Raw genomic sequence first — 288,358 nt, 5'->3', positions numbered from 1 at the left:
ACTGTTGCAGAATCTTACATGTGCTTTTCCACAAAACACCAGTGGTGCACGTAGTGAATCTCACAGTTCCAACTTGCCAACCGTGGGACCGTCAAGTGTTCAGCACTCAAACCATAACCACAGTATCTGCTGGTAACATCAATTTTGCGCAATCATTTCACCACTTTTTTAGCCCATCCTTTGCAAGGCCACAGGAGACAAGGATCTGACACATAGTCAACGCCTAGAGACGATGGTACAGGAGTATCTCCAAGTAAACATTGAAGCCATGACTGTGTCACTGGACCCTTGCTCTTTTTGGGCTTCCAATCTGGATAAATGGCCGGAGCTAGCCACTTACGCCTTGGAGATCTTGTCATGCCCCGCAGCCAGCGTTCTGTCTGAACGTGTGTTCAGCGCTGCTGGTGGTGTGCTGACAGATAAGCGCACGCGGCTCTCCACTGATAATGTAGACAGACTCACGTTCATAAAGATGAACAAATCATGGATCCGAAATGACTTTTCTACCCCTGTGTCATCCTGGGGAGAGTAAAAGATGGATGATTGGTTAAAATCACCCTACCAACCGCTTTAAGCTTTCAAATTACTAATCATGTTTATCTGTATCTTTGCTGGAAAATAATTTTGGCTTTGTAGCAGTGTGCAGCACTGATCCTATTAGGCCATCTATACTAAGCTCCACCAGATTTAAAATTAATAATAATTTTTAGCTGCATCTAGCCCGGAAAATAATTTTGGGGCTCCGAGATGCGCAAGACACATAAGTGCCTTCTTGCTGCACTACCTGCAACATGACCCTCATATTGTCAGAATTTGAAGTAATCATGACTACTGGGTTGCCACACTCTTAGATCCGCCAAACTTTTCGATCAACCTTTTCATTTTAATAAAGACCAAAAAAATGGTCATTTTTGAAATTATAAGCATTAGCAGGTTATTAGAAACTGAAATCAAACAGTTTTCAACTCAAAACTTTATTCTAGGTGATGTTACATTTGCACATAGGACCCCTTGTTCGAAAGGAGCTTCTGAACTCTCTCGTCCATTGAATTTGTCAGGTTTTGGATGGTTTCTGCTTCAATTGTTTTGCATGAGGACAGAATACCCTCCCAGAGCTGTTGCTTAGATGTGAACTGCCTCCCGCCATCATAGACACTACTTTTGATGATGCTCCAGAGGTTCTGAATGGGGTAGAGGTCAGGGGAGCATGGGGGTCACACCATAAGTTTGTCCCCTTTTATGCCCATATCAGCCAGAGATGCAGATGTTTTATGTGCAGCATGAGATGGTACATTATCATGCAAAAAAATGATCTTGCTGTGAAATACACGGTTCTTCTTCTTGAACCATGGCAGGAAGTGCTGTTTGAGAAAATCCACATACATTATGGAGTTCATCTTTAGCGCCTTCAGGGATCCTAAAGGGGCCGACAATCTCTCTCCCCATGATTCCAGCCCAAAACATTACTCCACCTCCTCCTTGTTGGCGCTGTAGCCATGTTTGCGTGGGGTGTCCATCAACCAGCCATCCTCCACTCCATCCATCTGGACCATCGAGCGCTGCACGGCACTCATCCGTGAACAAAACAGTTTTGAAATCAGTCTTCATGTAATGTTTGGCCCACTGGAGCCGTTTCTGCTTGTGTGAAGTGGATAGAGGAGGTTGACAGGATGGCGTATGCACAGCTGCAAACCTCTGAAGGACCCTGCATCTTGTTGTTCGGGGACGTTGGAGGCACCAGCAGCTTCAAAAACTTGTCTACTGCTATGACAAGGCTTTTTCGCCGCTGCTCTTTTAACCTGACGTAATTGCTTGTAGGAAAGAGTCCTCAATTTGCCCTTATCAGCACGCACACGTGTGTACTGTGAATCAGCTACATACTTCTTGATTGCCAAGACACTTCATCCTGATCATCGCACAATGTTGATTGTAGTCATGCCTTGACCTAAACACTCCACAATTTGTTGCTTCTCAGCAGCTGACACATCCTTTTTCTTTCCCATTTTGGCAGAAAATGTAGGCTGCTTAATAATGTGAGACAGCCTTCTTAAGTAGTCTTGCCTTTCATTGGACACACCTGCCAAACTAATTAGCACAGGTGTCTGCAATTGCTTACTGTGATATAAAGAGCCCTGACACACATCACCATCAATGAGTTTAACTGACAAACAAACAAATTCTTCCCTTATCACTCCTAAACACTTTTTGCATAATAATTTGGAACACAGTGTACATGTGCTTTTCCACAAAACACCAGTGGTTCACGTAGTGAATCTTGCAGTTCTAACTTGCCAACCGTGGTCTGTATGGAGTTGTTCAATAAACGGCCCAAAATTAAGATAACATAGATGGGAGAGGTCTCTATGAATAGGAATTCCTAAGTATTTGATACCCTGTGAGGGCCAGGCAAAGGGATAGTTGGACTGGATGGAATCCTATATGGATTTGGGGAGGGAGACATCGAGGGCCTCAGACTTCGCTGCATTGATTTTAAAATTTGACCATGTAACAAAGTGATCTATTTCAGCCATAACAGCATGGATGGATATATGTGATTGAGTGATATATACTAGGACATCATCAGCAAATAGAGAGCACTTGTACTCGGTGCCTCCCACCTCAATCCACCTAATATTGGGGTTATGGCGAATTGATGAGAGCAGGTGCTCCGTCACTAGGATGTATAAGAGAGGGGACAGAGAACATCCCTGCCTTGTCCCATTGGTGATTGTGAAAGGTGATGAAAATGTTCTGACGCGCCCCCTGGGCCTTGGGACACCCGGAGCCGGACCCTTCTTGGTGGATGCTGGTGGTTGTAGTCTCCGCTGGGGCGACCCGGTTCCGTGGCTCAGGGCGGTCAAACCAGTGGCGGAACTATTTATGTGGTTTTGATGTTTAAATGTCCGACTACGCCACCCGTGGATTGCGGTCAGAGTGAACCGCCGCTCCAGGGCAGACCGCTGAGGCTGGTGTTGTGGGTGCATCAGAGCGTAGCATAACTCCCCACGGGAGGAGTATAGCCTCAGGGCAGTGTATGCGGAGGATGGGGGTGATGGTGCAGGGCAGCAGCAGTAACGACACTGAGTCAGTGATGCAGTCCAGGACCTTTACTCACAGTTCTTATTATCCAGACCACGTCTGCAGGTAATGGCTGCCCACGTCGTACTGTGCTCACCAGGTGAGGGGCTCAGACAACTCCCAGATAACTTTGGAGCGCTTCACAGGACCCCCTTTGTGTGTCCTTTGTCTGGCCTTTCTTACCAACCCTTCTGTCCGGCTGCCTCGGGCCTCCTCTTGGTAAACTTGGCGCCAGTTTCCCTGACCCTATGTGGTGCCTTCCTAGCGGGTGTAGCGAGGGGCTGCGCCACATAAAATGTCACAGCCTCCGGTTTCTAGCTGAGGGTCGTTTCCTGCCTCCACTAGTTTCGGGGACCGGTCTCCCCCTTTGGCCTGACCCCTCCACGCAGGTGGATTCGGGCGTGCGGTGGCGACTCGCCCATCCGCACCCCTGGGATCCCTTCATTCCTCGTTCCTGGAGCCTTCTCCGCTCCTCTTCCTTCCTTCTCCCTCTTCCAGGCCTGGGCCTCTGTTACTAGGCCCGCCTCCGGAGCAGAGCTCATGCAGAGCCCCTGCTCCCTGCCACTTCTGCTCAGACTTCTCTGCACTGAACTAAGATGGTGCCCACCTTTTATACTCCCTTCTCAATGCACCCAGGAACTGCTTCCTCTCTGCTCCTGCACTACAGGGTTCCCCTTCCTCAGTGTTCCCTCCCCCCACTCCAGCCAGGGTCAGTGACTGTCGTGCTCATCTCAGGGGCATATTGGTCGCCCTGCCCCACGGCAATGTGGTGTAATGCATGCAGGTGTTGGGGTCCTGATCCACACTCCATCCTTACCTGAGAGTGAGATATCACACCTCTGGGTGTCGTGCAATACCTCTGTAGCAACCGAGCCCTCAGGGTGCTACAGTTCCATTTATCTTCAGCCTAGGTGACGTATTGTGATACAGGGCCGTGATTTTGGCTATAAAAGAGTCCACTAGACCCCTACCCCAAGCTTTTTAAGAGAATCATATATGGCGTGCCAGGAGACTCTATGGAATGCTTTCTCAGCATCCAACGAGAGTATCTAATTACAAATTTTTAACTGCATCTAGCCCAGGAAATACTTTGTGCCTAGTAGCAGTGTCTGCTAGTCAGCGGATTATCCCGGCTGTTAAGCAAGCTACACCACCTGTAGTTTGGACACTTAATTTTTTCAAAGGAAATGCTTCGGGACCACGGGATACTCAGTGAAGAGCATCAGGAGGCACCCCAAGCCATAGGGGCTGGGACTGGCAGTAGGATGCCTTGCGGTGGACAGCCAAGCTCGATCCTTATAAAAGCTTTTTAACTGCAGCAGCTTTAGTGGACGCTACTGAAGCTGGAATTACGCGGCTGCTGGCATGAGACTTGCCCTCCAATAGATCCTTGTAAATGGATTTAAAGTGTATTCATTCAAATTAGAGAGACAATTTAAATTAAAAAGCTTAGAGCTGCCTCCACCACAGGGGGGCTCGCTCGACCCACCAGCGGACAGGCACCAGTATTGGGAGAGGGGGGCTGGCCGTCAGGGTTCACCGCGGCTCTGGCACAAACCCGGTGGCACGGGCAGGAGCGGACTGAACGTGTCGGCTTCTCACTTTTTGGATTTTAGAAGGGCATGACATGCCTATATCTGTGTCTCCCCCTCCTTTTACTCCTCCACCTCTTTTCTTTTCGCATGACTATATGTACTTGTCACTTTTCCATGTGTTAGTTGTGTCTTCTGAGCAGTTTGTCAGCTTTTGGACACCTTTGAAGGTGTTTTCTATGTGTTTCTATGTGTTTTTGTTTGCCTGCCATTGGTTTTAACGGTGTTCGAAGGTGTTCGACGAACACACGGGTGTTCGACGAACCGAACCGAACTCGAACACAACGGGGGTGGCTCAACACTACAGATAACAAACCCGTGAGGGATTTCAGGTCCCTTGGCCTGAGAAGCCCGGAGGCTCCGCCATACAGAGGGACCGGTACAGCACGGAGAAGCAACAGGTATCTAAGGCCCGAGTCGCAAGCCATACAGGCGTAGTACACAGCCAGCTTAACGTGGGCTATCACACCACGAAATGGGGGATAGTCAGCAAGGGCAGAGAGAGAACGGTAGGCCTACTCACTCACCCTGACAGTGGAGCCTGCCCGAATGCTCTCAGACACCCAGGTCCATTCCTACCTTGTACTCCTGTCAGGTCATTAGTACTAACTACAATAAAGACCCTGGACTGTTTGAAGCAGACTCTGAACCCTTATTATTGCGGCCTGCACCATCACCCCCAGCATCCTATTACACTGCCCTGAGGCTACACTCTTCCCGTGGGGAGTTATACTATCCTTGTGCTGCATACCAACATCAGCCTCAGTGGTCTGCCTTGCAGTGGCGGTCATCCCTGACCGCAATCCACGGGTGGCGTAGTCGGACATTCAAAACCCTACAAATAGACTGCCTGCATTTGGTCTGACCGCCCTGAGCCACGGGATCGGGTTGCTACTACTACCCCCAATATTGCACTGAAGCCCGGTTCTGGGTGCCCCACGGCCCAGGGGACGAGTCACAAACATCAGCAGGCCCAGCAGCAACAGTACTACAATATAGATGACATGATGGACAAGACATGGATACCCGGCAGAGAATGGTTTATCAGCACTGGCAGCTGCAGAATAGTGTAGAAGATGATCGGTGGACTATTAGGCAGGCAGACAAATGGTATTGCCAATTTAATCATTGGCATAAGACGTTGGTGGATGAAAGTCTGCACTGATTAATACCTTTGTTTTGACAAATGTTAAGTTTTCCACACTTGTGGCAGATATCTTGGTTCACTTAAGTGTGATAAAGCTATCAGAGACACTGAATGCCCTCTCTGACATGACACTGGAGGCTGGAGACAACAGTAAGCTGTAATACTGCTTGCCAATGATTTGCATTGCAAAAGCAAAAAGAAAGTAGTCTGTATGTGGAATCGACCATGTATCCTGTGTTGGGGATGGTGTCATGTCATTTGGTCATGATCTGTAGAAGAAAGATTGCTTCCTGGTAGTAGAAATAGACATAGTGCCCAGTTGTCGAGGCCTCATCACCTGTCTCTAGACCCAGTGAGCTTTGAAACTCATATATTGTCCCTGGCCATAGTTGCTGCTTCAGGTATCTACAGTACTGGGCACTACAAAGCTTAAAGACAAGTCCAGAGACTTCTGTGCGTGGGAACAGAGAGTAGACATTCCTTTTAGTGAGAAATAAAGGTGGTTTGGTGTGTTCCAGCAAGGCTGAATGCACGTAATTATTTCTTGAAAATCAGCAGAATTCAAAAGATGGTAAAGCATTGACTGCACCACCATAAATTTAACAAGATACAAGTTTAGCTGGCAAACCAACAAATGTCTGGGAGCGCATGATTGTTTTTTGACACACAACTAGTAATGTATATTTGCTGGTGTGAAGGAGAAGGAGGAGAAGGAGGAGAAGGCGTGATTGGAGTACAACATGCAGTATAGGTGGGTCACAATGATTATATTGTTGATCATAACAATGAGCAGATACTACTTAAGGGTGTGGCTTGGCTGATAGAAAGACAATTGTGGTGAAAAGGGGGATGAAGACAATTTGAGCCTAATTGTCATTACTAGCTCTGACTTTGCCAAATGAGCATATGATGTTGCTCCAGGTACTGATGGAGTCTGTGAAAGCTGTGACGTCCACTTATTATCCTCTTACAGAGCTTGCAAAGTGCCATAGAATTATCTGATGAGCTTCTGTGTCCCTGTACGCCTCAGATGCCACAGAAGTAAAGCTGACTGCTTGGAGCATGGGTGAGCATACAGTTCAGACCATGCCAATCTTCACGACCATAATAACCTCCAGCAAGCAGGAAGCTAGGAGGCAGAAGAGCAATGCACAGCACACCTGAAGAAAGAATGTTAGACAACCTCTTTTAGAGGTTCCTGATCATTGTCCTGTATAAACAGACCACCGAGCAAAATTCTTGTTTATTTGGTGACTAATTTGATTATTTATGATTAATAAAAATCACTGTAGCCATCAGCACATCTCTCCGTGTAAACAGGGAATGTGTTAATAAAAATATACATGTTGCATGTTGACAAAATGGTTGTATTAGTGATCATTGAGGCATGTGGACTATCAATGGACCTTTAATTGATTGTCAAATTACTAATTTATAACCAATTGGAAATCCTTACAGGCAGAAATCTACTCATCTAAATGGACCTTAACTGGAACATAATCTAAGTTGTTTCACTCCATGGATGCCACCATTCTTTTTCAGGATTGTGATTAGGGGTCCAATAATACTCCTACCATGCACTACATCTGGAATGTATATCCTTGTGCTAATGTTTTCTTACTTCTGTATGTTTGCTCTTGTAACATCTATGCCACCTCCTGTCCCTGCTTCAGCCGCTAGATGGCACCGCACTTTTGTTGCGGGTGATGCGTGATAGCATTGGGCCTGTTGCATTTCTGGGACTTATGGTAACGCTAGATTAAGATCTATGGGGTTAATTGTCTGGTTTTTGGATGATTCCTTTCTTTGGCAGGGCTGCCTGCTACTTATACCCTTGGGTCTCTGACTTCCACTGCCAATCAATTAGTTTTGCTACCTGACTTGTGCTCTAGTCCCTACTTCAATTGTTTACTTGATTCCTCCTGTTTTCTGACTTCGTTTTGTATTTTGACCATCCTCTTTTCTTACGACTCTGTTCCTGACGTGACCTACTGGATCTGACCCGGCTACCTTGCTATCCTTCTTGCCAGCTTGTACCCCCAAAAAGCAGCTGACTCTGTGGTCATTGCCCAGGGACCCCTGCGTAAGTCCAGATCTCTGTACAGGAGTTAAAGTGAAGGCCAGGACAACCCTTGGGCTCTGGGAAATGGATTATCTTGCGCCAAGCTTGTTCATTTTTGCCTTTTTGGAGCTGCCAGGAGAATTCAAACAGTAGTCGCTTTACAGCTCTATGTTTTACAGAAATGTTTCAAAATCACTTCTTTTGTTTTTCAGATAAATAATTTGATCTGGTACATATAATTTTACTGCCAGATGGACTACCCCTACTCTAATCCTTGCAACAGTTCAGATAACTCCGAGATGAGCAGGTGTTCCCTCTGTATACCAGATGTCAAATATTCTAACACATTTTAGTGGGGGAGCTTTGAATAAGGTATTGCTAAAATACATCATTTTCAGCTAAAACAAAAAAAAAACACAAAACAAAAGTCTATCTTTCTTGGCTTTTCATGCATGATAATCCAATAAGCCATTTTTTCTTATTCCTACTGTAAGCAGTGCATGACTGAATATCATTTTAATTGTAGTAGAGTAACAGCTGGCATTTCAGTGATTGCCCAATGCCAATTCTATGGTGAGAGTCACTCATTTAATGTCATGCTTTATAGAGCAACTAACATAGTATAAATAGATAGAAAGCTGTTTACATCAAGTACTACCTTCATAATATGCAGCTGTATTGAAGTTTTAGGTTTAAGGATTTTATCTTTTAACCATACACATGAAGAAGACAATGGTAATATGGAAGCTACTTGAGCAAAAAGAAAGAATATTGACCCTTGCCTGTTCTGTAAAAAAACGTAATCTATGTTGTTCATGTAACCACCTATAGTAACACATGGCTGTTTTCCTGTAGAGAAACATGTTGTTTTTTGGACAGAAGAAGAAAGAAAACATACATGTAGGCTATAGGTAAAGATGAAAATGTTAAAGGGTTTGTCCTAAAATAACCTTGATGAATATTAACCCCTAACCACTTTTGTAATTTGCTTTATTTTGAGATACCCTGTTTCTTTCCCTATGCAGCTAATCCCTATTAGTGCTTTTGTCACTTTATTTCCTGTGACGTTTCATTTGAGGGGAATCTCAAACTAGATGTCATCAGGAGGATGGCCCTGCAATGACTTCTGCCTTCTATGACCTCAACTGGAACAGGACATCATAAGGGAGCATCACTGCTTCTTTCATCACCACCCCCCTGATGATATTTGGTATAAATAGGGCTGATAGAAACTGTGGGAGAGGTGACTGCATCACTAGAACACTTCTTATGTCACAGCTGTCTTTCAGTATGTTTCTCTGAATGGTACCAGTAAAGTTTATGTGAAAATACAAAAGTTGTGGTTAGTTTAACTACAAAAGGTGAGAACATGAAAACCCCAAAAATTCTTCTGGCCTTCTGAACAAGTGCATCATAAAAATGTCCATATGTAAATGCTTGTGTTGTATGTATGTGCATATTTTATACATGCTTGTATGCATGAGTTTGTTTTAGGCAAGTGTGGAAAAAATGCTGCAAACTACACTGTGTGCAGAATTATTAGGCAAGTTGTATTTTAGAGGATTACTTTTATTATTGATCAACAACTATGTCCTCAATCAACCCAAAAGACTCATAAATATCCAAGCATAATATTTTTGGAAGTTGGAGTGGGCTTTTTTTCGATTTGGCTATCTAAGGAGGATATCTGTTTGTGCAGGTAACTATTACTGTGCAGAATTATTAGGCAACTTAATAAAAACCAAATATAATCCAATCTCACTTGTTTATTTTCACCAGGTAAACCAATATCAGTGCACAAAACTTAGAAATAAACATTTCTGACATGCAAAAACAAAAACAAAAAAAATTAGTGATGAATATAGCCACCTTTCTTTATGATGACACTCAACATAGTAACATAGTTTTAAAGGTTGAAGGAAGACTAAGTCCATCTAGTTCAACCCATAGCCTAACATGTTGATCCAGAGAAAGGCAAAAAAAACCATGTGGCAAATAATAAGCTCCACATTGGGGAAAAAAAATTCCTTCCCGACTCCATACGACAATCAGACTAGTTCCCTGGATCAACGCCCTATCAAGGAATCTAGTATTTATAACCTGTAATATTATACTTTTCAAGAAAGGCATCCATGCCTTCTTAAATTTTAATAGTGAATCACTCATTACAACATCATGCGGCAAGGAGTTCCATAGTCTCACTGCTCTTACAGTAAAGAATCCCCGTCTGTGATTATGATTAAACCTTCTTTCCTCCAGACGTAGAAGATGCCCCCTTGTCCCAGTCTCAGGCCTCAGAGTAAAAAGATCATTAGAAAGGTCTTTGTACTGTCCCCTCATATACTTGTACATAGTAATAAGATCACCCCTAAGCCTTCATTTTTACACATTAAATAACCCCAAGTGTAATAACTTGTCTTGGTATTGCAGACCCCCCAGTCCTCTAATAACCTTGGTCGCTTTTCTCTGCACCCTCTCTAGTTCAGCTATGTCTTTCTTATTTACCGGAGACCAAAACTGTACACAGTATTCTTAGTGCGGTCGCACTAATGACTTGTATAGAGGTAAAATTATGTTCTCCTCATGAGCATCTATGCCTCTTTTAATGCATCCAATTATTTTATTTGCCTTTGCAGCAGCTGCCTGACACTGGCCACCAAACGAAAGCTTGTCATTCACCAATACACCCAGGTCTTTTTCAGTTACAGTTTTGCCCAGTGTTTTACCATTAAGCATATCATACATTTTATTTCCTCTGCCCAAGTGCATTACCTTACATTTATCCCCATTAAAGCTCATTTGCCATTTATCAGCCCAAGCTTCTAGTTTACATAGATCCTCCTGTAATATAAAATTGTCCTCCTCTGTATTGATTACCCTGCAGAGTTTAGTGTCATCTGCAAAATTTGAAATATTACTCTGTATGCCCCCTACAAGGTCATTAATAAATATGTTAAAAAGAATGGGGCCCAATACTGACCCCTGTGGTAACCCACTGTTAGCTGTGACCCAGTCTGAGTGTTTTCCATTAATAACCACCCTTTGTTTCCTATCACTGAGCCAATTCTTAACCCACATACATATATTTTCCCCTATCCCCATTGTTCTCATTTTATGTATCAACCTTTTGTGTGGAACCGTATCAAAAGCTTTTGAAAAGTCCATATACACAACATCCACTGCATTTCCTTGGTCCAGTCCAGAACTTGCCTCCTCATAAAAACTGATCAGATTAGTTTGACAGGAACGGTCCCTCGTAAACCCATGTTGATATTGGGTCATGAGGTTATTCTTCTTCTGATGCTCTAGTATATCATCTCTTAGGAAACTCTCGAGGATTTCACACACATTAGAGGTTAAGCTTACTGGCCTATAATTTTCAAGTTCAGTTTTTGTCCCCTTTTTGAATATTGGCACCACATTTGCTATACCCCAGTCGTGTGGTACAGACCCTGTTATTATGGAATCTTTAAAGATTAAAAATAATGGTCTATCTATGACGTTACTTAATTCCTACAGTACTCGCGGGTGTATCCCATCTGGGCCCGGGGATTTGTCAACTTTAGTGATTTTTAGACGCCGCCGTACTTCCTGCTGGGTTAAGCAAGTGACATTTAATGGAGAATTTTTGTTATCACTAATCATGTTTTCTGTCATGCGATTTTCTTGTGTAAATACGATTGAAAAAAAATCATTTAGCATATTGGCTTTTTCCTCATCCTCATCCACCATTTCACCCAGACTATTTTTAAGGAGGCCAACACTATCATTTTTTAGATTTTTACTATTTATGCAGTTAAAGAATATTTTGGGTTTATTTTTACTTTCTCTGGCAATGATCCTCAATCTTTGCTGCCTTGATTTGTTTTTTACATAATTTATTTAATTTTCTATATTTATTTAATGCCTCATCAATACCTACTTGCTTTAGTTCTCTAAATGCTTTCTTTTTGTCACTTATTGCGCCCCTTACAGCTCTATTTAGCCATAGTGGTTTCCTCCTATTTCTAGCATGTTTATTCCCAAAGGGTACATATTGTGCACAGGTCCTATTCAGGATTTTAATCAATGTCTCCCATTTGCTTTGTGTAGCTTTATGTCTCAGGATATCGTTCCAGTTTATTGCACTAAGATCATCTCTCAACCGTTGGAAATTTGCCTTCCTGAAGTTTAGTGTCCTTGTAACCCCTATACTACACATCTTATTAAAGGTTACATGAAAACGTATTATTTTGTGTTCACTATTACCCAAGTGACCCCCAACTCGTATATTTGATATGCGGTCTGGCCTATTGGTTAATATTAGGTCTAGCAGTGCCCCCCTTCTTGTTGGGTCCTGAACCAGTTGTGAAAGGTAATTGTCTCTCATAGTTGTCAAAAACCTATTATCTTTGCTTGAACTACATCTTTCTGTCCCCCAATGTATTTCAGGGTAGTTGAAGTCTCCCATAATAATGACTTCTCCTTGAGTCGCTGCTTCATCTATTTGCTTTACGAGGATATTCTCCGCTACTTCCATTATTTTTGGAGACTTATAACAAACCCCTATCAGTAATTTATTATTTTTTCCCCCTCCCCTTATCTCCACCCACAGGGACTCTACATTTTCATTAGATTCACATATATCCTCCCGCAAGACGGGTTTTAAGGATGATTTTACATATAAACACACACCCCCCCTCGCTTCTTTGTACGGTCATTTCGTCATTTCGGAACATACTATAGCCCTGTAAATTAACTGCCCAGTCATGGCTCTTGTCCAGTTACGTCTCAGATATCCCTACCATGTCATAATTATTTTCCAACAAAATTAATTCTAATTCCTCCATTTTGTTGGTGAGCCTTCTGGCATTACACTGTGTTCCAAATTATTATGCAAATAATATTTTCTCAGATTTTCCCAAATTACCTATATGAATTGCAGTCATTGTAATTTTCCAGTCAAATAACTATTAGAGTACAATTGAAAGGTTTTTGTACAAACTGCCTATGATAACAGCATATTTTTAAAAAAATAAAAAACTCAAACTGCACTCAAAATGCATGTTCCAAATTATTATGCACAGCAGAGTTTTCAACCTTTTCATTTTAATTAAGAACAAAAAAAGGTCATTTTTTTAATTATAAGCATTAGCAGGTTATTACAAACTGAAATCAAACAGTTTTCAACTCAAAACTTTGTTCTAGGTGATGTTACATTTGCACATAGGACCCCTTGTTCGAAAGGAGCTTCTGAGCTCTCTCGTCCATTGAATTTGTCAGGTTTTGCATGGTTCCTGCTTCAATTGTTTTGCATGAGGACAGAATACCCTCCCAGAGCTGTTGCTTAGATGTGAACTGCCTCCCGCCATCATAGACACTCCTTTTGATGATGCTCCAGAGGTTCTCAATGGGGTTGAGGTCAGGGGAGCATGGGTGCCACACCATAAATTTGTCCCCTTTTATGCACATAGCAGCCAGAGATGCAGATGTGTTATGTGCAGCATGAGATGGTGCATTATCATGCATGAAAATGATCTTGCTGCGGAATGCACGGTTCTTCTTCTTGAACCATGGAAGGAAGTGCTGTTTGAGAAACTCAACATACATTATGGAGTTCATCTTTACCCCTTCAGGGATCCTAAAAGGGCCAACAATCTCTCTCCCCATGATTCCAGCCCAAAACATTACTCCACCTCCTCCTTGTTAGCGCTGTAGCCGTGTTTGCATGGGGTGTCCATCAACCAGCCATCCTCCACTCCATCCATCTGGACCATCGAGATCATTTCATGCATGATAATGCCCCGTCTCATTGCTGCACATAACACATCTGCATCTCTGGTTGCTATGGGCATAAAAGGGGACAAACTTATGGAGTGGCACCCTTGCTCCCCTGACCTCAACCCCATTGAGAACCTCTGGAACATCAGCAAAAGGAGTGTCTATGATGGCGGGAGGCAGTTCACATCTAAGCAACAGCTCTGGGAGGGTATTCTGTCCTCATGCAAAACAATTAAAGCAGAAACCATCCAAAGCCTGACAAATTCAATGGACGAGAGAGTTCAGAAGCTCTTTTCGAACAAGGGGTCCTATGTGCAAATGTAACATCACCTAGAATAAAGTTTTGAGTTGAAAACTGTTTGATTTCAGTTTGTAATAACCTGCTAATGCTTATAATTTCAAAAATTACCATTTTTTTTGTTCTTTATTAAAAAGAAAAGGTTGAAAACTCTGCTGTGCATAATAATTTGGAACATGCATTTTGAGTGCAGTTTGAGTTTTTTATTTTTTTAAAAATATACTGTTATCATAGGCAGTTTGTACAAAAACCTTTCAATTGTACTCTAATAGTTATTTGACTGGAAAATTACAATGACTGCAATTCATATAGGTAATTTGGGAAAATCTGAGAAAATATTATTTGCATAATAATTTGGAACACAGTGTAGTGTACATGCATTTTATGTATCTCTCTGTACCTCTATTCCTTCATACTTTATTGACTGTTCTAACCCCACCCCCAATTTCTTCATTTGTGCCCAGGTCACAATCTGCACTATCTTCCCCACCGATAAAATAAATACCCTCCCCCCCAATCCCTAGTTTAAACACTCCTGCAACCTTCTAGCCATTTTCTCCTCTAGCACAGCTGCACCCTCCCCATTGAGGTGCAACTGGTCCCTAGCGTAGAGTCTGAAGCCAACTGAGTAGTCAGCCCAGTACTCCAGGAACCTAAATCCCTCCTTCCTACACCAGTTCTTGAGCCACTTATTTATCTCCCTAATCTCCCGTTGCCTCTCTGGCGTGGCACGCGGTACCGTTAGTATTTCAGAGAATACCACCTTGGAGGTCCTTGCTTTCAGCTTGCAGCCTAATTCCCTGAAATCATCTTTAAGGACCTTCCACCTACCTCTAACTTTGTCATTTGTGCCAATGTGCACCATGACCGCTGGGTCCTCACCAGCCCCTCCCAGTAATCTGTCAACCTAATCAGCGATGTGCCGGACTCGAGCGCCAGGTAGGCAGCACACTGTTCGTCGATCCCTGTCTTTGTGACAGATTGCCCTATCTGTTCCCCTAATAATTGAGTCCCCCACTACCAGCTCCTTCCTGGCCTGCCCTGCTCTCCTATTTCCCTCTTTACTGGAGCTGACACTCCTCCGGCTTTCAGGGGACATGCCTTGCTGCAGCAGTGCTACCCCTGTACCGTAACTCCCCTCATCTGCCGACTTTGCAAACTTATTGGGGTGTGCCAGATCAGGACTAGCCTCCCTGGCACTCTTCCCTCTACCCCCCCTTCTAACTGTCCCCTAACTAGCGGCCTCACTGTCCTGCAGCTCCCGACTACCACCCTCCCCCACATCTACCCCAGTGAGCTGCTGCTCAGTGAGCAGCAGACTCCTTTCCATATTGTCAATGGATCTCAGTGTTGCCTGCTGCTCATTTAGATCCAGTACCTGGGCTTCCAAACGCACAATGTGCACACATCTTGCGCAGCAGTAAGCAACCCCGACCGGCTGTTCAATGAATGCATACATGTGGCAAGATGTACACTGGATAGCATTGTCAATAATGGAGCTCATTTCCTAATGGGGATTGCAATAGACAGAATGTTAAGTAAAAAGAAAAGTAAAGAATTAATAAAATACAGACAGCAATTCAGTCCAAAGTCCTCCCTTCCAAACTCCCTGAATCCAAATTCACTGAAAAACAAGTCACACACTTACTTTCGTACGCACTTACGCTCCAGTCACACTCAGCTCGTTCACACTCGCAAACTAAGAGATTTAAAGAGTTTTTTTTTCTTTTTTTTCCCCTTTTCCAGCAATGCACCCTACAGCTCAATGCACTTCCAAAGGACTGGAAACCCAACCAGCTGCCCCTTATAAACCCTTAATTATGACCCCTCCCCCTTAATTAACCACTTGTGAGTATAGCTACACCTCAGGATTTTAGTGTAATGTAGTTAGCCCTTAAATACACAGGTAGTAAACTAAGAAACTGTAAAACTATAGTGAGAAAATACATTTTAAAAAGCCCAATAAAGCTAAACAGGTAGAAAAGTACTCTGCAGGTCTCAATGCAGCAACTCACCGCAATTCACACAGGTATTTTCTGCAGGATTCCCAAATACCTCTTCACTGAAAAACAAGTCACACACTTATTTTCCTTCGCACTTACACTCCGGTCACACTCAGCTCGTTCACACTCGCAAACTAAGAGATTTAAATAGGTTTTTTTTTTTCCCTTTTCCAGCAATGCACCCTACAGCTCAATGCACTTCCAAAGCCTTCCATCCATAGATTCTGTCAGTTGCTTTATCTATTTTCAATCAGCATTGCGTGTAGCAGCCACCACAGCCTCCCAGACACTGTTCCGAGAGGTGTACAGTTTTCCCTCCCTGTAGATCTCCCATTTTATGATGGTCCACAGGTTCTCTATGTGGTTCAGATCAGGTGAACAAGGGGGCCATGTCATTATTTTTTCTTATTTTACACCTTTACTGGCCAGCCACTCTGTGGAGTAGTTGGATGCATGTGATGGAGCATTGTTCTGCATGAAAATCATGGTTTTCTTGAACGATACCGACTTCTTCCTGTACCACTGCTTGAAGAAGTTGTCTTCCAGAAACTGGCAGTAGGTCTGGGAGTTGAGCTTCACTCCATCCTCAACCCAAAAAGGTCACACAAGTTCATCTTTGATGATACCAGCCTATACCAGTACCCCACCTCCACCTTGCTGGCGTCTGAGTCGGAGTGGAGCTCTCTGCCCTTTACTGATCCAGCCTCTGGCCCATCCATCTGGCCCATCAAGAGTCACTCTCATTTCATCAGTCCATAAAACCTTTAAAAAATCAGTCTTAAGATATTTCTTGTCCCATTCTTGATGTTTTATCTTATGTTTCTTATTCACAAGTGGTCGTTTTTCAGCCTTCCTTACCTTGGCCATGTCCCTGAGTATCACACACCTTGTGCTTTTTGATACTCCAGTAACGTTGCAGCTCTGAAATATGGCAAAACTGGTGGCGAATAGCATCTTGGCAGCTTCACGCTTGATTTTCTTCAATTCATGGGCAGTTATTTTGCGCCTTTTTTGGCCAACACGCTTCTTGCGACCCTGTTGTCTATTTGCCATGAAACACTTGATTGTTCGGTGATCACGCTTCAAAAGTTTGGATATTTCAAGACTGCTGCATCCCTCTGCAAGACATCTCCCAATTTTGGACTTTTCAGAGCCCGTCAAATCTCTCTTCTGACCCATTTTGCCAAAGGAAAGGAAGTTGCCTAATAATTAAGCACACCTTATATAGGGTATTGCTGTTATTAGTCAACACCCCTCCTCATTACAGAGATGCACATCACCAGATTTACTTAATTGGTTGTTGGTTCTCAAGCCTATGCAGCTTGGAGTAGGACAACATGTATAAAAAATATCATGCGATCAAAATACTCATTTGCCTAATAATTCTGCATGCGGTGTAGTGACACAAGACACAAAAACTGACACCTTCCTGATGGTATTTCATATTGGGTAATTCTCGTCTGTATTTCTCAGTATTGAGGGCACCAGGAAATGGGCAGCATTCTGGACCCTAGACACAGTGACACAGCAAGAAAACTCAATGTAGTAGATTAAAGACACATCATGCTTACTTTCTTTGAAATCTTAAGATATCCTGCAGTGCCATCAGCTCAAAACTGGCAGCACCTAGTGGGAACCCGCTACCCCTATCTACTGTTCAGAGAAGTCTTAACAGAATTGCTGCCAAAAAGCTTACCCTTAACCGAGCAAATGTATGGTGCCTGAGCGAGTTAGTTGTGGATAAGCTGCGGCTTCTGTATGCTCCGGTACCTTACAGGAAAATCGTGTCTCAGTCCCGGTGAGCTAATATGTGTGGGGTGCATCTCACTTACTTGAGGGCCATAGGTCTCCTCTGGCTCCAGGTTTCCATCTTTCAGAACCACTAAACACAATGAAAGGGTCACAAAACATTTAATAGTCAAAAGTTTACTGAACCGATTGCGGTCATCACAATGAAGCATGCTTGATAGGGAACAACAGGTTACATTCTTTCCCACAGGTATCAGACATCATTAAGCCCTAGCTCTCTGTCTGGTTAGAGTATCCCTCTTGCTAACTTCTCTAGCACTAGGCAGTGCACCCGGATTCTATTTCCTACTGCCTCTAAGAGTCTGAGTGCATCTATCCCTGCAGCACCACAGACTCAGTGCGCACAAAGGCCCCGATGTCTATCTCAAGGTCCCAGGGCCGACAGACGGATTTGCACAGAATGGTTACATGGCAATCCACTGCCCCAAGTAACAGGCTCATGTTGACCCTAACAGCCCACTGCTTATGACCTCTGCAATCTTCACCACACTCTCTCTAACTGAACTTGAACTTCCTTTCTTGACACTAACTCTCAGCATCCCTCTCTAATCTGGGCTGAATGTTACAGTTAACCCTATCTAGGCTATACTGCAACCCCAGGAGGTTTGCTTCCAGATGACATACATTACTATAAAATAAATTCAACCACTTAGAATATCAGAGAGCAGAACACCATCTTCACCACTCCCACACATGAAAATCTACGTTTTGTAGTGTATAAAAATGTGCTATGGACTAATAGTTGAAAATGTGGAATATTGGGCTGTAATAGAAAACAGTTTGTTCAACAAGGGGCTTAAGAGCGGTCAATAATAAGTGTCTGTAGGCAACAGTGATGTATTGTGGAGGTTCCCTGGAAATTTGTGGCTGCATTTCAGCACATGGAGTTAGAGATTTGGTGAAGATTAATGGTGCCTTCAATTCTGAGAAATACAAGCAGAAAATTATCCATCATGTAATGCCATCCAATGCCAGAGCTGTGGGTCTCAAAATAATTGAGTCTGTCTGGAATTACACAAAGAAACAGAATGATTTGCACAAGCCTCAGATACTGATCTGTGATTAGTTTGTTTTCCAAGATGTTTGGAAAAACATTAATGTTGAGTTCTTTCCAAAACAAGCATGCAAGTTTACCTAGAAGAATTAATGCTTTGATGCTGTTTTGAAGGCAAACGGTGGACACACTATATATTGATGTGATTTAGATTTCTCTTTTTTCATCCACTTTGCATTTTGTTAATTGATAAAATTTTAAAAGCATTCTTACTTTCCAGCATTTTTTCCTTACCTGCCTAAACTTTTGTGTAGTACTGTATGTGCATGCCTATTGTACTTACATGTTCATATTTTTGCATTAACAGGTGGGTCACGATTAGAGATAAGCGTTGTTCGACTCGAACTGTTCGCCAATCTCAAATTCGAGCTGTTTTGGGCGGTGTTCGAGCCGTTCGGCGAACACGAACGATTTGAGAAAAATTCGGCTGTTCGAGGTTATGTTCGATAACTGTTCGTGCACCAAAATCATAACTGGATTTTTTCTCAGTAATGATGAAAATTAATGTTAATACGCAGTTTGAGTGTACAGCGGGGTGGGGGGAGGGGCAGGGGATGGATCTCTGCAGGAATAATGAAGATCTCCATTTTTTTTTCTCTTTCCCGCATTTACAGTGGGGAGGTGCAATCTGTCAGCCTATCAGCAACGCACACACGGAGCGAAGTGCTTTTTTTCACACAAGCAAGGGCATGTGTCATTGGCAGTGTATGTCACATGTCCTTGCCCTATAAGACCAAGCCATTTTCCCCGTCGCCACCATTTTCTCACTGCTGCAGCTGCGTGTTAGACGGCACCGCTGTTGCTGTGTGCGCTATACCTTGTTAATTTCAAGCCAATTTTCGCACAAATCTACAGATAGCTTGGGAGTAGGGAATAGTTGTGATTGCAGTCCTTTTAAGGACTAGGTTACAGCATTTCCTACGACTTTTATGAGGCAGGTCTGTGCTCTTAAATAGATAGATTGTGGGAGTAAAGACTAATTGTAATTGCAGTCCTTTTCAGGACTAGGTTACATCAGTTCCTATCAGTTTTTGCCAGGCAGGTCTGTGCCAGTGCTGTGCAAGTTTTTTTCACAGCATTTGGCTTAATCTAGCAAAGCTAATCCTTTTTGGCCTATTGCAGAGTGTGTTAGTCAGTGGAGTAGCCTATCTAGCAGTGTGTGGGACTTTCTCTATTAGTCCATCTATACTGACCTCCATCAGGTTGCAAATTCAAAATAATTTTTTGTCTGCATCTAGCTCTGAAAAAATATTTGGCCTTCTAGCAGTGTGTGGGACTTTCTCTATTAGTCCATCTATACTGACCTCCATCAGGTTGCAAATTCAAAATAATTTTTTGTCTGCATCTAGCTCTGAAAAAATATTTGGCCTTCTAGCAGTGTGTGGGACTTTCTCTATTAGTCCATCTATACTGACCTCCATCAGGCTGCAAATTAAAAATAATTTTTATCTGCATCTACCTCTGAAAAAATATTTGGCCTTCTAGCTGTGTGTGGGACTTTCTCTATTAGTCCATCTATACTGACCTCCATCAGGTTGCAAATTAAAAATAATTTTTTGTCTGCATCTAGCTCTGAAAAAATATTTGGCCTTCTAGCAGTGTGTGGGACTTTCTCTATTAGTCCATCTATACTGACCTCCATCAGGTTGCAAACTGAATATATTTTTTTTCTGCATCTACCTCTGAAAAAATATTGGGCTTCTAGCTGTGTGTGGGACTTGTTCTATTAATCCATCTATACAGACCTCCATCAGGTTGCAAACTGAATATAATTTTTTTCTGCATCTACCTCTGAAAAAATATTTGGGCTTCTAGCTGTGTGTGGGACTTGTTCTATTAGTCCATCTATACTGACCTCCATCACGTTGCAAACTGAATATAATTTTTTTCTGCCTCTAGCTCTGAAAAAATATTTGGCCTTCTAGCAGTCTGTGGGACTTTCTCTATTAGTCCATCTATACTGACCTCCATCAGGTTGCAAATTAAAAATAATTTATATCTGCATCTAGCTCTGAAAAAATATTTGGCCTTCTAGCAGTGTGTGGGACTTTCTCTATTAGTCCATCTATACTGACCTCCATCAGGTTGCAAATTAAAAATAATTTTTTGTCTGCATCTAGCTCTGAAAAAATATTTGGCCTTCTAGCAGTGTGTGGGACTTTCTCTATTAGTCCATCTATACTGACCTCCATCAGGTTGCAAACTGAATATATTTTTTTTCTGCATCTACCTCTGAAAAAATATTGGGCTTCTAGCTGTGTGTGGGACTTGTTCTATTAATCCATCTATACAGATCTCCATCAGGTTGCAAACTGAATATAATTTTTTTCTGCATCTACCTCTGAAAAAATATTTGGGCTTTTAGCTGTGTGTGGGACTTGTTCTATTAGTCCATCTATACTGACCTCCATCAGGTTGCAAACTGAATATAATTTTTTTCTGCATCTAGCTCTGAAAAAATATTTGGCCTTCTAGCAGTGTGTGGGACTTTCTCTATTAGTCCATCTATAGTGACCTCCATCAGGTTGCAAATTAAAAATAATTTTTATCTGCATCTAGCTCTGAAAAAATATTTGGCCTTCTAGCAGTGTGTGGGGCTTTCTCTATTAGTCCATCTATACTGACCTCCATCAGGTTGCAAATTCAAAATAATTTTTTGTCTGCATCTAGCTCTTAAAAAATATTTGGCCTTCTAGCAGTGTGTGGGACTTTCTCTATTAGTCCATCTATACTGACCTCCATCAGGCTGCAAATTAAAAATAATTTTTATCTGCATCTACCTCTGAAAAAATATTTGGCCTTCTAGCTGTGTGTGGGACTTGTTTTATTAGTCCATCTATACTGACCTCCATCAGGTTGCAAACTGAATATAATTTTTTTTCTGCATCTAGCTCTGAAAAAATATTTGGCCTTCTAGCAGTGTGTGGGACTTTCTCTATTAGTCCATCTATACTGACCTCCATCAGGTGCAAACTGAATATATTTTTTTTCTGCATCTACCTCTGAAAAAATATTTGGGCTTCTAGCTGTGTGTAGGACTTGTTCTATTAGTCCATCTATACTGACCTCCATCAGGTTGCAAACTGAATACAATTTTTTTCTGCATCTACCTCTGAAAAAATATTTGGGCTTCTAGCTGTGTGTGGGACTTGTTCTATTAGTCCATCTATACTGACCTCCATCAGGTTGCAAATTGAATATAATTTTTTTCTGCATCTAACCCAGCCAATATTTTTGGCCTAATACCACAGTTTGGCCACTCAGCTCTGCTCGGTTACCATCCATTGTTTTTTTGTGCAAACAACTCCAGAGTTGTGAATTAGTTAACCACCAAAATGAGTGGAAAAAGGCCTGCTGCTGGTGGAAAGGGGAATAGGCGTGTTGGGAAGGGGAAAAAAGGTTGTGTCCGTGGGGTAGGTGTTAAAGCAACAGTAACATCTGCAGAAGAAAGACCATCTTCCAGCCAAACTAAAATGTCTACTTCTTTTAGCGGACAATGTGATTTGATCCCTTTCTTACGGCCACGCCAATCGCTACATATTCCAGATGAGGCACAAAAACAGCAGGTGCTTCAACGGATATCAAGTGCTCCTTTAAGTGGGCTCTCCTCCACATCAACTTCAACATCACAAATACTCCAGTCCTCAAAGGTGTCACCCCAATCGCACTTGCTTCCTCACAGCTCCCAAATCTCCAGCTGCCCGTCTGAGTATGAGGTAGAACAGATGGTTGAGTCTGCAGAGCTGTTTACTCATACTATAGCCTGGGAATCAGAGGTCGACTCCAGCGCTTCTGTGAATCCAGACGAGGAAATGATCTGCACTGATGCCCAGAATCTTTATGAGTCGGATCCAGGACCAGACGCAGAAGGTTCTGACCATAATGTAGACCCTCATTCCCAAACTGTAACTCCTGTTGGTGGAGACAATGAGGAAGACGATGATGAGACTCAAATACCTGATTGTAGCGACAACTTTAGTTTTTTGTCAGGGCAGGAACAGGTTGGCTCTGAGGACGACGGGTGTGATAACGCACAGGGTGATGATGATGAGGTTGGAGATCCCACTTACTGTCAACCCACAGTCAGCCAAGAGATGAGGTCAGCAGAGGAGGTGGAGGAAGATGCTAGTGACGACGAGGTCAGGTTGCGCCTTCCTGGACAGAGACATAGTACTGGAAGCACGTCAACAACTGCATCCTCAAACACAACTCTGCCTCTCACCACAAGTCGTGGTGGCTCTTCAGGTCGCATGGGTGCTAAGCCTTGCATAGCCTGGGCATTTTTTCAGATCGATAAAGATGACCCAACTCGTGTTTAGTGTTGAGCCACCCCCGTAGTGTTCGGGTTCGGTTCGGTTCGTCGAACACCGGGATGTTCGAGGAACTGTTCGTCGAACTGTTCGTCGAACACCTTAGAACACCGTCGAACACCGTTAAAACCAATGGCAGGCAAACAAAAACACATAGAAACACATAGAAAACACCTGCAAAGGTGTCCAAAAGCTGACAAACTGCTCAGAAGACACTCTCTTTAAAAAAGCCGGCCGGCAAATTCAGCAGCGGCATACACCGGTACCCGACAATTTAGACAAGAAGGAATAGAGCATCACACATAGATTAGATAGATAGAAACATGTCAGTCACACATATAAGAAGCACAGTGACAGTGTTGGTTACTGTACTTGTCATTTAGTGTAAAGGATTTATTAAAAAAAATATTAGTGTTTTCATGCACCGTCTCTTTAAAAAAGCCGGCCGGCAATTCAGCATCTGTACCCGACAATTTAGAACAGAAAGAATAGAGCTTCACACATAGATTAGATAGATAGAAACATGTCAGTCACATATATAATAAGTACAGTGATAGTGTTGCTTACTATACTTGTCATTTAGTGTAAAGGATTTATTATTAAAAAAATTGGCGTGGGGTTCCACTTAATTTTAGGCTCTAGCGGAGGTTAAGCAGACGGCTGGGGCAGATGTTTGAAGCCTGGGAAGGGGGTAATACCCACGGAGCTTCCCAGGCTACTAATATCAGCCCCCAGCTGAATACATAGCCTTTACTAGCTATTAAAATGGGGGACCCCCCCAAAAAAATGACGTGGGGTCCCCCCTAATTTAATAGCTAGCAAAGGCTAGGCAGACAGCTGGGGGCTGATATTAATAGCCCAGGAAGGGAGCCATGAATATTGGCCCCCTCCCAGGCTAGAAACACCAGCCGTCAGCCGCCCCAGAAATGGCGCATTCATAGGATGCGCCAATTCTGGCACTTAGCCTCGCTCTTCCACGCTGCCCTGGTGCGGTGGCAGGGGGTAATAGGGTTGGGGTTGATGTCAGCTTATAATGCCAGCTGACATCAAGCCCAGGTTAGTAATGGAGAGGCGTCTATAAGACACCCCCATTACTAACCCCATAGTCAAAGTTAAAAAAAACACAAACACCCAGAATAAAGTCCTTTAATTGAAATAAAGACACAATCCTTTATTGTTCTAAATTAAACTCTACTTACCATCACACCCATTCCAGCTGAAGCCAACGATCTCCTGCAATAAAAGAAAAATAATAAAGCAACCTCATCCTTACCTTTGCAAGGTTCCCACGACAGCTTCAGCTCTGCTACATCGAGATGACAGGCTGGACCGCAGCAGAACGCTGCCATCCAGCCTGTCATCCCGCAGACACTGAGAAGCGCAGGCTTGCTTGCGCTGCTCAGCGTCTCTCTGTGACGACATCCAGATGAGCCGAGTTCATGTCCAATGAACTCGGCTCACCTCATGCACGTCACTGACAGCGTGGGAAAATTCTCACGCTGAAGCGCTGATTGCAGGAGAATTTTCCCACGCTGTCAGTGACGTGCAGGAGGTGAGCTGAGTTCATTGGACATGAGCTCACCTCATGCACATCACTGACAGCGTGGGAGAATTCTCCTGCACTCAGCACTTCAGCGTGAGAATTTTCCCACGCTGTCAGTGACGTGCATGAGGTGAGCCGAGTTCATTGGACATGACCTCGGCTCATCTGGATGCCGTCACAGCGAGACAGTGAGGAGCGCAAGCATGCCTGCGCTTCTCAGTGTCTGCGGGATGACAGACTGGATGGCAGCGTTCTGCTGCGGTCCAGCCAGTCATCTCGATGTAGCAGAGCTGAAGCTGTCGTGGGAACCATGGAAAGGTAAGGATGAGGTTGGTTTATTATTTTTCTTTTATTGCAGGAGATCGTTGGCTTCAGCTGGAATGGGTGTGATGGTAAGTATGGTTTAATTTAGAACAATAAAGAATTGTGTCTTTATTTCAATTAAAGGACTTTATTCTGGGTGTTGTGTTTTTTTTAAATACTTTACTAGAAATTCATGGCGGTCATGTCTAATACTGGCGTGACCCCATGAATTTTGGGCTTGGGGCCAGCTGATAATACCAAGCTGGCCCTAACCCCTTTATTACCCAGTGAGCCACCGCACCAGGGCCCTGGATGAGTTGGGTACAGCGCCAGAAGATGGCGCTTCTATGAACGCGCCATTTTCCGGGGTGGCTGCGGACTGCAATTTGTAGCGGGGGGGGCCCAGAAAGCTTGGGCCTCCCTTCGCTGCAGATTCCAGCCCCCAGCTGCCTAGTTGTACCTGGCTGGACACAAAAATAGGGCGAAGCCCCACGTACTTTTTTTTAAATTATTTCATGAAATTCATGAAATAATTAAGAAAAAAAGGACTTCCCTATATTGTTGTGTCCGGCCAGGTACAAATAGGCAGCTGGTGGATGGGGGCAGCCCGTTCCTGCCTGCTGTACCTGGCTGGACACAAATATAGTGCGAAGCCCCACTTCAATTTTTTTAAATTATTTCAGGAAATTCATGAAATAATTTAAAAAAAATTGACGTGGGGCTTCGCACTATATTTGTGTCCAGCCAGGTACAGCAGGCAGGAACGGGCTGCCCCCAACCACCAGCTGCCTATTTGTACCTGGCCGGACACAACAATATAGGGAAGGCCTTTTTTTCTTAATTATTTCATGAAATAATTTAAAGAAAATTGACGTGGGGCTTCGCCCTGTTTTTGTGTCCAGCCAGGTACAACTAGGCAGCTGGGGGCTGGAATCCGCAGCGCAGGGAGGCCCAAGCTTTCTGGGCCACCCCCGCTGCAAATTGCAGTCCGCAGCCACCCCGGAAAATGGCGCGTTCATAGAAGCGCCATCTTCTGGCGCTGTACCCAACTCATCCAGGGCCCTGATGCGGTGGCTCACTGGGTAATAAAGGGGTTAGGGCCAGCTTGGCATTATCAGCTGGCCCTAAGCCCAAAATTCATGGGGTCACGCCAATATTAGACATGACCACCATGAATTTCTAGTAAAGTATTTAAAAAAAACACAACACCCAGAAAAAAGTCCTTTAATAGAAATAAACACACAATTCTTTATTGTTCTAAATTAAACCATACTTACCATCACGCCCATTCCAGCTGAAGCCAACGATCTCCTGAAATAAAAGAAAAATAATAAAGCAACATCATCCTTACCTTTCCATGGTTCCCATGACAGCTTCAGCTCTGCTACATCGAGATGACAGGCTGGACCGCAGCAGAACGCTGCCATCCAGCCTGTCATCCCGCAGACACTGAGAAGCGCAGGCTTGCTTGCGCTCCACAGTGTCTCTCTGTGAGGGCATCCAGATGAGCCGAGTTAATGTCCAATGAACTCGGCTCACCTCATGCACGTCACTGACAGCGTGGGAAAATTCTCCTGCACTCAGCGCTTCAGCGTGGGAGAATTCTCACACTGAAGCGCTGAGTGCAGGAGAATTCTCCCACGCTGTCAGTGACGTGCAGGAGGTGAGCTGAGTTCATTGGACATGAGCTCACCTTATGCACGTCACTGACAGCGTGGGAAAATTCTCCTGCACTCAGCGCTTCAGCGTGGGAGAATTCTCACGCTGAAGCGCTGAGTGCAGGAGAATTCTCCCACGCTGTCAGTGACGTGCAGGAGGTGAGCTGAGTTCATTGGACATGAGCTCACCTTATGCACGTCACTGACAGCGTGGGAGAATTCTCCTGCACTCACCGCTTCAGCGTGAGAATTTTCCCACGCTGTCAGTGACGTGCATGAGGTGAGCCGAGTTCATTGGACATGAAATCGGCTCATCTGGATGTCGTCACGGAGAGACGCTGAGCAGCGCAAGCAAGCCTGCGCTTCTCAGTGTCTGCGGGATGAGAGGCTGGATGGCAGCGTTCTGCTGCGGTCCAGCCTGTCATCTCGATGTAGCAGAGCTGAAGCTGTCGTGGGAACCATGGAAAGGTAAGGATGAGGTTGCTTTATTATTTTTCTTTTATTGCAGGAGATCGTTGGCTTCAGCTGGAATGGGCGTGACGGTAAGTATGGTTTAATTTAGAACAATAAAGGATTGTGTCTTTATTTCAATTAAAGGACTTTATTCTGGGTGTTTGTGTTTTTTTTAACTTTGACTATGGGGTTAGTAATGGGGGTGTCTTATAGACGCCTCTCCATTACTAACCTGGGCTTGATGTCAGCTGGCATTATAAGCTGACATCAACCCCAACCCTATTACCCCCTGCCACCGCACCAGGGCAGCGTGGAAGAGCGAGGCTAAGTGCCAGAATTGGCGCATCCTATGAATGCGCCATTTCTGGGGCGGCTGACGGCTGGTGTTTCTAGCCTGGGAGGGGGCCAATATTCATGGCTCCCTTCCTGGGCTATTAATATCAGCCCCCAGCTGTCTGCCTAGCCTTTGCTAGCTATTAAATTAGGGGGGACCCCACGTCATTTTTTTTGGGAGGTCCCCCATTTTAATAGCTAGTAAAGGCTATGTATTCAGCTGGGGGCTGATATTAGTAGCCTGGGAAGCTCCGTGGGTATTACCCCCTTCCCAGGCTTCAAACATCTGCCCCAGCCGTCTGCTTAACCTCCGCTAGAGACTAAAATTAAGGGGAACCCCACGCCAATTTTTTTAATAATAAATCCTTTATTTTAATACTAAATGACAAGTACAGTAACCAACACTATCACTGTACTTCATATATATGTGACTGACATGTTTCTATCTATCTAATCTATGTGTGAAGCTCTATTCTGTCTGTTATAAATTGTCGGGTACCGCTGCTGAATTGCCGGCCGGCTTTTTTAAAGAGACGGTGCATGAAAACACTATTATTTTTTTTGATAAATCCTTTACGCTAAATGACAAGTACAGTAAGCAACACTGTCACTGTACTTCGTATATATGTGGCTGACATGTTTCTATCTATCTAATCTATGTGTGAAGCTCTATTCTGTCTGTTATAAATTGTCGGGTACCGCTGCTGAATTGCCGGCCGGCTTTTTTAAAGAGACGGTGCATGATAACACTATTATTTTTTTTGATAAATCCTTTACACTAAATGACAAGTACAGTAAGCAGCACTTTCACTGTACTTCGTATATATGTGGCTGACATGTTTATATCTATCTAATCTATGTGTGAAGCTCTATTCTTTCGGTTCTAAATTGTCGGGTACAGGTGTATGCCGCTGCTGAATTGCCGGCTTTTCATGTTTCACTGTTGGCACTGTTCCCATCGATTTGGGCAATCACTGTAATGCCACAACCACCATGGCTGTGGCATTACAGTGAGTGGCAGACAATCCCTGCATGATTGGTGCTCTAAATAGCGCCAGACATGCAGGACACGCTTTTGGTGCACGAACAGTTATCGAACATAACCTCGAACAGCCGAATTTTTTGCAAATCGTTCGGGTTCGTCGAACAACTCGAACACCGCCCAAAACAGCTCGAATTTGAGATTGGCGAACAGTTCTAGTCGAACACCGCTCATCTCTACTCGTGTTATCTGTAACATTTGTCAGCAAAAGCTAAGTAAAGGCCAAAAAATACATAGTTTGAGTACTTCATGCATGAACCGGCACATGGACATGAAGCATAAGTTGCAGTGGGAAGCTCAGTGTGCTACAATGCGGCCTAGCCGGCCGGGCCAACCACCGTCTGCCATATCTTGTGCATCCGCAGCCTCTTCATCCTCTGTGACTGGGGGGACAGCAGTCACACCTGTTTTGGGGCGCAGACCTGCCACCTCTTTACCCGCAACAGCCAGCGTGATTGGCAGGTCATCATTTTCTTTGGAGGTGGTAACACCAGCTGGTGTTGAGCGCTGTCCGACATCGATAGCACCACCTTTGGATCAAGGCACCCTAACATGTCCGCCTTCATCTTCCTCACAGACCGGCAGTTTGCCGGGGACACCCTTATCAACCCCGTCTAAGCACAATAGCCAGCCCTCGGTCCCTCAGATGTGGACAAGTAAAAGACCATTTCCTCCTAGCCATGAGAAAGCTAAGAGGTTGAATTTCACCATCTGCAAGCTCTTGGCTACAGAAATGTTGCCTTTCCGCCTGGTGGACACAGAGGATTTTCGAGACCTTATGTCCGTCGCAGTGCCCCAGTACCAGATGCCCAGTCGGCACTACTTCTCAAAGAAAGGTGTGCCTGCGCTCCAAAAGCATGTCGCACACAACATCACCGCTTCTTTGAGAAACTCTGTGTGTGACAGGGTGCATTTCACCACAGACACTTGGACGAGTAGGCATGGACAGGGGCGTTACATGTCGCTGACTGGGCACTGGGTAACTATGGTGACAGCAGGACAAGGGGCTGCTGTCCAAGTCTTGCCGTCCCCACGAGTTTTGCGTCAATCCTCTTTATGTCAAAGTTCCTCCACTGCTTCTGCCTCCTCAACCTCCTCTCGCTCTTCCACCTGCACCCAAAGCCTGTCTGGTCATGCCACAAGCTTTCTAACTGCGCAGAAGGGATCCTGCACACCTCCTTACTATGCTGGCAGTAGGGCTCAACGTCATCAGGCGGTTTTTACTTTGAAATGTCTGGGAAATGTGAGTCACACAGCTGAGGAGTTGTGGTCAGCTCTGGAGAACCAATTTCATGAATGGTTGTCACCACTGGACCTGAAACCAGGGAAGGCCGTGTGCGACAATGCTGCAAACCTGGGTGCGGCCCTTCGCCGGGGCAATGTCACACACGTGCCTTGTATGGCTCACGTGTTGAACCTGGTTGTCCAGCAATTTTTAGCCCACTATCCCAGACTAGATGGCCTTCTGCAGAGGGCACGGTAGCTGTGTACTCACTTCCGCCGTTCGCATCCCGCAGCTCAGCGACTTACATCTCTACAGAAGTCGTTGGGCCTGGCACTTCACCGGCTAAAATGCGATGTGCCTACCCAGTGGAATTCAACTCTGCACATGTTGCAGCGACTGTGGCAGCACCGACAAGCCCTGGTGCAATACGTTCTGACGTAAAGCCTGGGTCAACGGGATCCGGAGGTGGGGCAAATCACGCTGGAGGAGTGGTCTCAGATCAGGGACCTATGCACCCTTCTGCACAGTTTTGAAATGGCGACGAAGATGTTTAGTGCTGATGATGCCATTATCAGCATGACTATTCCGGTGATTTACATGCTGGAGCACATGTTAAACAGAATTCGGAGTCAGGTGGTGGCAAAAGAGGAGGTGGAGGAAGTAGAGGAGGAGGAGTTGTATGCGGAAGGGCTAACATCTGCAAGGTCCAGACGGTCGGCAGCACCAAGGCGGCAGGCATGTGAGGGTGGGGGAGATGGTTTTACCAGGGCGCATGGTAGCAGCCAAACTAGTGAGGAAGGTGCAGGAGCCCAGGAAGAAGTGGAGGACGAACTGATGGAAGACTCATCAGATGAGGGAGACCTTGATCACATTTCTGTTGTGCGAGGTTGGGGGGAGAGGACAGAGGAAGGAAGCATGATTGTTACCTCGCCACCAACACAACAGGGACTTGGTGCTCCTGGATACGCAACACACATGAGTGCTTTCTTGCTGCACTACCTGCAACATGACCCTCGAATTGGGAGAATTAGAAATAATCCTGACTACTGGGTTGCCACACTGTTAGATCCCCGGTACAAAAGTAAATTTGCAGAAATTATTCCTGCCATAGAAAGGGATGCACGCATGCAGGTGTATCAGCAGAGACTGTTGCAGAATCTTACATGTGCTTTTCCACAAAACACCAGTGGTGCACGTAGTGAATCTCACAGTTCCAACTTGCCAACCGTGGGACCGTCAAGTGTTCAGCACTCAAACCGTAACAGAACCACAGTATCTGCTGGTAACATCAATTTTGCGGAATCATTTCACCACTTTTTTAGCCCATCCTTTGCAAGGCCACAGGAGACAAGAAGTCTGACACATAGTCAACGCCTAGAGACGATGGTACAGGAGTATCTCCAAGTAAACATTGAAGCCATGACTGTGTCACTGGACCCTTGCTCTTTTTGGGCTTCCAATCTGGATAAATAGCCGGAGCTAGCCACTTACGCCTTGGAGATCTTGTCATGCCCCGCAGCCAGCGTTCTGTCTGAACGTGTGTTCAGCGCTGCTGGTGGTGTGCTGACAGATAAGCGCACGCGGCTCTCCACTGATAATGTAGACAGACTCACGTTCATAAAGATGAACAAATCATGGATCCGAAACGACTTTTCTACCCCTGTGTCATCCTGGGGAGAGTAAAAGCTTGATGATTGGTTAAAATCACCCTACCAACCGTTTTAAGCTTTCAAATTACTAATCATGTTTATCTGTATCTTGACTGGAAAATAATTTGGGCTTTGTAGCAGTGTGCAGCACTGAGCCTATTAGCCCATCTATACTAAGCTCCACCAGATTTAAAATTAATAATAATTTGTAGCTGCATCTAGCCCGGAAAATAATTTTCGGCCTCCGAGATGCGCAAGACACATAAGTGCCTTCTTGCTGCACTACCTGCAACATGACCCTCATATTGTCAGAATTCGAAGTAATCATGACTACTGGGTTGCCACACTCTTAGATCCGCCAAACTTTTCGATCAACCTTTTCATTTTAATAAAGACCAAAAAAATGGTCATTTTTGAAATTATAAGCAATAGCAGGTTATTAGAAACTGAAATCAAACAGTTTTCAACTCAAAACTTTATTCTAGGTGATGTTACATTTTCACATAGGATCCCTTGTTCGAAAGGAGCTTCTGAACTCTCTCGTCCATTGAATTTGTCAGGTTTTGGATGGTTTCTGCTTCAATTGTTTTGCATGAGGACAGAATACCCTCCCAGAGCTGTTGCTTAGATGTGAACTGCCTCCCGCCATCATAGACACTCCTTTTGATGATGCTCCAGAGGTTCTGAATGGGGTAGAGGTCAGGGGAGCATGGGGGTCACACCATAAGTTTGTCCCCTTTTATGCCCATATCAGCCAGAGATGCAGATGTTTTATGTGCAGCATGAGATGGTGCATTATCATGCAAAAAAATGATCTTGCTGTGAAATACATGGTTCTTCTTCTTGAACCATGGCAGGAAGTGCTGTTTGAGAAAATCCACATACATTATGGAGTTCATCTTTAGCGCCTTCAGGGATCCTAAAGGGGCCGACAATCTCTCTGCCCATGATTCCAGCCCAAAACATTACTCCACCTCCTCCTTGTTGGCGCTGTAGCCGTGTTTGCGTGGGGTGTCCATCAACCAGCCATCCTCCACTCCATCCATCTGGACCATCGAGCGCTGCACGGCACTCATCCGTGAACAAAACAGTTTTGAAATCAGTCTTCATGTAATGTTTGGCCCACTGGAGCCGTTTCTGCTTGTGTGAAGTGGATAGAGGAGGTCGACAGGATGGCGTATGCACAGCTGCAAACCTCTGAAGGACCCTGCATCTTGTTGTTCGGGGGACGTTGGAGGCACCAGCAGCTTCAAAAACTTGTCTGCAGCTATGACAAGGCTTTTTTGCCGCTGCTCTTTTAACCTGACGTAATTGCCTGTAGGAAAGAGTCCTCAATTTGCCCTTATCAGCACGCACACGTGTGTACTGTGAATCAGCTACATACTTCTTGATTGCCAAGACACTTCATCCTGATCATCGCACAGTGTTCATTGTAGTCATGCCTTGACCTAAACACTCCACAATTTGTTGCTTCTCAGCAGCCGACACATCCTTTTTCTTTCCCATTTTGGCAGAAAATGTAGGCTGCTTAATAATGTGAGACAGCCTTCTTAAGTAGTCTTGCCTTTTATTGGACACACCTGGCAAACTAATTAGCACAGGTGTCTGCAATTGCTTACAGTGATATAAAGAGCCCTGTGAGGGCCAGGCAAAGGGAAAGTTGGACTGGATGGAATCCTATATGGATTTAGGGAGGGAGACATCGAGGGCCTCAGACTTCGCTGCATTGATTTTAAAATTTGACCATGTAACAAATTGATCTATTTCAGCCATAACAGCATGGATGGATATATGTGATTGAGTGATATATACTAGGACATCATCAGCAAATAGAGAGCACTTGGACTCGGTGCCTCCCACCTCATTCCACTTAATATTGGGTTATGGCGAATTGATGAGAGCAGGTGCTCCGTCACTAGGATGTATAAGAGAGGGGACAAAGGACATCCCTGCCTTGTCCCATTGGTGATTGTGAAAGGTGATGAAAATGTTCTGATGCACCCCCTGGGCCTTGGGACACCCGGAGCCGGACCCTTTTTGGTGGATGCTGGTGGTTGTAGTCTTCGTGGCGGCGACCCGGTTCCGTGGTTCAGGGTGGTCAAACCAGTGGCGGAACTATTTATGTGGTTTTGATGTTTAAATGTCCGACTACGCCACCCGTGGATTGCGGTCAGAGTGAACCACCGCTGCAGGTTAGACCGCTGAGGCTGGTGTTGTGGCTGCAGCAGAGCGTAGCATAACTCCCCACGGGAGGAGTATAGCCTCAGGGCAGTGTATGCGGAGGATGGGGGTGATGGTGCAGGGCAGCAGCAGTAACGACACGAGGTCAGTGATGCAGTCCAGGGCCTTTACTCACGGTTCTTATTATCCAGACCACGTCTGCAGGTAACGGCTGCCCACGTCGTACTGTGCTCACCAGGTGAGGGGCTCAGACAACTCCCAGATAACTTTGGAGTGCTTCACAGGATCCCCTTTGTGTGTCCTTTGTCTGGCCTTTCTTACCAACCCTTCTGTCCGGCTGCTTCGGGCCTCCTCTTGGTAAACTTGGCGCCAGTTTCCCTGACCCTATGTGGTGCCTTCCTAGCGGGTGTAGCGAGGGGCTGCGCCACATAAAATGTCACAGCCTCCGGTTTCTAGCTGAGGGTCGTTTCCTGCCTCCACTAGTTTCGGGGACCGGTCTCCCCCTTTGGCCTGACCCCTCCACGCAGGTGGATTCGGGCGTGCGGTGGCGACTCGCCCGTCCGCACCCCTGGGATCCCTTCATTCCTCGTTCCTGGAGCCTTCTCCGCTCCTCTTCCTTCCTTCTCCCTCTTCCAGGCCTGGGCCTCTGTTACTAGGCCCGCCTCCGGAGCAGAGCTCTTGCAGAGCCCCTGCTCCCTGCCACTTCTGCTCAGACTTCTCTGCACTGAACTAAGATGGTGCCCACCTTTTATACTCCCTTCTCAATGCACCCAGGAACTGCTTCCTCCCTGCTCCTGCACTACAGGGTTCCCCTTCCTCAGTGTTCCCTCCCCCCACTCCAGCCAGGGACAGGGACTGTCGTACCCATCTCAGAGGCATATTGGTCGCCCTGCCCCACAGCAATGTGGTGTAATGCATGCAGGTGTCGGGTCCTGATCCACACTCCATCCTTACCTGAGAGTGAGATATCACACCTCTGGTTGAGGTGCAATACCTCTGTAGCAATCGAGCCCTCAGGGTGCTACAGTTCCATTTATCTTCAGCCTAGGTGACGTATTGTGATACAGGGCCGTGATTTTGGCTATAAAAGGGTCCCCTAGACCCCTACCCCAAGCTTTTTAAGAGAATCATATATGGCGTGCCAGGAGACTCTATGGAATGCTTTCTCAGCATCCAACGAGAGTATCTAATTACAAATTTTTAACTGCATCTAGCCCAGGAAATACTTTGTGCCTAGTAGCAGTGTCTGCTAGTCAGCGGATTATCCCGGCTGTTAAGCAAGCTACACCACCTGTAGTTTGGACACTTAATTTTTTCAAAGGAAATGCTTCGGGACCACGGGATACTCAGTGAAGAGCATCAGGAGGCACCCCAAGGCATAGGGGCTGGGACTGGCAGTAGGATGCCTTGCGGTGGACAGCCGAGCTCGATCCTTATAAAAGCTTTTTAACTGCAGCAGCTTTAGTGGACGCTACTGGAGCTGGAATTACGCGGCTGCTGGCATGAGACTTGCCCTCCAATAGATCCTTGTAAATGGATTTAAAGTGTATTCATTCAAATTAGAGAGACAATTTAAATTAAAAAGCTTAGAGCTGCCTCCACCACAGGGGGGCTCGCTCGACCCACCAGCGGACAGGCACCAGTATTGGGAGAGGGGGGCTGGCCGTCAGGGTTCACCGCGGCTCTGGCACAAACCCGGCGACACGGAGGTGGCACGGGCAGGAGAGGACTGAACGTGTCGGCTTCTCACTTTTTGGATTTTAGAAGGGCATGACATACCTATATCTGTGTCTCCCCCTCCTTTTACTCCTCCACCTCTTTTCTTTTCGCATGACTATATGTACTTGTCACTTTTCCATGTGTTAGTTGTGTCTTCTGAGCAGTTTGTCAGCTTTTGGACACCTTTGAAGGTGTTTTCTATGTGTTTCTATGTGTTTTTGTTTGCCTGTCATTGGTTTTAACGGTGTTCGAAGGTGTTCGACGAACAGTTCGGCGAACAGTTCGGCGAACACACGGGTGTTCGACGAACCGAACCGAACTCGAACACTACGGGGGTGGCTCAACACTAGTCACGATAGAGGGCAATACACAATTCATGTTGGGAGCCCTTCACTGTCACTATATGTCCATGACTGGGGTATTTTGTAGTCCACGGTGCTGCTGCTCCAGAACAAGCCTTAGGAGACACAAGAAACAAGAAATCCATCAACTAGCTCAGAGATAACTGAAAATTAGATCAGGAGCATGCATAGTCAAAAACAAGTTAAAAATGCAAAATTGCATTGCTTTGACCAGAAACAGTTTTATTTCTTATGTAAACACATTTATAGTCTTGATGTGAAAAGTTACCTGAAATAACAAATACATTTCAAATTAGAGAAAGAAAATTTTAGAAATGCAGCAAACTTTAAGAATGCACTCAAAAGCATAATTATAATATGGTACCAAGTTTTGGCTTTATGATAACATTTGGCTGCCCTATGAATAGTAGGCAAATAATTATGTCAAATAGTTGTCAGATAGTAGTGTTAGTGAAAAATTAATACTGTAGCTTAAAAATACTAATGACATACTAAGTCTTAAGGATGCTGCCATTCAATGGTCAAAAAGAGTACAAAATGGGTTACAAATAATTGTGTTAAACAATGACTACTTAAGATTTTTTGATTGATCCTCAGAAATTGAATTTATGTCTCCTGAAATTCACAAATTCCCATGAATTTGAACAGTTTGCGATTAGATTTGCACGGTTGCAAAAGAAAAGAAAAACGCAAGGCAGCATTACACCCACTGATGAGGAGTAACAGAGTGGGCTAATGATGTCAAGCTGGCCAGGCAGCCTTCCCCATAATGCCCTGCAGCTATTACATCTCATGGTCATCTAGAGCAGCCAATAATGGGGGACTATCAAAAAATACTATTTACTATTTGCAAAAAATACTAAAAGAGGAGGACCGGCAAAGCAGTGTTATTTTATGCTTTTACTGCATAGGGATAGGAGGTCAGAGCGCACAGCTCATTCCACATAGGGAAATAAAAGGTCAAAATTGTATTGTATTGTACGACTGCACTAGAGTTGAAGAAAGCAGATTGAAAAATGGGTCAAAATTGGAATACTATGCCTCTGCCAAGTGTATTTTTTGGGAGGAAGTTGGGGGAAAAATTGAATAAGTATCACACTGCTCATCTCATTGCTCATGTGATGGCCTTTGACCTCTTCTGCCATCATAGCACTTAATATTGTACAAAAGCAGAATTTCCATTCCTTCAATGAAACCTGTTTCTGTTCTGCCTTTTAGTCTTCTAACCCACAGAACTCCATTGACTACTCAATATGCTACACAAGAACAAGTGATTTATAGTGATGAGCAACTACAATATACAGTGGTGGCCAAAAGTATTGGCACCCCTGCAATTCTGTCAGATAAAACTCAGTTTCTTCCTGAAAATGATTGCAATCACAAATTCTTTGGTTTTATTATTTTCATTTAATTTGCTTGCAAGGAAAAAACACAAAAGAGAATGAAGCAAAAATCAAATCATTGATCATTTCACACAAAACTCAAAAAATGGGCCAGACAAAAGTATTGGCACCCTCAGCCTAATACTTGGTTGCACAACCTTTAGCCAAAATAACTGCAAACAACCGCTTCCGGTAACCATCAATGAGTTTCTTACAATGCTCTGCTGGAATTGTAGACCATTCTTCTTTGGCAAACTGCTCCAGGTCCCTGATATTTGAAGGGTGCCTTCTCCAAACTGCCATTTTGAGATCTCTCCACAGGTATTCTATGGGATTCAGGTCTGGACTCATTGCTGGCCACCTTAGAAGTCTCCAGTGCTTTCTCTCAAACCATTTTATAGTGCTTTTGGAAGTGTGTTTTGGGTCATTGTCTTGCTGGGTCTGAGGGAGACCCAGCTTTCTCACACTGGGCCCTACATTATGCTGCAAAATTTGTTGGTAGTCTTCAGACTTCATAATGCCATGCACACGGTCAAACAGTCCAGTGCCAGAGGCAGCAAAGCTACCCCAAAACATCAGGGAACTTCCGCCATGTTTGACTGTAGGGACCGTGTTCTTTTCTTTGAATGCCTCTTTTTTTTCCTGTACACTCTATGTTGATGCTTTTTCCCAAAAAGCTCTACTTTTGTCTCATCTGCCCAGAGAACATTCTTCCAAAATGTTTTAGGCTTTCTCAGGTAAGTTTTGGCAATCTCCAGCCTGGCTTTTTTATGTCTCAGGGTAAGAAGTAGGGTCTTCCTGGGTATCCTACCATACAGTCCCTTTTCATTCAGATGCCGACGGATAGTACGGGTTGACACTGTTGTACCCTCGGACTGCAGGGCAGCTTGAACTTGTTTGGATGTTAGTCGAGGTTCTTTATCCACCATCCGCATAATCTTGCATTGAAATCTCTCGTCAATTTTTCTTTTCCGTCCACATCTAGGGAGGTTAGCCACAGTGCCATGGGCTTTAAACTTCTTGATGACACTGCGCACGGAAGACACAGGAACATTCAGGTCTTTGGAGATGGACTTGTAGCCTTGAGATTGCTCATGCTTCCTCACAATTTGGTTTCTCAAGTCCTCAGACAGTTCTTTGGTCTTCTTTCTTTTCTCCATGCTCAATGTGGTACACACAAGGACACAGGACAGAGGTCGAGTCATCTTTAATCCATGTTAACTGGCTGCAAGTGTGATTTAGTTATTGCCAACATCTGTTAGGTGCCACAGATAAGTTACAGGTGCTGTTAATTACACGAATTAGAGAAGCATCACATGATTTTTAAAACAGTGCCAATACTTTTGTCCACCCCCTTTTTTAGGTTTGGTGTGGAATTATATCCAATTTGGCTTTAGGACAATTCTTTTTGTGTTTTTTCATTGAAGACAAATTAAATGAAGATTATAATACCAAAGAATTTGTGATTGCAATCATTTTCAGGAAGAAACTGAGTATTATCTGACCGAATTGCAGGGGTGCCAATACTTTTGGCCACCACTGTAAGTCAATGGGAAATGTGAGTAATTTTCTGCTGGACCATACAAAGTGGTCTGGGGGTCTGAGGAAAAGGCTGAAATGGATGGAAAAGTGATGAAACAGAATGGGCAGAGCCTGGAGAATATGCCTGCATGCATTTCTGACTCACATGTTAGGCTATGGGTTAAACTAGATGGACTTAGTCTCCCTTCAACCATAAAACTATGTTACTATGTTACATATGGTTTCTGGGAATAAGTTTGTCGCAGTATTACGCCACTTTTACAGACACACAAAAACAACTACCAAACCTAACCTAAATTGCATTTAACAGGCCAAAAAGGTTAAGAAACAGTTTTTCCTGCACAATCACTAGTATATAAGGCTAAATAAACCACAGAAACCAAAAAAATATCCCTTTTAGTCTTTGTTCACACATACTGTGGTGGCTTTTTTACAATCACCTTTTGCAATGGAAAGGGCCCTGACTTTTACATTTTGTAGGTCCCTCTGTCATACATTATTTTTAGTTCACTATTCCCCAGCACTTTACAAGCACAGTTAGATTTCACCAGTAGATATGTTGATCTTTGACCTGAGAGGTCTCAGGTGGCTCTGTAACATGCGTTTTGGAGGGACAACTGTTACTTAGACATTTGGGCGGTCCCTCCATCATTTGCACTCAGATAGTGGAATACATATTCCATAGCAGTTTACAATGTCCCATTGTAGCGTTGGGCTTGACCCTCCTCCTCCTCCACCACCATGTGATGCTGGGGCCCTAAATTCAAATGTTCAGAGGGCCTACAGTAGGCAGGAAAGCTGAGTTTTGTGAGAGCCCTCGTGTAGCCCTGTAACATACATTTTGAAGTGCACTCCTCTAGAAAGTTTGGAGGTGCTTCTTGTGTACATTTGAGAGTGCCCTCACTTATTCATATTGTAGGGCCCTCACTATTATTTAACTCATTTAAGGGCAGAGACTACAGAGAAAATGGCCAAGAGACATGGAGTACTAGAAGGTAGCAGTGGTCTGGCCTACGATCCTCAGGTATGGCTGAACTCTGCGAACTGGAAAAATAAAGCTGCACTAGTTAACTGGATGACGAGCTCAAATATATCACTTGTGCAAGTCAATGGACAAAGGATATATGGTGCCATCCCTCCAGGATGGGTTGGAGAAGCTTCTCCAATTGGCTTAGAGATTTTGATTGTCAATATTCCCCAGATTATATAGCAAGAGAAGACTTCTTGATACTGTACTACTTGGTCCAGTGCAGAATGTGCATCGTATTTCCAAAAATTACTCCTGAGGCTGGCGGCTGTGTCATAGGTGCAGGAAGATTCCATGACAAGTGCCTCCCTTGACAAACATTATCTACGATGGTGTACTGTAGTAGTTGTGGCCCTCAAATCACGTTTTCAGAGGGCCATCAGTTGGTCATCAACAGTCAGTGTAAATTTCTATTGAATGTTTCCCTTATCTCAGTCGCAATGTGACACAACCTGTGACAAGGGCCTCCAATGACAAATATTAGTTTGGTAGGGCTACTGTACATTCCAGATTTGTTCACTGCACAATGTGCATAGGGTTTGTGAAAATTAGCCCTATGGGCTGAGTCATGGTTGACTCAGGAAGCCACCATCCCAAGGGCCTCAAATCACAAATAGTAGTTAGGCTGGCGTAGGAATACTGTCCTTGGTTGTCCACTGCACATTGTGCATAGGATTTGTAAAAATTAGCTCTATGGGCTGAGTTATGGTTGACTCACTATTTTGGCTGTGCCTGTGACAGCTAGCTTGGCTTGTGCCATCAACATCTGAAAATCTGTCAACAAAAACCAAAATGCCTGTTGTTAAGGGACATGGTGTTGTCAGTGGTGCGCGAGAAGGCACTCAGTGTGTGTCAGGTCAGAAGAAGCTTGAAGCATCCACTATGTTCCTGGAAAAAGTTCCTGGTCGGGAACGTAAACGTGTGTGGAAGCCAAAAGAGTGAGAGCAGATTCTGTCTTGGATAGCAGACAAGGCGACTACGCATTTGTCAAGCATCAACAAATCTTCTATGACCACACAGTCTACTGTGGATACATAGACGGCTGGCCCTTCCAATTCAGAAGCTGGTTCTCCTTCCTCCCGCCATTATCAGTCACAGGAGACATATGACCCCAAGCTTGGCTACTCCGAGGATCTGTTTGGTACGTATTCTTTGGTTGGCTCTGGCCTATCACCGTGCAGCATTGAAGAGGGACAAGAGGAGGTGGCGTGCGTTGATGCTCAAGTATTTGACGACCTAAGGCCAGAAGAAAGCCACATGGAGGAACGTCATTTACTGTCTACAGAGGCGGAGACTGATGATGATGAGACACAGTGGCCATCAGGTCAGCCAACAATGTCAACTGGGAAGGAGGATGAGATGGAAGATGAGGTGGTCGATGGTGAGTCCACTGGTCCGACCTGGACCATTGGCATGCATAGCCGTGACAGCAACACAGAGGAAGATGGATATGTAGCACCAACACAGGCACCAAGGGGTCATGGTTTGCCCAAAGTGAGAACTGGGTCAACTGTTCCCAAGAGCACCCCCGCTGTGTGCCAAGTCAGGGCTAGGGGGCGTTCAGCTGCTGTGTGGAATTTTTTTTTCTGAAAGTCCTTCAGAGAAAAACATTGTTGTTTGTAGCATCTGCCATGCCAAGTTGAGCAGAGGCCAGGGCAAAGGCAACCTGAGCACCACCAGTATGAGAAACCACATGGCAGCCAAGCACCCCAGTAGGTGGGCGGAACACCAGGGTACCAAATCTGCGTCTGCGGGTCAAACCAATAATAATAATAATACTCTTTATTTATATAGCGCCAACCTATTCCGCAGCGTTTTACTATTCAGAACTTCATATTCAACAGTCATAAGTAACATAGCTAAAGATAATACAATAATTAAAGCAAAAATAATGACAATCCTGCTCGTAAGAGCTTACAATCTACAATGGGGGTGACACAAAGGACAGGGGCTTATTTACAATGATGGTCCAGCCATCTTGAGGGGATGCGGGATAGATAAAGGCTGCATGAGTTCATCAGCCAGTATCTCTAGTGCTTTTGGGTTTGGTGGAGACTTATGCCATGTCACCTGGGCTATGACCCTCTGAATCTGCAGTTCAAGAAGCAAGCGCTCATACCTCCTGCCCACAAGCTGCGGTTGGTCACACACAACAAACATCAGCCACATCCACTTCCTTGTGCCAGCAAAGCGTCCAATTGTCCGAGCCTGAGTGCTTGGAAAGAAAGCTTAAATACCCAGCCATGTACCCACAGGCACAAATACTAAAATAAACATTGCCAAATTGCTAGCTGTGGAGATATTGCCATTAAGGCTTGTGGGAGCACAGTCTTCTGTGATCTCTTGGCTGTGGCTGCCCCACGATACAATGTTCCCAGCCACCACTATTTTGCCCGGTGTGCCGCCTCTGCGTTACACAAGCACGTGTTAAAAAATCTGAACCGTGCTCTCACCAATGCAGTAACCTGGAAGGTCCACCTAACAACTGACACCTGGACAAATTGTTGTGTACAGGGTCGATACTTTTCTGTCATGGCATACTGGGGGAACCTGGTGGAGGGTGGGACAAAGGCGCAAACTGGAACATCACACATTCCACCCACGCTAAGAATAGCGGGCCCAACTTCTGTCAGGGTTTCCACCTCTTCATATTCCACCTGCTCTCTCCCCTTCTCCCGCTCCTCATCCTCTGCTGAATTACCCTCCCCATCACTGCCAAGTTGGGACCTGTGCAGCAGCGCATCGGCAAAGTGGCAAGACGCTCTGCTGAAGCTGGTCTGTTTAGGTCAGAAAGCACACAATGCAACAGAGCTGTGGCAAGCTTTAAAACAACAGACCAATCAGTGTCTCTCCCCACTGCACCTCCAACCCGGTCTGGTCGTCTGTGATAATGGGCATAACCTGGTGGTGGCTTTAAAGATTGGCTAGCTGGTACATGTGCCATGCATGGCTCACATGCTGAATCTAGTTGTTTAGAAATTTCTGAAAACTTTCCGTGACTTGCCGTACCTACTTGCGAAGGTGCGCCACATTACGCTTGAGTTTGCCAAGTCACTGACTCATTTGTGACCTGCCCACGTGGTGGAACTACACCTATCATATGTTGGCAAGGATTAGTGAACAGCAGAGAGCAGTAGCTGAATACCAGCTTCAGCATGCTGGTCAAACTGAGAGTCAGCCACCACACATAACAACTGTCGAGTGGGTGTGGATCGCTGACATTTGCGAGGTTCTTGAGAACTTTGAGTACTGCACCAACCTTGTGAGCGGTCATCAGGCTATTGTCGGCATAACCATCCCGCTGCTGTGTCTCTTGAAACAATTACTGCAGAATCTCAAAGAGGAAGCTTTGAGTGCCAAGCATGTTGGTATGGAGCCAGATTTCCCAATGGGTGATACTACTCAGCGTAGCCAATACTTTGAGACAACATTGGGTGATGATGAGGAAGATGAGGAGGGAGAGGACTTGTTTTTCTGTGCTACAGATGGGACTCGTAATGCTACAGAGGGGACACCCAACTAGTGTTGAGCCACCCCCGTATTGTTCGAATTCGATTCGTTGAACACCCGTATGTTCGCTGAACTGTTCGTCGAACACCTTCGAACACCATTAAAACCAATGGCAGGCAAACAAAAACACATAGAAACACATAGAAAACACATAGAAAACACTTCAAAGGTGTCCAAAAGCTGACAAACTGCTCAGAGGACCCAACTAACACATGGAAAAGTGATAAGTACATATAGTCATGTGAAAAGAAAAGAGGTGGAGGAGTAAAAGGAGGGGGAGACACAGATATAGGCATGTCATGCCCTTCTAAAACCAAAAAAGTGCGAAGCCGACACGGCCAGTCCGTTCCTGCCCGTGCGACCTCCGTGTCGCCGGGTTTGTGCCAGAGCCGCGATGGACCCTGATGGCCAGCCCCCCTCTCCCAATACTGGTGCCTGTCCGCTGGTGGGTCGAGCGAGCCCCCTGCGGTGGAGGCAGGTCTAATCTTTTTAATTTAAATTGTCTCTCTAATTTGAATGAGTACACTCTAAATCCTTTTACAAGGATCTATTGGAGGGCAAGTCTCATGCCAGCAGCCGCGGTAATTCCAGCTCCAGTAGCGTCCACTAAAGCTACTGCCGCCAGTCCCAGCCCCTGTCCCGGGGGTCTGAACCATTTCCTTTGAAAAAATTAAGTGTCCAAACTACAGGTGGTGTAGCTTGCTTAACAGCTGGGTTAATCCGCTGACTAGCAGACACTGCTACTAGGTCCAAAGTATTGCTTGGGCTAGATGCAGTTAAAAATTTGTAATTAGATACTCTCGTTGGATGCTGAGAAAGCATTCCATAGAGTCTCCTGGCACGCCATATATTATTCTCTTTAAAAGCTTGGGGTAGGGGACCCTTTTATAGCCAAAGTCAAGGCCCTGTATCGTAATCCGTCAGCTAGGCTGAAGATAAATGGAACATTATCATCACCTTTCATAATCACCAATGGGACAAGGCAGGGATGTCCTCTGTCCCCTCTCTTATACATCCTAGTGATGGAGCACCTGCTCTCATCAATTCACGATAACCCCAATATTAGGGGGATTGAGGTGGGAGGCATCGAGTACGAGTGCTCTGCATTTGCTGATGATGTCCTAGTATATATCACTCAACCACATATATCCATCACTGCTGTTATGGCTGAAATAGATCACTTTGGTACATGGTCAAATTTTAAAATCAATGCAGCGAAGTCTGAGGCCCTTGATATCTCCCCTCCCCAAATCCATACAGGATTCCATCCAGTCCAACTTTCCCTTTGCCTGGCCCTCACAGGGTATCAAATACTTAGGAATTCGTATTCATAGAGACCTCTCCCATCTATTTTATCTTAATTTTGGTCCCTTTATTGAACAACTCCATAGAGATCTTACTTCTTGGCCGGTGAAGGATTTTTCTTGGTTCGGCAGAATATATATACTAAAAATGAATGTCCTACCTAAACTCTTATACCTCTTACAAACAATTCCCGTGGTAATTCCCTCAAATTTTTGGAAAAGACTGCACAGTAGCTTTTGCAGATTTATCTGGGCATGTGGGCATCCATGCGTTCGGCAGGACGCTCTGATCAGACACAATCAAAAGGGGGGCCTTAGCCTTCCGGATTGTAGAAGGTATTACATGGCAGCAGTACACGCTAGAATTCAGGACTTCTTCCATCATTCAGAGGGGAAATTGTGGGTCAAAATAGCTCAATCCATTTGTCCTAAAGCTCTTACCACTCTCCCATGGTGCGCCCATTTAATTGTCCCCTCTCTTGGCCTCATGTCATATAGTACTTATGCCACTGCTTTGGCTTTGAGATCCCCCAAAAAAAAGCTTATCCTCAACCGACCCCCAGGTCCCCTTGCTCCCAATTTCAGATAGTCCAGATTTCCCACCAGCCTAATTTTGAATATAGCCAATTACAACACTTCTATTCAACTGTGAAGAAGCGCACACATCTTCATAGAGATCTCACAAACTTTGAAAAATTGAGCCTATCATTGTCACCCCCTACACACTCCATCTCTCTAGTGTATAATCTCCTCATTGCCCAGGTAACTGACAAAAGGGCAGGATTCTGCTGTGCATGGGAAAGGGAACTGGGGCAGTCCTTCTCTGACTCACAATGGGATAAATGTTTCTTCCTAACACATAAAACTTCAATAGGGTCCAAAGCTCAGGAAACCTCCTTCAAAATTATCTCTAGATGGTACCGGGTACCAGCAGTCCTTCACAGATGGTATCCAGTAGTCTCAGATAGATGTTGGAGATGTGGGGAGGTGGAAGGGACAATGTCACACATATGGTGGGCATGCCCTATAATAAATGCATTTTGGGCAAAGGTGGTTCCCATGATTGAGAAAATAACTGGTTTGACTATCCCTAATACGCCAGAAGCCCTCCTTTTATCAATGTTACCAATAAGTAAATGTAGTTATAAAAGGTCATCAATAGGATACCTATTACAGGCGGCTAAGAATGTCATTCCACGACACTGGAAAAGCAGAGACCCACCCACTGTGGAGGAATGGTTTGCGGAGATCTCCCTCCTTAATACGATGGAGCATCTGAATGCCATCTCACCGGCTGATGTTGATAGATACTGTGTGATTTGGAGGGATTGGATTGATTTGCAAAACTCTGATGCCTACCATCTAGCCCCCAACTAAAGTAATCCGAGATGTCGGCACAACAATGATCATAATCGCACTCTATTGATTGGTTGTCTGCCGTGGTCCGCTCCCTCTCTCTCTATCTTTCATATGGAAAAATACATGCTTGATCTGGATATTGATGGAAAACCCTCCCTGTACCCCCCAATGTACTGTCATTATGCATAGATTTATAGTTATACTACCCCTTTTACTATGTATATTGTATTTTCTTGTACTTTTTCAACACAAAAATAAAAAAAAAATTGAATTTGAAAAAAAAATTGTAATTAGATCTACAGGAAGTGGCTACTCCGCTGACTAGCAGACACTGAAGCTTTGGAGCAGACCTCTGATTCCCAGGATATAGTATGAGTAAACAGCTCTTCAGACTCAACCATCTGTGTTACCCCAAGCCATAGTGTACGTAGTTTCATACGGTTAAAAGGGGGGGGGGACCTGACCCACCTGGAATTGACGATGGCAACGTCATGTAAAACACAGCAAGGGGACTCCAAAAAGAGTCTCCATTTTTTTCCCAAATTGTGGCACAGACACTATTTAAGTGGCATCAAATGTCCCAGAGTTGCTTAAAATGGTTGGTGAGGTGATTTTCCAAAATCCTCAAGATTTTAGTCTCCCCAGAATGACACAGGTGGGACATATGGTGGTTGTCCCGGCTCGCTAGGCCGCATTGTAGCACAGTGAGCTTTGCACTGCAACTTATGCTTCATATCCGTGTGACGGTTCATGCATGAAGTACTCAAACTATGGATTTTTTGGCCTCTACTTAGCTTTTGGTGACAAATGTTACAGATAACACGACTTGGGGCATCCTTATCGATCTGAAAAAATGCACAGGCTATGCAAGGTTTAGAGCCCATGCGACTCTGCTACTAGCAAAACTATCAAATGATTGGCTGGGTTAGATGCAGAGCATCTGGGTTTGGTTGGGGGTCTCCACAGTCTGCCTATGCTAGATGCAGTTAAAAATTATTATTAGATACACAGGCGGTGCAGCTTGCTTCGCAGCTGGGCTAATACGCCCAAAGTATTGGTAGACTCTATACTAAATAAGGAAGGATTCACTGACTGTGGAGTCCCCTCCATGGGCCGTGGCGATTGGTGGAGATTGGTGAATGATTATAGGAGATAGCTCCTTAATAGAGAAAGTTGGTGGATTTATACTTTAAATACACGTGTACCAGCGCGATTAAACATCAGGCATGATTTGATGTATCATTACGAATGATCATTTATAGATTATTATTATATATATGTTCCTATTTTCTTCTTTTCTTTTTCTTTTGGATTACATTTATATGCATTGTTTCTATGCTGTACGATTTTAACATGGTATGTGTGTTTAAATTTCTAATTAACTCAGCCTTGAACAGGTGCATAGCAGGACATGACATATAAATACCACTTCCTTGCTGTTTTTTTGCTATGCAATGATTAAGAACCTTTAGTTAGAAACGCGTTTGATGTTCTTCTCCAATGTGAACTTTTAAAATATTTTTTGTATGACCCAATAAAAAGTGGATTTTAGAAGATATGTTCAGCTGGAACTTCCTGGTTCCTCATGTTTGTCTGGTAGCACTCCTGGCTCCATGCTGTTGAACTTCTAGGTGGTTGAGCTGATTTTTTCCTTTCTTTTTCTGCCATGTGGAGATTGGTCATCCACTTTCGCTCCCCCTTACTCAACGAATTTACAAACATCTCCCGTAGGTTTGGAGTCCCATTATGCCCAACCAAAAACATAGGCCCCACCACTAAAAAAAATTCTTAGGCATCGACACCACAGCAAGGTTGTTCCGCCTCCCATGGGAAAAAATACCAAAACATTACACCTGATCTAGGTTTTTTGCGCAGTATGGAAAGTAACACTAGAGCAGATGCAAGCATTACTACTAGAGATGAGCAGTGTTCGACTCGAACTGTTCGCCAATCTCAAATTCGAGCTGTTTTGGGCGGTGTTCGAGCCGTTCGGCGAACACGAACAATTTGAAAAAAATTCGACTGTTCGAGGTTATGTTCGATAACTGTTCGTGCACCAAAATCAAAACTGGATTTTTTCTCAGTAATGCTGAAAATTAATGTTAATATGCAGTTTGAGTGTACAGCGCAGCGAGGGGAGGGGCAGGGGATGGATCTCTGCAGAAATAATGAAGATCTCCATTTTTTTTTCTCTTTCCCGCATTTACAGTGGGGAGGTGCAATCTGTCAGCCTATCAGCAGCGCACACACGGAGCGAACTTCTTTTTTCACACAAGCAAGGGCATGTGTCATTGGCAGTGTATGTCACATGTCCTTGCCCTATAAGACCCAGCCATTTTCCCCGTCACCACCATTTTCTCACTGCTGCAGCTGCGTGTTAGACGGAACCGCTGTTGCTGTGTGCACTACACTTTGTTTATTTCAAGCCAATTTTCGCACAAATCTACAGATAGCTTGGGAGTAGGGAATAGTTGTGATTGCAGTCCTTTTGAGGGCTAGGTTACATCAGTTCCTATCACTTTTATCAGGCAGGTCTGTGCTCTTAAATAGATAGGTTGGGAGTAAAGACTAATTGTAATTGCAGTCCTTTTGAGGGCTAGGTTACATCAGTTCCCATCACTTCTTGCCAGGCAGGTCTGTGCCAGTGCTGTGCAAGTTTTTTTCACAGTATTTGGCTAAATCTAGCAAAGCAAATCCTTTTTGGCCTCTTGCAGTGTGTGTTAGTCAGTGGAGTAGCCTAACTGTGTTGCAAGCTACACCACCTGTATATAGAATACAATTTTTTTTACTGCACCTAGTGAATTAAAACCTTTTGGGCATAGCATCATTCTATTAGTCCATCTTTACTAACCTCCACCAGGTTGCAAGTTCAAAATAATTTTTATCTGCATCTAGCTCTGAAAAAATATTTCGGCTTGTAGCAGTGTGTGGGACTTGTTCTATTAGTCCATCTATACTAACCTCCCCCAGGATGCACATTCAAAATAATTTTTATCTGCATCTAGCTCTGAAAAAATATTTCGGCTTGTAGCAGTGTGTGGGACTTGTTCTATTAGTCCATCTATACTAACCTCCACCAGGTTGCAAATTCAATATAAATTTTATCTGCATATACCTCTGAAAAAATATTTCGGCTTGTAGCAGTGTGTGGGACTTGTTCTATTAGTCCATCTATACTAACCTCCACCAGGTTGGAAATTCAATATAATTTTTATCTGCATCTAGCTCTGAAAAAATATTTCGGCTTGTAGCAGTCTGTGGGACTTGTTCTATTAGTCCATCTATACTAACCTCCACCAGGTTGCAAATTCAATATAATTTTTATCTGCATCTAGCTCTGAAAAAATATTTCGGCTTGCAGCAATGTGTGGGACTTGTTCAATTAGTCCATCTACACTAACCTCCACCAGGTTGCAAATTCAAAATAATCTTTTTCTGCATCTAGCTCTGAAAAAATATTTCGGCTTGTAGCACTGTGTGGGACTTGTTCTATTACTACATCTATACTAACCTCCACCAGGTTGCAAATTCAATATAATTTTTATCTGCATCTAGCTCTGAAAAAATATTTCGGCTTGTAGCAGTGTGTGGGACTTGTTCTATTAGTCCATCTATACTAACCTCCACCAGGTTGCAAATTCAATATAATTTTTATCTGCATCTAGCTCTGAAAAAATATTTCGGCTTGTAGCAGCGTGTGGGATTTGTTCTATTAGTACATCTATACTAACCTTCACCAGGTTGCAAATTCAATATAATTTTTTTCTGCATCTAGCTCTGAAAAGCTATTTCTGCTTGTATCAGTGGTTGGGACTTATTCTATTAGTCCATCTATACTAACCTCCACCAGGTTGCAAATTCAATATAATTTTTATCTGCATCTAGCTCTGAAAAAATTTTCTGCTTAAAGCAGTGTGTGGTACTTGTTCTATTAGTCCATCTATACTAACCTCCACCAGGTTGCAAATTCAATATAATTTTTATCTGCATCTAGCTCTAAAAAAATATTTCGGCTTGTAGCAGTGTGTGGGACTTGTTCTATTAGTCCATCTATACTAACCTCCACCAGGTTGCAAATTCAAAATAATTTTTAACTGCATCTAGCTCTGAAAAAATATTTCGGCTTGTAGCAGTGTGTGGGACTTGTTCTATTAGTCCATCTATACTAACCTCCACCAGGTTGCAAATTCAATATAAATTTTATCTGCATATAGCTCTGAAAAAATATTTCGGCTTGTAGCAGTGTGTGGGACTTGTTCTATGAATCCATCTATACTAACCTCCACCAGGTTGGAAATTCAATATAATTTTTATCTGCATCTAGCTCTGAAAAAATATTTCGGCTTGTAGCAGTGTGTGGGACTTGTTCTATTAGTCCATCTATACTAACCTCCACCAGGTTGCAAATTCAATATAATTTTTATCTGCTTCTAGCTCTGAAAAAATATTTCGGCTTGCAGCAGTGTGTGGGACTTGTTCAATTAGTCCATCTACACTAACCTCCACCAGGTTGCAAATTCAAAATAATCTTTTTCTGCATCTAGCTCTGAAAAAATATTTCGGCTTGTAGCACTGTGTGGGACTTGTTCTATTACTACATCTATACTAACCTCCACCAGGTTGCAAATTCAATATAATTTTTATCTGCATCTAGCTCTGAAAAAATATTTCGGCTTGCAGCAGTGTGTGGGACTTGTTCTATTAATCCATCTATACTAACATCCACCAGGTTGCAAATTCAATATAATTTTTATCTGCATCTAGCTCTGAAAAAATATTTCGGCTTGTAGCAGTGTGTGGGATTTGTTCTATTAGTACATCTATACTAACCTCCACCAGTTTGCAAATTCAATATAATTTTTTTCTGCATCTAGCTCTGAAAAGCTATTTCGGCTTGTATCAGTGCGTGGGACTTATTCTATTAGTCCATCTATACTAACCTCCACCAGGTTGCAAATTCAATATAATTTTTATCTGCATCTAGCTCTGAAAATTTTTTTCTGCTTAAAGCAGTGCGTGGTACTTGTTCTATTAGTCCATCTTTACTAACCTCCACCAGGTTGCAAATTCAATATAATTTTTATCTGCATCTAGCTCTGAAAAAATATTTCGGCTTGTAGCAGTGTGTGGGACTTGTTCTATTAGTCCATCTATACTAACCTCCACCAGGTTGCAAATTCAATATAATTTTTATCTGCATCTAGCTCTGAAAAAATATTTCGGCTTGTAGCAGTGTGTGGGATTTGTTCTATTAGTACATCTATACTAACCTCCACCAGGTTGCAAATTCAATATAATTTTTTTCTGCATCTAGCTCTGAAAAACTATTTCGGCTTGTATCAGTGCGTGAGACTTATTCTATTAGTCCATCTATACTAACCTTCACCAGGTTGCAAATTCAATATCATTTTTATCTGCATCTAGCTCTGAAAAAATATTTCTGCTTGTAGCAGTCTGTTGTACTTGTTCTATTAGTCCATTTATACTAACCTCCACCAGGTTGCAAATTCAATATAATTTTTTTCTGCATCTAGCTCTGAAAAGCTATTTCGGCTTGTATCAGTGCGTGGGACTTATTCTATTAGTCCATCTATACTAACCTCCACCAGGTTGCAAATTCAATATAATTTTTATCTGCATCTAGCTCTGAAAAAATTTTTCTGCTTAAAGCAGTACGTGGTACTTGTTCTATTAGTCCATCTTTACTAACCTCCACCAGGTTGCAAATTCAATATAATTTTTATCTGCATCTAGCTCTGAAAAAATATTTCGGCTTGTAGCAGTGTGTGGGACTTGTTCTATTAGTCCATCTATACTAACCTCCACCAGGTTGCAAATTCAATATAATTTTTATCTGCATCTAGCTCTGAAAAAATATTTCGGCTTGTAGCAGTGTGTGGGATTTGTTCTATTAGTACATCTATACTAACCTCCACCAGGTTGCAAATTCAATATAATTTTTTTCTGCATCTAGCTCTGAAAAACTATTTCGGCTTGTATCAGTGCGTGAGACTTATTCTATTAGTCCATCTATACTAACCTCCACCAGGTTGCAAATTCAATATCATTTTTATCTGCATCTAGCTCTGAAAAAATATTTCTGCTTGTAGCAGTCTGTGGTACTTGTTCTATTAGTCCATTTATACTAACCTCCACCAGGTTGCAAATTCAATATAATTTTTCTCTGCATCTAGCTCTGAAAAAATATTTCGACTTGTAGCAGTGTGTGGGACTTGTTCCATTAGTCCATCTATACTAACCTCCACCTGGTTGCAAATTCAATATAATTTTTATCTGCATCTAGCTCTGAAAAAAAATTTCGGCTTGTAGCAGTGTGTGGGACTTGTTCTGTTAGTCCATCTATACTAACCTCCACCAGGTTGCAAATTCAAAATAATTTTTATCTGCATCTAGCACAGCCAATACTTGTGGGCTAATACCACAGTTTGGCCACTCAGCTCTGCTCGGTTCCCATCCATTGTTTTTTGTGCAAACAACTCCAGAGTTGTTAATTAGCTAACCACCAAAATGAGTGGAAAAAGGCCTGCTGCTGGTGGAAAGGGGAATAGGCGTGTTGGGAAGGGGAAAAAAGGTTGTGTCCGTGGTGTAGGTGTTAAATCAACAGTAACAACTGCAGAAGAAAGACCATCTTCCAGCCAAATTAAGATGTCTACTTCTTTTAGTAGACAATGTGATACGATCGCTTTCTTACAGCCACGCCAATCGCTGCAAATTCCAGATGAGGCACAAAAACAGCAGGTGCTTCAACAGATATCAAGTGCTCCTTTAAGTGGGCTCTCCTCCAACTCAACTTCAACATCACAAATACTACAGTCCTCAGAGGTGTCACCCCAATCGCACTTGCTTCCTCACAGCTCCCAAGTCTCCAGCTGCCCATCTGAGTATGGGGTACAACAGATGGTTGAGTCTGCAGAGCTGTTTACTCATACTAAAGCCTCGGAATCAGAGGTCGGCTCCAGAGCTTCTGTGAATCCAGATGAGGAAATGATCTGCACTGATGCCCAGAATCTTTATGAGTCGGATCCAGGACCAGACGCAGAAGGTTCTGACCATAATGTAGACCCTCGTTCCCAAACTGTAACTCCTGTTGGTGGAGACAATGAGGAAGATGATGATGAGACTCAAATATCGGATTGGAGTGACAACTTGAGTTTTTTGTCAGGGCAGGAAGAGGTTGGCTCTGAGGATGACGGGTGTGATAACACACAGGGTGATGATGACGAGGTTGGAGATCCCACTTACTGTCAACCCACAGTCAGCCAGTCTATGAGGTCAGCAGAGGAGGTGGAGGAGGATGCTAGTGACGACGAGGTCAGGTTGCGGCTTCCTGGACAGAGACTTAGTACTGGAAGCACATCAACAACTGCATCCTCAAACACAACTCTGCCTCTGACCACAAGTCGTGGTGGCTCTTCAGGTCGCATGGGTGCTAAGCCTTGCATAGCCTGGGCATTTTTTCAGATCGATAAGGATGACCAAACTCGTATTATCTGTAACATTTGTCAGCAAAAGCAAAGTAGAGGCAAAAAAAGACATAGTTTGAGTACTTCATGCATGAACCGGCACATGGATATGAAGCATAAGTTGTAGTGGGAAGCTCACTGTGCTACAATGCGGCCTAGCCGGCCGGGCATACCACCGTCTGCCACATCTTTTGCATCCACGGCCTATTCATCCTCTGTGACTGGGGGGACAGCAGTCACACCAGTTTTGGGACGCAGACCTGCCACCTCTTTACCCGCAACATCAAGCGTGATTGGCAGGTCATCATTTTCTTTTTAGGTGGAAACACCAGCTGGTGTTCAGCGCTGTCCGACATCGATAGCACCACCTTTGGATCAAGGCAACCTAACATGTCCGCCCGAATCTTCCTCACAGACCGGCTGTTTGCCAGGGACACCCTTCTCGATGCCGTCTAAGCACAACAGCCAGCCGTCGGTCCCTCAGATGTGGACAAGTAAAAGACCATTTCCTCCTAGCCATGAGAAAGCTAAGAGGTTGAATTTCACCATCTGCAAGCTCTTGCCATACAGAAATGCTGCCTTTCTGCCTGGTGGACACAGAGGATTTTCGAGACCTTATGTCCGTCGCAGTGCCCCAGTACCAGATGCCCAGTCGGCACTACTTCTCAAAGTAAGGTGTGCCTGCGCTCCACCAGCATGTCGCACACAACATCACCGCTTCTTTGAGAAACTCTGTGTGTGACAGGGTGCATTTCACCACAGACACTTGGACAAGTAGGCATGGACAGGGGCGTTACATGTCACAGACAGGGCACTGGGTAACTATGGTGACAGCAGGACAAGGGGCTGCTGTCTAAGTCTTGCTGTCCCCACGAGTTGTGCATCAATCCTCTTTATCTAGAAGTTCCTCCACTGCTTCTGCCTCCTCAACCTCCTCTCGGTCCTCCACCTGCACCCAAAGCCTGTCTGGTCATGCCACAAGCTTTCTAACTGCGCAGAAGGGATCCTGCACACCTCCTTACTATGCTGGCAGCAGGGCTCAATGTCATCAGGCGGTTTTTACTTTGAAATGTCTGGGAAATGTGAGTCACACAGCTGAGGAGTTGTGGTCAGCTCTGGAGAACCAGTTTCATGAATGGTTGTCTCCACTGGACCTGAAACCAGGGAAGGCCGTGTGCGACAATGCTGCAAACCTGGGTGCGGCCCTTCGCTGGGGCAATGTCACACACGTGCCTTGTATGGCTCACGTGTTGAACCTGGTTGTCCAGCAATTTTTAGCCCACTATCCCGGACTAGATGGCCTTCTGCAGGGGGCACGGTCACTGTGTGCTCACTTCCGCCGTTCGCATCCCGCAGCTCAGCGACTTACATCTCTACAGAAGTCGTTGGGCCTGTCACTTCACCGGCTAAAATGCTATGTGCCTACCCGGTGGAATTCAACTCTGCACATGTTTAAGCGACTATGGCAGCACCGACAAGCCCTGGTGCAATACGTTCTGACGTATAGCCTGGGCCAGCGAGATCCAGAGGTGGGGCAAATCATGCTGGAGGAGTGGTCTCAGATCAGGGACCTATGCACCCTTCTGCACAGTTTTGAAATGGCGACCAAGATGTTTAGTGCTGACGATGCCATTATCAGCAAGACTATTCCGGTGATTTACTTGCTGGATCACATGTTAAACAGAATTCGGAGTCAGGTGGTGGCACAAGAGGAGGTGGAGGAAGTAGAGGAGGAGGAGTTGTATGCGGAAGGGCTAACATCTGCAAGGTCCAGATGGTCGGCAGCACCAAAGTGGCAGGCATGTGAGGGTGGGGGTGATGGTTTTACCAGGGCGCATGGTAGCAGCCAAACTAGTGAGGAAGGTGCAGGAGCCCAGGAAGAAGTGGAGGACGAACTGATGGAAGACTCCTTAGATGAGGGAGACCTTGATCACATTTCTGTTGTGCGAGGTTGGGGGGAGAGGGCAGAGGAAGGAAGCATGATTCTTACCTCGCCACCAACACAACAGGGACTTGGTGCTCCTGGATGTACAAGACACATGAGTGCCTTCTTGCTGTACTACCTGCAACATGACCCTCGAATTGTGAGAATTAGAAATAATCCTGACTACTGGGTTGCCACACTCTTAGATCCCCGGTACAAAAGTAAATTTTCAGAAATTATTCTTGCCATAGAAAGAGATGCACGCATGCAGGAGTATCAGCAGAGACTGTTGCAGAATCTTACATGTGCTTTTCCACAGAACACTAGTGGTGCACGTAGTGAATCTCACAGTTCCAACTTGCCAACCGTGGGACCGTCGAGTGTTCAGCCCTCAAAACGTAACAGAAACACAGTATCTGCAGGTAACATCAATTTTGCGGAATCATTTCACCACTTTTTTAGCCCATCTTTTGCAAGGCCACAGGGGTCAAGAAGTCTGACACAAAGTCAACGCCTAGAGACGATCGTACAGGAGTATCTCCAAGTAAACACTGAAGCCATGACTGTGTCACTGGACCCTTGCTCTTTTTGGGCTTCCAATCTGGATAAATGGCCGGAGCTCGCCACTTACGCCTTGGAGATCTTGTCATGCCCCGCAGCCAGCGTTCTGTCTGAACGTGTGTTCAGCGCTGCTGGTGCTGTGCTGACAGATAAGCGCACGCGGCTCTCCACTGATAATGTAGACAGAATAACGTTCATAAAGATGAACAAATCATGGATCCGAAATGACTTTTCTACCCCTGTGTCATCCTGGGGAGAGTAAAAGCTTGATGATTTGTTAAAATCACCTCACCAACCATTTTAAGCTTTCAAATTACTAATCATGTTTATCTGTATCTTGGCTGGAAAATAATTTGGGCCTTGTAGCAGTGTGCAGTACTGATTCTATTAGGCCATCTATACTAAACTCCACCAGATTTAAAATTACTAATCATGTTTATCTGTATCTTGGCTGGAAAATAATTTCTGCCTTGTAGCAGTTTGCAGTACTGATTCTATTAGGCCATCTATACTAAACTCCACCAGATTTAAAATTAATAATAATTTTTAGCTGCATCTAGCTCAGAAAATAATTTTGGGTCTCCTAGATGTGCAAGACACATGAGTGCCTTTTTGCTGCACTACCTGAAACATGACCCTCAGATTGTCAGAATTCGAAATAATCCTGACTACTGGGTTGCCACACTCTTAGATCCCCCACACTCTTCGATCAACCTTTTCATTTTAATAAAGAACAAAAAAATGGTCATTTTTGAAATTATAAGCATTAGCAGGTTATTAGAAACTGAAATCAAACAGTTTTCAACTCAAAACTTTATTCTAGGTGATGTTACATTTGCACATATGACCCCTTGTTCGAAAGGAGCTTCTGAACTCTCTCGTCCATTGAATTTGTCAGGTTTTGGATGGTTTCTGCTTCAATTGTTTTGCATGAGGACAGAATACCCTCCCAGAGCTGTTGCTTAGATGTGAACTGCCTCCCGCCATCATAGACACTCCTTTTGATGATGCTCCAGAGGTTCTCAATGGGGTTGAAGTCAGGGGAGCATGGGGGTCACACCATAAGTTTGTCCCCTTTTATGCCCATATCAGCCAGAGATGCAGATGTGTTATGTGCAGCATCAGACGGTGCATTATCATGCATGAAAATGATCTTGCTGCGGAATACACGGTTCTTCTACTTGAACCATGGCAGGAAGTGCTGTTTGAGAAACTCCACATACATTATGGAGTTCATCTTTACCCCTTCAGGGATCCTAAAGGGGCCGACAATCTCTCTCCCCATGATTCCAGCCCAAAACATTACGCCACCTCCTCCTTGTTGGTGCCGTAGCCGTGTTTGCATGGGGTATCCATCAACCAGCCATCCTCCACTCCATCCATCTGGACCATCGAGCGTTGCACAGCACTCATCGGTGAACAAAACAGTTTTGAAGTCAGTCTTCATGTATTGTTTGGCCCACTGGAGCCATTTCTGCTTGTGTACAGTGGATAGAGGAGGTCGACAGGATGGTTTACGCACAGCTGCAAACCTCTGAAGGACCCTGCATCTTGTTGTTCGTGGGACGTTGGAGGCACCAGCAGCTTCAAAAACTTGTCTGCTGCTATGACAAGGCTTTTTTGCCGCTGCTCTTTTAACCTGACGTAATTGCCTGTAGGAAAGAGTCCTCAATTTTCCCTTATCAGCACGCACACATGTGTACTGTCAATCAGCTACATACTTCTTGATTGTGCGATGATCAGGATAAAGTGTCTTGGCAATGTTGATTGTAGTCATGCCTTGACCTAAACACTCCACAATTTGTTGCTTCTCAGCAGCCGACACATCCTTTTTCTTTCCCATTTTGGCAGAAAATGTAGGCTGCTTAATAATGAGGGACAGCCTTCATAAGTAGTCTTGCCTTTCATTAGACACACCTTCCAAACTAATTAGCACAGGTGTCTGCAATTGCTTACAGTGATATAAAGAGCCCTGACACATCACCATCAATGAGTTTAACTGACAAACAAAAAAATTCTTACCTTATCACTCCTAAACACTTTTTGCATAATAATTTGGAACACAGTGTACATGTGCTTTTCCACAAAACACCAGTGGTTCACGTAGTGAATCTCACAGTTCTAACTTGCCAACGGAGGTCTGTGTGGAGTTGTTCAATAAAGGGCCCAAAATGAAGATAACATAGATGGGAGAGGTCTCTATGAATACGAATTCCTAAGTATTTGATGCCCTGTGAGGGCCAGGCAAAGGAAAAGTTGGACTGGATGGAATCCTGTATGGATTTGGGGAGGGAGACATCGAGGGCCTCAGACTTCGCTGCATTGATTTTAAAATTTGACCATGTAACAAAGTGATCTATTTCAGCCATAACAGCAGGGATGGATATATGTGATTGAGTGATATATACTAGGACATCATCAGCAAATGCAGAGCACTTGTACTCGGTGCCTCCCACCTCAATCCACTTAATATTGGTGTGATGGCGAATTGATGAGAGCAGGTGTTCCGTCACTAGGATGTATAAGATAGGGGACAGAGGACATCCCTGCCTTGTCCCATTGGTGATTATGAAAGGTGATGAAAATGTTCCATTTATCTTCAGCCAAGGTGACGTATTGCGATACAGGGCCGTGATTTTGGCTATAAAAGGGTCCCCTAGACCCCTACCCCAAGATTTTTAAGAGAATAATATATGGCGTGCCAGGAGACTCTATGAAATGCTTTCTCAGCATCCAACTAGAGTATCTAATTACAAATTTTTAACTGCATCTAGCCCAGGAAATACTTTGTGCCTAGTAGCAGTGTCTGCTAGTCAGCGGATTATCCCAGCTGTTAAGCAAGCTACACCACCTGTAGTTTGGACACTTAATTTTTTCAAAGGAAATGGTTCGGACCCCCGGGACACTCAGTGAAGAGCATCGGGGAGGCACCCCAAGGCACAGGGGCTGGGACTGGCAGTAGGACGCCTTGCGGTGGACCACCAAGCTCGATCCTTATGGAAGCTTTTTAACTGCAGCAGCTTTAGTGGACGCTAACTGGAGCTGAAATTACGCGGCTGCTGGCATAAGACTTGCCCTCCAATAGATCCTTGTAAAAGGAATTAAAGTGTACTCGTTCAAATTACAGAGACAATTTAAATTAAAAAGATTAGACCTGCCTCCACTGCAGGGGGGCTCGCTCGACCCACCAGAGGACAGGCACCAGTATTGGGAGAGGGGGGCTGGCCGTCAGGGTTCACCGCGGCTTTGGCACAAATCTGGCGACACGGAGGTCGCACGGGCAGGAACGGTTTGGCCGTTTCGGCTTCGCACTCTTTTCTTTTTAGAAGGGCATGACATGCCTATATCTGTGTCTCCCCCTCCTTTTACTCCTCCACCTCTTTTCTTTTCGCATAACTATATGTACTTGTCACTTTTCCATGTGTTAGTTGTGTCTTCTGAGCAGTTTGTCAGGTTTTGGGCACCTTTGAATGTGTTTTCTATGTGTTTCTATGTGTTTTTGTTTGCCTGCCATTGGTTTTAACGGTGTTCAAAGGTGTTCGACGAACAGTTCGACGAACAGTTCGGCGAACATACGGGTGTTCGACAAACCGAACCGAACTCGAATACTACAGGGGTGGCTCAACACTAATTACTAGGTCTCCTCGTGTTTGCGAGCTGGGTGATGCCAGTCGCAAGGGTTTTTTCTCTTCATTTATCACCCGCAACAAAAGGGGCATCTAAACCGAGTCATACAATTAGAATCAGCAGGCAGCTACAGGCGGAATTAGAGGTGTGGAAAACCTTCTTATAATCATTCAACGGTCACAAGTTATTTATGTCAGCAGAACAGTCCAACATTCAACTAAGATCATTCACCGGGGCGGCAGAATCAGGCGGATATGCAGCGATACTAAATAACCAATGGAGCACAAGCTTATGGCCTCCGTATTTGGCAGAAAAAGTGCTGACAAAAAAACAGACAGTCCTGGAACTGTTTCCAGTAGTGGTAGCAATAGAAATATGGGGCGCGCGCCTGGCTAACAAAAATATACTCTTCATAACAAAAAACACCAGCCTAGCGCACTTCATTAATAATATGGCATCATCGTCTCTCCCAGTGCTAGGCCTACTACGCTGGCTAGCATTCCTGTGCCTAAAACACAATGTATGGGACCACGCTAGCCACGATGCTGAGGGGTCTAACGCTGCTGCTAACGCTTTATCACAATTCAATTGGCAGATTTTCACAGAGCTCCTCCCCAACGCCCACCCATCGGGCAACAGTTGCCCAGCCTCCCTATGGGATCTAGTGGAGAATAGTTGATGCCATTAATCAGAGCGTCAGTTGCTCCGTCGATGTGGCAAGCATACGGTAAGGCATGGGAACAGTGGACACGATTAGTAGCAGGCAGACGAGTTGACCAATGTGAACAAGCCAGATTACAAGTCACCATAGAATTTCTCCACAAGCTAATGATGATTGGCATATCAGGGGCGTCAGCACAGCGGTGGCTGACCGGAGTAGCATTTCACTTCCAACTGCTGAATTGGGGACATGTGACAAAGAGATTCATCATCAGACAATCCATAAAAGGGTGGAAAAGGGGTCAGCCAAGCCAGGAGTGTAGACGTCCCGTCCCTTGTCACTAAAACTGATTTCTCACATCATATCCCTAACAACATTAACATGATACTCACAATTCGAAGCAACACTACTGTCTACTGTATTTGCGATCGCCTTCTTCAGGGCGCTATGCATAAGCGAATTAGTCCCTCAATCCAAAATTAACACCAGTGGAGGTTTATTACACCACGACGTAGTCATAGCCAATAATGCAATACATCTAAGCATACGCAAATCGAAAACGGTTCCAGCGGGCAGGGGCACTAGGGTACTTCTACAACCCACAAATGGTACGCTGAGTCTGGAAACATTAGTAAAAACATATATAACCATCAGATCACAAAATAATTTCTTCCTATCACACATTGATGGAACACCATTATCAAGATACCAGTTCCAAGCTATATTTAATAAATGCATAACATCGGCAGGGAACCACCCCAAAGATTATGGGACACACTCATTCCACAAAGGCGCGGCCACGGAAGCAGCAAGAGCAGGACTGTCACAAACGGAAGTTCAGAGGATAGGGAGATGGCGATCCACGTGTTTGGCAAGATACATAAGACCGGACTTGTTATCCTAACGTGGTTTGTTTCTTTTACAGGTGACGCTAAGCCAACAGTGTAGGTGATAGGCCACTCGTATATATATTGGGCAGAAAAAAGGGCGAAAGTCCGCCCAGGAGGGAGGAAATTAGAGTTTCATGACACATATTTCAACTGGAGAGGTATTAGAGGCCTGCAATGGCCACAGGTACTAATGGAGGTAATCAAGGTAGGGAGAGAGGCAAGAGGTCCGGTCATCTTAGTTACACAGTCCGGGGGAAACGACCTAGGTTATCACAAGAGCGCATAACTAATGGCAATTGGTGTTGAGCCACCCCCGTAGTGTTCAAGTTCGGTTCGGTTCGTCGAACACCCATATGTCCGCCGAACTGTTCGTCGAACTGTTCGTCGAACACCTTCGAACTCCATTAAAACCAATGGCAGGCAAACAAATACACATAGAAACACATAGAAAACACATAGAAAACATTTCAAAGGTGTCCAAAAGCTGACAAACTGCTCAAAAGACACAACTAACACATTGAAAAGTGACAAGTACATATAGTCATGCGAAAAGAAAAGAGGTGGAGGAGTAAAAGGAGGGGGAGACACAGATATAGGCATGTCATGCCCTTCTGAAACCAAAAAAGTGCAAAGCCGACACGGCCAGTCCGTTCCTGCCCGTGCGACATCCGTGTCGCCGGGTTTGTGCCAGAGCCGCGGTAGACCCTGACGGCCAGCCCCCCTCTCCCAATACTGGTGCCTGTCCGCTGGTGGGTCGAGCAAGCCCCCCTGCGGAGGAGGCAGGTCTAAGCTTTTTAATGTAAATTGTCTCTGTAATTTGAATGAGTACACTTTAAATCCTTTTACAAGGATCTATTGGAGGGCAAGTGTGATGCCAGCAGTCGCGGTAATTCCAGCTCCAGTAGCGTCCACTAAAGCTGCTGCAGTTAAAAAGCTTTTATTAGGATCGATCTTGGCGGTCCACCGCAAGGCGTCCTACCGCCAGTACCAGCCCCTGTGCCTTTGGGTGCCTCCCCGATGCTCTTCTCTGAGTGTCCCGGGGGCCCGAACCATTTCCTTTGAAAAAATTAAGTGTCCAAACTACAGGTGGTGTAGCTTGCTTAACTGCAGGGTTAATCCGCTGATTAGCAGACACTGCTACTAGGCCCAAAGTATTGCTTGGGCTAGATGCAGTTAAAAATTTGTAATTAGATACTCTCGTTGGATCCTGAGAAAGCATTCCATTGACTCTCCTGGCACACCATATATTATTCTCTTAAAAAGCTTGGGGTAGGGGACTCTTTTATAGCCAAAATCATGGCCCTGTATCGCAATCCGTCAGCTAGGCTGAAGATAAATGGAACATTATCATCACCTTTCATAATCACCAATGTGACAAGGCAAGGATGTCCTCTGTCCCCTCTCTTATACATCCTAGTGATGGAGCACCTGCTCTCATCAATTCACAATAACCCCAATATTAGGGGGAATGAGGTAGGAGGCACCGAGTACAAGTGCTCTGCATTTGCTGATGATGTCCTAGTATATATCACTCAACCACATCTATCCATCACTGCTCTTATGGCTGAAATGGATCACTTTGGTACATGGTCAAATTTTAAAATCAATGCAGCGAAGTCTGAGGCCCTCGATGTCTCCCTCCCCAAATCCATACAGGATTCCATACAGTCCAACTTTCCCTTTGCCTGGCCCTCACAGGGTATCAAATACTTAAGAATTCGTATTCGTAATTATTTTAAATTTGCAACCTGGTGGAGGTTAGTATAGATGGACTAATAGAACAAGTCCCACACACTGCTACAAGCCCAAGCCCAAATATTTTTTCAGAGCTAGATGCAGATAAAAATTATTTTGAATTTGCAACCTGGTGGAGGTTAGTATAGATGGACTAATAGAACAAGTCCCACACGCTGCTACAAGCCCAAGCCCAAATATTTTTTCAGAGATAGATGCAGATAAAAATTATTTTGAATTTGCAACCTGGTGGAGGTTAGTATAGATGGATTAATAGAACAAGTCCCACACACTGCTACAAGCCCAAGCCCAAATATTTTTTCAGAGCTAGATGCAGATAAAAATTATTTTGAATTTGCAACCTGGTGGAGGTTAGTATAGATGGACTAATAGAACAAGTCCCACATGCTGCTACAAGCCCAAGCCCAAATATTTTTTCAGAGATAGATGCAGATAAAAATTATTTTGAATTTGCAACCTGGTGGAGGTTAGTATAGATGGATTAATAGAACAAGTCCCACACACTGCTACAAGCCCAAGCCCAAATATTTTTTCAGAGCTAGATGCAGATAAAAATAATTTTTAATTTGCAACCTGGTGGAGGTTAGCATAGATGGACTAATATAACAAGTCCCACACACTGCTACAAGCCCAAATATTTTTTCAGAGCTAGATGCAGAAAAAAATTATATTGAATTTGCAACCTGGTGAAGGTTAGTATAGATGGACTAATAGAATGATGCTATGCCCAAAAGGCTTTGCTTCACTAGGTGCAGTAAAAAAAATTGTATTCTATACACAGGTGGTGTAGCTTGCAACACAGATAGGCTACTCCACTGAATAACACACACTGCAAGAGGCCTAAAAGAATTTGCTTAGCTAGATTTAGCCAAATGCTGTGAAAAAAACTTGGACAGCACTGGCACAGACCTGCCTGGCAAAAAGTGATAGGAACTGATGTAACCTAGCCCTCAAAAGGACTGCAATTACAATTAGTCTTTACTCCCAACCTATCTATTTAAGAGCACAGACCTGCCTGATTAAAGTGATAGGAACTGATGTAACCTAGCCCTCAAAAGGAATGCAATTACAATTAGTCTTTACTCCCAACCTATCTATTTAAGAGCACAGACCTGCCTGATAAAAGTGATAGGAACTGATGTAACCTAGCCCTCAAAAGGACTGCAATTACAATTAGTCTTTACTCCCAACCTATCTATTTAAGAGCACAGACGTGCCTGATAAAAGTCGTAGGAAATGATGTAACCTAGTCCTCAAAAGGACTGTAATCACAACTATTCCCTACTCCCAAGCTATCTGTAGATTTGTGCGAAAATTGGCTTGAAATTAACAAAGTATAGCGCACACAGCAACAGCGGTGCCGTCTAACATGCAGCTGCAGCAGTGAGAAAATGGTGGCGACGGGGAAAATGGCTGGGTCTTATAGGGCAAGGACATGTGACATACACTGCCAATGACACATGCCCTTGCTTGTGTAAAAAAAAGCAGTTCGCTCCGTGTGTGCACTGCTGATATTCTGACAGATTGCACCTCCCCACTGTAAATGCGGGAAAGAGAAAAAAAATGGAGATCTTCATTATTTCTGCACAGAGCCATCCCCTGCCCCTCCCCCCCGCCCCGCTGTACACTCAAACTGCATATTAACATTAATTTTCAGCATTACTGAGAAAAAATCCAGCTTTGATTTTGGTGCACGAACAGTTATCGAACATAACATCGAACAGCCGAATTTTTTTCAAATTGTTCGTGTTCTCCGAGCGGCTCGAACACCGCCCAAAACAGCTCAAATTTGAGATTGGCGAACAGTTCGAGTCGAACACCGCTCATCTTTAATGGCAATAATGAAACTCGACACTGTGCGCTTCAGAGAATTTTTCACAAAAATAGACAGAGATTGTGCCGAGCCCAGTATGGCAAGGTGCCCGAGACATCACGGCCATCGAACGAACAAGGCGGCTAATAAATATTTGGATGCCAAAATTTATAAGAGACATAGGCGGACAACTGGAAGGAGATAAAGCAGGCCTCATATGGCCCGACTGTGTTCATTTAATGGATATTGGACATATTCCTGTCAGGACTCCAGGACGGAGTGGAACCAGCGTTAAGAGTGATGGATGGGGATCAGAGTTCTGCATACGAGTACGCAGGATCCTCCGTGGCCTGGAAATAGAAAGGACATGTTGGAGAGTTACACTTGTTGGCCAACTTGCCGTTGTGGAGACTGGAGACACAGGGCATGCTGCAACAAGCTGAATTATTTTAGAAATAAAATGCCTTTCTAATGTAATGAGTATAAACAGTTAATAAAGCTGTGACCGATCCTCACCCATCCAGTTGTAAGAGTTACATGATTGTATTATTAATGAAAGGGGGGCGGTAGGGGGCTGAGCGTCTGGGTTTGGTTGGGGGACACCACAGTCTGCCTAGGCTAGATGCAGTTAAAAATCATTATTAGATACACAGGCGGTGCAGCTTGCTTCGCAGCGGGGTTACTACGCTGACTAGCAGACACTGAAGCTTTGGAGCAGACCTCTGAGTAAACAGCTCTTCAGACTCAACCATCTGTGTTACCCCAAGCCATAGTGTATGTATTTTCTTATGGTTAAAAGGGGGGGGGAAGACCCAACCCACCTGTAATTGACGATGCCAACGTCACGTAAAACACAGCAAGGGGACTCCAAAAAGAGTCTCCATTTTTTCAAAAAATTTGGGGCACACACACCTCTTAAGTGGAATCAATTGCCCCAGAGTTGCTTAAAATGGTTGGTGAGGTGTTTTTAACAAATCCTCAAGCTTTTACTCTCCCCAGGATGACACAGGAGAAGAAAAGTCCATGCGGATCCATGATTTGTTCATCTTTATGAACGTGAGTCTGTCTACATTGTCAGTGGACAGCCGCATGCTCTTATCTGTCAGCACACCACCAGCAGCGCTGAACACAAGTTCAGAGAGAACGCTGGCTACGGGGCATGACAAGATCTCCAAGGCGTGAGTGGCGAGCTCCGGCCATTTATCCAGATTGGAAGCCCAAAAAGAGCAAGGGTCCAGTGACACAGTCATGGCTTCAATGTTCACTTGGAGATACTCCTGTACCATCGTCTCTAGGCGTTGACAATGTGTCTGACTTCTTGTCTCCTGTGGCCTTGCAAAGGATGGACTAAAAAAGTGGTGAAAGGATTCCGCAAAATTGCTGTTACCAGCAGACACTGTGTTTCTGTTACGGTTTGAGTGCTGAAGACTCGACAGTCCCACGGTTGGCAAGTTAGAACTGTGAGATTCACTACGTGCACCACTGGTGTTTTGTGGAAAAGCACATGTAAGATTCTGCAACAGTCACTGCTGAAACTCCTGCATGCGTGAATCCCTTTCTATGGCAGGAATTATTTCTGCAAATTTACTTTTGTACCGGGGATCTAAGAGTGTGGCTACCCAGTAGTCAGGATTATTTAGAATTCTGACAATTCGAGGGTCATGTTGCAGGTAGTGCAGCAAGAAGGCACTCATGTGTCTTGCGCATCAGGGAGCACCAAGTCCCTGTTGTGTTGGTGGCGAGGTAAGAATCATGCTTCCTTCCTCTTCCCTCTCCCCCCAACCCCGCACAACAGAAATGTGATCAAGGTCTCCCTCATCTGATGAGCCATCCAAGTCCATCGCCAGTTCGTCCTCCACTTCTTCCTGGGCTCCTGCACCTTCCTCACTAGTTTGGCTGCTACCATGCGCCCTGGTTAATCCCTCTCCCCCACCCTCCCATGCCTGCCGCCTTGGTGCTGCCGACCGTCTGGACCTTGCAGATGTTAGCCCTTCCGCATACAACTCCTCCTTCTCTACTTCCTCCACCTCCTCTTGTCGCACCACCTGACTCCGAATTCTGTTTAACATGTGTTCCAGCATGTAAATCACCGGAATAGTCATGCTGATAATGGCATCGTCAGCACTAAACAACTTTGTCGCCATTTCAAAACTGTGCAGAAGGGTGCATAGGTCCCTGACCTGAGACCACTCCTCCAGCATGATTTGCCCCACCTCTGGAACTCGTTAGCCCAAGCTATAAGTCAGAAAGAATTGCACCAGGGCTTGTCGGTGCTGCCACAGTAGCTGCAACATGTGCATAGTTGAATTACACTGTGTTGGCACATCGCATTTTAGCCGGTGAAGTGGCAGGCCCAACGACTTCTGTAGAGATGTAAGTCGCTGAGCTGCGGGATGCGAATAGCGGAAGTGAGCACACAGCGACCGTGCCCTCTGCAGAAGGTCATCTAGTCCGGGATAGTGGGCTAAAAATTGCTGGACAACCAGGTTCAACATGTGAGCCATACAAGGCACGTGTGTGACATTGCCCCGGCGAAGGGCCGCACCCAGGTTTGCAGCATATTCGCCCACGGCCTTCCCTGGTTGCAGGTCCAGTGGAGACAACCATTCATGAAACTGGTTCTCCAGAGCTGACCACAACTCCTCAGCTGTGTGACTCACATTTCCCAGACATTTCAAAGTAAAAACTGCCAGATGACGTTGAGCCCTGCTGCCACCATAGTAAGGAGGTGTGCAGGATCCCTTCTGCGCAATTAGAAAGCGGGTGGCATGACCAGACAGGCTTTGGGTGCAGGTGGAGGACCGAGAGGAGGTTGAGGAGGCAGAAGCAGTGGAGGAACTTTGAGATAAAGAGGATTGACGCACAACTCGTGGGGACGGCAAGACTTGGACAGCAGCCCCTTGTCCTGCTGTCACCAAAGTTACCCAGTGCCCAGTCAGTGACATGTAACGCCCCTGTCCATGCCTACTCGTCCAAGTGTCTGTGGTGAAATGCACCCTGTCACACACAGAGTTTCTCAAAGAAGCGGTGATGTTGTGTGCGACATGCTGGTGGAGCGCAGGCACACCTTTCTTTGAGAAGTAGTGCCGACTGGGCATCTGGTGCTGGGGCACTGCGACGGACACAAGGTCTCAAAAATCCTCTGCGTCGACCAGGCGGAAAGGCAGCATATCTGTAGCCAAGAGCTTGCAGATGGTGAAATTCAACCTCTTATCTTTCTCATGGCTAGGAGGAAATGGTCTTTTACTTGTCCACATCTGAGGAACCGAGGGCTGGCTGTTGTGCTTAGACGGGGTTGAGTAGGGTGCCCCGGCAAACAGCCAGTCTGTGAGGAAGATGCAGGCGGAAAAGTTAGGTTGCCTTGATCCAAAGGTGGTGCTCTTGATGTCGGAGTGCGCTCAACACCAGCTGGTGTTTCCACTTCCAAGTGAAATGATGACCTGCCAATTACACTGGCTGTTGCGGGTGAAGAGGTGGCAGGTCTGCATCTCAAAAGAGGCGTGACTGCTGTCCCCCCAGTCACAGAGGATGAAGAGGCCACGGACGCACAATATGGGGCAGATGGTGGTTGGCCCGGCCCGCTAGGCCGCATTGTAGCACAGTGAGCTTCCCACTGCAACTTATGCTTCATATCCATGTGACGGTTCATGCATGAAGTACTCAAACTATGGATTTTTTGGCCTCTACTTAGCTTTTGGTGACAAATGTTACAGATAACATGAGTTGGGTCATCCTTATCGATCTGAAAAAATGCCCAGGCTATGCAAGGCTTAGAACCCATGCGACCTGAAGAGCCACCACGACTTGAGGTCAGAGGCAGAGTTGTGTTTGAGGATGCAGCTGTTGACGTGCTTCCAGTACTACGTCTCTGTCCAGGAAGGCACAACCTGACCTCGTCGTCACTAGTAACATAGTTTGTAAAGCCGAATAAAGACTTGCGTCCATCAAGTTCGACCTGTTAGTTCTGTAATTGCTAAAGTTGATCCAGAGGAGGGCAAAATCCCCAAATGATTTAGCCAATCTTCACCTGAAGAAAAATTCCCTCTCGACTCTGAAACCAGCAGTCAGAATAAATCCCTTTATCAACCTACTATTTTATTTTATTTTTAAGTATATGCTGAAATCTGCCTGGTATCTAGAAATGCATCCAGTCCCCGCTTGAACTGCTGTAGTGAATCTGACATTACCGTCTCCTCACTCAATGAATTCCATATTCTCACTGCTCTTACCGTAAAGAACCCCTTCCTATGCTGGTGCTGAAACCTTTTCTCTTCCAGTCTTAGTGAATCCCCTCTTGTTACCGTAATATCCCTCCTTTTGAACAAATCCCGGGCAAGATCTCTATACTGTCCCCTAACATATTTGTACACATTTATTATGTCCCCCCTCAACCATCTCTTTTCCAGGCTGAATAGTCCTAGTTTTGCCAACCTCTCTGGGTATTGCAGTCCCTCCATTCCCTTTATTAATTTTGTTGCCCTCCTTTGTACCTTTTCAAGCTCATTTATATCCTTTCTATATATTGGGGCCCATAACTGAGCACAGTATTCCAAGTGTGGTCTGACCAGTGCTTTGTACAGTGGAAGAACAATCTTCTCATCCTTTGCTGCTATACATCTTCTGATACATCCCATTACCCTGTTTGCCCTTACAGCAGCGGCCTGACTTTGGGCACTCCAATTTAGTTTGCTATCAATCAAGATGCCCAAGTCCTTCTCCATCTCTGAATTCCCCAATGATTTCCCATTCAGTGAGTACTGGTGACTTCCATTTTTCCTTCCCATATGTATGACCTTACATTTCTCCTCGTTAAACCTCATTTGCCATTTAATGCTCCACCTACTAGCATCCTCCTCCACCTCCTCTGCTGACCTCATCGACTGGCTGACTGTGGGTTGACAGTAAGTGGGATCTCCAACCTCGTCATCATCACCCTGTGTGTTATCACACCCATCGTCCTCAGAGCCAACCTCTTCCTGCCCTGACAAAAAACTCGAGTTGTCACTCCAATCAGGTATTTGAGTCTCATCATCGTCTTCCTCATTGTCTCCACCAACAGGAGTTACAGTTTGGGAACGAGGGTCTACATTATGCTCAGAACCTTCTTCATCTGGTCCTGGATCCGACTCATAAAGATTCTGGGCATCAGTGCAGATCATTTCCTCATCTGGAATCACAGAAGCTCTGGAGCCGACCTCTGATTCCCAGGCTATAGTATGAGTAAACAGCTCTGCAGACTCAACCATCTGTTGTACCTCATACTCAGACGGGCAGCTGGAGACTTGGGAGCTTTGAGGAAGCAAGTGCGATTGGGCTGACACCTCTGAGGACTGGAGTATTTGTAATGTTGAAGTTGAGGTGGAGGAAAGCCCACTTAAAGGAGCACTTGAAATCCGTTGAAGCACCTGCTGTTTTTGTGCCTCATCTGGAATTTGTAGCGATGGGCGTGGCCGTAAGAAAGGGATCACATCACATTGTCTGCTAAAAGAAGTACGTCGACATCTTAGTTTGGCTGGAAGATTGTCTTTCTTCTGCAGATGTTACTGTTGCTTTAACACCTACCCCACGGACACAACCTTTTTTTCACTTCCCAACATGCCTATTCCCCTTTCCACCAGCAGCAGGCCTTTTGCCACTCATTTTGGTGGTTAACTAATTGACAACTCTGGAGTTGTTTGCACAAAAAACGATGGATGGAAACCGAGCAGAGCTGAGTTGCCAAATTGTGGTACTAGCCCAAAAGGATTGGCTGGGTTAGAAGCAGTAAAACAATTTTATTAGATACACAGGTGGTGGAGCTTGGTATAGATGGCCTAATACAATGATTACCAAACAATGCTACAGGCCCAAAATTATTTTCAAGTCAAGATACAGCTAAAAATTCTTAGCAATTTAAAAGCTGGTGGAGCTTAGTATAGATGGCCTAATAGAATGAGTACCACACACTGCTAATATGCCCAAAATTATTTTACAGGCAAGATGCAGCTAAAAATTATTAGTAATTTGAAAGCTGGTGGAGCTTAGTATAGATGGCCTAATAGAATGAGTACCACACACTGCTAATATGCCCAAAATTATTTTACAGGCAAGATGCAGCTAAAAATTATTAGTAATTTGAAAGCTTGTGGAGCTTAGTATAGATGGCCTAATAGAATGAGTACCACACACTGCTATTATGCCCAAAATTATTTTACAGGCAAGATGGAGGAAAAAATTATTATTAATTTCAAAGCTGGTGGAGCTTGGTATAGATGACGTAAGAGAATGAGTACCACACACTGCTACAGGCCCAAAATTATTTTCCAGACAAGATGCTGCTAAAAGTTATTAGTAATTTGAAAGCTGTTGGCGCTTAGTATAGATGGCCTAATAGAATGAGTACCACACACTGCTAACATGCCCAAAATTATTTTACAGGAAAGATGCAACTCAAAATTATTATTCATTTCAAAGCTGGTGGAGCTTGGTATAGATGGCCTAATATAATGAGTACCACACACTGCTACTATGCCCAAAATTATTTTCCGGGCTAGATGCAGCTAAAAATTATTATTAGTTTCAAAGCTGGTGGAGCTTGGTATAGATGGCCTAATACAGTGAGTACCACACACTGCTACTATGCCCAAAATTATTTTCCGGGCTAGATGCAGCTAAAAATTATTATTCCTTTCAAAGCTGGTGGAGCTTGGTATAGATGGCCTAATACAATGAGTACCACACACTGCTACTATGCCCAAAATTATTTTCCGGGCTAGATGCAGCTAAAAATTATTATTAATTTCAAAGCTGGTGGAGCTTGGTATAGATGGCCTAATACAATGAGTACCACACACTGCTGCTATGCCCAAAATTATTTTGCGGGCTAGATGCAGCAAAATATTATTAGTAATTTCAAAGCTGGTGGAGCTTGGTATAGATGGCCTAATGCAATGAGTACCACACACTGCTACTAAGCCCAAAATTATTTTCCGGGCTAGATGCAGCTAAAAATTATTATTAATTTCAAAGCTGGTGGAGCTTGGTATAGATGGCCTAATACAATGAGTACCACACACTGCTATTAAGCCCAAAATTATTTTCCGGGCTAGATGCAGCTAAAAATTATTATTAATTTCAAAGCTGGTGGAGCTTGGTATAGATGGCCTAATACAGTGAGTACCACACACTGCTACTATGCCCAAAATTATTTTCCGGGCTAGATGCAGCTAAAAATTATTATTAATTTGAAAGCTGGTGGAGCTTGCTATAGATGGCCTAATACAATGTGTGCGACACACTGCTACTATGCCCAAAATTATTTTCCGGGCTAGATACAGCTAAAAATTATTATTAATTTCAAAGTTGGTGGAGCTTGGTATAGATGGCCTAATACAATGAGTACCACACACTGCTACTATGCCCAAAAGGTTTGACTTGGCTAGGTGCAGTAAAAAATTTGTATTACATACACAGGTGGTGTAGCTTGAAGAAAGTGAAGAAAGTTTGGTAAGAGGGAGATCGATCAGAAGAGAGTTGCAGTAGTCCAGACGAGAGTGAATAAGAACGACAGTAAGAATTTTAGCAGTTTCAAAGGAGAGAAAAGGTCAGATTCAGGAGATGTTTTTAAGGTGCAGGTGACAAGAGCGACCTATACTGGTTGGCCACCTTTCACGATCCACGGTACAAGGAGAAATTTCCTTCTCTCCATTTGGAGTCAACAAAGAGTTTTACAGTTGAATTGTTCAAGAGGCCCGTTGTGGATCAGTTGCTGAAAACATCACCCTCAGACAATGCTGGTGGCAGAGGTACCAGCTCTTTTCAACACCAGGCGATAATGGGGAGAGACAAGAACACCAACTTCAACAAAGGTGGGGGGAAAATGTGCACAAATTGGGCAATTTTCAATTGACCAGCACAACAGTAAAGGCTATCTGTGCCTGTAACAATGCCAAGGAGGGATAAGTTGCAGAACATGGTCAAGGGTTACATAAGTGACCATACATGTGTCCTTTCTGACGCTTCAGTTCCCTTTAATTATTGGGTGTCTAAGCTGAACAATTGGCCTGACCTCTCCTTATATGCCTTGGAGGTGCTGGCTTGCCCGGCTGCTAGTGTGGTGTCTGAGTGTGTTTTCAGTTCCGCTGGGGCAATCATCACTGATAGGCGCACACGCCTCTCCACGGAAAATGCAGGCAGACTTACTCTGATTAAATTCAACAAGGACTGGATATCTCCACAGTTTGTAATCCCTCCAGATGAGAGCAAACCAATCTAAATTCACCAAAAATGAAAATTCATGCTACTGCTGTTAATGTCACCCCCTTCCCATAAAAACCTGTTTCCTTCCTTTGTCAACCATGACTCAGCCTATAGGGCTAATTTTTACAAACCCTATGTACATTGTGCAGTGGACAAACCAGGACAGTATTCCTACTCAAGCCTAACTACTATTTGTGATTGGAGGCCCTTGGGATGGTGGCTTCCTGCGTCTACCATGACTCCGTCCATAGGGCTAATTTTTACAAACCCTACGCAGATTGTGCAGTGGACAAACCAGGACAGTTTTAATACTTCAGCCTAACTACTATTTGTGATTGGTGGCCCTTGGGATGGTGGCTTCCAAAATAGTGGTTAAAATGGCCTTGTGCTTGCTTTGTAGCAGGCAGTAGGAAATGTTTGGACTACTGCTGTGTGCAGGGCAATCAGAGATTTTTTACATAGACTAATATGGACAGAAGGCAGGCTGACACCCCAAAATAGTGGTTAAAATGGTCTGGTGCTTGTTTGCAGCAGGCAGTAGGAAATGTTTGGACTACTGCTTTGTGCAGGGCAATCAAAGATTTTTTACTTAAACTAATACGGACAGAAGGCAGGCTGACACCCCAAAATAGTGATTAAAATGGCCTGGTACTTGTTTGTAGCAGGCAGTAGGAAGTGTTTGGGCTACTGCTTTGTGCAGGGCAATCAAAGATTTTTTACATAGACTAATATGGACAGAAGGCAGGGAAAAAACAGCAGGGAAAATAGACCAGTGCTAAAAAGACAAGGCAGCACACAATGCCAATTCTGTGTGTGCAGGAAAAATATTGCTTTGCCTCTGACAAGAGCTGATTTAAGATGGACACTGGAAGAATACTTTATCCTCTCCCTAAATAATACACAAGCTCTCCCATGTACTCTGACTTTGTTGTGAATCTTTAGCTTTGAAAAGAGCTATTTGATGGTGGTATTATGGAGCTAGTGAGCGGCTCCATTAAACACAGAGCTGGTATACACTGCAGGTAGCCCTTACAAGGGCTTTTGTTTGATCAAGAGGCCTAAACACTCTCCCAAGCAGCTCAGCGATCTCTCCCTATGCTTATAGAACTCAGGCTCCAGACGCAATGTGCACAAAATGGCGGCGGCAGGGCTTAAATAGACCCTATGACACTGGGCGGCCAGCCAATCACAGTAATGCCACAATCAAGATGTCTGCGGCATTACTGTGATTGCTAAGAATCCCAACATGTTAAGTGGCTGCAAAGGAGGCGCCAAAACTGCAGAATGGGACATCCGAATGTCGCGAGGCGAGTACACAAATACTCGCAATATAGCGAGTAACCCGAATACCGTACTATCCGTGTGAATAAGAATGAATACACTCACTCATCACATTGATTTACTGAAAGAGATAAACAGTCAGTCTTTGTATTCGGATGACACGGGGAGGAAGGAGATAGAGGACACAATTCTAAAGAAAAGCTGTATTTGTGGCTCAACAAGCCATGGTGATAGGGGCACTGGTAGTGCTAGTAGCATTGAGCCAGGGCATATCTCAAAGTGGGATTAAGGCAGGGAGGCATGGAGCTCAGATCATTTCCCACTCAGAGGTAACTGACAGTCAAATCAGTGATGATAACGATGATAATAAGTCTCTGGGTGACAAGACCCAGGAACCTGACAGAAATGACAAGGAGTTGAAGTGTTGAATAGAGATGAGCGGTGTTCGACTAGAACTGTTCGCCAATCTCAAATTCGAGCTGTTTTGGGCGGTGTTCGAGTTGTTCGACAAACCCGAACGATTTGCAAAAAATTCGGCTGTTCGAGGTTATGTTCGATAACTGTTCGTGCACCAAAAGCGTGTCCTGCATGTCTGGCGCTATTTAGAGCACCAATCATGCAGGGATTGTCTGCCACTCACTGTAATGCCACAGCCATGGTGGTTGTGGCATTACAGTGATTGCCCAAATCGATGGGAACAGTGCTCACAGTGAAACATGAAAAGCTGGCAATTCATCAGTGGCATACACCGGTACCCGACAATTTAGAACCGAAAGAATAGAGCTTCACACATTGATTAGATAGATAGAAACATGTCAGTCACACATATAAGAAGCACAGTGACAGTGTTGGTTACTGTACTTGTCATTTAGTGTAAAGGATTTATTAAAAAAATAATAGTGTTTTCATGCACTGTCTCTTTAAAAAAGCCGGCCGGCAATTCAGCAGCGGTACCCGACAATTTAGAACAGAAAGAATAGAGCTTCACACATAGATTAGATAGATAGAAACATGTCAGTCACATATATAAGAAGTACAGTGACAGTGTTGGTTACTGTACTTGTCATTTAGTGTTAAAATAAAGGATTTATTAAAAAAAAAATTGGCGTGGGGTTCCCCGTAATTATAGTCTCTAGCGGAGGTTAAGCAGACAGCTGGGGCAGATGTTTGAAGCCTGGAAAGGGGGTAATACCCACGGAGCTTCCCAGGCTACTAATATCAGCCCCCAGCTGAATGCCTAGCCTTTACTAGCCATTAAAATGGGGGACCCCCTCAAAAAAATGACGTGGGGTCCCCCTTATTTTAATAGCTAGCAAAGGCTAGGCAGACAGCTGGGGGCTGATATTAATAGCCCAGGAAGAGTGCCATGAATATTGGCCCCCTCCCAGGCTTGAAACACCAGCCGTCAGCCGCCCCAGAAATGGCGCATCCATAGGATGCGCCAATTCTGGCACTTAGCCTCGCTCTTCCCACTGCCCTTGTGCGGTGGAAGTGGGGTAATAGGGCTGGGGTTGATGTCAGCTTATAATGCCAGCTGACATAAAGCCCAGGTTAGTAATGGAGAGGCATCTATAAGACACCCCCATTACTAACCCCATAGTCAAAGTTAAAAAAAAACACAAACACCCAGAATAAAGTCCTTTAATTGAAATAAAGACACAATTCTTTATTGTTCTAAACTAAACCATACTTACAATCACACCCATTCCAGCTGAAGCCAACGATCCCCTGCAATAAAAGAAAAATAATAAAGCAACATAATCCTTACCTTTCCATGGTTCCCATGACAGCTTCAGCTCTGCTACATCGAGATGACAGGCTGGACCGCAGCAGAAAGCTGCCATCCAGCCTGTCATCCCGCAGACACTGAGAAGCGCAGGCTTGCTTGCGCTCCTCAGCGTCTCTCTGTGACGGCATCCAGATGAGCCGAGTTCATGTCCAATGAACCCAGCTCACTTCATGCACGTCACTGACAGCGTGAGAAAATTCTCCTGCACTCAGCGCTTCAGCGTGAGAATTTTCCCACCCTGTCAGTGACGTGCATCAGGTGAGCTGAGTTCATTGGACATGAGCTCACCTCATGCACGTCACTGACACTGATAATACCAAGCTGGCCTTAAACCCTTTATTACCCAGTGAGCCACCGCACCAGGGCCCTGGATGAGTTGGGTACAGCGCCAGAAGATGGCGATTCTATGAACGCACCATTTTCCGGGGTGGCTGCGGACTGCAATTTGCAGCGGGGGTGGCCCAGAAAGCTTGGGCCTCCCTGCGCTGCGGATTCCAGCCCCCAGCTGCCTAGTTGTACCTGGCTGGACACAACAACAGGGCGAAGCCCCACGTCAATTTTCTTTAAATTATTTCATGAAATAATTAAGAAAAAAAGGCCTTCCCTATATTGCTGTGTCCAGCCAGGTACAAATAGGCAGCTGTTGGTTGGGGACAGCCCGTTCCTGCCTGCTGTACCTGGCTGGACACAAATATAGTGCGAAGCCCCACGTCAATTTTTTTTTTAATATTTCATGAAATAATTAAAAAAAAAAGGGCTTCCCTATATTGTTGTGTCCAACCAGGTACAAATAGGCAGCTGGTGGTTGGGGGCAGCCCGTTCCTGCCTGCTGTACCAGGCTGGACCCAAATATAGTGCGCAGCTCCACGTTAATTTTTTTTTAATTATTTCATGAAATAATTTAAAAAAAAAGGGCTTCCCTATATTGTTGTGTCCGGCCAGGTGCAAATAGGCAGCTGGTGGTTGGGGGCAGCCCGTTTCTGCCTGCTGTACCTGGCTGGACACAAATATAGTGCGAAGCCCCACTTCAATTTTTTTTTAATTATTTCATGAATTTCCTGAAATAATTTAAAAAAATTGAAGTGGGGCTTCGCACTATATTTGTGTCCAGCCAGGTACAGCAGGCAGGAACGGGCTGTCCCCAACCACCAGCTGCCTATTTGTACCTGGCCGGACACAACAATATAGGGAAGGCCTTTTTTTCTTAATTATTTCATGAATTTCATGAAATAATTAAAAAAAAAATACGCGGGGCTTCGCCCTATTTTTGTGTCCAGCCAGGTACAACTAGGCAGCTGGGGGCTGGAATCTGCAGCGCAGGGAGGCCCAAGCTTTCTGGCCCCCCCCCCCCGCTGCAAATTGCAGTCCGCAGCCACCCCGGAAAATGGCGCGTTCATAGAAGCGCCATTTTCTGGCGCTGTACCCAACTCATCCATGGCCCTGATGCGGTGGCTCACTGGGTAATAAAGGGGTTAGGGCCAGCTTGGTATTATCAGCTGGCCCTAAGCCCAAAATTCATGGGGTCACACCAATATTAGACATGACCGCCTTGAATTTCTAGTAAAGTATTTAAAAAAAACACAACACCCAGAATAAAGTCCTTTAATTGAAATAAAGACACAATTCTTTATTGTTCTAAATTAAACCATACTTACCATCACACCCATTCCAGCTGAAGCCAACGATCTCCTGCAATAAAAGAAAAATAATATAGCAACATCATCCTTACCTTTCCATGTTTCCCACGACAGCTTCAGCTCTGCTACATCGAGATGACAGTCTGGACAGCAGCAGAACGCTGCCATCCAGCTTGCCATGCCGCAGACACTGAGAAGCGCAGGCAAGCTTGCGCTCCTCAGTGTCAGTCTGTGACGGCATCCAGATGAGCCGAGTTCATGTCCAATGAACTGGGCTCACCTCATGCACGTCACTGACAGCGTGGGAAAATTCTCCTGCACTCAGCGCTTCAGCGTGAGAATTCTCCCACGCTGTCAGTGACGTGCATGAGGTGAGCTGAGTTCATTGGACATGACCTCGGCTCATCTTTATGCCGTCACAGCGAGACACTTTGGAGCGCAAGCATGCCTGCGCTTCTCAGTGTCTGCGGGATGACAGGCTGGATGGCAGCGTTCTGCTGCGGTCCAGCCTGTCATCTCGATGTAGCAGAGCTGGAGCTGTCCTGGGAACCATCGAAAGGTAAGGATGATGTTGCTTTATTATTTTTCTTTTATTGCAGGAGATCGTTGGCTTCAGCTGGAATGGGCGTGACGGTAAGTATGGTTTAATTTAGAACAATAAAGAATTGTGTGTTTATTTCAATTAAAGGATTTTATTCTGGGTGTTTGTGTTTTTTTTAACTTTCACTATGGGGTTAGTAATGGGGGTGTCTTATAGACGCCTCTCCATTACTAACTTGGGCTTGATGTCAGCTGGCATTTTAAGCTGACATCAACCCCAACCCTATTACCCCACTGCCACCGCTACAGGGCAGTGGGAAGAGCGAGGCTAAGTGCCAGAATTGGCGCATCCTATGGATGCGCCATTTCTGGGGCGGCTGACGGCTGGTGTTTCTAGCCTGGGAGGGGGCCAATATTCATGGCACCCTTCCTGAGCTATTAATATCAGCCCCCAGCTGTCTGCCTAGCCTTTGCTAGCTATTAAAATAGGGGGGACCCCACATCATTTTTTTGGTGGGGTCCCCCATTTTAATAGCTAGTAAAGGCTAGGTATTCAGCTGGGGGCTGATATTAGTAGCCTGGGAAGCTCCGTGGGTGTTACCCCCTTCCCAGGCTTCAAACATCTGCCCCAGCTGTCTGCTTAACCTCCGCTAGAGACTATAATTACGGGGAACCCCACGCCAATTTTTTTTTTAATAAATCCTTTATTTTAACACTAAATGACAAGTACAGTAAGCAACACTGTCACTGTACTTATTATATATGTGACTGACATGTTTCTCTCTATCTAATCTATGTGTGATGCTCTATCTTTCTGCTCTAAATTGTCAGGTACAGATGCTGAATTGCCTGCCGGCTTTTTTAAAGAGACGGTGCATGAAAACACTATTATTTTTTTAAATAAATCCTTTACACTAAATGACAAGTACAGTAAGCAACACTGTCACTGTACTTCTTATATATGTGACTGACATGTTTCTATCCATCTAATCTATGTGTGATGCTCTATCTTTCTGTTCTAAATTGTCGGGTACCGCTGTTGAATTGCTGGCCGGCTTTTTTAAAGAGACGGTGCATGAAAACACTAATATTTTTTTTAATAAATCCTTTACACTAAATGACAAGTACAGTAACCAACACTGTCACTGTGCTTGTTATATTTGTGACTGACATGTTTCTATCTATCTAATCTATGTGTGATGCTCTATTCCTTCTTGTCTAAATTGTCGGGTACCGGTGTATGCCGCTGCTGAATTAGCCGCCCGGCTTTTTTAAAGAGAGTGTCTTCTGAGCAGTTTGTCAGCTTTTGGACACCTTTGAAGGTGTTTTCTATGTGTTGCTATGTGTTTTTGTTTGCCTGCCATTGGTTTTAACGGTGTTCGACGGTGTTCTAAGGTGTTCGACGAACAGTTCGACGAACAGTTCCTCGAACATCCCGGTGTTCGACGAACCGAACCGAACCCGAACACTACGGGGGTGGCTCAACACTAGTGTTGAAGTCATCAGAGGAGGAATGCGTTAGCTTCAGCAATACACAATGCATGCAACGTGTTGCTAAGGTCAAAGTCTCATGTGGTCATCTCTATAGCAGGTGATGCCGCACATGTTATTGGTGGAGGAGGCCCAACACTGCCTGAAATCTGTGGTGGCCATGGTGGTGGTGACAAATACTATGGGTTGGCATCTATTGTGTAAGAATTCTTTTTTATGATGCTGGAGAACCAATGTACTGCAGATTGCAAGCTATGCTGTTGGAAAATAAGCTGTCTGCTTTTTAGCACATATTGACTAGGTGCTACGTCACTCCATCAGCACATGAAACATCATCACCTGCTCAGGTGGGGAAAACAAACTGACTAGCAAGATGAGGAAGGCTGGTCAGCAACACACATTCACAAGTAACGACTTGTTGTTATCATCAGCCCCATCATCATCATCATCTACCTTTCCACCCCCCCTAAAAAATGTTGCATTCCGTGCATAAAATTTTCAATAGGTCTGCAAACTCTCACTTTCTTTGTAACTTTTGCAGAAATTAAATGTTATTGTTATGCATCAGAATGTAATATATGAGTTTACCATGCCTGTATTTGCACTCATGTCTGTTCCATATCCGTGGGTGCCACTCCTCTTGTGGACTTCCAACTTCTTTTGAGGATTGAAGGATAATGGCACATCCGCAAATCTCATTAAGAAACCATTACTTCTTTATTGATTATCCATAAGAAATAATAAGATTAAAAGCCACATGGCATTGTTTGAAAAAACACTGACACGTTTCTGGCATCTGAGCGCCCATTTTCATAGTGGGAATCAGAGTATCATTGGAAAATATTTTAAAACAGACATGACCAATCATGTGCAAGTATGATTAATACATAGAAATATAGGAACTATTCCAATGAATAAATGTACTTGGCAATACTATAATGTCAATATATAAACGATAAAGCATATTATCAATTCATACCACATGGGTGTCTTATATCCAACTTTCGAAACCAAAATGGTTTTGTTAGCAGCGGCTGCCTCCTCCGATCTCCACCTCTTAGTGGACGATTGACTCTTTCAGTGTGGTAGAAAACCAAGGAATTTATGTTAGAACTGTGTTTTCAATAAAATGTTTTGCTGCTCCCAAATATCTTGCATTTTTTTAGAAATATTTGCAGGATGTTCACTAATCCTTTTACAAACGGTGCCAACTATATATTTAATGTTCTATGATTTGCATTCAATGCAATACACCACATGATATGAATTGCAGTTAATAAATTGGTTTATTTTAAGGTCCGCATCCTCAGGCATTACTACTGCTTTTTTCTTTTTGCTTTGACACATATGATACAACTATTCTTTTCATATTTGTGAAATCCTTTGGAAAAGAGCAAATAGGTATTGGCATTTTGTTTTCAACATAATAACTAGAATATAACATATTACCAAGCCTTTTTTTCTTTTTTTTTTATACAAAATGACAACTTGTCTTAATAATATTTTTAAAATGTGATCTTGGTTAGGTATTTATAAATATTTAGATATTATACTTTTTATGTTATTAATATAATTACCGACTGAAACAAGTGCTAAATACCAGATTTTTTTTCCAATGGTTTAAATGTATTTATTTTTGTATAATAATTTTATGTTCTGGTATGTATTTTATTTTCTGCAATTTCAATTAATATGTGATTGTATTTTCGAGATAGGAGTCTTTATTTAATAATATGTGTTTATTAAAGCTATCATTGTCTGAACAAATCTGTTTTGATTTTATCATTTCTACATAAGGAATGGCAGCTAGTTGCATGAAGTGTACTATTACCAAAAACCTTTTTTTTTTTTGCAATGCAGTATGGACTCATTCAGAAAATGCATTTCGTGTTAAAAAAGATCCTGAAATTCTGTCTTTACATGAGGATAACTCTGTGTAACTCTTAAATTTAAGGCATTATTATATAGATACAGCACAAATTCAGACACGGTTGTCACTGGCACTCAGCCATACAAAAAGAAGGTTGTCTACGGAGCTACCATACCATACGACATTTGATGCAAACATGTTATCCATGGAAAAATGTATTATTCTTACCTCTATCCTACAAACAAAATTACTAGAGAAAGTGAAAAGTGGGACCCCATTGAGGCTCCTCCTAACTGTAAAAAAAACTTTGTTACGCCTAAAAAATTATATTGTAACAACTAATTGGTCAGCATTAAAAATTCTTTTAACTCCAGAGAATATAAACTTTATTTATATAGATAATAATGTAGTGGTATTAGCACCTTATCGTGCGGTATACAAGAACATATATTCACCACATCACAAATTATGAAAGAATAATTTGGATGCCATTGAAGATTGTCCATAGATTTAAGTACAGATGTACTATTTTAAAAAGACTGGTAATTAGGGATGAGCGATCCCGTGAAAGTTAAAGTTCGTGTGTTTTGATCAATCTATAATCCAAAATTCGATTCGGGTTACAGAACTGTACCCGAACTTGAATATGAACAATAGAAAACAATTGGGACCTGAAGTTTGAAGTCAGAAAATCTCTCTCTCACTGTAAAACGGACTTACATGAGAAGTCTGTGTTCGTAGTTAAGCCCAGGGCACTAGATGTTCAGTACGAACCCCTAACTTTGCAGTTCAAGTTCTCTCATCTTTACTGGTAATCTATTGATTAATGGTTGTAAATGGTCATCAGCCCAGGCATTGAGCCCCTCTTTGAGGGACCCAATGCTTGAGATGATCAGCCACAGTGGTTGGGGAAAAACTCCTTTATGACTTTTTGACCATGGAAGATAAAGTATACGAGACTGTTTTTATATAATGACTTGACTGTTTCGTGATGAAACAAACCCAATTTCAAGTTTTCATCTGAAACCTTTAAAAGTACTTAAAAAAAAACAATTAGAAGGATTAGTCTATGAATCTACATTAATCTATAGTAGAAGGTTAGGTGGGTGATCATGATGTTAAAGCTAAAATTAAAATTCCCTATCTGTATTATTCTCTCATAAAATCATAGCTACCAGCTTTGAATCTGTTTCAAGGTATGATACAAAAAGACCTTATTGTGCTACATAAAAATATTTTTAAAATACTCATAGGTTCAATCATTTAACAAAAAATCAGCAAACTGCAGTTTGTGAATTGAAAAGATACCAAAATGTAGTCACATTATACAAAAAACAAGCGTCAGCAATTTTGGATGTTGACACGGCCTAATGTACACCGCCATCAGATCCTACTATTATTTTTCCAATGTTATATGATTTTTTTCAAGGCAATTAGAGTCTTTGCAGTATTGAAATTCTAATCAAAATTTTGTGGAAAATTTGGTGAAGCCAGCAAAAGCAAATTTTAAATTATTCGATCATCTATATTAACCATAAGAGATGATAAAATGTTTTGAAATTCGAACTTGGCCTGTTCCTCAAGTTTTCCCCAAAAATCTGATTTGCAGCTAATTGAATTACCCGAAATCTTAAAACTACATAGCCTCAAATTTTACTGAAAAGATGTGTGTAACTCTCTTCACCAAAATGCTCCAAAAATGCAGTTTTTTGCATAATTTTTTCAGTTTTCTCATTGCTTTTTATGGGTGAAAAAAGCACTGCAAAATTGCTGAAAGAATTGAAATGCTGCAAATTGAAAAAAATGCTGCAGTTTTCCAATTGAGTCAGGGAAAAAAAACAAGTATGTGCATGAGATTTTTAAAATCACACAGCTTTTGCTGGTACTGTAAAAAGCTGCTTTTAATTTGCATAAAAAAATGCTGCAATAAAACACAATGTGTGAACATAGCCTTAGACTAAAGTGCAAAAAAGGAAGGGAAGTTATTTCTGATTGCATCTTTATGAAGGAGTAATCTGAAATGCGTAGCGTATTACAGTTCAGATGTCATATGGGGATGGATTATCTGTATGTTTTAACTGCATAAAATAAAGAAATACATGTTTTCTTGGATTTCTGTTGCTGGATACCTTTTTTCAATAATTGATTATGATGCTGGATGCTTTTGACTCTTCAAAAGGGTTGAATCCTTAAAAGGCTTGTCCACTACTAGGAGAACCCCTTCTTGATCTAAATGTTTGGTGCAGATAAAATAAAAAAAGCTTAAACTCACCTCATGTGCTGGGGCTCTCGTGTGGTTGTTATGACCCATGAGCCTGGTGCCAATCATCTTGACTTTATAAGCTATTCTATTTTATCGGGGCCAAGCGTGGGGTATTAGAAAGAGTTCTCCTAGTACTGGAAAACTTCTTTAACCCTCCGTTACATACAATAGACCTGACAGGCACATCTCTTTTACTTTCATTTCTCCTTCCTCACCAGATTGTGAGGAAATCCCCTCCCTCCAGGTAGCCTCCTGTCTCTAGCAGCTCTGTGAAACCTCATACCACAGTTGGATTGCAGAGCTTCAGGAGGACAGATATAACTGCGCTAATCTCTCAGGCTCATTGTATGTGAACACGTCACACTCAATAAGGTTGGTATTTTATGTTTGTATTCATCACAATTGTTTATTTAGCTTGTTTTATGAATGTATAGCACAAAGTGTGAGGATATTTCATAGAAATAAGGCAGATTAAAAAAGAAAGTGTGCTGCTCAGGCATATACAGTAGTTCCCTAACACATATTCCTTCTCTTGCTTCAGATTATCTGCTGAAATGGAGAGGAAAATGTACAATTTATCAAAAAACCTTGATGTTGAGGAAGTAACAAACATGCTGTTAGATGATGCAGACCCCACACTGAATGAGGATTTACGAGAGGAAAGTGAGATTGATCTCATGATGAGGTGGAAGTATGTGAAGTGGATTCTGAAACAGAGCAAGATGGTGACAGTGATGAGGATGAAGATGTAGAATCTTATTAAATGGGAAAGGATAAAAAAAACCCAATGGAACAAGAAGCCACTCCAGAAAAAACATAGGGAACCTCAAAACATTATTACTCTCCTTCCTGCAGTTATAGGAACTGCAAGTAATGCAAAAACTGCAGTTGAATGCTGGAATAGTTTATTCACAGATGACATTCTGGACTCTATTGTCACATATACCAACCAATATATAGACATTATAAAGGACAAGTTCATCTGCAACAGAACCATCAAGGCCACAGATGAAATAGAACTGTGTGCTTTTTTTTGATTATTATACCTTGCAGGAGCTTATAGCGCAAATAGACAAAGTTTGGAGGAACTTTGGAGTAAAGATGGGGATGGAGTTGAAAAATTTGGCCTTGTTATGTCCATAAACAGATTTAAGCTTCTAATTCGTTGCCTTCGGTTTGACGACAGAACTACCCGAACCGAACGTAAAACACATGACCGACTTGCTCCAATTCGTGATATATTCCAAAAATTTGTTGAAAACTGTAAAAACAGCTATTGCCCTGGGGAGAATCTCACTATTGACGAAATGCTCCCTGGTTTTCGTGGTAAATGTGCCTTTCGTCAATATATTCCATCAAAGCCTAACAAATATGGTATAAAAATGTATGCCCTTGTTGATGCCAGTACCAACACTTACAACCTGGAAGTTTATACAGGAAAACAACCAGAAGGTCCTTACTGTGTCAGCAACAAACCCAGTGATGTTGTAAAAAGACTGGCTGAGCCCTTATTTGGATCGGGTCGCAATATAACAACTGACAATTGGTTTTCAAATTGTGATCTGATTGATTATCTGAAAATGCAGAAGCTTTCATATGTCGGAACTGTAAGAAAAAATAAAAAAGAATTGCCTACACAGTTTGTAAGTGTGAAAGGGAGACAACAGTACAGCAGTATGTTTGCATTCCATAATGGAAAGGTTTTGGTTTGCTATGTACCACAAGCAAAAAAAATTGTACTTCTTCTATCAACACTTCATGATGATGATGCCATCGATCCTGGGACTGAGGCACAAAAAACCCCGGAGATAATTACATTTTATAATGCAACCAAAGGGGGTGTTGATACAGCTGATCAGATGTGCTCAACTTTCAACGTCAGCAGAAACACCAAACGCTGGCCAATGGTCATATTTTTTGCTATGTTGAATTTGGGTGGTATAAATTCACAAGTCATTTACCTTGAAAACAGGCTCTGAAAAAATTGGCCCATGAACTAGTGCTTGGAGAGCTACGCAGGAGAAGTATGAAAACAATCGGTATACCCTCTCGCCTTCAAGTTCAGCTCAAAAGATTCCGCCCAGAAGATGATAGTGAAAATTCACCACCTGCACCACCTCCCAAAAGAAGGAGATGCACCACCTGCATCACGGAAAGCGGAATCAGAAGGCTTTCTAATTATGAATGACACAAATGTCATAATGCAATCTGCCTGACATATGCAAAAATGATGTGTAATTCTTGCTCTTTGCTCTGCAAGTGTAATTTTTCTGGGGAAACTTCAGGATCTAATTCTGATTGAATATGTGTTTAATAGTACTTAAGGTACCTTAAAATTAAGTTTGTTTCCATAAATTTTCTTTGTAGAGTTTTTTGACAGAGTCGAACTGGGGACTATTTGGCGGGAATTTTGAAATGTTTGTATTTCAGAGTTATTAGTTTTATGTTAAGTAAATGTTTTTTTTTTGCACCTGATTATGTGTAGTCTCTTTTATTACATCCCTATGAAGGTCACTGATCACTTTTAGATCACTGAAATTGCAAACATTAGATATTATAGGTATTTTTCTAGCCTGCGCCTGACAGTCACATTGTATGTGAACTCGTTAGAACCGATATTGTATGTGACGGAGGGTTAAGAACCAACAAGCAACATAGAAATGAGCTGACTACTTGCACCTTCTTTTTGTACTCAGATTATTAGTCGTGCACCATGCACTATAGCTAAATCATGAAAAAAGAACCTACAATAATTGGGCATGTAGCCAAGATAATATTATAAAAGTACATTTATTATAACAAAATTTAAAAGACAAGTATTGAAAATAGGGGACACAATAGAGAACAACATGCAAAACAGGAGGAGATGAATAAAATATAATAAATAAATAATTGTCAATATGGATAAACAGTCCAAAAATAATACATGGAATATGAATAAATGAATGACATGGGAATGAGTATATTACAGATTCTGTGATGTAAGGAGATTATAGGTATGTACAGCAGAAGTTAAATAAGTGTGAATATATAAAGCTGCAAGCATGAGAATAATGCCCCCGTCACACTAAGCGAGATCGCTAGCGAGATCGCAGCTGAGTTACAAGTTTTGTGACGCAACAGCGACCTCAGCAGCGATCTCGCTACGTTTGACACTTAGCAGTCACCAGGCCCCTGCTGTGAGATCGCTGGTCGTGTCAAAATGGTCTGGACATTTCTTTGATCGCTGAAGCCCCGCTGGGTAGCATGTATTCGTGTGTTTGACACCTTACCAACGACCTTGTTAATGACTCAGACACAGAAACACATAGGCGTGCATCGTTATACAGATCGTTACGGGTCGCCGCATCGTTGCTGCGTCGTTGGGAAGATCTGACTGTTTGACATCTCACCAGTGACCACGTAGCGACGCAGCAATGATCCCTGACAGGTCGTATCGTTGTCGGGATCGCTGTAGCGTCGCTTAATGTGACGGGGCCTTAAGAAATAAGTAAAGCAAAACACAGAATCAGAATGAAAAATCAACATTACCCATATGGTTCCCCTGCAGGAATGGCGTCAGACCCAAAGCGTGTTTTGGCCCGAGCCTTGGTCAGGGTGTGACGCTAGACGAGTGGAGGGTACATACTACCACATCAAACTATTAATTGCTCCACTTCTGCCAATTAGAGATATTTTAGCAGCCACAAGTGACAAAATTATTGACTCTCTCAAATCAATTCCACGATATTTCAAAACTCATCATCACTGTAAACCATCCTTACTGCATATACAAGGTATCAACAGTATCCATACTGGCTACATACTCACTTTATTGTAGGTTTTTCTTGTTTCATTCACTGTTTTTAACTACTTTATTATTTATTTTGCTTGTTTGTGGTGCATGGTTATGCTATATATGTACAGTACAGACCAAAAGTTTGGACACACTTACTCATTTAAATATTTCTCTTTACTTTCATGACTTTGAAAATTGTGCATTCACACTGAAGGCATCAAAACTATGAATTAACACATGTGGAATTATATACTTAACAAAAAAGTGTGAAACAACTGAAAATATGTCTTATATTCTAGGTTCTTAAAAGTAGCCACCTTTTGCTTTGATGACTGCTTTGCACACTCTTGGCATTCTCTTGATGAGCTTCACGAGGTAGTCACCGGAAATGGTTTTCACTTCACAGGTGTGCCCTGTCAGGTTTAATACGTGGGATTTCTTGCCTTATAAATGGGGTTGGGACCATCAATTGTGTTGTACAGAAGTCAAGTGGATACACAGCTGATAGTCCTACTGAATAGACTGTTAGAATTTGTGTTATGGCAAGAAAAAATCAGCTAAGTAAATAAAAACGAGTGGCCATCATTACTTTAAGAAATGAAGGTCAGTCAGTCCGAAAAATTGGGCAAACTTTAAAAGTGTCCCCAAGTGCACTTGCAAAAACAATCAAGCGCTACAAAGAAACTGGCTCAGATGAGGACCGCTCCAGGAAAGGAAGACCAAGGGTCACCTCTGCTTCTGAGGATAAGTTTATCTGAGTCACCAGCCTCAGAAATCGCAGGTTAACAGCAGCTCAGATTAGATACCAGGTCAATGCCACACAGAGTTCTAGCAGCAGACACATCTCTACAACAACTGTTAAGAGGAGACTTTGTGCAGCAGGCCTTCATGGTAAAATAGCTGCTAGGAAACCACTGCTAAGGACAGGCAACAAGCAGTAGAAACTTGTTTGGGCTAAAAACATAAGGAATGGACATTAGACCAGTGGAAATTTGTGCTTTGGTCTGATGAGTCCAAATTTGAGATCTTTGGTTCCAACACAGAAAAGGTGAACGGGTGGACTCCACATGCCTGGTTCCCACCGTGAAGAATGTACGAGGAGGTGTGATGGTTTGGGGGTGCTTTACTGGTGACACTGTTGGGGATTTATTCAAAATTGATGGCATACTGAACCAGCATGGCTACCACAGCATCTTGCAGCGGCATGCTATTTCATCCGGTTTGCGTTTAGTTGGACCATCATTTATTTTTCAACAGGACAATGACCCCAAACACACCTCCAGGCTGTGTGAGGGGTATTTGACCAAGAGGGGGAGTGATGGGGTGCTATGCCAGATGACCTGGCCCCCACAGTCACCAGACCTGAACCCAATCGAGATGGTTTGGGGTGAGCTGGACCGCAGAGTGAAGGCAAAAGGGCCAACAAGTGCTAAGCATCTCTGGGAAGTCCTTCAAGATTGTTGGAAGACCATTTCCGGTGACTACCTCTTGAAGCTCATCAATAGAATGCCAAGAGTGTGCAAAGCAGTCATCAAAGCAAAAAGTGGCTACTTTGAAGAACCTAGAATATAAGACATATTTTCAGTTGTTTCACACTTTTTTGTTAAGTATATAATTCCACAAGTGTTAATTCATAGTTTTGATGCCTTCAGCGTGAATGTACAATTTTCATAGTCATGAAAATACAGAAAAATCTTTAAATGAGAAGGTGTGTCCAAACTTTTGGTCTGTATTATATATGCAGTTGAAACCAGAAGTTTACATACATTATATAAAAGACACATATACATGTTTTTCTCAATATCTGACATGAAATCAGAATAAACCTTTCCCATTTTAGGTCAATTAGGATTACCATAATTATTAATATCTGTCAAATGTCAGAATAATGAGAGAGAGAGAATGTTTTAAAGAATTTTTATTGCTTACTGCAAAGTCAAATGTTTACATATACTAAGATTACTATGCCTTTAAACAATTCTGAAAAAGAAAGATAAAGGCTCTGGGTGAAATCTGGGAATTAAGGACAGTGATGGGGCGAGAAAACTGCTCAGCTGACTGGGTTGTGCACCCCAGCACAACCCCAGGAATAGCCTGAAGAGCGGAGGTACATAGTGCCATGGTGCTGCTGCAGCTTGGGCGGTCACGTGACCAGCAATGTTGTCATGGCAGGTCTTCCTGAGGCGCAGGTTCTCAAGCAAACTCGATTCCCAAGGGAAAGGCAGCTCCTGCCGGCGGACCCTCAAAGAGGGACAAATACAGAGCAGATGAAGGACAAAGCCGAGGTCTAAGGAGCGCCAAGGAATAAATGGTGAAGAGGAAATAATAAAAAACACCTTAATTAGGTCAATAAAACAACACGTGTTTCGGCAGTGGAATACTGACTTCTTCAGATCATGGGGTGAAATTACAAGGATGGTATTATATAGCCAACCCACATCTATTGGTGGGTAACAAGTAGGCACTGATAATTTTAACCCTATATGGTACAAAACAGATTAAGATCAGATAAAACAGCAAAACAATGCATAACAGGTGAATGGCAAAAACTAGTGTACCACATTATCCAATGTTAAATGTAATCCCTCAGGAGAAAGAGTCCCCAAATTATATATCCAGTAAATCTCCCTATTGATCAAACAATTCAATCTATCTCTGACAGTATCCCCAATCTGATCAATAATGATCAGTTTTAAAAATTTTGGATCTTTATGATGTTCAATTGAGAAATGTTTAGAAATGCTGTGGAAAACAAAACCATTATGAATATTTTGCCTATGCTTGTTCAGCCTGGCATGCATGGTCTGTATAGTGCGGCCTACATATTGCAAGCAGCACGTACATTGAAGCAAATAGACAACATAGGAAGACTGACAGTTTACACTACACCTAATAGGGAAGCTCTTCCCAGTAGTACGGGAAACAAAGGACTTAATACCATTCACCAGAGTCGAACGACAGAGGCATTTAGATGTATTGCAACGATAACAACCAACTTTGGAGAGAGTCGATCTATTATGCTGTTTGGACAAAATGGAGGCGTTACTGGGAGCAATGTAACTACGTAAATTACGACTGCGTCTGTAAATAAATCTGGGTTGTTTGGGTAGCTGATCAGAAAGGATGGGATCATTAAGCAAAATGAACCAGGATTTTTTTACCAATTTTTGTAAGGCCACACGGGACTGACCAAATGTGGTTATAAAATTAGAGTTAGCCGGATTAGATGTATTAGAGTTGCGGACAAAGGTGGAGGTGGATTCCATTTGGTTTAGACAAACATCTTGAGTCAGGGATCTAGTTCTACTAAAGTCATCATTCAATCGTTTTTTAGGATAACTCTCGTAAAGGGTTGATTGTGACTTGTAGGATTGCTACTTCCAATAGGTGGCGCTATAGAGTACAAGTCCTCTTTTTCTCTGAAGAGGCAATTTGCATATTAAATTTCCCAGAGCAGCATTGCATGGCGAATAAGCCTCCTTACCTTGATGTGTCAGAACTGGTGTGTCACTCTCCATAAGGAGAAACGCTACCCCTAAGACCTCAGTCCAGAGCCTCTCACCTAGCCAAATCAGTTCTCATACTTTGCAATGATGAGGGCCAACAGCCCGAAACACTGTGTCTGCAAATTGAGATTCTTATTTGGCTTTTATCCTAAGTCATATTGCATGACTCATTAAAGGGTTAATTGTGACGTGCAGGATTGCTACTTCCAATAGGTGGTGCTATAGAGTACAAGTACTCTTTTTCTCTGAAAAGGCAATTTGCTTATTAAATTTTCCAGAGGAGTGCTGCATGGCGAATAAGCCTCCTTACCTTGATGTGCCAGATCTGGTGTGTCACTCTCCATAAGGAGAAACGCTACCCCTTAGACATCAGTCCATAGTCTCTCACCTAGCCAAATCAGTTCTCATACTTTGCACTGACAAAGGCCAACAGCCCGAAACACCTTGTCTGCAAATTGAGATTCTGATTTGGCTTTTATCCTAAGTCATATTGCACGACTCGTTAAAGGGTTAATTGTGACTTGCAGTATTGCTACTTCCAATAGGTGGCGCTATAGAGTACAAGTACTCTTTTTCTCTGAAGAGCCAATTTGCATATTACATTTCCCAGAGGAGCATTGCATAGCGAATAAGCCTCCTTACCTTGATGTGCCAGAGCTGGTGTGTCACTCTCCATAAGGAGAAACGCTACCCCTAAGACCTCAGTCCAGAGCCTCTCACCTAGCCAAATCAGTTCTCATACTTTGCAATGATGAGGGCCAACAGCCCGAAACACTGTGTCTGCAAATTGAGATTCTGATTTGGCTTTTATCCTAAGTCATATTTCATGATACATTAAAGGGTTGATTGTGACTTGTAGAATTGCTACTTCCAATAGGTGGCGCTATAGAGTACAAGTCCTCTTTTTCTCTGAAGAGGCAATTTGCATATTAAATTTCCCAGAGGAGCATTGCATGGCGAATAAGGCTACTTACCTTGACGTGCCGGAGCTGGTGTGTCACTCTCCATATGGAGAAACGCTACCCCTTAGACCTCAGTCCAGAGCCTCTCACCTAACTAAATCAGTTCTCATACTTTGGACTGACAAGGGTCAACAGCCCGAAACACCGTGTCTGCAAATTGAGATTCTGATTTGGCAATTATCCTAAGTCATATTGCACGACTCGTTAAAGGGTTGATTGTGAGTTGTAGGATTGCTACTTCCAATAGGTGGCGCTATCGAGTACAAGTCCTCTTTTTCTCTGAAGAGGCAATTTGCCTATAAGATAACCCTTCGATGCAAATCGCTTTTTAAGGATTTTAGATTCAGTGATAAAATCATGATCCAAAAGTACAATTCTTCCTGATCCTCCAATATTGTCCATACGGAATGTTAGTGATTAGTAATGAGCGAGCGTGCTCATCACTGCTTGGTATTCGCATGAGCATCTCACTGCTCGAGATGCTCAGCGCTCGCCGAGTATTTCCAGGGTTGCTCAGCGGGAGCTCGGATCTCCTCCCTGCATGTTTGGCGCTCTTTACAGAGCCAATGAACATGCAGTGATTTCCTGCCACTCACTGTGATGCCGTAGCCATGTTAGTTGTGGCATTACAGTGATTGGCTGGCCGCATAGCATCATCGGGTTTATATCAGACCTAGCGCCACCATGTTCGTCATAGTCACTCAGGAATCAGACAGTGTAGGGAGAGGTGCTGCTGCCTCAGGGAGAGATTTGCTTGTGTATTAGGTTGTGTAGGGAGAAAAAACATACATTACACATATCCTTCTTAACAAACATTCCTTTTGAGGACTAACTAATCCATCTGCAGAGATATCAGGCACGCAGTGTATATAGGCAGGCAGGCAGGGTATATAGCACACTGCAGTGCATATAGCACAAGAGGCTCCATTCCAATTCTGCCTTCTGCTGCTGTTAGATACTTCTATACAAAGGTCCAGGTCTCAGGGGCCAGGAATACTTTTCTTTGGATCTTAATCCTAATTATTTGCTTAAAAAGCAATCCAGAGAACACCGTTTTTCTGCACCATTTGCGTGTGTAGGGAGAGGTGCTGCTGCATCAGGGGGAGATTTGCTTGTGTATTAGGTAGTGTAGGGAGAAAAAACGTAAATTGCACATATCCATCTTAACAAACAGTCCTTTTGGGGACTAACTAATCCATCTGCAGAGATATCAGGCAGGCAGTGTATATAGGCAGGCAAGCAGTGTATATAGCAGACTGCAGTGCATATAGCACAAGATGCTCCATTCCAATTCTGCCTTCTGCTGCTGTTAGATATTTCTATACAAAGGCCCAGGTCTCAGGGGCCAGGAACACCTTTCTTTGGATCTTAATCCTCATTATTTGCTAAAAAAGCAATCCAGAGAACACTGTTTTTCTGCACCATTTGCTTGTTGGCACTGCAGAATACAGCCAGGTCCTTTCCATTTTACAGCGCTAGAAATCCAGCTATTTAAAACTGTGTTTTCTCCGTCAAATGGATCACATATACATTGTCAGAAAATACTGCCAATTCTGGCCTCCATTAAAAATTTCCTTTAGTGTGTCAGTGAAGTGACTCGCCCAGGGGAATGGGGATGACTCGGTACCCGGGCCTTTAGCCTGGCCTTGGGATGTCGCGGTGCTAGGCTGCCGGGCCCGTACCCTGGAGGTTGCTCCCTAAAAGCGTTTATGGTTATTTGTTAATTTTAAGAAAGAGTTTGTGACACCACCTCTGGCTTCTGGTGAGGATCACCAGCGCTGCGCAGTCCACTGAGGCCGATGATAAGGCAGCTCGATGGTATAGCTCCCCACAGGTGGAGCTAAGCCTCAGGGCAGTGTATGACGGGGTATGCAGGACAGACTAGGCCTAGCTGGGTCAGAGCAAGAACGGGGACAGACACGATAGTCACTTCAGTACCTTTTACTGATGGAAATTCAGGCACGTCCTGGAGCACTGTAGGGTGAAGGGTGCATGTCAGGATCCTCCCCAATGAGCGGGTTTTGGGCCTCCTGTTTCTTGCCTCTGCGTAGTAAGTTTCTGACCTGCCTGGAGCTAGGCCTAACTTTGTCTCTGTCCTGCGCTGGCTGACGTTGTGGTAGGGCCTTCTCTTGGAGTTCACGCTCCCGACTTATGGGGCCTATGTGTCTCCTGGCTCTGTTACGTATCAGCACTTTAGCGATCCTGGGACTTGTAGTTCTCCAGGGATTCCGGTTTATCTTACTGGGTCATAGAGATCCCGGTAAACTTCGGACCCGGTGTCCGGTTACTGCTTCGGGGTGAGCCAATTAAGCTCCTCTGCCCCTATGTACTAACTCTCCTCTTGCCTTCGGCCTGCTCGAGCCCTCACTAGGCTACTCACACTAACGGCAGCTTGCCGCGCTTCACCGATCTTATGGCGCCGGCACAAGGAAAGCTCATCTCTCTGAGCTACCCGGAGTCTTGATCTGGATAAGCTCCACTGCAGGATATCAATTGCAGGAGCTGGAACAGGCTTTTGTCCTCTGAGGTAACTTTTCTCAGACTGCACTGGACTCACTGCTAAACCAGACTGAACTCGACTCTGTCTCCAGAATCGACTAACTGTCATCTCCAGACTAACTGCTGCCTGGCTCCACCTTCCCTATTTATCTATCCCTAACGGGCTCCCTCTGGTGGTCTGAGGTGGAAGGTGGAGATGTGTGAATGGTTATGGGGGCCTCTTGTGGAGGAATCCATCAATACACCCTTCTAGGATCTGTGATACCAAGCACAGATGGGTGTCACAGAAGCAATTCACAGCAGTTTTCTGTTTAAACTACTTACCTACAGGCCAGGTATTTAAAACTCTGTTTTCCCCATCACACGGATCACATATACACTCTGTGCAGAATTATTAGCCAAATGAGTATTTTGATCACATGATACTTTTTCTACATGTTGTCCTACTCTAAGCTGCATAGGCTTGAGAGCCAACTACCAATTAAGTAAATCTGGTGCTTTGCATCTCTGTAATGAGGAGGGGTGTTGACTAATGACATCAACACCCTATATAAGGTGTGCTTAATTATTAGGCAACTTCCTTTCCTTTGGCAAAATGGGTCAGAAGAGAGATTTGACGGGCTCTGAAAAGTCCAAAATTGTGAGATGTCTTGCAGAGGGATGCAGCATTCTTGAAATTTGCAAACTTTTGAAGCGTGATCACCGAACAATCAAGCACTTCATGGCAAATAGCCAACAGGGTCGCAAGAAGCGTGTTGGCCAAAGAAGGCGCCAAATAACTGCCCATGAATTAAGGAAAATCAAGCGTGAAGCTGCCAAGATGCCATTCGCCACCAGTTTTGCCATATTTCAGAGCTGCAACGTTACTGGAGTATCAAAAAGCACAAGGTGTGCGATACTCAGGGACATGGCCAAGGTAAGGAAGGCTGAAAAACGACCACCTTTGAACAAGAAACATAAGATAAAACATCGAGAATGGGCCAAGAAATATCTTAAGACTGATTTTTCAAAGGTTTTATGGACTGATGAAATGAGAGTTACTCTTGATGGGCCAGATGGATGGGCCAGAGGCTGGATCAGTAAAGGGCAGAGAGCTCCACTCCGACTCAGACGTCAGCAAGGTGGAGGTGGGGTACTGTTATGGGCTGGTATAATCAAAGATGAACTTGTGGGACCTTTTCGGGTTGAGGATGGAGTGATGCTCAACTCCCTGACCTACTGCCAGTTTCTGGAAGACAACTTCTTCAAGCAGTGGTACAGGAAGAAGTCGGTATCGTTCAAGAAAAACATGATTTTCATGCAGGACAATGCTCCATCACATGTATCCAACTACTCCACAGCATGGCTGCTGTAAAGGAAGAAAAAATAATGACATGGCCCCCTTGTTCACCTGATCTGAACCCCATAGAGAACCTGTGGTCCATCATAAAATGTGAGATCTACAGGGAGGGAAAACAGTACACCTCTCGGAACGGTGTCTGGGAGGCTGTGGTAGCTGCTGCATGCAATGTTGATCGAAAACAGATCAAGCAACTGACAGAATTTATGGATGGAAGGCTGTTGAGTGTCATCATAAAGAAAGGTGGCTATTTTGATCACTAATTCTTTTGTTTTTTGTTTTTGCTTGTCAGAAATATTTATTTCTAAATTTTGTGCACTGATATTGGTTTACTTGGTGAAAATAAACAAGTGAGATGGGATTATATTTGGTTTTTATTAAGTTGCCTAATAATTCTGCACAGTAATAGTTACCTGTACAAACAGATATCCTCCTAAGATAGCCAAATCTAAAAAAAACCACTACAACTTCCAAAAATATTAAGCTTGGATATTTATAAGTCTTTTGGGTTGATTGACAACATAGTTGTTGATGAATAATAAAAATAATCATCTAAAATACAACTTGCCTAATAATTCTGCACACAGTGTACGTTGTCAGAAAATACTGCCATTTCAGGCCTCCATTAAAAATTTCCTTTAGTGTGTCAGTGAAGCAATTCAAAGCAGTTTGCTGTTCAAACTACTTACCTACAGGCCAGGTATTTAAAACTCTGTTTTCTCCATCACATGGATCACATATACGTTGTCAGAAAATACTGCCATTTCAGGCCTCCATTAAAAATTCACTTTAGTGTGTCAGTGAAGCAATACAACAGTTTGCTGTTCAAACTTCTTACCTACAGGTCAGGTATTTAAAACTCTGTTTTCTCCGTCACACGGATCACATACACGTTGTCAGAAAATACTGCCATTTCTGGCCTCCATTAAAAATTTCTTTCAGTGTGTCAGTGAAGCAATTCACAGCAGTTTGCTTTTCAAACTACTTACCTACAGGCCAGTTATTTAAAACTTGGTTTTCTCCGTCACAAGGATCACATATAAGTTCGCTCCAAACTCAGTCATTTGTAGTTAGCGTGGAAAATACTGTCCTCCATTTAAAAAGGGCAACAGGGTACAGGACGTGATGGTAATGTTGCATGCAGAAGCTGAAATTGTGCCACAACAAACACCCACATCTTCTCGCCTGACCTTCCTGTCCCAATTACTAGGGGACCGCAGCACACCACTATTGAACCCAGACCAGTGTCAAAAGATTGTTGGTTGGAGAGCGGATAATGCTTCCAGTCACTTAGCCACCCCCACCCTATCTTCCACACGGTCAAGTCTCAGTAGCCGTGAGTCTGGACTGCATATTCCTCACCCTGATCCTCCTTCCTCCCACCATGCCGAGTACCCAGAGACAATTGATCCCACATTTGGACACTCTGAAGAGCTGTTCACTTTTCCATTTATAGATTCGGGCCTCTCGCCCGGTCCACTTGAAGCGGGACAAGAGGAGATAGCGTGTAGCGATGCCCAAATATTTGAGCAGTCACGGTCACATGAAGGCGACGGTGGGAAAGTGTCACAAGAGGTGGACGATGATGAGACACAATTGCCAGAATGTCAGGAGGAGGACAAAGGTGCGGAAGTGGAAGACGAGGTGGTGGATGATATAGTTACTGACCCAAACTGGCAGAAGGACATGCAGAGCGCGGACAGCAGCACACAGGGGTAGGGAGGGAGAGTACCCCAACAGGCAGGAAGAAACAGTGTGGTGGCCGCAGACCGAAAGAGGGCAACCGTTCCCGGTAACACCAACACGAAGGAAGTTGCCAGTACAACTGTTAGGTCTTCCCGAGTCTGCTTGTTTTTTTAAAGACTCTGCCGATAACCCCAAAAAGGCCATTTGCACCACCTGCCAGGCCAGCATCAGCAGGGGTGGCAAAACTACCATCCTGACTAGAGATGAGCGTTGTTCTACTCGAACTGGTCGCCAATCTCAAATTCGAGCTGTTTTGGGCGGTGTTCGAGCCGTTCGGCGAACACGAACAATTTGAGAAAAATTCGGCTGTTCGAGGTTATGTTCGATAACTGTTCGTGCACCAAAATCATAACTGGATTTTTTCTCAGTAATGATGAAAATTAATGTTAATACGCAGTTTGAGTGTACAGCGGGGTGGGGGGAGGGGCAGGGGATGGATCTCTGCAGGAACAATGAAGATCTCCATTTTTTTTTTCTCTTTCCCGCATTTACAGTGGGGAGGTGCAATCTGTCAGCCTATCAGCAGTGCACACACGGAGCGAAGTGCTTTTTTTCACACAAGCAAGGGCATGTGTCATTGGCAGTGTATGTCACATGTCCTTGCCCTATAAGACCAAGCCATTTTCCCCGTCGCCACCATTTTCTCACTGCTGCAGCTGCGTGTTAGACGGCACCGCTGTTGCTGTGTGCGCTATACCTTGTTAATTTCAAGCCAATTTTCGCACAAATCTACAGATAGCTTGGGAGTAGGGAATAGTTGTGATTGCAGTCCTTTTAAGGACTAGGTTAAAGCATTTCCTACGACTTTTATCAGGCAGGTCTGTGCTCTTAAATAGATAGATTGTGAGAGTAAAGACTAATTGTAATTGGAGTCCTTTTCAGGACTAGGTTACATCAGTTCCTATCAGTTTTTGCCAGGCAGGTCTGTGCCAGTGCTGTGCAAGTTTTTTTCACAGCATTTGGCTGAATCTAGCAAAGCTAATCCTTTTTGGCCTATTGCAGAGTGTGTTAGTCAGTGGAGTAGCCTATCTGTGTTGCAAGATATACCACCTGTGTATAAAATACCAATTTTTTTACTGCACCTAGTGAAGTAAAATCTTTTGGGCACAGCATCATTCTATTAGTCCATCTATACTGACCTCCATCAGGTTGCAAATTGAATATAATTTTTTTCTGCATCTAGCTCTGAAAAAATATTGGGCTTCTAGCTGTGTGTGGGACTTGTTGTATTAGTCCATCTATACTGACCTCCATCAGGTTGCAAACTGCATATATTTTTTTCTTCATCTACCTCTGAAAAAATATTGGGCTTCTAGCTGTGTGTGGGACTTGTTCTATTAATCCATCTATACAGACCTCCATCAGGTTGCAAACTGAATATATTTTTTTCTGCATCTACCTCTGAAAAAATATTGGGCTTCTAGCTGTGTGTGGGACTTGTTGTATTAGTCCATCTATACTGACCTCCATCAGGTTGCAAACTGAATATATTTTTTTCTGCATCTACCTCTGAAAAAATATTGGGCTTCTAGCTGTGTGTGGGACTTGTTGTATTAGTCCATCTATACTGACCTCCATCAGGTTGCAAACTGAATATATTTTTTTCTGCATCTACCTCTGAAAAAATATTTGGCCTTCTAGCAGTGTGTGGGACTTTCTCTATTAGTCCATCTATACTGACCTCCATCAGGTTGCAAATTAAAAATAATTTTTATCTGCATCTAGCTCTGAAAAAATATTTGGCCTTCTAGCAGTGTGTGGGACTTTCTCTATTAGTCCATCTATACTGACCTCCATCAGGTTGCAAATTAAAAATAATTTTTATCTGCATCTAGCTCTGAAAAAATATTTGGCCTTCTAGCAGTGTGTGGGACTTTCTCTATTAGTCCATCTATACTGACCTCCATCAGGTTGCAAATTGAATATAATTTTTTTCTGCATCTAACCCAGCAAATAGTTTTGGCCTAATACCACAGTTTGGCCACTCAGCTCTGCTCGGTTCCCATCCATTGTTTTTTTGTGCAAACAACTCCAGAGTTGTTAATTAGTTAACCACCAAAATGAGTGGAAAAAGGCCTGCTGCTGGTGGAAAGGGGAATAGGCGTGTTGGGAAGGGGAAAAAAGGTTGTGTCCGTGGGGTAGGTGTTAAAGCAACAGTAACATCTGCAGAAGAAAGACCATCTTCCAGCCAAACTAAAATGTCTACTTCTTTTAGCGGACAATGTGATAAGATCCCTTTCTTACGGCCACGCCAATCGCTACAAATTCCAGATGAGGCACAAAAACAGCAGGTGCTTCAACGGATATCAAGTGCTCCTTTAAGTGGGCTCTCCTCCACATCAACTTCAACATCACAAATACTCCAGTCCTCAAAGGTGTCACCCCAATCGCACTTGCTTCCTCACAGCTCCCAAATCTCCAGCTGCCCGTCTGAGTATGAGGTAGAACAGATGGTTGAGTCTGCAGAGCTGTTTACTCATACTATAGCCTGGGAATCAGAGGTCGACTCCAGCGCTTCTGTGAATCCAGACGAGGAAATGATCTGCACTGATGCCCAGAATCTTTATGAGTCGGATCCAGGACCAGACGCAGAAGGTTATGACCATAATGTAGACCCTCATTCCCAAACTGTAACTCCTGTTGGTGGAGACAATGAGGAAGACGATGATAAGACTCAAATACCTGATTGGAGCGACAACTTTAGTTTTTTGTCAGGGCAGGAACAGGTTGGCTCTGAGGACGACGGGTGTGATAACGCACAGGGTGATGATGATGAGGTTGGAGATCCCACTTACTGTCAACCCACAGTCAGCCAAGAGATGAGGTCAGCAGAGGAGGTGGAGGAAGATGCTAGTGACGACGAGGTCAGGTTGCGCCTTCCTGGACAGAGACGTAGTACTGGAAGCACGTCAACAACTGCATCCTCAAACACAACTCTGCCTCTCACCACAAGTCGTGGTGGCTCTTCAGGTCGCATGGGTGCTAAGCCTTGCATAGCCTGGGCATTTTTTCAGATCGATAAACATGACCCAACTCGTGTTATCTGTAACATTTGTCAGCAAAAGCTAAGTAGAGGCCAAAAAATACATAGTTTGAGTACTTCATGCATGAACCGGCACATGGACATGAAGCATAAGTTGCAGTGGGAAGCTCAGTGTGCTACAATGCGGCCTAGCCGGCCGGGCCAACCACCGTCTGCCATATCTTGTGCATCCGCGGCCTCTTCATCCTCTGTGACTGGGGGGACAGCAGTCACACCTGTTTTGGGGTGCAGACCTGCCACCTCTTTACCCGCAACAGCCAGCGTGATTGGCAGGTCATCATTTTCTTTGGAGGTGGTAACACCAGCTGGTGTTGAGCGCTGTCCGACATCGATAGCACCACCTTTGGATCAAGGCAACCTAACATGTCCACCTGCATCTTCCTCACAGACCGGCAGTTTGCCGGGGACACCCTTATCAACCCCGTCTAAGCACAATAGCCAGCCCTCGGTCCCTCAGATGTGAACAAGTAAAAGACCATTTCCTCCTAGCCATGAGAAAGCTAAGAGGTTGAATTTCACCATCTGCAAGTTCTTGGCTACAGAAATGCTGCCTTTCTGCCTGGTGGACACAGAGGATTTTCGAGACCTTATGTCCGTCGCAGTACCCCAGTACCAGATGCCCAGTCGGCACTACTTCTCAAAGAAAGGTGTGCCTGCGCTCCACCAGCATGTCGCACACAACATCACCGCTTCTTTGAGAAACTCTGTGTGTGACAGGGTGCATTTCACCACAGACACTTGGACGAGTAGGCATGGACAGGGGCGTTACATGTCGCTGACTGGGCACTGGGTAACTATGGTGACAGTAGGACAAGGGGCTGCTGTCCAAGTCTTGCCGTCCCCAAGAGTTGTGCGTCAATCCTCTTTATGTCTAAGTTCCTCCACTGCTTCTGCCTCCTCAACCTCCTCTCGGTCTTCCACCTGCACCCAAAGCCTGTCTGGTCATGCCACAAGCTTTCTAACTGCGCAGAAGGGCTCCTGCACACCTCCTTACTATGCTGGCAGTAGGGCTCAACGTCATCAGGCGGTTTTTATATTGAAATGTCTGGGAAATGTGAGTCACACAGCTGAGGAGTTGTGGTCAGCTCTGGAGAACCAATTTCATGAATGGTTGTCTCCACTGGACCTGAAACCAGGGAAGGCCATGTGCGACAATGCTGCAAACCTGGGTGCGGCCCTTCGCCGGGGCAATGTCACACACGTGCCTTGTATGGCTCACGTGTTGAACCTGGTTGTCCAGCAATTTTTAGCCCACTATCCCAGACTAGATGGCCTTCTGCAGAGGGCACGGTCGCTGTGTGCTCACTTTCGCCGTTCGCATCCCGCAGCTCAGCGACTTACATCTCTACAGAAGTCGTTGGGCCTGCCACTTCACCGGCTAAAATGCGATGTGCCTACCCGGTGGAATTCAACTCTGCACATGTTGCAGCGACTGTGGCAGCACCGACAAGCCCTGGTGCAATACGTTCTGACGTATAGCCTGGGCCAACGAGATCCAGAGGTGGGGCAAATCACGCTGGAGGAGTGGTCTCAGATCAGGGACCTATGCACCCTTCTGCACAGTTTTGAAATGGCGACGAAGATGTTTAGTGCTGACGATGCCATTATCAGCATGACTATTCCGGTGATTTACATGCTGGAGCACATGTTAAACAGAATTCGGAGTCAGGTGGTGGCACAAGAGGAGGTGGAGAAAGTAGAGGAGGAGGAGTTGTATGCGGAAGGGCTAACATCTGCAAGGTCCAGACGGTCGGCAGCACCAAGGCGGCAGGCATGTGAGGGTGGGGGAGATGGTTTTACCAGGGCGCATGGTAGCAGCCAAACTAGTGAGGAAGGTGCAGAAGCCCAGGAAGAAGTGGAGGACGAACTGATGGAAGACTCATCAGATGAGGGAGACCTTGATCACATTTCTGTTGTGCGAGGTTGGGGGGAGAGGACAGAGGAAGGAAGCATGATTGTTACCTCGCCACCAACACAACAGGGACTTGGTGCTCCTGGATGCGCAACACACATGAGTGCCTTCTTGCTGCACTACCTGCAACATGACCCTCGAATTGTGAGAATTAGAAAGAATCCTGACTACTGGGTTGCCACACTGTTAGATCCCCGGTACAAAAGTAAATTTGCAGAAATTATTCCTGCCATAGAAAGGGATGCACGCATGCAGGAGTATCAGCAGAGACTGTTGCAGAATCTTACATGTGCTTTTCCACAAAATACCAGTGGTGCACGTAGTGAATCTCACAGTTCCAACTTGCCAACCGTGGGACCGTCAAGTGTTCAGCACTCAAACCGTAACAGAAACACAGTATCTGCTGGTAACATCAATTTTGCGGAATAATTTCACCACTTTTTTAGCCCATCCTTTGCAAGGCCACAGGAGACAAGAAGTCTGACACATAGTCAACGCCTAGAGACGATGGTACAGGAGTATCTCCAAGTCAACATTGAAGCCACGACTGTGTCACTGGACCCTTGCTCTTTTTGGGCTTCCAATCTGGATAAATGGCCGGAGCTAGCCACTTACGACTTGGAGATCTTGTCATGCCCCGCAGCCAGCGTTCTGTCTGAACGTGTGTTCAGCGCTGCTGGTGGTGTGCTGACAGATAAGTGCACGCGGCTCTCCACTGATAATGTAGACAGACTCACATTCATAAAGATGAACGAATCATGGATCCGAAACGACTTTTCTACCCCTGTGTCATCCTGGGGAGAGTAAAAGCTTGATGATTGGTTAAAATCACCCTACCAACCGTTTTAAGCTTTCAAATTACTAATCATGTTTATCTGTATCTTGGCTGGAAAATAATTTGGGCTTTGTAGCAGTGTGCAGCACTGATTCTATTAGGCCATCTATAATAAGCTCCACCAGATTTAAAATTACTAATCATGTTTATCTGTATCTTGACTGGAAAATAATTTGGGCTTTGTAGCAGTGTGCAGCACTGATCCTATAAGGCCATCTATACTAAAGCTTCACCAGATTTAAAATTAATAATAATTTTTAGCTGCATCTAGCCCGGAAAATAATTTTGGGGCTCCGAGATGTGCAAGACACATAAGTGCCTTCTTGCTGCACTACCTGCAGCATGACCCTCATATTGTCAGAATTCGAAGTAATCATGACTACTGGGTTGCCACACTCTTAGATCCTCAAAACTTTTCGATCAACCTTTTCATTTTAATAAAGACCAAAAAAATGGTCATTTTTGAAATTATAAGCATTAGCAGGTTGTTAGAAACTGAAATCAAACAGTTTTCAACTCAAAACTTTATTCTAGGTGATGTTACATTTTCACCTAGGACCCCTTGTTCGAAAGGAGCTTCTGAACTATCTCGTCCATTGAATTTGTCAGGTTTTGGATGGTTTCTGCTTCAATTGTTTTGCATGAGGACAGAATACCCTCCCAGAGCTGTTGCTTAGATGTGAACTGCCTCCCGCCATCATAGACACTCCTTTTAATGATGCTCCAAAGCTTCTGAATGGGGTAGAGGTCAGGGGAGCATGGGGGTCACACCATAAGTTTGTCCCCTTTTATGCCCATATCAGCCAGAGATGCAGATGTTTTATGTGCAGCATGAGATGGTGCATTATCATACAGAAAAATGATCTTGCTGTGAAATACACGGTTCTTCTTCTTGAACCATGTCAGGAAGTGCTGTTTGAGAAAATCCACATACATTATGGAGTTCATCTTTAGCGCCTTCAGGGATCCTAAAGGGGCCGACAATCTCTCTCCCCATGATTCCAGCCCAAAACATTACTCCACCTCCTCCTTGTTGGCGCTGTAGCCGTGTTTGCGTGGGGTGTCCATCAACCAGCCATCCTCCACTCCATCCATCTGGACCATCGAGCGCTGCACGGCACTCATCCGTGAACAAAACAGTTTTGAAATCAGTCTTCATGTAATGTTTGGCCCACTGGAGCCGTTTCTGCTTGTGTGAAGTGGATAGAGGAGGTCGACAGGATGGCGTATGCACAGCTGCAAACCTCTGAAGGACCCTGCATCTTGTTGTTCGGGGGACGTTGGAGGCACAAGCAGCTTCAAAAACTTGTCTGCTGCTATGACAAGGCTTTTTTGCCCCTGCTCTTTCAACCTGACGTAATTGCCTGTAGGAAAGAGTCCTCAATTTGCCCTTATCAGCACGCACACGTGTGTACTGTGAATCAGCTACATACTTCTTGATTGCCAAGACACTTCATCCTGATCATCGCACAATGTTGATTGTAGTCATGCCTTGACCTAAACACTCCACAATTTGTTGCTTCTCAGCAGCCGACACATCCTTTTTCTTTCCCATTTTGGCAGAAAATGTAGGCTGCTTAATAATGTGAGACAGCCTTCTTAAGTAGTCTTGCCTTTCATTGGACACACCTGCCAAACTAATTAGCACAGGTGTCTGCAATTGCTTACAGTGATATAAAGAGCCCTGACACACATCACCATCAATGAGTTTAACTGACAAACAAACAAATTCTTCCCTTATCACTCCTAAACACTTTTTGCATAATAATTTGGAACACAGTGTACATGTGCTTTTCCACAAAACACCAGTGGTTCACGTAGTGAATCTTACAGTTCTAACTTGCCAACCGTGGTCTGTATGGAGTTGTTCAATAAAGGGCCCAAAATTAAGATAACATAGATGGGAGAGGTCTCTATGAATAGGAATTCCTAAGTATTTGATACCCTGTGAGGGCCAGGCAAAGGGAAAGTTGGACTGGATGGAATCCTATATGGATTTGGGGAGGGAGACATCGAGGGCCTCAGACTTCGCTGCATTGATTTTAAAATTTGACCATGTAACAAAGTGATCTATTTCAGCCATAACAGCATGGATGGATATATGTGATTGAGTGATATATACTAGGACATCATCAGCAAATAGAGAGCACTTGTACTCGGTGCCTCCCACCTCAATCCACCTAATATTGGGGTTATGGCGAATTGATGAGAGCAGGTGCTCCGTCACTAGGATGTATAAGAGAGGGGACAGAGAACATCCCTGCCTTGTCCCATTGGTGATTGTGAAAGGTGATGAAAATGTTCTGACGCGCCCCCTGGACCTTGGGACACCCGGAGCCGGACCCTTTTTGGTGGATGCTGGTGGTTGTAGTCTCCGTGGCGGCAACCCGGTTCCGTGGCTCAGGGCGGTCAAACCAGTGGCGGAACTATTTATGTGGTTTTGATGTTTAAATGTCCGACTACGCCACCCGTGGATTGCGGTCAGAGTGAACCGCCACTCCAGGGCAGACCGCTGAGTCTGGTGTTGTGGGTGCAGCAGAGAGTAGCATAACTCCCCACGGGAGGAGTATAGCCTCAGGGCAGTGTATGCGGAGGATGGGGGTGATGGTGCAGGGCAGCAGCAGTAATGACACGGAGTCAGTGATGCAGTCCAGGGTCTTTACTCACAGTTCTTATTATCCAGACCACGTCTGCAGGTAACGGCTGCCCACGTCGTACTGTGCTCACCAGGTGAGGGGCTCAGACAACTCCCAGATAACTTTGGAGTGCTTCACAGGACCCCCTTTGTGTGTCCTTTGTCTGGCCTTTCTTACCAACCCTTCTGTCCGGCTGCCTCGGGCCTCCTCTTGGTAAACTTGGCGCCAGTTTCCCTGACCCTATGTGGTGCCTTCCTAGCGGGTGTAGCGAGGGGCTGCGCCACATAAAATGTCACAGCCTCCTGTTTCTAGCTGAGGGTCGTTTCCTGCCTCCACTAGTTTCGGGGACCGGTCTCCCCCTTTGGCCTGACCCCTCCACGCAGGTGGATTCGGGCGTGCGGTGGCGACTCGCCCGTTCGCACCCCTGAGATCCCTTCGTTCCTCGTTCCTGGAGCCTTCTCCGCTCCTCTTCCTTCCTTCTCCCTCTTCCAGGCCTGGGCCTCTGTTACTAGGCCCGCCTCCGGAGCAGAGCTCATGCAGAGCCCCTGCTCCCTGCCACTTCTGCTCAGACTTCTCTGCACTGAACTAAGATGGTGCCCACCTTTTATACTCCCTTCTCAATGCACCCAGGAACTGCTTCCTCCCTGCTCCTGCACTACAGGGTTCCCCTTCCTCAGTGTTCCCTCCCCCCACTCCAGCCAGGGACATGGACTGTCGTGCCCATCTCAGGGGCATATTGGTCGCCCTGCCCCACGGCAATGTGGTGTAATGCATGCAGGTGTCGGGTCCTGATCCACACTACATCCTTACCTGAGAGTGAGATATCACACCTCTGGGTGAGGTGCAATACCTCTGTAGCAACCGAGCCCTCAGGGTGCTACAGTTCCATTTATCTTCAGCCTAGGTGACGTATTGCGATACAGGGCCGTGATTTTGGCTATAAAAGGGTCCCCTAGACCCCTACCCCAAGCTTTTTAAGAGAATTATATATGGCGTGCCAGGAGACTCTATGGAATGCTTTCTCAGCATCCAACGAGAGTATCTAATTACAAATTTTTAACTGCATCTAGCCCAGGAAATACTTTGTGCCTAGTAGCAGGGTCTGCTAGTCAGCGGATTATCCCGGCTGTTAAGCAAGCTACACCACCTGTAGTTTGGACACTTCATTTTTTCAAAGGAAATGCTTCGGGACCACGGGATACTCAGTGAAGAGCATCAGGAGGCACCCCAAGGCATAGGGGCTCGGACTGGCAGTAGGATGCCTTGCGGTGGACAGCCGAGCTCGATCCTTATAAAAGTTTTTTACCTGCAGCAGCTTTAGTGGACGCTACTGGAGCTGGAATTACGCGGCTGCTGGCATGAGACTTGCCCTCCAATAAATCCTTGTAAATGGATTTAAAGTGTATTTATTCAAATTAGAGAGACAATTTAAATTAAAAAGCTTAGAGCTGCCTCCACCACAGGGGAGCTCGCTCGACCCACCAGCGGACAGGCACCAGTATTGGGAGAGGGGGGCTGGCCGTCAGGGTTCACCGCGGCTCTGGCACAAACCCGGCGACACGGAGGTGGCACGGGCAGGAGCGGACTGAACGTGTCGGCTTCTCACTTTTTGGATTTTAGAAGGGCATGACATGCCTATATCTGTGTCTCCCCCTCCTTTTACTCCTCCACCTCTTTTCTTTTCGCTTGACTATATGTACTTGTCACTTTTCCATGTGTTAGTTGTGTCTTCTGAGCAGTTTGTCAGCTTTTGGACACCTTTGAAGGTGTTTTCTATGTGTTTCTATGTGTTTTTGTTTGCCTGCCATTGGTTTTAATGGTGTTCGAAGGTGTTCGACGAACAGTTCGACGAACAGTTCGGCGAACACACGGGTGTTCGACGAACCGAACCGAACTCGAACACTACGGGGGTGGCTCAACACTAATCCTGACTACCACCAGCATGATCAGGCACATGGCAGCAAGGCACCCGACTTTGTGGGCCGAACCCCAGGGTCCAGGAACAGTGTCTGCAGTAGGCACCATTGCTTCTTCCGTTGTTGTGCATGCAAGCCAATCCCCTGTTCATGGTGCATGGAAAGATGCATCCTGCCCTGCACCTGTCATTGCACACTCTCAAGTAGCAGCATCAGGAAGCACATCCATGTCCTTGTTACAGCGCAGCGTTCAGTTGTCCATACCCCAGTCCTTGCAACGCAAGCGCAAATATGCACCCAACGCCCCACAGGCCACACTACTAAATTCTCACATTTCATGACTGCTTGCGTTCGAAATGTTGCCTTTTAGGCTCGTGGAGACGGAAGCATTCTGCAACCTGATGGCGGCGGCCGTCCCTCGGTCCCCAGCTGCCACTCTTTCTCCCGGTGTGCCTTCCCCCCATTACACAAGCACGTGTCCCAAAACATTTGGCGTGCCCTCAACAACGCAGTTACCGGGAAAGTCCATCTAACCACGGACAAGTGGACAAGTGCTTGTGGGCAGGTGACGGTACATCTCGCTGATGGCGCACTGGGTTAACATAATGGAAGCCGGGATCTAGTCAGACCTTGGGACGGAACACGTCCATCTGATGCCAAGGATTGCGGACCCTAGGTCATTCAGGGTTGCCCCCATGGTCTACAGCTCCTGCACCTCATCCTCCTCAGCCTCCACCTCCTCTTTAGCCTTCATCTCCGAAATGACCACATCAGTCTCAAGCTGGAAGCACTGCAGCACTGCCTCGACCAAGCGGAAACAGGCTGTGCTGAAGCTAATTTGCTTAGTTGACAAACCACACAATGCTGAATAGTTGTGGACAGCTCTGAAAGAGCAGGCAGATTTGTGGCTCACACCGCTGAACCTACAGCCAGGCATGGTCATGTATGACAATGACCGGAACCTGGTGGCGGCTCTGAGGCGAGGCGAGCTCACATGCCTGGCCCATGTGCTTAACTTCGTGTTTCAGCGGTTTCTCAAATCCTACCCGGAGCTGCCAGATATGCTTGTTGAAGTATGCCGCCTGTGTGCCCATTTTAGATAGTCAGCTACAGCTTCCACCGCCCTTGCCGTGTTTCTGCAGTGTTTGCAGCTTCCGGCACACAGACAGGTGTGTGATGTCCCCACGCGTTGGAACTCTACATTGGAGATATTGGGAAGGATTTGTGAGCAGAAGAGGGCAGTTGTTGAGTAACAGCATCAACAAGGCCATCGGTATTCAGTTCAGACTCCACACATAAGACCTCAGGAGTGGACATGGATGTCCGACCTATGTACCATCCTCCAAAACTTTGAGGACTCCACCAAGATGGTGAGCGGTGATGACACCATAATAAGCGTCACCATCCCGCTACTCTGTCTTCTGAAATGCTCTCTGCTCACAATCAAAGAGGATGTATTGCATGCGGAGCACGATGAGATGGAGCAAGGAACCATACAGGGTGATTACACACAGCCAAGCCTCATCTCATCCCAATGTGGATTGGGTGACAATGAGGAACAGGAGGAGGAGGAAGGACAGGAGCTAGTTTCATGCACTATAGAAGGTACTACCTGCACAGCTGTCATACCGTCTGTTCAGCGTGGATGACAAGAAGACAGAGAGGAGGAGGAGAACATGGGCAGTCATCCTCTTGGTGAGGACATGGAAGTCTTGCCTGTTAGCAGTCTAGCACGTATGGCTGAGTTTATGTTACGCTGCATTTACCATGACCGTCGCGTTCTCAAAATTTTGGGTGACAGTCATTACTGGTTGGTGACACTTCTAGACCCATGCTACAAGGAGAACTTTATATCTCTTATTCCTGAGGCGGACAGGTATAAAAAAATGGGGCTGTACCAGAAGGCCCTTGTTGCGGAACTATTAAAAAAATTCCCATCTGAAAGCGCTGGCGGCAGAGGGCACACTTCATTGGACAACCAAGGAGTACAGGCGAGAGAGACACTACTTCTATCCAGCAGAGGCAGGGGTACACTGTCAAAGTTCTGGAAGAATTTTCTCAGACCCTCCCATCGCACAGGCCCTGAGCCGCGGGGTACTCTCACAAGGAGTGCAAAGTTTTAGCAGATGCTGAGGGAGTACCTTGCCGACCGTACCAACGTCCTCCTTGATTCCTCTGTGCCTTATAATTATTGGGTATCCAAGCTGAAATGAACTGGCTCTCTATGCCTTGGAGGTCCTGGCCTGTCCTGCTGCCAGGGTTTTATCAAAGCGGGTTTTTAGTGCCGCTGGTGGAATTATAACTGATAAGCGCACCCGCCTGTCAACTGAAAATGCTAACAGGCTGACTCTTATAAAAATGAACAAGGGCTGGATTGGGACAGACTTCTCAACACCACCGAATGATAGCAGCGTAACATAAACTAAAATCCAGTGTCTTTTCTTGGGAGGTATATTCCCATGCACCTTTTCACACCCACACATGGTTATACGCTTCCTGATTTTGGCTATTTGCTCTTGTCCTCCTCCTTCTCCTCATCCTCCACCACCATATAACCAGGGTGACTGTGGTCCGTGATGCAACACCCACATAATATTTTTAAAGGGTGTTTATGATGCCCATAAAAAAATTTTTTATACAGTATGTTTTACTGTGTACCCCCCAGGAATAAATGTTTGTCAGCCTATACACTAGCGCATGGGCATTACAAGTATAGGAGGCCCGCTCCTTTCTAATGGAAACATTTTTTTATGAGGCCCTCCTCCACGTCTATTCCAAGGGGCATTGAAGTGCCTCAAAATTTTTGGCAGCCCTTGCATTCACTGCATAGGCCAACACTATGGGAGACTCTATCCTTTCTAATGGGAATTTGTCACTACTGTGGCCCTGCTCTATGTGTCTTTAAATTCTTAGTGGGTTTTTTCCTAAAATTGGTCAGCCGTTGGACTCACTGCATACCCTATAACTGTATAGCAGACTCTCTCCTTTCTAATGGGAATTTGTCGTTACTGTGGCCCTGCTCTATGTGTCTTTGAATTCTTAGTGGGGTTTTTCCTAAAATTGTTCAGCCGTTGGACTCACTGCATACACTATAACTGTATAGTAGACGCTCTCCTTTCTAATGGGAATTTGTCGTTACTATTGCCCTGCTCTATGTTTCTTTAAATTCTTAGCGGGGCTTCTCCTAAAATTTTTCAGCCATTGGACTTTCTGCATACCCTATAACTGTATAGCAGACCCTCTCCTTTCTAATGGGAACATGTCGTACCTTGTTACTGTGGCCCTGCTCTGTGTGTCTTTAAATTCTTAGTAGGGTTTTTCCTAAAATTGGTCAGCCATTGGACTCACTGCATACCCTATGAATGTATAGCTGTAACGGGTCTGGGAGGCGGAACCTCTGGGCTACAATACAAGGGGGCGGTCCTTGTAAGGGAGCGGGTGGCGATCAGGCAGGTAGTCACAGGAGGTGACCAGGACAGTCTCTGGGTGTACGGGCAGGAGGACACGGCAAGTGATCGGGGCAGTCTCTGGATAAAGGGTAGGTACGACCTGTGGTGGCTGAACCTCCAGGTAGGCTAGCAAGGCAGATGAAGAATGTGTGCTCCCAGGTGAGCAAGCGAGAGTCTCTGGAATAGCAGGTGGTCACAGCACGTGACGGCGGAGCCTCCAGGTAGGCAAGCAGGCAGGTAACGGAGAAGCGCTCCCAGGTGAGCGGGCAAGAGTCTCAGGAATAGCTGGTGGTCACAGCACGTGACAGCGGAGCCTCCGGGCAGGCAAGCAGGCAGGTAGCGGAGAAGCGCTCCCAGGTGAGCGGGCAAGAGTCTGGAGTAGCTGGTGGTCACAGCACGTGACAGCGGAGCCTCCGGGCTGGCAAGCAGGCAGGTAACGGAGAAGCGCTCCCAGGTGAGCGGGCAAGCTGGTCCATAGACAGACTGACCGGAGTTGTAAGGCAGACCGTCGGACCTCAGGCAAGCAGGCAGGTAGCTGAGGTGCGCTCCCAGGTGAGCGGGCAGGCTGGTCCTTAGACAGACTGACAGGAGTAGTAAGGCAGACCGTCGGACCTCAGACTAGCAGACAGGTAGCAAGTAATCAGGCAGGAATCTGACAGGTAACTGGCAGGTAACTGGCAACGGGACCTGAGGGCTGAAGCACAGGTGAGACACAGGTGCAAACAACATTGCTCGGGCACCTCCATTTTGGAGGAGGTGCCTTATATATGATGAAGTCCTCCGGCCATTGGCCGGGGACTCCTTAGGACGGCGCGCGCGGCCCCTTTAAGAGGAGGGGAGCGCGCGCGCGCGCGCCCTAAGCACAGGGGCCGGGAAGGAGCGCGCGCTGAGAGCAGAGCGGGAGGAGGACGCCGGGAAGGAGCGCGCGCTGACAGCAGAGCGGGAGAGGGACACCGGGCACGGGGCAGAGCGGTGAGGGGAGCAGCGTCCCTGCCTAGCAGAGGGCAGGGACGCCGGCACTACAGTACCCCCCCCTTTAGGCCCCCCCTTTTTTAGGCCAGACAGAAATTTAGCTAGGATGAGAGGGGCATGGATGTTCTCCCGGGGCTCCCACGTTCTCTCCTCAGGACCAAACCCCTTCCAATCTACCAGAAAAAAGGTCTTTCCTCTTACCCTTTTGGTGGCAAGAATGTTCTCTACCTCAAACTCGTCCTCAGCAGAAACCGGAGCAGGAGGCGTACCTGTAGACTTGGATAAAGAGTTAAGTACCACAGGTTTGAGGAGAGATACATGGAAGGAGTTAGGGATCCGTAAGTTGGCCGGGAGTTTCAATTTATAGGCCACCGGGTTGATCTGACTGGTAACCTCCAGAGGTCCGATGAACCGAGGCCCTAACTTGTAAGAAGGTATCTTGAGTCGAACATATTTAGATGAGAGCCAGACCTTATCTCCTGGACGAAATTGAGGAGGATCCAGGCGTTTTTTGTCAGCGTGTCTTTTCATCCGTTCGGACGACTGAAGGAGTGCGGATCGGGTACTCTCCCAAATGGAGGAAAATTTGCTAACGAGAGACTCCGCAGCCGGGTTGTCCACCGAGGTGGAGACAGGAAAAGGAATCCGAGGATGCTGACCAAAGACTACAAAAAACGGGGATTTGGAGGAGGATTCGCTCTCGTGATTATTGTAAGAGAACTCGGCCCATGGTAGGAGATCCACCCAGTCAGAATGGTGGGCATTAACGAAGTGCCGGAGGTAACTGGTCAGGTTCTGATTGATCCGCTCCACTTGACCATTGGACTGTGGGTGGTAAGCGGAAGAGAAGTCCAGGGTGACGTCTAGTAGTTTACAAGTGGCTCTCCAGAAGCGTGAGGTGAACTGTACCCCACGATCCGACACGATGTGGAGGGGCAGGCCATGAAGACGTAAGATGTGACGAATAAAGTTTCTAGCTAGCTCGGGTGCAGACGGGAGGCCTGGCAGGGGAACGAAATGAGCCATCTTGGAGAAGCGGTCAGCGACCACCCAAATGACCGTACAACCGGCAGAGAGTGGGAGGTCAGTTATGAAGTCCATTGCAATATGCTGCCAGGGGGCAGCAGGTATTGGGAGCGGAAGGAGGCGACCGGCTGGCAGATGTCTCGGAACCTTGTTGCGGGCGCAGGACACACAGGCAGAAACAAAGTCTATTACATCCTTGTGCAGGGTAGGCCACCAGTAGTGCCGGGAAATAAGCTGGAGGGTCTTCTTCTGACCAGCGTGGCCAGCCAGTTTAGACGAGTGACCCCAGTGAAGGATCTTCTCCCGATCAGGTACTGATACGAACGTCTTTCCGGGAGGGAGACGATTTAGACTCACGGGAGCCACCTGCATTACTCTGGCGGGATCGATGATGTGTTTCGGATCTTCCTCGAGATCAGATACCAGAAAGGATCGAGACAAGGCGTCCGCCTTGACGTTTTTGTCAGCCGGGCGAAAATGAAGGACAAAATCAAAACGAGCAAAAAACAAGGACCACCGGGCTTGGCGCGGGTTAAGTCTCTGGGCATGCTGGAGGTAAGCCAAGTTCTTGTGGTCAGTGTAAATTATTACCGGGTGAAGAGCCCCCTCAAGCAGGTAACGCCACTCCTCCAATGCCAGTTTGATGGCCAATAACTCTCGATCTCCTATGGAATAATTGCGCTCTGAGGGGGAGAAGAGTTTAGAGAAGAAGCCGCAAGTTACCATCCTCCCGGAAGAAGATTTTTGAGTAAGTACCGCTCCAGCTCCAGAGGAGGAGGCGTCCACTTCCAGGAAGAACTGCTTGTTGCCGTCCGGGCGATGCAGCACCGGGGCGGAAGAGAAGGCCTGTTTTAAGGAAAGAAAGGCTTCTTCTGCTTCGGGCGGCCACTCTTTGGGATTAGTACTCTTACGGGTGAGCGCGGAAATTGGGGCAGTCCGGGAAGAGAAGTGTGGTATGAAGAGGCGGTAGTAGTTGGCGAAGCCCAGGAACCGCTGAATGGCCTTCAACCCCTCCGGTCGGGGCCATTTCTCGATGGCAGACAGTTTCTCTGGATCCATTCGTAGGCCGGTCTGAGAAATAATGTAGCCCAAAAACGGAAGCGAGGTCTGCTCAAAGAGGCACTTCTCGTATTTAGCGAAGAGGTGATTCTGCCTGAGCCTGAGCAGGACCTGACGAACGTCCCTCCGGTGAGTCTGGAGATCCGGAGAGAAGACCAAGATGTCGTCCAGGTACACCACTACGCAGGAGTAGAGAAGGTCCCGGAAGATGTCATTGACCAACTCTTGAAAGACGGCAGGAGCATTACAGAGACCAAAGGGCATTACCAGGTATTCATAGTGGCCGTCCCGGGTGTTGAATGCCGTCTTCCATTCATCCCCCTGACGGATACGAACCAGGTTGTACGCCCCACGGAGGTCTAGTTTGGTGAAGATTCTAGCCCCCCTCAGACGATCAAATAATTCTGGAATGAGCGGAAGGGGGTACTTATTCTTCACCGTGATCTGGTTTAGGCCTCTATAGTCTATACAGGGACGGAGAGAGCCGTCCTTCTTTTTGACGAAAAAGAAGCCTGCTCCCGCCGGGGAGGTAGATTTCCGGATGAATCCCCTGGCCAGATTCTCCTCAATATATTCGGACATCGACCGGGTCTCAGCAGCGGATAAAGGATAAATACGCCCACGGGGAGGAGTAGTACCGGGTAACAGGTCGATGGGACAGTCGTATGGTCTATGAGGGGGTAATGTCTCTGCCTCCTTTTTATTAAAGACATCAGCATAAGACCAATAAGGAATCGGAAGTCCAGGTAGATTAGCTGGGGTAGGAGAGGGACGGACGGGATGGACGGGAACCAGGCAGGTCTTATGACAGTCTTGTCCCCAGCGAAGGACTTCTCCGGTTTGCCAGTCAAGCACGGGTGCATGTTTCTGGAGCCAAGGCAGACCTAGCAAGAGGGCGTGAGAGAGTCCAGGCAGAACATGAAAGGAGATACTTTCAGAATGCAGCATTCCCACCTGCAGAGTAATGGATTCGGTGATGAGTTGGATGGGGCGTGGTAAGAGCCCCCCATCCACGGCAGCCACAGACAAGGGTACAGCCAGAGGTTTGGTGGGGATGTGGTATTTCTCTACCAGGGACTGTGAAATAAGATTCCCGGCTGCTCAAGAGTCCAGTTGGGCTAGTTCGAAATAACGGTTCTCCCCGTAGACGATTGAAACTGACAACAGCAGGGATGGAGAGGATTTATTCTTGTCTAGGTGGACCTCTCTGAGCGAACCTAGACACAGGCGTTTCCCGACCTCTCCGGGCAGGCACGGATCCGGTGCTCCTTACTGCCACAGTAGAAGCAGGTCCCCTCGGCACGGCGTAAGTCCTGACGGGTCTTGACCATCTTGGTCTGGTCGACCTGCATAGGCTCAGGAGGGTGTACCTGTTAAGAGACAGAAGGAGTGACGGGTTTCTGAAAAGTAGGAGCTAGACGTAGTAACCTCCTCTCACGGGTGACCTCTCTGGCACGCTCCTGGAACCGTAGGTCAATCCGGGTGGCAAGAGTTATTAAGTCATCGAGAGAGGTAGGAATGTCCCGACCGGCAAGTTCATCTTTAATACGGCCGGACAGACCCTCCCAGAAGACGGAAACCAGAGCGTCGTTATCCCAGGCCAGCTCCGAGGCAAGGGTACGGAACCGTATGGCATATTGGCCCACGGTGAGGCTTTCCTGACGCAGGCGTAGCAATGATGATGCGGATGAGGTCTTCCGTCCGGGTTCGTCGAAGACTTTCCGGAAAGCCGTGAGAAAAGCAGGCAAGTTGGACACCAGGGGGTCTCCTCTCTCCCACAGAGGATTTAGCCAGGCCAGAGCCTCCCCGGTGAGATGGGACATGATGAATGCAATTTTGGCTCGGTCGGAGTTAAACTGGTGGGACAATAGTTCAAAGTGCAGGGTGCACTGATTTATGAAGCCCCGAGCCTGGACGGAGTCGCCTCCGAAGCGAGGAGGTGCAGAAAGCCGGGGTCCGGGGTAGGATACCATGGTATTAGTGGGCAGCGGAGCTGCCGGATTGCGAGACATGGCACTGGCGGAGGTTGTCGGTGGAGCAGTCAGAGTGTCCAGGCGAGTATTGACATTCCGCAGGTGACCCAGGATGGACTCCTGTTGGGACCTTTGACGGGACAGTTCATGACACAGGTCCGAGAGCGAGGGAGCTTGGGTGCCACCGGGTTCCATGGCCCGAGCAAACTGTAGCGGGTCTGGGAGGCGGAACCTCTGGGCTACAATACAAGGGGGCGGTCCTTGTAAGGGAGCGGGTGGCGACCAGGCAGGTAGTCACAGGAGGTGACCAGGACAGTCTCTGGGTGTACGGGCAGGAGGACACGGCAAGTGATCGGGGCAGTCTCTGGATAAAGGGTAGGTACGACCTGTGGTGGCTGAACCTCCAGGTAGGCTAGCAAGGCAGATGAAGAATGTGTGCTCCCAGGTGAGCAAGCGAGAGTCTCTGGAATAGCAGGTGGTCACAGCACGTGACGGCGGAGCCTCCAGGTAGGCAAGCAGGCAGGTAACGGAGAAGCGCTCCCAGGTGAGCGGGCAAGAGTCTCAGGAATAGCTGGTGGTCACAGCACGTGACAGCGGAGCCTCCGGGCAGGCAAGCAGGCAGGTAGCGGAGAAGCGCTCCCAGGTGAGCGGGCAAGAGTCTGGAGTAGCTGGTGGTCACAGCACGTGACAGCGGAGCCTCCGGGCTGGCAAGCAGGCAGGTAACGGAGAAGCGCTCCCAGGTGAGCGGGCAAGCTGGTCCATAGACAGACTGACCGGAGTTGTAAGGCAGACCGTCGGACCTCAGGCAAGCAGGCAGGTAGCTGAGGTGCGCTCCCAGGTGAGCGGGCAGGCTGGTCCTTAGACAGACTGACAGGAGTAGTAAGGCAGACCGTCGGACCTCAGACTAGCAGACAGGTAGCAAGTAATCAGGCAGGAATCTGACAGGTAACTGGCAGGTAACTGGCAACGGGACCTGAGGGCTGAAGCACAGGTGAGACACAGGTGCAAACAACATTGCTCGGGCACCTCCATTTTGGAGGAGGTGCCTCATATATGATGAAGTCCTCCGGCCATTGGCCGGGGACTCCTTAGGACGGCGCGCGCGGCCCCTTTAAGAGTAGGGGAGCGCGCGCGCGCCCTAAGCACAGGGGCCGGGAAGGAGCGCGCGCTGAGAGCAGAGCTGGAGGAGGACGCCGTGAAGGAGCGCGCGCTGACAGCAGAGCGGGAGAGGGACGCCGGGCACGGGGCAGAGCGGTGAGGGGAGCAGCGTCCCTGCCTAGCAGAGGGCAGGGACGCCGGCACTACAATAGCAGACTCTCTCCTTTCCAATGGGAACTTGTCGTACCTTGCTAGTGTGGCCCTGCTCTGTGTGTCTTTAAATTCTTAGTGGTGTTTTTCCTAAAATTGTTCAGCAGTTGGACTCATTGCATAACCTATAACTGTATAGCAGACTCTCTACTTTCTAATGGGAATTTGTCGTTACTGTGGCCCTGCTCTATGTGTCTATAAATTCTTAGTGGGGTTTATCCTAAAATTGGTCAGCCGTTGGACACACTGCATACCTTATAATTGTATAGCAGACTCTCTCCTTTCTAATGGGAATTTGTCGCTACTGTGGCCCTACTCTATGTGTCTATAAATTCTTAGTGGGGTTTTTCCTAAAATTGGTCAGCCGTTGGACACACTGCATACCTTATAATTGTATAGCAGACTCTCTCCTTTCCAATGGGAATTTGTCATTACTGTGGCCCTGCTCTACGTGTCTTTAAATTTTTAGTGGGGTTTTTCCCACATTTTGGCAGCCCTTGCAGTCACAGCATGGGCATTACCACTATAGGAGACCCGCTCCTTTATAATGGGAACATTTTTTTTTACTGTGACCCTCCTCTATGTCTCTTCAAAGGGGTATTGGGTTGCGTTCAAATTTTTGGCAGCCCTTGCAGTCACAGGATACGCAATAATAGTATAGGAGACTCACTTGTTAATAATGGGAACAACAAAGCATAACCGGTCGATGGCTCTCTAACAATAGCGAGGGCCGACTGCTGGCCTTTTACGAATAGTAAGGGCCGTCTGATGGCCCTATAACAATAGGCTTTATGACTTTCAGAGTCCCTTCACCATAAATAAAACATTGCCAGATAAGGTTGTAAAATGTTTAAATGACATTTCCCAGTGAATGCATTTGTCTTTAAAAATAACGTAAAAAAAACAAAACAATAGGATCTTTCTTTAGTATAAAAAACAGCGTCACCAATTTAACCTCAATGTAATCACATTGTTCAGGTCCTGCACCTCCTCCTCCATCTCCAAAATGATCACATCAGTCACAAGCTGACAGCACTGCAGCTCTGCCTTGGCCAAGCGGCAACAGGCTGTGCTGAAGATAACATGCTTAATGCTTAATTGACAAACTGCCCAGCTCTGCAAAGTTGTTGAAAGCTGTAACACAGCAGCCTGATCTGTGGCTCTCACCGCTGAACATACAGCCAGGCATGGTCATGTGTGACAATGGGCGGAACCTGATGATGGAGAAATGACACCAAGAGTAGATATGGTTTGCCTCTATGCCAGTCCTTTCACCGAGCTCAATACAACTCTCATCAAAGAAAGCTGTGGACTGGCTCCATACCGTCCCAGGCCACATTCACCTGTCTATGTGTTTGTAGTTAGGCGGTCCTTCCCAGTAAGTGCACTGGAGAGGGCATGGGTAATGTTGTGGGACCCGTGCTTGTGGAAGGCGGAGATGACACCTGGAGAAACAGTGGCGGCTGGGGACCGAGTATGGACACCCTGCCGCCGCCGGCATGAGGTTGGCAATCTAGTGTTGCGGCCTGTGGGTGGGTGGGTGTCTGGTTGCATACTTGCGCTTGCATTCCAAGTAACAGAAAACTAAGCAGATGGTGGCCTCTATCATCATCATGGCCTCACCTCAGCACTATGAACTCTCCTGACGGAGAAGCCAGGGCCCACTTGAGCAGTCTCTCGTTCTCTGGTGGGCCAGTCCAACCCTGCCGAAAAGCAGCCCTGGCTAAGAAAAGTGTGGGGGAAGGCTTCCGGACACTCTATGCCTGCACTTTTAATGTGGATCGGACATGCTTATGCATGTTATTTCTTTAACCGCATTGCAGATCAGGCCATTGTCCAACTCCAAAGATCTTTGTGTGACAAAGCACGACCGACAAGTGCGAGTTTATGTTGGACGGGCTGCCATTGCTTCTGCAATAAGCTGCATTAGAGGACTTCCTGGGAGAAATGACACCTAGGGTAAATACGGTTTCCCTCTATGCCATTCCATTTACTGAGCAAAATACAACTCTCATAAAAAAAGCTGTGGACTGGCTTCCTACCATCCCTGGCCATATTCACCTGTCCACGTGTTTGTGGTTAGGCGGTCCTTCCCAGTAAGTGCACTGGGGAAAGCACGGGTAATGTTGTGGGACCCTTGCTTGTGGAAGGCGGAGACGATGCCGGGAGAAATTTTGGCGGCTGGGGACCAAGTATGGACACCTGGCCGCCGCCGGCATCAGGTTATGAAAAGCTTCTGCCTCCACGAGCCTAAAAGGCCACATTTAAAGTGAAAGCAGCTATAGAGGACTTCCTGGGATAAATGACAGCTGGGTAGATATGGTTTACCAAGTCCTTTCACCAAGCTAAAGAATATGGCTGTGGTGAAATACAACTCAGCAAAAAAAGCTGTGGACTGGCTTCGTACTGTCCCTGGCCACATTCACCTGTCCACGTGTTTGTGGTTAGGCGGTCCTTCTGAGTAAGTGCACTGGGGAGGGCACGGGTAATGTTGTGGGACCCGTGCTTGTGGAAGGCGGAGACGACACCGGGCCGCTGGGGACCGAGTATGGACACCAGGCCACCGCGTTCATGAGGTTATGAAAAGCTTCTGCCTCCACAAGCCTAAAAGTCCACATTTCAAATACAAGCTGCTGTCAAAAAATTGGCAGTATAGTATTGCAGCCTGTGGGTGGGTGGGTGGCTGGCTGCATACTTGCGCTTGCATTTCAAGGAATGGGGTATGGACAACTGAACGCTGCACTGGGACAAGGACGTGGACGGTGTTTGCTGCAAGTCTGCAATGACAGGTGCATGGTGGGAGGCATCTTCGCATGCGCCAAGGATCACTTATGATGGGCACACTTTTAGGCTGAGACCTGGGAGTCAGAAATACTTCCAAAGGTCTTCCCCATGCTGTTTCCATGTCTTTTCAGCACTGTTGGCATGTGTCTGATGATGTGTCACACACCACATGGTCAGATAAGGTTGTAAAATGTTAAAATGACATTTCCCAGTGAATGTATTTGTCTTGGTTGAAAGCAATGCAAAAGTGCAAAAATGCATCAAAAACACTACGTGTAAACATTGCCCAAGGTGTCGAGGAGTATTTTTGGTTTTGGTTATTTATTTGGCCTTATATACAAGTCATTACCCTGGAAAGGATGTTCCTTAATATTTTTCCCAGGAAATGTTTTTTGTTTTGTATGTTTTATTGTGAGTTCGTAAAAGTGGCATAATACTCTGACAACGTTGTTGACAGCCATGACCTGGGAGTCAGAAATTCTTCCAGGCATCTTCCCCATGCTGTTCCCATGTCATTTGAGCACTGTTCCCATCGATTTGGACAATTTTTAGGCCCTCTGCAGACCCCCGGGCGGGAGTCGCCTGAAAAATGCTCGAGTTTCCCATAAACTTACATTGTGCTCGTTGCTCGCGTCGAGCACCCGAGTATTCCAATTTGCTCGACCCGAGCAATTTAGTGCTCACTCATCACTATTAGTTATCCAACTGGGAAGGTGAACACTGTCAAAATTTAAATAACTATTGACATCAACAGTTTTACAACTGTTATCACTGAATCGAAGAATCTAAAATCCTTAAAAAGCGATTTGCATGAAAGGGTTATCCTAAAAAATTACTAAATGATGCCTTTAGTAGAACTAGATCATTGACTCAGGATGTTTGTCTAAACCAAATGGAATCCACCTCCACCTTTGTCCGCAACTCTAGTACATCTAATCCGGCTAACTGTAATTTTATAACCACATTTGGTCAGTTCCATGTTGCCTTACAAAAATTGGTTAAAAAAATACTGGTTCATTTTGCTCAATGATCCCATCCTTTTTGATCAGCTACCTAAACAACCCCGATTTATTTACAGATGCAGTCATAATTTACGTAGTCACATTGGTCCCAGTAACGTCTCCATTTTGTCCAAACAGCATAATGGATCGATCCTCTCCAGAGTTCGTTTTTTTCATTGCAATACATCTAAATGCCTCTGTTGTTCGACTCTGGTGAATGGTATTAAGTCCTTTGTTTCCCGTACTACTGGGAAGAGCTTCCCTATTAGGTGTAGTGTAAACTGTCAGTCTTCCTATGTTGTCTATTTGCTTCAATGTACGTGCTGCTTGCAATATGTAGGCCGCACTATACAGACCATGCATGCCAGGCTGAACAAGCATAGGCAAAATATTCATAATGGTTTTGTTTTCCACAGCGTTTCTAAACATTTTTCAATTGAACATCATAAAGATCCAAAATTTTTAAAACTGATCATTATTGATCAGATTGGGGACACTGTCAATGATAGATTGAATTGTTTGATCAATAGGGAGATTTACTGGATATATAAATTGGGGACTCGTTCTCCTGAGGGATTAAGTTTAACATTGGATTATGTGGTACACTAGTTTTTGCCATTTATGAGTGTGCCATTCACCTGTTATGCATTGTTTTGTTGTTTTATCTGATCTTATTCTGTTTTGTACCATATAGGGTTAAAATTATCAGTGCCTGATTGTTACCCACCAACAGATGTGGGTTGGCTATATAATACCATCCTTGTAATTTCACCCCATGACCTGAAGAAGGCAGTATTCCACTGCCGAAACACATGTTGTTTTATTGACCTAGTAAAGGTGGTTTATTATTTCCTCTTCTCCATCCATTCCTTGGCGCTCCATAGACCGCGGCTTTGTCCTTCATCTGCTTTAAACAATTCTGGACTGCCCATATGATTATGTCATGAGTTTGGAAGCTTCTTATAGGTTTTTTGGCAATATCTGAGTTAATTAGAGACACACTTGTGGATATATTTTAATGCACACCTGAAACACACTGCTTCTTTGTGTAGCATCATGAGAAAGTCTAAAGCAATCAGCCAAGATATCAGCAAGAGAATTGTGGACTTGCACAAGTCTGGGTCATCCTTGGGTAAATTTCAAGATACCTGAAGGTGCCTTGTTCATCTGTACAAACTTTTTTACACAAGTACAAACAAGATGGGAATGTCCAGCCATCATACTGCTCAGGAAGGAGACGAATTCTGTGTCCCAGAGATGAACGTGCTTTGGTCCGACATGTGTATATCAGCACAAGGACAAAATCAAAACACCTTGTGAAGATCATGGCGGAAGCTGGTAAGACTGTGTCAATATCCACAGTGAAATGAGTATGGTATCAACATGGGCTGAAAGGCCACTCTGCCAGGCAGGCGCCATTATTCCAAAAGAAACATTAAAAAGCCAGATTAATTTTTGCACATGCACACAGGAACAAAGACCTTAACTTTTGGAGACATGTCCTGTGGTCTGATGAAACTAAAATTGAACTTTTTGGGCATAATGACCATCTTTACATTTGGAGGAATAAGGTAGAAGCTTGGAAGCCTAAGAACACCATCCCAACTGGGATACATGGGGGAGGCAGCATCATGTTGTGGGGTTGTTTTGCTGCAGGAGAGACTGGTGCACTTCACAAAATAGGTGGCATCATGAGAAAAGAAGATTATGTGGCAATACTGAAGCAACATCTCAAGACATCAGCCAGGAAGTTAAAGTTTTGGCGGAAATGGGTCTTCCAAATGGACAATGACCCGAAGCATACTGCCAAAATGGTAATTAAGTGGCAATGATAACAAAGTCAATGTTTTGAAGTGGCCATCACAAAGCCCTGGTCTCAATCCTATTGAAAATGTATGGGCAAAGCTGAAAAGGCAGGTGCAAGCAAGGCGACCTACAAACCTGGATCAGTTACACCAGTTTTCTCAGGAGGAATGGGCCCAAATTCCAACTAACTATTGTGAGAAGCTTGTGGAAGGATATCCCAAACATTTGACCCAAGTCATACAGTTTAAGAGCAATGGTACCAAATACAAATAAAATGTATGTAAACTTTTGACTTTACAGTAAGTAATAAAAATGCCTTAAAACATTCTCTCTCTCTCATTATTCTGGCATTTGGCAAATATTAAAAATTATGGTAATCCTAATTGACCTAAAATGGGAAAGGTTTATTCTGATTTCATGTCAGATATTGAGAAAAACATGCATATGTTTCTTTTTATATAGTGTATGTAAACTTCTGATTTCAACTGTATATGAATATATATCTATAATATAGATATATATCTATATTACAGATATATATATATATATATATATATATACGTATACACTCACAGTGCCATGTAGCAGAGGACCGTTTCTGTGGCCTGTTACTTCCAGCGCAGATGTATGGTACAAGGTGTGGGTTGGGACCATGCTTCAGGCAATGGAAACTACAAGTGCGATGAGCACACTGTATACCCAGGGACTCGCATATCTAGGACTTGCGGCCTAGCGGGGAATACCAGTGATCCCCGCTATGGCCAGTGTAATGATCAGAGATGTTTATAGAAACTACGACGAGGACGGGCCTAGTACTGCAAGTGATGCCTGTGAAGTTGACACATAAAGGCATTAACAGTTGTTTAACTGCTAGATAACAAGAACAGTGTATGTAGTAGACTGTTGCATAGACATTGCATGTACATTTTCTGTAAGTACAATAAACCTCATTTCAAGGCAGAAACATTACTGTGTCCAACAGTTATTACATATATCAAACTGAAATAGCTGTTGCAAAAACACCAATTTTAAGAAAACATTAAGCTTAAGATTAATAGGGGTGCCCAAACTTTTTCATATAACTGTATTGCTGAGCATCACTGTATTGACCCTGTTACTGTAACCCGCCATAAAGTGCTTACTTGGGTGTATACTATATATATGTATATATATATATAGATATTTATATATATATATATATATATATATATATATATATATATATATATATATATATAAACAGTACAGACCAAAAGTTTGGACACGCCTTCTCATTTAAAGATTTTTCTGTATTTTCATGACTTTGAAAATTGTACATTCACACTGAAGGCATCAAAACTATGAATTAACACATGTGGAATTATATACTTGGCATTCTCTTGATGAGCTTCAAGATGTAGTCAACGGAAATGGTTTTTCACTTCACAGGTGTGCCATGTCAGGTTTAATAAGTGGGATTTCTTGCCTTATAAATGGGGTTGGGACCATCAGTTGTGCTGTGCAGAAGTCAGGTGGATACACAGCTGATAGTCCTACTGAATAGACTGTTAGAATTTGTATTATGGCAAGAAAAAAGCAGCTAAGTAAAGAAAAACGAGTGTCCATCATTACTTTAAGAAATGAAGGTCAGTCAGTCCGAAAAATTGGGCAAACTTTGAATGTGTCCCCAAGTACAGTTGCAAAAACCATCAAGCGCTGCAAAGAAACTGACTCACATGAGGACCACCCCAGGAAAGGAAGACCACCTCTGCTTCTGAGGATAAATTTATCCGAGTCACCAGCCTCAGAAATCGCAGGTTAACAGCAGCTCAGATTAGAGACCAGGTCAATGCCACACAGAGTTCTAGCAGCAGACACATCTCTTCAACAACTGTTAAGAGGAGACTTTGTGCAGCAGGCCTTCATGGTAAAATAGCTGCTAGGAAACCACTGCTAAGGACAGGCAACAAGCAGAAGAGACTTGTTTAGGCTAAAGAACACAAGGAATGGACATTATACCAGTGGAAATCTGTGCTTTGGTCTGATGAGTCCAAATTTGAGATCTTAGGTTCCTACCACCGTGTCTTTGTGCGACGCAGAAAAGGTGAACGGATAGACTCTACATGCCTGGTTCCCACCGTGAAGCATGGAGTAGGAGGTGTGATGGTGTGGGGATTCTTTGCTGGTGACACTGTTGGGGATTTATTCAAATTTGAAGGCATACTGAACCAGCATGGCTACCACAGCATCTTGCAGCGGCATGCTATTCCATCCGGTTTGCGTTTAGTTGGACGATCATTTATTTTTCAACAGGACAATGACCCCAAACACACCTCCAGGCTGTGTAAGGGCTATTTGACCAAGAAGGAGTGTGATGGGGTGCTACGCCAGATGACCTGGCCTCCACAGTCACCAGACCTGAACCAAATCGAGATGGTTTGGGGTGAGCTGGACCGCAGAGTGAAGGCAAAAGGGCCAACAAGTGCTAAGCATCTCTGGGAACTCCTTCAAGATTGTTGGAAGACCATTTCCGGTGACTACCTTTTGAAGCTCATCAAGAGAATCCCAAGAGTGTTCAAAGCAGTCATCAAAGCAAAAGGTGGCTACTTTGAAGAACCTAGAATATAAGACATATTTTCAGTTGCTTCACACTTTTTTGTTAAGTATATAATTCCACATGTGTTAATTCATAGTTTTGATGCCTTCAGTGTGAATGTACAATTTTCAAAGTCATGAAAATGCAGAAAAATCTTTAAATGAGAAGGTGTGTCCAAACTTATGGTCTGTACTGTATATATAGTACAGACCAAAAGTTTGGAAACACCTTTTCATTTAAGGATTTTTCTGTATTTTCTTGACTATGAAAATTGTACATTCACACTGAAGGCATGGCTCTGTCCATCTTCCCATCAATTTTAACCATCTTCCCTGTCCCTGCTGAAGAAAAGCAGGCCCAAACCATGATGCTGCCAACACCATGTTTGACAGTGGGGATGGTGTTTTGAGGGTGATGAGCTGTGTTGCTTTTATGCCAAACATATCATTTTTCACTGTGGCCAAAAGGTTTGATTTTGGTTTCATCTGACCAGAGCACCTTATTCCACATGTTTGGTGTGTCTCCCAGGTGGTTTGTGGCAAACTTCAAATGAGAATTTTTATGGATATCTTTGAGAAATGGCTTTCTTCTTGCCACTCTTCCATAAAGGCCAGATTTGTGCATTGTACGACTGATTGTTGTCCTATGAACAGACTATCCCACCTCAGCTGTATATCTCTGCAGTTCATTCAGAGTGATCATGGTCCTTTTGGCTGCATCTCTGATCAGTCTTCTCCTTGTTCGAGATGAAAGTTTAGAGGGACGGCCGGGTCTTGGTAGATTTGAAGTGGTCTGATACTCCTTCCATTTCAATATGATCGCTTGCACAGTGCTCCTTGAGATTTTTAACTTGGGAAATCTTTTTGTATCAAAATCCGGCTTTAAACTTCGCCACAACAGTATCTCGGACCTGCCTGGTGTAACATACCTGGCGGCGTCCTTTCATAGTGGTCCATCTCCCACTGTGCAAGAGCGCGCACTTGATTTCCAGTCCAGACTATCACTTTGGCTTCTTTCCATATGGTCTGCTTTGCTTTGCTCTGTCTGTTTAGGGCGACGCCCGCCGAACTTCCTGTTTCTTGTAGCTGCTGAAAACACACCCCTGATGCGTCCTCAGCCTATTGCTGTCTGTCACCTGGTATTTAACCCAGATCCTCCCTGGAATCCTTGCCTGAGCATTGTGTTCTGTCAGTTGGCTTCTGGTCGCTGATGTGCCAGGTCATGTCTATGTTTCCTGCTTTGCGGTATCAGTTCCCGTGTCTGAACTGAGTCCTGTCTGTGTTCTCTTGCCAGTTGCCTTTCCTGGAGGCTGTATTTCCAGGCCCGTGTGAACACGCTCTTTGCCTGTTCAACTTGCCCTCTGGGGGCCGCATACCCAGACTCGCTCCTGTATCTCGCTACAGTAACAGTTCCTGTCTGAACTGTCTCCTAACCTGCTTCCTGTTTTTCTCTGTGTCTGTACCTTCCCTTTCTCCTGCTTTGTCTGAACCAGCACTTAGCTTTACCTTGGCTTGTTCCTGTATTTTTCGCAGTAACAGTTCCTGTCTGAACTGTCTCCTAACCTGTCTCCTGTTTTTCTCTATGTTCGTACCTTCCCTTTTTCTGCAGAGTCTGAACCTGCACCTAACTCCTTCTCGTTGTCGCTGTACTTCTGTTTGTGAGTTTAGAGTTCACTCGCTACTTCATTGCAAGTATCGATTGTGTATCTGGTTCTGCCTTTCCCTTCCTGTCTGTTCCGTGTGAACAGAGCCCAGTCCCTTCTGCTGTACCTTGCTCACCGCTCCGGTGGTTCTTGCCTGCTCTGCTTTGCTCACCGCTCCGGCGGTTCTAGCCTGCTCTGCCTTGCTCACCGCTCCGGCGGTTCTAGCCTGTGCTGCTTTACTCACCGCTCTTGCGGTTTCCGCTCTGCTCTGCCTTGATCACCGCTCCTGCGGTTTCCACTCTGCTCTGCCTTGCTCACCGCTCCTGCGGTTTCCGCTCTGCTCTGCCTTGCTCACTGCTCCTGCGGTTTCTGCTCTGCTCTGCCTTGCTCACCGCTCCTGTGGTTTCCGCTCTGCTCTGCCTTGCTCACCGCTCCTGCGGTTTCCGCTCTGCTCTGCCTTGCTCACCGCTCCTGCGGTTTCCGCTCTGCTCTGCCTTGCTCACCGCTCCTGCAGTTTCCGCTCTGCTCTGCCTTGCTCACCGCTTCTGTGGTTTCCGCTCTGCTCTGCCTTGCTCACTGCTCCTGGGGTTTCTGCTCTGCTCTGCCTTGCTCACCGCTCCAGCGGTTTCCGCTCTGCTCTGCCTTGCTCACTGCTCCTGCGATTTCCGCTCTGCTCTGCCTTGCTCACCGCTCCTGCGGTTTCCGCTCTGCTCTGCCTTGCTCACCGCTCCTGCGGTTTCCGCTCTGCTCTGCCTTGCTCACCGCTCCTGCAGTTTCTGCTCTGCTCTGCCTTGCTCACCGCTCCTGCGGTTTCCGCTCTGCTCTGACCCTTTGCTCGCTGCTCCTGCGGTTTCCACTCTGCTCTGACCCTTTGCTCGCTGCTCCTGCGGTTTCCGCTCTGCTCTGACCCTTTGCTCGCTGCTCCAGCAGTCTCGTACTGCCCTGACCCTTTGCTCGCTGCTCCGGCAGTCTCGCTCTGCTCTGACCCTTTGCTTGCTGCTCTGGCAGTCTCGCTCTGCTCTGACCCTTTGCTCGCTGCTTCGGCAGCCTCGTCCTGCTCTGACCCTTTGCCCGCTGCTTCGGCAGTCTCGTCCTGCTCCTCTCTCGCTCACCGCTCCAAGCGGCCTGGTCCTGCTCTTCTCTTGCTCACCGCTCCAGGCGGTCTCGTCTTGTTCTGCTCTTGCTCGCCGCTCTGGGTGGCCTCACTCTGCTGCGTTTGTCCAACGCATCTGCGATTCTGTTCCTGAGTCCCAGTCTGTACTGGGTCCTATCCACTCGGTGCTCCAACCTTTCATACCTGCCAGTACCTTCCTGCCTGCAAACCAGTTGGGGACACATTCAAAGTTTGCCCAATTTTTCGGACTGACTGACCTTCATTTCTTAAAGTAATGATGGCCACCCGTTTTTCTTTACTTAGCTGCTTTTTTCGTGCCATCATACAAATTCTGACAGTCTATTCAGTAGGACTATCAGCTGTGTATCCACCTGACTTCGGCACAACACAACTGATGGTCCCAACCCCATTTATATGGCAAGAAATCACACTTATTAAACCTGACAGGGCACACCTGTGAATTGAAAACCATTTCCGTTGACTACCTCTTGAAGCTCATCAAGAGAATGCCAAGAGTGTGCAAAGCAGTCATCAAAGCAAAAGGTGGCTACTTTGAAGAACCTAGAATATAAGACATATTTTCAGTTGTTTCGCACTTTTTTGTTAAGTATATAATTTCACATGTGTTAATTCATAGTTTTGATGCCTTCATTGTGAATGTACAATTTTCATAGTCATGAAAATACAGAAAAATCTTTAAATGAGAAGGTGTGTCCAAACTTTTTGTCTGTACTTTATATTATAAATTACATAAATTTACAGCTTCATGATAAAACCATTTATAACAGTGATTATACACTGCTCAAAAAAATAAAGGGAACTCTTAAATAGTGTTGAGCCACCCCCGTAGTGTTCGGGTTCGGTTCGGTTCGTCGAACACCGGGATGTTCGAGGAATTGTTCATCGAACTGTTCGTCGAGCACCTTAGAACACCATCGAACACCTTTAAAACCAATGGCAGGCAAACAAAAACACATAGAAACACATAGAAAACACCTTCAAAGGTGTCCAAAAGCAGACAAACTGCTCAGAAGACGCTCTCTTTAAAAAAGACGGCCGGCAATTCAGCAGCGGCATACATCGGTACCCGACAATTTAGACAAGAAGGAATAGAGCATCACACATAGATTAGATAGATAGAAACATGTCAGTCACATATATATGAAGTACAGTGACAGTGTTGGTTACTGTACTTGTCATTTAGTGTAAAGGATTTATTAAAAAAAATATTAGTGTTTTCATGCACCATCTCTTTAAAAAAGCCGGCCGGCAATTTAGCAGCGGTACCCGACAATTTACAACAGAAAGAATAGAGCTTCACACATAGATTAGATAGATAGAAACATGTCAGTCACATATATATGAAGTACAGTGACAGTGTTGATTACTGTACTTGTCATTTAGTGTTAAAATAAAGGATTTATTAAAAAAAATTGGCGTGTTGTTCCCCGTAATTTTAGTCTCTAGCGGAGGTTAAGCAGACGGCTGGGTCAGATGTTTGAAGCCTGGGAAGGGGGTAATACCCATGGAGCTTCCCAGGCTACTAATATCAGCCCCCAGCTGAATACCTAGCCTTTACTAGCTATTAAAATGGGGGACCCCCCCCAAAAAATGACGTGGGGTCCCCCCTATTTTAATAGCTAGCAAAGGCAAGGCAGACAGCTGGGGGCTGATATTAATAGCCCAGGAAGGGTGCCATGAATATTGGCCCCCTCCTAGGCTAGAAACAGGAGCCGTCAGCCGCCCCAGAAATGGCGCATCCATAGGATGCGCCAATTCTGGCACTTAGCCTCGCTCTTCCCACTGCCCTGTAGCGGTGGCTGTGGGGTAATAGGGTTGGGGTTGATGTCAGCTTATAATGCCAGCTGACATCAAGCCCAAGTTATTAATGGAGAGGCGTCTATAAGACACCCCCATTACTAACCCCATAGTGAAAGTTAAAAAAAACACAAACACCCAGAATAAAGTCCTTTAATTGAAATAAAGACACAATTCTTTATTGTTCTAAATTAAACCCTACTTACCGTATCGCCCATTCCAGCTGAAGCCAACGATCTCCTGCAATAAAAGAAAAATAATAAAGCAACATCAACCTTACCTTTCCATGGTTCCCAGGACAGCTTCAGCTCTGCTACATCGAGATGACAGGCTGGACCGCAACAGAACGCTGCCATCCAGCTTGCCATGCCGCAGACACTGAGAAGCGCAGGCATGCTTGCGCTCCACAGTGTCTCGCTGTGACGGCATCCAGATGAGCCGAAGTCATGTCCAATGAACTCAGCTCACTTCATGCACGTCACTGACAGCGTGGGAAAATTCTCCTGCACTCAGCGCTTTAGCGTGAGAATTTTCCCACGCTGTCAGTGACGTACATGAGGTGAGTTCATGTCCAATGATCTCAGCTCACCTCATGCACGCCACTGACAGCGTGGGAGAATTCTCACGCTGAAGCGCTGAGTGCAGGAGAATTCTCCCACGCTGTCAGTGACCTGCATGAGGTGAGCCGAGTTCATTGGACATGAACTCGGCTCATCTGGATGCCGTCACAGCGAGACACTGAGGAGCGCAAGCATGCCTGCGCTTCTCAGTGTCTGCAGGATGACAGGCTGGATGGCAGCTTTCTGCTGCGGTCCAGCCTGTCATCTCGATGTAGCAGAGCTGAAGCTGCGTGGGAACCATGGAAAGGTAAGGATGATGTTGCTTTATTATTTTACTTTTATTGCAGGAGATCGTTGGCTTCAGCTGGAATGGGCGTGATGGTGAGTATGGTTTAATTTAAAACAATAAAAAATTGTGTGTTTATTTCAATTAAAGGACTTTATTCTGGGTGTTGTGTTATTTTAAATACTTTACTAGAAATTCATGGCGGTCATGTCTAATATTGGCGTGACCCCATGAATTTCGGGCTTAGGGCCAGCTGATAATACCAAGCTGGCCCTAACCCCTTTATTACCCAGTGAACCACCGCACCAGGGCCCTGGATGAGTTGAGTACAGCGCCAGAAGATGGCTCTGCTATGAACGCGCCATTTTCTGGGGTGGCTGCGGACTGCAATTTGCAGCAGGGGGGGGGGGCCAGAAAGCTTGGGCCTCCCTGCGCTGTAGATTCCAGCCCCCAGCTGCCTAGTTGTACCTGGCTGGACACAAAAATAGGGCGAAGCCCCACGTGTATTTTTTTAAATTATTTCTTGAAATTCATGAAATAATTAAGAAAAAAAGGCCTTCCCTATATTGTTGTGTCCGGCCAGGTACAAATAGGCAGCTGGTGGTTGGGGGCTGCCCATTCCTGCCTGCTGTACCAGGGTGGACACAAGTATAGTGCGAAGCCCCTATGCACGTCACTGACAGCGTGGGAAAATTCTCCTGCACTCAGCGCTTCAGCGTGAGAATTCTCCCACGCTGTCAGTGACGTGCATGAGGTGAGCTGAGATCATTGGACATGAACTCACCTCATCCACGTCACTGACAGCGTGGGAAAATTCTCCCGCTGAAGCGCTGAGTGCAGGAGAATTTTCCCACGCTGTCAGTGACATGCATGAAGTGAGCTGAGTTCATTGGACATGAGCTCACCTCATGCACGTCACTGACAGCGTGGGAGAATTCACCTGCACTCAGCGCTTCAGCGTGAGAATTTTCCCACGCTGTCGGCATCTGGATGCCGTCACAGCGAGACACTGAGGAGCGCAAGCATGCCTGCTCTTCTCAGTGTCTGCGGGATGACAGGCTGGATGGCAGCTTTCTGCTGCGGTCCAGACTGGCATCTCGATGTAGCAGAGCTGAAGCTGCGTGGGAACCATGGAAAGGTAAGGATGATGTTGCTTTATTATTTTACTTTTATTGCAGGAGATCGTTGGCTTCAGCTGGAATGGGCGTGATGGTGAGTATGGTTTAATTTAGAACAAAAAAAAATTGTGTGTTTATTTCAATTAAAGGACTTTATTCTGGGTGTTTGTGCTTTTTTTAACTTTGACTATGGGGTTAGTAATGGGGGTGTCTTATAGACGCCTCTCCATTACTAACCTGGGCTTGATGTCAGCTGGCATTATAAGCTGACATCAACCCCAACCATATTACCCCACTGCCACCGCTACAGGGCAGTGGGAAGAGCGAGGCTAAGTGCCCGAATTGGCGCATCCTATGGATGCTCCATTTCTGGGGCGGCTAACTGCTGGTGTTTCTAGCCTGGGATGGGGCCAATATTCATGGCACCCTTCCTGGGTTATTAATATCAGCCCCTAGCTGTCTGCCTAGCCTTTGCTAGCTATTAAAATAGGGGCGACGCTCTGTAATTTTTTTGGGGGGGTCCCCCATTTTAAAAGCTAGTAAAGGCTAGGTATTCAGCTGGGGGCTGATATTAGTAGCCTGGGAAGCTCCGTGGGTATTACCCCCTTCCCAGGCTTCAAACATCTGCCCCAGCCGTCTGCTTAACCTCCGCTAGAGCCTAAATTTATGGGGAACCCCACGCCAATTTTTTTTTTAATAAATCTTTTATTTTAACACTAAATGACAAGTACAGTAATCAACACTGTCACTGTACTTCTTATATATGTGACTGACATGTTTCTATCTATCTAATCTATGTGTGACGCTCTATCTTTCTGTTCTAAATTGTCGGGTACCGCTGCTGAAATGCGGCTGGCTTTTTTAAAGAGACGGTGCATGTAAACACTATTATTTTTTTTAATAAATCCTTTACACTAAATGACAAGTACAGTAAGCAACACTGTCACTGTACTTCATATATATGTGACTGACATGTTTCTATCTATCTAATCTATGTGTGAATTGCCGGCTTTTCATGTTTCACTGTGAGCACTGTTCCCATCGATTTGGGCAATCACTGTAATGCCACAACCACCATGACTGTGACATTACAGTGAGTGGCAGACAATCCCTGCATGATTGGTGCTCTAAATAGCGCCAGACATGCAGGACACTCTTTTGGTGCACGAACAGTTATCGAACATAACCTCGAACAGCCGAATTTTTTGCAAATTGTTCGGGTTCGTCGAACAACTCGAACACCGCCCAAAACAGCTCGAATTTGAGATTGGCGAACAGTTCTAGTCGAACACCGCTCATCTCTACTCTTAAACAACAGAATATAACTCCAATTAATCAAACTTCTGTGAAATCAGTCTGTCCACTTAGGAAGCAACACTGATTGACAATCAATTTCACATGCTGATGTGCAAATAGAATAGACAATAAATGGAAATTATTAGCAACTATCAAAACACACTCAATAAAGGAGTGGATCTGCAGGTGCGGACCACAGACCACATCTCAGTACCAATGCTTTCTGGCTGATGTTTCGGTCACTTTTGAATGTTGGATGTGCTTTTTCACAGTTGTGGTAACATGAGACGGACTCTACAACCCACAGATGTTGCTCAGGTAGTGCAGCTCATCCATAATGGCACATCAATGCTAGCTGTGGCAAGAAGGTTTGCTGTGTCTGTCAGCGTAGTATCCAGAGGCTGGAGGCTCTACCTGGAGACAGGCCAGTACACCAGGAGACGTGGAGGGGGCCATAGGAGGGCAACAACCCAGCAGCAGGACCCCTACCTCCGCCTTTGTGTAAGGAGGAACAGGAGGAGCACTGCCAGAGCCCTGCAAAATGACCTCCAGCAGGCCACAAATGTGCATGTGTCTGCACAAACGGTTAGAAACCGACTGCATGAGGGTGGTATGTGGGCCCGACGTCCACAAATGGGGGTTGTGCTCACAGCCCAACACCGTGCAGGACGCTTGGCATTTGTCACAGAAAACCAGGATTGGCAAAGTCGCCACTGGTGCCCTGTGCTCTTCACAGATGAAAGCAGGTTCACACTCAGCACATGTGACAGACGTGACAGAGTCTGAAGATGCCGTGGAGAGTGATCTGCTGCCTGCAACATCCTCCAGCATGACCGGTTTGGCTGTGGGTCAGTAATGATGTGGGGTGGCATTTCTTTGGAGGGCCGCACAGCCCTCCATGTGCTCGCCAGAGGTAGCCTGACTGCCATTAGGTACCGAGATGATATCCTTAGACCCCTTATGAGACCATATGCTGGTGCGGTTGGCCCTGGGTTCCTCCTAATGCAGGACAATGCCAGACCTCATGTGGCTGGAGTGTGTCAGTAGTTCCTGCAAGATGAAGGCATTGAAGCTATGGACTGGCCCACCCGTTCCCCAGACCTGAATCCGATTGAGCACATCTGGGACATCATGTCTCACTCCATCCACCAACGTCAATTTGTACCACAGACTATTCAGGAGTTGGCGGATGCTTTAGTCCAGGTCTGGGAGGAGATCCCACAGGAGACCATCCGCAACCTCATCAGGAGCATGCCCAGGCCTTGTAGGGAGGTCATACAGGCACGTGGAGACCACACTCAATACTGAGCCTCATTTTGACTTGTTTTAATGATATTACATCAAAGTTGGATCAGCCTGTAGTGTGTTTTTCCAATTAAATTTTGGGGGTGACTCCAAATCCAGGGCTCCATTGGTTAATAAATTTGATTTCCATTGATGATTTTTGTGTGATTTTGTTGTCAGCACATTCAACTTTGTACAGAACGAAGTATTCAATGAGAATATTTCATTCAATCAGATCTAGGATGTGTTATTTGAGTGTTCCCTTTATTTTTTTTGAGCAGTGTAGTTGCAATACATAATTCTAGAATGGATATTAGAAGCTAATAAATGTATCACATATAATTTAAGTTTTGCATCATGATCATTATCTCAATGGGTCAAGAAATCATACATTTATAAGATATAAAAAGCCACCCAGAGATAGATCAGGATAGTAAGGGCAAAGAAAATTGCTATGACCCTCACAGCTTGATGAAGATCTATTTAGTCAGCAGTAAATATACAGACCATGTGCCATGATATTGGAAACCACACTGCCTCGTACCCCAACACGCGTTTCGTGTTCTGCTTCGTCGGGGGGTACTGAGGCAGTGCCATACCTGGGTTTTTATCTAGTGAATAGATTCAAGCTACCTGGAGCATCCCATGATCACGGGCGCGTGTATTCCATCCATCGCATGTCGCACTCCCGCGGCCGGCGTCCCGGAAGTCCAGTTGCGCAAAGCCAGAGTTCCGATTGGACGCCGGGCGATGGAGGCGAGGTCACGATGACGCAGCACACATGCGCACCACATGAGAAACCACAAGGCGCCATTTTAGGTTAGGACAAGGTTCCCCCAATACCCATTTATGACCGCATACACTGCATTGTATGCAAGAAAATAACAAGAGACTCATGTCTCTAATATAACGCTGCAAGCGTGTCTCTGTCTGAAGCCTTGATAGTCTGCGCATGAGCGACGCGCAATCTGGCTCCACACAGAAGCACACATGGAGCTGTTACAGGTAAGAGGAGTTTATGGCGTCGGAGTTCACGGTATGTGTAGACACAGAAAGCATGCCGCGATCTCCGGCGCCATACTTACATACTTGCCTGACCAGAAGGAGTGTTGCCGTGGTGCCTCTCTTCGCCTGAGACTGGGGCAGGAATGAGGCGTTGGATTGGCGCATGTGCATAGCGCTATCCGGTGCCATTTTACTGAAGGCACACACTCCTCCCCCGGCCTCTGGCAGAATAGGACGCAGCAGCGCTGGAGCATAGAGAAGAGAGGTGAGTATAACTGTTTATTTTTTTGTATGTGTGTACAGTGTGAAAGGGATGAGGGGGCCACACATACCAGGATTGTGGGTGAGGGGACCATGCATACCAGGATTGTGGGGTGAGGGCATCATGCATACCAGGATTGGGGGATGAGGGGACCATGCATACCGGGATTGGGTGGTGAGGGGACCATGCATACCAGGATTGGGGGGTGAGGGGACCATGCATACCAGGATTGGGGGGTGAGGGGACCATGCATACCAGGATTGTGGGGTGAGGGGACCATGCATACCAGGATCGGGGGATGAGGGGTGCCATGCATACCAGGATTGGGGGGTGAGGGGACCATGCATACCAGGATTGGGGGTGAGGGGACCATGCATACCAGGATTGGGGGATGAGGGGTACCATGCATTTCAGGATGAGGGAAGGGGTACCATGCATACCAGGATAGGGATGAGGGGGTACCATGCATACCTGGATGATGGATGGGGTACCATGCATACCAGGATTGGGGATGAGGGGGTTACATGCATACCAGGATGATTGATGGGGTTCCATGCCTACCAGGATTGGGGATGAGGGGGTACCATACATACCAGGATGAGGGATGGGGTACCATGCATACCAAAATTGGGGATGGGGAGTTACCATGCATACAAAGATAGGGATGAGGGGTGCCATGCATACCAGGAAAGGGATGATGGGGTACCATGCATACCAGGATAGAAATGAGAGGGTACCATACATACAAGGATAGGGATGAGGGGGTACCATACATACCAAGATAGGGATGAGGGATGGGGTACCATGCACACTGGGATAGCATACCAGGATGAGGGATGGGGTGCCATACATACCAGGATAGGGATACGGGGGTACCATGCATACCAGGATGAGGGATGGGGTTCCATGCATACCAGGATTGGGGATGAGGGGGTACCATGAATACCAGGATGAGGGTTGGGGTACCATGCATATCAGTATTGGGGATAAAGGGGTAACATGCGTACCAGGATGAGGAATTGGGTACCATGCATACCAGAATAGGGATAAGGGGTGTCATGCATACCAGGCTGAGGGGCCATGCATATCAAGATAGAGATGAGGGGTGCCATACATACCAGGATAGGGATGAGGGGGTACCATGCATACCAGGATAGGGATGAGGGGGTACCATACATAACAAGATAGGGATGAGGGATGGGGTACCATGCATACCGGGATAGGGATGAGGGGTACCATGCATACCAGGATGAGGGATGGGGTGCCATGCATGCCAGGATGAGGAGTAACATACATACCAAGATAGGGATGAGGGATGGGGTACCATGCATACTGGGATAGGGATGAGGGGTACCATGGATACCAGGATGAGGGATGGGGTGCCATGCATACCAGGATGAGGGGTACCATACATGCAAAGATAGGGATGAGGGATGGGGTACCGTGCATACCAGGATAGGGATAAGGGGTACCATACATACCAGGATTGGCGGATGAGGAGTGCCATGCATACCAGGATGGGGGTGAGGGGCCCATCCATACCAGGATAAGACTGAGGGTGCCATACATACCAGGATTGGGGATGAGGGAGCCATGCATACCAGGATGAGGGAAGGGGTGCCATGCATACCAGGATTGGGATGACGGGTGCCATGCATACCAGGATAGGATGGGGACAGCACATAACAGGATGGGGAACAGGATTGGATAGCACAAATACCAGGATTGGGGGCCACATATACCTGGATGGGGGCAGCACATAACAGGATGGGGGACCATAAACCAATAAAAATGCTTGCCACCTGGGCGTAGAATGGGTTCAATAGCTAGTACACATATATCGTGCATCATTTGTTGCTTCAAAGGGTATTTTCTTCAATTATAATGATTTGTCATACAGTCAGGATTAAAAATCTTAAAAATAGAAACGGCAATATTATTTGCAAATACCCATGAATTCAAATCATTATACTCAATCATTAATATACTAAGAGCAACAAAATAGTCTATCCCAAATTGTTCCAACATTTTGTTTAGTTCCATAATCAATCATAAGATAATAATTTTAATAATTAAAGAATATACATTTCCCAGGAATAGCAATGTAGTATAGTGGTAAGGGAGTGGATAGTACAATAAGAATAAAATCACAGCAATGTCACGATCACACCAAAAATGGGGCAAAGCTCACTAAATCATTCAAACCATTGGACTTGACAGTATCCAGAATAGTAATCCATTTTACTTCCCTTTTTTATAGTAGTTTCTTAGCATCTCCTCCTCTCGCACCTAGATGGATTTGATCGATCCCTCAAAATCGTAGAAGACGCCAATTACAATTGTGGGACTCACGAAAATGTTTAGGTATGTTTTTTAATTTGGCTATTTGTTCTGGATCGGAAATTTTAGTCACATTTTTAATGTCCCGTATATGCTCAAGGGTTCTGACATGAAATTCTCTGGATGTTAATCCTACATAAATTAATTTACAGGGACAGATTGCCCAGTAAATTACATCAGTTGAGCGACAAGTTATACGATGAAGGATTTTTCGGTGAAAGGACTGGCATAGGAGGAAACCGTATCTACTCCAGCTATCATTTCTCTGTCACCAGGTTCCGCCCATTGTCACACACAACCATGCCTGGCTACTCAGCGGTGAGAGCCACAGATCAGGCTGCTGTTTTACAGCTTTCAACAACTCTGTAGCGGTGGGCGGCTTGTCACCTAAGCATTAAGCATATTATCTTCAGCACAACCTGTTGTCGCTTGGCCAAGGCTGTGCTGCAGTGCTTCCAGCTTGTGATTGATGTGGTCATTTTGGAGATGGAAGCCATACTGAAGGAGGAGGTGCAGGAGCTGAACAGTGTGATTACTTTGAGGTTACATTGGCAAGCCTGGTTTTTATACTAAAGAACTATCCTAATGTGTTTTTATTTATGTTTTTACGTCTCTTCAAATGTGTATTGGAGTGCGTCCTAATGTTTGGCAGCCATTGAAATTGTTGCATATGCAATTACAATATAGGAGACACACTCCTTAGTAATGGGAAGGACAATTCAAATAGATTCTATGTTCTAGAATATTAACTGTCTTATCTGAAATTCTTTTACGGTGAGGAATCGCAGTATGCGTAGCGTATTACACCGATCCAGCCAGGTATTATTGCCTTATACTGCGTGCTGCTGGTGCTGCCCAAAAAAATGTAATATCTATTCTATTCCCTATCGATAACACTGTCAGATGCATTTACAATAGGAACATGTGCTGCAGCTAGGTGGTATCATCGCCAGCTACACATGAGTGTTCATTCTGGTCACATAAATGTCTTCCACAGTCCATAACTTTATTTTTTACATTTCGTTGCCCTTATATACAAGTCATTACTCTGGAAAGAATGTTTCTTAACATTTTTTCCATTTTAGCTTGTTTTTTGTATGTTTTTTTTTGGTAGTCCGCAACATTGGCGGAATACTCTGACAATATTATTCACAGATATGCTATTTGTCAGCGGCCAACTGAGAATAGGTTTGAACCCTCAACTGCAATACTCTAAATGGAATGTAATATTTGACACACTCACAATAATTGCTGGATTAGGGCAGTGATATGGGATAACGTCTGATGGCCACGGTTGCAGGCAGTCGCCTAATAGTATGGTATTTGTCAGCGAACAAGTGTCAATTGGTTTAACAAAGCACAGGTGGCTAACTTTAAAAGGAGTGGAATATTTAGCACAAAATTTCTGTATTATTACGGCAGTCATATGGATCACAAGTGTCTGATCTTTGAAAAAAGTTCCTCTGCTTCCACAATACAGTAATATGAATAAAACTAAAAAATCTGGCTGTATTCTCCGAACAAGCAAATGGAGCTGTAAATGGTGTACACTGACACACTGCTACAATCTATAAATGTAGGACAATATTTTCCACGTTCATTACAAATGGCTGGATTTGAACTGCAGTTATATGTGATACGTCTAATAGAGAACAACGGTTTTAAACAGCAGGCCTGTAATGTACTAATATTATTCTACACAGAGACCTAGTGTGAATAGCTTGACCGACACACTGCAACAAAATGAAAATGGATGAAATGGCTGATTTTGGAACACTCTCATAGGTGATATGTCTGACAGTGAACCACGGTTTTAAATAGCAGACCAGTAATTTAGTAATATTATTCTACACAGACACCTAGTATGAATAGCTTGACCGACACACTGCAACGAAATGAAGATAGAAGAAATTGCTGATTCTGGACCACTCTTATAGGTGATATGTCTGACAGAGTACCACGGTTTTAAATTGCAGGCCTGTAATTTACTAATATTATTCTACACAGAGAACTAGTGTAAATAGCTTGACCGACACACTGCAACGAAATGAAAATGGAAGAAATGGCTGATTTTGGAACACTGTTATAGGTGTTATGTCTGACAGAGAACCACGGTGTTAAATAGCAGACCAGTAATTTACTAATGCTATTCTTCACAGACACCTAGTGTGAATAGCTTGACCGACACACTGCAGCAAAATGAAAATGGAAGAAATGGCAGATTTTGGAACACTGTTATAGGCGATATGTCTGACAAAGTTCCATGGTTTTAAATAACGGGCCTATAGCTTACTTATACTATACTTCACTGTCACCTAGTGTGAATAGCTTGACCGACACACTGCAACAAAATGAAAGTGGAAGAAATGGCTCATTTTGGAACACTGTTATAGGTGATATGTCTGACAAAGAACCACGGTTTTAAATAGCAGGCCTGTAATTTACTAATACTATTCTTCACAGTCACCTAGTGTGAATAGCTTGACCGACACACTGCAACAAAATGAAAATGGAAGAAATGGCTGATATGGAACACTGTTATAGGTGATATGTCTGACAGAGAACCATGGTTTTAAATAGCAGGCCTGTAATTTACTAATACTATTCTTCACAGTACCTAGTGTGAATAGATTGACTGACACACTGCCACAGAATTGAAAAGGAGGCCAATATTTTCCACGTTCAGTCCAAATTTCTGGATTTTTATCGCTGAAATATGGAACAGATCAGGCTGTATTCTGCAGTAGAAAATAGCAAAAAGGCAATGGAACTTACCAGCCAAAGATTCTAGAGAAATGCACACCTGGACCCGGCCGGCCCCCCTCCTGTAGGAAGGAGATGACACAGGTGCGGAATGCCGTGAGCAATCACTCTCAACCACTCACACTGGAGGAGTGACTGCCCTGCAATATAACCGCACCAGATGAAGCCTGCAAATAGGGTGCCATTCACACGCGCGGCAACTGTGCCTGGCCGGCATCCTGTATTCTGCAGTGCTAACAAGAAAATGAAGCAGAAAAATTGTGTTCTCTGGATTGCCTTTTAGGCAAATAACCAGAATTAAGATAAAAAAAAAAATTTCCCTGACCCCTGATATCTGGGGCTCTGTCTACAAATATCTGTAATTATTACAGCAGCAGCAGACAGGACGTTCAATGGACCCTCTTGCACACTATGCACTGCAGTCTGCCACATACCCTGCCCGCCTGCCTAACTCCTGCTATCACCACTGAATATATGCAGCTGGGTTAGTCTTCAAAAAGACTGTTATTTCAGATGGATATATATCTCTCCCTGCAGCAGCACCTCTCTCCCTCTCAGCAGCACCTCTCCCTACTCTGCCTGATTCTGGGGTAGACTGTGACGAGCATAGCGGTGCCAGGTCTTATATAGACCTGATGATACTGTGGGGCCAGCCAATCACTGTAATACCCACAAACAACATGGCTACAACATTAAAGTGCATAGCAGGCAATCCCTGCATGTTCATTGGCTCTCTAAAGAGCACCAAACATGCAAGCAGGGGACCCGAGTTCCCGCTCGAGCAACCCGGAAATACTCGCCGAACGCAGAGCAGTGGCGAGTATGTTCGCTCATCGAGTTCAGAGCAACCCCATGGAAAAACCTCCAGAGGCAGTCCTCTAGCTCCAAAGACAGTTTACCCCAGTGACTCGAGCGGATCTTTCCTTGGAGTGTGTAAGGGAGAGAGAGCTGGGGCACGTGGCCTCGAGTCTTCCTTGTGATAGTAACCTAGCCACACAACTGAGTCGATGGACAGAGTGGTGATACTCAGACAGGTGTTATCCTGGGAGCCACCCAAGGCCACAAGGACATTCTTCAGTATTTTGCTCTACACTCAGGCCATCTCCTCACCATTCCTCTCTGCCCTCAGACTGTTTCCTCAGAGTTCCTCTACATACCCAAGCTGTCTCCTCAGTACTCATCTCTACACTCAGACTGACTCTTCAGTGCTCCTCTCTGCTCTAAGGCCATCTCAACAACACTCCTCTCAGCCCTCAGGTTGTCTCCTCAGCACTTATCTCAGCCATCAGGCTGTCTCTTCAGCCCTCAGGCTATTTCCTCAGCCATCCTCTCAGACTTCAGGCTGTCTCCTCAACCCTCCTCTCAGCCTTCAGACGGCCTCACCTGCTCTCAGGTAGTCTTCTCAGTTTAGAATCTTAATAGGGGCTAATGTCATAGCCAATAGGGATGAGCGAGCACTAAAATGCTAAAATACTCATTGCTCTGGTTGAGCAAATTGGAATACTAGGGTTCTTGACCTGAGCAACGAGCCCAATGTAAGTTTATGGGAAGCTCGAGTATTTTTAAGGCGGCCTGCAGAGGGCCTAAAAATTGCCCAAGTCGACGGGAACAGTGCTCAAATGACATGGGAACAGCATGGCAAAGACCCCTGGAAGCATTTCTGACTCCCAGGTCACTGCTGTCAACAACGTTGACAGAGTATCATGCAACTTTTACGGACTCACAATAAAACATACAAAAGCGAAACCAAAATGGATTTTCCTGGGAAATATGTTAAGGAACATCCTTTCCAGGGTAATGACTTGTATATAAGGGAAAATAAATAAACAAAACCAAAAATACTCCTCCACACCTTGGGCTATGTTCACACGTAGCGTTTTTGATGCGTTTTTGGACTTTTGCATTGCTTTCAACCAAGACAAATTCATTCACTGGAAAATGTCATTTTAACATTTTACAACCTTATCTGGCCATGTGGTGTGCGACACATCATCAGACACATGCATACAGTGCTGAAAAGACATGGGAACAGAATAGGGAAGACCTCTGGAAGCATCTCTAACTCCCAGGTCACTGCCTAAAAGTGTGCCCATCATAAGTGATCCTTGGCGTGTGCGAAGATGCCTCCCACCATGCACCTGTTGTTGCAGACTTGCAACAATCACCGTCCACGTCCTTGTCCCAGTGCAGAGTTCAGTTGTCCCTACCCCATTCCTTTGAATGCAAGCGCAAGTATGCAGCCACCCACCCTCCCACCCACAGGCTACAATACTATACTGCCAAATTTTTGACAGCTGCTTGCACTTGAAATATGGCCTTTTAGGCTCGTGGAGGCGGAAGCTGGCCACAGTCTTATGGCTGCGGCGACCGGGTATCCATACTCGGTCCCCAGCTGCCACTATTTCTCCCGGTATCGTCTCCGACTTCCACAAGCACGGGTCCCACAACATTACCCGTGACCTCTCCAGTGCACTTACTGGGAAGGACCGCCTAACCACAAACAAGTGGACAGGTGAATGTGGCCAGGGACGGTACGGAGCTAGTCCACAGCTTTTTTTTGCTGAGTTGTATTTCACCACAGCCATATTCTTTTGTTCTTTAGCTTGGGGAATGGACTTGGGAAACCATATCTACCCAGCTGTCATTTCTCCCACAAAGTCCCCTAAAGCTGCTTTCACTTGAAATGTGGCCTTTTAGGCTGGTGGAGGTGGAAGTTTTTCATAACCTCATGCCGGCGGCCGGGTGTCCATACTCGGTCCCCAGTCGCCGCTTTTTCCCGGTATCATCTCCGCCTTCCACAAGTGCGGGTCCCACAACATTACCTGTGCCCTCCCCAGTGCACTTACTGGGAAGGACAGCCTAACCACAAACACGAGGACAGGTGAATGTGGCCAGGGACGGTACGGAGTCAGTTCACAGCTTTTTTTGCTGAGAGTTGTATTTAGCTAGGTGAAAAGACGGGCATAGAGGGGAACCGTATCTGCTCTGGATGTCATTTCTCCCAGGAAGTCCTCTAATGCAGCTTGTTGCAGAAGCAATGGCAGCCCATCCAACATCAACTCGCACTTGTCGATGGTGCTATGACACACAAACATCTTTCTTTGCGCATTTAATTTCATAACTACAGAGTTGGGCAATGGCCTGATCTGCTAAGCGGTTTGAGAAATATCATGCATAAGCTCGTCTGATCTACATTAGAAACGCAGCTATAGAGTGTCCTGGAACCATCCCCCACACTTTTCTAAGCCAGGGCTGCATCTCGGCAGCGATTGACGGACCCACCAGACTCATCCGGTGGGCCCTGGCTTCTCCTTCTGGAGAGTTCATAATGCTGAGATGAGGCCATGATGATGATAGAGATCACCATCTGCTTAGTTTTCTGTTACTTGGAATGCAAGCGCAAGTATGCAGCCAGCCACCAACCCACCCAGAGGCCACAATACTAAACTGCCAGATTTCTCGGCAGCTGCTTGCACTTGAAATATGGCCTTTTAGGCTCGTGGATGTGGAAGCTTTTCACAGCCTCATGCCTCATGCCTTGTGTCCATACTCGGTCCCCAGCCATCACTATTTCTCCCGGTGTTGTCTCCGCCTTCTACAAGCGTGGATCCCTGAACATTACTGCTGGTGCTTTTCTGTAGGAATTTGCTTGCCTCCTACCAGCCTGGAATATTTCAAGTAAACTATGGTACGACAAAATGGTATTAGCACTGCCCCTAGTACCAGTAGCGAAGCCATCCCCAATTTCCTTCTCAGGAATTTTATTTGGTAGACTGAGTGGCTGCCCAAATACATTAGTTTCTCACAAAGGAGCTGAAGATAGAGAGGCAGTAGGTGCAAGTTTCTCCAGCCTGTTAGGTATTAGATGGTGAATGGCAGCACATTGAATTAGTGGTTAGCACTGAAGCCTTGCAGCGCTGGGATCCTGGGTTCAAATCCCAGCAAGAACAACATCTGCAAGGACTTTGTATGCTCTCCCCATGTTTACGTGTGTTTCTTCCACAGTAGAAAAGCAGCCATAGAGTGTCCAGGAACCTTCCCACACACTTTCCTTAGCCAGGACTGCTTCTCAGCAGAGTTGGAAGGTCCCACCCGAGAATCCTCTGGTGTGCCCTGGCTTCTACCTCAGGAGAGTTCATGATAGCGCTAACTTTGCAGCTGCTCTGGGGCTCTTGAGCGGGGGAGAAAGGTGAGCCCTCAGAATCAAATCCTCTGGTGGGCACAATGTTTTTCAATGTGAAACAGCTTCTCAGTGGGAGTTGTACTTCACCACAGCCATATTCTTTAGCTCGGTGAAAGGACTGGCATAGAGGGAAACCATATCTACTCCGGCTGTCATTTCTCCATCACCAGGTTCTGCCCATTGTCACACCTGGCTGTATCTTCAGCAGTGAGAGCCACAGATCAGGCTGCTGTGTTACAGCTTTCAACAACTCTGCAGCGCTGGGAGGTTTGTCAAATAGGCATTTAGCATGTTATCTTCAGCACAGCCTGTTGCCGCTTGGCCAAGGCAGTGCTGCTGTGCTGTCAGCTTGTGACTGATGTGGTCTTTTCGGAGATGGAGGAGGAGGTGCAGAAGCTGAACAATGTGATTACATTGAGGTTAACTTGGTGACGCTGTTTTTTACACTAAAGAAAGATCCTATTGTTTTGTTTTTTTTTACGTTATTTTTTAATACAAATGCATTCACCGGGAAATGTCATTTAAACATTTTACAACCTTATCTTTCAATGCGGTGTGTGACACATCATCGGACACATCATGTTTCATTTATGATGGAGGGACTCTGAAAGTCATAAAGCCTATTTTTATAGGGCCATCAGATGGCCCTTACTATTCTTAAAAGGCCAGCAGTTGGCCTTCGCTATTGTTAGAGAGTCATCAGCTGGCCTTGCTTTATTGTTCCCATTATTAACAAGTGGGTCTCCTATACTGTTATTGTATATCCAGTGACTGCAAGAGCTGTCAAAAATTTGAACGCAACCCAATACCCCTTTGAAGAGACATAGAGTAGGGTCCCAGTAAAAAAATGTTCCCATTTTAATGGAGCGGGTCTCCTATAGTGGTAAAATTTGGGAAATGCCCCACTAACAATTTAAAAGCACATAGAGCAGGGCCACAGTAATGACAAATTCCCATTAGAAAGGAGAGAGTCTGCTTTACAGTTATAGGATATGCAGTGAGTCCAACGGCTGACCAAATTTAGGAAAAACCGCACGAAGAATTTAAAGACATATAGAGCAGGGCCACAGTAAGAAGTATGACATGTTCCCATTAGAAAGGAGAGGGTCTGCTATACAGTTATAGGGTATGCAGTGAGTCTAACGGCTGACCAATTTTAGGAAAAACCTCACTAAGAATTTAAAGACACATAGAGCAGGGCAACAGTAACAACAAATTCTCATTAGAAAGGATAGGGTCTCACATAGTGTTAGCCTATGCAGCGAATGTAAGGGCTGACAAAAATTGGGAGGCACTCCAATGCCCCTTGGAAGAGACTTAGAGGGCCTCATAAAAAAATGTTCCCATTAGAAAGGAGCAGGTCTACTATACTTGTAGTGCCGAAGCACTAAGTGTATGGGCTGACAAACGTTTACCCCTGTGGTGTACACATGAACATACTGTATAATTTTTTTTTTTTCGGGTATCATAAGCCCTAGTGTTGAGCGAGCACTAAAATGCTCGGGTGCTCGAAGCTCGGGCCGAGCTTGCCGTGATACTCGGGTGCTCGACCCGAACAATGAGCCCTATGCTAGTCTATGGGAGACCCGAGCATTTTTGCGGCGGCACCCCCGGCAGTCTTTTAAAAGCCTAACAAGTGCCCAAAACGATAGTGATAGTGCTCAAATGACATGGGGACAGCATGGGGATCATCCCCAGGAAGCATTTCTGACCCCCAGGTCACTGCTGTCAACAACGTGGTGAGAGGTATTAAGCCACTTTTAAGGGCTCACAATAAAACGTTCAAAAAAGAAACTGAAACTGCTTTCCTGTGAAATATGTTAAGGAAGTTCCTTTCCAGGGTAAAGACTTGTGTATAAGGTAAAATAAATAACCCTCCAAAAAAATACTCCTCCACACCTTGGGCTATGCTCACAAGTAGCATTTTTTATGCGTTTTTGCACTTTTGTATTGCTTTCAACCGTGACAAATGCATTCACCGGGAAATGTAATTTTAACATTTTACAACCTTATCTGTCCATGTGCTGTGTGACACATGCATACAGTGCTGAAAAGACATGGGAACAGCATGGGGAAGACCCCTTGAAGCATCTCTGACACCCAGGTCACTGCCTAAAAGTGATCAGAAGTGATCTTTTCTGCATCAGAAGATGCAGACTTGCAACTATCCCCGTGCAAGTCCTTGTCCCAGGGCAGTGTTCAATTGTACCTCCCCCATTCCTTGCAATGCAAGGGCAAGTATGCAACCTGCCACCCACCCACCCCCAGGCTGCAATACCATACTGCTTGCTTGCTTGCACTTGAAATTTGGCCTTTTAGGCATGTGGAGGCGGAATCTGGCCACCACGTTATGGCTGCGTTGGTGGCCTCGTATCCATACTCAGTCCCCAGCAGCCCGGCGGCCGGGTGTCCACACTCGGTCCCCAGCCATCGGGGGCGGCCGGGTGTCCATACTCGGTCCCCAGCCGCCCCGCGGCCGGGTGTCCACACACGGTTCCCAGCCGCCTGAGGGCAGCCGGGAGTCCATAAAAGGGCCCCAGCCGCCCATATTTCTCCTTGGAACATCCCCCACACACTTTTCTTAGCCCGGCCTGCTTTAGGGCCGCATTGGACGAGCCCACCAGAGAACCAGACTCCTCCGGTGGGCCTGGCTACTCCATCAGGGGAATTGAGAGTGCCAAGGTGAGGAGCATAATGATGATGATAGAAGTTAGCATCTGCTTTGTCTTCTTGGAATGCAAGCGTAAGTGTGCAGCCTGCCATCCACCCACACCCAGGCTGCAATACCATACTGCTTGCTTGCTTGCACTTGAAATTGGGCCTTTTAGGCATGTGGAGGCGGAATCTGGCCACCACGTCATGGCTGCGTTGGTGACCTGGTTTCCATACTCAGTCCCCAGCCGCCCGGCGGTCGGGTGTCCACACTCGGTCCCCAGCCACCAGGGGGCGGCCGAGTGTCCATACTCGTTCCCCAGCCGCCCCGCGGCCGGGTGTCCACACACGGAACCCAGCCGCATGGGGGCAGCCGTGTGTCCATAATCGGTCCCCAGCCGCCCCTATTTCTCCTTGGAACATCCCCCACTGACTTTTCTTAGCCCGACCTGCTTTAGGGCAGCATTGGACGAGCCCACCAGAGAACTAGACTCTTCCGGTGGGTCCTGGCTTCTCCATCAGGGGAGTTGAGAGTGCCATGGTGAGGACCATGATGATGCTGATGATAGAAGTTTGCATCTGCTTTGTTTTCTTGGAATGCAAGCGCATGTATGTAGTAGCGGCTAGGCCTGAGGTTGTCAGCGTTTTGGCGCATATCCTACCTCCTCCGAGGATTGCTGGATGTTTTCCTGCTACTATTCCAGTTCTATGACTCCCGTTAAAACAAAGCTTCAGGTGATAAATGATGGATGAGGTAGTGGCAAAGGAGAAAGAGCAGGAGGAACAGGGACCATTCACATCAATATCAGGCCAGTCAACAGCATATGTCTTGTAGGATATGTTTCTGTAACAAAATGAGCGGTTCGGCTACACAGTTATAGGGCAGACAGTGAATGCAATGCCTACCAAAAATTTTGAGGCACTCCAATGCCCCTTGGAAATGACATGGAGGTCAGAGGGCCTTAACTAAACCATTTTTTCCATTTATAGCAACTGGGTGTCCTGTACACTGTTGGCCTAAGCAGTGAATGGAAGGCTTTCCAATAATTATGAGGAACTGCAATGCCCCTTGAAACAGACGTCGATTACAGCGTACTAAAAAGCTTCTACCCATTATTGGGGAGTGGGTCTCCCTTAGTTTTCGCCTTTTCATTGAAAAGCAAAAGCTGACTAAAATTAGGAGGAAATGCAATGCCCGTTGGAAGAGTCATGGAGGTTAGAGGTAATTAAAAACAACATTTCAATTCCCCTTGGAAGAGCTGTGGAGTTCAGAGTGGCTTAAGAAGACACTTTTAATGCCCCTTTGAAGAGACGTGAAGGTCACAGTAGCTTAACAAGACGCTTTTAATTCCTCTCGGAAAAGACGTGGAGGTCCCAGTAGCTTAACAAGATGGTGTGAATGCCCCTTGGAAGAGACGTGGAGGTCACAGTAGCTTAACAAGACTGTTTTAATGCCCCTCGGAAAAGTGGTGGAGGTCACAGTAGCTTAACAAGATGGTTTTAATGCCCCTTACAAGAGCCATACAGTACAGCATATTACAAACATTATTCCCATGATTGGGGAGTGGGTCTCCCATAGTATTTGCCTATGCCTTCCAAGCAAAAGCTGCCAAAAATTGGGACAGAGGAACTTGCAATGCCCCTTAAAAGAGCCATGCAGTACAGCATAATACAAACATTATTCCCATTATTGGTGAGTGGTTCTCCCATAGTCTTTGCTTATGCCTGCCAAGCAAAAGCTGCCAAAAATTAGGAGGAAATGCAATGCCCGTTCGAAGAGCCGTGGAGGGTAGAGTTAATTAAAAACAACATTTCAATGCCCCTTGGAAGAGCTGTGGAGTTCAGAGTGGTTTAACAAGACCCTTTTAAAGCCCCTCAGAAGAGACGTGGAAGTCTCAGTAGCTTAACAAGATGTTTTTAATGCCCCTCGGAAAAGTGGTGGAGGTCCCAGTAGCTTAACAAGACGCTTTTAATGCACCTCAGAAGAGACGTGGAGGCCCCAGTAGCTTAATAAGACGGTTTTAATGCCCCCTCGGAAGAGTGGTGGAGGTCCCAGTAGCTTAACAAGATGCTTTTAATGCCCCTCAGAAGACAAGTGGATGTCCCAGAAGCTTAACAAGATGCTTTTAATGCCCTTCAGAAGAGATGTGTAGGTCCAAGTGGCTTAACAAGATGCTTTTAATGCCCCTCAGTAGAGACGTGGAGGTCCCAGTAGCTTAACAAGACGCTTTTAATGTCCCTCGGAAAAGTGGTGGAGGTCCTAGTAGCTTAACAAGACGCTTTTAATGTACCTTACAAGAGCCATACAGTGCAGCATATTACAAACATTATTACCATGATTGGGGAGTGGGTTTCCCATAGTATTTGCTTATGCCTTCCAAGCAAAAGCTGCCAAAAATTAGGATGTAGGATCTTGCAATGCCCCTTACAAGAGCCATGCAGTACAGCGTATTACAAACATTATTCCCATGATTGGGGAGTTGGTCTCCCATAGTATTTGCTCATGCCTACCAAGCAAAAGCTGCCAAAAATTAGGACGGAGGTACTTGCAATGCCCCTTACAAGAGCCATGCAGTACAGCATATTACAAACATTATTCCCATTATTGAGGAGTGTGTCTCATATAGTCTTTGTTTATGCCTTCCAAGCAAAAGCTGCCAAAAATGAGGACGGAGGAACTTGCAATGCCCCTTACAAGAGCCATGCAGTCCAGCATATTACAAACATTATTCCCATGATTGGGGAGTGGGTCTCCCATAGCATTTGCTTGTGCCTTCCAAGCAAAAGCTGCCAAAAATTAGGATGGATGATCTTGCAATGCCCTTTACAAGAGCCATACAGTACAGCATCTTAAAAATTTTATTCCCATTATTGGGGAGTGGGTCTCCCACAGGCTTTGCTTATGCTTTCCAAGCAAAAGCTGACAAAAATAAGGACGGAGGAAATTTCAATAATGGCAACACGGACCACGGTCACCCTGGTGGTATAGTGGTGGTGGAGGCTGAGGATAAGGAGAAGAACATAAAACAGCCGAAATGAGGAAGCGTATGCCCATGTGTGGGTGTGAAGCCGTGCATGTCAATACACCTCCCGAAAAAACACAGTGGATTTGACTTTATGTTACTCTGCTGTCATTTGGTGGTGATGAGAAGTCTGGCCCCATCCAGCCCTTGTTCATTTTGATAAGGGTCAGCTTGTCAGCATTGTCAGTTGACAGGCGAGTGCGCTTATCAGTTATAATTCCCCCAGCAGCACTAAAAACAAGCTCCGATAACACGCTAGCGGCAGGGCAGGCCTGGACCTCCAAGGCATACAGAGCGAGTTCATTCCAAATGTCCAGCTTGGATACCCAATAATTAAAAGGCACAGAGGAATCACGGAGGACGCTGGTACGGTCGGCAAGGTACTTTTTCACCATCTTTTGAAACTTTCCAATCCTTGTGAGAGTACCCGGCGCCTCAGGGTCTGTCCATAGGGAGGGTCTGAGAAAACTGTCCCAGAATATTGACAGTGTTTCCCTGCCTCTGCTGGATTGGAGTTGCGTCTCTCTCGCATGTATGCCTTGGTTGGGCAATGAACTGTGACCTCTGCCGCTAGCATGTTCAGATGGGAATTTTTTTAACAGTTCTGCAGCAAGGGCCTTCTGGTACTGCCCCATTTTTGTAGACCTCTCCACCTCAGGAATAAGAGAGTGAAAGTTCTCCTTGTAGCGGGGGTCTAAAAGTGTCACCAACCAGTAATGACTGTCACCCAACATTAATTAAAAGGCACAGAGGAATCACAAAGGGCACTGGTACGGTCGGCAAGGTACTCCCTCACCATCTTTTGAAACTTTCCACTCCTTGTGAGAGTACCCCGCACCTCAGGGCCTGTAAGCTGGGCTGGTCTCAGAAAACTGTCCCAGAACGTTGACAGTGTTCCCCTGCCTCTGCTGGATTGGAGTTGCCTCTCTCTCGCTTGTACGCCTTGGTTGGTCAACGAACTGTGACCTCTGCCGCTAGCGTGTTCAGATGGGAACTTTTTTAACAGTTCTGCAGCAAGGGCCTTCTGGTACTTCCCCATTTTTGTAGACCTCTCTACCTCAGGAATAAGAGAGTGAAAGTTCTCCTTGTAGCGGGGGTCTAAAAGTGTCACCAACCAGTAATGACTGTCACCCAACATTTTGACAACGCTAGGGTCACGGTTAAGGCAGCGTAACAAAAAGTCTGCCTTGCGTGCCAGACTGGTAACGGGCAAGACTTCCGTGTCCTCACCAAGATGACGACTGACCATGCTCTCCTCCTCCTCCTCCTCCCCCCTGTCCTCAGGCCACCCACACTGAACCGACGGTATGACAGTTGTACAGGTACTACCGTCTACAGTGCATGATACAAGCTCCTGTTCTTCCTCCTCCTCCTCCTCCCCCTCATTGTCCCCCAATGCACGTTGGGATGAGATGAGGCTGGGCTGTGTGTAATCGACCGCTACGGCTTCTTGATCCATCTCATCATACTCTGGCTGCAATGCCTCCTCTTTATTTCTCTGCAGAGAGCTTTGCAAAAGACAGACAAGTGGAATGCTGACGCTAATGATGGCATCATCGCCACTCACAATCTGGGTGGACTCCTCAAAGTTTGTCAAGATGGTACAGATCTCAGACATCCACGTCCACTCCTGAGGTCTTATGTGTGGAGTCTGACCTGAATATCGACGGCCTTGTTGCAGCTGGTACTCCACAACTGCTCTCTTCTGCTCACAAGTAAAACAAAAAAAGGGTGGGGGGGAGAAGCGCTGTGCCTGTGTGAACCTGATAGATATTGAACTGGCTGTGCAAATAATGGTAGGCTGCTCACCTTAGGGGGGCTGTGCAAAACGCACAACCCAGGTGTGAAAGCCTCTGGTATACAAGGTGGTATCTGCTGCTTATGGTTCGTGGCCTCTGATGACCGCTGTCTGCTGCCAGTCACGTGGTACCGGCTATGAATCACGTGATGGTGACATCATCAAGGTCCTGGTTCCAGCGAGCACATTTTGTTCCCTGCAGCTCCGAGCCACAAATCCCCTTGACAATGTTTGCAGGTGATGTATGTGCACTATCTGCATTATAAATAAGTGAAGTTGTCAGAATCTTACATGTATGATTTATCAATGAGTTCGTTTATTCCTTTTTTAACATTTTTAATTACTTTTGTGATTGAGTATTATATTTTATCATGATTGTTACCATCGTCTTTTTTATGCTGTTATTAGTATATTTTTAATGTATTATTGTTGGTTTTTATAGGGCCATTTTGCTTCTCTTGATTGCTAATTCAAATTGTCTTTTTGGTGAATAGCAATCAAGGGGTTTAGGTGAATTGATTGATTTTTTAAATCCTCCCACTTAGTTCCTCCTTTTTTGTATAAAAGTGCCCTAATTTACCTTTTTCCTTGTAATTCCACCTGATGAAAGCAGCAGATCGCTGCAGAAATGCGTTGTGGGCATAACATTGTCGAATAAAGAGGTTCGTTTTCTTTTAAATATCCTTCCAGTCGTCTTTATCCAGTTCCTGGCGCCCGAATTTGACCACAATATATCTATACTACCTCTTCTGCTCACAAATCCTTTGCAACATGTGGAGGGTAGAGTTCCAACGTGTGGGGACATTACACACCAGTCGGTGTGACGGAAGCTGCAAACGCTGCTGCAACACAGCAAGGGCAGCGGAAGCTGTAGCCGACTTGCAAAAATGAGCTGACAGGTGGCGTACTTTGACGAGCAGATCTGGCAACTCAGGGTACGATTTAAGAAACCGCTGAACCACAAGGTTAAGCACATGAGCCAGGCATTACGGCCATTGTCACACACGACCATGCCTGGATGTAGGTTCAGTGGTCTCAGCCACAGATCTGCCTGCTCTTTCACAGCTGTCCACAACTCACAAGCAGTGTGAGGTTTCTCACGTAAGCATATGAGTTTCAACACAGCCTGTTGCCGCTTGGCGGAGGCAGTATTGCAGTGATTCCAGCTTGTAACTGATGTGGTGATATCTGAGATGGAGGCTGAACATGAGGAGGAGGAGGAGGATGATGCGCAGGAGCTGTACACTGTGCGGGCAACTCTTACTGACATAGGGACGGAAATCCTCGGTGTGGGGAGGATGTGTTCTGTCCCAAGGTCCGACTTGGTCCCGGCTTCCACTATGTTTACCCAGTGTGCCGTCAGGGAGATGTACCATCCCTGGCCACAAGCACTTGTCCACGTGTCCGTTGTCAGGTGGACTCTCCCAGTAACTGCGTTGTTGAGGGCACGGCAGATGTTTTGGGACACGTGCTTTTGTAGTGCGGGGATGGCACACCGGGCAAAATAGTGTCGGCTGGGGACCGAGTACCGAGGGACGGCCACCGCCATAAGGTTGCGGAAGGATTCCGTCTCCACCAGCCTAAAGGCAGCATTTCCAACACAAGCAGTCGTGAAATGTGCGAATTTAGGACTGTTGGCTGTGGGGCGTTAGCTGCGAATTTCTGCTTTCATTCACAGGTCTGGGATATGGACAATTGAACGCTGCGGTGGGACGTGGACGTGGACGTTGATGCTGTTTCTTGAGAAACTGCCATAACAAGTGAAGACTGAGAGGAGGGGGCATCTTTGCATGCAGTATGGACAGGGGATTGCCTTGCACACACAACAGGGGGTTCTAATGCATGCCCAAAAGCGGAAGAAGCAGTGTTGACACCCGTTGACACTGGTCGTGGACCCTGGGGTTCGTCCCACAAAGTCGGGTGCTTTGCTGCCATGTGCCTGATCATGCTGGTGGTGGTCAGGCTGGTAGTTTTGTCACCCCTGCTGATGCTGGCATGGCAGGTGGTACAAATGGCCTTTTTGGGGTCATCAGCAGAGTCTATAAAAAAATTCCAGACTCTGGAAGACCTACCGTTTGTACTGGCAACGTCCCTCGTGTTGATGTTACGGGGAACGGTTGCCCGCCTTCTGTCTGCGGCCACCACACTGCTTCTTCCTGCCTGTTGAGTTACTTTGCCTCCCTCCCCCTGTGTGCTGCTGGACTCACTCTGCATGTCCTCCTGCCACGTTGGGTTAGTTACTAGATCATCCACCACCTCCTCCTCTTCCACTTCCGCACCACGATCCTCCTCCTCACTTCCTGGCAATTGTGTCTCATCATCGTCCACCTCTTGTGACAAAGTGCCAGCGTCGACTTCCTGTTGCCGTGGCTGTTCAAATATTTGGGCATCGCTACATGGGATCTCCTCTTCCACCACTTCAAGCGGAGCTGGCGAGGGGCACAAATATGGAAATGGACCAGTGAACAGCTCTTCAGAGTGTCCAAGTGTGGGATCAGTTGCTGTCTGACGACTCTCGGCATGGTGGGAGGAAGGAGCATCAGGGTGAGGAGGAGTATGCAGTCGAGACTCTCGGCTACTAAGAGTCGACCGTGTGGAAGATAGGCCGGAGGTGGTGGTGCACAGGTAACTGGAAGTATTATCTGCTACCCAATTAATAACCTGTTCACACTGATCAGTTCGCAATACTAGTGTTGTTCTGTGCTTCCCTAGTAATTCGGTCAAGAACTGGGAGCGAGAAGATGTGGCTGTTGGTTGTGGCACATTTTCACCTTGGCCACGGCCCCGTCCTCTGCATGCACCATCACCAGAACGTCCACTTCCACGCCCCTTGCCACATGCCTTGCCCATTGCAAAGAAAGTAAAATAGCTTACACTCGCACTATCAATGGAAAAAGGGTAATAAAAAGTAGATTAGAGCTCTGGAAGAGGAAAACCACAGTTCTATTTCTCTGGCCTACACCCGAATCTTTTAAACAATCTGAACAATCAGGGAGAAACAATTACTGTTTTTCTTTACGGAAAAAATACCAAAAGCAGAATATTAGAGATTTCTTACCGTGGAACAGCAAAACCACAGTTATAATTTACTGGTGTATACCAGACTTTTTTAAATACATATATATTTGCGGCTGAACAGTGAGCGACACACTCAAACTGTTTTTTTTTAGATACAAATGGCCCAAAAGTGGATAATACAGAGATATGACCCGTGGAACTGCAAAACAACACTAGTATTTCTGGGGCCTACACCAGACTATTTTCAACAGATATATTTATGTCTGAACAATCAGGAGACACTATTATTTATTTTTTACATCAAAAATTGCGAAAAGCAGGATAATACAGAGATTTGACCCGTGGAACTGCAAAACCACACTTGTATTTCTCGGGCCTACACCAAACTATTTTCAACAGATATATTTGTGTCTGAACGATCGGGAGACACTATTATATATTTTTTACGGCAAAAAATGCCAAAGGCAGGATAATAGAGATTTTTTACCGTGTAACAGCAAAACCACAGTTATAATTTACTGGTGTATACCAGACTTTTTTAAATATATATATTTGCGGCTGAACAGTGAGCGACACACTCAAACTGTTTTTTTTTAGATACAAATGGCCCAAAAGTGGATAATACAGAGATTTGAACCATGGAACTGCAAAACCACACTTGTATTTCTTGGGCTTACACCAGACTATTTTCAACAGATATATTTGTGTCTGAACAATCAGGAGACATTATTATTTATTTTTTACGGCAAAACATGCCAAAAGCAGGATAATACACAGATTTGACCGGTGGAACAGCAAAACCACACTTGTATTTCTTGGGCCTACACCAGACTATTTTCAACAGATATATTTGTGTCTGAAAAATCAGGGAGACACTATTATTTTTATTTTTACGGCAAAAAATGGCAAAAACAGAATAATAGAGATTTTTTACCGTGGAAAAGCAAAAGCACACTTTTGTCTCTCTTGCCTACACCAGACTATTTTCAACAGATATATTTGTGTCTGAAAAATCAGGGAGACATTATTATTTTTTTTTTTACTGCAAAAAATGCTAAAAACAGGATAATAGAGATTTTTTACCGTGGAACAGCAAAACCACAGTTATAATTTACTGGTGTATACCAGACTTTTTTAAATATATATATTTGCGGCTGAGCAGTGAGCGACACACTCAAACTGTTTTTTTTAGATACAAATGGCCCAAAAGTGGATAATACAGAGGTTTGAACCGTGGAACTTCAAAACCACACTTGTATCTCTCGGTCGCACTCCAGACTATTTTCAACAGATATATTTGTGTCTGAAAAATCAGGGAGACACTATTATTTTTCTTTAAACGGCAAAAAATGCCAAAAGCAGTATAATAGAGATTTTTTACCGTGGAACAGCAAAAACACACTTCTGTCTCTCAGGCCTACACCAGACTATTTTCAACAGATATATTTGCGTCTGAAAAATCAGGGAGACACTATTATTTTTTTGTAACGGCAAAAAATGCCAAAAGCAGGATAATAGAGATTTTTACCATGGAACATCAAAACCACAGTTATAATTTACTGATGTATACCAGACTTTTTAAAATATATATATTTGCGGCTGAACAGTGAGCGACACACTCAAACTGTTATTTTTAGATATGGCCCATGGAACAGCAAAACCACACTTCTATTTCTCTGACTTACACCACACTATTTTCAACAGATATGTTTGTGTCTGAAAAATCAGAGACACACTTTTTTTTTTGGGGGGGGGGGGGTGGTGGACACCAAAAGGTTAATATGACGGGTATTTGTACAGTGTGAAGGAGGAAAAAAAAAGAGGATTTAGATGAAAAAAAAAAGGATTTTTCCTGGCCCTCGAGACCTGGAGCTAAGTCCAGCAATTTCAGCAACAGGAGCACACAGGACTGTAATGCAGCGTTTGCTGGTATAACCACTGCGTCTCCTATAGAGCCTGCCTGCCTGATATCTGGGATGGATATTAGTCCTGAGAAGGACTGTTTGTTTGATCTGGCAGCCTTTACAGACCCTACACTAACTATTTCGAAGGATATATGTCTCCTTAAATCAGCAGCGCTGTCCCTACACTGTCTGATCCGGAGCGACTGTGTCCAAGATGGCGGTGCCCGGTTTTAGATACTCGAGGTGACGCTGTGCGGCCAGCCAATCACTGTAATGCCCACAAACAACATGGCTGCATCATTACTGTGACTGGCTGGCAATCCCTGCATGTTAATTGGCTCTGTAAAGAGCGCCAAATATGCAGGGCGGAGACCCGAGCTCCCGCCCGAGTAAACCAGAAATGCTCGGTGCTCTCCGAACATCCCGAGTAGCGTGATGCTCGGGCGAGTACCGAGCACTGTCGAGCATGCTCGCTCAACACTAATAAGCACCCTTTAAACAAATGATGTGGGTGTTGCATCACGGACCACGGTCACCCTGGTGATATGGTGGTGGAGTATGAGGATGAGGAGAAGGAGGAGGACAAGAGCAAATAGCCAAAATCAGGAAGCGTATACCCATGTGTGGGTTTGAAGAGGAGCATGGGAATACACCTCCCAAAAAAAGACACTGGATTTGAGTTTATGTTATGCTGCTATCATTCGGTGGTGATGAGAAGTCTGGCCCAATCCAGCCCTTGTTCATTTTTATAAGAGTCAGTCTGTCAGCATTTTCAGTTGACAGGCGGATGCGCTTATCAGTTATAATTCCACCAGTGGCACTAAAAACCCGCTCTGATAAAACGCTAGAGGCAGGGCAGCCCTGGACCTCCAAGGCGTAGAGAGCCAGTTCATTCCATGCATCCAGTTTGGATGCCCAATAATTAAAAGGCACAGAGGAATCACGGAGGACGTTGGTACTGTCGGCAAGGTACTCTCTCAACAACTTTCCAAACTTTGCACTCCTTGTGAGAGTACCCCGCACCTCAGGGCCTGTGTGATGGGAGGGTCTGAGAAAATTTCCCAAAACTTTGACAGTGCTCCCCTGCCTCTGCTGGATTGCATTTGTGTCTCTATCGCCTGTACTCCTTGGTTGTCCAAAGAACTGTGACCTCTGCTGCTAGCGTTTTCAGATGGGAATTTTTTTAATAGTTCCGCAACAAGGGCCTTCTGGTACTGCCCCATTCTTGTAGACCTGTCCGCCTCAGGAATAAGAGATATAAAGTTCTCCTTGTAGCATGGGTCTAGAAGTGTCACCAACCAGTAATGACTGTCACCCCAAATTTTGAGAACGCGAGGGTCATGGAAAAGGCAGCGTAACATAAACTCAGCCATGCGTGCCAGACTGCTAACAGGCAAGACTTCTGTGTCCTCACTAAGAGGATGACTGACCATGTTCTCTTCCTCCTCTCTGTCCTCTGGCCATCCACGCTGAACAGACGGTATGACAATTGTGCAGGTAGTACCGTCTATTTCGCTTGAAACTAGCTCCTGTTCTTCCTCCTCCTCTTCTTCCTCATTGTCACCCAATCCACGTTGGGATGAGATGAGGGGGGGCTGTGTGTAATCACCCTGTATGGTTCCTTGCTCCATCTCATCGTGATCCGCTTGCAATGCATCCTCTTTGATTGTGATTACAGTGCGTTTCAGAAGACAGAGAAGTGGTATGGTGACGCTAATTATGGCGTCATCGCCGCTCACCATCTTGGTGGAGTCCTCAAAGTTTTGGAGGATGGTACATATGTCTTATAGCCATGTCCACTTCTGAGGTCTTATGTGGAGTCTGAACTGAATACCGACGGCCTTGTTGATGCTGGCAATCAACAACTTCCCTCTTTTGCTCACAAATTCTTCCCAACATCTGCAGTGTAGAATTCCAACGAGTGGGGACATCACATAGCAGTCTGTGAGCAAATACTGCTGAAAAACGGCAAGGGCGGCGGAAGCTGTAGGTGACTTTCTAAAATGGGCACACAGTCGGCATACTTTAACAAGCAGATCCGGCCGGTAGGATTTGAGAAACCGCTGAACCACGAGGTTAAGCACATGGGTCTGGGATGGTACGTGTGTGAACACGCCTCGCCTCAGAGCTGCCACCAGGTTCCGCCCATTGTCACACACGACCATGCCTGGCTGTAGGTTCAGCGGTGTGAGCCACATATCTTCCTGCTCTTTCAGTGCTGTCCACAACTCTTCAGCATTGTACGGTTTGTAAGCATATTAGCTTCAGCACAGCATGTTGCCGCTTGGCCGAGGCAGTGTTGCAGTGTTTCCAGCTTGTGACTGAGGTGGTCATTCCGGAGATGGAGGCTGAAGAGGAGGAGGGTGCTGAGGAGGATGAGTTGCAGGAGCTGTAGACTGGGGGGGCAAACCTGATTGACCTAGGGCCCGCAATCCTTGACGTTGGAAGGATGTGTTCCCTCCCCAGGTCCGACTGGGTCCCGGCTTCGACTATGTTAATCCAGTGTGCCGTCGGCAAGATGTACCGTCCCTGCCCACAAACACTTGTCCACGTGTCCGTAGTTAGTTGGACTTTCCCGGTAACTGCGTTGTTGAGAGCACGGCTAATGTTTTGGGACACGTGCTTGTGTAATGCGGGGACCGCACACCGGGAGAAATAGTGGCAGCTGGGGACTGAGTACCAAGGGACGGCCGCCGCCATCAGGTTGCAGAATGCTTCCGTCTCCACAAGCGTAAAAGGCAAAATTTTGAGCGCAAACAGTCGTGAAATTTGGGAATTTAGTACTGTTGCCTGTTGGGAAAAGACTCGTGTATGGACAACTGAACTCTGCGCTGTGACAAGAACGTGGACGTACTTCCTGATGCTGCTACTTGAGAGTGTGTAATGACAGGTGCAGGGCAGGAGGCATCTTCGCATGCACCATGGACAGGGGATTGGCTTGGGTGCACAACAGCAGAAGAAGCAATGGTGCCACCCACAAACACTGTTACTGGACCCTGGGGTTCGGCCCACAAAGTCAAGTGCTTTGCTACCATGTGCCTGATCATGCTGGTGGTGGTCAGGCTGGTCGTTTTGCCACCCCTGCTGATGCTGGCCTTGCAGGTTGTGCAAATTGCCTTTTTGAGGCTATCGGTAGAGTCTTTAAAAAACAACCAGATTCGGGAAGACCTAACAGTTGTACTGGCAACTTCCTTCGTGTTGGTGTTACGGGGAACGGTTGCCTGCCTTCTTTCTGTGGCCACCACACTGCTTCTTCCTGCCTGCTGTGGTTCTCTGCCTCCCTCCCCCTGTCTACTGCTCTCCTCGCTCTGCATGTCCTCCTTCCAGGTTGGGTCAGTTACTATATCATCCACCACCTCGTCTTCCACTTCCGCACTCTGGTCCTCCTCCTGTCTTTCCGGCAATTGTGTCTCATCATCGTACACCTCTTGTGACACTTTCCCACCATCACCTTCTTGTGACCGTGGCTGCTCAAATATTTGGGCATTGCTACATGTGATCTCCTCTTGCCCTGCTTCAAGTGGACCGGGCGAGAGGCCCGAATCCATGAACGGAAACGTGAACAGCTCTTCGGAGTGTCCAAGTGTGGGATCAGTTGTCTCTGGGAGCTCGGCATGGTGGGAGGAAGGAGGTTCAGGGTGAGGAATATGCGGTCCAGACTCACAGCTACTGAGACTTGACTGTGTGGAAGACAAGGTGGTGGTGGTGGCTAAGTGATTGGAAGCATTATCTGCTATCCAACCAATAACCTTTTCACACTGCTCTGTGTTCAATAGTGGTGTTCTGCAGTCCCCTATTGATTGGGACAGGAAGGTCGAGTGAGAAGATGTGGGAGTTTGTTGTGGCACAATTTCAGCTTGCCACGGCCTCGGCCTCTGCATGCACCATCATCACCATCACAACCAGTTCCCTGTCCCCTGCCACGTGCCTTGCCCATTTTAAATGGAGGACAATATCTTCCATGCTCACAACAAATTACTGAATTTGGAGCGAACTTATATGTGATCCGTGTGACAGGCAAACCACAGTTTAAAATACCTGGCCTCTAGATAACTATTTTTAACAGCAAACTGGTGTCAATTGCTTCACTGACACACTGAAATTTTTTTTAATGGAGGCCAGAAATGGCAGTATTTTCAGTTCAATTATATGTGATCCATGTGATGGACAAAGCACAGTTTTAAATAGCTGGATTTTTAACGCTGTAATATGGAAAGGACCTGGCTGTATTCTGCAGTGCCAACAAGCAAATGGCGCAGAAAAACTGTGTTCTCTGGATTGCTTTTTAAGCAAATAATGAGGATTAAGATCCAAAAAAAATGATTCCTGGCCCCTGTAACCTGGGTCTATTTCTAGAGATATCTAACAGAACAGCAGCAGCAGACAAAACTGGAATGGAGCCTCTTTTCCAATGTGCACTGCAGTCTGCTATATACCCTGCCTGCCTGCCCATATACACGGCTTGCCTGATATGTCTGCAGCTGGATTGGTCCTCAGAAGGACTGTTTGTTGAGATGGTATGTGTCTCTAATATAGTTTGGTACACCTACACTCCTACACTAACTAGAAACAAGCTAATTTCTCCCTAGCTCATCGGCACCTCTCCCTACACTTCTAATTCCGGAGTGACAGTGACGAGCATGGCAGCACCAGGTCTTATATAGACCTGATCATGCTGTGCGGCCAGCTAATCACTGTTATGCCACAACCAACATGGCTACGGAATTACAGTGAGTGGCAGGCAATCCTTGCCAAACATGCAGGGAGGAGACCCGCTCTCCCGCCGAGCAACCCCGGAAATACTCGCCGAGCGCCGAGCATGTCGAGCAGTGAGATGCTTGGGCGAGCACCCAGCAGTAGCGAACATGCTCGCTCATCACTAATAGCCAACTCATTAAATGGGTTTTCCACTTTTAATCTTCAGTACACAAAAAGCATGCCTATGTAAAAATAATTTCAGCATTACTCAGCTCTTGCTGTTCCAGCGCTGGCCCTCTGCCGCTTATTTTGTCTTTATTTACTGGCCGCAATGGTGACAACTTATCTGCTCTACTTCCTAATCACTGAGTTCAATTAATGTGCTGCGTTAAGCTTAGTGATGTGCTGAGGAGTCCATGGAGCTCATTGAACTCTAAGCGGCAGCAGAAGAAAAAAAAGAGCAGCAATAAACCACTTCTGTTTTCTCAGGGGACACTGCCACTCCTGGCAACGCTGGAAGATGCTGCACACAGGAGTTGGCTTATTGGTAAGGCAAGAGCTACTCTTACGGCAGGTTGGGACATACCACCTGGTACAGCAGTAAAAACCTGGTACAGCAGTAAAGAGACCCATACCCAAATCTATTCCGCTAGATATGGGATGGTTGGAATCAGTGACCATGAAAGATACAACCCCATATGTGAGGGTTACATTTTATAATTCAAATTACTTAAATATTACAATTATTCAGTGTGCAAATAAACCATATAATATCAAACATCAGCATTTTACTTTACAACAGTAGAATTACAACAGTCATTCATAATATATCATTCAGTTCTTAAATAATAAGCCATTAATGGGCAAACAACCGCATCCAACAAAATCAAAAAAACTACAATGTGCATTGAGGTAAAAGAAAAATACATTATCATATAGCACTTCATTAAACACACACTATATATAATATACTCTATTATAAAATGCAGATACAATATATGATCGTGTACATATACAAAGTTTATCAAACACTAATATTACCTGAATAGACATTTTGGATAAGAAAATGTCATTTGGAAGTGTGAATTGAAGCAATTGGTGACAGCCATCACTGAGGTCCTAGGGCAATGTCATAAATCATGTGTTGATGTCAATTACTGTACCATTTTAAAATGGATACCATGGATGGGAAATATACTAGGGTGACATTTGCTTTTTATGATTGCCCTGGGCATTGTAGTATAACTTGTTAGCCAAATGAAACTTAATGTAAACTTGCTTCCACCTAGAAAGTAGACAGATAACATATTAGAAAAATAGATTTTACTAAAAATGTAAATGCTACAATTATAAAAGCAAACACATTTTTTTATTTTAAAATAAAATTAAAACATAATTGGCAATGACTTTCCTACATGAAAAGAGTGTTTTTACCCTTTCATGACCGAAATTTTGATATTTGCTCTTTTGTTTGTTTTTTAACCCCTTCTTCCAAGAGCCATAACTTTTTTTTTCTACATTGATATAACCATATGAGTTCTTGTTTAAGGAGTGTGGTCCACAGAACTGCATGGTCATCAGAACCCTGGATCAGACCTCAGCCACAGGACAATAAAACTTTCACACTCCTTATCTATCAACTGCTAAAATATTTACAGCCAGAACTGTTTATCTCTCTCCCATAGTAATAGCTCTGCTTTACATCACCTGTCTCATCTATTGCATTATTTCTGTGTCCTATTGTGTATAAATATGTGACTCTTCAGAATTTGTGCTATACTATGCCTGATGAAGAGGCCTGAATAGTCTCGTAAGCTTTCAACATGTTACTATCTTCTCAGTTAGCCATTAAAAGGTATCAACTAGTGTTGAGCGAGCATGCTCGACACTGCTCGGTACTCGCCCGAGCATCTCACTACTCGGTATGTTCGGCGAGCACTGAGCATTTCCGCCTTACTCGGGCGGGAGCTCGGGTCACTGCCTTGCACGTTCAGTGCTCTTTACAGAGCCAATGAACATGCAGGGATTGCCAGCCGGTCACTGTAATGCCGCAGCCATGTTGTTTGTGGGCATTACAGTGATTGGCTGGCCGCACAGCGTCACCTCGAGTATTTAAAACTGCGCTCCGCCATCTTGGACACAGTCGCTCCGGATCAGACAGTGTAGGGTCAGTGCTGCTGAGCTAGGGAGAGATTTAAACTGCAAAATAGTTAATGTAGCGTCTCTAAAGCCTGCCAAACCAAACAAACAGTCCTTCTCAGGACTAATATCAATCCCAGATATCAGGCAGGCAGGATGTATAGGAGACGCAGTGGTTATACCAACAAACACTGCATTACAGTCCTGTGTGCTCCGGCTGGTCAAATTGCTAGACTTATCCCCAGGTCTCAGGGGCCAGGAAAAATCCTTTTTTTTTCATCTAAATCCTGTTTTGTTTTGTTTTTCCTCAGTCAGACTGTACAAATACCCATCTTATTAACATTTTTAGTATTCCCCCCCCCAAAAAAAAAAAAAATTGAGTGTGTCTGTGAGTGTTCAGACTCAAATATATCTGTTTAAAAGAGTCTCGTGTAGGCCAGAGTACTTGAACTCTGTTTTTCCTCTTCCACGGTTCAAATCTGGGTGTTATCAACCTGCTTGCCTTTTTTCCATAAAAAAACAGTTTGAGTGTGTCGCTGACTGTTCAAATGCAAATATATCTATTTTAACAAGTCTCGTATACACCAGGAAATTATAACTGTGGTTTTGCAGTTTCATGGTTCAAATCTCTGTATTATCCATTTTTTTGTCTTTTTTCCATAAAAAAAAAAACATTTTCAGTGTCTCGCTGACTGTTCAGACACCAATATATCTGTTTAAAAGAGTCTGGTGTAGGCCAGAGAACTAGAACTGTGTTGTTTCTTTTCCACGGTTTAAATCTGGGTGTTATCAACCTGCTTGCCTTTTTTTCCATGAAAGAAAAACAGTTTGAGTGTGTCGCTGACTGTTCAGACACAAATCTATCTATTTTAACAAGTCTGGTATACACCAGGAAATTATAACTGTGGTTTTGCAGTTCCACGGTTCAAATATCTGTAATATCCACTTTTTTGTCTTTTTTCCAAAAAAAAAAACAATTTCAGTGTCTCACTGACTGTTCAGACACCAATATATCTGTTTAAAAGAGTCTGGTGTAGGCAAGAGAACTAGAACAGTGATTTTCATCTACCACAGTTCCAATCTGGGTGTTATCAAACTGCTTGTGACGCGCCCCTGGGCCTGTGTCGCGCTGCGTTGCGTACGCGGGAGCTTACCCGGAGCCGGATCTGTTGAGGGTTGTAGTCTCGTGGCGGTGATCCGGTCCGTGCCCAGGGAGTCAGACTAAGTGGCGCTGTTTTAGCGGTAGATGTTGGACGACTACGCCACCCGTTGAGTGCAGCCAGGGAGCTGCTGCTGCAGGGCAGACCGCTGAGGCCGGTGGTAGGATTGTGCAGCGTGATAGTATAACCCCCAACGGGAGGGGTATGGCCTCAGGGCAGCCGACGTGGATAATGGGGGTAGCAGGAACCACTCGGAGACGGTACTGTGTAGTTCAGGGTCTTTACTGGTGACAAAGATAGACCCTCCCGGAGTACTGGCTAGCGATTGGGGCCTGGTCAGTCCTTGAGCAGATGGGATCTCCCCTGGCCAGGCGGAGTTGTAGGCCTCCCAAACTAACGATACTCTTCTGGCTACCTTGCTAGAGGCGGGTATAAGTAGCCCACGTCCCTGAGTGTACCGTGTGGTGCTCACCCGTATGGCCGGTGACTCGGGGCCTTCGGGTTTCTGGGCCAGAGGACCTGCAATCCCCTGCCGGTCAGTTTCTGCTGCTGGATAGGAGTTAGTCCCCACAGCCTCGGACTCCGGGTCCGGTGATAACTTCTCAGTCAGGGCGAACTCTGCAGCTGCCAGCCCCTGACTCCTTGTAACACTGCTCCCACAGAGCTCCTGTTGTTTCTTCCTATATTTGCTTCTTTTCTCTGCTTCTTCTCTACTCACTCACCCTGCCTCAGCCCTAGGTTTATATAGGGGAAGTTCTTCCCCTCCCAGGACTGGGCAGGAGGTGTGGCATGCATAGGATCCCTGACCAAGAGACCTCCCACCTGCTCTCAGACATAACATTGCTGTTACTGTGGAAAACCAGACCCCTGGGGTGCCACATTCCCCCCTAGTGAAATTTAGTACTCCGGGACTAAACATATTTTAGAAAAACATAACAAGATATAACAATAACAATAAAGAAACACATAAAGGTGGTCACGGCATGTCCGTAACTGGGTGCAGTCTTTGAAGAAAGCAAGGTGTCCATTTCACCAAAACAGGGAGACGTAACCAGGTAGGGGTCTGTCCTGCCCCGAGTCCTTAACAGTCTTTAGTCCGTCCTGGGTTACGCTCCAACTATGTACAAAGGATTCCCGGTAAATCCACCAAGGACTCCTAAAAATAACTAGAAACACATAATTATACACAAGCAACAATAAACAGGTAACCACAAATAAAACAATTTATACACTTCAAATCCTCCAACGTGCGGGTAACTGGCCCCTAGTGGCCCTAGTGGACCTACGGAGCTGACTGTCTGGCCCTGAACTACAGGGTGTAGGAGCTGTTAAGGGTAAACTGGGCAGCGGTCTACGGGCCCTTTGGCTCACTAGGGATATGGCAGGCTCACTGCAAGCAGAGGGTTGATCCTCCTGGTCTGCTGGTGTGGGGTCTTCTGCCTCCTGGACCGGCTGTTCTTCCAGCTCTACCTGTTGCTCCGTAGGTGCTTGGGATGCTGGTTGGAGGAAGGTGAGTACGGGTACCACAACTGCACCATTGACTTGAGTCCAAGACTGAGGGAAGTCTCCGAGCACAGTACTAACCATATCTTCCCTTTCCTCTACGGGTCGATGGTCTTCTTGTTCCTCTTCAGGGTTCCGTAGCTGTTCAGGACACTTCTTCAGGTGATCCCGGGATACAATGGCTGTGGTCTCCCCTCCGTCTTTACTGATGGTACAGACCTTCGGGTTGTCGTGGCTTGAGGGCAGTACGGTGTACGGGTCCTTCTCCCACTGGTCGTCCAACTTGTGGAGCCGTCTTTTTCTCTTCAAGACCTGCTCTCCGGGTACCAGGGGAACAGCGGGAGCATACTGGTTGTAAGTTTTCTCTTGTCTTTCCCTAGCCTGACAGAGACTTCGCTCCACGCTCTCCTGTACTCTCCGGTACTGCTGCTGCCTCTCTGTGTCCCAGTCTGCTTCTGGTGAAGTGTCCTCGGGTGTCAGGACTCCCATTTCCAGGTCAACAGGTAACTTACCAGGTCTCGCCCTCATTAAGTAAGCCGGGGTACAGTTGGTGGAACCTACCGGGATGTGGTTGTATAGGTCCACCAGATCGGGCAGCTTCCCAGGCCACAGACTGCGTTCTTCCAGGGGCAACGTTTTCAGAAGATCCATTACCACCTGGTTCATTTTCTCACAAAGTCCATTAGTTTGCGGATGATAGGGTGTCGTCCTTATCTTCCGGCAGCCATACAGAGTGCAGAATTCTTGGAAGACCTCCGCTTCAAAGGCAGGTCCCTGGTCTGTCAACACTTGGTCCGGGTACCCGTGTGGACGGCAGAAATGCTGCTGGAAGGCTCTAGCTGCTGTTCGAGCTGTTAAGTCCTTGACGGGGACGACAACCAAGAACCGGGAGTAGTGATCCACGATGGTTAGTGCGTAGACGTAGCCACTTCTGCTTGGGGTCAGTTTTACATGATCCAAGGCTACCAGTTCCAATGGCTGCCGGGTGACGATGGACTGCAGGGGAGTCTTCTGGCTGGCACGGTCCTTCCTTCTTAGGTTGCACGGGCCACAGTCTCTGCACCACCTCTCGATGGTTCCCCTCATGCCTACCCAGTGGAACCGCTCGCGCAGCAGGAACTCCAGCTTCTTCCATCCGAAGTGTCCAGCCCCGTCGTGGTATGCCTCCATCACCATGGCTGCGTCTCTTCGTGGCACCACTACTTGCCAGATTAGTTCATGTGTCCGGGAGTTAACCATTCTGCGGCACAACTTCCCCTTGTAAAGGAACAGTCGACTCTTCTCAGCCCACAGTTGCTTGGCTTCCTCCGGAGCGTCTGGGTCAAGGCGAGCCTCTGGCCGAGTCAGCATCTCCTTCACCAGTCGGACGGCAGGGTCACTGTCTTGCGTTTCCTCCCAGTTGTAGTGAGGCAAGGGGTTAAACGTAGCGGCTTGCTTACTCCTTACCCGGTGGGAATACTGGATAGTCCCATGCCGGTGGAACGCGGGGAGTTCGATTTCTTCCAGTCCCTCTGGATCTTCTCCTATGTCCGGTAGGTTTGGCATCCTGGACAGGGCGTCCGCGTTGATATTGGAGCGTCCTGCCCGGTATTTGATGGTGAACTCGTAGTTGGACAGGCGGGCCATCCATCTCTGCTCTAGGGCACCGAGTCTTGCCGTGTCCAGGTGTGTCAACGGGTTGTTATCCGTGTACACGATGAACCGGGAAGAAGCGAGGTAGTGCTTAAAGCGTTCGGTGACTGCCCACACCACTGCCAGGAACTCTAGCTTAAATGAGCTGTAGTTCTCAGGGTTTCTCTCGGTGGGTCGCAGTTTTCGGCTGGCGTAAGCGATTACTCGTTCTTTCCCCTGCTGGATCTGGGACAGCACGGCTCCTAGTCCGATGTTACTTGCGTCGGTGTAGAGGATAAAGGGCTGGCTGTAATCCGGGTACGCCAGGATTTCATCCCCCGTGAGGGCCATCTTCAGCTGGCGGAAGGACTCCTCTTCCAACTTCTCCCATCTGAAGGGCGGCTTCTGGTTCTTGGCCTTCCGGGACTGGCCTATCAGGAGGTCCTGCATAGGAGCTGCCTTTTTGGTGAAACCGGGGATGAACCTGCGGTAGTAGCCTACCAACCCGAGGAACTGCCGCACTTCCTTTACACTGGAGGGACTTGGCCATTCCTTAATTGCGGTGATCTTATCAGGGTCGGGAGCCACTCCGTCAGCGCTCACCACGTGTCCCAGGTACTGCACCTTTGGTTTCAGGAGGTGACACTTGGAGGGATTCACCTTTAGGCCGTAGCTTGCCAGAGCTTCGAACGCTTCCGCCAGGTGTTTCAGGTGGTCCTCATAAGTCTTAGAATATACGATGACATCGTCCAGGTACAACAGGACCGTCTCGAAGTTTCTATGGCCCAGACAGCACTCCATTAATCGTTGGAAGGTTCCTGGTGCGTTGCAGAGTCCGAACGGCATGCAGGTAAACTCGCTAAGTCCCATCGGGGTGGTGAATGCGGTCTTCTCCCGGTCCGCCTCTGCTACAGGAACCTGCCAGTACCCACTAGTGAGATCCAAGGTAGAGAAGAAGTTAGCAGATCTTAAAGCAGCCAAAGACTCCTCTATCCTTGGTAAGGGGTACGCATCCTTGTGTGTGATACGGTTGATTTTCCGGTAATCTACACACATCCTCATGGTGTTGTCTTTCTTTTTGACTAAGACTAGTGGAGCTGCCCAGGGCCTACAGCTATCCCTGATCACTCCAGCCTCCTTCATGTCTCTAAGCATCCCCTTGGCGTGTTGGTAGTGTGCAGGGGGTACGGGTCGATACCTCTCTTTTATGGGAGGATGGTCTCCCGTGGGGATGTGGTGTTCTACCCCCTTGACTCGCCCGAAGTCTAACGGGTGTTTACTAAACACTCTCTCGTACTCTTGAACCATCCGATAGACTCCCTGTTTCTGATGTGAGGGAGTGGAGTCAGTACCCAAATGTAGTTGCTGACACCAGTCCTCCATTGTTTTCTTAGAGCCGTTACCTTCCTCCGGGTGAGATGGAGGCAAGGGTTCCACAGATTATATAGCATTTTGGTTAATGGTATATAATTTGGCTAGCGTGGCATACCGGGGCAGGTACACTTCCCTCTTCCCGATATTGATTATGCGAACGGGCACCCTCCCATGGCGTACATTAACCATCCCCCGTGCTGTCAAGATGGTGGGCCTACTGTCTGAGTAAACTGGTTCTACCATTGCCTGGTAATCTCTACCTCTCAGACCAATAGCTGCCCGGCACCAAATCATCATTTCACTTTTTGGGGGCATGGCAATAGGGAAAGGGTCACACATTCTCACGCTACCAATCTCACCGCCGGAGAGTTCCACCTGTTGCCGTCGCATCAGTGCCCGGATCTCTTTTTGGAGCACTCGCTGCTCGCCGGAGCTGGCGTTCTTGGCAACCTGCTGTAAAAGGAAAATCACCTCTGCAAGACAATTTTCAATTACATTAGTTCCTAGAGTTATCTTTGGGTGACTCTCGTGTTTGTCAATGTGTACAATGATCAGTCCCTGTGCTGCCAGTTCAACTCTACCGATTTTAATGGTCACCTCTTTAAATCCAATCTGTGGCACGGGCTGACCATTGCTGGCGATGATACTCAAGTCGTCGTTAGGGTAGCGGGTAATATCCGAGTCATTCCAGTACTGCTTGAAGAGCACGTACGGGATGGTGGTGACCTGTGACCCGGTGTCCCACATATTTGTCGCGCCAGTTCGATGGGCCTGATGATCTTTTTCCTAGGGGTTGGCCCTCTACCCTAGGTTGTGCCAGTTTAAAGGACAGTACCTTGCCATATGTCCGGGTTGATTACAGCGGCGGCAGATGGGTCGTCCGTCCTCGTTGTATCGGTCGCTGGGTCTTCCTCTGGCCGGTGGGGTCCTCCTTGGTCGACGCCACGGGATGTCCTCCGGTCCGGATGCCAGCTGGATCTTCCCTGGAGTGGAAACCTGTAAAGACTGCACAGTTTGGGTTAGCGCAGCAACGCTTTTAGCTAGCTCTTGGACCTGATGGTGCAGGTCTGGAGCCGAGTCATTGTTCAAAGCCTGCGCATCAGCTCCCACAGGCCCTGCCGACAATGGCGCCGCCTCCTGGTGGTAGGTGGTAGTGGGGCGTCTGTGGGTCACAACGCCACCTGGTGCCGGTTCTCGGAGCACCCGGATGGCTCTGTCCTTGAACTGTGCAAATCCCAGATGAGGGTCCTGTAAGGCCATTGCCCGCAATTGGGTTCGGTGGGCATTGCAATATAAACCCTCTATAAATTGTTCAGTTAACAGCCTGTCCTCGTCTCCCACGCCGTCAGGGTCGGTCTGCTTAATGGCTCTCAGGGCCTCTTGTAGGTTCAGGGCATAGTCCCTTATACTCTCATGTGCCCGCTGTTTGCACCCGTAGAATCTAAGCTTGATCTCGGCTGAGGTACGGGTATCAAAGGTGTCCCTCAGCCGGGTTAGTATCCCTGCGACAGTCCTCCCCCCAGGTGGCCAGGACTTTACCTCCCTTTTGGCTGCCCCGGTTAATTGGGCCACCAGGATGCTTACTTTTTGCTCTTCTGTGAGGGGGTACACCTGGAAGAGGCTATCCAGTTTTTCTCTAAAGTCCTGCAGGGTATGTGACTCCCCTGAGTACTGGGGTAGCCAGGCTGCCCCCGGGATATAGGGCATGGTGAAAGGCATGACCGCAACAGCGGTGGCGCTGGCGGGGGTTGGAACGGTGAAGCTCTCCTCCGTATCCGACATCCTTCTCCCCCCTAGTGGACCGTGGCCTACCTTGCGATGATCCTCTTCCGTAGGCCGCGGCTCCGCAGTGGATCGTCAGGGTTGAGGACCTTCCGTCGCGCTCCTGTGACATCGGCGTCTGCTGGGCTCCTTCCAGGACCTTACGCAACGTCCGGACGTGAGGCGGGGCTTCAGTTCTCGCGCGTTTTCGGAGTCCACGCCCCTCTTCCTCCCGCGCGGCGTCCTCAAGATGGCGTCCAATGGCGGGAAAACTCCACGGATGGCGGGAAGAAGGCCGAAGATGGCGCCGGATGGCGGGAAAACTCCACCGATGGCGGGAAGAAAGCGGAAGATGGCGCCGGATGGCGGGAATCTTCACCACGGGTAAGTTTTCACAGTCTTTTTCAGGCACGCAGTACCCGGTGGTTGCGGGCACGAAATCCTGCCGACTACGCCAAAAGTTGACGCGCCCCTGGGCCTGTGTCGCGCTGCGTTGCGCATGCGGGAGCTTACCCGGAGCCGGATCTGTTGAGGGTTGTAGTCTCGTGGCGGTGATCCGGTCAGTGCCCAGGGAGTCAGACTAAGTGGCGCTGTTTTAGCGGTAGATGTTGGACGACTACGCCACCCATTGAGTGCAGCCAGGGAGCTGCTGCTGCAGGGCAGACCGCTGAGGCCGGTGGTAGGATTGTGCAGCATGATAGTATAACCCCCAACGGGAGGGGTATGGCCTCAGGGCAGCCGACGTGGATGATGGGGGTAGCAGGAACCACTCGAAGACGGTACTGTGTAGTTCAGGGTCTTTACTGGTGACAAAGATAGACCCTCCCGGAGTACTGGCTGGCGATTGGGGCCTGGTCAGTCCTTGAGCAGATGGGATCTCCCCTGGCCAGGCGGAGTTGTAGGCCTCCCAAACTAACGATACTCTTCTGGCTACCTTGCTAGAGGCGGGTATAAGTAGCCCACGTCCCTGAGTGTACCGTGTGGTGCTCACCCGTATGGCCGGTGACTCGGGGCCTTCGGGTTTCTGGGCCAGAGGACCTGCAATCCCCTGCCGGTCGGTTTCTGCTGCTGGATAGGAGTTAGTCCCCACAGCCTCGGACTCCAGGTCCGGTGATAACTTCTCAGTCAGGGCGAGCTCTGCAGCTGCCAGCCCCTGACTCCTTGTAACACTGCTCCCACAGAGCTCCTGTTGTTTCTTCCTATATTTGCTTCTTTTCTCTGCTTCTTCTCTACTCACTCACCCTGCCTCAGCCCTAGGTTTATATAGGGGAAGTTCTTCCCCTCCCAGGACTGGGCAGGAGGTGTGGCATGCATAGGATCCCTGACCAAGAGACCTCCCACCTGCTCTCAGACATAACATTGCTGTTACTGTGGAAAACCAGACCCCTGGGGTGCCACACTTGCCTTTTTTACATAAAAAAAGTGTGTCGCTGACTGTTCAGACACAAATCTATCTATTTTAACAAGTCTGGTATACACCAGGAAATTATAACTGTGGTTTTTCAGTTCCACGGTTCAAATCTCTGTATTATCCACTTTTTTGTCTTTATTCCATAAAAAAAATTTTTTCAGTGTCTCGCTGACTGTTCAGACACCAATATATCTGTTTAAAACAGTCGGGTGTAGGCCAGAGAACTAGAACTGTGGTTTTCCTCTTCCACGGTTCAAATCATCTTTTTATTGCCTTTTGCCATTGATAGTGCGAGTGTAAGCTATTTTACTTAATTTACAATGGGCAAGGTGCGTGGCAAGGGTCATGGAACTGGACGTTCTGGTGATGGTGCGTGCAGAGGACGGGGCCGTGGCCAAGGTGAAAATGTGCCACAACCAGCAGCCACATCTTCTCGCTCCCAGTTCTTGACCGAATTACTAGGGAAGCACACAACAGCACCACTATTGCGAACTGATCAGTGTGAACAGGTTATTAATTGGATAGCAGATAATACTACAAGTCACCTGGGCACCACCACCTCCGGTCTGTCTTCCATACGCTCAAGTGTTAGTAACCGTGAGTCTCGACTGCATACTCCTCCTCACTCTGATGCTCCTTCCTCCCACCATGCCGAGTGTCGTCAGACAGAAACTGATCCCACAGTTGGACTCTCTGAAGAGCTGTTCACTGGTCCATTTCCATATTTGTGCCCCTCGCATGCTCCGCTTGAAGTGGTGGAAGAGGAGATCCCATGTAGCGATGGCCAAATATTTGAACAGCCACGGCCACAGGAAGGTGACACTGGCAATTTGTCACAAGAGGTGGACGATGACGAGACACAATTGCCACGAAGTGAGGAGGAGGACCGTGGTGCGAAAGTGGAAGAGGAGGAGGTGGTGGATGATCTAGTAACTGACCCAACATGGCAGGAGGACACGCAGAGTGAGGCCAGCAGCACACAGGGGAAGGGAGGCAGAGTACCCCAACAAGCAGGAAGAATCAGTGTGGTGGCCGCAGACAAAAGATGGGCAACCGTTCCCCATAACACCAACACGTGGGACGTTGCCAGTACAACTGGTACGTCTTCCAGAGTCTGGAATTTTTTTAAAGACTCTGCTGATAACCCCAAAAAGGCCATTTGTACCACCTGCCAGGCCAGCATCAGCAGGGGTGACAAAACTACCAGACTGACCACGACCAGCATGATCAGGCACATGTCAGCAAAGCACCCGACTTTGTGGGGTGAACTCCAGGGTCCACGACCAGTGTCAGCGGGTGTCACCACTGCTTCTTCCGCTGTTGTGCATGTAAGAGAACCCCCTGTTGTGCGTGCAAGGCAATCCCATGTCCATACTGCATGCAAGATGCCCCCTCCTCTCAGTCTTTACTTGTTATGGCAGTTTCTCAAGAAACAGCATCAACCTCTACGTCCACGTCCCACCGCAGCATTCAATTGTCCATATCCCAGACCTTTGAATGAAAGCGCAAATTCGCAGCCAACGCCCCACAGGTGACAGTCCTAAATTCACACATTTCATGACTGCTTGCGTTGGAAATGCTGCCTTTTAGGCTGGTGGAGATGGAATCCTTCCGTAATCTTATGGATGGCGGTGGCCGTTTCTCGGTACTCGGTCCCCTCCCGACACTAATATGCCCGGTGTGCCATCCCCGCACTACACAAGCAAGAGTCCCAAAACATCTGCCGTGCCCTCAACAACGCAGTTACTGGGAGAGTCCACCTGACAACGGACAGGTGGACAAGTGTTTGTGGCCCGGCACGTACATCTCCCTGAAGGCACACTGGGTAAGCATAGTGGAATCTTGGGACGGAACACATCCTCCCCACACCGAGGATTGCGGGCCCTATGTCAGTCAGAGCTGCCCCCACAGTGTACAGCTCCTGCGCATCATCCTTCTCCTCCTCATGCTCAGCGTCCATCTCAGATATCACCATATCAGTTACAAGCTGGAAGCACTGCAGTACTGCCTCAGCCAAGCGGCAACAAGTGGTGCTGAAACTCAGAAGCTTAGGTAATAAACCTCACACTGCTTGTGAGTTGTGGACAGCTGTGAAAGAGCAGGCAGATCTGTGGCTGAGACCGCTGAACCTCCATCCAGGCATGGTCGTGTGTGACAATGGCCGTAACTTGGTGGTGGCTCTGAGGCGAGGCGAGATCACACACGTACCATGCCTGGCTCATGTGCTTAACCTCGTGGTTCAGCGGTTTCTTTAATCGTACCCCGAGTTGCCAGATCTGCTCGTCAAAGTACGCCGCCTGTCAGCTCATTTTCGGAAGTCGGCTACAGCTTCCGCCGCCCTTACTGTGTTGCATCAACGTTTGCAGCTTCCGGCACACCGACTGGTGTGTGATGTCCCCACACGTTGGAACTCTACCCTCCACATGTTGCAAAGGATTTGTGAGCAGAAGAGAGCAGTTGTGGAGTACCAGCTGCAACAAGGCCGTCGATATTCAGGTCAGACTGCACACATTAGACCTCAGGAGTGGACCTGAATGTCTGACATATGTACCATCCTGACAAAGTTTGAGAAGTCCACCAAGATGGTGAGTGGCGATGACGCCATCATTAGCGTCAGCATCCCACTTGTCTGTCTTTTGCAACGCTCTCTGCAGAGAATTAAAGAGGAGGCATTGCAGGCAGAGTATGATGAGCTGGATCAAGAAGCCATAGCGGGCGATTACACACAGCCCAGCCTCATCTCATCCCAACAAGCATTGGGGGACAATGAGGGAGAGGAGGAGGAGGAAGAACAGGAGCTGGTATCATGCGCTGTAGACGGTAGTACCTGTTCAACTGTCATACCGTCGGTTCAGCGTGGGTGGCTTGAGGACAGGGGGGAGGAGGAGGAGGAGGAGGAGGAGGGCATGGTCATTCATCATCTTGGTGAGGACACGGAAGTCTTGCCCGTTACCAGTCTGGCACGCATGGCTGACTTTATGTTACGCTGCCTTTACCGTGACCCTCGCGTTTTCAAAATGTTGGGTGACAGTCATTGCTGGTTGGTGACTCTTTTAAACCACCGCTACAAGGAGAACTTTCACTCTCTTATTCCTGAGGTGGAGAGGTCAACAAAAAGGGGGCAGTACCAGAAGGCCCTTGCTGCAGAACTGTTAAAAAAATTCCCATCTGAACACGCTAGCGGCAGAGGTCACAGTTCATTGATCAACCAAGGCGTACAGGCAAGAGAGACGCAACTCCAATCCAGCAGAGGCAGGGGAACACTGTCAATGTTCTGGGACAGTTTTCTGAGACCCCCCCAGCTTACATGCCCTGAGGCGCGGGGTACTCTCACAAGGAGTGGAAAGTTTCAAAAGATGGTGAGGGAGTACCTTGCCGACCGTACCAGCGTCCTCCGTGATTCCTCTGAACCTTTTAATTATTGGGTATCCAAGTTGGACACTTGGAGTGAATTCGCTATGTACTACTTGGAGGTCCTGGCCTGACCTGCCGCTAGCGTGTTATCGGAGCGTGTTTTTAGTGCCGCTGGGGGAATTATAACTGATAAGCGCACTCGTCTGTCAACTGACAATGCTGACAAGCTCACCCTTATCCAAATGAACTAGGGCTGGATTGGGCCAGACTTCTCATCACCACCAAATGACAGCAGAGTAACATAAAGTGTAATCCACTGTGTTGTTTTGGGAGGTGTATTCCCATGCACCGCTTCACACCCACACATGGGTATAAGCTTCCTCATCTCGGCTGTTTTTTGCTCTTCTCCTTATCCTCAGCCTCCACCACCACTATACCAACAGGGTGACAGTGGTCCATGTTGCCAGCATTGCAAGTTTCTCTGTCCTAATTTTTGGCAGCTTTTGCTTGGAAGGCATAGGCAAAGACTATGGGAGACCCACTCCCCCATAATGGGAATAATGTTTTTAATATGCTGTACTGCATGGCTCTTGTAAGGGAGATTAAAACCGTTTTGATAAGCTAGTGTGACCTCCACGTCTCATCCAAGGGGCATTAAAACCGTCTTGTTAAACAACTCTGACCTCCACGTCTCTTCCAAGGGGCATTAAAACCGTCTTGTTAAGCTACTGTGAACTCCACGTCTCTTCCAAGGGGCATTAAAACCATCTTGTTATATCACTCTGAACTCCACCACTCTTCCAAAGGGCATTAAAACCATCTTGTTAAGCTGCTGTGACCTCCACGTCTCTTCCAAAGGGCATTGATATTGTCTTTTTATTCCACTGCGACCTCCACCACTCTTCCACGGGGCATTGATATTGTTTTTATTCCACTGCGACCTCCACCACTCTTCAAAGGGGCATTGATATTGTCTTTTTATTGCACTGCGACCTCCACCACTCTTCCAAGGGGCATTGAAATTGTCTTTTTATTCCACTGCAACCTCCAACAGTCTTCCAAGTGGCATTGATATTGTCTTTTTATTCCACTGCGACCTCCACCACTCTTCCAAGGGGAATTGATATTGTCTTTTCATTCCACTGCGACCTACACCACTCTTCCAAGGGGCATTGATATTGTCTTTCTATTCCACTGCGACCTCCATAACTCTTCCAAGGGGTATTAAAACTGTCTTGTTAAGCTACTGTGACCTCCATGTCTCTTCCAAGGGGCATTAAAGCCATCTTGTTAAACCACTCTGACCTCCACGTCTCTTCCAAGGGGAATTAAAACTATCTTGCTAAACCAGTCTTACCTCCACGTCTCTTCCAAGGGGCATTAAAACCATCTTGTTAAACCACTCTGACCTCCACCACTCTTCCAAGGGGCATTAAAACCGTCTTGTTAAACCACTCTGAACTCCACGTCTCTTCCAAGGGGCATTAAAACCGTCTTGTTAAATCACTCTGACCACCACCATTCTTCCAAGGGGCATTAAAACCGCCTTGTTAAGCTACTCCTACCTCCACGTCTCTTCCAAGGGGCATTAAAACCATCTTGTTAGACCACTCTGACCTCCACATCCCTTCCAAGGGGCATTAAAACCGTCTTGTTAAGCTACTGTGACCTCCACGTCTCTTCCAAGGGGCATTAAAACCGTCTTGCTAAACCACTCTGACCTTCACGTCTCATCCAAGAGGCATTAAAACCGTCTTGTTAAACCACTCTGAACTCCACGTCTCTTCCAAGGTGCAATAAAACCATCTTTTTAAACCACTCTGACCTCCACCACTCTTGCAAGGGGCATTTCAGCCGTCTTGTTAAGCTACTGTGACCTCCATGTCTCTTCCAAGGGGCATTAAAACCATCTTGTTAAACCACTCTGACCTCCACGTCTCTTCCAAGGGACTTTAAAACCGTCTTGTTAAGCTACTGTGACTGATACGTCTCATGCAAGGGGCATTAAAACCGTCTTGTTAAACCACTCTGACATCCATGTCTCTTCCAAGGGGCATTAAAACTATCTTGTTAAACCACTCTGACCTCAGCCACTCTTCTAAGGGGCATTAAAATGTCTTGTTAGGCTACTTGATATTGTCTTTTTATTCCACTGCGACCTCCACCACTGTTCCAAGGGGCATTGATATTGTCTATCGATTCCACTTCGACCTCCACCACTCTTCCAAGGGGAATTGATATTGTCTTTCTATTCCACTGCGACCTCCACCACTCTGCTAAGGGGCATTGATATTGTCTTTTTATTCCACTGCGACCTCCACCACTCTCCCACTGGGCATTGATATTGTCTTTTTATTCCACTGCGAACTCCACCACTCTTCCAAGGGGCATTGATATTGTCTTTTTATTCCACTGCGACCTCAACCACTCTTCCAAGGGGCATTAAAACTGTCTTGTTAAGCTACTGTGACCTCCACGTCTCTTCCACGGGGCATGAAAACCATCTTGTTAAACCACTCTGAACTCCACGTCTCTTCCAAGGGACTTTAAAACCGTCTTGTTAAGCTACTGTGACTGATACGTCTCATGCAAGGGGCATTAAAACCGTCTTGTTAAACCACTCTGACATCCATGTCTCTTCCAAGGGGCATTAAAACCATCTTGTTAAACCACTCTGACCTCAGCCACTCTTCTAAGGGGCATTAAAATGTCTTGTTAGGCTACTTGATATTGTCTTTTTATTCCACTGCGACCTCCACCACTGTTCCAAGGGGCATTGATATTGTCTATCTATTCCACTGCGACCTCCACCACTCTTCCAAGGGGCATTGATATTGTCTTTCTATTACACTGCGACCTCCACCACTCTGCCAAGGGGCATTGATATTGTCTTTTTATTCCACTGCGACCTCCACCACTCTCCCACTGGGCATTGATATTGTCTTTTTATTCCACTGCGACCTCCACAACACTTCCAAGGGACATTGATATTGTCTTTTTATTCCACTGCGACCTCCACCACTCTTCCAAGGGGCATTGATATTGTCTTTTTATTCCACTGCGACCTCAACCACTCTTCCAAGGGGCATTAAAACTGTCTTGTTAAGCTACTGTGACCTCCACGTCTCTTCCACGGGGCATGAAAACCATCTTGTTAAACCACTCTGAACTCCACGTCTCTTCCAAGGGGCATTAAAACCATCTTGTTAAACCACTCTGACCTCCACGTATCTTCCAACAGGCATTAAAACCATCTTGTTAAACCACTCTGACCTCCACCACTCTTCCAAGGGGCATTAAAACCATCTTGCTTAACCACTCTGACCTCCACGTCTCTTCCAAGGGGCATTAAAACCATCTTGTTAAACCACTCTGACCTCCACGTCTCTTCCAAGGGGCATTAAAACCATCCTGTTAAACTACTCTGACCTCCACGTCTCTTCTAAGGGGCATTAAAACCATCTTATTAAACCACTGTGACCTCCACCACTCTTCCAAGTGGTATAAAACCGTCTTGTTAAACCACTCTGACTTCCACGTCTCTTCCAAGGGGCATTAAAACTGTCTTGTTAAGCTACTGTGAACTCCACATCTCTTCCAAGGGGCATTAAAACATTTCTTGTTAAACCACTCTGAACTCCACATCTCTTCCAAGGGGCATTAAAACCTTTCTTGTTAAACCACGCTGAAGTCCACGTCTCTTCCAAGGGGCATTAAAACCATCTTGTTAAACCACTCTGACATCCACCACTCTTCAAAGGGGCATTAAAACCATCTTGTTAAACTACTCTGACCTCCACGTCTCTTCCAAGGGGCATTGATATTGACTTTTTATTTCACTGCGAACTCCATCACTCTTCCACGCGGCATTGATATTGTCTTTTTATTCCGCTGCGACCTCCACCACTCTTCCAAGGGGCATTGATATTTACTTTTTATTCTACTGCAACCTCCACCACTACTCTTCCAAAGTGCATTAAAACCGTCTTGTTAAGCTACTGTGACCTCCACGCCTCATCCAAGGGGCATTAAAACCATCTTGTTAAACCACTCTGAACTCCAAGTCTCTTCCAAGGGGCATTAACAACATCTTGTTAAGCCACTCTGACCTCCCCGTCTCTTCCAAGTGGCATTAAAACCATCTTGTTAAGCCACTCGGAACTTCACAGCTCTTCCAAAGGGCATTGAAATGTTGCTTTAATTACCTCTAACCTCCACGACTCTTCCAACGGGCATTGCATTTCCTCCTAATTTTAGTTAGCTTTTTCTTTTCAATGCATAGGCGAACACTAAGGGAGACCCACTCCCCAATAATGGGTAGAAGGTTTTTAGTATGCTGTAATCCCCGTCTGTTTCAAGGGGCAATGCAGTTTCTCATAATTTTTGGAAAGCCTTCCATTCACTGCTTAGGCCAACAGTTTACAGGAGACCCAGTTGCTATAAATGGAAAAAACGGTTTAGTTAATGCCCTCTGACCTCCATGTCACTTCCAAGGGGCATTGGAGTGCCTCAAAATTTTTGGTAAGCATTGCACTCAATGTATGCCCTATAACTGTGTAGCCGAGCCGCTCCTTTTAGTACAGAAACATATCCTTCAAGACATGTGTGGTTGACTGGCCTGATATTGATGTGAATGGTCCCTGTTCCTCCTGCTTTTTCTCCTTTGCCACCACCTCATCCATCATTCATCACCTGAAGCTTTCTTTTAACAGGAGTCATAGAACTGGGATAGCAGCAGGAAAACATCCAGCAATCCTCGGAGGAGGTAGGATATGCGCCAAGACGCTGACCACCTCAGGCCTAGCCGCTACTACATACATGCACTTGCAATCCAAGGAACAGAAAGCTAAGGAGATGGATGGCCTCATGATCATGAATAATTTACTCGTTGTGTAGGAGGCCGACCACTGCTGCTGTCTACCTTCTGAACTTCGTGTTGAAGCCTGATTGACCCAGGACCTGCAATCCTCTATGTCTGGAGGACGTGTTGCATCCCAGTGTCCAACTGTGTCCCGGCTTCTACAATAATAACCCAGTGTGAAGGCATCAGTGGGATGGACAATACCTGGCCTCATTCACTTGTCCACGTGTTTGTGATTATGCTGTCTTTCCCACTAAATGCACTGGGGAGGGCACAGGTAATGTTTTGGTATGCACACTTGTGTACAAGGCGCACCAGGACAAATAGGGGTGGCTGGGGACCGTTTATGGACACCCGGCTGCCCCCAGGAGGCTGGTGACCATGTGTGGGTACCCGGCCGCCGGGCGGCTGGGGACTGAGTATGGATACCAGGCCACCGATGCAGCCATGACGTGGTGGCCAGATTCTGACTCCACATGCCTAAAAGGCCCAATTTCAAGTGCAAGCAAGCAGTATGATATTGCAGCCTTGGGATGGGTGGGTGGCAGGCTGCATACTTGCACTTGCATTGCAAGGAATGGGGGAGGTACAATTGAACACTGTCCTGGGACAAGGACTTGCACGGGGATAGTTGCAAGTCTGCATCTTCTGATGCGGCAAGGATCACTTCTGATGGGCACACTTTTAGGCAGTGACCTGGGTGTCAGAGATGCTTCCAGGGGTCTTCCCCATGCTGTTCCCATGTCTTTCAGCACTGTATGCATGTGTCACACAGCACATGGCCAGATAAGGTTGTAAAATGTTAAAATGACATTTCCCGGTGAATGCATTTGTCACGGTTGAAAGCAATACAAAAGTGCAAAAAAGCATAAAAAATGCTACTTGTGAACAAAGCCCAAGGTGTGGAGGAGTATTTTTGTTTTTGGTTATTTATTTTCCCTTATACACAAGTCTTTACCATGGAAAGGATGTTCCTTAACAGATGATTTAGTGAATCCTGCTTTGAGCAGGGGGTTGGACCAGATGACCCAGGAGGTCCCTTTCAACGCTACCATTCTATGATTCTATGATTCTATGATTCTATATTTAACAGGAAAGCAGTTTCAGTTTAGTTTTTGAACGTTTTATTGTGAGCCCGTAAAAGTGGCTTAACACCTCTGACCACGTTGTTGACAGCAGTGACCTGGGGTTCAGAAATGCTTCCTGGGGCGATCCCCATGCTGTCCCCATGTCATCTGAGCACTGTCACTATCGTTTTGGGCACTTTTTAGGCTTTCTACAGACTGCCGGGGGTGCCGCCGCAAAAATGCTCGGGTCTCCCATAGACTAACATTGGGTCAAGCACCCGAGTATCACGGTGAGCTCGACACTACTATCAACCACTGAGGACTCTCAAATCTAAATATTTTTCTATCTACTGGCTAACATGGTACAAAACTATATTATTTTTTGTGGGATGCATTACAGTTTTAAATAACACCATTCATTTTAGCATGCAAAGTACAAAGAAACGAGAAGAATTTGTATGAAATTGTGAAAAAAAATTTATTTTGCTATTCTGTTTGTTTTGTTTGAACAGCATTCATTTTTCCATAACATTCAGCTGGCAACATGATTTTTCAGGTCAGTACAATTTCAGCAATATCAAATTTGTGTAGTTTATATTATGTTCTATAGATAAAGTTTAATAGAACTAATGTTGCCAATTTTCCAAGTTGTGCAACTTTTCTATTTTCCCATTAATGGAGCTGCGTGCAGCCTTGCTTTTTTTTCATGGTGAGCTGCAGTTCTTATTGTGGAATGAATTGATTGCTTTTTAGTCCATTTTTTTAGATGCAAGATGACCAAAAAATGTAAATTTAGGTGTTGATTTGTTTTGTTTTTTTGTTCACAGCGTTTACCATAATTCCATAGATTGGCGCTTTGGGGCAGTGATAACAAATATGTATTTTTATTGCTTTCTTTTTAAGATAGTAGGGCATTACTTTTTTAATATTTTATATAGCTTTGATATATTTTTAAAAACATTTTATTAACATTAATTTTGCTTTTTTGTCTCTTTGGTGGAGTTGAATTTTTTGATTGTTTGAGAGCTTGTAATACTATAAATACTGCAGTATACTATAAAAATGATATTGTCCCATTATAAAGAAAAAGATGGCAGCAAGGGGTGCATTCAGTAGACCAAAGGTTCGAAGGTAGAGCTATTAATCTTCCAAACATCCATCTTTAGTACAGTACATTTCCAGCAATATGTACTTTGGAATGACACCATTGATTTTACCACATAGTATACTGGAAAATATGGAATAAAAAAATTCCAAGTGCGGTGAAATTGCAAAAAAAATTGCAATGCCAAAATAGTTTTTGGGGTTTTTTAATCACCATGTTCATTATATGTCAAAACTAACCTGCAATATGATTCCCTAGGTCAGTACAAGTATGCAGATATCAAACATTTATGGTTTATTTTTTATTTAAGTGGTGAAAAAAAATTCTGATATTTGTATGAAAAAAAGTTTTTGTGTTTGTCGTCATTTTCCGAGACCCATAGCCTTTCCATTTTTCTGGATATGGAGCTGTGTGAGGGCTTTTTGTGAGCTGAAGTTTTTATTGATACCATTTTGGAGTATATATGATGATTTCATCGTCTCTTCTTGCATGTTGATGCAATATTGCAGCAGCCAAAAAATTGTTACTCTGGTGTTTTGAATTTTTTTCTCATTACGCTATTTACCAAACTGATTAATTTATTTTAGATTTTGATAGATCTGACTTTTATGAATGCAGTAATACCAGATATGTGTATTTTTTATTATCAGTGGGGTAAAAAGGGGGGTGATTTGAACTTTTGTCTTTTTTTTTTGTTTTTTTCATATTTTTTAAAACTTTTTTTTTCAATGTAAAGAATCTTTGGCAATCTGCAGTAGGGAAATAATAGGAACGATGGCTCTTCATCAGCATGTGATTCAACATCATCAGCTTATTTGAGAAAAGCAAGCAAGCCAGCAATCAGAGCAATTGGCATGTTTTCCTCATTCTGGTCTTTCTGTAGCCAGACCACATTCTCAAGTAGTACATCATTGGTGTCTCCCGTACTTTCATCATCATCCAATACTGCTTTATTTCTTCAAGTATGCCTCATCCTTTCCCATCATAACAGCAAATATGCGAATTATAGTGCTGTCTAGCAACTTTATAGCTTGAAAGCATTGAGGAAAAAAGCCATACTGCAGTGAAGTTACTTCTGTTAATTATTAACCCACAAATCTGCTTAATGGGTCCCCATAAACTGCAACTGGGCATTGTCATGTGTGAAAATTGCCAAAACATTCTAGCTGTCTTACTTTTGGGAAAAGCAACTCATTCTCCCTGCATGGCGCATGTCCTGAATTTCTTTGCACATTTCTTAAAGAATTATACCTGCTTGAGGGAGGTGATTTCTATGGCCAGTAAGTGTCTGCTCATTTCAACTATTCTTACATGGCAATGTATGCCTTTAGGCTGTACAAAATAAATGCTCTTTGAGACAGATTTGTGACTTTGGATTTTTGCAATGTAGCTACATGCTGAAATATAACAATGCGTATGTTAGGGCATTTGTATGAGCAATGTAAAGAAGTGAAAGACTATATCTTGCAGCAGCCAAACTGGAGCATGGTTTACTTTGAGATGGCCCATTGGTGACTGATGAGGACACATCTTTCTTACTGAGCTAGTGGGATGGCTACTTACTGAGGGCGGGAATGCTATTGGATAGCTATGCTTTCCATGAAAGCAAAATTGGGAAACTTTTTGGACTTCTGAAAAGAGAGTCAAAAATTGGCATTTTTCCAGGATGGGTAGTATTTGCTGTTTTGAAATGCTTTCACTAATCAATGGATCCTTCTCTGCTCTCTGAATAGCCAATATTCCCCCACATGTTCCAGCACTAGTGCAAGATCAAGTATCCAACAGCCAGGTTCAGTCATACCTGAACTATGTTCTTTCGTTAGCAGATACCCTGAGCTCCAGTCTCATTGATTTTGGGTTCAGTAGATTGCACCAGTAGCAAGAACTAATCATGTTTTCTATGGACAAACTGTAATTTCCAGGGTATTCAGCTTGGCCAGTGGTTTTACCCAAAGCTCTAAACATTGAGGTCACTTGGATATAAGCACTGCTGTGTTTGCGTTAAATTGGTTGAATGGGTACAATTTAGTCAAATGAGGCCTCAGAATGATACATACATCTTTTCTGAGCAATTAGAGGCTTCGCAGTATTGTGATTAACAACAAATTGAATAGCTAAGAATCTATTTTTTCTGAAAATTTTAGCAAAGCTGGTGAATTTGAATTTCAAAAGATTCAATCATCTCTCTTTGCTTATAATTATTATATAAACTTTATATAAAGTTTGTTGTAACAATAGTTAATTTTATAAAACTTGAATTGTATAATCCTAGATATTTTGAATCTGTTTACTAAAGGATAAACTCCATGGGGTCGGTCAGATGGCTGACAGCTTGATACATCAGGAGACAGATGCAGATAAATTGAAATAATAGAAACATGGATAAATACATAGACACAAAATATACAAACAACAGATGGAAGTATAGACATATTGGATGAGATATAGAGTAGAGATGAATATTGTTTTTACCTGATTAAAGTTTCCAGTGATGTGAACTGATAATAATTTCCTGTAATGTTGTTTGTAATAGGTTCTGTTGTGTAATCTGTTGCCTCAAAGAGCATACGCCAGGTTTTTCATCAAGCTTTATTTTGCTTTTGAAGTTAGCAATAGTGATGTTTTCTGTCCAACTATCCGTTATTGGAACACTTTTGAACTATATTACACTCTTTAAAGGGGTTTTGTAGTTTTAAAAAAGTGACCCCAAATGTTGCTTGCCGAGTGTTGGTTTGATAAATGAGCTCAGCTGCTTCACTGAGTTCTGAGTTAAACAGCATGAGCTGCTGAGCTTAGAGTTTGGCTGCAGCAGTGAAGTGAGCTATCAAGGTTACATCATAACTGCGGTCAAAGCCCTGAAACTGAAGCAACAGTGAAAAGCCAGCACTGTACCTGGGGAAGGTGAGAACTATCTGAGTTTTTTTTACTTTTATGGAAGTAATATTTTGTGGTCCAAAGAAACTTTAACTCCTTACCAACACAAAGTAAAACTATTACACACATTTTTCTCAAAAGAAATTATTTGTAGGAACTATTATGCAATTTCCCTTGAAACTCTTGTAAAAATGGGAAATTTGAGACTAAAGCAACATTTTCATAAAAAAAAGTAATATTTAAGTTTCAGTATCCCACATTATAAAACTTTGCAAAGCATCTGTAGGTTTATCATGGTCATCACAACTGTCTATAAGTTTCTTGTGGGATTTCCACTGTTTTAGTGCAATGGTGGCTCCACAAATGCACTACAATCTATTCCACATACACTTCAAAAATCAAATACCGCTCCTTCCCTTCTGAAACCTGTTGTGTGCTCAAACAGTCATTTTCAACTACATATGGTATCGATGTACTCAGGAGAAATGGTATAAAAAATCATGGTGTCCAAGTTCTATTTTAGTCTTGTAAAAATCTCTAATCTTCGATATTTTTATAAGAAAACACAAATCATATAAGTAAAGAGATGAACAGGCCTTTAGAAATTCAAATTTGCCGAATATCTAAAATATTTTTGACTTGCACCAATTATATTTGCATTAATACAAAGCTTCTAATTGCCTGGAAAACCTGTTTAAAATTTTGTGAGTTCCACTTGGAACCAATTTAACACTTTTGAGCTCTGTAAAGGTGCTTTCACACTGCGTTCTGGCACCCGTTTGGTGGCTTCGCTAGGGCTTATGTCCGAACCCTCCATTTTCTGGTGTGTTTGCCTACTGGAGACGAACACCCAAACACATCCTACTAAGACTGAGGCATAAACGTCCAAAAATGATGTACGACAGAGCACACATTTGCTCTGTTAGCAACATTATAGTCTATGACCTGGTAGAGACACTCTACCGAATCGTGATTTGCAGGAGGTTCAGGTGTGAACCCCGACGGGGCCACTAAACGGGTGCCAGTAAGCAATGTGAAAGCACCCAAATGCACACACAGCCTTTTTTAACCCCTTTCACCCCAGAGGGTGGTTTGCACGTTAATGATCGGGCCAATTTTTACAATTCTGACCACTTTCACTTTATGAAGTAATTACTCTGGAAAGCTTCAATGGATCCCCCTGATTCTGAGACTGTTTTTTCATGACATATTGAACTTCATGATTGTGGTAAAATTTCTTCGATATCACTTGCATTTATTTGTGAAAAAAACAGAAATTTTGAAAATTTAGCAATTTTCAAAATTTTTATTTTTATGCCCTTAAATCAGAGAGATATGTCACACAAAATAGTTAATAAATAACATTTCCCCCATGTCTACTTTACATCAGCACAATTTTGGAACCAACATTTTTTTTTGTTAGGGAGCTATAAGGGTTAAAAGTTAACCAGTGATTTCTCATTTTTCCAACAAAATTTACAAAACCATTTTTTTAGGGACCACATCACATTTGAAGTCACTTTGAGGGGTCTTTATTACAGAAAATACCCAAAAGTCACACCATTCTAAAAACTGCACCCCGCAAGTTGCTCAAAACCACTTTCAAGAAGTTTATTAACCCTTCAGGTGTTTCACAGGAATTTTTGGAATGTGGAAGAAAAAATTAACATTTAACTTTTTTCACAAAAATGTTACTTTAGACCCATTTTTTTTTTATTTTGCAGGGGTAACAGGAAACAATGGACCCCAAAATATGTTGAGCAATTTCCCCTGAGCATGCAAATACCCCATATGTGGGGAAAAAACACTGTTTGGGCACACGGCAGAGTTTGGAAGGGAAGGAGTGCCATTTGACTTTTTGAATGTAAAATTTGCTTGAATGATTAGCGGACGCCATGTTGTGTTTGGAGAGCCCCTGATGTGCCTAAACAGTGGAAACCCCCTACAAGTGACATCATTTTGGAAACTAGACCCCTCAGGGAACTTATCTAGATGTGTGGTGAGCACTTTGAACCCCCAGGTACTTAACAGAAGTTTATAACATTGAGCCGTAAAAATAAAATTTTCAAATTTTTCCCACAAAAATGTTTTTTCAGCCCTCAATTTTGCATTTTCATAAGGGTATCAGGAGAAATTGCACCATGCAGTTTGTTGTGCAATTTCTCCTGGGTAAGCAGATACCCAGTACGTGGGAAAAAAACACTGTTTAGGCGCACGGCAGGGTTCGGAAGGGAAGGAGCACCATTTGACTTTTTAAATGTAAAATTTGCTTGAATAATTAGCGGACGCCATGTTGTGTTTGGTGATCCCCTGATGTGCCTAAACAGTGGAAAACCCCCACAAGTTACACCATTTTGGAAACTAGACCCCTCAAGGGTTTTATCAAGGGGTATAGTGAACATTTTGAACCTAGAGGTACTACACAGAATTTGATAACATTAGGTCATCATATTGAATAAGTTGACATTAGTCTTGAGCGCAAGTGCTCGCTACTTGAGTTTGCATCGGGTGCTTGGGTATGCACCATGTATCGTGCATGCTCGAGTGACATGCTCGAGTCCCCACTCGCATGTTTCACGGTTATTAGACACCCAAAAAAAAACATGCGGGGATCGTTCGTGCATGGCAGGCAATCCCCGGGAGGCTTTTTTGGCCAGGAAGCATATGGGGCGGAGACTCGAGCATGTCACTCGAGAACCCGTGATACTCAGTGCATACCCGGGCACCCGAAGCAAACTCAAGTAGTGAGTACTTGTGCTCAACACTAGTTGCCATATTATCATCTTCTTTTTTTACTTTTGAAATTAATCCCAACCCTAACCCCAGCTCTAACCCTACCCCAACCCTAACCCCAACCACAACCCTAACCCCAACCCTAACCCTGACCCCAACCCTAACCCTAGCCCAACACTAACCCTAGCCCATCCCTAACCCCGACCCCAACCCTAACTAGTGTTGAGCCACCCCCATAGTGTTCGAGCTCGGTTCGGTTCGTCGAACACCAGTGTGTTCGCCGAACTGTTCATCGAACACCTTCGAACACCGTTAAAACCAATGGCAGGCAAACAAAAACACATAGAAACACATAGAAAACACCTTCAAAGGTGTCCAAAAGCTGACAAACTGCTCAGAATACATAACTAACACATGGAAAAGTGACAAGTACATATAGTCATGCGAAAAGAAAAGAGGTGGAGGAGTAAAAGGAGGGGGAGACACAGATATAGGCATGTCATGCCCTTCTAAAATCCAAAAAGTGAGAAGCCGACATGGCCAGTCCGTTCCTGCCCGTGCCACCTCCGTGTCGCCGGGTTTGTGCCAGAGCCGCGGTGGACCCTGACGGCCAGCCCCCCTCTCCCAATACTGGTGCCTGTCCACTGGTGGGTCGAGCGAGCCCCCCTGTGGTGGAGGTAGCTCTAAGCTTTTTAATTTAAATTGTCTCTCTAATTTGAATGAATACAATTTAAATCCTTTTACAAGGATCTATTGGAGGGTTAGTCTCATGCCTGCAGCCACGTAATTCCAGCTCCAGTAGCGTCCACTAAAGCTGCTGCAGTTAAAAAGCTTTTATAAGGATCCACCGCAAGGCATCCTACCGCCAGTCAAAGCCGCTATGCCTTGGGGTGCCTCATGATGCTCTTCACTGAGTATCCCGTGGTTCCGAAGCATTTCCTTTGATAAAATTATGTGTCCAAACTACAGGTGGTGTAGCTTGCTTAACAGCCAGGATAATCCGCTGACTAGCAGACACTGCTACTAGGCACAAAGTATTTCCTGGGCTAGATGCAGTTAAAAATTTGTAATTAGATACTCTCGTTGGATGCTGAGAAAGCATTCCATAGAGTCTCCTGGCACGCCATATATTATTCTCTTAAAAAGCTTGGGGTAGGGGTCTAGGGGACCCTTTTATAGCCACAATCACGGCCCTGTATCGCAATACGTCACCTAGGCTGAAGATAAATGGGACTGTAGCACCCTGAGGGCTCGGTTGCTACAGAGGTATTGCACCTCACCCAGATGTGTGATATCTCACTCTCAGGTAAGGATGGAGTGTGGATCAGGACCCGACACCTGCATGCATTACACCACATTGCCGTGGGGTAGGGCGACCAATATGTCCCTGAGATGGGCACGACAGTCCCTGTTCCTGGCTGAGTGGGGGGAGGGAACACTGAGGAAGGGGAACCCTGTAGTGCAGGAGCAGGGAGGAAGCAGTTCCTGTGTGCATTGAGAAGGGAGTATAAAAGGTGGGCACCATCTTTGTTCAGTGCAGAGAAGTCTGAGCAGAAGTGACAGGGAGCAGGGGCTCTGCATGAGCTCTGCTCCGGAGGCGGGCCTAGTAACAGAGACCCAGGCCTGGAAGAGGGAGAAGGAAGGAAGAGGAGCGGAGAAGGCTCCAGGAACGAGGAACGAAGGGATCCCAGGGGTGCAGATGGGCAAGTCGCCACCGCACGCCCGAATCCACCTGCGTGGAGGGGTCAGGCCAAAGGAGGAGACCGGTCCCCGAAACTAGTGGAGGCGGGAATCCTCCCTCAGCTAGAAACGGGAGGCTGTGACATTTTATGGGGTGCAGCCCCTCGCTACACCCGCTAGGAAGGCACCACATAGGGTCAGGGAAACTGGCGCCAAGTTTAACAAGAGGAGGCCCGAGGCAGCCGGACAGAAGGTTTGGTAAGAAAGGCCAGACGAAGGACACACAAAGGGGGTCCTGTGAATAACTTGGAGTTGTCTGAGCCCCTCACCTGGTGAGCACAGTACGACGTGGGCAGCCATTACCTGCAGAAGTGGTCTGGATAATAAGAACTGTGAGTAAAGGCCCTGGACTGCATCACTGACTCCGTGTCATTACTGCTGCTGCCCTGCACCATCACCCCCATCCTCCGCATTCACTGCACTGAGGATATACTCCTCCAGTGGGGAGTTATGCTACACTCTTCTGCACCCACAACACCAGCCTCAGCAGTCTGCCCTGCAGCAGCGGTTCACTCTGACCGCAATCCACGGGTGGCGTAGTCGGACATTTAAACATCAAAACCACATAAATAGTTCCGCCACTGGCTTGACCGCCCTGAGCCACGAAGACTACAGCCACCAGCATCCACCAAAAAGGGTCCGGCTCCGGGTGTACCAAGGCCCAGGGGGCGCGTCAGAACATTTTCATCACCTTTCATAATCACCAATGGGACAAGGCAGGGATGTCCTCTGTCCCCTCTCTTATACATCCTAGTGACGGAGCACCTGCTCTCATCAATTCGCCATAACCCCAATATTAGGTGGATTGAGGTGGGAGGCACCGAGTACAAGTGCTCTCAATTTGCTGATGATGTCCTAGTATATATCACTCAATCACATATATCCATCCCTGCTGTTATGGCTGAAATAGATCACTTTGTTACATGGTCAAATTTTAAAATAAATGCAGCGAAGTCTGAGGCCCTCGATGTCTCCCTCCCCAAATCCATACAGGATTCCATCCAGTCCAACTTTCCCTTTGCCTGGCCCTCACAGGGTATCAAATACTTAGGAATTCCTATTCATAGAGACCTCTCCCGTCTATGTTATCTTAATTTTGGGCCCTTTATTGAACAACTCCATACAGACCACGGTTGGCAAGTTAGAACTGTAAGATTCACTACGTGAACCACTGGTGTTTTGTGGAAAAGCACATGTACACTGTGTTCCAAATTATTAGGCAAAAAGTGTTTAGGAGTGATAAGGGAAGAATTTGTTTGTTTGTCAGTTAAACTCATTGATGGTGATGTGTGTCAGGGCTCTTTATATCACTGTAAGCAATTGCAGACACCTGTGCTAATTAGTTTGGCAGGTGTGTCCAATGAAAGGCAAGATTACTTAAGAAGGCTGTCCCACATTATTACGCAGCCTACATTTTCTGCCAAAATGGGAAAGAAAAAGGATGTGTCGGCTGCTGAGAAGCAACAAATTGTGGAGTGTTTAGGTCAAGGCATGACTACAATCAACATTGTGCGAAGATCAGGATGAAGTGTCTTGGCAATCAAGAAGTGTGTAGCTGATTCACAGTACACACGTGTGCGTGCTGATAAGGGCAAATTGAGGACTCTTTCCTACAGGCAATTATATCAGGTTAAAAGAGCAGCGGCAAAAAAGCCTTGTCATAGCAGCAGACAAGTTTTTGAAGCTGCTGGTGCCTCCAACGTCCCCCGAACAACAAGATGCAGGGTCCTTCAGAGGTTTGCAGCTGTGCGTACGCCATCCTGTCGACCTCCTCTATCCACTACACACAAGCAGAAATGGCTCCAGTGGGCCAAACATTACATGAAGACTGATTTCAAAACTGTTTTGTTCACGGATGAGTGCCGTGCAACGCTCGATGGTCCAGATGGATGGAGTGGAGGATGGCTGGTTGATGGACACCCCACGAAAACACGGCTACAGCGCCAACAAGGAGAAAGTGGAGTAATGTTTTGGGCTGGAATCATGGGGAGAGAGATTGTCGGCCCCTTTAGGATCTCTGAAGGGGTAAATATGAAGTCCATAATGTATGTGAGTTTCTCAAACAGCACTTCCTGCCATGGTTCAAGAAGAAGAACCGTGTATTCCACAGCAAGTTTATTTTCATGCATAATAATGCACCGTCTCATGCTGCACATAACACATCTGCATCTCTGGCTGATATGGGCATAAAAGGGGACAAACTTATGGTGTGACCCCCATGCTCCCCTGACCTCTACACCATTCAGAAACCTCTGGAGCATCATCAAAAAGGAGTGTCTATGATGGCGGGAGGCAGTTCACATCTAAGCAACAGCTCTGGGTGGGTATTCTGTCCTCATGCAAAACAATTGAAGCAGAAACCATCCAAAATCTGACAAATTCAATGGACGAGAGAGTTCAGAAGCTCCTTTCGAACAAGGGGTCCTATGTGCAAATGTATCATCACCTAGAATAAAGTTTTGAGTTGAAAACTGTTTGATTTCAGTTTCTAATAACCAGCTAATGCTTATAATTTCAAAAATGACCATTTTTTTGGTCTTTATTAAAATGAAAAGGTTGATCAAAGAGTGTGGGGGATCTAAGAGTGTGGCAACCCAGTAGTCAGGATTACTTCGAATTCTGATAATCTGAGGGTCATGTTGCAGGTAGTGCAGCAAGAAGGCACTTATGTGTCTTGCGCATCTCGGAGCCCCAAAATTATTTTCCGGGCTAGATGCAGCTAAAAATTATTATTAATTTTAAATCTGGTGGAGCTTAGTATAGATGGCCTAATAGAATCAGTACTGCACACTGCTACAAAGCCCAAATTATTTTCCAGCCAAGATACAGATAAGCATGATTAGTAATTTTAAATCTGGTGGAGCTTAGTATAGATGGCCTAATAGAATCCGTGCTGCACACTGCTACAAAGCCCAAATTATTTTCCAGCCAAGATACAGATAAACATGATTAGTAATTTTAAATCTGGTGGATCTTAGTATAGATGGCCTAAGAGAATCACTACTGCACACTGCTGCAAAGCCCAAATTATTTTCCAGCCAAGATACAGATAAACATAATAAGTAATTTTAAATCTGGTGGAGCTTAGTATAGATGGCCTAATAGAATCAGTACTGCACACTGCTACAAAACCCAAATTATTTTCCAGCCAAGATACAGATAAACATGATTAGTAATTTGAAAGCTTAAAACAGTTGGTGAGGTGATTTTAACCAATCATCAAGCTTTTACTCTCCCCAGAATGACACAGGGGTAGAAAAGTCGTTCCGGATCCATGATTTGTTCATCTTTATGAACGTGAGTCTGTCTACATTATCAGTGGAGAGCCGCGTGCGCTTATCTGTCAGCACACCACCAGCAGTGCTGAACACACGTTCAGACAGAACGCTGGCTGCGGGGCATGACAAGATCTCCAAGGCGTAAGTGGCTAGCTCCGGCCATTTATCCAGATTGGAAGCCCAAAAAGAGCAAGGGTCCAGTGACACAGTCATGGCTTCAATGTTTACTTGGAGATACTCCTGTACCATCGTCTCTAGGCGTTGACTATGTGTCAGACTTCTTGTCTCCTGTGGTCTTGCAAAGGATGAGCTAAAAAAGTGGTGAAATGATTCCGAAAAATTGATGTTACCAGCAGATACTGTGTTTATGTTACGGTTTGAGTGATGAACACTCGACGGTCCCACGGTTGGCAAGTTGGAACTGTGAGATTCACTAGGTGCACCACTGGTATTTTGTGTTAAAGCACATGTAAGATTCTGCAACAGTCTCTGCTGATACTCCTGCATGCGTGCATCCCTTTCTATGGCAGGAATAATTTCTGCAAATTTACTTTTGTACCGGGGCTCTAACAGTGTGGCAACCCAGTAGTCAGGATTATTTCTAATTCTCACAATTCGAGGGTCATGTTGCAGGTAGTACAGCAAGAAGGCACTCATGTCTCTTGCGCATCCAGGAGCACCAAGTCCCTGTTGTGTTGGTGGCGAGGTAACAATCATGCTTCCTTCCTCTGCCCTCTCCCCCCAACTTCGCACAACAGAAATGTGATCAAGGTCTCCCTCATCTGATAAGTCTTCCATCAGTTCGTCCTCCACTTCTTCCTGGGCTCCTACACCTTCCTCACTAGTTTGGCTGCTACCATGCGCCCTGGTAAAACCATCTCCCCCACCATCACATGCCTGCCGCCTTGGTGCTGCCGACCGTCTGGACCTTGCAGATGTTAGCCCTTCCGCATACAACTCCTCCTCCTCTACTTCCTCCACCTCCTCTTGTGTCACCACTTGACTCCGAATTCTGTTTAACATGTGCTCCAGCATGTATATCACCGGAATAGTCATGCTGATAATGGCATCGTCAGCACTAAACATCTTCGTTGCCATTTCAAAACTGTGCAGAAGGGTGCATAGTTCCCTGATCTGAGACCACTCCTCCAGCGTGATTTGCCCCACCTCTGGATCTTGTTGGCCCAGGCTATACGTCAGAACGTATTGCACCAGGGCTTGTCAGTGCTGCCACAGTCGCTGCAACATGTGCAGAGTTGAATTCCACTGGGTAGGCACATCGCATTTTAGCCGGTGAAGTGGCAGGCCCAACGACTTCTGTAGAGATGAAAGTCGCTGAGCTGCGGGATGCGAACGGCGGAAGTGAGCACACAGCGACCTTGCCCTCTGCAGAAGACCATCTAGTCTGGGATAGTAGGCTAAAAATTGCTGGACAACCAGGTTCAACACGTGAGCCATACAAGGCACGTGTGTGACATTGCCCCGGCGAAGGGCCGCACCCAGGTTTGCAGCATTGTCGCACACGGCCTTCCCTGGTTTCAGGTCCAGTGGAGACAACCATTCGTGAAATTGGTTCTCCAGAACTGACCACAACTCCTCAGCTGTGTGACTCACATTTCCCAGACATTTCAAAGTAAAAACCGCCTGATGACGTTGAGCCCTACTGCCAGCATAGTAAGGAGGTGTGCAGGATCCCTTCTGCGCAGTTAGAAAGCTTGTGGCATGACCAGACAGGCTTTGGGTGCAGGTGGAGGACCGAGAGGAGGTTGAGGAGGCAGAAGCAGTGGAGGAACTTTGAGATAAAGAGGATTGACGCACAACTCGTGGGGACGGCAAGACTTGGACAGCAGCCCCTTGTCCTGCTGTCACCATAGTTACCCAGTGCCCAGTCAGCGACATGTAACGCCCCTGTCCATGCCTACTCATCCAAGTGTCTGTGGTGAAATGCACCCTGTCACACACAGAGTTTCTTAAAGAAGCGGTGATGTTGTGTGCGACATGCTGGTGGAGTGCAGGCACACCTTTCTTTGAGAAGTAGTGCCGACTGGGCATCTGGTACTGGGGCACTGCGACGGACATAAGGTCTCGAAAATCCTCTGTGTCCACTAGAGTTGAGCGTTGTTCGACTCGAACTGTTCGCCAATCTCAAATTCGAGCTGTTTTGGGCGGTGTTCGAGCCGTTCAGCGAACACGAACGATTTGAGAAAAATTCGGCTGTTCGAGGTTATGTTCGATAACTGTTCGTGCACCAAAATCATAACTGGATTTTTTCTCAGTAATGATGAAAATTAATGTTAATACGCAGTTTGAGTGTACAGCGGGGTGGGGGCAGGGGCAGGGGATGGATCTCTGCAGGAATAATGAAGATCTCCATTTTTTTTTCTCTTTCCCGCATTTACAGTGGGGAGGTGCAATCTGTCAGCCTATCAGCAGCGCACACACGGAGCGAAGTGCTTTTTTTCACACAAGCAAGGGCATGTGTCATTGGCAGTGTATGTCACATGTCCTTGCCCTATAAGACCAAGCCATTTTCCCCGTCGCCACCATTTTCTCACTGCTACAGCTGCGTGTTAGACGGCACCGCTGTTGCTGTGTGCGCTATACCTTGTTAATTTCAAGCCAATTTTCGCACAAATCTACAGATAGCTTGGGAGTAGGGAATAGTTGTGATTGCAGTCCTTTTAAGGACTAGGTTACAGCATTTCCTATGACTTTTATCAGGCAGGTCTGTGCTCTTAAATAGATAGATTTTGGGAGTAAAGACTAATTGTAATTGCAGTCCTTTTCAAGACTAGGTTACATCAGTTCCTATCAGTTTTTGCCAGGCAGGTCTGTGCCAGTGCTGTGCAAGTTTTTTTCACAGCATTTGGCTGAATCTAGCAAAGCTAATCCTTTTTGGCCTATTGCAGAGTGTGTTAGTCAGTGGAGTAGCCTATTTGTGTTGCAAGATATACCACCTGTGTATAGAATACCAATTTTTTTACTGCACCTAGTGAAGTAAAATCTTTTGGGCATAGCATCATTCTATTAGTCCATCTATACTGACCTCCATCAGGTTGCAAATTGAATATAATTTTTTTCAGCATCTAGCTCTGAAAAAATATTTGGGCTTCTAGCAGTGTGTGGGACTTGTTCTATTAGTCCATCTATACTGACCTCCATCAGGTTGCAAACTGAATATAATTTTTTTCTGCATCTAGCTCTGAAAAAATATTTGGCCTTCTAGCAGTGTGTGGGACTTGTTCTATTAGTCCATCTATACTGACCTCCATCACGCTGCAAATTCAAAATAATTTTTTATCTGCATCTAGCTCTGAAAAAATATTTGGCCTTCTAGCAGTGTGTGGGACTTTCTCTATTAGTCCATCTATACTGACCTCCATCAGGTTGCAAATTAAAAATTATTTTTATCTGCATCTACCTCTGAAAAAATATTTGGGCTTCTAGCTGTGTGTGGGACTTGTTCTATTAGTCCATCTATACTGACCTCCATCAGGTTGCAAACTGAATATAATTTTTTTCTGCATCTAGCTCTGAAAAAATATTTGGCCTTCTAGCAGTGTGTGGGACTTTCTCTATTAGTCCATCTATACTGACCTCCATCAGGTTGCAAATTAAAAATAATTTTTATCTGCATCTAGCTCTGAAAAAATATTTGGCCTTCTAGCAGTGTGTGGGACTTTCTCTATTAGTCCATCTATACTGACCTCCATCAGGTTTCAAATTAAAAATAATTTTTTGTCTGCATCTAGCTCTGAAAAAATATTTGGCCTTCTAGCAGTGTGTGGGACTTTCTCTATTAGTCCATCTATACTGACCTCCATCAGGTTGCAAATTCAAAATAATTTTTTGTCTGCATCTAGCTCTGAAAAAATATTTGGCCTTCTAGCAGTGTGTGGGACTTTCTCTATTAGTATAGCTATACTGACCTCCATCAGGCTGCAAATTAAAAATAATTTTTTGTCTGCATCTAGCTCTGAAAAAATATTTGGCCTTCTAGCAGTGTGTGGGACTTTCTCTGTTAGTCCATCTATACTGACCTTCATCAGGTTGCAAACTGAATATATTTTTTTTCTGCATCTAGCTCTGAAAAAATATTTGGCCTTCTAACAGTGTATGGGACTTGTTCTATTAGTCCATCTATACTGACCTCCATCACGCTGCAAATTCAAAATATTTTTTTGTCTGCATCTAGCTCTGAAAAAATATTTGGGCTTCTAGCAGTGTGTGGGACTTTCTCTATTAGTCCATCTATACTGACTAGTGTTGAGCCACCCCCGTAGTGTTCGATTTCGGTTCGGTTCGTCGAACTGTTCGTCGAACACCTTCGAACACCGTTAAAACCAATGGCAGGCAAACAAAAACACATAGAAACACATAGAAAACACCTTCAAAGGTGTCCAAAAGCTGACAAACTGCTCAGAAGACATAACTAACACATGAAAAAGTGACAAGTACATATAGTCATGCGAAAATAAAAGAAGTGGAGGAGTAAAAGGAGGGGGAGACACAGATATAGGCATGTCATGCCCTTCTAAAATCCAAAAAGTGAGAAGCCGACACGGCCAGTCCGTTCCTGCCCGTGCCACCTCCGTGTCGCCGGGTTTGTGCCAGAGCCGCGGTGGACCCTGACGGCCAGCCCCCCTCTCCTAATACTGGTGCCTGTCCGCTGGTGGGTCGAGCCCCCCGCGGTGGGGGGGGAGTAACATCTGCAGAACAAAGACCATCTTCCAGCCAAACTAACATGTCGACTTCTTTTCGTGGACAATGTGATACGATCCCTTTGTTACGGACACGCCCATCGCTACAAATTCCAGATGAGGCACAAAAACAGCAGGTGCTTCAGCGGATATCAAGTGCTCCTTCAAGTGGGCTCTCCTCCACCTCAACTTCAACATCACAAATACTCCAGTCCTCAGAGGTGTCACCCCAATCGCACTTGCTTCCTCACAGCTCCCAAGTCTCCAGCTGCCCGTCTGAGTATGGGGTAACACAGATGGTTGAGTCTGCACAGCTGTTTACTCATACTATAGCCTGGGAAACGGAGGTCTGCTCCAGAGCTTCTGTTAATCCAGACGAGGAAATGATCTGCACTGATGCCCAGAATCTTTATAAGTCGGATCCAGGACCAGATGAAGAAGGTTCTGAGCATAATGTAGACCCTCGTTCCCAAACTGTAACTCCTGTTGGTGGAGACAATGATGAAGACGATGATGAGACTCAAATACCTGATTGGAGCGACAACTTGACTTTTCGGTCAGGGCAGGAAGAGGTTGACTTTGAGGACGACGGGTGTGATAACACTCAGGGTGATGATGACAAGGTTGGAGATCCCACTTACTGTCAACCCACAGTCAGCCAGTCGATGAGGTCACCCGGGCCTTTGCCTGGCCTTTGGGATGTCGCGGTGGTCGGCTCCCTGGCCCGTACCCTGGGGTCACTCTTTAAAAGGGTGGATAATTGTTAATTTTATAAGAGTTTGTGACACCACCTGTGGTATCTGGTGAAAAGCACCAGCGCTGCAGCAGTCCACTGAGGCCCGTGATAAGGCAGCTCGATGGTATAGCTCCCCACAGGTGGAGCTAGGTCTCAGGGCAGCGTATGCAGGGGGAATGCAGGACAGGCGAGACCCAGCTGGGTCAGAGCAAGAACGGAAACGGACACGGTAGTCACTTCAGTACCTTTTACTGGAGGAAATTCAGGCACATACTGGAGCACTGTAGGGTGAAGGGTGCATATCAGGATCCTCCCCAATGAACGGGTGTAGGGCCTGCTGTTTCTTGCCTCTGCGCAGTAAGTTTCTGACCTGCCTGGAGCTAGGCCTAACTTTGTCTCTGTCCTGCGCTGGCTGACCTTGTGGTAGGGCCTTCTCTTGAAGTTCACGCTCCCAGTATGCGGGGCCTAAGCGTCTCCTGGCTCTGTTACGTATCAGCACCTTAGCGATCCTGGGACTTGTAGTTCTCCAGGGATTCCGGTTATGCCTTACTGGGTCATAGAGATCCCGGTAATCTCGGATCCGGTGTCCGGTAAATGCTTCGGGGTGAGCTGGTTAAGCTCCTCTGCCCCTTATGCACTAACTCGCCACTCGCCTTCGGCCTACTCGGGCCCTCAATAGGCTATACACACTAACGGCAGCTTGCCGCGCTTCACCGATCTTATGACTCCGGCACACCTTAAGCTCTATCTGGGCTCCCTGAATCTAGCTAGCAGGAGCCTCGTGCTCCACTGCTGAACTATTAACTGAGTTCTCTAGACTAGACTGAGCTCCACTGCAGACTGACCTCTCTTAGGCTTCTTTACTGCAGGAACTCTTCAGAGGAACTGAACTGCCTAGCTCCACCTTCCCTATTTATATCCCTAACGGGCTCCCTCTGCTGGTCTGAGGTGGAAGGTGGAGATGTGTGAATGTTTATGGGGGCCTCTTGTGGAGGATTCCATCAATACACTCTTCTAGGATCTGTGATACCAAGCGCAGCGGGGCATCACAGATGCTATTGACGACGAGGTTAGGTTGCGCCTTCCTGGACAGAGACGGAGTACTGGAAGCACGTCAACAACTGCATCCTCAACCACAACTCCGCCTCTGACCACAAGTCGTAGTGGCTCTTCAGGTCGCATGGGCTCTAAGACTTGCATAGCCTGGGCATTTATTCAGATCGATAAGGATGACCCAACTCGTGTTATCTGTAATATTTGTCACCAAAAGCTAAGTAGAGGCCAAAAAATCCATAATTTGAGTACTTCATGCATGTACCGTCACATGGATATGAAGCATAAGTTGCAGTGGGAAGCTCACTGTGCTACAATGCGGCCTAGCAGGCTGGGCCAACCACCGTCTGCCCCATCTTGTGCATCTGCGGCCTCTTCATCCTCTGTGACTGGGGGGACAGCAGTCACACATGTTTTTGGACGCAGACCTGCCACCTCTTTACCTGCAACAGCCAGTGTGATTGGCAGGTCGTCAGTTCATTGGAAAGTGGAAACACCTGCTGGTGTTGAGAGCTCTCTGACATCGAGAGCACCACCTTTGGATCAAGGCAACCTAACATGTCCGCCTGCATCTTCCTCACAGACCGGCAGTTTGCCAGGGACACCCTACTCAACCCCGTCAAAGCACAACAGCCAGCCCTCGGTCCCTCAGATGTGGACAAGTAAAAGACCATTTCCTCCTAGCCATGAGAAAGCTAAGAGGTTGAATTTCACCATCTGCAAGCTGTTGGCTACAGAAATGCTGCCTTTCCGCCTGGAGGACACAGTGGATTTTTGAGACCTTATGTCCGTCGCAGTGCCCCAGTACCAGATGCCCAGTCGGCACTACTTCTCAAAGAAAGGTGTGCCTGCGCTCCACCAGCATGTCGCACACAACATCACCGCTTCTTTGAGAAACTCTGTGTGTGACAGGGTGCATTTCACCACAGACACTTGGACGAGTAGGCATGGACAGGGGCGTTACATGTCGCTGACAGGGCACTGGGTAACTATGGTGACAGCAGGACAAGGGGCTGCTGTCCAAGTCTTGCCGTCCCCGCGAGTTGTACTTCAATCCTCTTTATCTAGAAGTTCCTCCACTGCTTTTGCCTCCTCAACCTCCTCTCGGTCCTCCACCTGCACCCAAAGCCTGTCTGGTAATGCCACCTGCTTTCTAACTGCGCACCTCCTTACTATGCTGGGAGCAGGGCTCAACGGCATCAGTGTTTACTTTGAAATGTCTGGGAAATGTGAGTCACACAGCTGAGGACTTGTGGTCAGCTCTGGAGACCCAGTTTCATGAATGGTTGTCTCCACTGGACCTGCAACCAGGGAAGGCCGTGTGCGACAATGCTGCAAACCTGGGTGCGGCCTTTCGCCGGGGCAATGTTACACACGTGCCTTGTATGGCTCACGTGTTGAACCTGGTTGTCCATAAATTTTTAGCCCACTATCCCGGACTAGATGGTCTTCTGCAGAGGGCACGGTCGCTGTGTGCTCACTTCCGCCGTTCGCATCCCGCAGCTCAACGACTTACATCTCTACAGAAGTCGTTGGGCCTGCCACTTCACCGGCTAAAATGCGATGTGCCTACCCGGTGGAATTCAACTCTGCACATGTTGCAGCGACTGTGGCAGCACCGACAAGCCCTGGTGCAATAGTTTCTGACGTATAGCCTGGGCCAACGAGATCCAGAGGTGGGGCAAATCACACAGCAGGAGTGGTCTCAGATCAGGGACCTATGAAGTTGACGCGCCCCCTGGGCCGTGGGGTACCCGGAGCCGGGCCGGTAGACGCTGGGGGTTGTAGTCACTGTGGCGGTGACCCGGTCCGTGACCCAGGGCGGTCAATCCAACGGTAATTTGTATATATGGATTTTATAATGTCCGACTACGCCACCTGTGGAGTGCGGCCAAAGGGGCCGCCGCTGCGGAACAGTCCTCTGAAGCTGGTGGTTTTGCTGCAATGGTATTATTACTCACCACAGGAAGAGTGTAGCTTCAGGGCAGTGTGGGTGGATGATGGTGGTTGTAGTGCAGGGAGTCAGTAATGAACACAGAGTCCGTGTGATGCAGTCCCAAGATCTTTACTCACAGTTGTTGCAGTACAGATTACAGGTACCAGAGCTATCTCACCCGTCGTGCTGTGCGTACTCAGTGAGGGGCTCAGTCCACCCCCAGATAGCTCCGGAGTACTTAGCAGGACCCCCTTCTGTGTGTCCTTTCTCTGGCCTTCTCCCTGCACCTCACACCCAGTGACACTTCTATCCGGTATCCTCGGGCCTTGGCGGGCGACTTGTGTTCCGTCCCCTGGGTCCTATGTGGCTACCTTCTTAGTGAGACTGGTGTGGACTTTTGCCTGCAGTACATGAAATGCTGCTGCCTCCGGTTTCTAGTTGAGCCTTGCTGTTTCTCCTCTAGTTGAGGGACCGGTTCCCCTTATCTGGCCTGACCCCTCTACCTCCTGGTAGCAGCGGGAGTACAGGTGGCCTTCTGCACGGCCCGTAGCCCTAGGGTCCCTTCGGTTCCTGGAGCCTTCCTGCTCCCACTCCTCTCTTCTCTCCTTCAGTCCTGGGCCTCCCAGGCTAGGCCCGCCTCCGGAGCAGAGCTCATGCCGAGCCTCTGCTCCTGTCACTTTTCCTCCTCTGACTGGCTTGCTCTTTCTAAGATGGCTTCCTATTTATACTCTCCCTGTCATGTGCTCCCCTAAGCTGCTCCCCTAAGCACCCACTACATAGGATCCTCCCACCAGCTAGGGACCTGGGACTGTGCTCTCCCTTAGGAGCAATCTCGCCCTAACCCCACTGCGGGTATGTGTTGGATGCAGGTGTTAGGGTCCCGAGCCATACGCCTTCCTTACCTGAGGGTGAGATACCACGCCTCTGGGTGAGATGCAGTAACTCTGTGGTGACTGCACCCTCAGGGGCGCCACACACCTTTCTGCACAGTTTGAAATGGCGACGAAGATGTTTAGTGCTGACGACGATGCCATTATCAGCATAACTATTCCGGTGATTTACATGCTGGAGCACACATTAAACAGAATTCAGAGTCAGGTGGTCGGACAAGAGGAGGTGGAGGAAGTAGAGGAGGAGTCGTATGCGGAAGGGATAACATCTCCAAGGTCCAGACGGTTGGCAGCACCAAGGAGGCAGACATGGGAGGGTGGGGGAGAGGGATTAAACAGGGCGCATGGTAGCAGCCAAACTGTTGAGGAAGGTGCAGGAGCCGAGGAAGAAGTGGAGGATGAACTGGCGATGGGCATGGAAGACTCATCAGATGAGGGAGACCTTGATCACATTTCTGTTGTGCGAGGTTGGGGGGAGAGGGCAGAGGAAAGAAGCATGATTCTTACCTCGCTACCAACACAACAAGGACTTGGTCCTCCTGGATGCGCAAGACACATGAGTGCCTTCTTGCTGCACTACCTGCAACATGACCCTCAGATTGCAGAATTCGAAGTAATCTCGACTACTGGGTTGCCACACTCTTAGATCCCCGGTACACAAGTAAATTTGCCGAAATAATTCCTGCCATGAAAAGGGATTGACGCATGCAGGAGTATCTGCAGACGCTGTTGCAGAATCTTACATGTGCTTTTCCACAAAACACCAGTGGTGCACGAAGTGATTCTCACAGTTCTAACTAGAGATGAGCGTTGTTCTACTCGAACTGTTCGCCAATCTCAAATTCGAGCTGTTTTGGGCGGTGTTCGAGCCGTTCGGCGAACACGAACAATTTGAGAAAAATTCGGCTGTTCGAAGTTATGTTCGATAACTGTTCGTGCACCAAAATCATAACTGGATTTTTTCTCAGTAATGATGAAAATTAATGTTAATACGCAGTTTGAGTGTACAGCGGGGTGGGGGGAGGGGCAGGGGATGGATCTCTGCAGGAACAATGAAGATCTCCATTTTTTTTTCTCTTTCCCGCATTTACAGTGGGGAGGTGCAATCTGTCAGCCTATCAGCAGCGCACACACGGAGCGAAGTGCTTTTTTTCACACAAGCAAGGGCATGTGTCATTGGCAGTGTATGTCACATGTCCTTGCCCTATAAGACCAAGCCATTTTCCCCGTCGCCACCATTTTCTCACTGCTGCAGCTGCGTGTTAGACGGCACCGCTGTTGCTGTGTGCGCTATAACTTGTTAATTTCAAGCCAATTTTCGCACAAATCTACAGATAGCTTGGGAGTAGGGAATAGTTGTGATTGCAGTCCTTTTAAGGACTAGGTTACAGCATTTCCTACGACTTTTATCAGGCAGGTCTGTGCTCTTAAATAGATAGGTTGTGGGAGTAAAGACTAATTGTAATTGGAGTCCTTTTCAGGACTAGGTTACATCAGTTCCTATCAGTTTTTGCCAGGCAGGTCTGTGCCAGTGCTGTGCAAGTTTTTTTCACAGCATTTGGCTGAATCTAGCAAAGCTAATCCTTTTTGGCCTATTGCAGAGTGTGTTAGTCAGTGGAGTAGCCTATCTGTGTTGCAAGATATACCACCTGTGTATAGAATAACAATTTTTTTACTGCACCTAGTGAAGTAAAATCTTTTGGGCATAGCATCATTCTATTAGTCCATCTATACTGACCTCCATCAGGTTGCAAACTGAATCTAATTTTTTTCTGCATCTAGCTCTGAAAAAATATTTGGCCTTCTAGCAGTGTGTCGGACTTTCTCTATTAGTCCATCTATACTGACCTCCATCAGGTTGCAAATTCAAAATAATTTTTATCTGCATCTACAGTACCTCTGAAAAAATATTTGGGCTTCTAGCTGTGTGTGGGACTTGTTGTATTAGTCCATCTATACTGACCTCAATCAGGTTGCAAACTGAATATATTTTTTTCTGCATCTACCTCGGAAAAAATATTGGGCTTCTAGCTGTGTGTGGGACTTGTTGTATTAGTCCATCTATACTGACCTCCATCAGGTTGCAAACTGAATATATTTTTTATCTGCATCTACCTCTGAAAAAATATTGGGCTTCTAGCTGTGTGTGGGACTTGTTGTATGAGTCCATCTATACTGACATCCATCAGGTTGCAAACTGAATATAATTTTTTTCTGCATCTAGCTCTGAAAAAATACTTGGCCTTCTAGTAGTGTGTCGGACTTTCTCTATTAGTCCATCTATACTGACCTCCATCAGGTTGCAAATTCAAAATAATTTTTATCTGCATCTACAGTACCTCTGAAAAAATATTTGGCCTTCTAGCAGTGTGTCGGACTTTCTCTATTAGTCCATCTATACTGACCTCCATCAGGTTGCAAATTCAAAATAATTTTTATCTGCATCTACAGTACCTCTGAAAAAATATTTGGGCTTCTAGCTGTGTGTGGGACTTGTTGTATTAGTCCATCTATACTGACCTCCATCAGGTTGCAAACTGAATATATTTTTTTCTGCATCTACCTCTGAAAAAATATTGGGCTTCTAGCTGTGTGTGGGTCTTGTTCTATTAATCCATCTATACAGACCTCCATCAGGTTCCAAACTGAATATAATTTTTTTCTGCATCTAGCTCTGAAAAAATATTTGGGCTTCAAGCAGTATGTCGGACTTTCTCTATTAGTCCATCTATACTGACCTCCATCAGGTTGCAAATTCAAAATAATTTTTATCTGCATCTACAGAACCTCTGAAAAAATATTTGGGCTTCTAGCTGTGTGTGGGACTTGTTGTATTAGTCCATCTATACTGACCTCCATCAGGTTGCAAACTGAATATATTTTTTTCTGCATCTACCTTTGAAAAAATATTGGGCTTCTAGCTGTGTGTGGGACTTGTTGTATTAGTCCATCTATACTGACCTCCATCAGGTTGCAAACTGAACATATTTTTTTCTGCATCTACCTCTGAAAAAATATTGGGCTTCTAGCTGTGTGTGGGACTTGTTGTATTAGTCCATCTATACTGACCTCCATCAGGTTGCAAACTGAATATAATTTTTTTCTGCATCTAGCTCTGAAAAAATATTTGGCCTTCTAGTAGTGTGTCGGACTTTCTCTATTAGTCCATCTATACTGACCTCCATCAGGTTGCAAATTAAAAATAATTTTTATCTGCATCTACAGTACCTCTTTAAAAATATTTGTTCTTCTAGCAGTGTGTCGGACTTTCTCTATTAGTCCATCTATACTGACCTCCATCAGGTTGCAAATTCAAAATAATTTTTATCTGCATCTACAGTACCTCTGAAAAAATATTTGGGCTTCTAGCTGTGTGTGGGACTTGTTGTATTAGTCCATCTATACTGACTTCCATCAGGTTGCAAACTGAATATATTTTTTTCTGCATCTACCTCTGAAAAAATATTGGGCTTCTAGCTGTGTGTGGGTCTTGTTCTATTAATCCATCTATACAGACCTCCATCAGGTTGCAAACTGAATATAATTTTTTTCTGCATCTAGCTCTGAAAAAATATTTGGCCTTCTAGTAGTGTGTGGGACTTTCACTGTTAGTCCATCTATACTGACCTCCATCAGGTTGCAAACTGAATATATTTTTTTCTGCATCTACCTCTGAAAAAATATTGGGCTTCTAGCTGTCTGTGGGACTTGTTGTATTAGTCCATCTATACTGACCTCCATCAGGTTGAAAATTGAATATAATTTTTTTCTGCATCTAACCCAGCCAATAGTTTTGGCCTAATACCACAGTTTGGCCACTCAGCTCTGCTCGGTTACCATCCATTGTTTTTTTGTGCAAACAACTCCAGAGTTGTGAATTAGTTAACCACCAAAATGAGTGGAAAAAGGCCTGCTGCTGGTGGAAAGGGGAATAGGCGTGTTGGGAAGGGGAAAAAAGGTTGTGTCCGTGGGTTAGGTTTTAAAGCAACAGTAACATCTGCAGAAGAAAGACCATCTTCCAGCCAAACTAAAATGTCTACTTCATTTAGCGGACAATGTGATAAGATCCCTTTCTTACGGCCACGCCAATCGCTACAAATTCCAGATGAGGCACAAAAACAGCAGGTGCTTCAACGGATATCAAGTGCTCCTTTAAGTGGGCTCTCCTCCACATCAACTTCAACATCACAAATACTCCAGTCCTCAAAGGTGTCACCCAAATCGCACTTGCTTCCTCACAGCTCCCAAATCTCCAGCTGCCCGTCTGAGTATGAGGTAGAACAGATGGTTGAGTCTGCAGAGCTGTTTACTCATACTATAGCCTGGGAATCAGAGGTCGACTCCAGCGCTTCTGTGAATCCAGACGAGGAAATGATCTGCACTGATGCCCAGAATCTTTATGAGTCGGATCCAGGACCAGACGCAGAAGGTTCTGACCATAATGTAGACCCTCATTCCCAAACTGTAACTCCTGTTGGTGGAGACAATGAGGAAGACGATGATAAGACTCAAATACCTGATTGGAGCGACAACTTTAGTTTTTTGTCAGGGCAGGAACAGGTTGGCTCTGAGGACGACGGGTGTGATAACACACAGGGTGATGATGATGAGGTTGGAGATCCCACTTACTGTCAACCCACAGTCAGCCAAGAGATGAGGTCAGCAGAGGAGGTGGAGGAAGATGCTAGTGACGACGAGTTCAGGTTGCGCCTTCCTGGACAGAGACGTAGTACTGGAAGCACGTCAACAACTGCATCCTCAAACACAACTCTGCCTCTCACCACAAGTCGTGGTGGCTCTTCAGGTCGCATGGGTGCTAAGCCTTGCATAGCCTGGGCATTTTTTCAGATCGATAAAGATGACCCAACTCGTGTTATCTGTAACATTTGTCAGCAAAAGCTAAGTAGAGGCCAAAAAATACAGAGTTTGAGTACTTCATGCATGAACCGGCACATGGACATGAAGCATAAGTTGCAGTGGGAAGCTCAGTGTGCTACAATGCGGCCTAGCCGGCCGGGCCAACCACCGTCTGCCATATCTTGTGCATCCGCGGCCTCTTCATCCTCTGTGACTGGGGGGACAGCAGTCACACCTGTTTTGGGGCGCAGACCTGCCACCTCTTTACCCGCAACAGCCAGCGTGATTGGCAGGTCATCATTTTCTATGGAGGTGGTAACACCAGCTGGTGTTGAGCGCTGTCCGACATCGATAGCACCACCTTTGGATCAAGGCAACCTAACATGTCCGCCTGCATCTTCCTCACAGACCGGCAGTTTGCCGGGGACACCCTTATCAACCCCGTCTAAGCACAATAGCCAGCCCTCGGTCCCTCAGATGTGGACAAGTAAAAGACCATTTCCTGCTAGCCATGAGAAACCTAAGAGGTTGAATTTCACCATCTGCAAGCTCTTGGCTACAGAAATGCTGCCTTTCCGCCTGGTGGACACAGAGGATTTTCGAGACCTTATGTCCGTCGCAGTGCCCCAGTACCAGATGCCCAGTCGGCACTACTTCTCAAAGAAAGGTGTGCCTGCGCTCCACCAGCATGTCGCACACAACATCACCGCTTCTTTGAGAAACTCTGTGTGTGACAGGGTGCATTTCACCACAGACACTTGGACGAGTAGGCATGGACAGGGGCGTTACATGTCGCTGACTGGGCACTGGGTAACTATGGTGACAGCAGGACAAGGGGCTGCTGTCCAAGTCTTGCCGTCCCCACGAGTTGTGCGTCAATCCTCTTTATGTCAAAGTTCCTCCACTGCTTCTGCCTCCTCAACCTCCTCTCGGTCTTCCACCTGCACCCAAAGCCTGTCTGGTCATGCCACAAGCTTTCTAACTGCGCAGAAGGGATCCTGCACACCTCCTTACTATGCTGGCAGTAGGGCTCAACGTCATCAGGCGGTTTTTACTTTGAAATGTCTGGGAAATGTGAGTCACACAGCTGAGGAGTTGTGGTCAGCTCTGGAGAACCAATTTCATGAATGGTTGTCTCCACTGGACCTGAAAACAGGGAAGGCCGTGTGCGACAATGCTGCAAACCTGGGTGCGGCCCTTCGCCGGGGCAATGTCACACACGTGCCTTGTATGGCTCACGTGTTGAACCTGGTTGTCCAGCAATTTTTAGCCCACTATCCCAGACTAGATGGCCTTCTGCAGAGGGCACGGTCGCTGTGTGCTCACTTCCGCCGTTCGCATCCCGCAGCTCAGCGACTTACATCTCTACAGAAGTCGTTGGGCCTGCCACTTCACCGGCTAAAATGCGATGTGCCTACCCGGTGGAATTCAACTCTGCACATGTTGCAGCGACTGTGGCAGCACCGACAAGCCCTGGTGCAATACGTTCTGACGTATAGCCTGGGCCAACGAGATTCAGAGCTGAGGCAAATCACGCTGGAGGAGTGGTCTCAGATCAGGGACCTATGCACCCTTCTGCACAGTTTTGAAATGGCGACGAAGATGTTTAGTGCTGACGATGCCATTATCAGCATGACTATTCCGGTGATTTACATGCTGGAGCACATGTTAAACAGAATTCGGAGTCAGGTGGTGGCACAAGAGGAGGTGGAGGAAGTAGAGGAGGAGGAGTTGTATGCGGAAGGGCTAACATCTGCAAGGTCCAGACGGTCGGCAGCACCAAGGCGGCAGGCATGTGAGGGTGGGGGAGATGGTTTTACCAGGGCGCATGGTAGCAGCCAAACTAGTGAGGAAGGTGCAGGAGCCCAGGAAGAAGTGGAGGACGAACTGATGGACGACTCATCAGATGAGGGAGACCTTGATCACATTTCTGTTGTGCGAGGTTGGGGGGAGAGGACAGAGGAAGGAAGCATGATTGTTACCTCGCCACCAACACAACAGGGACTTGGTGCTCCTGGATGAGCAACACACATGAGTGCCTTCTTGCTGCACTACCTGCAACATGACCCTCGAATTGTGAGAATTAGAAATAATCCTAACTACTGGGTTGCCACACTGTTAGATCCCTGGTACAAAAGTAAATTTGCAGAAATTATTCCTGCCATAGAAAGGGATGCACGCATGCAGGAGTATCAGCAGAGACTGTTGCAGAATCTTACATGTGCTTTTCCACAAAATACCAGTGGTGCACGTAGTGAATCTCACAGTTCCAACTTGCCAACGGTGGGACCGTCAAGTGTTCAGCACTCAAACCGTAACAGAACCACAGTATCTGCTGGTAACATCAATTTTGCGGAATCATTTCACCACTTTTTTAGCCCATCCTTTGCAAGGCCACAGGAGACAAGAAGTCTGACACATAGTCAACGCCTAGAGACGATTGTACAGGAGTATCTCCAAGTAAACATTGAAGCCACGACTGTGTCACGGGACCCTTGCTCTTTTTGGGCTTCCAATCTGGATAAATGGCCGGAGCTAGCCACTTACGCCTTGGAGATCTTGTCATGCCCCGCAGCCAGCGTTCTGTCTGAACGTGTGTTCAGCGCTGCTGGTGGTGTGCTGACAGATAAGCGCACGCGGCTCTCCACTGATAATGTAGACAGACTCACGTTCATAAAGATGAACAAATCATGGATCCGAAACGACTTTTCTACCCCTGTGTCATCCTGGGGAGAGTAAAAGCTTGATGATTGGTTAAAATCACACTACCAACCGTTTTAAGCTTTCAAATTACTAATCATGTTTATCTGTATCTTGACTGGAAAATAATTTGGGCTTTGTAGCAGTGTGCAGCACTGATCCTATTAGGCCATCTATAATAAGCTCCACCAGATTTAAAATTAAAAATAATTTTTAGCTGCATCTAGCCCGGAAAATAATTTTGGGGCTCCGAGATGCGCAAGACACATAAGTGCCTTCTTGCTGCACTACCTGCAGCATGACCCTCATATTGTCAAAATTCGAAGTAATCATGACTACTGGGTTGCCACACTCTTAGATCCCCCAAACTTTTCGATCAACCTTTTCATTTTAATAAAGACCAAAAAAATGGTCATTTTTGAAATTATAAGCATTAGCAGGTTGTTAGAAACTGAAATCAAACAGTTTTCAACTCAAAACTTTATTGTAGGTGATGTTACATTTTCACATAGGACCCCTTGTTCGAAAGGAGCTTCTGAACTCTCTCGTCCATTGAATTTGTCAGGTTTTTGGATGGTTTCTGCTTCAATTGTTTTGCATGAGGACAGAATACCCTCCCAGAGCTGTTGCTTAGATGTGAACTGCCTCCCGCCATCATAGATACTCCTTTTAATGATGCTCCAAAGGTTCTGAATGGGGTAGAGGTCAGGGGAGCATGGGGGTCACACCATAAGTTTGTCCCCTTTTATGCCCATATCAGCCAGAGATGCAGATGTTTTATGTGCAGCATGAGATGGTGCATTATCATGCAGAAAAATGATCTTGCTGTGAAATACACGGTTCTTCTTCTTGAACCATGGCAGGAAGTGCTGTTTGAGAAAATCCACATACATTATGGAGTTCATCTTTAGCGCCTTCAGGGATCCTAAAGGGGCCGACAATCTCTCTCCCCATGATTCCAGCCCAAAACATTACTCCACCTCCTCCTTGTTGGCGCTGTAGCCGTGTTTGCGTGGGGTGTCCATCAACCAGCCATCCTCCACTCCATCCATCTGGACCATCGAGCGCTGCACGGCACTCATCCGTGAACAAAACAGTTTTGAAATCAGTCTTCATGTAATGTTTGGCCCACTGGAGCCGTTTCTACTTGTGTGAAGTGGATAGAGGAGGTCGACAGGATGGCGTATGCACAGCTGCAAACCTCTGAAGGACCCTGCATCTTGTTGTTCGGGGGACGTTGGAGGCACCAGCAGCTTCAAAAACTTGTCTGCTGCTATGACAAGGCTTTCTTGCCGCTGCTCTTTTAACCTGACGTAATTGCCTGTAGGAAAGAGTCCTCAATTTGCCCTTATCAGCACGCACACGTGTGTACTGTGAATCAGCTACATACTTCTTGATTGCCAAGACACTTCATCCTGATCATCGCACAATGTTGATTGTAGTCATGCCTTGACCTAAACACTCCCCAATTTGTTGCTTCTCAGCAGCCGACACATCCTTTTTCTTTCCCATTTTGGCAGAAAATGTAGGCTGCTTAATAATGTGAGAGAGCCTTCTTATGTAGTCTTGCCTTTCATTGGACACACCTGCCAAACTAATTAGCACAGGTGTCTGCAATTGCTTATAGTGATATAAAGAGCCCTGACACACATCACCATCAATGAGTTAAACTGACAAACAAACAAATTCTTCCCTTATCACTCCTAAACACTTTTTGCATAATAATTTGGAACGCAGTGTACATGTGCTTTTCCACAAAACACCAGTGGTTCACGTAGTGAATCTTACAGTTCTAACTTGCCAACCGTGGTCTGTATGGAATTGTTCAATAAAGGGCCCAAAATTAAGATAACATACATGGGAGAGGTCTCTATGAATAGGAATTCCTAAGTATTTGATACCCTGTGAGGGCCAGGCAAAGGGAAAGTTGGACTGGATGGAATCCTATATGGATTTGGGGAGGGAGACATCGAGGGCCTCAGACTTCGCTGCATTGATTTTAAAATTTTACCATGTAACAAAGTGATCTATTTCAGCCATAACAGCAGGGATGGATATATGTGATTGAGTGATATATACTAGGACATCATCAGCAAATAGAGAGCACTTGTACTCGGTGCCTCCCACCTCAATCCACCTAATATTGGGGTTATGGCGAATTGATGAGAGCAGGTGCTCCGTCACTAGGATGTATAAGAGAGGGGACAGAGGACATCCCTGCCTTGTCCCATTGGTGATTGTGAAAGGTGATGAAAATGTTCGGACGCACCCCCTGGGCCTTGGGACACCCGGTGCCGGACCCTTTTTGGTGGATGCTGGTGGTTGTAGTCTTCGTGGCGGCGACCCGATTCCGTGGCTCAGGGCGGTCAAACCAGTGGCGGAACTATTTATGTGGTTTTGATGTTTAAATGTCCGACTATGCCACCCGTGGATTGCGGTCAGAGTGAACCGCCGCTACAGGGTAGACCGCTGAGGCTGGTGTTGTGGGTGCAGCAGAGCGTAGCATAACTCCCCACGGGAGGAGTATAGCCTCAGGGCAGTGTATGCGGAGGATGGGGGTGATGGTGCAGGGCAGCAGCAGTAACGACACGGAGTCAGTGATGCAGTCCAGGGCCTTTACTCACAGTTCTTATTATCCAGACCACGTCTGCAGGTAACGGCTGCCCACGTCGTACTGTGCTCACCAGGTGAGGGGCTCAGACAACTCCCAGATAACTTTGGAGCACTTCACAGGACCCCCTTTGTGTGTCCTTTGTCTGGCCTTTCTTACCAACACTTCTGTCCGGCTGCCTCGGGCCTCCTCTTGGTAAACTTGGCGTCAGTTTCCCTGACCCTATGTGGTGCCTTCCTAGCGGGTGTAGCGAGGGGCTGCGCCACATAAAATGTCAGAGCCTCCGGTTTGTAGCTGAGGGTCGTTTCCTGCCTCCACTAGTTCGGGGACCGGTCTCCCCCTTTGGCCTGACCCCTCCACGCAGGTGGATTCGGGCGTGCGGTGGCGACTCGCCCGTCCGCACCCCTGGGATCCCTTCATTCCTCGTTCCTGGAGCCTTCTCCGCTCCTCTTCCTTCCTTCTCCCTCTTCCAGGCCTGGGCCTCTGTTACTAGGCCCGCCTCCGGAGCAGAGCTCATGCAGAGCCCCTGCTCCCTGCCACTTCTGCTCAGACTTCTCTGCACTGAACTAAGATGGTGCCCACCTTTTATACTCCCTTCTCAATGCACCCAGGAACTGCTTCCTCCCTGCTCCTGCACTACAGGGTTCCCCTTCCTCAGTGTTCCCTCCCCCCACTCCAGCCAGGGACAGGGACTGTCGTGCCCATCTCAGGGGCATATTGGTCGCCCTGCCCCACGGCAATGTGGTGTAATGCATGCAGGTGTCGGGTCCTGATCCACACTCCATTCTTACCTGAGAGTGAGATATCACACCTCTGGGTGAGGTGCAATACGTCTGTAGCAACCGAGCCCTCAGGGTGCTACAGTTCCATTTATCTTCAGCCTAGGTGACGTATTGCGATACAGGGCCGTGATTTTGGCTATAAAAGGGTCCCCTAGACCCCTACCCCAAGCTTTTTAAGAGAATCATATATGGCGTGCCAGGAGACTCTATGGAATGCTTTCTCAGCATCCAACGAGAGTATCTAATTACAAATTTTTAACTGCATCTAGCCCAGGAAATACTTTGTGCCTAGTAGCAGTGTCTGCTAGTCAGCGGATTATCCCGGCTGTTAAGCAAGCTACACCACCTGTAGTTTAGACACTTAATTTTTTCAAAGGAAATGCTTCGGGACCATGGGATACTTAGTGAAGAGCATCAGGAGGCACCCCAAGGCATAGGGGCTGGGACTGGCAGTAGGATGCCTTGCGGTGGACAGCCGAGCTCGATCCTTATAAAAGCTTTTTAACTGCAGCAGCTTTAGTGGACGCTACTGGAGCTGGAATTACCGCGGCTGCTGGCATGAGACTTGCCCTCCAATAGATCCTTGTAAATGGATTTAAAGTGTATTCATTCAAATTAGAGAGACAATTTAAATTAAAAAGCTTAGAGCTGCCTCCACCACAGGGGGGCTCGCTCGACCCACCAGCGGACAGGCACCAGTATTGGGAGAGGGGGGCTGGCCGTCAGGGTTCACCGCGGCTCTGGCACAAACCCGGCGACACGGAGGTGGCACGGGCAGGAGCGGACTGGCCGTGTCGGCTTCTCACTTTTTGGATTTTAGAAGGGCATGACATGCCTATATCTGTGTCTCCCCCTCCTTTTACTCCTCCACCTCTTTTCTTTTCTCTTGACTATATGTACTTGTCACTTTTTCATGTGTTAGTTATGTCTTCTGAGCAGTTTGTCAACTTTTGAACACCTTTGAAGGTGTTTTCTATGTGTTTCTATGTGTTTTTGTTTGCCTGCCATTGGTTTTAACGGTGTTCGAAGGTGTTCGACGAACAGTTCGGCGAACACACGGGTGTTCGACTAACCGAACCGAACTCGAACACTACGGGGGTGGCTCAACACTAGTTCTAACTTGCCAACCGCGGGACTGTCGAGTCTTCATCACTCAAACCGTAACAGTAACACAGTATCTGCTGGTAACAGCAATTTTGTGAAATTGTTTCACCACTTTTTTAGACCATCCTTTGCAAGGCCACAGGAGACAAGAAGTCTGACACATAGTCAATGCCTAGAGAGGATGGTGCAGGAGTATCTCCAAGTGAACATCGAAGCCATGACTGTGTCACTGGACCCTTGCTCATTTTGGTATTCCAATCTGGAAAAATGGCCGGAGCTCGCCACTCACGCCTTGGAGATCTTGTCATGCCCTGCAGCCAGTGTTCTCTCTGAACGTGTGTTCAGCGCTGCTGATGGTGTGCTGACAGATAAGCGCACGCGGCTGTCCACTGAGAATGTAGACAGACTCACGTTCATAAAGATGAACAAATCATGGATTCGCAAGGACTTTTCTAATCCTGTGTTATCCTTGGGAGGCTAAAAGCTTGAGGATTTGGTAATATCACTTCACCAACCGTTTTAAGCAACTGTGGGGCAATTGATGCCACTTAACCCTAGAACGCATGACCATAAAAATCTACACTTTCATATACCTGGGGCCTTTTAGGCCCGTGTGCAAATAACATTGAATAACTCAAACTCAAATGACAAACAACTATATACATGAAGAATACCTAGAGTTTCAAAATTCTAACTAAAGTAATCTTGCAGAAAATAGAAAACAATTAACAGGGCGGGACTGCGAGGCCCCAGGTATGCGTTCTAGGGTTAAGTGGTGTCTGTGCCACAATTTTGGGAAAAAATGGAAACTCTTTTTGGAGTCCCCTTGCTGTGTCTTACGTGACGTTGGCATCGTCAATTCCAGGTGGGTTGGGTCGCTCCCCCCCCCCTTTTAACTGTAAGAAACTACATACACTATGGCTTGGGGTAACACAGATGATTGAGTCTGAAGAGCTGTTTACTCAGAGGTCTGCTCCAAATCTTCAGTGTCTGCTAGTCAGCGTAGAATTTTTAACTGCATCTAGCCTAGGCAATACTTTGGGCGTAGTAGCCCAGCTGCGAAGCAAGCTGCACCGCCTGTGTATCTAATAAGAATTTTTAAATTCATCTAGCCTAGGCAGACTGTGGGGACCCCCAACCATACCCAGACGCTCAGCCCCCCTACCGCCCCCCTTTCCTTGACAATACAATAATGTAACTCTTACAACTGGATGGGTGAGGATCGGTCACAGCTTTATTAACTCTTTATACTCATTCCATTAGAAAGACATTTTATTTCTAAAATAATTCAGCTTGTTGCAGCATGCCCTGGGTCTCCACTCCGGCAACTTGGCCAACAAGTGTAACTCTCCAACATGTCCTTTCTATTTCCAGGCCACGGAGGATCCTGCGTACTCGTATGCAGGACTCTGACCCCCACCCATCACTCTTAACGCTTGTTCCACTCCGTCCTGGAGTCCTGACAGGAATATGTCCAGTCCAATATCCATTAAGTGAACACCGTCGGGCCGTATGAGGCCTTCTTTATCTCCTTCCAGTTGTCGGTGTCGTACCACTACACCGCCTCTGTCTCTTCTAAATTTTGCCATCCAAATATTTATTACCCGCCTTGTCCGTTCGATGGCCGTGATGTCTCGCGCACCTTGCCATACCGCTATCGGCACAATCTCTGACCATACTATAGCTAGTTTTGTGAAAAATTCTCTGAAGCGCTCAGTGTCTAGTTTCATTATTGCCATTAGTTATGCGCTCTTGTGATGACATAGGTTGTTTCCCCCGGCCTGTATAACTAAGATGACCAGACATCTTGCCTCTCTCCCTACCTTGATTACCTCCATTAGTACCTGTGGCCATAGCAGGCCCCTAATACCTCTCCAGTTGAAATATGTGTTATGAAACTCTAATTTCCTCCCGCCTGGGCGGACTTTCGCCCTTTAATCTGCCCAATATATATACGAGTGGCCTATCACCCACACTGTTGGCTTAGCGTCACCTGTAAAAGAAACAAACCACGTTAGGATAACAAGTCCGGTCTTATGTATCTTGCCAAACACGTGGATCACCATCTCTCTATCATCTGAACTTCCGTTTCTGACATTCCTGCTCTTGCTGCTTCTGTGGCCGCGCCTATGCGGAATGAGTGTGTCCCGTAATCTTTGGGGTGGTTCCCTGCCGATGTTATGCATTTATTAAATATAGCTTGGAACTGGTATCTTGATAATGGCGTCCCATCAATGTGTGATAGGAACAAATTACTTTGTGATCTGATGGTTAGATATGGTTTTACTATTGTTACCCGACTCAGTGTACCGTTTGTGGGTTGTAGAAGTACCCAAGTGCCCCTGCCCGCTGGAACCATTTTCGATTTGTGTATGCGTAGACGTATTGCATTATTGCCTATGACTACGTCCTGGTGTAATAAGCCTCAACTGGTGCTAATTTTGGATTGAGGGACTAATTCGCTTATGCATAGCGCCCCGAAGAAGGCGATCACAAATGCAGTAGACAGTAGTGTTGCTTCAAATTGTGAGTGTCATGTTAATGGTGTTAGGGATATGATGTGAGAAATCAGTTTTAGTGACACGGGACGGGAAGTCTACACTCCTGACTTGGCTGACCCCTTTTCCACCCTTTTATGGATTGTCTGATGATGAATCTTTGTCACATCTCCCCAATTCAGTAGTTGGAAGTGAAATGCTACTCCGGTCAGACACCGCTGCGCTGACGCCCCTGATATGCCCCTCATCATTAGCTGGTGGAGAAATTCTATGGTGACTTGTGATCTGGCTTGTTCACATTGGTCAACCCTTCTGCCTGCTACTAGTCATGTCCACTCTTCCCATGCCTTACCGTATGCTTGCCACGTCGACGGGGCAACTGACGCTCTGATTAATGGCATCAACTATTCGCCACTAGATCCCATAGGGAAGGTGGGCAACTGTTGTCCCGATGGGTGGGCATTGTGGAAGAGCTCTGTGAAAATCTGCCAATTGAATTGTTATAAAGCGTTAGCAGCAGCTTTAGATCCCTCAGCATAGTGGCTAGCGCGGACCCATACATTGTGTTTTAGGCACAGGAATGCTAGCCTGGGTAGTAGGCCTAGCACTGGGAGAGACGATGATGCCATCTTATTAATGCAGTGCGCTAAGCTGGTGTTTTTTGTTATGAAGCGTATATTTTTGTAAGCCAGGAGCGCGCCCCATATTTCTATTGCTACCACTATTGGGAAGAAAAATTATTTTCAGGGCTAGATGCAGCGAAAAATTATTATTAATTGAAAAGCTGGTGGAGCTTGGTATAGATGGCCTAATACAATGAGACCCACACACTGCTAGAAGGCCAAATATTTTTTCAGAGTTAGATGCAGAAAAAAATTATATTCAGTTTGCAACCTGATGGAGGTCAGTATAGATGGACTAATAGAACAAGTCCCACACACTGCTAGAAGGCCAAATATTTTTTCAGAGGTAGATGCAGACAAAAAATTATTTTGAATTTGCAACCTGATGGAGGTCAGTACAGATGACTAATAGAACAAGTCCCACACACTGCTAGAAGGCCAAATATTTTTTCAGTGCTAGATGCATGCAGAAAAAAATTATATTCAGTTTGCAACCTTATGGAGGTCAGTATAGATGGACTAATAGAACAAGTCCCACACACAGCTAGAAGCCCAAATATTTTTTCAGAGGTAGATGCAGAAAAAATTATATTCAGTTTGCAACCTGATGGAGGTCTGTATAGATGGATTAATAGAAAAAGTCCCACACACAGCTAGAAGCCCAATATTTTTTCAGAGGTAGATGCAGAAAAAAATATATTCAGTTTGCAACCTGATGGAGGTCTGTATAGATGGATTAATAGAACAAGTCCCACACACAGCTAGAAGCCCAATATTTTTTCAGAGGTAGATGCAGAAAAAAATATATTCAGTTTGCAACCTGATGGAGGTCTGTATAGATGGATTAATAGAACAAGTCCCACACACAGCTAGAAGCCCAATATTTTTTCAGAGGTAGATGCAGAAAAAAATATATTCAGTTTGCAACCTGATGGAGGTCAGTATAGATGGACTAATAGAACAAGTCCCACACACTGCTAGAAGGCCAAACATTTTTTCAGAGCTAGATGCAGAAAAATATTATATTCAATTTGCAACCTGATGGAGGTCAGTATAGATGGACTAATAGAACAAGTCCCACACACAGCTAGAAGGCCAAATATTTTTTCAGAGGTAGATGCAGAAAAAAATTATATTCAGTTTGCAACCTTATGGAGGTCAGTATAGATGGACTAATAGAACAAGTCCCACACACAGCTAGAAGCCCAAATATTTTTTCAGAGGTAGATGCAGAAAAAATTATATTCAGTTTGCAACCTGATGGAGGTCTGTATAGATGGATTAATAGAACAAGTCCCACACACATCTAGAAGCCCAATATTTTTTCAGAGGTAGATGCAGAAAAAAATATATTCAGTTTGCAACCTGATGGAGGTCAGTATAGATGGACTAATAGAACAAGTCCCACACACTGCTAGAAGGCCAAACATTTTTTCAGAGCTAGATGCAGAAAAATATTATATTCAATTTGCAACCTGATGGAGGTCAGTATAGATGGACTAATAGAACAAGTCCCACACACAGCTAGAAGGCCAAATATTTTTTCAGAGGTAGATACAGAAAAAAATTATATTCAGTTTGCAACCTGATGGAGGTCTGTATAGATGGATTAATAGAACAAGTCCCACACACAGCTAGAAGCCCAATATTTTTTCAAAGGTAGATGCAGAAAAAAATATATTCAGTTTGCAACCTGATGGAGGTCTGTATAGATGGATTAATAGAACAAGTCCCACACACAGGTAGAAGCCCAATATTTTTTCAGAGGTAGATGCAGAAAAAAATATATTCAGTTTGCAATCTGATGGAGGTCTGTATAGATGGACTAATACAACAAGTCCCACACACAGCTAGAAGCCCAATATTTTTTCAGAGGTAGATGCAGAAAAAAATATATTCAGTTTGCAACTTGATGGAGGTCTGTATAGATGGATTAATAGAACAAGTCCCACACACAGCTAGAAGCCCAATAATTTTTCAGAGCTAGATGCAGAAAAAAATTGTATTCAATTTGCAAACTGATGGAGGTCAGTATAGATGGACTAATAGAATGATGCTATGCCCAAAAGATTTTACTTCACTAGGTGCAGTAAAAAAATTGGTATTCTATACACAGGTGGTATATCTTGCAACACAGATAGGCTACTCCACTGACTAACACACTCTGCAATAGGCCAAAAAGGATTAGCTTTGCTAGATTCAGCCAAATGCTGTGAAAAAAACTTGCACAGCACTGGCACAGACCTGCCTGGCAATAACTGATAGGAACTGATGTAACCTGGTCCTGAAAAGGACTCCAATTACAATTAGTCTTTACTCCCACAATCTATCTATTTAAGAGCACAGACCTGCCTGATAAAAGTCATAGGAAATGCTGTAACCTAGTCCTTAAAAGGACTGCAATCACAACTATTCCCTTCTCCCAAGCTATCTGTAGATTTGTGCGAAAATTGGCTTGAAATTAACAAGGTATAGCGCACACAGCAACAGCGGTGCCGTCTAACACGCAGCTGCAGCAGTGAGAAAATGGTGGCGACGGGGAAAATGGCTTGGTCTTATAGGGCAAGGACATGTGACATACACTGCCAATGACACATGCCCTTGCTTGTGTGAAAAAAAGCACTTCGCTCCGTGTGTGCGCTGCTGATAGGCTGACAGATTGCACCTCCCCACTGCAAATGCGGGAAAGAGAAAAAAAAATGGAGATCTTCATTGTTCCTGCAGAGATCCATCCCCTGCCCCTCCCCCCACCCCGCTGTACACTCAAACTGCGTATTAACATTAATTTTCATCATTACTGAGAAAAAATCCAGTTATGATTTTGGTGCACGAACAGTCATCGAACATAACCTCGAACAGCCGAATTTTTCTCAAATTGTTCGTGTTCGCCGAACGGCTCGAACACCGCCCAAAGCAGCTCGAATTTGAGATTGGCGAACAGTTCGAGTAGAACAACGCTCATCTCTAATACTGACCTCCATCAGGTTGCAAACTGAATATAATTTTTTTCTGCATCTAGCTAGGAAAAAATATTTGGCCTTCTAGCAGTGTGTGGGACTTTCTCTATTAGTCCATCTATACTGAACTCCATCAGGTTGCAAATTAAAAATAATTTTTATCTGCATCTAGCTCTGAAAAAATATTAGGCCTTCTAGCAGTGTATGGGACTTTCTCTATTAGTCCATCTATACTGACCTCCATCAGGTTGCAAATTAAAAATAATTTTTATCTGCATTAGGCTCTGAAAAAATATTTGGCCTTCTAGCAGTGTGTGGGACTTTCTCTATTAGTCCATCTATACTGACCTCCATCAGGTTGCAAATTCAAAATAATTTTTTGTCTGCATCTAGCTCTGAAAAAATATTTGGCCTTCTAGCAGTGTGTGGGACTTTCTCTATTAGTCCATCTATACTGACCTCCATCAGGTTGCAAATTAAAAATAATTTATATCGGCATCTAGCTCTGAAAAAATATTTGGCCTTCTAGCAGTGTGTGGGACTTTCTCTATTAGACCATCTATACTGACCTCCATCAGGTTGCAAATTAAAAATTATTTTTTGTCTGCATCTAGCTCTGAAAAAATATTTGGCCTTCTAGCAGTGTGTGGGACTTTCTTTATTAGTCCATCTATACTGACCTCCATCAGGTTGCAAATTAAAAATAATTTTTATCTGCATTAGGCTCTGAAAAAATATTTGGCCTTCTAGCAGTGTGTGGGACTTTCTCTATTAGTCCATCTATACTGACCTCCATCAGGTTGCAAATTCAAAATAATTTTTTGTCTGCATCTAGCTCTGAAAAAATATTTGGCCTTCTAGCAGTGTGTGGGACTTTCTCTATTAGTCCATCTATACTGACCTCCATCAGGCTGCAAATTAAAGATAATTTTTATCTGCATCTACCTCTGAAAAAATATTGGGCTTCTAGCTGTGTGTGGGACTTGTTCTATTAATCCATCTATACAGACCTCCATCAGGTTGCAAACTGAATATAAGTTTTTTCTGCATCTACCTCTGAAAAAATATTTGGGCTTCTAGCTGTGTGTGGGACTTGTACTATTAGTCCATCTATACTGACCTCCATCAGGTTGCAAACTGAATATAATTTTTTTCTGCATCTAGCTCTGAAAAAATATTTGGCCTTCTAGCAGTGTGTGGGACTTTCTCTATTAGTCCATCTATACTGACCTCCATCAGGTTGCAAATTAAAAATAATTTATATCTGCATCTAGCTCTGAAAAAATATTTGGCCTTCTAGCAGTGTGTGGGACTTTCTCTATTAGTCCATCTATACTGACCTCCATCAGGTTGCAAATTAAAAATAATTTTTATCTGCATCTACCTCTGAAAAAATATTTGAGCTTCTAGCTGTGTGTGGGACTTGTTCTATTAGTCCATCTATACTGACCTCCATCAGGTTGCAAACTGAATATAATTTTTTTCTGCATCTAGCGCTGAAAAAATATTTGGCCTTCTAGCAGTGTGTGGGACTTTCTCTATTAGTCCATCTATACTGACCTCCATCAGGTTGCAAATTAAAAATATTTTTTTGTCTGCATCTAGCTCTGAAAAAATATTTGGCCTTCTAGCAGTGTGTGGGACTTTCTCTATTAGTCTATCTATACTCACCTCCATCAGGTTGCAAATTCAAAATAATTTTTTGTCTGCATCTAGCTCTGAAAAAATATTTGGCCTTCTAGCAGTGTGTGGGACTTTCTCTATTAGTCCATCTATACTGACCTCCATCAGGCTGCAAATTAAAGATAATTTTTATCTGCATCTACCTCTGAAAAAATATTTGGCCTTCTAGCTGTGTGTGGGACTTGTTCTATTAGTCCATCTATACTGACCTCCATCAGGTTGCAAATTAAAAATAATTTATATCTGCATCTAGCTCTGAAAAAATATTTGGCCTTCTAGCAGTGTGTGGGACTTTCTCTATTAGTCCATCTATACTAACCTCCATCAGGTTGCAAATTCAAAATAATTTTTTGTCTGCATCTAGCTCTGAAAAAATATTTGGCCTTCTAGCAGTGTGTGGGACTTTCTCTATTAGTCCATCTATACTGACCTCCATCAGGTTGCAAACTGAATATAATTTTTTTCTGCATCTACCTCTGAAAAAATATTGGGCTTCTAGCTGTGTGTGGGACTTGTTCTATTAATCCATCTATACAGACCTCCATCAGGTTGCAAACTGAATATAATTTTTTTCTGCATCTACCTCTGAAAAAATATTTGGGCTTCTAGCTGTGTGTGGGACTTGTTCTATTAATCCATCTATACAGACCTCCATCAGGTTGCAAACTGAATATAATTTTTTTCTGCATCTACCTCTGAAAAAATATTTGGGTTTCTAGCAGTGTGGGGGACTTTCTCTGTTAGTCCATCTATACTGACCTCCATCAGGTTGCAAACTGAATATATTTTCTTTCTGCATCTAGCTCTGAAAAAATATTTGGCCTTCTAGCAGTGTGTGGGACTTGTTCTATTAGTCCATCTATACTGACCTCCATCACGCTGCAAATTAAAAATAATTTTTTGTCTGCATCTAGCTCTGAAAAAATATTTGGCCTTCTAGCAGTGTGTGGGACTTTCTCTATTAGTCCATCTATACTGACCTCCATCAGGTTGCAAATTAAAAATAATTTTTATCTGCATCTACCTCTGAAAAAATATTTGGGCTTCTAGCTGTGTGTGGGACTTGTTCTATTAGTCCATCTATACTGACCTCCATCAGGTTGCAAACTGAATATAATTTTTTGTCTGCATCTAGCTCTGAAAAAATATTTGGCCTTCTAACAGTGTGTGGGACTTTCTCTATTAGTCCATCTATACTGACCTCCATCAGGTTGAAAATTAAAAATAATTTTTACCTGCATCTAGCTCTGAAAAAATATTTGGCCTTCTAGCAGTGTGTGGGACTTTCTCTATTAGGCCATCTATACTGACCTCCATCAGGTTGCAAACTGAATATAATTTTTTGTCTGCATCTAGCTCTGAAAAAATATTTGGCCTTCTAACAGTGTGTCGGACTTTCTCTATTAGTCCATCTATACTGACCTCCATCAGTTTGCAAATTAAAAATAATTTTTATCTGCATCTAGCTCTGAAAAAATATTTGGCCTTCTAGCAGTGTGTGGGACTTTCTCTATTAGTCCATCTATACTGACCTCCATCAGGTTGCAAATTAAAAATAATTTTTTGTCTGCATCTAGCTCTGAAAAAATATTTGGCCTTCTAGCTGTGTGTGGGACTTGTTCTATTAGTCCATCTATACTGACCTCCATCAGGTTGCAAACTGAATATAATTTTTTGTCTGCATCTAGTTCTGAAAAAATATTTGGCCTTCTAACAGTGTGTGGGACTTTCTCTATTAGTCCATCTATACTGACCTCCATCAGGTTGCAAATTAAAAATAATTTTTACCTGCATCTAGCTCTGAAAAAATATTTGGCCTTCTAGCAGTGTGTGGGACTTTCTCTATTAGTCCATCTATACTGACCTCCATCAGGTTGCAAACTGAATATAATTTTTTGTCTGCATCTAGCTCTGAAAAAATATTTGGCCTTCTAACAGTGTGTCGGACTTTCTCTATTAGTCCATCTATACTGACCTCCATCAGGTTGCAAATTAAAAATAATTTTTATCTGCATCTAGCTCTGAAAAAATATTTGTCATTCTAGCAGTGTGTGGGACTTTCTTAATTAGTCCATCTATACTGACCTCCATCAGGTTGCAAATTAAAAATAATTTTTTGTCTGCATCAAGCTCTGAAAAAATATTTGGCCTTCTAGCAGTGTGTGAGACTTTCTCTATTAGTCCATCTATACTGACCTCCATCAGGTTGCAAATTCAAAATAATTTTTTGTCTGCATCTAGCTCTGAAAAAATATTTGGCCCTCTAGCAGTGTGTGGGACTTTCTCTATTAGTCTATCTATACTGACCTCCATCAGGCTGCAAATTAAAAATAATTTTTATCTGCATCTACCTCTGAAAAAATATTTGGCCTTCTAGCTGTGTGTGGGACTTGTTCTATTAGTCCATCTATACTGACCTCCATCAGGTTGCAAACTGAATATAATTTTTTTCTGCATCTAGCTCTGAAAAAATATTTGGCCTTCTAGCAGTGTGTGGGACTTTCTCTACTAGTCCATCTATACTGACCTCCATCAGGTTGCAAATTAAAAATAATTTATATCTGCATCTAGCTCTGAAAAAATATTTGGCCTTCTAGCAGTGTGTGGGACTTTCTCTATTAGTCCATCTATACTGACCTCCATCAGGTTGCAAATTAAAAATAATTTTTTGTCTGCATCTAGCTCTGAAAAAATATTTGGCCTTCTAGCAGTGTGTGGGACTTTCTCTATTAGTCCATCTATACTGACCTCCATCAGGTTGCAAACTGAATATATCTTTTTTCTGCATCTACCTCTGAAAAAATATTGGGCTTCTAGCTGTGTGTGGGACTTGTTCTATTAATCCATCTATACAGACCTCCATCAGGTTGCAAACTGAATATAATTTTTTTCTGCATCTAGCTCTGAAAAAATATTTGGCCTTCTAGCAGTATGTGGGACTTTCTCTATTAGTCCATCAATACTGACCTCCATCAGGTTGCAAATTAAAAATAATTTTTTGCTTGCATCTAGCTCTGAAAAAATATTTGGCCTTCTAGCAGTGTGTGGGACTTTCTCTGTTAGTCCATCTATTCTGACTTCCATCAGATTGCAAACTGAATATATTTTTTTTCTGCATCTACCCCTGAAAAAATATTGGGCTTCTAGCTGTGTGTGGGACTTGTTCTATTAATCCATCTATACAGACCTCCATCAGGTTGCAAACTGAATATAATTTTTTTCTGCATCTACCTCTGAAAAAATATTTGGGCTTCTAGCTGTGTGTGGGACTTTCTCTATTAGTCCATCTATACTGACCTCCATCAGGTTGCAAATTAAAAATAATTTTTATCTGCATTAGGCTCTGAAAAAATATTTGGCCTTCTAGCAGTGTGTGGGACTTTCTCTATTAGTCCATCTATACTGACCTCCATCAGGTTGCAAATTCAAAATAATTTTTTGTCTGCATCAAGCTCTGAAAAAATATTTGGCCTTCTAGCAGTGTGTGAGACTTTCTCTATTAGTCCATCTATACTGACCTCCATCAGGTTGCAAATTCAAAATAATTTTTTGTCTGCATCTAGCTCTGAAAAAATATTTGGCCCTCTAGCAGTGTGTGGGACTTTCTCTATTAGTCTATCTATACTGACCTCCATCAGGCTGCAAATTAAAAATAATTTTTATCTGCATCTACCTCTGAAAAAATATTTGGCCTTCTAGCTGTGTGTGGGACTTGTTCTATTAGTCCATCTATACTGACCTCCATCAGGTTGCAAACTGAATATAATTTTTTTCTGCATCTAGCTCTGAAAAAATATTTGGCCTTCTAGCAGTGTGTGGGACTTTCTCTACTAGTCCATCTATACTGACCTCCATCAGGTTGCAAATTAAAAATAATTTATATCTGCATCTAGCTCTGAAAAAATATTTGGCCTTCTAGCAGTGTGTGGGACTTTCTCTATTAGTCCATCTATACTGACCTCCATCAGGTTGCAAATTAAAAATAATTTTTTGTCTGCATCTAGCTCTGAAAAAATATTTGGCCTTCTAGCAGTGTGTGGGACTTTCTCTATTAGTCCATCTATACTGACCTCCATCAGGTTGCAAACTGAATATATCTTTTTTCTGCATCTACCTCTGAAAAAATATTGGGCTTCTAGCTGTGTGTGGGACTTGTTCTATTAATCCATCTATACAGACCTCCATCAGGTTGCAAACTGAATATAATTTTTTTCTGCATCTAGCTCTGAAAAAATATTTGGCCTTCTAGCAGTATGTGGGACTTTCTCTATTAGTCCATCAATACTGACCTCCATCAGGTTGCAAATTAAAAATAATTTTTTGCTTGCATCTAGCTCTGAAAAAATATTTGGCCTTCTAGCAGTGTGTGGGACTTTCTCTGTTAGTCCATCTATTCTGACTTCCATCAGATTGCAAACTGAATATATTTTTTTTCTGCATCTACCTCTGAAAAAATATTGGGCTTCTAGCTGTGTGTGGGACTTGTTCTATTAATCCATCTATACAGACCTCCATCAGGTTGCAAACTGAATATAATTTTTTTCTGCATCTACCTCTGAAAAAATATTTGGGCTTCTAGCTGTGTGTGGGACTTTCTCTATTAGTCCATCTATACTGACCTCCATCAGGTTGCAAATTAAAAATAATTTTTATCTGCATTAGGCTCTGAAAAAATATTTGGCCTTCTAGCAGTGTGTGGGACTTTCTCTATTAGTCCATCTATACTGACCTCCATCAGGTTGCAAATTCAAAATAATTTTTTGTCTGCATCTAGCTCTGAAAAAATATTTGGCCTTCTAGCAGTGTGTGGGACTTTCTCTATTAGTCCATCTATACTGACCTCCATCAGGCTGCAAATTAAAGATAATTTTTATCTGCATCTACCTCTGAAAAAATATTGGGCTTCTAGCTGTGTGTGGGACTTGTTCTATTAATCCATCTATACAGACCTCCATCAGGTTGCAAACTGAATATAAGTTTTTTCTGCATCTACCTCTGAAAAAATATTTGGGCTTCTAGCTGTGTGTGGGACTTGTACTATTAGTCCATCTATACTGACCTCCATCAGGTTGCAAACTGAATATAATTTTTTTCTGCATCTAGCTCTGAAAAAATATTTGGCCTTCTAGCAGTGTGTGGGACTTTCTCTATTAGTCCATCTATACTGACCTCCATCAGGTTGCAAATTAAAAATAATTTATATCTGCATCTAGCTCTGAAAAAATATTTGGCCTTCTAGCAGTGTGTGGGACTTTATCTATTAGTCCATCTATACTGACCTCCATCAGGTTGCAAATTAAAAATAATTTTTATCTGCATCTACCTCTGAAAAAATATTTGAGCTTCTAGCTGTGTGTGGGACTTGTTCTATTAGTCCATCTATACTGACCTCCATCAGGTTGCAAACTGAATATAATTTTTTTCTGCATCTAGCGCTGAAAAAATATTTGGCCTTCTAGCAGTGTGTGGGACTTTCTCTATTAGTCCATCTATACTGACCTCCATCAGGTTGCAAATTAAAAATATTTTTTTGTCTGCATCTAGCTCTGAAAAAATATTTGGCCTTCTAGCAGTGTGTGGGACTTTCTCTATTAGTCCATCTATACTCACCTCCATCAGGTTGCAAATTCAAAATAATTTTTTGTCTGCATCTAGCTCTGAAAAAATATTTGGCCTTCTAGCAGTGTGTGGGACTTTCTCTATTAGTCCATCTATACTGACCTCCATCAGGCTGCAAATTAAAGATAATTTTTATCTGCATCTACCTCTGAAAAAATATTTGGCCTTCTAGCTGTGTGTGGGACTTGTTCTATTAGTTCATCTATACAGACCTCCATCAGGTTGCAAACTGAATATAATTTTTTTCTGCATCTACCTCTGAAAAAATATTTGGGCTTCTAGCTGTGTGTGGGACTTGTTCTATTAATCCATCTATACAGACCTCCATCAGGTTGCAAACTGAATTTAATTTTTTTCTGCATCTACCTCTGAAAAAATATTTGGGTTTCTAGCAGTGTGGGGGACTTTCTCTGTTAGTCCATCTATACTGACCTCCATCAGGTTGCAAACTGAATATATTTTCTTTCTGCATCTAGCTCTGAAAAAATATTTGGCCTTCTAGCAGTGTGTGGGACTTGTTCTATTAGTCCATCTATACTGACCTCCATCACGCTGCAAATTAAAAATAATTTTTTGTCTGCATCTAGCTCTGAAAAAATATTTGGCCTTCTAGCAGTGTGTGGGACTTTCTCTATTAGTCCATCTATACTGACCTCCATCAGGTTGCAAATTAAAAATAATTTTTATCTGCATCTACCTCTGAAAAAATATTTGGGCTTCTAGCTGTGTGTGGGACTTGTTCTATTAGTCCATCTATACTGACCTCCATCAGGTTGCAAACTGAATATAATTTGTTGTCTGCATCTAGCTCTGAAAAAATATTTGGCCTTCTAACAGTGTGTGGGACTTTCTCTATTAGTCCATCTATACTGACCTCCATCAGGTTGAAAATTAAAAATAATTTTTACCTGCATCTAGCTCTGAAAAAATATTTGGCCTTCTAGCAGTGTGTGGGACTTTCTCTATTAGGCCATCTATACTGACCTCCATCAGGTTGCAAACTGAATATAATTTTTTGTCTGCATCTAGCTCTGAAAAAATATTTGGCCTTCTAACAGTGTGTCGGACTTTCTCTATTAGTCCATCTATACTGACCTCCATCAGTTTGCAAATTAAAAATAATTTTTATCTGCATCTAGCTCTGAAAAAATATTTGGCCTTCTAGCAGTGTGTGGGACTTTCTCTATTAGTCCATCTATACTGACCTCCATCAGGTTGCAAATTAAAAATAATTTTTTGTCTGCATCTAGCTCTGAAAAAATATTTGGGCTTCTAGCTGTGTGTGGGACTTGTTCTATTAGTCCATCTATACTGACCTCCATCAGGTTGCAAACTGAATATAATTTTTTGTCTGCATCTAGCTCTGAAAAAATATTTGGCCTTCTAACAGTGTGTGGGACTTTCTCTATTAGTCCATCTATACTGACCTCCATCAGGTTGCAAATTAAAAATAATTTTTACCTGCATCTAGCTCTGAAAAAATATTTGGCCTTCTAGCAGTGTGTGGGACTTTCCTATTAGTCCATCTATACTGACCTCCATCAGGTTGCAAACTGAATATAATTTTTTGTCTGCATCTAGCTCTGAAAAAATATTTGGCCTTCTAACAGTGTGTCGGACTTTCTCTATTAGTCCATCTATACTGACCTCCATCAGGTTGCAAATTAAAAATAATTTTTATCTGCATCTAGCTCTGAAAAAATATTTGTCCTTCTAGCAGTGTGTGGGACTTTCTTAATTAGTCCATCTATACTGACCTCCATCAGGTTGCAAATTAAAAATAATTTTTTGTCTGCATCAAGCTCTGAAAAAATATTTGGCCTTCTAGCAGTGTGTGAGACTTTCTCTATTAGTCCATCTATACTGACCTCCATCAGGTTGCAAATTCAAAATAATTTTTTGTCTGCATCTAGCTCTGAAAAAATATTTGGCCCTCTAGCAGTGTGTGGGACTTTCTCTATTAGTCTATCTATACTGACCTCCATCAGGCTGCAAATTAAAAATAATTTTTATCTGCATCTACCTCTGAAAAAATATTTGGCCTTCTAGCTGTGTGTGGGACTTGTTCTATTAGTCCATCTATACTGACCTCCATCAGGTTGCAAACTGAATATAATTTTTTTCTGCATCTAGCTCTGAAAAAATATTTGGCCTTCTAGCAGTGTGTGGGACTTTCTCTACTAGTCCATCTATACTGACCTCGATCAGGTTGCAAATTAAAAATAATTTATATCTACATCTAGCTCTGAAAAAATATTTGGCCTTCTAGCAGTGTGTGGGACTTTCTCTATTAGTCCATCTATACTGACCTCCATCAGGTTGCAAATTAAAAATAATTTTTTGTCTGCATCTAGCTCTGAAATAATATTTGGCCTTCTAGCAGTGTGTGGGTCTTTCTCTATTAGTCCATCTATACTGACCTCCATCAGGTTGCAAACTGAATATATCTTTTTTCTGCATCTACCTCTGAAAAAATATTGGGCTTCTAGCTGTGTGTGGGACTTGTTCTATTAATCCATCTATACAGACCTCCATCAGGTTGCAAACTGAATATAATTTTTATCTGCATCTAGCTCTGAAAAAATATTTGGCCTTCTAGCAGTATGTGGGACTTTCTCTATTAGTCCATCAATACTGACCTCCATCAGGTTGCAAATTAAAAATAATTTTTTGCTTGCATCTAGCTCTGAAAAAATATTTGGCCTTCTAGCAGTGTGTGGGACTTTCTCTGTTAGTCCATCTATTCTGACTTCCATCAGATTGCAAACTGAATATATTTTTTTTCTGCATCTACCTCTGAAAAAATATTGGGCTTCTAGCTGTTTGTGGGACTTGTTCTATTAATCCATCTATACAGACCTCCATCAGGTTGCAAACTGAATATAATTTTTTTCTGCATCTACCTCTGAAAAAATATTTGGGCTTCTAGCTGTGTGTGGGACTTTCTCTATTAGTCCATCTATACTCACCTCCATCAGGTTGCAAATTAAAAATAATTTTTATCTGCATCTACCTCTGAAAAAATATTTGGGCTTCTAGCTGTGTGTGGGACTTGTTTTATTAGTCCATCTATACTGACCTCCATCAGGTTGCAAACTGAATATAATTGTTCTCTGCATCTAGCTCTGAAAAAATATTTGGCCTTCTAGCAGTGTGTGGAACTTTCTCTATTAGTCCATCTATACTGACCTCCATCAGTTTGCAAATTAAAAATAATTTTTATCTGCATCTAGCTCTGAAAAAATATTTGGCCTTCTAGCAGTGTGTGGGACTTTCTCTATTAGTCCATCTATACTGACCTCCATCAGGTTGCAAATTAAAAATAATTTATATCTGCCTCTAGCTCTGAAAAAATATTTGGCCTTCTAGCAGTGTGTGGGACTTTCTCTATTAGTCCATCTATACTGACCTCCATCAGGTTGCAAACTGAATATATCTTTTTTCTGCATCTACCTCTGAAAAAATATTTGGCCTTCTAGCAGTATGTGGGACTTTCTCTATTAGTCCATCAATACTGACCTCCATCAGGTTGCAAATTAAAAATAATTTTTTGCTTGCATCTAGCTCTGAAAAAATATTTGGCCTTCTAGCAGTGTGTGGGACTTTCTCTGTTAGTCCATCTATTCTGACCTCCATCAGATTGCAAACTGAATATATTTTTTTTCTGCATCTACCTCTGAAAAAATATTGGGCTTCTAGCTGTGTGTGGGACTTGTTCTATTAATCCATCTATACAGACCTCCATCAGGTTGCAAACTGAATATAATTTTTTTCTGCATCTACCTCTGAAAAAATATTTGGGCTTCTAGCTGTGTGTGGGACTTGTACTATTAGTCCATCTATACTCACCTCCATCAGGTTGCTAATTAAAAATAATTTTTATCTGCATCTACTTCTGAAAAAATATTTGGGCTTCTAGCTGTGTGTGGGACTTGTTTTATTAGTCCATCTATACTGACCTCCATCAGGTTGCAAACTGAATATAATTTTTCTCTGCATCTAGCTCTGAAAAAATATTTGGCCTTCTAGCAGTGTGTGGAACTTTCTCTATTAGTCCATCTATACTGACCTCCATCAGTTTGCAAATTAAAAATAATTTTTATCTGCATCTAGCTCTGAAAAAATATTTGGCCTTCTAGCAGTGTGTGGGACTTTCTCTATTAGTCCATCTATACTGACCTCCATCAGGTTGCAAATTAAAAATAATTTTTTGTCTGCATCTAGCTCTGAAAAAATATTTGTCCTTCTAGCAGTGTGTGGGACTTTCTCTATTAGTCCATCTAATACTGACCTCCATCAGATTGCAAATTCAAAATAATTTTTTGCCTGCATCTAGCTCTGAAAAAATATTTGGCCTTCTAGAAGTGTGTGGGACTTTCTCTATTAGTCCATCTATACTGACCTCCATCAGGCTGCAAATTAAAAATAATTTTTATCTGCATCTACCTCTGAAAAAATATTTGGCCTTCTAGCTCTGTGTAGGACTTGTTCTATTAGTTCATCTATACTAACTTCCATCAGGTTGCAAACTGAATATAATTTTTTTCTGCATCTAGCTCTGAAAAAATATTTGGCCTTCTAGCAGTGTGTGGGACTTTCTCTATTAGTCCATCTATACTGACCTCCATCAGGTTGCAAATTAAAAATAATTTATATCTGCATCTAGCTCTGAAAAAATATTTGGCCTTCTAGCAGTGTGTGGGACTTTCTCTATTAGTCCATCTATACTGACCTCCATCAGGTTGCAAATTAAAAATAATTTTTTGTCTGCATCTAGCTCTGAAAAAATATTTGGCCTTCTAGCAGTGTGTGGGACTTTCTCTATTAGTCCATCTATACTGACCTCCATCAGGTTGCAAACTGAATATATTTTTTTTCTGCATCTACCTCTGAAAAAATATTGGGCTTCTAGCTGTGTGTGGGACTTGTGCTATTAATCCATCTATACAGACCTCCATCAGGTTGCAAACTGAATATAATTTTTTTCTGCATCTACCTCTGAAAAAATATTTGGGCTTCTAGCTGTGTGTGGGCCTTGTTCTATTAGTCCATCTATACTGAACTCCATCAGGTTGCAAACTGAATATAATTTTTTTCTGCATCTAGCTCTGAAAAAATATTTGGCCTTCTAGCAGTGTGTGGGACTTTCTCTATTAGTCCATCTATACTGACCTCCATCAGGTTGCAAATTAAAAATAATTTATATCTGCATCTAGCTCTGAAAAAATATTTGGCCTTCTAGCAGTGTGTGGGACTTTCTCTATTAGTCCATCTATACTGACCTCCATCAGTTTGCAAATTAAAAATAATTTTTTGTCTGCATCTAGCTCTGAAAAAATATTTGGCCTTCTAGCAGTGTGTGGGACTTTCTCTATTAGTCCATCTATACTGACCTCCATCAGGTTGCAAACTGAATATATTTTTTTTCTGCATCTACCTCTGAAAAAATATTTGGGCTTCTAGCTGTGTGTAGGACTTGTTCTATTAGTCCATCTATACTGACCTCCATCAGGTTGCAAACTGAATACAATTTTTTTCTGCATCTACCTCTGAAAAAATATTTGGGCTTCTAGTTGTGTGTGGGACTTGTTCTATTAGTCCATCTATACTGACCTCCATCAGGTTGCAAATTGAATATAATTTTTTTCTGCATCTAACCCAGCCAATAGTTTTGGCCTAATACCACAGTTTGGCCACTCAGCTCTGCTCGGTTCCCATCCATTGTTTTTTTGTGCAAACAACTCGAGAGTTGTGAATTAGTTAACCACCAAAATGAGTGGAAAAAGGCCTGCTGCTGGTGGAAAGGGGAATAGGCGTGTTGGGAAGGGGAAAAAAGGTTGTGTCCGTGGGGTAGGTGTTAAAGCAACAGTAACATCTGCAGAAGAAAGACCATCTTCCAGCCAAACTAAAATGTCTACTTCTTTTAGCGGACAATGTGATAAGATCCCTTTCTTACGGCCACGCCAATCGCTACAAATTCCAGATGAGGCACAAAAACAGCAGGTGCTTCAACTGATATCAAGTGCTCCTCTAATTGGGCTCTCCTCCACATCAACTTCAACATCACAAATACTCCAGTCCTCAAAGGTGTCACCCCAATCGCACTTGCTTCCTCACAGCTCCCAAATCTCCAGCTGCCCGTCTGAGTATGAGGTAGAACAGATGGTTGAGTCTGCAGAGCTGTTTACTCATACTATAGCCTGGGAATCAGAGGTCGACTCCAGCGCTTCTGTGAATCCAGACGAGGAAATGATCTGCACTGATGCCCAGAATCTTTATGAGTCGGATCCAGGACCAGACGCAGAAGGTTCTGACCATAATGTAGACCCTCATTCCCAAACTGTAACTCCTGTTGGTGGAGACAATGAGGAAGACGATGATAAGACTCAAATACCTGATTGGAGCGACAACTTTAGTTTTTTGTCAGGGCAGGAACAGGTTGGCTCTGAGGACGACGGGTGTGATAACGCACAGGGTGATGATGATGAGGTCGGAGATCCCACTTACTGTCAACCCACAGTCAGCCAAGAGATGAGGTCAGCAGAGGAGGTGGAGGAAGATGCTAGTGACGACGAGGTCAGGCTGCGCCTTCCTGGACAGAGACGTAGTACTGGAAGCACGTCAACAACTGCATCCTCAAACACAACTCTGCCTCTCACCACAAGTCGTGGTGGCTCTTCAGGTCGCATGGGTGCTAAGCCTTGCATAGCCTGGGCATTTTTTCAGATCGATAAAGATGACCCAACTCGTGTTATCTGTAACATTTGTCAGCAAAAGCTAAGTAGAGGCCAAAAAATACATAGTTTGAGTACTTCATGCATGAACCGGCACATGGACATGAAGCATAAGTTGCAGTGGGAAGCTCAGTGTGCTACAATGCGGCCTAGCCGGCCGGGCCAACCACCGTCTGCCATATCTTGTGCATCCGCGGCCTCTTCATCCTCTGTGACTGGGGGGACAGCAGTCACACCTGTTTTGGGGCGCAGACCTGCCACCTCTTTACCCGCAACAGCCAGCGTGATTGGCAGGTCATCATTTTCTTTGGAGGTGGTAACACCAGCTGGTCTTGAGCGCTGTCCGACATCGATAGCACCACCTTTGGATCAAGGCAACCTAACATGTCCGCCTGCATCTTCCTCACAGACCGGCAGTTTGCCGGGGACACCCTTATCAACCCCGTCTAAGCACAATAGCCAGCCCTCGGTCCCTCAGATGTGGACAAGTAAAAGACTATTTCCTCCTAGCCATGAGAAAGCTAAGAGGTTGAATTTCACCATCTGCAAGCTCTTGGCTACAGAAATGCTGCCTTTCCGCCTGGTGGACACAGAGGATTTTCGAGACCTTATGTCCGTCGCAGTGCCCCAGTACCAGATGCCCAGTCGGCACTACTTCTCAAAGAAAGGTGTGCCTGCGCTCCACCAGCATGTCGCACACAACATCACCGCTTCTTTGAGAAACTCTGTGTGTGACAGGGTGCATTTCACCACAGACACTTGGACGAGTAGGCATGGACAGGGGCGTTACATGTCGCTGACTGGGCACTGGGTAACTATGGTGACAGCAGGACAAGGGGCTGCTGTCCAAGTCTTGCCGTCCCCACGAGTTGTGCGTCAATCCTCTTTATGTCAAAGTTCCTCCACTGCTTCTGCCTCCTCAACCTCCTCTCGGTCTTCCACCTGCACCCAAAGCCTGTCTGGTCATGCCACAAGCTTTCTAACTGCGCAGAAGGGATCCTGCACACCTCCTTACTATGCTGGCAGTAGGGCTCAACGTCATCAGGCGGTTTTTACATTGAAATGTCTGGGAAATGTGAGTCACACAGCTGAGGAGTTGTGGTCAGCTCTGTAGAACCAATTTCATGAATGGTTGTCTCCACTGGACCTGAAACCAGGGAAGGCCGTGTGCGACAATGCTGCAAACCTGGGTGCGGCCCTTCGCCGGGGCAATGTCACACACGTGCCTTGTATGGCTCACGTGTTGAACCTGGTTGTCCAGCAATTTTTAGCCCACTATCCCAGACTAGATGGCCTTCTGCAGAGGGCACGGTCGCTGTGTGCTCACTTCCGCCGTTCGCATCCCGCAGCTCAGCGACTTACATCTCTACAGAAGTCGTTGGGCCTGCCACTTCACCGGCTAAAATGCGATGTGCCTACCCGGTGGAATTCAACTCTGCACATGTTGCAGCGACTGTGGCAGCACCGACAAGCCCTGGTGCAATACGTTCTGACGTATAGCCTGGGCCAACGAGATTCAGAGGTGGGGCAAATCACGCTGGAGGAGTGGTCTCAGATCAGGGACCTATGCACCCTTCTGCACAGTTTTGAAATGGCGACGAAGATGTTTAGTGCTGACGATGCCATTATCAGCATGACTATTCCGGTGATTTACATGCTGGAGCACATGTTAAACAGAATTCGGAGTCAGGTGGTGGCACAAGAGGAGGTGGAGGAAGTAGAGGAGGAGGAGTTGTATGCGGAAGGGCTAACATCTGCAAGGTCCAGACTGTCGGCAGCACCAAGGCGGCAGGCATGTGAGGGTGGGGGAGATGGTTTTACCAGGGCGCATGGTAGCAGCCAAACTAGTGAGGAAGGTGCAGGAGCCCAGGAAGAAGTGGAGGACGAACTGATGGAAGACTCATCAGATGAGGGAGACCTTGATCACATTTCTGTTGTGCGAGGTTGGGGGGAGAGGACAGAGGAAGGAAGCATGATTGTTACCTCGCCACCAACACAACAGGGAGTTGGTGCTCCTGGATGCGCAACACACATGAGTGCCTTCTTGCTGCACTACCTGCAACATGACCCTCGAATTGTGAGAATTAGAAATAATCCTGACTACTGGGTTGCCACACTGTTAGATCCCCGGTACAAAAGTAAATTTGCAGAAATTATTCCTGCCATAGAAAGGGATGCACGCATGCAGGAGTATCAGCAGAGACTGTTGCAGAATCTTACATGTGCTTTTCCACAAAATACCAGTGGTGCACGTAGTGAATCTCACAGTTCCAACTTGCCAACCGTGGGACCGTCAAGTGTACAGCACTCAAACCGTAACAGAACCACAGTATCTGCTGGTAACATCAATTTTGCGGAATCATTTCACCACTTTTTTAGCCCATCCTTTGCAAGGCCACAGGAGACAAGAAGTCTGACACATAGTCAACGCCTAGAGACGATGGTACAGGAGTATCTCCAAGTAAACATTGAAGCCACGACTGTGTCACTGGACCCTTGCTCTTTTTGGGCTTCCAATCTGGATAAATGGCCGGAGCTAGCCACTTACGCCTTGGAGATCTTGTCATGCCCCGCAGCCAGCGTTCTGTCTGAACGTGTGTTCAGCGCTGCTGGTGGTGTGCTGACAGATAAGCGCACGCGGCTCTCCACTGATAATGTAGACAGACTCACGTTCATAAAGATGAACAAATCATGGATCCGAAACGACTTTTCTACCCCTGTGTCATCCTGGGGAGAGTAAAAGCTTGATGATTGGTTAAAATCACCCTACCAACCGTTTTAAGCTTTCAAATTACTAATCATGTTTATCTGTATCTTGACTGGAAAATAATTTGGGCTTTGTAGCAGTGTGTAGCACTGATCCTATTAGGCCATCTATAATAAGCTTCACCAGATTTAAAATTAATAATAATTTTTAGCTGCATCTAGCCCGGAAAATAATTTTGGGGCTCCGAGATGCGCAAGACACATAAGTGCCTTCTTGCTGCACTACCTGCAGCATGACCCTCATATTGTCAGAATTCGAAGTAATCATGACTACTGGGTTGCCACACTCTTAGATCCCCCAAACTTTTCGATCAACCTTTTCATTTTAATAAAGACCAAAAAAATGGTCATTTTTGAAATTATAAGCATTAGCAGGTTGTTAGAAACTGAAATCAAACAGTTTTCAACTCAAAACTTTATTCTAGGTGATGTTACATTTTCACATAGGACCCCTTGTTCGAAAGGAGCTTCTGAACTCTCTCGTCCATTGAATTTGTCAGGCTTTGGATGGTTTCTGCTTCAATTGTTTTGCATGAGGACAGAATACCCTCCCAGAGCTGTTGCTTAGATGTGAACTGCCTCCCGCCATCATAGACACTCCTTTTAATGATGCTCCAAAGGTTCTGAATGGGGTAGAGGTCAGGGGAGCATGGGGGTCACACCATAAGTTTGTCCCCTTTTATGCCCATATCAGCCAGAGATGCAGATGTTTTATGTGCAGCATGAGATGGTGCATTATCATGCAGAAAAATGATCTTGCTGTGAAATACACGGTTATTCTTCTTGAACCATGGCAGGAAGTGCTGTTTGAGAAAATCCACATACATTATGGAGTTCATCTTTAGCGCCTTCAGGGATCCTAAAGGGGCCGACAATCTCTCTCCCCATGATTCCAGCCCAAAACATTACTCCACCTCCTCCTTGTTGGCGCTGTAGCCGTGTTTGCGTGGGGTGTCCATCAACCAGCCATCCTCCACTCCATTCATCTGGACCATCGAGAGCTGCACGGCACTCATCCGTGAACAAAACAGTTTTGAAATCAGTCTTCATGTAATGTTTGGCCCACTGGAGCCGTTTCTGCTTGTGTGAAGTGGATAGAGGAGGTCGATAGGATGGCGTATGCACAGCTGCAAACCTCTGAAGGACCCTGCATCTTGTTGTTCGGGGGACGTTGGAGGCACAAGCAGCTTCAAAAACTTGTCTGCTGCTATGACAAGGCTTTTTTGCCGCTGCTCTTTCAACCTGATGTAATTGCCTGTAGGAAAGAGTCCTCAATTTGCCCTTATCAGCACGCACACGTGTGTACTGTGAATCAGCTACATACTTCTTGATTGCCAAGACACTTCATCCTGATCATCGCACAATGTTGATTGTAGTCATGCCTTGACCTAAACACTCCACAATTTGTTGCTTCTCAGCAGCCGACACATCCTTTTTCTTTCCCATTTTGGCAGAAAATGTAGGCTGCTTAATAATGTGAGAGAGCCTTCTTAAGTAGTCTTGCCTTTCATTGGACACACCTGCCAAACTAATTAGCACAGGTGTCTGCAATTGCTTACAGTGATATAAAGAGCCCTGACACACATCACCATCAATGAGTTTAACTGACAAACAAACAAATTCTTCCCTTATCACTCCTAAACACTTTTTGCATAATAATTTGGAACGCGGTGTACATGTGCTTTTCCACAAAACACCAGTGGTTCACGTTGTGAATCTTACAGTTCTAACTTGCCAACCGTGGTCTGTATGGAATTGTTCAATAAAGGGCCCAAAATTAAGATAACATAGATGGGAGAGGTCTCTATGAATAGGAATTCCTAAGTATTTGATACCCTGTGAGGGCCAGGCAAAGGGAAAGTTGGACTGGATGGAATCCTATATGGATTTAGGGAGGGAGACATCGAGGGCCTCAGACTTCGCTGCATTGATTTTAAAATTTTACCATGTAACAAAGTGATCTATTTCAGCCATAACAGCAGGGATGGATATATGTGATTGAGTGATATATACTAGGACATCATCAGCAAATAGAGAGCACTTGTACTCGGTGCCTCCCACCTCAATCCACCTAATATTGGGGTTATGGCGAATTGATGAGAGCAGGTGCTCCGTCACTAGGATGTATAAGAGAGGGGACAGAGGACATCCCTGCCTTGTCCCATTGGTGATTGTGAAAGGTGATGAAAATGTTCTGACGCACCCCCTGGGCCTTGGGACACCCGGAGCCGGACCCTTTTTGGTGGATGCTGGTGGTTGTAGTCTTCGTGGCGGCGATCCGGTTCCGTGGCTCAGGGCGGTCAAACCAGTGGCGGAACTATTTATGTGGTTTTGATGTTTAAATGTCCGACTACGCCACCCGTGGATTGCGGTCAGAGTGAACCGCCGCTACAGGGCAGACCGCTAAGGCTGGTGTTGTGGGTGCAGCAGAGCGTAGCATAACTCCCCACGGGAGGAGTATAGCCTCAGCGCAGTGTATGCGGAGGATGGGGGTGATGGTGCAGGGCAGCAGCAGTAACGACACGGAGTCAGTGATGCAGTTCAGGGCCTTTACTCACAGTTCTTATTATCCAGACCACGTCTGCAGGTAACGGCTGCCCACGTCGTACTGTGCTCACCAGGTGAGGGGCTCAGACAACTCCCAGATAACTTTGGAGCGCTTCACAGGACCCCCTTTGTGTGTCCTTTGTCTGGCCTTTCTTACCAACACTTCTGTCCGGCTGCCTCGGGCCTCCTCTTGGTAAACTTGGCGCCAGTTTCCCTGACCCTATGTGGTGCCTTCCTAGCGGGTGGAGCAAGGGGCTGCGCCACATAAAATGTCAGAGCCTCCGGTTTCTAGCTGAGGGTCGTTTCCTGCCTCCACTAGTTCGGGGACCGGTCTCCCCCTTTGGCCTGACCCCTCCACGCAGGTGGATTCGGGTGTGCGGTGGCGACTCGCCCGTCCGCACCCCTGGGATCCCTTCATTCCTCGTTCCTGGAGCCTTCTCCGCTCCTCTTCCTTCCTTCTCCCTCTTGCAGGCCTGGGCCTCTGTTACTAGGCCCGCCTCCGGAGCAGAGCTCATGCAGAGCCCCTGCTCCCTGCCACTTCTGCTCAGACTTCTCTGCACTGAACTAAGATGGTGCCCACCTTTTATACTCCCTTCTCAATGCACCCAGGAACTGCTTCCTCCCTGCTCCTGCACTGCAGGGTTCCCCTTCCTCAGTGTTCCCTCCCCCCACTCCAGCCAGGTACAGGGACTGTCGTGCCCATCTCAGGGGCATATTGGTCGCCCTGCCCCACGGCAATGTGGTGTAATGCATGCAGGTGTCGGGTCCTGATCCACACTCCATCCTTATCTGAGAGTGAGATATCACACCTCTGGGTGAGGTGCAATACGTCTGTAGCAACCGAGCCCTCGGTGCTACAGTTCCATTCATCTTCAGCCTAGGTGACGTATTGTGATACAGGGCCGTGATTTTGGCTATAAAAGGGTCCCCTAGACCCCTACCCCAAGCTTTTTAAGAGAATCATATATGGCGTGCCAGGAGACTCTATGGAATGCTTTCTCAGCATCCAACGAGAGTATCTACTTACAAATTTTTAACTGCATCTAGCCCAGGAAATACTTTGTGCCTAGTAGCAGTGTCTGCTAGTCAGCGGATTATCCCGGCTGTTAAGCAAGCTACACCACCTGTAGTTTGGACACTTAATTTTTTCAAAGGAAATGCTTCGGGACCACGGGATACTCAGTGAAGAGCATCAGGAGGCACCCCAAGGCATAGGGGCTGGGACTGGCACTAGGATGCCTTGCGGTGGACACCCGAGCTCGATCCTTATAAAAGCTTTTTAACTGCAGCAGCTTTAGTGGACGCTACTGGAGCTGGAATTACGCGGCTGCTGGCATGAGACTTGCCCTCCAATAGATCCTTTTAAATGGATTTAAAGTGTATTCATTCAAATTAGAGGGACAATTTAAATTAAAAAGCTTAGAGCTGCCTCCACCACAGGGGGGCTGTCTCGACCCACCAGCGGACAGGCACCAGTATTGGGAGAGGGGGGCTGGCCGTCAGGGTTCACCGCGGCTCTGGCACAAACCCGGCGACACGGAGGTGGCACGGGCAGGAGCGGACTGGCCGTCTTGGCTTCTCACTTTTTGGATTTTAGAAGGGCATGACATGCCTATACCTGTGTCTCCCCCTCCTTTTACTCCTCCACCTCTTTTCTTTTCGCATGACTATATATACTTGTCACTTTTCCATGTGTTAGTTGTGTCTTCTGAGCAGTTTGTCAGCTTTTGGACACCTTTGAAGGTGTTTTCTATGTGTTTCTATGTGTTTTTGTTTGCCTGCCATTGGTTTTAACGGTGTTCGAAGGTGTTCGACGAACAGTTCGACGAACAGTTCGGCGAACACACGGGTGTTCGACGAACCGAACCGAACTCGAACACTACGGGGGTGGCTCAACACTAATATCGACGGCCTTCTTGCAGCTGGTACTCCACAACTGCTCTCTTCTGCTCAAAAATCCTTTGCAACATGTGGAGGGTAGAGTTCCAATGTGTGGGGACATCATTCACCAGTCGGTGTGACGGAAGCTGCAAACGCTGCTGCAACACAGCAAGGGCGGCGGAATCTGTAGCCGACTTGCGAAAATGAGCTGACAGGCGGCGTACTTTGACGAGCACATCTGGCAACTCGGGGTACGATTTAAGAAACCGCTGAACCACGAGCTTAAGCACATGAGCCAGGCATGGTACGTGTGTGATCTCGCCTCGCCTCAGAGCCTCCACCAGGTTACGGCCATTGTCACAAACGACCATGCCTGGATGGAGGTTCAGCGGTCTCAGCCACAGATTTGCCTGCTCTTTCACAGCTGTCCACAACTCACAAGCAGTGTGAGGTTTCTCACCTAAGCCTATGAGTTTTAGCACAGCCTGTGGCCGCTTGGCGGAGGCAGTACAGCAATGCTTCCAGCATGTAACTGATGTGGTGATATCTGAGATGGAGGCTGAACATGAGGAGGAGGATGATGCACAGGAGCTGTACACTGTGGGGGCAACTCTGACTGACATAGGGCCTGCAATCCTCGGTGTGGGGAGGATGTGTTCCGTCCCAAGGTCCGACTGCGTCCCGGCTTCCACTATGTATTCCCAGTGTACCATCAGGGAGATGTACCGTCCCTGGCCACAAGCACTTGTTCCTGTGTCCGTTGTCAGGTGGACTTTCCCAGTAACTGCGTTGTTGAGGACACGGCAGATGTTTTGGAACACGTGCTTGTGTAGTGCGGGGATGGCACACAGGGCAAAATAGTGTCTGCTGGGGACCGAGTACCGAGGGACGGCCACCGCCATAAGGTTGTGGAAGGATTCCGTCTCCACCAGCCTAAAAGGCAGCATTTCCAATGCAAGCAGTCGTGAAATGTGCGAATGTAGGACTGTGGCCTGTGGGGCGTTAGCTGCGAATCTGCGTTTTCGTTCAAAGGTCTGGGATATGGACAATTGAACGCTGCGGTGGGACGTGGACGTGGATGTTGATGCTGTTGACAGGGGATTGCCTTGCACACACAACAGGGGGTTCTATTGCATGCACAACAGTGGAAGAAGCAGTGATGACACCCGCTGACACTATTCGTGGACCCTGGGGTTCGCCTCACAAAGTCGGGTGCTTTGCTGCCATATGCCTGATCATGCTGGTGGTGGTCAGGTTGGTAGTTTTGTCACCCCTGCTGATGCTGGCATGGCAGGTGGTAATAATGGCCTTTTTGGGGTTATCAGCAGAGTCTTTAAAAATTCCAGACTCTGGAAGACCTACTGGTTGTACTGGCAACGTCCTTCGTGTTGGTGTAATGGGTATCTGTTGCCTGCCTTCTGTGTGCGACCACCACACTGCTTCTTCCTGCCTGTTGGGGTACTCTGCCTCCCTCACCCTGTGTGCTGCTGGCCTTGCACTGCATGTCCTCCTGCCACATTGGGTCAGTTACTAGATCATCTACCACATCCTCCTCTTCCACTTGCGCACCACGATCCTCCTCCTCACTTCCTGGCAATTGTGTCTCGTCATCGTCTACCTGTTGTGACAAATTGCCAGCGTCGACTTCCTGTGGCCTTGGCTGTTCAAATATTTGGGCATCGCTACATGGGATCTCCTCTTCCACCACTTCAAGCGGAGCAGGAAAATGGCACAAATCTGGAAATGCACCAGTGAACAGTTCTTCAGAGTGTCCAAGTGTGGGATCAGTTGCTGTCTGACGACACTTGACATGGTGGGAGGAAGGAGCATCAGGGTGAGGAGGAGTATGCGGTCGAGACTCACGGCTACTAAGATTTGACCGTGTGGAAGACAGACCAGAGGTGGTGGTGCCCAGGTTACTGGAAGTATTATCTGATATCCAATTAATAACCTGTTCACACTGATCAGTTCGCAATGCTGGTTTTGTTCTGTGATTCCCTAATAATTTAGTCAAGAAGTGGGAGCGAGAAGATGTGGCTGTTGGTTGTGGCACATTTTCACCTTGGCCACGGCCCCGTCCTCTGCACGCACCATCACCAGAACGTCCAGTTCCATGTCCCTTGCCACGCGCCTTGCCCATTGTAAAGGAATTAAAATAGCTTACACTCGATAGCTTACACTGGATAATTTAGATTTTTTACCGTGGAACAGCAAAACCACAGTTATAATTTACTGGTGTATACCAGACTTTTTTGAATATCTATATTTGCGGCTGAACAGTAAGCGACACAATCAAACAGTTTTTTTTAGACACAAATGGCCCAAAAGTTGATAATACAGAGGTTTGAACCGTGGAACTGCAAAACCACACTTCTGTTTCTCTGGCCTACACCAGACTATTTTCAACAGATATATTTGTGTCTGAAAAATCAGGGAGACACTATTAGTTTTTTTTTTACGGCAAAAAATGCCAAAAGCAGGATAATAGAGATTTTTTACCGTGGAACAGCAAAACCACAGTTATAATATACTGGTGTATACCAGACTTTTTAAATATATATATTTGCAGCTGAACAGTGAGCGACACACTCAAACTGTTTTTTTTTAGATACAAATGGCCCAAGAGTGAATAATACAGAGGTTTGAACTGTGGAACTGCAAAACCACTCTTCTGTTTCTCTGGCCTACATCAGACTAATTTCAACAGATATATTTGTGTCTGAAAAATCAGGGAGACACTATTAGTTGTTTTTTTACGGCAAAAAATGCCAAAAGCAGGATAATACAGATTTTTTACCGTGGAACAGCAAAACCACAGTTATAATTTATTGGTGTATACCAGACTTTTTTAAATATATATATTTGCGGCTGAACAGTGAGCGACACACTCAAACTGTTTTTTTTAGATACAAATGGCCCAAAAGTGGATAATACAGAGGTTTGAACTGTGGAACTGCAAAACCACACTTCTGTTTCTCTGGCCTACACCAGACTATTTTCAACAGATATATTTGTGTCTGAACTGTCACAGACACACTTTTTTTTTTTGGGGGGGGGGACACCAAAAGTTTAATTAGACGGCTATTCATACACTGTGAAGGAGGATAAAAAAAGGATTTAGATGAAAAAAAAGGATTTTTCCTGGCCCCCGAGACCTAGAGCTAAGTCCTGCAATTTCAGCAACAGGAGCATACAGAACTGTAATGCAGCGTTTGCTGGTATAACCACTGCGTCTCCAATACAGCCTTCCTGCCTGATATCTGGGATGGATATTAGTCCTGAGAAGCACTGTTTGCTTGATCTGGCAGCCTTTGCAGACCCTACACTAACTATTTTGCAGTATATATCTCTCCCTAAATCAGCAGCGCTGTCCCTACACTGTCTGTTCCCAGCCGTCTGTGTCCAAGATGGCGGCGCCCGGTTTTAAATACTCGAGGTGACTCTTTGCGGCCAGCCAATCAATGTAATGCCCACAACCAACATGGCTGCGGCATTACAGTGACTGGCTGGCAATCCCTGCATGTTCATTGGCTCTGTAAAGAGCGCAAACATGCAGGGCGGAAACCTTAGCTCCCGCCCGAGTAACCCGGAAATGCTCGGTGCTCATCGAACATCTCGAGTAGCATGATGCTCGGGCGAGTACCGAGCAGTGTCGACCATGTTCACTCAACACTACATAACACCCCTCACCCCCAATCCTGGGACGCATTTCAACCCTCATCCCAATCCTGGTATGCAAGGCACCCCATCTCTCATCCTGGTATGTATGGCACCCCTCATCCCCATTCATCGTATGTATGGTACCCAATCCCTCATCCTAGTATGCATGGCACTGCTCATACCCAATCCTGGTATGCATGGCACCTCATTCCTCATCCTGGTATGTATGGTAACCCTCATCCCTATCCTGGTATGTATGGTACCCCTTTTCCTGCTATGCATGGCACCCCGTCCCTCATCCTGGTATGCATGGTACCCCTCATCCCCAATCCTGGTATGTATGGTACCCCTCATCCGGGTATACATGGCACCCCTCATCCAAATTCTGGCATATATGACACCCCTCATTCCCCAATCCTGTTATGTATGGCCTCCTCATCCCCCAATCCTATGCATGGCACCCCATGGCACCTACATCCCTATCCTGGTATGTATGAGACCCCTCGTCCTGGTATGCATGGCACCCCATCCCTCATCCTGGTATGCATGGTACCCCGCATCCCTATTCTAGTATGTATGGTACCCCTCATCCTGGTATACATGGCACTCCTCATTCCAATTCTTTTATGTATGTCCTCCTCATCTCCCAATCCTGGTATGCATAGGACTCAATCCCTCATCCTGGTATGCATGGCTCCCTCATCCCCAATCCTGGTATGCATGGACTCCTCATCTCTATCCTGGTATGCATGGTATTCCTCATCCCTATCCTGGTATGCATGGCACCCCATCCCTTATCCTGATATGCATGGCACCCCATCTCTTATCCTGGTATGCATGGTACCCCTCATCCCTATTCTGATATGCATGGCACCCCTCACCCCCAATCCTGGTATGCATGGCACCCTTCAACCTCCAATCCTGGTATGCATGGTACCCCTCTTCCCCAATGCTGGTATGCATGGCACCCCTCACCCCCCAATGCTGGTATGCATGGTCCCCTCACCCCCCAATCCTGGTATGCATGGTCCACTCACCCCCAATCCTGGTATGCATGGTCCACTCACCCCCAATCCTGGTATGCATGGTACCCCTCACCCCTCAATCCTGGTATGTAGTTACCCCTCATCCCCCAATCCTGGTATGTGTGGCCCCCTCACCCCCCAATCCTGGTATGTATGGCACCCCTTATCCCTTTCACACTGCACACATGCAAAAAAAACCCCACTTATACTCTCCTTTCTACCCTGTGTTCTAGCGTTGCTGTGTCCTGTTCTGCCAGAGGCTGGGGGAGGAGTGCAGCACCGGATTACGCGCGTACCCATACCACGCTGTCTAGTGCCATTTTGCTGAAGACACACTGCAAATATGTCTTCGGTAAAATGTCGCCGGATAGCGCTATGCACATGCTCCGATTCCGACACCTTCACTCCTGCCCCGGTCTCCAGTGAGAAGGGAGGTGCCATGGAAACGCTCCTCCCGGTTAGGTAAGTGTGTAAGTATGGGGCTGGAGATCGCGTTATGCGTTCAGTGTCTACGCATACCGCGATCTCCGGCGCCATACACACTCCTCTTACCTGTAACGGCTCCATGTGTTCTTCTGTCTGCAGCCAGACTGCGTGGTCATGTTGCACTTGCACAGTCTATAAAGGCTTCAGACAGAGGAACGCTTGTAGCATTATATTATAGATATATATGTGTACTATATATATATATATATATATATATATATATATTTATATACATATATATATATATAAACTGCTCAAAAAATAAAGGAAACACTCAAATAACACATCCTAGATCTGAATAAATGAAATATTCTCATTGAATACTTTATTCTGTACAAAGTTGAATGTGCTGACATCAAAATCACACAAAAATCATCAATGGAAATCAAATTTATTAACCAATGGAGGCCTGGATTTGGAGTCACCCCCAAAATTAAAGTGGAAAAAAATACTACAGGCTGATTCAACTTTGATGTAATCTCCCTAAAACAAATCAAAATGAGGCTCAATATTGTGTGTCGCCTCCACGTGCCTGTATGACCTCCCTACAATGCCTGGGCATGCTCCTGATGAGGTTGCGGATGGTCTTCAGTGGGATTTCCACCCAGACCTGGACTAAAGTATCAGCCAACTCCTGGACAGTCTGTTTTACAACGTGACATTGGTGGATGGAGCGAGACATGATGTCCCAGATGTGCTCAATCGGATTCCGGTCTGGGGAATAGGCGGGCCAGTCCATAGCTTCAATGCCTTCATCATGCAGGAACTGCTGACACACTCCAGCCACATGAGGTCTGGCATTGTCCTGCATTAGGAGGAACCCAGGGCCAACCGCACCAGCATATGGTCTCACAAGGGGTCTAAGGATATCATCTCGGTACCTAATGGCAGTCAGGCTACCTCTGGCGAGCACATGGAGGGCTGTGCGGCCCTCCAAAGAAATGCCACCCCATACCATTACTGACCCACTGCCAAACTGGTCATGCTGAAGGATGTTGCAGGCTGCAGAATGCTCTCCACGGCGTCTCAAGACTCTATCACATCTGTCACATGTGCTCAGTGTGAACCAGCTTTCATCTGTGAAGAGCACAGGGCGCCAGTGGCGACTTTACCAATCTTGGTGTTCTGTGGCAAATGCAAAGTGTCCTGCACAGTGTTGGGCTGTGAGCACAACCCCCATCTGTGGATGTCGGGCCCTCATACCGCCCTCATGGAGTCGGTTTCTAACCATTTGCGCAGACACATGCACATCTGTGGCCTGCTGGATGTCATTTTGCAGGGCTCTGGCAGTGCATCTCCTGTTCCTCCTTGCACAAAGGCGGAGGTAGCGGTCCTGCTGCTGGGTTGTTGCCCTCTTACGGCCCCCTCCACGTCTCCTGGTGTACTGGCCTGTCTACTGGTAGCGCCTCCAGCCTCTGGACACTACGCTGACAGGCACAGCAAACCTTCTTGCCACAGCTCGCATTGATGTGCACTACCTGAGCAACTTCTGTGGGTTGTAGAGTCCGTCTCATGCTACCACGAGTGTGAAAGCAGAATCAACATTCAAAAGTGACCAAACCATCAGCCAGAAAGCATTGGTACTGAGATGTGGTCTGTGGTCCCCACCAGCAGAACCACTCCTTTATTGAGTGTGTCTTGATAATTGTCAATAATTTCCATCGTCTTAGTCTCTATAAATACCTCTGATTATTAAGCTGGCCCTAGATGGGGTCACTGGTACTTCCTGCTAGGCTGCAAGTCCTTGGTATGGGAGTCACTGGGTATACAGTGTGCTCATCACACAGGCCGTCTCTGTTCCCTGAAGCATGGTCCCAGCCCATACCCTGTACCGTATGTCTTCACTGGAAGTAACTGCCCACAGGAACAGTCCTCTACTACAGCCAGTTCGTCTCCCAAGCCTGGTTCGGATCTGGTCATGGACTTTTACTAGCGCTGCTTAGGCATCTTATACTGGCGCTGCTTACGGACTACTACTTGCATTGCTTATAGACTTCTACTGATGCTGCTTACGGACTACTACTGATGCTGGTTACAGACTTCAACTGGCGTTGGTCACAGACTTTTATTGGCACAGTGCACGATCTTCCTCACAGCCCATGCCTTCTCCAGCATCTGGCTTCTCTCAGACTCTAACAGCCACACGACCTGTACTCTGGTACAGGTTCTGGTGCCAACTGCCTCTTATCGGCCCGGCTAGGCCTTTTATAGTTAGCAACTGCGACACAGGTGCCATCTGACCTGGTGATATCTTTAAACTTTCCTCTGGGAACATACGTGCCCACTAATCGGTTCCTACTACTGTAATTCTTACTTTCACTTTCGGCTTTGACCAGCAGATGGCGGTGTTCACTTGCAATTACTCAACTAGACATCAACTTCATCTGCATTCTTCTCTCTTGTCCACTTCCTTACAGCATGACAATAGAAATACTCCAGACATGCCCTAGAAGAAGCTGTGAAAGTGAAACTTAGATTCGGTCAGTCGTCTGGCAAACCATTAGAACACTATACTTTAATTTAATGCACATTTTTCATCATTAATTGCATGTAACTACATGTAAATAACTTCTTGATTATCCAAATGTGAATTCTGTTGAACTATGGAATTACACTTAATTTTTCTCTAGTGGTATAAAGACTGGATTTTTGTGAAAGGGAACCTGTCACCTGATTCAAGATGCTGAAATCATGATTTCTGCTAGGTATATTTTTCTCTGAAATGCTCTGATGTTTTCATAATCTAGATGGGAACAATATCAAGAAACAAGAGTAATTGTGAACCACCCTTGGCCAGCTTCACCTATCACTGCTGCCAATGATTGACAATTCTCTTCCATAGAAAGAGACCTGTCAATCACCTATAAAAGGGCTGGGAAAAGTCAGCCAGGGGTGGTACCAGACTAGTCCCATCTCCGGATATGCTTCCAGCTGAAACGGTAAACTATCTTTTCTCTGAATTTCCAGAAACACAATGTTGCAGCAAGGTTCAGATTCCTCTTGCCCACTGATTGGACAGCATGAATCAGACAAGAGCATAGTTTTAAGCTGCACTGAAGGACTATAAGTACCACTGAACAACTATTGCAACAGAGCTATCTTGCTTTCAAGATATTTTTATCATTACATGTTTATAAACGTGGTAAGTCAAAACCGCTATTAAGACTGTGACCATTTGTTTGTGTGATGTGAGCCACGAGAGTACTGTATTGCCAAGTTTTTAGCAACATGGTTCGGATACGGCTTTAAAGAAGGCAACAACTTGTAATATAATGCAATTTTATTTATGACAGTTAATTTGAAAGATAAAATACAGAATCAAAGGAATAGTATGATATTATGATATTGCGTACACTTTTGTAGATTCTAAGTACAAAGGTTTAATACTTATAAAGGTTACATATGTACTATTAGATAGAAGAAGAAAAAAAGATTTCCCTAGTAGCATGTACATCATCCGTCTGGAAACTTCAGCTGGAGAAGCGTTCAGCGATGGGCAGAGAATGCGTTCTAGGTTCTACATTGTGAAGAGCGTCCTCTTCACAGGTCCACAATGCTTCTGCTATAACTGAATTCTTCAACAGCTTTTATATATTTTAGAAAAAGGCTTACACATCCTAATATTATGTGACCATGAAAGTACATAGGTTGTTGTCCAACATTCCAATCCAATGACAGTGGCCAGCTATTACAGATAAGCAATACTAGACAAGACCTGTTCACGGACCATTCTAAATCTGTCATAATGTTTACATATTATAAGAGTAAATTCTACACCGGGTTATAAATCAGAACAAGGTTTTCTTCCCAGACAGTATATTGTGCTAAGAAGCTATGTATCAGTGAGATACATTCACAGATAAAGTATACCTTAACACATAATATATAATAAGAATATTAATTTAAGGTTGAATAGATCATAATGAGTTTCAGATAGCCACATATATTTTTGGTACAACAATAAGCTTCTCCATCTTAAGCCATAAGCCTGTAGTCTTATTTACAATATTGTGCAATCGTTTTAATGTCTGTTTCTACCTCGGATCTCTCATGGCAAACACAGCATATGCAAAGGCTAATTCCCTTCAGTAATAAAGATTAAACCTCAGATTGTTAGCAAACTCAATCTAAAACTATGTTTTTTAGTATGTCTGGACTAATGACCCCTAGTCTACTAAGGTAGGATACCTACAAATGCTGACATGTCCAGTTCCTATTTTTTCCAATATGGATTTGAAATATAAAATAGCCATTTTCATGTTCATACTACAAGTACAAACTTGAACTGATAGCTAATGCAAGACATTACCTTTGTCACACAAGGAGTGGGAAAGACTTAGTGTAAAACAAAGGGAAGAGGGAAATGGAGCCGAGACTCTAGGGAAAGGGGGGAAGTAGAGACCTCCTAGGTTGATCTAGTGTCACCCTGTCTCCCCTACCATCCCTGTATTGGCTCTTCACCAATCGCCGCACGCATGCCTCGCCCCCTGTCTATCCCTGGCATATGGCTAAGGGTAGGGAAGGAAGGAGATGAGCACTAGTTGATCTCCACTAAACCCTATAGACAACAGGGATGAACAAACAAGGGGAAATTGCTTAGCTTTAGACAAACTACAGACAAATGCGCACACGTCCTCAAGCTCCAGAGAGGATTAAGTACTGCTCTTGCTAAAGCTTTCACAAGTAGTAATGAATATCGCCGGTACCTCCCTCTGAAACACAGCAGATATTTATACACCAAGGCAGGGTGTTAACTAGCCAGAGGGAGGTAGCCGCTGGGTCCTAGAGACAGCCTCTAAGAAGCTGTTTGTAATGCCAAACGTAGAGATCTCCTGCAACCAAATGCAGGGTGACTGTCTGTCACCTCTGACACACCTGTGACATGCTTTGATTGAAATCTGTAAGCAAAATAATTGTCCAAACTAAGCAGTGATGCTTATTGCACCCTAGACGCTAGATGTGTCCAAACAGTTCAATGCATCTTCCCACCTACTTGTCTCTGATTTATTGTTCCCCCCTCTTTCTTAATTGACAGCTATTAATTTTTGAGAGCCAGAAGAGAGTGGAGATATATGGAAAATAAGTGGTTGAGAAGATTTACTGAACTGCTTAGCCCTACCAAGTGTTCATTTAGTACTTGTGCAAGATTTTCAAAGTATTTTTGAGCTATACTTACAAGCATTTTATACACAATATGGACATTACTGTAATTCTTATAATACAAGCGTTGCTACTACACATAATATTTCTTACATTTGGCCTTTGTCCAGTTTCCTGCCATGACTGAATTGATAGTCATGCTAAATCATACACTGACTAAGTTAAGGCCAAACTGTGAAGTTACAAGGTTGAACATATATCATTATCTAGAAAATACATATTGCACACAATGCCAGTTTCAACAAGGTTGTCAAGATACCTTATTTAATGTAATGTTTTAATTTATACTCTGGAGACACTGATTTTTATTTCACCCTCTTTCTACACATAGCTCTCATCCACACAGTTAATACTCAGAGAAAACTGTTGAGCAGGATTTAATTGAATATGTCCCAGTTTTGCCCTTGTTTTCCATACTGCTTGCCAAACAGATACATTTATTTTCTAAATTGCACTTGTCATAGTCATAATAAATGTTTTTTTAAAAGGCAACACTTCTTAGAAATAGGTGACAAGCCAATGATTCTGTTTATTGGTTACTCAAAATTATTTTAGCAACCGAAATTACTGTAATTCAAAAACATTTACCGACTTGGACTGTGATTTTAGTGCCAACCAGTTAGCACCTATTCTACACTGCAATAAGATCACTCTGGTAGCTTGAAAGGGTTGTCCAAGACTGATATCTTGACTGCCTTATCTTAGGATAGGTCAACCATATCAGATTGGTGGAAGCTCGAATTCCAGCACCCCCATTGATTAGCTATTTTTTAGTTTACACCTGGTTGCCATTTGGCAATTTTCATGTACTGCAACTCAATTCAGTTTAACTCTCATTTTAATAGGTCAATATCTCATTCTTTATTTATTTAAAAATAAAATAGATAATGTATGAAAATCTGCATTCACTAAGCAAATGGTTCTATGAGTTTTTCTAATACAAATAAACTAGTGATGAGCGAGCATACTCGCAAGTTCTCGGTACTCGCCCGAGCATCTCAGTACTCAAGATGCTCAGAGCTCACCGAGTACTTACGAGATGCTCAGGTGGGAGCTCGGGTCCCCGTCCTGCATGTTTGGAGCTCTTTAGAGCACCAATCAACATGCATGGATTGCCTGCCACTCACTGTAATGCAGCAGCCATGTTAATTGTGGCATTATAGTGATTGGCTGGCCGCACAGCGTCATCAGGTCTATATCAGACCTGGCGTCTCTGTGCTGGTCAGTCTACTCCGCAATCAGGTGTTGTAGGGAGAGGTGCTGCCGAGCTAGGGAGAGATTTGATTGTGTATTAGGTAGTGTAGGGAGAAAACAAGTACATTACACATATCCATCTCAACAAACTGTCCTTCTGAGGACTAATCCATCTTCAGAGATATCAGGCAGGCAGTGTATATAGGCAGGTAGGGTATATAGCAGACTGCAGTGCATACAGCACAAGAGGCTCCATTCCAATTCTGCCTTCTGCTGCTGTTAGATATTTGTATACAAAGGCCCAGGTCTCAGGGACCAGGAATAATTCTTTTTGGATCTTAATCCTCATTATTTGCTTAAAAAGCAATCCAGAGAGCACCGTTTTTCTGGGCCATTTGCTTGTTGGCCTCCATTCAAATTTTTTTTCAGTGTGTCAGCAGAGTTTTTCACAACGCTTTGCTGTTCAAAATAGTTACCTACAGGCCAGGTATTTAAAACTGTGGTTTCTCCGTCACACGAATCACATATAATTGCGCTGAAAATACTGCCATTTTTGGCCTCCATTCAAATTTTTTTTCAGTGTGTCAGCAGAGTTTTTCACAACGCTTTGCTGCTCAAAATAGTTGCCTACAGGCCAGGTATTTAAAACTGTGGTTTTTCCGTCATACGAATCACATATAATTGCACTGAAAACAGTGCCATTTTTGGCCTCCATTCAGATTTTTTTTCAGTGTGTCAGCAAAGTTTTCGACACCGGTTTGCTGTTCAAAATAGTCACCTACAGGCCAAGAATTTAAAACTGTGGTTTCTCCATCACACGGATTACATACAACTTCGCTCCAAATTCAGCCATTTGTAGTGAACGTGGAAGATATTGACCTCCATTTAAAATGGGCAAGGCGCGTGGCAAGAGACGGGGAACTGGATGTGATGGTGATGGTGCTGGTGCATGCAGAGGCCGAGGCCGTGGGCAAGCTGAAATTGTGCCACAGCAAACACCCACATCTTCTCGCCCGACCTTCCTGTCCCAATTCCTAGGAGACCGCAGCACACTACTTTTGAACCCAGAGCAGAGTCAAAAGGTTTTTGGTTGGATAGCGGATAATGCTTCCAGTCACTTAGCCACCACCACCACCACCACCCTGTCTTCCACATGGTTAAGACTCAGTAGCCGTGAGCCTTGACTGCATATTCCTCACTCTGATCCTCCTTCCTCCCACCATGCCGAGTGCCCAGAGACAACTGATCCCATGCTTGGACACTCTGAAGAGGTGTTCCCTTTTCCATTTATAGATTTGGGCTTCTCGCCCGGTCCACTTGAAGCGGGGCAAGAGGTATGTAGCGATGCTAAAATATTTGAGCAGCCACGGTCACACGAAGGCAACGGTGGGAAAGTGTCACAAGAGGTGGCCGATGATGAGACACAATTGCCAGAAAGTCGGGAGGAGGACCAGGGTGCGGAAGTGGGAAACGAGGTGGTGGATGATATAGTAACTTACCCAACCTGGCAGGAGGACATGCAGAGCGAGGGCAGCAGCACACAGGGGGAGGGAGGCAGAGCACCCCAACAGGCAGGAAGAAGCAGCGTGGTAGCTGCAGACAGAAGGCAGGCAACTGTTCCCCGTAACACCAACACGAAGGAAGTTGCGAGTACAACTGTTAGGTCTTCCCGAGTATGGTTGTTTTTGCCAATGTTCATGGTGCATGCGAAGATGCCTCCTGCCCTGCACCTGTCATTGCACACTCTCAAGTAGCAGCATCAGGAAGCACGTCAACATCCTTGTCCCAGCGCAGCGTTCAGTTGTCCATACCCCAGTCCTTGGAACGCAAGCGCAAATAAGCAGCCAACGCCCCACAGGCCACACTACTAAATTCCCACATTTCACGACTGCTTGGCTCGAAATGTTGCCTTTTGGAGATAGAAACATTCCTCAACCTGATGGCGACGGCCGTCACTATTTCTCCCGGTCTGCCGTCCCCGCATTACATAAGCACGTGTCCCAAAAACATTAGCCATGCCCTCAGCAACGCAGATGCTGGGATAGTCCATCTAACCACAGACATGTGGACAAGTGCTTGTGGGCAGGGACGGTACATCTCGCTGACGGCACACTGGGTTAACATAGTGGAAGCTGGGACCCAGTCGGACCTTGGAACGGAACACGTCCTCCCGACGGCAAGGATTACGGCCCTAGGTCAATCAGAGTTGCCCCCACAGTCTACAGCTCCTGCACCTCATTCTCCTCAGCCTCCTCCTCCTCTTCAGCCTCCATCTTCGAAATGACCACATCAGTCACAATCTGGAAGAACTGCAGCACTGCCTTGGTGAATTGGCAACAGGCTGTGCTGAAGCTAATATGCTTAGGTGACAAATCGCACAATGCTGAAGAGTCGTGGACAGCAGGCAGATCTGTGGCTGACATTGCTGAACCTACAGTCAGGCATGGTTGTGTGTGACAATGGCCGGAACCTGGTGGCGGCACTGAGGCGAAGCAAACTCACACACTTTCCATGCCTGGCCCATGTGCTTAACCTTGTGGTTCAGCAGTTTCTCAAATCCTACCCGGAGCTGCCGGATCTGCTTGTTAAAGTACACCGCCTGTGTGCCCATTTTAGAAAATCACCTACAGCTTCCGCCGCCCTTGCCGTGTTTCCGCAGCGTTCGCAGCTTCTGGCTCACCGACTGGTGTGTGATGTCCCAACACATTGGAACGCTACACTGCAGTTCTTGGGAAGGATTTGTGAGCAGAAGAGGGCCGTTGTTGAGTACCAGCAACAAGGCCATCGGTATTCAGTTCTGACTCCACACATAAGACCTCAGGAGTGGACATGGATGTCAGACATATGGACCATCCTCCAAAACTTTAAGGACTCCAACAAGATGGTGAGCGGCGATGACGTCATAATTAGCATCACCATCCCGCTTCTCTGTCTTCTGAAATGCTCTGTACTCACAATCAAAGAGGATGCATTGAAGGCGGAGCACGATGAGATGGAGCAAGGAACCATCCAGGGTGATTACACACAGCCCTGTCTCATCTCATCCTAACGAGGATTGGGTGACAATGAGGAAGAGGAGGAGGAGGAAGAACAGGAGCTAGTTTCATGCGCTATAGACGGTACTACCTGCACAACTGTCATACCGTCTGTTCAGTGTGGACGGCCAGAGGACATAGAGGAGGAGGAGGAGAGCATGGTCAGTCATCCTCTTGGTTCGGACACGGAAGTCTTGCCTGCTAGCAGTCTAGCACACATGGCTGAGTTTATGTTACGCTGCCTTTCCCATGACCTTCGCATTCTCAAAATTTTGGGTGACAGTCATTACGAGTTGATGACACTTCTAGACCCATGCTAAAAGAATAACTTTATATCTCTTATTCCTGAGGCGGACAGGTCTACAAAAATGGGGCAGTACCAGAAAGCCCTTGTTGCAGAACTATTAAAAATTCCCATCTGAAAACGCTGCCGGCAGAGGTCACAGTTCGTTGGACAACCAAGGAGTACAGGCGAGAGAGACACGATGTCAATCTAGCAGAGGCAGGGGAACATTGTCAAAGTTCTGGGACAGTTTTCTCAGCTGCTCCCATAGCACAAGCCCTTAGGCTTGGGGTAATCTCACAAGGAGTGCAAAGTTTGGGAAGATGCTGAGGGAATACCTTGCCGACCGTACCAACGTCCTCCGTGATTCCTCTGTGCCTTATAATTATTGGGTATCCAAGCTGGATAATGAACTGGCTCTCTATGCCTTGGAGGTCCTGGCCTGCCCTGCCGAGAGCGTTTTATCAGAGCGGGTTTTTAGTTCCACTGGTGGAATTATAACTGATAAGCGCATCCGCCTGTCAACTGAAAATGCTGACAGGCTGACTCTTATTAAAATGAAGAAGGTCTGGATTGGGCCAGACTCCTCAAAACCACCGAATGATAGCAGCGTAACAACTCAAATCCAGTGTCATTTTTTGGGAGGTGTATTCCCAGGCATCTCTTCACACCCACACATGGGTATATGCTTCCTGATTTTGGCTATTTGCTATTGTCCTCCTTCTTCTCCTCATCCTCATCCTACACCACCATATCACCAGGGTGACCGTGGTAAGTGATGCAGCACCCACATAATTTTTTTAAAGGGTGTTTATGATGCCCGTAAAAAAATTTTTTAGACAGTATGTTCATGTATACCCCCAGTGGAAATGTTTGTCGGTCCATACACTTAGTGCATGGGCATTGCAAGTATAGGAGACCCGCTCCTTTCTAATGGGAACATTTTTTTATGAGGCCCTCCTCCACGTCTCTTCCAAGGGGCATTGCAGTGCCTCCAAATTATTGGCAACCCTTGCATTCACTGCATAGGCAAACATAATGGGAAACCCACTTCCTAATAATGGGAACATTGTTTTCAGGAGGCCCTCTGACCTCCATGTCTTTTCCAAGGGGCATTGGAGTGCCTCCAAATTTTTGGCAACCCTTACATTCACTGCATAGGCAAACACAATGGGAGACCCACTTCCTAATAATGGGAAAATTGTTTTCAGGAGGCCCTCCTCTAAGTCTTTTCAAAGTGGCATTGGGGTGTGTCCAAATTTTGGGCAGCCCTGCCACTCACTGCATACACAATAACAGTATAAGATACCCACTCTTTAGTAATGGGAACAATAAAACATAGCCGGCTGATGGCTCTCTAAGAATAGTGATGGCCGACTGCTGGCCATTTAAGAATAGTAAAGGCCGCCTGATGGCCCTATAAAAATAGGCTTTGTGACTTTCAGTGTCCCTCCTTCATAAATGAAACATGATGTGTCTGATGATATCTCACATACCACATGGCCAGATAAGGTTGTAAAATGTTAAAATGACATTTCCTGGTGAATGCATTTGTCACGGTTGAAAGCAATGCAAGAGTGCAAAAACTTATGAAAAACGCTACGTGTGAACATAGCCCAAGGTGTGGAGGAGTATTTTTGTTTTTGGTTATTTATTTTGCTTTATATATAAGTCATTACCCTTGAAAGGATGTTCCTTAACATTTTCCCAGGAAAATCCATTTTGGTTTAGTTTTTGTATGTTTTATTGTGAGTCCGTAAAAGTGGCGTAATACCTCTGACAACGTTGTTGACAGCAGTGACCTGGGAGTCAGAAATGCTTCCTGGGGTCTTCCCCATGCTGTTTCCATGTCATTTGAGCACTGTTCCCATCGATTTGGGCAATTTTTACGCCCTCTGCAGACCGCCGGGGGGGGAGCCACCTGAAAAATGCTCGAGTTTCCCAAAGACTTACATTGGGCTCGTTGCTCGGGTCAAGCACCCGAGTATTCCAATGTGCGCGGCCCGAGCATCGAGCACCCGAGTATTTTAGTGTTCGCCCATCACTAAAATAAACCTGTGCAAAACATTAATTAACCAACTAGTAGAATCTTCACTGTTGAAGGAAAAGTGGTGAGTAGGACAAACATGTTATCTCTCTCCATAAAGATATTTAGGATCTACATAAACAGTTGCACATTTGGCTTATTATGTAATTTCCATTGATTTTTTTAAAGACATATAGCTTGTTTTACTTTTACATTGCGGGTATATTTATTTGCTTACTTGACTGTTTATTTATGAGAATTTCAGAAATTTGGCAAAATTTTTTAAATAATCGCCGTTTTCCAGCTCTAATTTTTTAGGCATCTAGAACAGATAGTCGCACCCCAAAGAATAATTACTACGTGACATTTCGCCATTATGTACCTTAAATCAGCATAATTTTTCAAACATTTCTTTTATAGGATGAGATAAAAGGGTGAAAAGCTTAGGAGCAATTTTTAATTGTTTTCAAGGAAATATATGTAAATTGTCTTTTCAGCGAGGAAGAGAACTAGAACTATAGTGCCACCTATAGGAAACAGCAATCCTAAAAGTCAATATTGACTCTTCAAGGAGCCTTATCACATGACTTATGATAATAGCCAAAACCAAAATCTCAATCAAAAATGAATGGGAAATTCATCAAGCAGTTTCAGAATCCAACGATTCCTACCAGAGATATGAGTGTTTGTTCGATATGAATTTCCCATAAAAGTGTTTTTCTTGTAAGCAATAATGGATTCTTCCAAAGTAAGAATTTTAGTTATGTCATGTGATAAGTAGAGATGAGCGTTGTTCTACTCGAACTGTTCGCCAATCTCAAATTCGAGCTGTTTTGGGCGGTGTTCGAGCCGTTCGGCGAACACGAACAATTTGATAAAAATTCGGCTGTTCGAGGTTATGTTCGATAACTTTTCGTGCACCAAAATCATAACTGGATTTTTTCTCAGTAATGATGAAAATTAATGTTAATACGCAGTTTGAGTGTACAGCGGGGTGGGGGGAGGGGCAGGGGATGGATCTCTGCAGGAACAATGAAGATCTCCATTTTTTTTTCTCTTTCCCGCATTTGCAGTGGGGAGGTGCAATCTGTCAGCCTATCAGCAGCGCACACACGGAGCGAAGTGTTTTTTTTCACACAAGCAAGGGCATGTGTCATTGGCAGTGTATGTCACATGTCCTTGCCCTATAAGACCAAGCCATTTTCCCCGTCGCCACCATTTTCTCACTGCTGCAGCTGCGTGTTAGACGGCACCGCTGTTGCTGTGTGCGCTATACCTTGTTAATTTCAAGCCAATTTTCGCACAAATATACAGATAGCTTGGGAGTAGGGAATAGTTGTGATTGCAGTCCTTTTAAGGACTAGGTTACAGCATTTCCTACGACTTTTATCAGGGAGGTCTGTGCTCTTAAATAGATAGGTTGTGGGAGTAAAGACTAATTGTAATTGGAGTCCTTTTAAGGACTAGGTTACATCAGTTCCTATGAGTTTTTGCCAGGCAGGTCTGTGCCAGTGCTGTGCAAGTTTTTTTCACAGCATTTGGCTGAATCTATCAAAGCTAATCCTTTTTGGCCTATTGCAGAGTGTGTTAGTCAGTGGAGTAGCCTATCTGTGCTGCAAGATATACCACCTGTGTATAGAATACCAATTTTTTTACTGCACCTAGTGAAGTAAAATCTTTTGGGCATAGCATCATTCTATTAGTCCATCTATACTGACCTCCATCAGGTTGCAAATTAAAACAAATTTTTATCTGCATCTACAGTACCTCTGAAAAAATATGTGGGCTTCTAGCTGTGTGTGGGACTTGTTGTATTAGTCCATCTATACTTACCTACATCAGGTTGCAAACTGAATATATTTTTTTCTTCATCTACCTCTGAAAAAATATTTGGGCTTCTAGCTGTGTGTGGGTCTTGTTCTATTAATCCATCTATACTGACCTCCATCAGGTTGCAAACTGAATATAATTTTTTTCTGCATCTAGCTCTGAAAAAATATTTGGCCTTCTAGCAGTGTGTCGGACTTTCTCTATTAGTCCATCTATACTGACCTCCATCAGGTTGCAAATTAAAAATATTTTGTATCTGCATCTACAGTACCTCTGAAAAAATATTTGGGCTTCTAGCTGTGTGTGGGACTTGTTGTATTAGTCCCTCTATACTGACCTCCATCAGGTTGCAAATTAAAAATAATTTTTATCTGCATCTACAGTACCTCTGAAAAAATATTTGGGCTTCTAGCTGTGTGTGGGACTTGTTGTATTAGTCCATCTATACTGACCTCCATCAGGTTGCAAATTAAAAATAATTTGTATCTGCATCTACAGTACCTCTGAAAAAATATTTGGGCTTCTAGCTGTGTGTGGGACTTGTTGTATTAGTCCATCTATACTGACCTCCATCAGGTTGCAAACTGAATATATTTTTTTCTGCATCTACCTCTGAAAAAATATTTGGGCTTCTAGCTGTGTGTGGGACTTGTTGTATTAGTCCATCTATACTGACCTCCATCAGGTTGCAAATTAAAAATAATTTGTATCTGCATCTACAGTACCTCTGAAAAAATATTTGGGCTTCTAGCTGTGTGTGGGACTTGTTGTATTAGTCCATCTATACTGACCTCCATCAGGTTGCAAATTAAAAATAATTTTTATCTACATCTACAGTACCTCTGAAAAAATATTTGGGCTTCTAGCTGTGTGTGGGACTTGTTGTATTAGTCCATCTATACTGACCTCCATCAGGTTGCAAACTGAATATATTTTTTTCTGCATCTACCTCTGAAAAAATATTTGGGCTTCTAGCTGTGTGTGGGTCTTGTTCTATTAATCCATCTATACTGACCTCCATCAGGTTGCAAACTGAATATAATTTTTTTCTGCATCTAGCTCTGAAAAAATATTTGGCCTTCTAGCAGTGTGTCGGACTTTCTCTATTAGTCCATCTATACTGACCTCCATCAGGTTGCAAATTAAAAATATTTTGTATCTGCATCTACAGTACCTCTGAAAAAATATTTGGGCTTCTAGCTGTGTGTGGGACTTGTTGTATTAGTCCCTCTATACTGACCTCCATCAGGTTGCAAATTAAAAATAATTTTTATCTGCATCTACAGTACCTCTGAAAAAATATTTGGGCTTCTAGCTGTGTGTGGGACTTGTTGTATTAGTCCATCTATACTGACCTCCATCAGGTTGCAAATTAAAAATAATTTGTATCTGCATCTACAGTACCTCTGAAAAAATATTTGGGCTTCTAGCTGTGTGTGGGACTTGTTGTATTAGTCCATCTATACTGACCTCCATCAGGTTGCAAACTGAATATATTTTTTTCTGCATCTACCTCTGAAAAAATATTTGGGCTTCTAGCTGTGTGTGGGACTTGTTGTATTAGTCCATCTATACTGACCTCCATCAGGTTGCAAATTAAAAATAATTTGTATCTGCATCTACAGTACCTCTGAAAAAATATTTGGGCTTCTAGCTGTGTGTGGGACTTGTTGTATTAGTCCATCTATACTGACCTCCATCAGGTTGCAAATTAAAAATAATTTTTATCTACATCTACAGTACCTCTGAAAAAATATTTGGGCTTCTAGCTGTGTGTGGGACTTGTTGTATTAGTCCATCTATACTGACCTCCATCAGGTTGCAAACTGAATATATTTTTTTCTGCATCTACCTCTGAAAAAATATTGGGCTTCTAGCTGTGTGTGGGTCTTGTTCTATTAATCCATCTATACTGACCTCCATCAGGTTGCAAACTGAATATAATTTTTTTCTGCATCTAGCTCTGAAAAAATATTTGGCCTTCTAGCAGTGTGTCGGACTTTCTCTATTAGTCCATCTATACTGACCTCCATCAGGCTGCAAATTAAAAATAATTTTTATCTGCATCTACAGTACCTCTGAAAAAATATTTGGGCTTCTAGCTGTGTGTGGGACTTGTTGTATTAGTCCATCTATACTGACCTCCATCAGGTTGCAAATTAAAAATAATTTGTATCTGCATCTACAGTACCTCTGAAAAAATATTTGGGCTTCTAGCTGTGTGTGGGACTTGTTGTATTAGTCCATCTATACTGACCTCCATCAGGTTGCAAACTGAATATATTTTTTTCTGCATCTACCTCTGAAAAAATATTTGGGCTTCTAGCTGTGTGTGGGACTTGTTGTATTAGTCCATCTATACTGACCTCCATCAGGTTGCAAATTAAAAATAATTTGTATCTGCATCTACAGTACCTCTGAAAAAATATTTGGGCTTCTAGCTGTGTGTGGGACTTGTTGTATTAGTCCATCTATACTGACCTCCATCAGGTTGCAAATTAAAAATAATTTTTATCTGCATCTACAGTACCTCTGAAAAAATATTTGGGCTTCTAGCTGTGTGTGGGACTTGTTGTATTAGTCCATCTATACTGACCTCCATCAGGTTGCAAACTGAATATATTTTTTTCTGCATCTACCTCTGAAAAAATATTGGGCTTCTAGCTGTGTGTGGGTCTTGTTCTATTAATCCATCTATACTGACCTCCATCAGGTTGCAAACTGAATATAATTTTTTTCTGCATCTAGCTCTGAAAAAATATTTGGCCTTCTAGCAGTGTGTCGGACTTTCTCTATTAGTCCATCTATACTGACCTCCATCAGGTTGCAAATTAAAAATAATTTTTATCTGCATCTACAGTACCTCTGAAAAAATATTTGGGCTTCTAGCTGTGTCTGGGACTTGTTGTATTAGTCCATCTATACTGACCTCCATCAGGTTGCAAACTGAATATATTTTTTTCTGCATCTACCTCTGAAAAAATATTTGGGCTTCTAGCTGTGTGTGGGTCTTGTTCTATTAATCCATCTATACTGACCTCCATCAGGATGCAAACTAAATATAATTTTTTTCTGCATCTAGCTCTGAAAAAATATTTGGCCTTCTAGCAGTGTGTCGGACTTTCTCTATTAGTCCATCTATACTGACCTCCATCAGGTTGCAAATTAAAAATAATTTGCATCTGCATCTACAGTACCTCTGAAAAAATATTTATGCTTCTAGCTGTGTGTGGGACTTGTTGTATTAGTCCATCTATACTGACCTCCATCAGGTTGCAAATTAAAAATAATTTTTATCTGAATATACAGTACCTCTGAAAAAATATTTGGCCTTCTAGCAGTGTGTCAGACTTTCTCTATTAGTCCATCTATACTGACCTCCATCAGGTTGCAAATTAAAAATAATTTGTATCTGCATCTACAGTACCTTTGAAAAAATATTTGGGCTTCTAGCTGTGTGTGGGACTTGTTGTATTAGTCCATCTATACTGACCTCCATCAGGTTGCAAATTAAAAATAATTTTTATCTGCATCTACAGTACCTCTGAAAAAATATTTGGGCTTCTAGCTGTGTGTGGGACTTGTTGTATTAGTCCATCTATACTGACCTCCATCAGGTTGCAAACTGAATATATTTTTTTCTGCATCTAACTCTGAAAAAATATTTGGGCTTCTAGCTGTGTGTGGGACTTGTTGTATTAGTCCATCTATACTGACCTCCATCAGGTTGCAAACTGAATATATTTTTTTCTCCATCTACCTCTGAAAAAATATTGGGCTTCTAGCTGTGTGTGGGTCTTGTTCTTTTAATCCATCTATACTGACCTCCATCAGGTTGCAAACTGAATATAATTTTTTTCTGCATCTAGCTCTGAAAAAATATTTGGCCTTCTAGCAGTGTGTCGGACTTTCTCTATTAGTCCATCTATACTGACCTCCATCAGGTTGCAAATTAAAAATAATTTGTATCTGCATCTACAGTACCTCGGAAAAAATATTTGGGCTTCTAGCTGTGTGTGGGACTTGTTGTATTAGTCCATCTATACTGACCTCCATCAGGTTGCAAACTGAATATATTTTTTTCTGCATCTACCTCTGAAAAAATATTGGGCTTCTAGCTGTGTGTGGGTCTTGTTCTATTAATCCATCTATACTGACCTCCATCAGGTTGCAAACTGAATATAATTTTTTTCTGCATCTAGCTCTGAAAAAATATTTGGCCTTCTAGCAGTGTGTCGGACTTTCTCTATTAGTCCATCTATACTGACCTCCATCAGGTTGCAAATTAAAAATAATTTTTATCTGCATCTACAGTACCTCTGAAAAAATATTTGGGCTTCTAGCTGTGTGTGGGACTTGTTGTATTAGTCCATCTATACTGACCTCCATCAGGTTGCAAACTGAATATATTTTTTTCTGCATCTACCTCTGAAAAAATATTGGGCTTCTAGCTGTGTGTGGGTCTTGTTCTATTAATCCATCTATACAGACCTCCATCAGGTTGCAAACTGAATATAATTTTTTTCTGCATCTACCTCTGAAAAAATATTTGGCCTTGTAGCAGTGTGTCGGACTTTCTCTATTAGTCCATCTATACTGACCTCCATCAGGTTGCAAACTGAATATATTTTTTTCTGCATCTAACCCAGCCAATAGTTTTGGCCTAATACCACAGTTTGGCTACTCAGCTCTGCTCGGTTACCATCCATTGTTTTTTTTTGCAAACAACTCCAGAGTTGTGAATTAGTTAACCACCAAAATGAGTGGAAAAAGGCCTGCTGCTGGTGGAAAGGGGAATAGGCGTGTTGGGAAGGGGAAAAAAGGTTGTGTCCGTGGGGTAGGTGTTAAAGCAACAGTAACATCTGCAGAAGAAAGACCATCTTCCAGCCAAACTAAAATGTCTACTTCTTTTAGCGGACAATGTGATAAGATCCCTTTCTTACGGCCACGCCAATCGCTACAAATTCCAGATGAGGCACAAAAACAGCAGGTGCTTCAACTGATATCAAGTGCTCCTTTAAGTGGGCTCTCCTCCACATCAACTTCAACATCACAAATACTCCAGTCCTCAAAGGTGTCACCCAAATCGCACTTGCTTCCTCACAGCTCCCAAATCTCCAGCTGCCCGTCTGAGTATGAGGTAGAACAGATGGTTGAGTCTGCAGAGCTGTTTACTCATACTATAGCCTGGGAATCAGAGGTCGACTCCAGCGCTTCTGTGAATCCAGACGAGGAAATGATCTGCACTGATGCCCAGAATCTTTATGAGTCGGATCCAGGACCAGATGCAGAAGGTTCTGACCATAATGTAGACCCTCATTCCCAAACTGTAACTCCTGTTGGTGGAGACAATGAGGAAGACGATGATAAGACTCAAATACCTGATTGGAGCGACAACTTTAGTTTTTTGTCAGGGCAGGAACAGGTTGGCTCTGAGGACGACGGGTGTGATAACACACAGGGTGATGATGATGAGGTTGGAGATCCCACTTACTGTCAACCCACAGTCAGCCAAGAGATGAGGTCAGCAGAGGAGGTGGAGGAAGATGCTAGTGACGACGAGGTCAGGTTGCGCCTTCCTGGACAGAGACGTAGTACTGGAAGCACGTCAACAACTGCATCCTCAAACACAACTCTGCCTCTCACCACAAGTCGTGGTGGCTCTTCAGGTCGCATGGGTGCTAAGCCTTGCATAGCCTGGGCATTTTTTCAGATCGATAAAGATGACCCAACTCGTGTTGTCTGTAACATTTGTCAGCAAAAGCTAAGTAGAGGCCAAAAAATACATAGTTTGAGTACTTCATGCATGAACCGGCACATGGACATGAAGCATAAGTTGCAGTGGGAAGCTCAGTGTGCTACAATGCGGCCTAGCCGGCCGGGCCAACCACCGTCTGCCATATCTTGTGCATCCGCGGCCTCTTCATCCTCTGTGACTGGGGGGACAGCAGTCACACCTGTTTTGGGGCGCAGACCTGCCACCTCTTTACCCGCAACAGCCAGCCTGATTGGCAGGTCATCATTTTCTTTGGAGGTGGTAACAGCAGCTGGCGTTGAGCGCTGTCCGACATCGATAGCACCACCTTTGGTTCAAGGCAACCTAACATGTCCGCCTGCATCTTCCTCACAGACCGGCAGTTTGCCGGGGACACCCTTATCAACCCCGTCTAAGCACAATAGCCAGCCCTCGGTCCCTCAGATGTGGACAAGTAAAAGACCATTTCCTCCTAGCCATGAGAAAGCTAAGAGGTTGAATTTCACCATCTGCAAGCTCTTGGCTACAGAAATGCTGCCTTTCCGCCTGGTGGACACAGAGGATTTTCGAGACCTTATGTCCGTCGCAGTGCCCCAGTACCAGATGCCCAGTCGGCACTACTTCTCAAAGAAAGGTGTGCCTGCGCTCCACCAGCATGTCGCACACAACATCACCGCTTCTTTGAGAAACTCTGTGTGTGACAGCGTGCATTTCACCACAGACACTTGGACGAGTAGGCATGGACAGGGGCGTTACATGTCGCTGACTGGGCACTGGGTAACTATGGTGACAGCAGGACAAGGGGCTGCTGTCCAAGTCTTGCCGTCCCCACGAGTTGTGCGTCAATCCTCTTTATGTCAAAGTTCCTCCACTGCTTCTGCCTCCTCAACCTCCTCTCGGTCTTCCACCTGCACCCAAAGCCTGTCTGGTCATCCCACAAGCTTTCTAACTGCGCAGAAGGGATCCTGCACACCTCCTTACTATGCTGGCAGTAGGGCTCAACGTCATCAGGCGGTTTTTACATTGAAATGTCTGGGAAATGTGAGTCACACAGCTGAGGAGTTGTGGTCAGCTCTGGAGAACCAATTTCATGAATGGTTGTCTCCACTGGACCTGAAACCAGGGAAGGCCGTGTGCGACAATGCTGCAAACCTGGGTGCGGCCCTTCGCCGGGGCAATGTCACACACGTGCCTTGTATGGCTCACGTGTTGAACCTGGTTGTCCAGCAATTTTTAGCCCACTATCCCAGACTAGATGGCCTTCTGCAGAGGGCACGGTCGCTGTGTGCTCACTTCCGCCGTTCGCATCCCGCAGCTCAGCGACTTACATCTCTACAGAAGTCGTTGGGCCTGCCACTTCACCGGCTAAAATGCGATGTGCCTACCCGGTGGAATTCAACTCTGCACATGTTGCAGCGACTGTGGCAGCACCGACAAGCCCTGGTGCAATACGTTCTGACGTATAGCCTGGGCCAACGAGATTCAGAGGTGGGGCAAATCACGCTGGAGGAGTGGTCTCAGATCAGGGACCTATGCACCCTTCTGCACAGTTTTGAAATGGCGACGAAGATGTTTAGTGCTGACGATGCCATTATCAGCATGACTATTCCGGTGATTTACATGCTGGAGCACATGTTAAACAGAATTCGGAGTCAGGTGGTGGCACAAGAGGAGGTGGAGGAAGTAGAGGAGGAGGAGTTGTATGCGGAAGGGCTAACATCTGCAAGGTCCAGACGGTCGGCAGCACCAAGGCGGCAGGCATGTGAGGGTGGGGGAGATGGTTTTACCAGGGCGCATGGTAGCAGCCAAACTAGTGAGGAAGGTGCAGGAGCCCAGGAAGAAGTGGAGGACGAACTGATGGAAGACTCATCAGATGAGGGAGACCTTGATCACATTTCTGTTGTGCGAGGTTGGGGGGAGAGGACAGAGGAAGGAAGCATGATTGTTACCTCGCCACCAACACAACAGGGACTTGGTGCTCCTGGATGCGCAACACACATGAGTGCCTTCTTGCTGCACTACCTGCAACATGACCCTCGAATTGTGAGAATTAGAAATAATCCTGACTACTGGGTTGCCACACTGTTAGATCCCCGGTACAAAAGTAAATTTGCAGAAATTATTCCTGCTATAGAAAGGGATGCACGCATGCAGGAGTATCAGCAGAGACTGTTGCAGAATCTTACATGTGCTTTTCCACAAAATACCAGTGGTGCACGTAGTGAATCTCACAGTTCCAACTTGCCAACCGTGGGACCGTCAAGTGTTCAGCACTCAAACCGTAACAGAACCACAGTATCTGGTGGTAACATCAATTTTGCGGAATCATTTCACCACTTTTTTAGCCCATCCTTTGCAAGGCCACAGGAGACAAGAAGTCTGACACATAGTCAACGCCTAGAGACGATGGTACAGGAGTATCTCCAAGTAAACATTGAAACCACGACTGTGTCACTGGACCCTTGCTCTTTTTGGGCTTCCAATCTGGATAAATGGCCGGAGCTAGCCACTTACGCCTTGGAGAACTTGTCATGCCCCGCAGCCAGCGTTCTGTCTGAACGTGTGTTCAGCGCTGCTGGTGGTGTGCTGACAGATAAGCGCACGCGGCTCTCCACTGATAATGTAGACAGACTCACGTTGATAAAGATGAACAAATCATGGATCCGAAACGACTTTTCTACCCCTGTGTCATCCTGGGGAGAGTAAAAGCTTGATGATTGTTTAAAATCACCCTACCAACCGTTTTAAGCTTTCAAATTACTAATCATGTTTATCTGTATCTTGACCGGAAAATAATTTGGGCTTTGTAGCAGTGTGCAGCACTGATCCTATTAGGCCATCTATAATAAGCTCCACCAGATTTAAAATTAAAAATAATTTTTAGCTGCATCTAGCCCGGAAAAGAATTTTGGGGCTCCGAGATGCGCAAGACACATAAGTGCCGTTTTGCTGCACTACCTGCAGAATGACCCTCATATTGTCAGAATTCGAAGTAATCATGACTACTGGGTTGCCACACTCTTAGATCCCCCAAACTTTTCGATCAACCTTTTCATTTTAATAAAGACCAAAAAAATGGTCATTTTTGAAATTATAAGCATTAGCAGGTTGTTAGAAACTGAAATCAAACAGTTTTCAACTCAAAACTTTATTCTAGGTGATGTTACATTTTCACATAGGACCCCTTGTTCGAAAGGAGCTTCTGAACTCTCTCGTCCATTGAATTTGTCAGGTTTTGGATGGTTTCTGCTTCAATTGTTTTGCATGAGGACAGAATACCCTCCCAGAGCTGTTGCTTAGATGTGAACTGCCTCCCGTCATCATAGACACTCCTTTTAATGATGCTCCAAAGGTTCTGAATGGGGTAGAGGTCAGGGGAGCATGGGGGTCACACCATAAGTTTGTCCCCTTTTATGCCCATATCAGCCAGAGATGCAGATGTTTTATGTGCAGCATGAGATGGTGCATTATCATGCAGAAAAATGATCTTGCTGTGAAATACACGGTTCTTCTTCTTGAACCATGGCAGGAAGTGCTGTTTGAGAAAATCCACATACATTATGGAGTTCATCTTTAGCGCCTTCAGGGATCCTAAAGGGGCCGACAATCTCTCTCCCCATGATTCCAGCCCAAAACATTACTCCACCTCCTCCTTGTTGGCGCTGTAGCCGTGTTTGCGTGGGGTGTCCATCAACCAGCCATCCTCCACTCCATCCATCTAGACCATCGAGCGCTGCACGGCACTCATCCGTGAACAAAACAGTTTTGAAATCAGTCTTCATGTAATGTTTGGCCCACTGGAGCCGTTTCTGCTTGTGTGAAGTGGATAGAGGAGGTCGACAGGATGGCATATGCACAGCTGCAAACCTCTGAAGGACCCTGCATCTTGTTGTTCGGGGGACGTTGGAGGCACAAGCAGCTTCAAAAACTTGTCTGCTGCTATGACAAGGCTTTTTTGCCGCTGCTCTTTCAACCTGACGTAATTGCCTGTAGGAAAGAGTCCTCAATTTGCCCTTATCAGCACGCACACGTCTGTACTGTGAATCAGCTACATACTTCTTGATTGCCAAGACACTTCATCCTGATCATCGCACAATGTTGATTGTATTCATGCCTTGACCTAAACACTCCACAATTTGTTGCTTCTCAGCAGCCGACACATCCTTTTTCTTTACCATTTTGGCAGAAAATGTAGGCTGCTGAATAATGTGAGAGAGCCTTCTTAAGTAGTCTTGCCTTTCATTGGACACACCTGACAAACTAATTAGCACTGGTGTCTGCAATTGCTTACAGTGATATAAAGAGCCCTGACACACATCACCATCAATGAGTTTAACTGACAAACAAACAAATTCTTCCCTTATCACTCCTAAACACTTTTTGCATAATAATTTGGAACACAGTGTACATGTGCTTTTCCACAAAACACCAGTGGTTCACGTAGTGAATCTTACAGTTCTAACTTGCCAACCGTGGTCTGTATGGAGTTGTTCAATAAAGGGCCCAAAATTAAGATAACATAGATGGGAGAGGTCTCTATGAATAGGAATTCCTAAGTATTTGATACCCTGTGAGGGCCAGGCAAAGGGAAAGTTGGACTGGATGGAATCCTATATGGATTTGGGGAGGGAGACATCGAGGGCCTCAGACTTCGCTGCATTGATTTTAAAATTTGACCATGTAACAAAGTGATCTATTTCAGCCATAACAGCATGGATGGATATATGTGATTGAGTGATATATACTAGGACATCATCAGCAAATGGAGAGCACTTGTACTCAGTGCCTCCCACCTCAATCCACCTAATATTGGGGTTATGGCGAATTGATGAGAGTAGGTGCTCCGTCACTAGGATGTATAAGAGAGGGGACAGAGAACATCCCTGCCTTGTCCCATTGGTGATTGTGAAAGGTGATGAAAATGTTCTGACGCGCCCCCTGGGCCTTGGGACACCCGGAGCCGGACCCTTTTTGGTGGATGCTGGTGGTTGTAGTCTCCGTGGCGGCAACCCGGTTCCGTGGCTCAGGGCGGTCAAACCAGTGGCGGAACTATTTATGTGGTTTTGATGTTTAAATGTCCGACTACGCCACCCGTGGATTGCGGTCAGAGTGAACCGCCGCTCCAGGGCAGACCGCTGAGGCTGGTGTTGTGGGTGCAGCAGAGCGCAGCATAACTCCCCACGGGAGGAGTATAGCCTCAGGGCAGTGTATGCGGAGGATGGGGGTGATGGTGCAGGGCAGCAGCAGTAATGACACGGAGTCAGTGATGCAGTCCAGGGCCTTTACTCACAGTTCTTATTATCCACACCACGTCTGCAGGTAACGGCTGCCCACGTCGTACTGTGCTCACCAGGTGAGGGGCTCAGACAACTCCCAGATAACTTTGGAGCGCTTCACAGGACCCCCTTTGTGTGTCCTTTGTCTGGCCTTTCTTACCAACCCTTCTGTCCGGCTGCCTCGGGCCTCCTCTTGGTAAACTTGGCGCCAGTTTCCCTGACCCTATGTGGTGCCTTCCTAGCGGGTGTAGCGAGGGGCTGCGCCACATAAAATGTCACAGCCCCCTGTTTCTAGCTGAGGGTCGTTTCCTGCCTCCACTAGTTTCGGGGACCGGTCTCCCCCTTTGGCCTGACCCCTCCACGCAGGTGGATTCTGGCGTGCGGTGGCGACTCGCCCGTCCGCACCCCTGAGATCCCTTCGTTCCTCGTTCCTGGAGCCTTCTCCGCTCCTCTTCCTTCCTTCTCCCTCTTCCAGGCCTGGGCCTCTGTTACTAGGCCCGCCTCCGGAGCAGAGCTCATGCAGAGCCCCTGCTCCCTGCCACTTCTGCTCAGACTTCTCTGCACTGAACTAAGATGGTGCCCACCTTTTATACTCCCTTCTCAATGCACCCAGGAACTGCTTCCTCCCTGCTCCTGCACTACAGGGTTCCCCTTCCTCAGTGTTCCCTCCCCCCACTCCAGCCAGGGACAGGGACTATCGTGCCCATCTCAGGGGCATATTGGTCGCCCTGCCCCACGGCAATGTGGTGTAATGCATGCAGGTGTCGGGTCCTGATCCACACTACATCCTTACCTGAGAGTGAGATATCACACCTCTGGGTTAGGTGCAATACCTCTGTAGCAACCGAGCCCTCAGGGTGCTACAGTTCCATTTATCTTCAGCCTAGGTGACGTATTGCGATACAGGGCCGTGATTTTGGCTATAAAAGGGTCCCCTAGACCCCTACCCCAAGCTTTTTAAGAGAATCATATATGGCGTGCCAGGAGACTCTATGGAATGCTTTCTCAGCATCCAACGAGAGTATCTAATTACAAATTTTTAACTGCATCTAGCCCCGGAAATACTTTGTGCCTAGTAGCAGGGTCTGCTAGTCAGCGGATTATCCCGGCTGTTAAGCAAGCTACACCACCTGTAGTTTGGACACTTCATTTTTTCAAAGGAAATGCTTCGGGACCACGGGATACTCAGTGAAGAGCATCAGGAGGCACCCCAAGGCATAGGGGCTGGGACTGGCAGTAGGATGCCTTGCGGTGGACAGCCGAGCTCGATCCTTATAAAAGCTTTTTAACTGCAGCAGCTTTAGTGGACGCTACTGGAGCTGGAATTACGCGGCTGCTGGCATGAGACTTGCCCTCCAATAGATCCTTGTAAATGGATTTAAAGTGTATTCATTCAAATTAGAGAGACAATTTAAATTAAAAAGCTTAGAGCTGCCTCCACCACAGGGGGGCTCGCTCGACCCACCAGCGGACAGGCACCAGTATTGGGAGAGGGGGGCTGGCCATTAGGGTTCACCGCGGCTCTGGCACAAACCCGGCGACACGGAGGTGGCACTGGCAGGAGCGGACTGGCCGTGTCAGCTTCTCACTTTTTGGATTTTAGAAGGGCATGACATGCCTATATCTGTGTCTCCCCCTCCTTTTACTCCTCCACCTCTTTTATTTTCGCATGACTATATGTACTTGTCACTTTTCCATGTGTTAGTTATGTCTTCTGAGCAGTTTGTCAGCTTTTGGACACCTTTGAAGGTGTTTTCTATGTGTTTCTATGTGTTTTTGTTTGCCTGCCATTGGTTTTAACGGTGTTCGAAGGTGTTCGACGAACAGTTCGACGAACAGTTCGGCGAACACACGGGTGTTCGACGAACCGAACCGAACTCGAACACTACGGGGGTGGCTCAACACTAGTGATAAGGCTCCTTGAAGAGTCAATATTGACTTTTCGGATTGCTACTTCCTATAGGTGGCACAAGTTTTCTAGTTCTCTTCCTCTCTGAAGAGACAATTTGCCTATTTCCTAGAGGAGCATTGTAGCTTAAAAGTCTCCTCACCTTGACATGCTTAACATGTCACTCTCTGCGAGGAGAAATTTTACCCCTTGGATACCAAGGAAATATGCAAAATCTGTTTTATTAAGGACCACTTCACTTTTCAAGTGACTTTTTGGGGTCCATATTTCACAAAATTCTCAAGCAAGACAAAATTATAAAAACTGCCCTCTTTATGGTATTCAAAACTGCATTCAGAAAGTTTGTTATTTCTTCAGGTGCTTAACCCCTTCACCCCCGGGTGATTATCCGATTTTTTTCATTTTAATGTTTTTTCTCCGTTTTTTCAAAGAGCCATAACTTTTTTATTTTTCTGTCAATATAGCCCTATGAGGGCTTTTTTTTGCGGAATGAGTTCTGCTTTTGAATAACACCACTCATTCTTCCACATAGAGTACTGGAAAATGAAAAAAAAATTTAAAGTGTGGTGAAATTGCAAAAAAGTGCAATTCCACAATTTTTTTTTTTTATTTACTATGTTCACTATATGATAAAACTGACCTGACAATATGATTTGCATATGATATGAGTGCGCAGATACCAAAAGTGTAGTTTTTCGTTTAAGTGGTGAAAATTTTTTGCTTTGCCGTCATTTTCCGAGCCCCATTACGTTTTCATTTTTCTTGATATGAGGCTGTGTGATGGATTATTTTCTTTAACCTTGAGCTGACATTTTTACTGATACCGTTTTGGATTAGATACAATATTTTAATCACCTCTTTTTAGAATGTATTGCAATGTTGCGGCAGCCAAAAAAAACTTAATTCTTTTTTGATTTCTTTCTTGTTATGCCATTTGTTGATTGGATTAATTTACTTTATATTTTGATAGATCAGATTTTTACGAATGCAGCAATGGCAAATATGTGTATTTTAATTTTTTTTAGCTCTTTTATTTTTAACGGGAAAAAAAGGGGTGATTTGACCTTTTTTATCACCCATATTTTTAAAAACCTTTTTTTAACTTTTTATTCTATTTAATAGTCCCCTGAAGGGACTTGAAGCTGTGATTGTCTGATTGCGTGGTGGACAGGGGAATAGGCTTGGTGTTCAAGGTGTATGTGGGGTAGGTGGTAATGTTACTGAAAGCTCTACTGAACAAACACCGACACGTCCTATCCAAAGACAACTGACAACTTCTGTTACTGGACAGGCTACTTCACTCCCTTTCTTTGGCAGCCTCACAGCGGTACGCCTAGTAGATGAGGGCCAGAAAGAGTATGTGCTCCAGTGGGTGACATCGCTGCATCTAGTGGCTTCTCCTCCTTCTCCTCCACCTCAACATCACACACAGTACAGTCCTCAGCGGTTGCAACCCAATTACCCTTGTTTCACTCTGCGTCACAACTCTCCAACTGCCCAACTGACTGTAGGGAACCACAGATGGCTGAGTCTGCAGAGATGTTCACACATTCTATAACATAGGCATCAGAGGTCTGCTCCAAAAATTCACAGACTCAAGAGGAGGAAAGCATCTGCACCAATGCCCCAAATTTTTTTCTGTTGGATCCAGGGCTGGAAAAAGTAGGGTCCGAGCAGAATCCTGACCCTCATCATGAGATGTCAACTCCCGGGGGGAGGTGATCCTCATGAGACTCAGATACCTGAGGCTCACGTGGACTGTACTGTGCTGTCAGGGCAGGAAGAGGAGGAGGATGACTCTCAGGGTTAGGAGTGAGAGAACAGAGAGGATGACAATGAGGTTGTAGATCCCACTTGGTGTGAACCCAGAGTTACGCAGCTGAGTAGCTCAGCAAAGAAGGTGGAAGGGGAGGAAAATTAGGAGGTTACAGTGCGGCCCCCCACACAAACATGGAGTGATGCAACCATGACAAGCGCTGCATCCTCAGCTACAACTCTGGCTTTGGCCAGCAGCGGTAACAGATATGCAGTTCGCAAGGGCGACAAGCGTTGAGACCCCAAAGGATGACCCAACTCATGGTATCTGCCAACTTTGCAAAAAAAAGACTCAGTAGAAGCAAAAAATTGCAATAATTTGACTACTACATGCATGAACCGGCACTTCACTAAAATGCCGACTAGCAGGCAGCACCAACAACCGGCTGCCCTATCAACCGCATCTGCTGTTTATTCCACCTCCATCACCGTGCCAAGTGTTCTTACACAGGTCTCCGACCGCAGAACCTCCACTTGTTTACCTGCTCCAGTCGGGGTGAGTCAGAAGCCATCAACTGTTATGGAAGTGGACATACATGCTCTTTTTGTTTCACCAAGCACACCACATCTTTTTCAATCTACCGTACCATCTCCGCCTGCACCTCACTCACAGTCCAGCAGTTTGTTGTTTTCACCCTTCTCCATCATCTCTCAGCACAGCAGCCACACCCTCGATGTTGCAATTATGGTCATGTAAAAGAGTGTTTCCTCCTACAAATGCCAAAGCTGAGAGCTTGAACTCCACCATCTCCAATCTATCAGCCAAGGAAATGCTGCCTTTCTGCCTGGTGGATACAGACAGTTTACGAAAGTTAATCGCGGTCCCCCAGTACTAGTTGCCTAATCACCATTGCTACATAAGCATATCACAGACAACATCACCCATTCCTTGAAAAAATCGATGTCTGACAGGGTGCATTTCACCACAGATACCTGGACGAGGAAGCATGGCCAGGGCCATTACATCTCGCTGACTGTGCACTGGGTGACTCTGATGGCTGTGGGAACAGACGGGGAAGGAGCTGCTCCACAAGTCCCAAGGCACAAACCTCTGTATCTAATACTTCCTCCACTGCTTCTGCCTCCTCCCCCTCCTTTCGGGCCTCCACCTGCACCCTTAACCTGTACCTTAATGAGACACGCGTTTCAACAGTGCAGAAAGCACCCCCCCCCATATTGCGCAGCCAGGGCTCACCGCAATCCGGCAGTGTTAAAATGTTAAAATTAATATGCCTTGGAGATCACAGTCACACAGCTCAAGAGTTGTGGACAGCTATCCATGGTGATTTTGAGCAATGGCTGTCTCTACTGAACCTGGAGCCAGGGAAGGCCATGTGTAATAATGGTGGGAACCTGGTCGCAGCCCTACACCAAGGCAACCTCTCACACGTGCCTTGCATGGCTCACGTCCTCAACTTTGTGGTCCAGCAATTTGTCTGCCACTATCCCAGTCTGGATGCACTGATGCAGAAAGCACGGTCACTACGTGCTAACTTCTGCCGTAGGCACTCTGCGGGTCATCCACTTGCATTGCTACAGAATTCTTTGGCCATACCAGTTAACCGGTTGATATGCAATGTGCCAACACAGTAGAATTCTATTCTGCACATGTTGCAGGAACTGTGGCAGCAGCAGTGAGCCTTAACGAAGTATCACGTGTTACATAGCCTTGGACAATGCAGTACAGACGTGGCGCAAATCAAGTTTGCGGAGTGGGCACAGATTAAGGACCTCTGCATCTTTCTGAACAGTTTCGAAATGGCTACCAAGATGGTTAGGGCTGATGATGCCATCATCAGCATCCCTATTCAGGTCATCTACATGCTGGAGCACAGAATAGTCTGCGGGAGGAGGTGGTGGTCCCAGAGGAAGATGAGGAAGCAGAGAAGGATGCAGAAGGGATAAAATTATCTCTAAGTTCCAGACTGTCGTTGCACAGTCGGGTGCCAAGGGATGGTGGATCAAAGTGATCGAGGAGGACTCGTGGTACCAGAAAAACTGTTATTGAAGGTGCAGGAGCTGAAAAACAAATGGAGGAAGACGAGGAGGAAGAGGTGATGGGCTCGCACCTGTAAGGAGATGAAGAAGATAATGATCCCCTCTCTGTTGTCTGCGGTTGGCAGGAGAGGATGGAGGAAGCCAGCTTGAGTGTTACCCCGCAACCAACATACCATGGATTTGGACCTCATGGAAGTGCTCAACACATGAGCATCTTCTTGCTGCACTATCTGCAACATGATCCCCGTAATGTTAGGATTCGAAATAGCGCTGACTACTGGGTTTCCACTCTGTTAGATCAACAGTAAAAGAGTATATTTTGCCAGATGCTTCCCTGAAAGGGGATGCGCGCATGCTGGAGTATCGAAACACGCTTGTAGGCAGACAACCTTAAGAGTGGTTTTCCCCAAGACAACAGTGAGGCACACAGTGTGCCTCGCCGTTGTAGACTTCCAACCCCGGGGACGTCAATCCGTCAATGCAAAAACATTAGCAGCAGCGTAAGTGATAAGTGGCAGAAGCAAATTCTGTGATTCGTTTCACGCATTTTTTAGACCAGCCCATGCACCACCACAACAGCTTACAAGTCTAACACATAGTCAACGACTGCAGATGATGGTACATGAGTATCTCAAGCTCAATATCAGTGCCATCGGGGAGGGTTTGGAGCCTTTCACATTTTGGTCTTCAGAAATGGAAGAGTGGCCTGAGCTTGCCTGTTACGCCTTGGAGGTTTTATCAAGCCCGGCAGCCAGCGTTCTGTCTTCTGCGCTGCTGGTGGTGTCCTGACGGATAAGCGCATCCTGCTGTCCCCTGAAAGTTATAAACAAATCGACCAACATAAATAATATCATGGGTATCAGGTATAGAAGAAAAACAACTTATCCTCCATACCCATGATAAATAGCCAACTCGAAAATAGATACAAAAAACTAGAGGAAATCGAGTATACGGCGTAAATAGAAAAAGCTTTATTAAATATTGAAAAATCACATTAAAAAGTGTAAATTACAAATACATATGAGTTGCGGAACGTTTCAAAAAATGAAAAGTAGAAAAAGCGGCCAAAGTCACGCTGCAGCGAGGGAGGACATACAAACTAGTAGAAAAAGGTAATCAAGGAAGAAATCCTAAAGTAGACCATCAATAGAAATATTCTCCCAAGGTGCAGAGATGACCAGGCTTACATGGATAATGATACACAATTACTATATTTACAGATAACTCACCAATATAAATATAAGTACCAGGGGCAGGGAAGACAGGAGGGTAAACTAGCAAAGGCAGGAGAGAACAGGTGTAGAGCCCGTAGGTGCCTCTTGATAAAGCGATCAACGCGAAACGCGCGTCGAGGCTTGCGGGCTCTACACCTGTTCTCTCCTGCCTTTGCTAGTTTACCCTCCTGTCCTCCCTGCCCCTGGCTGGTACTTATATTTATATTGGTGAGTTATCTGTAAATATAGTAATTGTATGTGCTGGATGCTCTCTGAATGCTTCATGTTTCTAAGATAATTGTACATGTATTTTGTATCCAGACTCTCTTTGACCTTTGGAGTAATGGACTCCTTGCTCCCAATTTCAGTGTATCATTATCCATGTAAGCCTGGTCATCTCTGCACCTTGGGAGAATATTTCTATTGATGGTCTACTTTAGGATTTCTTCCTTGATTACCTTTTTCTACTAGTTTGTATGTTCTCCCTCGCTGCAGCGTGACTTTGGCCGCTTTTTCTACTTTTCATTTTTTAATACATTCCGCAACTCATATGTATTTGTAATTTACACTTTTTAATGTGATTTTTCAATATTTAATAAAGCTTTTTCTATTTACGCCGTATACTCGATTTCCTCTAGTTTTTTGTCCCCTGAAAGTGTAGACCGCCTAACTTTTATAAACTTGAACAAGTCCTCCAAGTACTTTTGCGCCCCAATCGTAGACTGTGCAGACTAGGTGAAGGTGTAGTTTTTAGTGTGCTGCATTGATCTTACTTTATTGCAGTCTCTGACATCTTTGAAATGGCTTCTGTGCCTGCTGTTGCTACTGCTGCTGATGTTTGTCCCTAATTTTTTGAAATGTGGAAACTCCTGTTTGGATCTCTATCTGGTGTATTTTTTGTAGTGGAAGGGGTGTCTGCCCCCATTATACTATTTCTACTCTGGTGAAATTGATGCCACTTTGGTGGTGCATATCAATAATTTTTTGAAAATGTGGAGACTCCAGGTTGAGTCTCCATCTCGTGGGTGTTCTGTAGTGGAAGGTTTGTCAGTCCCCATTATAATATTTCTACTCTAGTGAAATCTATGCCACTTTGGTGGTGTCTGTCCCCAATTTTTTTAAATGTGGAGACTCCTGGTTGCGTCTCCATCTAGTGTGTTTCCAGCAGTGGAAGAGGTGTCGGTCCCCATTATACTATTTCTACTCTGGTGAAATTGATGCCACTTTGGTGGTGTCTGCCCTTATTTTTTTGAAATGTGGAGACTCATGGATGGGTCTCCATTTGATGGGTTAGCTGTAGTGGAAAGTGTGTCAGTCCCTATTATACCATTTCTACTCTGGTGGAATTGATGCCACTTTGGTAGTGTATTCCAATAATTTTTTGAAATGTGGAGACTCCTGGTTGGGTCTCCGTCTGGTGTATTTTCTGTAGTGAAAGGGGTGTTGGTCCCCATTATACTATTTCTACTCTGGTGAAATTGATGCCACTTTAGTGGTGTATGGCAAAAAATTTTTGTAATGCGGGGACTCCTGGTTGGGTCTCCATATGGTATGCTTCCTTTAGTGGAAGGGGTATTGGTCACCATTATATGATTTCCACTCTGGTGAAATTGATGCCACTTTGGTGGTGTATGGCAATAATTTTTTGAAATGTGGAGACTCAAAGTTGGGTCTCCTTCATGTGTGTTGCCTATAGCAGTAGGGCTCCCAGACCGGCAGGCATACACTTAATTTCAGTCAACTACCTGTGTTGGTATCCTTAATTTTTTCTACCAATAGTAGTCTACAAAACTGATGTTTGTGCCACCTGAGTGTTGCTGAGCAGAAAAGCAGTTTAAGCTGTTTCATGTGGTATCAGAGCTCCCAGCACAGCAGGCCTACACTGGTTCCTCAATCACCTCGTCTTACTTTGAAGTTCAATTTAAAGCTATAAATGCTGGCTCAGACCTTGATACCTCATGCATGGCCCATGTCTGACTGCTACAAAATTTGTACTGTGTTTCAATTGATGCCACTTTTCCTGTTGTCTGCCCCTAATTTAAGCTGTTTTGGCAGCTTTTGGGCCCCTATGAAGGTGTTGTCTATGCGTTTTGCCTCACAATGAGTGCAATGGGATACGGATATGTTCGAAGAGCTGTTCGATGAACTGTTCAGCGAACTTTAGGAAATTCGTCGATCGAAACCGAATCGAATCTTGAAAGGTTCGCTCATTTCTACTTTTGACATACATGTAACATCATAGGTCGTTAAAGGGGTTAAATGATATATGGAAAATAAAGAGTTCTGTGCCTACTAAAATACAGTATATAATAATGTCCAGTGTGTCCAGTGAAATTAATCATATTGTCATCTGTGCACTCAAATTAATAGTTAATGGCCACCGGACCCCTAAAGTAAATAGCAACTGCTATGTAACTGGGTCACGCTAAGTAAAAATTATAACTGTTACTGTGCCCCCTGAAATAAATTGTAATAACTACTGTCAGTGAGTGATCGCAGTCACGCCCCCATGATTCAAAGGGGCCTGTTGGACCCACGCTATTTTCAATTAGAAGTGCATCCTCAGATGCATCGCCACTTCAAAACTATTGCAGAGTCACTGGTTCCCTGATGCGCATTTACTTTACAATGACAGGCCTGTCAAAAGCCCACAGCAGCAGAGCACTTCGATGTAATGACGATAGCTGCAACATGCGGCCCGCCAGAAGAATCAGGAAGATGACCAAGCTGCTCTGATGGGAACTGGGAAAGGTGAGAGATTGCGTTGTTTTAATTCTACATAGTAGTAGAGCATGTGATGGCACAACAGAGACCATATAGGGGACTAATGTTATTATGTAACATACAGCATTGGGGAACATTATTACTAGAGATGAGCGGTGATCGACTCGAACTGTTCGCCAATCTCAAATTCGAGCTGTTTTGGGCGGTGTTCGAGCCGTTCGGCGAACACGAACTATTTGAAAAAAATCCGGCTGTTCGAGGTTATGTTCGTTAACTGTTCGTGCACCAAAATCATAACTGGATTTTTTCACAGTAATGCTGATAATCAAAGTTAATACGCAGTTTGAGTGTACAGCGGGGCGGGGGGAGGGGCAGGGGATGGATCTCTGCATAAATAATGAAGATCTCCATTTTTTTTTCTCTTTCCCGCATTTACAGTGGGGAAGTGCAATCTGTCAGCCTATCAGCAGCGCACACACGGAGCGAACTGCTTTTTTTCACACAAGCAAGGGCATGTGTCATTGGCTGTGTATGTCACATGTCCTTGCCCTATAAGACCCAGCCATTTTCCCCGTCGCCTCCATTTTCTCAATGCTGCAGCTGCGTGTTAAACGCCTCCGCTGTTGCAGTGTGCGCTATACTTTCAGTGTTAATTTCAAGCCAATTTTCTCCGAAATATACAGATAGCTTGGGAGTAGGGAATAGTTGCGATTGCAGTTCTTTTGAGGACTAGGTTACAGCATTTCCTACAACTTTTAGCAGGCAGGTCTGTGCTCTTAAATTGAAAGGTTGGGAGTAGGGACTAATTGTAATTGCAGTCCTTTTGAGGACTATTTTACAGCATTTCCTAGTACTTTTGCCAGGCAGGTCTGTGCCAGTGCTGTGCAAGTGTTTTTCACAGCATTTGGCTAAATCTAGCTAAGCAAATCCTTTTTGGCCTCTTGCAGTGTGTGTTAATCAGTGGAGTAGCGTATCTGTGTTGCAATTTTTTTTACTGCACCTAGCCAAGTAAAACCTTTTGGGCATAGCATCATTCTATTAGGCGATCTATAATAAGCTCCTCCAGCTTGCAAATTAGTAATAATTTTTATCTGCATCTGGCTCCAAAAATAATTTTGGGCTTGTAGGAGTGTGTGGGACTTATTCTTAGTCCATCTATACTAAGCTCCTCCAGCTTGCAAATTACAAATAATTTTTATCTGCATCTAGCTCAGAATATAATTTTGGGCTTGTAGCAGTGTGTGGGACTTATTCTTAGTCCATCTATACTAAGCTCCTCCAGCTCACAAATTACAAATATTTTTTATCTGCATCTAGCTTGGAAAATAATTTTGGGCTTGTAGCAGTGTGTGGGACTTATTCTTAGTCCATCTATACTAAGCTCCTCCAGCTTGAAGACTACAAATAATTTTTATCTGCATCTAGCTCGGAAAATAATTTTGGGCTTGTAGCAGTGTGTGGGACTTATTCTTAGTCCATCTATACTAAGCTCCTCCAGCTTGCAAATTACAAATAATTTTTATCTGCATCTAGCTCGGAAAATAATTTTGGGCTTGTAGCAGTGTGTGGGAATTATTCTTAGTCCATCTGTACTAAGATCCTCCAGCTTGCAAATTACAAATACTTTTTATCTGCATCTAGCTCAGAAAAAAATTTTGGGCTTGTAGCAGTGTGTGGGACTTATTCTTAATCTATCTATACTAAGCTCCTCCAGCTTGCAAATGACAAATAATTTTTATCTGCATCTAGCTCGGAAAATAATTTTGGGCTTGTAGCAGTGTGTGGAACTTATTCTTAGTCCATCTATACTAAGCTCCTCCAGCTTGCAAATGACAAATAATTTTTATCTGCATCTTGCTCGGAAATTTTTTTTCGGCTTGTAGCAGTGTGTGGGACATATTCTTATTCCATCTATGCTAAGCTCCTCCAGCTTGCAAATTACAAAAAATTTTAAACTGCATCTAGCTCGGAAAATAATTTTTGGCTTGTAGCAGTGTGTGGGACTTATTCTTAGTCCATCTATACTAAGCTCCTCCAGCTTGAAAATTAAAAATAATTTTTAGCTCCATCTAGCTTGGAAAATAATTTTGGGCTTGTAGCAGTGTGTGGGACTTATTCTTAGTCCATCTATACTAAGCTCCTCCAGCTTGCAAATTACAATTAATTTTTAGCTGCTTCTAGCTCGGAAAATAATTTTGGGCTTGTAGCAGTGTGTGGGACTTATTCTTAGTCCATCTATACTAAGCTCCTCCAGCTTGAAAATTAAAAATAATTTTTAGCTCCATCTAGCTTGGAAAATAATTTTGGGCTTGTAGCAGTGTGTGGGACTTATTCTTAGTCCATCTATACTAAGCTCCTCCAGCTTGCAAATTACAATTAATTTTTAGCTGCTTCTAGCTCGGAAAATAATTTTGGGCTTGTAGCAGTGTGTGGGACTTATTATTAGTCCATCTATACTAAGCTCCACCAGCTTGTAAATTACCAATAATTTTTATCTGCATCTAGCTCGGAAAATAATTTTGGGCTTGCAGCAGTGTGTGGGACTCATTCTATTAGTCCATCTATACTAAGCTCCACCACCTGTGTATGTAATAAAATTGTTTTACTGCATCTAATCCAGCCAATCCTTTTGGGCTAATACCACAGTTCGGCCACTCTGCTCTGCTCGGTTTCCATCCATCGTTTTTTGTGCAAACAACTCCAGAGTTTTGTCAATTAGTTATCCACTAAAATGAATGGAAAAAGGCCTGCTGCTGGTGGAAAGGGGTATAGGCGTGTTGGGAAGGGAAAAAAAGGTTGTGTCCGTGGGGTATGTGTTAAAGCAACAGTAACATCTGCAGAAGAAAGACCATCTTCCAGCCAAACTAAGATGTCTACTTCTTTTAGCGGACAATGTGATTCGATCCCTTTCTTACGGCCACGCCAATCGCTACAAATTCCAGCTGTGGCACAAAAACTGCAGGTGCTTCAACGGATATCAAGTGCTCCTTTAAGTGGGCTCTCCTCCACCTCAACTTCAACATCACAAATACTCCAGTCCTCAGAGGTGTCACCCCAATCGCACTTGCTTCCTCACAGCTCCCAAGTCTCCAGCTGCCCGTCTGAGTATGGGGTAGAACAGACGGTTGAGTCTGCAGAGCTGTTTACTCATACTATAGCCTGGGAATCAGAGGTCGGCTCCAGTGCTTCTGTGAATCCAGACGAGGAAATGATCTGCACTGATGCCCAGAATCTTTATGAGTCAGATCCAGGACCAGACGCAGAAGGTTCTGACCATAATGTAGACCCTCATTCCCAAACTGTAACTCCTGTTGGTGGAGACAATGAGGAAAACGATGATGAGACTCAAATACCTGATTGGAGCGACAACTTGAGTTTTTTGTCAGGGCAGGAAGAGGTTGGCTCTGAGGACGACGGGTGTGACAACACACAGGGTGATAATGACGAGGTTTACCCAACTCGTGTTATCTGAAAACATTTGTCACCAAAAGCTAAGTAGAGGCCAAAAAATCCATAGTTTGAGTACTTCATGCATGAACCGTCACATGGATATGAAGCATAAGTTGCAGTGGGAAGCTCACTTTGCTACAATGCGGCCTAGCGGGCCGGGCCAACCACCGTCTGCCCCATCTTGTGCATCCGCGGCCTCTTCATCCTCTGTTACTGGGGGGACAGCAGTAACACCTGTTTTGGGACGCAGACCTGCCACCTCTTTACCCGCAACAGCCAGCGTGATTGGCAGGTCATCATTTTCTTTGGCGGTGGAAACACCAGCTGGTGTTGGGGGCTCTCCGACATCGAGAGCACCACCTTTGAATCAAGGCAACCTCACATGTCCGCCTGCATCTTCCTCACAGATCGTCAGTTTGCCGGGGACACCCTATTCAACCCCGTCTAAGAACAACAGCCAGCCCTCGGTCCCTCAGTTGTGGACAAGTAAAAAAACATTTCCTCCAAGCCATGACAAAGCTAAGAGGTTGAATTTCACCATCTGCAAGATCTTGGCTACAGAAATGCTGCCTTTTCGCCTGGTGGTCACAGAGGATTTTCGAGACCTTATGTCCGTCGCAGTGCCCCAGTACCAGATGCCCAGTCGGCACTACTTCTCAAAGAAAGGTGTGCCTGCGCTCCACTAGCAAGTCGCACACAACATCACCACTTCTTTGAGAAACTCTGTGTGTGACAGGGTGCATTTCACCACAGACACTTGGACGAGTAGGCATGGACAGTGGCGTTACATGTCGCTGACTGGGCACTGGGTAACTATGGTGACAGCAGGACAAGGGGCTGCTGCCCAAGTCTTGCCATACCCACGAGTTGTGCATCAATCCTCTTTATCTTGAAGTTCCTCCACTGCTTCTGCCTCCTCAACCTCCTCTCGGTCCTCCACCTGCACCCAAAGCCTGTCTGGTCATGCCACATGCTTTCTAACTGAGCAGAAGGGATCCTGCACACATCCTTACTATGCTGGCAGAAGGGCTCAATGTCATCTGGCAGTTTTTACTTTGAAATGTCTGGGAAATGTGAATCACACATCTGAGGAGTTGTGGTCAGCTCTGGAGAACCAGTTTTATGAATGGTTGTCTCCACTGGGCCTGAAACCAGGGAAGGCCGTGTGCGACAATGCTGCAAACCTGGGTGTGGCCCTTCGCCGGGGCAATGTCACACACGTGCCTTGTATGGCTCTCGTGTTGAACCTGGTAGTCCAGCAATTTTTAGCCCACTATCCCGGACTAGATGGCCTTCTGCAGAGGGCACGGTCGCTGTGTGCTCACTTCAGCCGTTCGCATTCCGCAGCTCAGCGACTTACATCTCTACGGAAGTCGTTGGGCCAGCCACTTCACTGACTAAAATGCGATGTGCCTACCCGGTGGAATTCAACTCTGCACATGTTGCAGCGAATGTGGCAGCACCGACAAGACCTGATGCAATACGTTCTGATGTATAGGCTGGGCCAACAGGATCCAGAGGTGGGGCAAATCACGCTGGAAGAGTGGTCTCAGATCAGGGAGCTATGCACCCTTCTGCACAGTTTTGAAATGGCGATGACGATGTTTAGTGCTGACGATGCCATTATCAGCATGACTATTCCGGTGATTTACATGCTGGAGCACATGTTAAACAGAATTCGGAGTCCGGTGGTGCGACAAGAGGAGGTGGAGGAAGTAGAGGAGGAGGAGTTGTATGCGGAAGGGCTAACATCTGCAAGGTCCAGACGGTCGGCAGCACCAAGGCGGCAGGCACGTGAGGGTGGGAGAGATGGATTTACCAGGGCGCATGGTAGCAGCCAAACTAGTGAGTAAGGTGCAGGAGCCCAGGAAGAAGTGGAGGATGAACTGATGGAAGATTCATCAGATGAGGGAGACCTTGATCACATTTCTGTTGTGCGAGGTTGGGGTGAGAGGGCAGAGGTAGGAAGCATGATTGTTACCTCGCCACCAACACAACAGGTACTTGGTGCTCCTGGATGCGCAAAACACATGAGTGCCTTCTTGCTGCACTACCTGCAACATGACCCTCGAATTGTCAGAATTCGAAATAATCCTGAATACTGGGTTGCCACACTGTTAGATCCCCGGTACAAAAGTAAATTTGCAGAAATAATTCCTGCCATAGAAAGGGATTCACGCATGCAGGAGTATCAGCAGAGATTATTGCAGAATCTTACATGTGCTTTTCCACAAAACAACAGTGGTGCATGTAGTGAATCTCACAGTTCTAACTTGCCAACCGGGGGACTGTCGAATGTTCAGCACTCAAACCGTAACAGAAACACAGTATCTGCTGGTAACAGCAATTTCGCGCAATCATTTCACAGCTTTTTTAGCCCATCCTTTGCAAGGCCACAGGAGACAAGAAGTCTGACACATAGTCAACGCCTAGAGACGATGGTACAGGAGTA

The sequence above is a fragment of the Phyllobates terribilis genome, unplaced genomic scaffold (assembly GCF_046119375.1).
Source record: "Phyllobates terribilis strain yellow unplaced genomic scaffold, ASM4611937v1 Scaffold_10__3_contigs__length_209671492, whole genome shotgun sequence".
In the NCBI taxonomy this organism is placed as follows: domain Eukaryota; kingdom Metazoa; phylum Chordata; class Amphibia; order Anura; family Dendrobatidae; genus Phyllobates; species Phyllobates terribilis.
Note: the sequence above shows the minus strand (reverse complement) of the source record.